A 288,358-nucleotide genomic window follows, 5' to 3' on the forward strand; every position below is an offset into this window, starting at 1 on the left:
AAATAGTTTTTATTTGCTATTCAGAGTGCCTTTTAGGAATTCTTCAAAGCTGTAAGAGATAAACCGTTATCTCCATTGGCAAGTACCTTGCAAACATATATTCACTACAAACTGTGAAAATAACTGATCCAAGTGACATCTACTTCCCATTTTTGTCAAGTACCCAGACTGGCAATTTTCATAAAGATCAAGGAAGCAGACAATGTTTAAGATCGTTGTTTCAGTGTGTGCACTTATTTTCCTATTTGGTCCCAACAGATTTCCTACAAATCTCAACCTTAAATCATTTCTGTTAATGAACCATTGGGTGAAACTCCCCTACCAATCTTACAGCTATGAAGCAACAAACCCAGTCTGGCACAGTGAATCATAATACTTAGCTTCTGAAGAGATAACTCTAAAAAGAGAGATGTAAAAGTCAGAATCACATTTATAGGCATCTCCCCCTCCAGCTTCTCCAACTGCACCGAGTGTGAAATGATTTAAGGTCAAATCCTCACCAGTGTACGCTCAGTGCAGCATGAAACCACCATCCTTATTATGACAGAACCCATTTACAGTAAAAAAGTGAAAAATTCCAGTAAGCACAGCTTTATCAGAAAAGGAACAACTAATTCCAAAACCTTTCACACCTGAGTGCTGCTACTATAAAGATGGTAACAAAGCCTCAACAGAAGCAATGCCTCCTTGGATCAGTTCATTGTCTCCCTTATCTGTTACTTGGAATATCTTGTTATTTACTGTCAAATATTACCATTTCTTTTCAGCCAACTCAAAATTAACTGAAGAGTAGTTCTTGTAACCAGCAAGTACATTTACAAATGAAAAGTTTAGCAATAAAGCTCTCAAAAATGTGAAAGTCATCATTATTCTGAGGGTTTTCAAAGGAACCACTTCTCCTAACTAATTTTTACTTTACTTTTAATTATAATGGATTCACTGGCTTTTTTTTTTTTTTTTCCTTCTGTGAACTCTTTGCTCTCAATTCTCCTGTGCTTCATGGGATCTGTGTGGATGTGAAGAACATGCACAGCCCCTGGCTGAGTGATTACATGCACTAGCAGTACACATGAAGGAAGCAATGAACTGTGCCCACCAGCTTCCCCAGACTCTGTTGCAGAAATCGTAATACTTTTATGTCAGCAGAAAATGGTGGTTTGGGCAGAATAATAAATTCTTCAGCTTTGTGACTTAGGACTGAAACATGCTTTATGAAGTCCCGGTTTGAGATTTATGCTCTACTTTTTCTCCACTCCAATTTTCTGAAACTTTGGTGTTTGAGAACAAAATTCAGGTCCCCTCCTAATCTGATACTAATTATCCATAATTTGTTGGAATGCTCTAGAAGGATCCTGGGCATTGTTGCACCCCTGTCTATGCCAGGAGCTGAGGAGAGAGGTTCTGGCTCTGACATTTCCTAGCAAAGGATGACAAACATGTACCAGCTCCACCATCAGTTTGAAATGTGCTGGAACATCTTGTCTGTATCCTTCCCCAAGCTGTTGGCTTGCTACCTCACACACATCAACATTAGGATACCCAGCTGCTGTGAGTTTGGCCCCCAAGAGGACTGATACGCACCCCCAAGCTTAGGACCTTCACTTACACTATCCAAGAACCATGCACTGTTTTCAGACCTATGGATTAGCACCTCTGACTTGTACAAAGAAATATAGGAAGGCTGAAGCTCAGATACTGCTAACTCAGGATAGCCAGTGGAGGTACCAGGGTGTTTGAAAGGATCTGCTTCTTCAAATCCTCTCCTGTCTTGCTATGATCTACACCTTATAGTAAGAATGAGCAGCAGTAACATCCTCATTTCAATCGCTGCTCATTCAGGGGAATGGCCTTGCTAACAATTTATATTTGCAACAATATACAAAATAATTGGAAGAAGCAGTGAAATTGAAACAAAAAAAGTGGTGTGATGCTTCCATGATTAAATAATGCCATATCATTTGGAGTTAATCCATTCACCCTAGAACACCTTTTCAAAGCTAATAGAAGAATTTCCATGTCCAGAAGTTTATTTTTCTTTGCATGATCAGTGGATTCAGGTGGTTTTATTTGATAGTTACCTTCATAAGTGAGAATTCAGGGTATTCAAATAAAACATGATATTTTACCTATGGGAAGAATGATCTTACTTTAAAGAATAACCTGAAATGCTTTTCTACGCTTTCATTTTCATGAGGGGGTCAGAGAGTCGGGCTCATTTCAAAAATAATCCTGGACAAAAGAGGGATCTCAGAGGTTTAATTCAGTCTTTTCTTGTTTTCACTGGTAACTAGACCAAGCCCTGTCCTAGCTGAGCCATGGAAGCAGATCCTCCTTACATTCTTGTGCCTTCAACAAAAGCCTTAACACAAGAGATCAGCATCAGAGTATCACAGCAGTGACTTGAGCACAGAGAAATCCTGGATTCAGCTGGAGAGATATATAGACACAAAAGATATAGTATAAATTAGGGACTGTTGTGGAAAGCACCTACAGGGACCTCTCTTTCCGTGAATGCTGATTATGTGGTTACGCAGGGATATTCATTAAATGTTCTAAGGCTATGAAAGGGCCAAAGTTTTTCCTGTTGTTTTCTCTTGCTTTCACATGATTAATTACAGCCTACCTGTTAGAGTGTTGGAGTGGCAGCAGCTCCTGAGGGAAGCCAGCCTTGACTGGTTGAATAAGCACTTTCCCAGACTGTAGCAAAGTGGAAGCAAACTGTCTCTACAGCAAAAGTGTCTTCTGACATCCCAGCCACCTTCAGACTGAAGAATTTTGCCTGCTTCCTCCCCCTGTGAAGTGTCAGGCTGCACCATCAGAAAACATGGGTAGTAATTAGGGCAAAACCTAAGTGGAAATGGTCCTGTGCTGAGTCAATACCACTCCACTCTGAAAGCCTTGTAGCCATTCCTGTACCTCACCTCAAAAGCTTCTCACAAGACTGGCACAAGAGGCTGCCCAGACTCTGATTTCTCCTCATGGGCTCAGCTCCTGGATCTAACATGGGAGAGGAATGCAGCAAGGGCAGTAAAATTACTTATGCTGACCTGGTAGTACTGCTAGTAATACCTGAACATGTGTGTATGGTTTTCAAGAGACAAAAGAAAGAGAGCCTTTGGAGGCCAGAAATACCTCACAGGTACTGCTAATTTCCTTCACAATTACACAGTAATCACAGTACCCTTTTTATTGCTTTGAAGACATTTATCTTAATACTACTAATTCTCACATAATGATATTTTTATTGAAAAAGTGTTTGTCTAAGTAAGAATCAACATCATGTATTAGTAAACACTAAGACTACTCAGCTTTTAATTACAATACTGCATTGATTAAATAAACTCATTGATTTTTTTTTCTCAGTGTTTTTATCTAGGATCTTGGCCCTCATTTTTATATTTTAAACAATTACTAAACCATGTATGTGTATATGTATGTATTTTTACATGTAACAATTAATTGATTAGAATTGCTGCAATTAACAGCCTACAGTGACGGCTCACACAAAAGAAAACATCATATAAACAGTCAAAATAAACATGGTAAACAAAGGACAGATCAACTGCTGACCAAATTAAGGACCTCAGAATGATCAATGCTGACAAACCAGTGACATAAACTACCCCAAATGTGGTCTTGGAAGAAGTCAGACAAGCCAGAGCAAAAGTCAATCCTTTGAAATATTTCATAAGTATCAACACTCCCCTAAGAAAAAGAAACAAACAAGAAGACAGCAACAACTGGCTGAACACTGTGTTTTCTAGAAGCAGCTTAATTATATCAACTTTGGATTAATGTCAGGAATAACAACACTGACAGTATCAATCATTGCTAGAGCTTCTTTTGTGCATTTTACATCAAGAATAAGCTTTCCAACACTAACCTCAGTGAAAGCTTGCTGCTGAAATCCATCTTCCCAGTTAAAAAAATTGTCAGGTGTGAGAAGAGGAAAATAAAATGCTTACAATACTCTCGTGTTTCTCCTGGTGGAGAAACGCATTACAGGCCCCAGTGGCAGGCAATTTCTCCCTGAGGATTTTTACTGGCAGCCAGTGAATTTATTGATTACCACCACATGAAGCTCAGCAAAAGATCTAATAACAGACTACTCAATACATAGCCTGGGGATCTATCTGGATGCTTAAAAATCTGGTACAGGCATTTGGAAAGGATTTTTCAGGGCTCTTGGCTGCTTCTGGTGCCGTGGAACCAAGTTCTGCCATGGTGGTAATGCCTGGCCCTGCCTGCCCTACCTTGACCATATTGCTGCTCTTGCTGCGTCCCTGCAGAGTTCTGCAGGAGATGATTTTAAAACATCTCTTTTAAATGTCAAAGCACTTTCTCCAGCTGAACATTTTACATGGTAATGGGTTATTTTTTGGCCTTGGTTCAAGGCCAGACAGTACATTTTATGCTCAGTGTGGGAAAAGGAGCGAAAACATTTTTCCCTGCCCTTTTTCCATTCTGTTTTGTTCTGTAAGCAGAGCAATTACGGTCATACACCAAAAAAGACTTTCCAGCTGTGGGAAGTCCCACAGGAGAAATTTTGAGGAAAATATTGCCTCTAGAGTATCTGATCTCTGCTTAGTGCACTGTCAATGCAGATAACTGACCCTCCATGAATAGCACTACCACACTGAACTCCAGGTGTGACAGTTGGGAGGATATAACAACATTTGTGACATTTGCATGCCATCAAACACCTGAACCTCAGGAACAAACACCTGTCCCTGTATCTCCAGTGGAAACATGATACCAGGCCTGGTCACTACCCAAGGTATGTCTCAAGAGGGTCTAAACATAAGAGGAAAAAACACATGGTGCTCAAATGGTAAAAATGTCCCAAAGATATTTCCAAGAAATCCATTAAATGCTCAAGATGTGTTAGGCTTCTGAGAGCAGCTAGCCACATCCAGATGTAATAGAACTGTAGCTGCTAGGACTGTCTGATTTACAAAATGATTTCTGGGATTTTCTAGCCTTGGGCTCAATATTGATTCGCTTTCTGTGCCCTGGACAAAGAGCAGTGCTCAGAGCAATGTATGATGCACTTTCCTGAAGACTTCTTATCATGGGACCAGGCCAACTCTTAATTAGGATGTTACCAGTAGGATTTGCCCAAAGCCTCTGTCAAAATACCTCAGCACTGCTCTCAATAATGATTAGAGATATTGAGAGTTTTTTCATTAATATATAGATATATGAACAAATACAGATACATCATCCAAATTTCTGGTGCTTTTATCTTTGTACAGATATAGGATATCACCCTGTGATAGTATTAGATAGGAGTAATTTGATACTCAGCACTCCACCTTAAGCATGCACCCATGTCCCTAATCCATGTGATCAGCCATAGACAGCACTACAAGTCTCAAACCACTCAAAAAATTCTAGCAGCTCCCATCCCTTCCAAAAACACAATTTAGCATAATCATGTCTGCTTCCTCTCCAGCTGTTCAATTCACATGCACTCCTGGACTTCCCTCAAAATCTCCTGATGTGAAGGCTGGATTCAGTCCACAAGCAACAGGACAAGTTACTGACCAAAGTGAAATTTTACTCCAAGTTTTCTATATCCCTTAAGTCCACACTGAAACTCTTTGTCCTCTTATTCAGTAAAGGACAGTACTGGAGGCAGTGGGATATCTCTCCAAGAGGAGAGGAAAGGCAGGGGTGGGCACTGGTGCAACCAGGACTGATGCAATGAAATGCCCTAGCTCCCACCTTTCCTTTCTAGCTCTAGGCACAGCTTCAAAACATTTGAGGCAGCAGGAAAAATTCAGCCTAGCAGTAATTTGCAAGGGAAACACAATTAGTGCATTAAGATTATTTCACCAAAAGATTTCTTTTGCTCCATCGCAATAGTGCCTTCCCTGACTGCTGCTAAAAAGGACTGTAAACTCCACCGGGGACAGGCTGAAAAACACCACTAAGAGTTACTTGCTTTTGGCACAGAAGCTCTGCTGGAGTCCTGTGTCTTTGAGTAAAGTGTGTGCACCGCTACCACATGCTTAACATTTCAGAAAGGCTGTGGAGAAAGAAAAACTGCCACTAGGATGTTTGATATGCAAGCACTTTTCTGCATCCAAGGAATATGGAGGACATTTTTCATTATTTTTTTTTCTTTTTTGTTTATTCCCAAACCAAATTGCAGGATACTTTAAAATCTTTTATTTTGAGCTAGCAATTTTTAGTTTATCTAACTGACATTTAGTGCCTAAGTCCACATCACTTATTAACAGCAAAAAAAGCCTGAGGCAACCCTATAGACTAAGGCATTTAACAAAGAGAATATTACATCAAATCTGTGTTGTCTTGAACAACAATCTTGCACATCAAATCTGTGTTATCTTGAGGTAAGTTTGTTCCTGAGTTCACAGTTACACCACTGGCTTTCTAGAAGCAGTATCAATTTCAAAGAATTAAAATATGACTAGTGGAAAGAAAGTTTCAAACTTTGTATGGGAGTTCTAAATGTTTTAAGGGAATGTTTCAAGAAGCGACTGTGTTCATACAAAGGACATAACTCCACCCTGGTGGCATCCCTCCCAGCTGCAGTGCTGCATCCAGCTCTAAGGGTCTCCAGCACAGGAAGGACAGGGACCTGTCAGAGCAAGTCCACAGGAGGCCACCATGTTGATTAGAGGTATGGAGCACTTCTCCTGCCAGGAAAGGCTGACAGAATTGGGACTGTTCCGCCTGGAAAAGAGGAGGCTTGGGGTGATCTAATTGCAGCCTTCCAGCAGCTGAAGGGAGCCTAGAAGAAAGATTAAGAGAGATTATTTACAAGGGCCTGTAGGGACAGGACAAGGGGGAACGGTTTTAAACTGAAACAGTTTAGATTAGAAATTGGGAAGAAAATCTTTCCTGTGATGGTGGTAAGACATTGGAACAGATTGCCCAGAGAGAGAAGTTGTGGATACCTCATTCCTGGCAGTGTTCAAGGCCAGGTTGCATTGGGCTCTGAGCAACCTGGCCTAGTGAAAGGTGTCATTGCCTACGGCCAGAGGGCTGGAGATAGACAATCTTTGAGGTCTGTTCTGACCCAGACCATTGTATGATTCAATGACAATGGCTTTCTTTGTAGCAAGAACATGATTATTTTTGTGTTGATAATTCTTTTTCACAGAAATGTTGCAAAAATCATGGAAGAAACTGTTTGAAGAAGTTCATTTGCAGACTCTGTCATTATAAATACCATTTCAGCTGTCCTTTATAGGATGCTATATACTAGCATTTCCTGGGACTGACATCTGAACCCGAGTTTTCTTCAGCAGCACTCCAAGTTTTTGACATGGCTTTTTGTGTGATCACTTTATCTTACTTTGAAAGTTAAGATCTATTAAATCAGCTACTCAGACTTATTATAGCTACCTACCACCTCTTCTGACGAGATGCCAAAACAGATGCACTTTAGAGGAGAAAGAAATTCCAGTAGAAAGAGCGTGAAAGCAGAAAACAAGCTGTCCTCAGATACAGCCATCTGTGATAGGCACAAAACCTTAGTATTTAGTATATTTAATACAGTTGTATTTTTAGTTAAAGCATATATTTATATTTATATTTATATTCTTAAACATTAGTAATTTTAAGCCATATCTTTATTTAATCATTATTTAGTATGAGACACAAAACCTTAGTATTTCTGAGCTGCAATGAAAACTATGCCCCTTTGTTACACAATTCCCATTACAAGTAAAGTAAAATGTGAGTTACCATGCAGTCACTTCCTGCAATCCAGTGCCAAATCATCCATCCATCCATCCATCCATCCATCCCTGCAAGAGTGAGTTAGCATTTTCACTGGTCTCCTGTCACAAACCCACTGACAGGAAGGGCTCAGGAAAACTAAATGTCAGGGAGTGATATAACCTGGAGGGCAAAGAACATGAACTCCCTACACAACTGTTTATGACCAGCAGCACTGACTGTGGGAATTCATCCATTCAGAAGAGGGAGAGGAAAAGAGTGAGGAGCAAGTTGGATACAGTGCACATGCTGCTGGGTTAAGAGCACACTCAAACAGTTACCAAGGAACCATAAGAGCACTGTAGATCCATGTTTTAGCTTGGATAATGATTAGTGCTCACACAAGACCTGTTGCTAAGACAAAGAAAATTATTTGCAGTTATGGTTGGCAAACTAAGGGACTTGGGCTTTGCCTGTACCTTGGACTAAGAATCCAAAGCCCTTTGCTTACATACAGAATATCATATCTAAAGGGCTGACGAGACAAAACAAGAATCTTGCAAAAGTTAACTTCTGTGGAATTAAAAAATGCTAGCAATAAAATCCTTTTACCAAAGATGGAGACCACTTTTCAACACGACTGTTGATTAATGACCCATTTCAATCAAATATTTAAGTTATTCTTGTCTAAACTCTATAAAGATAGAAAAAGACTTATTAAAAGAGCTCTCTGTGTTTCTTGGCAACTGATTGTTTGGTTTGCCAGAGTGAAATGCATTTTCTTAGGACCTCTGATGGAGCTTAGCAGGAAGGTAACACAAAAGTAATTTGACTTGGCAGTCTGAACTAAATGGTTGCAGAGTGATGAATGATAGCACTACATTTTCATATTTATATAGTATTTATATTATTTGTATAGTGCCTTTTAAAAATAGTAGCACTTCTAGATTCTGTAACAGCACCAAAAGAACTTACAGTACCCCTGGAAAGGCAACCCTGTGCTGTGCCAAAATGGTCAACAGGGTCTCAGACCTGAAAGGAGCCAGCCTTCCCACAGGTTGCAAGATACTCTTGGCTTTTTAATTAGATGAAAATCTGGGAGACTACAGGAAATAGATGTGTGCTTCCTCTGTATTTCCTCCCTCTAGTTCTTGAATGAATAAATTGCAGACAATCTTCCAAATGCTACAAACATAAGAGTTCACTGCCCTTCCCATGCTAGTGATACAGTAAGTGCATGGTGTAATATGGCAAAGAACACAGCATGGGTCACAGCTATAAACACTGTGTGAGCACAGACACAGCTCCACACAGGGCCACAGCAGCAAATCCTTGAAAATTAATCATTCATTATATACTCCAAATAAGTCATTTCCAGATATCTGAATATAAATATTCGTGGTGTAACAAGGCTTTATGATCTCCCACATTTATCAGGAGCTCATTCCAAGAGCACAGGACTTTGAAAGAAATCAAACCTTTTGTTACAGAGAGTAACTCAGCCTTAGATGGTCCTTAGGTCTCCCCTAACAATGAACCTTAATAAACAGACATTACACATATTAAGCAGATAAACAACAGACAAAAGTGTATGTTACATCAGCCTTTCAGATTTTCTAAGCTATGGCTGAAGATGTTCACCAAATGCAACCTCTGTTGAAGGTTTTGTCTTATCTGACTTTAGGACCTTGCATTTTAGCTCAGCTAAGCAGTTCCAGCAATAAAATGCCAAAACCTACAAGCAACTTCACTGGTCATTGAAATTTGCCTCAGCTGAGGCACTCAAGGGATGAACTGTCTCCTTGGTCACCAGCAAGTCTCTTCCACTTAATAACAACTGAGCTGCCAAAGCTTTTTGCAATCTTAAACCCATCAGCAGGTGTTTCAGAGGACATGCCAGACCAGAAAACCCTCCTCACTTAATTTTACCTGTGTGCACAAAGAAGTGCAGCCCAGAGGAGGGCTGGAGTTGGGCACCTTAGTGTGATGCACAATGCTGCAATTCCTCAGCAGTGCCCTGGCTTGGAACATTGATTTTGGGCTCCTGGGGCAAGCGGGAAGCATAAAAAATTGCATTTGGGGTCAATCCCAGTGTTTCCCTCTTCAATATTTTGATGTATGTTTTCCCCTTCTTAAACACCTTATCTCAGAAGTGCTACCACCACTGATTGGCTTGGCTTTGGCCAGCGGTGGGTCTGTCTTGGAGTTGGCTGCTTCACTGGACATAAGGGTAGCATCTTCCACCTCCTCACAGAAGTCAGCTCTTTAGCCCCCACCAGCAGCCAAAACCTTGTCACAAACACAACACAGATAAAGAAATTTTACATCTGAAACATTTTCACCAAACTTGTAAAAACTAGCCTAACTTGTACACTAATGCTAATTTTCTGTGAACACATTTAAAATTTAAATTTTTGAAGTTTTGGTTTTTTTCCACTATGTCAGAGAGGATGTTGATGCTTTCTCCCCCAGAGAAACCAAAATATTGTTTGTGTATTATTTAAATTAATAACAAATTACATAACTAGTAGAAGTTGTTTTATATTACGGTTTGGTAAGGAAGCAGGAAATTAGTGATACATCAGGGAAAATGCAAATAACAAAATATAATTAGTCATCTTCATTTCTGACCAAAATATTAAATTTTGTATCTATTAAAAATTTTACTAAGTGATAAGAACTAACAAAGACTTTCTAATTGTAACCAAGAGACAGCAATAAAGATGTTTGGCTGTTGCACATTTTATTACAAGTGGTGCATTTTCTGAAGTGCTAAGGAGACTTTGTGGTGGGTCCCAAGTCAGGTCTGAGGAGATGAAGCATCTTTTGAAAACCCAGGATCCATTCTTGAGACACTCTGCTCTCCAATATTAGTCTGACTGATTTGTGCTATGTCATGTCAATGTGTGATCAACTCACAGCAAGGAAACAGAAGCTCTGTCCTAAAAAATAGAAAAAGGGAATATTGTTCAGAACTTTTTTCAGTGAAAATTCACAACACTTTATGACTGACTTGTGTTTATACCCAGTGCCACTCATGGCTTCTCCAAAAATTTGATTTCATCTGAAAGTAAGAAACCACTGCAGAAGTAAACCTTGCTGGCCACTCACAGATAGTTTCAGATATCTCCTGCTACTGATGGTACCGAAGTGCAGCTTGGCTCTGCCTCAGAGCTGATCTCCTGAAGCAGAGGTTTCACACCTCCTGCACACTGTTCGGCACCTCTGCAGACTGCAGCAGCAAAAGATCTTTAGTTTTTCCTTATTCAAAGACTACAGGTCCACTTACCTGCTGAGTCTTTATCAGACCTGGGTGGTACCATTTTACAGACTTTTATGGGTTTTTTGAAACAACATATTGATACATCTTACAAGCTTCATTTTTCTTCCTATACTTCTTCCACAGACTTTTTTTCAAACTGAAGAAATAGAACTGGATGCAAAGGCAACCTGTGTAATTGCAATTACTATTTTTAATTGTGATATGAATAAATATACATGTTCAGTGTTGTCATCAGTATTAAAAACATACATATGAATCTCTATTGGAAAAAAATAAAATATTAATATATTGATGGTGTACTTCAGGGCTAAACATCAAAATGTGTAAAACTAGTTCAGGTATTTAGAAACTGATGCATTGTTTTGTCTTTACATTTCAGAAATATGACTTAAAAACCCAGCCTTAATAAATGCAAAATAATGAGTGGCCCTCCAGGATTTCCTGAAAAGTTCTCATCCAGAATAATCAGATTTAATTTATCTGCTTGAAGAAAGTAAAATTCCCCCATGTGAGCAGAAGTTCAGGAGTGTTTTTAGTCAGTATTACAGAATTTTCAAACAAGCTACCAAGAACAGTTATCCTTACTAAATAACTCTCCAGTTTTTCCATGAACTTGGACCAAAATCCACAGTTAATAGTCACTCTTTCCCCAACCCATAACTCTTGGCAGCAGTACTAAAATATACTAACTTGAGTTAACTCTGATACAGGATTTCAAGAAGAAAGGTTATTTTTTCCCTTACTTTGGCAGGTTATTTTAAGGCGTCAATTCAAATTTTTGGCGCTACATCAAATGTTTCTGCAGAAAAGCTGTTTCTATTCTCCAAAGGACTCTTAAATGTAGAAGTAATATGCTTCATTCTCCACAAATTGTAATTTTTCCATTATCCTATTACTATAATTTTCCACAATGCTCTTGACAGCCTTCTTTGCTCTGTCTCACCAGAAGGAAGGGGTTTATTCATTTGTTTTGTCTTGATAACCTTTTCCTCACAAAGGAGGTGGCAGCCTTTGGTACACACAGCTTGGTTTGCAGCGGAAAAGAGAAAAGCAATAGCCGTGGCTGCACCATGAAACCATACACTGTTTACAGCTCTGCATTTCATGGGAAGAATCAATCTAATAACTGCAGCAATTATAATAATGGCAATGAGGTGTGCAGTGACATTTTACAATGCAAAAAGATTTTCAGGCCAACCTTGATTCCAAGAATCCCTGTGTCACAAAAAATGCCCCTGAATGGTCCCTGTCTGAAATGTCCTGTGAAGATGAATAAGGACCCATTTTTTTTTCACAAAGGCTGCCATCTTACTGCAATAAATCCCTCTGGACAACAAGGTGCTGCTAAATGAAATCACACTTCATAAACTCAGGAAACCGAGAGTATTAAGTAAGGAAGCAATATAAAGCAATTCACTGGGAAAACGCACAATGCAATAAATCTGTTCTCCCAGTTTTAGATGCTTCATTTCTCCTTAGTGTCTTACCCCAAGGTCTGAACTGCAGTGGTACTTCAGGTAATCCCAGTTGGAGCAAGGCACCTGGGGAAAGTGAAGACTTCTGACCTGAGCTACACAGGATTCAGGATGACTCCAGCAATATTTCTTCTGCAGTGCAAGTTATTCTTACTGTGTCAGCTCAGGACATTGGGAAAGCAAAACATTTAGAAATGGGATATCATGTCCAACTTACAATCATAATTGTTTGGGAGTCGAGACAACTGCTGTGCTTTTTCTAGTTAGCCAGGAATGAACCTGCCATTTTGGATTTTAAAACCAATTAATCATGGCTCAAATCAGTTTTGATCAGTAAGCAAATGTTTCATCCTGTTCCTTGCATGACTTTATAGAAAGCAGGAGTCAGATTTTTAAGATTTTTTTTGCTTGGATGTTTGGTTTTGAGAGCTATTGACTTCCAGAAACTGTTTAAGAGCTCAACGTGTGCTGGCAAAGGCGAGCACAGCAAAACTCCCAGGCAGTGGGAACATCTGCCCTGGGGAGATGGCAGCTCTCCCCATGGAACATCATCCTGCCGTTGTTTCCTTCAGCTTTCCAGTGTCTTGAGCTTCAAACTGCTGTCCTAAAAGAGGGGATCCCTCACCAGGAGGCATTGAGACAGATTACAGGAGAGACTGGACTCTCAGCAAGGCAGCTTGAAGGACATTTGCTGAACTTCCTACAATCAGGAGCTCACAGCTAGTCTTGTGCAAGGAGAAGGTTTCAGTGTGTTTTCTTGCCCCTGCACAGGATTCAAAGCAGCTGGTGGGATTAAACACTTACCATTCCTTTCCTGCTGCACCAACAGTTTTTGCCATCTGTATGTTGACAGCCTTAGCTTTATAACATTCAGTGTTATAATTGTCTCTGGGAGCTGAAAGATGACTGAAATGTAAGCTTTTATAAAAAGAGCATTTTACAAATCACTGTGCCATGAAACAGTCATTTAAGCTAACTGGAAAAAAAAAGATACCAGTTCAGAAGTTCAGGTGAACTTGAAAATAAAAAAGATCATATAATTAGGTTGCAAACATCTCATTCTGGTCTGTTGAATCAGTACTCTAGTGGGACAAATGGCTCAAAACTGTGTTAGAAAGCCTCAGAAAAAAAACCCCAAACAAATCCATTCCAGACTCAGTTTATACCCACTCTAAGCCTAACAAGAGCTTTCCCAAACAATTAGTTCAGGTCCTTATTAAGCAGGCAGCTGCCCTGTAGGTCCTGCAACAGTGAAAATTTGTTAGCCCACCTTGAACATCAGGTGCCAGTGGAAACAGCTGCACAGAGAAGCCAACAGCTCCACACAGACTTGCAGGGTGAATGGAAATACTTCATTTCACTTGCATTTGCAGCACAGCACCGCTGAATTTAAGCCACTCCCCAACTCTTAAGGCCTTGAAATAATCACGCAAAATTGTAGGGTAGGTATTAACACTGCTGGGGAAAAGAATGCTGTAATAACCTCCCAACAGGTCCTTCTGTTCTTTTCTTGATCTTCTTCCTGCTTTAAAAAGGCTGATGACAAACAGAGGAGGATACTCTTTTGCCTACTGAGAGATCTTGTGTATTGAAGCTGCAACTCAACCATCTGTGAAGCTTTTCAAAAATCTTCAGCGCTGCAGCAAAATTTAGCGTGGATTAGTTTTCAGCTGGGAAAATAATAGGTAGAAGTTTTGTGCCTTTATTCATGGGGGAACAAATACAGGGATATTTCTACACAAAATGTAGCAATTTCCTTTCTGTGTATAAGTAATTGAGGATAACTTGATGCAGGGGAGGGTGGAAATGATTTTGAAATTCAGCCCTGTACCTGCAACCTAGTATGCTTAAATCTTTTGGCCTCACTTGTATATTCAGCCTTACTCCTTCAACCCAGAAGAGCAGAGAAATTACTACAGTGAGCATTTTTAGCTGAAAATTTATTTCTAGATTTCCGCAAGGTTTGCAGCACCTAAAGTTAGATAGAAACAAAAGCTTGGGGCATAAATCCCATGGCCTGTTACAGTCTGTTCAAATTACTGCAGATCAAAAGATGTAGCCTCTGTGAATTACGCTGGAAATGAGCAAAACCTGTGATTTCCTTGCCCAAAAATTTAAGGTGATGCTTGTAACAGTCTCACAGAGTTTTGGCTCAGGCTAAGCATGCTTAAAACAAAATGATGCACCTAGTGCTCCTACAGCCAAAGCCCAGTAGCCCCCTTACATAGAGCCCTTTTGGGAACTTTGTGATAATCTCAGGAGTGTGCTACTTCTTTTTCCAGAGGAAAAAAGCACTATGCCAGGCCCTCAGCACAAAAAAAAAAAATTAAGTTCCCTGAGGGTCCTACAGGGCAAACTACTCATTATTGCTGTCAGCTGGGGCTTGGGCAGGTCAGGACCTGGGCAGGGATCTGACAGGACTAAGAGTTTACAGCTGAGTGAGGGGGGCAGGCAGGACCCTGCACTGAGCACTGCTAATGTTCCTCGAGGAAAAGAAGCCACTGAGGCACATTTTCTTATTGCATTTGGGGACTTATGATGGATGTGCACTTTTGAAAGCTTTGTCAGGTAAAGGAATGCCATTTTTACATGACTTTTATCTGAGGTACCTTTGACATGCCTTGTAGAATGCTAGTACACTTCAAGCATCCTTGGTTCTTGTGATGACTGGCTTTTACTGGTGCTGTAGGTCCTACTTGTAACTGACTTGTGTCCCAGCAAGTCAGTTCTCAAAGCCATTGCCAGCGAAGAGCATTATAACCAATGCTCTGGTCCATGATGTGGTTGAACTGGGGGTTAAATTCTGGCTGCAGAAATCCTGTTGGAAAAGGTGAAAAAAACAACTTATTTGTAGCTGAATGAGCACAAAGTACTGGTTGTTTACTTGCTATGTAAACTGAGAAATATGAATGCCCAGGCTCTGGTTTTTTCCTTCCATGGTTGTGCTTTTTTAACTGCTTTGCCAAGCTATTATGCTTACACCTGACAGGTTGTACTCTAGTGTGGGAGGGCTAAGTCTGAAATGTCATCCCAGAATATCCCTCTCTGTCAACATCTAGGGTTTTTTCAGCAGGTGCAGAAAAATTCACTGTTGGGAAGGAGGGAAAATGGTCTGCCCTCATTTTTTTTCTAACTGAGGGAAACACTGAGGGAAAAGAAAGTGCCTGTGCAAAGGGTGTGTGGGGGCACAGGGAAAGTAGGGAGTGAAACAATTCATATATTTACATTCTGGGATGAGGAAATGAATGATATTCCCCAACACTCCAGTTGATAGTACCACAGTGGTAGCTGATTAGAAGAGGAAGCATTTATGTTAATGATCTTATTTTGTGATTCAACTTCTTTCAAATTCTACCATCTGTTTTAAAATTCATGTTTCTCTTAGGACGTTAATAAGTACACGTGGTTTAATGCTGCATGCTAGTCACCAGTAGCTTTTGCTGATTTAAATGAAAATCGTATTTTGCCTCAATCTAGTCTGCTAGATCTGGTCCCTGTTTGAATTACAGTTTCTGGAAACTGCTAGAGAAAGATTTATAGCAAGACGTGTTTGCATGTCTCGTCTGCTTTATTTGGAAATGGTCTGTCAAAAATGAGGCTGAACTTTGTAGTGTTTGGAATTGTGTTTTGGGCCAGGGGACTCATTTATGGTAGGCCAGTGTCTGGCTTTCTTCATTAGCTGCTGCATGGCAGTTTTCATGATTAAAAGTGGCATTGTTTGGGCATTCGTTTCAGTTTATAAGTGAAAATTTATCTGGCTATTACTAAACAAAAGTCTTCCAAAATAGGAAGACTTGTGTTTAGTAACAGCCAAATATTTAATTTGTTGGTGGATGTGAAGTTTCTTCTCAAGCAAGGAAGGAGGTCAGTGGTTTTTAATAGTTTTGTGAAACTCTTATCAAAGAGCTGATGGTGAATGCTTTGCATTCAAGTTTCATACAAAAGTTTTAATACCTAAAGACCTTTGATGGCTACGACACAAAACTAGTCTGATGGTGGAAGTTTTTCAGCAACCCTCCCGAGTTTAAGTTTTCATTTAAGACTTTTCTGCAATAAAAGAGCTTGTGTGAATGTGTGTGTCAAGCATTTATTTATACAGTTGTTCAAACTGATGGCCCAGAATAGGCAGGGAATGGGAGCAAATATGGGGTACTCAGCTCAGTCACACAACAGAAACTAGAAACATTTTTTTCTTTTTAACAACCATGTGAATGGCCATCACCTTCCTTTAGAGCCTGCAAATAAGAGCAAAGAATACAGTCAAATGCTGAATTTGGCTGGTTCCTGCAGATCTCTATGACTCACCTCTGCTAAAATTAGCAAATCTTCATTTGTAACTCACTGCTCAGTAAACGTTTAAAAACCCTAGAAGACCAATCAACATCAAGGAAAGGTGGAGAATTTTTTTTTTTCTTGAAAGCAAACTTGAAAATTAATGCCATTTACTGTTGTCTCTGATAATGTCACAAGATGGACTCTGTGTGAGCAACCTGCAGTGTTTTGTACCTCTCTCTGGTGTCACCTCAGACTCACTGCTGCTGGGTGATGTGTGAGAAGACATAAACCCCAAACAGGGATTTTTGTTGCAGGTTTGAATCCCAGTACCTTTGTTCTATAGCAGATGCTGGCCAGCATAAAAATGTAAAAGTTAATATTAACCTTGCCATTTAAACTCTTAGTGACAGACATAATCATCATTAGTTTAACCAAAATAAACAAACTTCAATAAATATATATTTTTAAAGTTAAGTTTCTTTTAGTTGTTTTCATATGAAGCCTTTCTCTCTTTGAAGATGATTGTTAAGAGTTTTACATCTGAAGAAACAGCTGCACCACCCAAAAGAATTATAACAGGTTTTGTACTACAGAAAAATAGACACATCTTCCCAAAACTGTGGATTCTTTTTCCTAAAAGAGTGATCTTTAAGTCAATTTTAGCTCAGTTCAATTCATAGTTGGACATTAATACTAAGAAGCTGAAGAAGATCCCTGGATTTGCATTTTTTATGCCTTTTTTAGTAACAAAAAAATTCATCATGAGTAAGTTCATTTTGAATGTAGTAACAAAACTTAATCAGAAATAACTGTCTTTAATTCTGAATGCTAGAAATCATATACAAGTCTTACATCTTAAAAATACTCATTTGCAAAGGGGATTAGGTGGGATCTTCCAAAGCTCAACCCATTAAATCAGCTTTACTAATGAAGTATGAATACTCATTTGAATTGTGTCAGGCTCACTGTGCACTTAATCCCAAGAGATGCTGAGGGTCCAGGCCCATGTGGACCACCACTGATGTCCTGCTCCAGCATGGCTCCTATTTTCTGAGCCGCCTGCTTTAGCCAGAGCTCTTCTGCCCTCTCTTGTCCTGGCTTTGGTTATATGCAAATATAACCAATGTTTCTTCCAAGCACTCAGTGTTTCTGCCAAGCTGGCCTCCAGCACATTGCAGTTCTTTTGATGTTCATGCTGGAAAAGGATGCTGTAGCCACAGCAGATTTCACAGGGCATCAAGCCTGTGGGGGCACACCTGTACTTAGGTTTCTGCTTTGTGTATTCACTTGGGCCTTACATGTGTGCAACTAATTCTGTGTTTCAGGAGGCATTATATAACATGAAGTGAGATAAAAATTGCAGGAGTTTGTGTCCTGCTGGCAGTCATGGGTGGGGAGGAGAGAACAATCACATGCACAGAAAAATCTGGGATCTCAACACCAGTACTGAGTCATGCAATTTAACTGCAGCAAAAAATTTGTCCACTCGAGGTGTCACCAGCCCCCACCATGTGCTAATATAGAATGTTGGTGAAAATGGTGAGAACTCTGCTTTAGCATGTGTCATAGTCAGGGGTTTGCAAATTATTACTAAAAAATTACACTATGAGGTGAGACTTGAAATGGGAAGCAGAGGAAGGGGACAATATATTAGAGGCACCCAGTGCAAATGGGACAGTGATGGCATGAAATTGCTACTGCTGCCTCTGTGATACTTTCATTCAGTGAACAGGAGACGGAAACAAGCTGTAAACCATATTTCAGGTAACTCCATCCTAGCAGTTTTCCTTTTAGTGATTTTTACCACACTACAGTGCAGCACTGTGCCAATAAATGAGATTGATAGCTGGTCTCCTGGAACCAAGTGCCTCGGCAATTATCCAGGATAGCTCGCCGGTTTTCCTAGGCCTGCCAGAAATAGGCTGTGAGCCACATGTGGCACCTTTGGAGCAGCAGGATACCCTGGAGGCTTCTGACTGTAAAAACATAAGGGTACATCCATCATGGAATGGGGAAACTGAGGAGTTCATGAAGGAAGAAAACAGCTGGAAATTGTTTGCGCTGAGAACAGCTCACCTGATATACCATTACCACCAGTCTCCCCTCGAGATTTTCCTTAAGAAAGTGGGAGCCATTGCTTGAGATGTGATGGACAGCATTGCTGAGAAAGGTCTGGTGGTGGCCAACTGTTCTTTCTTGGGACAGACTGAATGGAGTCATAGGTTTGCTAAGTCAGAAGTAGTGCCCTTGCTGACTGGGGCAGGTTGAGCCTGGGAACTTCCCTCTGATTTGTGTGTTATCTGCTGCTACATTTGACAGATGGCTCTGCTCAGACAGCTTGTAAAGACAAATAGAAACAGTCTTGGAAAGGTGGGAGGAAAACTAAATGGATAAAAAATACCCAGAGAGTCCTGTGTTTGTCAAACCATGCACTTACTGCAATATTACAAACTTCAGAGACACCTCAAATTGCACTAAAAGAGTATACAGCATGCTTGATGAAATTTTATTTCTATTCTGCTTTTTGAGATGCCAGAGTTCCTCTGAGGTATTTACAAGTTTCCTTTGTAACTAGTTCAGTAGGAAAACATTCCTTAATTGATTAGAGAGGGGGAGGGGTTTCTTTAGCACCAGCAGCCAAAACTCAAAGCAAACTCCATGACAAAAAGTTTCAACATATTGATAAAAGCTAGTGGTGTTGGGGTTTGAATCAATTATGTATGTATTAGGAGAAAAAAAATAAATAAAAAAGGATTGCCCTTTCTTTTAGTAAAGGGGGATGGGGGCAAGATTACTGCCTGTGAACTTCAGTGAATAGACAGCTCTGTAAACTGTCTCAGGAAGAGCACAGAGGAGTAAAATGAGCCATAATTAAACCTTGGTTGGAAAATGTGAGAAAGTCCTAACTCAGAAGAGCTAAGCTCTGGGACAAACCCTTGTCAGCAAGACAGAGAGGACTTGGCTCATGGAGGGAACAGAATTGGGTGCTCCATTCCTTTCATTAGCATCCTTAGAGGTTTTGTGGCCTTCCTATAAAGAGGAACCTCTATTGTGGCAGCTCCCTGGTGGTGCTTGTTTGAAAAGAGCAAAGAACTGCTAAATCAAGGCCAAAATATTTCAGCTCTCTCATTTTATCTCCATAGTAAGAGACTGAAAGTTTTTTTGAGATACAAACCAATAATGATCTATACAGTACTTAACTATGTATCTAATAAAAGACACAATTATGTTTGTTAGACTGAGTCTTTTGTTAGCATGTCCCAGATCACTCTGGGGTGCTGATCAGGCATGATATCAGGAGACATAAAAAAGACAGAAGAAAAATAACTTTAACTTGTTTCACTCTAGCTTGTGGCTCTGCTGTTTTTCTGTGTTTAAATCATTAAATATGTCACATTTCTTTTTTCTGGTCATATCAAACAAATATTTCTTGGTATAGCTTGTGAAAAAAGAAACTGTATTTCAGCTGTGCTCTCTAAGTGAAGACCTGTACAATCACTTGCTACAAATTATAGTGTAGTAAATGCAATTAATATTGTGATGTGTCTCAGAAGTGACCTTTCCCAGTCTACAGCACATAGGCTTGCTCTCAGAAATGTACTGCTCTGAAAAGCTAATTTGTGTGTCCATTTTCAAAATGAAAAATATTAGCTGATTTCTCCTCACCCCAAGCTGTCACCAAGCTATAACAAGTTATTACAAAAAATGGTGCAGGTTTTTGAGCCTTCAGGGTTGAGATGTACTGCTTGCTGGCATGCCAGCCTACTGCAGGGACACCCTTGCAGCTCTTCACATTATGTCTTCCACTGGAAAATTCCACACAAACAGCAGCACTACCGTGTTGCCAACTCTGCAACTCCTGGAGCACTTAGTCAGGAATGCAATTTGTACCTTTCCAGATACATTAGGAGGAGTACCCAAATGCAATTTTACATGGTGTCTTGATTTTAACATTGTGAGACTCATTTCCATTCAATTCAGATTAAGGTTAAAGCAAAAAAATATTTTACTTATGGAACTCATACAGTTTACAGAGGTTTCTGAAGATGCAGGACAGAAAGGAAAGGAAACTGCATGTAGTCAAGATGTCACTTGAGACAAACTTTAGAGGTTTCTCTTCCCACAGCCCAGTGAAAAGCAAACTTACTCCACATGTGTTGCCAGGACTCATGTTGTACTGAACATCCTTTGTCCTTGAGAAGCAACCCTGGGAGGTATCTCAAATGGGGGGCAAAGGGGTGCCGGATAATTTCCCCTCCCTGTAATTCATGGCTTGAACTGAAGGATGCAAGGATATCCTTCAATCTCAAACTTTTCACAAACGTTTTATTTCCAAACTGTGTTACCTTCTGGAAATGCTGGATGCTGGTCATGGCCAGCCATTGCCATCTTCCATCTGTATAACCAATGGATTTTATTTAATTTTTCTTCTGTGTTTGGTTTTTGGTCTGTGTGTCCTCATTCAAGTTAGAGGGGACCCCTGGAGATCTGTAGTCCAACTCTTGCTCCAACATGACCAAGTCAAATCAGGTGCTCAGGATCTTGTTCAGGGGAGTTTTGCGTATGTATCTTCAAGGAAAGATTTGACATGCTCCACAGGCATCTTTTTACATCCTTAACTAGCTTCCTGGGAGGGGAGGGGAGGGGAAAGAAAGAGTAGTTGGAATTTCCCTTGCTCCTACCCACAACTATTGCTTCTTTTGTTTTCACTGTGCACCTCTGAGAAGGACCTGCCTGTTTTCCATCCAGCTTTCCCCATCCTAGTGCTGGTGGCAGCCATCCCTCAGGTCCTGCCTCAGGCTGAGCACACCCAGCCCTCTCTCTGGCTCCTTGTGCCACTCAACCATCATGGTAGCTCCCCACTGAGCTCTCTCTCTCCTCTGCATGCACAGACAGCATGCCCAGCTACCCACAGGACAGCTGGTCTCCAGCTTTATGTGGAATCCTTTCCCCCACGCGCTAAATCCATTTGTGCATGACCCACATTTTCCTCAGTCATGCCCTACACTGCTGTGTAGGCAAGATCAGTACCTGCACCTTGCTGAGGATGACACTTGACAGTAGAGAAGTATTTCAGAGTGATACTGGTGTAATTTGGGATGAGTGAAATCCATCTTCTTGTTGGCCTTCTGTGTGTAAATAATATGCATTTGACCTACCATTCTTGTATACTCTGGCTTGATGATGTTCCTTCAGTAGATCAAAAGGCTGTGACTTAATGTCTTTCCTCATGTAGGAAATTTTTGAAAGAAAACATTTGACAAGTTATTGCTGAAGATGCATACTATTTATAGTTTTATTGTTTTACTATTGAGTTCTGAGTGACTACTGACAAAAATAACACTACTTTTACATACTCTCTAATAAGCTTCTCCTAATTTTTTTTTTCATGGGAAGTTTAAAAGAGTTGCTTCTTTCCTTTTTTTTTTTGGGGGGGGGGTGTGCAAAAAAACACCAAAGAGCATATTTCTAACCCAATACCTCTTTAAAAAATATTTTTAAATTTCAACATTAAAATATCTTCTCACTGAAGTCAATGGCAGCAATTTTCTTGCTGAGCTATTTTACATTCCTTTTCCACTAAAGGAAGAACGTTGAATTCATCAGAATTGTGAGTATGTTGCCTGTGGGGAATTAAGTTCAATCCAGTGAAATCTTTCCCTGAGACAGAATAATGTCTTCTCTCCTCTTTTGACCCCATTTTTTCACCTATTTAAATTGCATATATGATCTGAGATTATGCAAGTGTGGTATCAGAGAAACACCTCCACAGTGACAATACTAGACTATATGATGCTTCCACTAGTGAACATGGCTGTCACCACTGGTTCCATCAGACTGGCAGAATCTTTTCCAATTCCCTTAAGTTTGAGGGGAGTGTCTGGAGGTTGAGAAATACTGCAGGATGGTTTTGCCACAGGAAGCAGTCTTGCTCCTCTTTCCTTCTGGCTTGCATCTCATGAGTAAACTCCATGCTGTAGCAGTGGCTGTCTTCTTCCACAACTGGATGGACTTAAGCCTGAGGAGAGCAGCCTGAAGACTGGGGAAAGGAAAAAAGACAGCAGTAGGCTTTGTCCCTCAGAGTACAACAGCTTGGATAAGTCTTTGGTATCCTATTTACAGCAGACAACACATGTAGAAGGGGATGTAAATTATTAAGGGCACAGAGCTACGGCTCACCAAGATGACTTACATTTAAATTTATAATATCTGTGCTAAAACCTATCAATCAAACCCTTTTGGCTTGACACAGGAGATGGTGCTGGTGCTGTAGGGCTCTCCCTTGGGAGTCGCTTCCTGCCCCTGACTAGAATAAGCTGGCACTTTGAGCACAATGGTGTCCTGCCCAGCACCAGGGTGTGCCTCATTTTTCACATCCCAGCCTACTGAAAAATTATAGTTCATCTGTCTGAGCCAATTAAGTCTTATATTTAGAATGGGTTTTTTTTTGTTTTCTTGGTCAGGTGAATCACTTAGCCAAAGAGTTAGAATCAGTACTTTTCACATTAGTCTTGTAAAAGTTCATTTTCTGTGCCTGTGTGTTGAGACCTTGGTTCAAAGCAACAGCAGTGTAATAAGTTGTTCCTGCTGGAGAGAAGCCAGTGGAGTTATTCAAAATGTAGTGAGAACTGACAGAATCTGGCTGCCTTAGTGCCTTGAAAGACAGTCTTCATTTCTTTTAAAACTAGAAGTTAACCAAATCCCTACCTTTTGAGCATTCATTGTGCAGTTGTGAGGTTTTGCATGTTTATTGTCTCTGGGGTTTGCATTAAGACAGGTATTTCCATGGAGCTGCCTTGGAGACATGGCAATGGCAGCATCCCCAGACCCTGCCTGGGAGGGCAGCACCCTTCTCTGTGCCCTGGGTTTCACCTGTGTAAGTCAGGATGCTGCTGGCACCATTCTGTCCCTTGGCTTCCTCCACTAAACTTGTCTTCAACAGAAAAAAAAAAAAAAAATCTTCAAGCCAAGCCTTGCTTCTTTGCCCTTTGGCTGGATATTTCAGAGTATGGAAATATAAGCATACATCTGAGGTTTATTAGGTGTGCACATTTTTCAAAACCAGATGCTATTTTAGACATTTGACATTGAGTTTTGGCTCTGGAGGTGTTCTAATGCATGCAGGCTCTGGTCCATCAGAGATGAACAAAGCCATGGCAGAGTTGAGACTGATTTTGTCATCCTTTAGGGTCAGTGAATGATAGACATTCACATGCTAGGACTGATGAATTAGCTGCCGAACAGAGGTTTTGTCCAGTGAAAATCTGTTCTGAATGTTATCACAGTCAGTGTCTTTGATTATGATAGTATAAGTACTTTGAAATAAAAAAACCAACCAAAACTCATATTCACATGAGAGTCTGTTTCTTGAAAGCCTCTGAAATTCTTCACCTAGTATCAGGTATCGCAAAGCTGGAGATAAAAGTAGCCAACATTAAAAAAAAAATAAAATATATATTTAATTTAATAAAGCTGTATGTTATTTGAATAATCAGAGCTTTCATTGTCTCTCGAATTTAAATTACCATTTGCCTCTCATCATTGGCTGATATGAGTAATGATTGTTACATATTGCTCAGTCTGGTACCTTGCACGTACAAGGATTCATTACAATACCATGTTTCATCTCTCACAAAACTGCTGCTTTTAGTCCTGTCACTGAGCTCAGCTACCTTGAAAGCCTAGCTTGAGCTAGGGACTTTTTTCCCCATGATTTCCATCAGGATTTTTTTGATAGGAATAGCATGGTCATATCAGAAATTCAGTTTAATGGTAACAAGGTTTTGAAAGCTATACTGATTGAAAAAACTAGAAGATGGGCTTTCCCCTGTCAGACTTGTACTCATTTCCTTCCCAGCTGAGGTCTGATGTGCTCTTTCAGCACAAGCCAGCACGTGGTGTGAAACCTCTAGTTCCAAAAAAAATACCCAGTAGAAATTTCTGGAAAATCTAACACAGAAGTCACAAGCAAACCTGTTTTTTTGAGGTTTTGTTCCCATGTTACAGAGTAATTGCTCAAGACTTCAAGATCTGATTCAGATGGGACCTAAGAACTGGCTTTCATGTTTTGATGGGATATGTAAGAAATCTGTCTTTTGCTTTCCAAAATTTTGGTGTGTATCTACTGGAAAAAATAGCTGTAGATCACTCTATCCCCTACTAAACTAGTAAGACCTACTGCTTAGGCAAATACTCATGCTTAGCTTTCATAATCTTTTCTCTAGTCCCTCTAGAACTACCACCCCTTTGACACTTTTCTCCAAATTATATATGAATGTCTTTGTTTTGGATTATTTTTCCTCAGAGATAACATTTTCCTATCTGCACAACAAGGCATCACGTTACTGTCTTTCCTGCAATCTTAAATTTTTCTCATTGAAGACTGGAACATTTCCAGGTTAAGAATACTGGTAGCCCTAATAATGTATTTATTTTCTCATTTAAGTCAAGATTTTATATGTGTGTTACAAAAAAAAAAAAAAAGTACTAAATATTTATTTCTGGTTTGGGCTGGTGCCTGCTTTAAATCTTGCTTGTTTACAACGCTTTTGGTTCTTCACTGCTTAGCAGAACAGTTACAGAGGCTGATCTACCTTCAGGGCTGGCAAGGGCTTTGCAGGCCTTCTGTTATCTCTTTCAGCAGGGGATCTGGAATTATCCCAACTCCTTGACACCCTGTCTTTCCTGCAGTCAGATATTTCAAACCTCTCTTCCCCCTTTCTCTGAACTCCATGGTGCATCAAGGACTGTGCTTAACCAGATCTGTGTAGTCTAATGCCTCTGGGCATCAGGAAGCATCAGGCATGTCCAAGAAGACTGGAAGCTAAAAAGGAAAGAAAATGCAGAGGCAAAAAGAAGCATGTTTTAATGTGTATTGAATTCTCAATTTGTACATTAGAAATAAAATTCAGCTCTGACTAACAGGACATAATGCAGGAACGGATGTGAAATAGAATGGAGATGGAGAGCATTGCTGCTCTTGCCCAGGCTAAGCAAGAGACCTCCACACTGTGGTGGAGACAGCTCAGGCAGGTGTAGCTCTGCAGGATGGAAGTGAGTCTGCAGTGAAGGAAAGGAAATCACCGCTAAGCTTCTGCTCTTTCATAACCAGGAAAGATTTTGCCCTACTGTCCTAGTACTGCATCTGCTTTTGAAAAACTTCAATTGACTACCACTTACAGGCTGATTATACAGGAGCAAAGTTCAGAATATAAAACTAAATGGCCATTTCTTTCTGTTACAGATTCTTTAAAGTTTGACAGTCCTTCATCAAGCTGGTTCTCTGGAGAAGGGATTTCTGTTGTGTTTTAGGGAGAGCAGCTAACCCGAACATTGTGGAAAACTGGGAATGCAGCCTGGGACTGTTAGCAGTTAATTGGATGGTTTTACATGGGCTGTGTCTTTCTGCTTGAAATCTCACTTCAGAAAGCTGCTCTTCACTATGGGGATTTTTACCTAATATACCTCTGCCACCTGGAGACCAGTTTAATGATGAACTTTCATCTACTTCCTCTATAATTTGATTCTAACTTCTTGCAATCCTCCACTTTCAGCATACTTTGGCTGCCTTTCACCTGGGTTTGTTCTATACATTCTTCCATCCACTCCTTGTATCTTCCAAAACTGAAGATACAAGGTAATGAACACTGAAAGTTCATCAGGTGCTTAACCAATTGTATTTGCACACTTAAATAATTCTGCAGACCCTGTATAACCCCAGTACCTGTTTATAACATACATTAATACAAAATATATGCAAAGATCATCTGGGACCATTTTTCCACTTGCCAAAACTAAGAGAAGTGGTGGATGCATTAAACTCTCTATTTGTAAAACCACATCTGTAAGATTACTCACCATGAAAAGAACTAGATTACATCTGATATTTTGCAGAAATTTGTAATGTAAGCTTCCAACAGCACTCTGTTGCAGGCTCTCAAGGATATGAGAAAACATAACAAGCGACAGGCACAACAGAACTGGCAGGAGCCCATGTGCTAGTGATGCCAAATTCATATTCAAAGTGATGTTCTGGTACCTTATCTCAAAAGCACTCTTAAAGATGGACATAGTCTGTTTGAATTAGTCTGGAAACATATGAGAGAATATTTTGATATGAAGCAATGTAACTAAGAGAAGCTGGCACTGATTTAAGTTTAAGAACCAGAATAACTATGCTTGGGGACTGCCATGGTTTGGTTTTCTTTATAAAGAAAGAAACAATGTCAGTTGGCAAGGAAAAACTATCAGATAGTTTTCACTTAAATAAAGTAGTAGACTGAAGCCTATAGTTTAAGAATAATTAAGGATCAAGGTCAGGCTTGATGGGGTGCTGAGCAACCTGATATAATTGAAGATGTTCCTGCTCATTGCAGGGCAGGATGGACTAGATGACCTTTGAAAGGTCCCTTCTGACACAAAGTATTCAATGAATCTAAGACGCAGAAAAATATCTGAGCGGGAAGAAATGCCAAGAAAGGCCCACAAAATTATGAATAGGAATGAGCAGAGGAGAATTTAGAGAAAGTTAATGAGAAATGCAGTTTGAGACTCAGCCTGATGAACTGTCTTGGAAATCAGGCCAAAAAGAGAAAACGTGCAATACAGTGAAAAAGCTGATCATAGTTCAATTTCAGAAGCTGTAATAGATCCAAGTCTTATCTACACTTAGATTGTTTGGGTAGAATATTCTCATTTACAGTGAAACATCTGCTTATCCTAGCATTATGAATCCTAAAAATCCAACAGGTTTTCAAATGTTATAAAATAGTTATCTGTCTAATGCAATTAAAAATGCCTGCTGGTACTCTAGATGTTTATCCCTACTCTTTCCATATTCTCTGCAACTCCCCCCCATGCAACAGTAATTAGACAGCTTTTTTTTTTTTTTTTAAATTAACTGTTAAAACTACAAGAATATGAGTAGACTTTAATTAAAGTGGAATTTTAAAAATGTTTTTCAAAAATCATTCTTAAGGTTTTTAACACCATACTGACATAAAGTTTCCTTGAGTTATGTTGGTTGTCCTCTTCAGGCTGCTAGTTACGTGTATTTTTCCTTGATTAGATGCCTCTCTTATCTCTTCTGACTCCTGTTTGACATAGTACACTGGGATGTGAACACATAAAAAAGGAATATTTTCACTCTGGCTGACAAAAAAAAAATGGTTTTAAATTACTGCTGGTTGGCTTGTAACAATGAAATGATGAGGCTGTTAAAACCTTGTGTGTCTGATTAGGTTGTCCTCTGCACTGAATGCTTTCACTATCCAGAATTGTCTGACATCTACCTATCTCAGTGGGTTCCTGAAAACTTAAGAGAATAGCTTAGAAAAAATGAAATCATGCCTCATATAGGAGAGTAACTTCTTTTCACTACGAAATACTGGTATATCATGCAGTTGAAATGGATTTAACAAGCACAAATTCAGCATGAAATGGAACAACACTGTTTTCTGGCAAAGAATTCTAGGGTAGGACAGCAAAATTCAGCAGACTTTCTACTGCAGCAGGAATCTTCTGCTAGCCTTACACCAGCCCAAAAAGCAGCCAAGCCTGCTTCATTTTATCAGGGTTTGTAATATGGGTGAAGAAAATTGGAAGCTGAGCTTCCCAAAGACTGCAGCATTAACCCACAGCTGTGTACAGAAGCATTTGAGGGTTCACTAAATGCCTGCCCTAACTGGTACAGCATGCACTACACCTCCCTTACCCCCTACCATTAGAAGAGCCTAAATAACAATTGTTCACACAAATGACAATATCTGAGCTCTTAAAGAATTCCTCTTCTGCATTAGGATGAAAATATTTCATGTTCTTAGATTTTTTTAATATACATATTTGTCCAGATGTCTTTCTCAGACAGCCAGATACATTGTCCTGTGAATACCTGTATCCACATTTATCCTGAACTCTCCAGTGAGAGCACCTGGCTTCATTCCTCTCAGAAACCTGAAAAAGTGTTACCACCAGCAGCTCAGCCCCTGGAGTCCTGTAAATTTGAGGCCACATCCCTCCTTCAGGTAAGAGAAATCAAAATCAGGGGAGCAAGCTCTGCTAACACCAAGCTCTCCCCAGGATCAGCTTGTGAACTCTAGCACAGTTCACCAGAGGCAAATAGAGTTGAACTCCATCTGCTCCATGGCTTGCTGGAGCCCCTCTGTAGTGTTACTCACTAGTTAGTTATCTGATATTTAAGTGCCACATGTGGCAGTGAAAAACAAAGCAGGAAAATACAGCTGATAGCTATTACCAGTATGTAGAGCTACTGGTACTAAGAGGTGGCTTGGAGAATTTCTTAAGCTCAAAGACAGAGTGGTTATCAAGAGCTTAGGAAATACCCTCTGAATGCTGGTGAAATCAAGTATTCAGCAGTAAAGTACTGTGCCTGTTTAAAGCTAGGACACCCTGATCCAATTTATGTTGCAAGATTCATTCAATTCCTTGTGGACTTTGACGCCTTTCTGGAAGATGTGCTTTCATCGGCTGTTATTGGGCTTGCTCCCAGGCTGTATGTGAAATGGGATGATGTGTTTGGACTGCTGCACAAACTGGTGATGTGACTTTGCTCTGGCCTTAATCTACTGCTTCCATAGCTTAAATTCTTTACTAGGAGGAATGGAAAATGTAAATATGATTTCATGGTAGCTGAAAACTGTATTTTTTTTAAGGAATAATATGTAGTGAAAGTCTCATGAAAATACATGCCTTAAAGAATGTTCAGGTAGTTTTCCCTCATGAATGTTGCTTTAGATAGCAGAGGTGAGCTTTGGGGTTGCCTTTTTATGTTTTTTGTCTAGTTTAAAGAAAAATAACAAACCCTTTCATCACTGTTCTTATGATCATTGTTTTCACCACCCTAAGACTTTGAAAGCTGCTCACCACCCCTCCTTACAAATCTGGTGCTACAAATCAGCTGTTAACCATTTTCTGTCCTACCTCTACCTCTGGCATAAAAACAGCACATTAAAAACCAAACATTTTGGATTCCATGAACAATATGACCTTCAGTTTTCTTCAAGAAGAGATAACTGGAATTTGACACTTAGACCTTTTTGTATGGTGCTCCAAATCTGCAGTCATCCTGTAGGGATCTTGAGATGGTTTGCTGTTTTTCACTTGCACCAAGCTCTTCTTCACTATTGAAGTTTCTGAAGCATCTCCTCCACAGTCAGTACTTAATTCCTAGATCAATTGTGATAGCTTCCTGCCCTCAGCCCAGATACACTTTTCCAAGAGATGCTTTTCCTCCTTAATTATGCTGAATTATGCTGAAGTTGCCAATGTTAAATTAAGTGCCTACAAACACAGTGATCCTTACATGTAAGAAAAAAAAAAAAAGGTGTGAGTAGGGAAGAGTCAAAGGTGTCTGTCCTTCATGTGTCTGAATCCAACTTCCTACTTGTCTTCCCTAGGAACATGTTGCTGATAATAAATGCTGCTTGTGAAAAGGAAATGGGAAGAACTGTTCTTCCCCTCTCTGTCCTATCTCTAGAGCAGAGACAGAAAGGCCTGGCTGCTGCAGGGACTGCTATTTGCATTAATTTTGTTTTCATAGACTAGTGGATAAATACTTCCCTCTGCAGGAAACTTTAAGCTGGTAGCAGCCACAGCCTCTGGCAGTATAGAAAAAAATGCTTAAAGCCCAAAGTGGGATCTTATGGAAGATACTTGTGTTCTTATAATTCTTGTAATTTTACCCACCTTCAAGCAGTACGCAAGATTTTTTTCCATTCCCATGATCAGCTATTTGCATTCTAGAATTCTAAAAATTTGACCTTGTTTGACAGTGGTTTCATTGTTAAATGTTTCTCCATGGTAGTTGTGCAGCATCTGTATTTTTGGAAAAGGCCCGTCCCATCTGGGTCCCACATGCGTGCTGCTGTTCCTGACAGCAGGTACCATCCTGGTGGCTTGAGCACTGTTTTCAGGGCAGCATGAGCCTGGTTCCTGAGGTTGTTACTAATAGTCTGTGACTAAGCCATTTTACTCTTTCTGTCCCTTAAAGTTTAGCCACAGATAACTTGGAACAATTTCTAGCCATGGGGACTCCTTATAAGTATGGTGAACAAGTGGGTGGTGAAGAAATGAGCTCTCAAGGACTGCTATAAGCCTTCCCCTTTCCTGGCAGTCTGGGGCTTGCCCAGGCTCTAGCTGCAGGAAAGCTGTATTTAAGACTGCTGGATAATTACCTGTTTTCTTTCCTCTGGTTGTCCACTAAGTTGGACACTAAACAGTGTGACAAGATGATAAACTGATCATCCTTTGTGGCAACTGCTGTCAAGAAATTTGCTGGAAGAGAGGACTTAGAACAACTGACTTCCTGGGGATTGCTTTTACCTCAAGAGTATGCATTAACCCAGTATCTTCCAGGTGACTTGCTCTTTAATGTTGTTTCATATTTAATAGAAATTTCCATTAATTTACTAACTGTTGTTCGTCATTATATAGGATGCTACCTTTGGGTGACAAGTAGTTCTTGTTCCCCCATCCCAATTTACTGCTTCTTTCCCATGAAAAAACACAGTAGTAATAACAGAGGGAGGAGGAAAAAACAAAAAAAAAAAAAGGCAAATAGATTAAAATGCTAACTGTAAGAATAAGGACTTCCTTTTCTTATTTACGGCAAATTTTTGATGTAGTGGGTGTAGCTCAGAGTAACAGAACTTTGCTTCACTGAAGTCAGTGACTTCTACTTTCAGAGGGACTTTTAGTTTCTATACCAGTTACAGAACAGGGTCATACACTAATTTACTTTTTACATTATACAAAAGTAATGTTTGGAAAAAAAAAGCAACACTGTGTTCTGTCACAACCTTTTTAGAAGAAATTCATGGTGGTTTATTGTCCAAAAGTTAATAAGCTCCAGTGTGATTTTTGTAAGCATGAAAAATGATTGCAATTTTGCACACTGATAAGAGATTTCTAATAATGTATTCTACACAAACTTCAAAAAGCCTGAATTACAGCAACTGTGTGCTACTGCCATCTCAGCTGCTTATTCCTTACACCACTGTTCTTAGACAAAATCTGCCTGAGGGTTGTATTTGGCTGGCATCAACCTAGTACTCATTACACCCAAATATTTGATAATGGTTTAGTACTGTCATAGATGTTGGGAATATTAAAAATAATTGTCAAAATACACACTCATATTAATAGTGATGGGATTTGCTAGGCTGTAGCAAAACCGTTTGTTGGTTTTTTTGCCTCAGAAATCTTTTTTTGCCTTAAAAATCTGATCAAGAAGGATGTTACACACCTGAAAAATGTAATCCCCTGGCTTTCTACAGTACTGGGCAGTACCTCCTTTAGTTCACTGAGGTACTTTTGTTTGCAGCTCTTCTTCTGGTATTAACTGTAATATTATGCAACCTTTGTGCACCTTGGCCCATAGCACCCATAATTAGCTAACAACACCAATTTTTCCTAGGTTTCTTTGGTTCAGATTTCCATCAGAAATGCAAAAACCCAAATCCTTCACCAAGACACTTGAAAAATAAAATGAAGCCAATTTCAGCAGTAGTAGCAGTCTGCAGACTAGAAATTTCAGGCTGCCAGGAACATACTTTTAAATTACCAACCCTGTGTCTTGCCAGCATTATACTGTATCATATACGAACCCAAACACTGATTTTTGTCTTGGCCTTAGGAACCACTTGGTTTTAACATGATTAAACAAGTTCCCTGTTTCCTTTCCTCATGTGTTTTCTAGGAAATCCTTATCTTTTAACAACTTTCACATGCAATAAAAGCTAATCAACTAACTTGCTTTTTCAGAATTACTTTTCTTTTTTAGACTTCACTCAGCCTTCACTTAATCACCCTTCCTTTTGTTCAGGAAAGCACTGGAGCCTCTGGCCAAAGCTAATTATTGAAGAAAGCAAAGTGAATCTTGCAAAGTAAGTTTGTGAAGGTACAATGTCTAAAATAATTATTTATTTTTCTTTTACACACACCAAATATGAACAGCATAAATTTAATATAAATGCTAATTCATGTACAGAAGTCAAACACATTATTTCAACATTAGAAATTGCAACATGTAAAAGAATTATTATGTAGCTAATATCAAATAAAATGAAACTGCTATAACTGCACCTAAATTAACAGCAAAAAGGACAATTTAATATGGTGATGAAATACACTGAACCAAAATACATAGTGGACCACAACTGTTGATTGTTTTTAAGAAAAATTATTCAACTTGAAATCTATCCATTGCATTGTTTTCTGTCTACATAATACTCCTTTCTGACAAACAATTTCCAGATACAACAGCTTACAAACAATATTTGCATAGGTGAGGCCTTTAGATATTTTAACCACCTGGATCATTCTTTGTCAATGAACTGAAACTGTATAAAATTCCAAAAATCAGAATGGCCTACAGTATTAATTTCAGATTGTTAAAAAGATTAAAAAAAGGTTGTTATCGTTTTGTCATTGAATAAATAAAGCACTTGACTGAGAAATGCCAAATAGTCACAATAAATATAAAGATGGCTCACTCAAAATGAATTACATATATCTGATTTTAAAAATCAAAAACTATTTTCAGTTTAATGCTAAACAATGTTTTTCTAAGAAGAACATGGCCTGATTACAAAGTGAGCAAGCTGCTGTTCCACATGGCTACCACAGGCAAACACAGGTGCTGGTTTCAAGGGAGAGCCTGGATAAAAGTAAGGCCTCTATGAATATGAAAGCACACGTGTCCCAGCAGAGAGGTGCTAACAAGAGGAAATACTACTTAGTGAGCTGTACATAATACTACATGTAATCTGTATCAAGATTTATTTTTTTCTTTGCCTGTTTTTGTCTCCAAGAATTAACTAAGGTATTGAACCTCAGTGTTATGACTACAGCAATGTAGCCTGATGGTGCATTGATGTAAAGTCCTTCAAAATACCAGTTTTCCATTAGTGTACTGTTGTATCAGAAGCAAAGATTTTATTGGACATGTTCTTCCTATAAAATTTTGCATCAAGTTAATGGAAGCAAACTTGAGGATGGTATTTAAGTTCGTATTATGCATGTGTATGTATGAAAAGGCAAGGGTGCCAGAATGGTGTTTATTGTTTTGTTGGTGGGATTTTTTTTTTTACTTTTAAGATTTATGACATACAACAGAAGCTGTAAAAATTCTGTGTGAAAATACAAGAGTAGAAATTGTGGCAAATTGTTTCAACACTAAATATAAATTACTGCTGTATAGACTATTGCAGGTAAGAAAAATCTTTTAAACAAATTGTCTTTTAAAACAAATTTAATCAAACTAACCGAAACAATTTAACATTCAATTTCACTAATCTTTAAATTGAAAAGCTTAATACACACGCTTTGAAGAATTATTCATCAATAAACATGGAATGTGAATTTCCAGTAATTATGTATCAGTGGGGTGGTCTCTTTCCTTTCACAACAAGATCCAAAGCAATAAATTCCAAACTTCTCCACTTCAGGGAAATTCAAACCAGGTAGGGTGTGCAGTTGACTGTAGAAAGAGATGAGGAGGGGGATGAAAGTGATTTTGATTTCAGCAAACATACTGCATTATCCATTTCAATATAGACTTAACTGTTAAGAACTTAAGATAATGCTGTAACAAAAGCATTCACAATCTCGTGCCAATGCTGCATTCTTCCCTGTCTTCTGCAGCACCAACACTAACTTTAATTAAGAAACTGTTCAGTCAACTGCTCAAAGGGTTTTTTCCTAAGAGCCTTACAGTTTTAAGAGGCCCCATTCTTCAGCACTGAACACATTTTCTCATCCTATATATAATCACATACTTTTAACTGAATTTCATAATAACCCTTTGTTTCACTTTCACTGAATGCAAAATATTAATGCAGACAACTCTCAAGTGCATATTAGGTCGATGCTCCAAACTGTATTAGCTACATATACATATCCTAGCAGCAGTCATAGTGCATATTTAACACTTTAGATCACTCTACACTCAACATGAGTCTACAGTCAAGTAAGCAGCAAGTTCTGCTTGATGTACACTGCATAAGCAAAACCCAACTTCTCTGTGATCATCAGTGGAATAGAAAAAACATGTTAATTAGATCCTGTTTTGACTCTACGGAAGGCAGATAAGTTATTTCACAGATAAATATAGGCCAACATTGTTGTATCTGTCTTACTTATTCTTCTCCAATTTTCTTACATAGACCAAGATTTACAAATTTGTATTCCCTGCCCATTAGCAGCAGCCAAAAAATAACTGAATCTTTGGGAAATATTCTGCATGCCTGAAATTAGAAGCTTCTAGCAGTAAAGTTAACACAGAGCATGGATTTAATGCCATTTTCAAACTACCTTGTAAGCTTTCAAAAACCATTCTCACGCCACTCAAAAGAAAAAAAAAAAAAGAGGGAGGCTCAGAAGTGACAGGTATACATACTTAAATTCATTCACAACAGCATATTCAAAGGAAGTCAGAGGAGAAAATAATCTCTTTTACATGAAACTGACTAGCCAAAACAATAGTCAAGTGTCCAGAGTAGTAAGAGCTCCCACTTCTGTACATAAATTGAAACCCAAGGTGGAAAGGCAAGTAATTAAGAAATGACTGAAATATGACTCAAGAGTCATTTTAGGAGTAAAATCCATAACCTTCCTCTGTGCTGCACAACCAACAAGAACATCAGACTGTGTGATCCATCAGCAGGTACAGGGCAGTAGAGGTATGGTCTCCTTTGGAAAAAAGCACAGAAAATCTCTACAAGCCTTCTTAGAGCTGTGTCTGTGAGTAATGTACAACTTCTCTAACAGTGCAGCTAATACAGTCTTTGAGAGGGCAAAAAACCACACTGAACAATCCTGAGAGGCCTACTCACCTTTACTATCCCACCATGCTGCATTCAGGGACAGCAATGTTATATATGCTTGCTCAGGGGCTGTAAGAAAAAACATTATGTGTAACTCATCTGATAAATATTTCAGACTTCTAAATTCATACTTGTTAAAAAACTCCTTATACTACATTCTGAGCCTTTCCAAAGCTCACTAAAAACCCTCAAACCCCAAACTATGAATTATCACTTATCACCTGTATTTGCTAAACAAAGCCAGCAACTTCTGTATTTTTTTCAAACATCTTAGAATTTGTGGCTGTTGATTGCTCCAAGAGCAATATCTTTAATTTTGATAAAGCAAACTGAAAGGCAATGTTTAAGTAAAGATAATTCCTACAACAAAACATGAAATCCATTTCACTTGACCTTTAGGTTTGATGTCCAAAATCTAGAAAAGCAATCTGCAGATACATTTGTTCTGAGACACAGATGCTAAATACAGACTCTTGAACTAGGTTATAAAAGTTTTATATGTGACTTGTAAATGGCTACTGCATGCAGTATTTAAGATATTTAAACAAGTGAATTTATAGTAATAAGATACAATGCATGTTCCACCTATTTAAGTACCATTTACTATAAAACTCATGTGGGGAACTGGAAGGAAGATATTATTTATGTGCTATAGTTAGTTAATAAAAGGCTTTTTCTTGAAGATTTATCTTATATTTTTCTTATAAATAGTTTAAAATACTCTCTTCTACCTAGAAAAATAATTTCATAAATTGTGTCTCAGGGAGATATAACATGAAATAGCATGTGTGAAAGTGCAAAGAACACCCTAGAGTGGAATACCCATTTAAAACTTGGCAGATACCTGAAACCGGAAACTTTACTGAAACTTCTCCCATTTTTCCCCATCACCCTTAAGTTAAACTCAGTAGGGAGAGAATTTCCCAGGACTCAGCCTTTGCTATAGAGAGTGTTATCTTAAGGACTAGAAATAGGTTCTGATATGTTCTGGTATTTCCTTAAACCAGTGGAATTCCACCAGCAGCAAGTGAAAACAAACCAAGCAAACAAACAAAAAATAGTTTTCAGAAGAAGGCACTGCTTTTCCAGGCTTCAGATGTTTACTCTTACTAAAGAAAGGGACGTGGGAGTTCTCCAACAATTCAGAGCATATCTATGCAATTCCACATTTTCCTCTGACTGTACTTTGAAGACATGTGGATGAGTCAGTTTGATTCCATAAACTACAAACCTACATTACCAATGCAAAGGATCTCAATGATAACCACACCTCCTATTTCGGGATTGACATTGCACTAGGACTGCTTCTGGACCACAGGTGGAATATCAAGTGTGTACTAATCATACAACTATACAGTCTCTGAACTGGAGGCTCCTCACATTTAGCCAGCCTCCAGAACAGACAAGAGTAGGAAGCCTTGCATGTTTTTCTAACTGGACGCCACATTTAACATCCCAGCACCATTTTGCAACTGACATTAAGGTGTTGTATAACTTCTGACAGAACAGACTTATTTGTGCAGAAATGTGACTCAAATTAATGGTAGAGGTATTAATTCTTCCACAGGACATTCAGGTGCTTCCCTATTCTGCTCCCCATCCCCCAACAACGTTCACCTGAAATTTCAACACGTAGCTCTGCTCCCCTTCTCACAAATGGACACCCATGTGATTTTCACACATACAGCCAAGCCTGAGTGTTTTTCATTCCCTTGATCTGTTGCTGATTTATCTAGTAACGTTAAAATATAGCTTATTAATCTTTCCATGACAGCAGTTTTCTGTTTTCTACAACCATCATTTTCAAAATATTCAGGTGACACCAAGTGGTTAGTTGCTGTATTGCTGTCTGCTCAGGACTGGTGTGTAGCGCTACTATATAGATTTGTGTAAAAACCAAGTATTCTGTAATGTGTGAAAGTAAATACAGAAATAGATATTAAAAAAATAGAAGCCAGAATGCCTTGAGATTATTAATCAAAGCAGCCCTTTCTCATTTACTTACCTAAGAGGAGATATATGCTTTAAAAAAAAAAAAAAAAGAAACAGCAAAACCCAAACTGTACACATCATCAAAAATTAAATGGCCAAAAAATGAGGTTCCTGTAAGAGAAGTCACTTACCAGAAGGAATGAGCCCCTATGCCATCTTTGTATATTCATGTTTATAAGAAGCTGCTTCCAATAAGCACACTCAAGACTTTTCTCAAATCACTGCTAGTTATCAAAATACTCCAAACAGACCAAAACCCCAAACCCCAAAGAGAAATCACAATCTGTACATCCATCAGCAGCATCAGCATCATCCAACATGTCAAACCACACATCACTTCCATAAGAAAGAAGGATTCTGTCACATCTAGAAACTCTCCTTTACTCGCAGGTATTCCTTTCAACACAGAATATACACTAAACTGGAACAGAAACAACTTCTTTACATTAGATAGGGAAAAGATATTGTACTTTTAGACTCCTTAGGGGTATGCATCACAAGAATGCCAACGTCAAAAAAGGGGCTTTCAATCAATATGAAAGATGCGTTATCTTTCAAAAGTCAGCCATGTATGTTTGCTTCAAATCAGGGCTTTCTATGCTCTTTGCAGGCCCAAATCCTCACAAAGCAGGATGCACAGAGGCCATCAAAATTAAAAAAAAAAAGTGTTATTCAAAGATAAAATGACAGCATTACTAGCAATAGGCCATTCGGTAGACAGCTGTCAAAAAAAAAAAAATGGTATTTGAGAATTCTGCTAAATACCATTTCACGTTTTAACTGTGATTGTGTGGCAAAAAGCTTTAGAATACTATTATTTTAAATCCACTTTAAAACCTTTTCCCTATGGCACTTGTAATTATAAATGAGGAGATAAAAATCTCAACACATACTTTCTTCATTTTTTTTTAAATAGTCTGCAGTCAGGATTTGCCCACAGCTGTGAATAATCGCTCTTAATCTAACTTTAATTGTTCCCTTGATTCTTTCCCAGAGAAGTACGAGAGAGAAAATAAGTACCAAAAGAAGCAAACTGGGCAGGTATACATGGTCAAGCACAAAACCTGCAACTGTCTTTATTCTTCTTTTAAGGAGAGCCTCACATTACTATTTTGAGTTTAGTACCCTTTGTATCTTTTGTGTTCAGGATTTACATGGGTTATAAAGGTGTGGCCCTAATTTTCCTAGCAAGAAAAAATGGAAACAGACACTCAACTAGTCAAATGCTGTGCGTACAAAACCAGGCACAGATACTTAGCCATTTATTATTCAAAATCACTTTGGCCATCTGAAAGCATCACCTTCTGGAGGTGGCCCACTAAGGTAAAACAAGCACACCACTGCTGAAGTGGAGACAATGTATAAGGCTTTGTACTTCAGAGGTTCTTTTTCCTCTAAGACCTTCTGGCCACGCCAAATCCAAACCCAAGAAGAAAAAGCATTTTAGACACGCATTGCAAAAAAAAGACATCATAGTCAAGCCTGAAGTAAGTCTGCTATGAACTCATCCAGAGGAAAAAATCTCACCACAGCCTGCCTACATCTCAAGAGACTTGCAGAACAAGCACTAAGAAGCAGTATTAGGAAGAGAAGAATGGCAACACTATTTTAACAGTGTACTGCAATCACTTTTCCAATTCGCCAAAATTAGAACTGAGGGAAAAAACCCAACCAAACAAAAAAAAATCTCAACACCCCACCTCCATAATTTTATAATATAAAAACTTTCCTCTTCTAGTAGTTGCATTCTGATTTTAAAAAATGCAACATACATAAATAAAGATGCTAGAACACAGACTTTCAACTAAATTTTCAGCACCGTAATCATGTCACAGATGACCTTAAACCTAAGTTACTTGTATGTCATCTAATTCTTCCTTATACATCATTCCAGTCTTTATATCACTTCCAGATAAATGTAAGCAAAAACGACCCTCGCATTGGACTGTTTAGATATTTAGTGTCTTCAGTGCTCTCATCTAATGGTCCAGACTCAACTGACACAAGGACCAAATCTTCTGTAGACCTCTTTATACTTTACATAAAATGCACACATGCACCAAGATATGAATACCAAGAAAAATTTAAAAGTAAATTTTCTAGCTTCAGTTCTTCATATATATTCAAAAATGTTTATGCTTACCTAGATGTAAAAGTGTGAACTGTGCTGCCAATTCCTTTGCATCTTCTACCGTTGTACAGAGTTTTTCTGGCATGAAATAAGTCTGGGAATCATCTGCAATACTAGAAATAAGCACCTTGTACACCAAGAGTATTTTCCCATCCTGACTTGTGGTTGAATACAAGCAATATTCTGGTGGTGCCCAGCTATTTTTATGGCAAAAATAATCCAGATGCATTACTGCAGAACTGAAGTGATTCAGCTTTAAAGAATACATGCTAATTGGAGTAAGCTTTATTCCTGGAAAAAGTGGGTATGTACTTCTTTCAACTTCAGGGGGGCCTGGACTGTGCTGACCATTAAGACGAATTGAAAGACTTGCTGGTTTCCCCAAGGATTTTTGACTACCATCTTCTTTGTTAGGAAACCCTAAGAGATTTTCAGAATTGGGACTTATCTGACCATTAAAATGTTGCTTCCAAGAGCTTTCTTTGTTAACAGGCTTTGCCAGTGTTACCTCAATACTGGCTCCATCAATGCACTTTCCGTTCATTACAGACATAGCAGCAACTGCATCTTCACGGTGGAAAAAATGAACAAAAGCATAGTCTCTCAACTTCTTTACACGTTCAACTACTCCTGGTTTGAACTTGTTGAATTCAGCTTTAATTTTGTCCTCTGTAGTAGATATCATTAAATTTCTCACATACAATACTTTAACTCTCTGCATAGTTTCTTCATCAACTACTTTCTCAGGATCTGCCCAGTCCACTTGAATAGTATGACCCCAGGGCTGGAACGTTCCTACAGCAAAGAAGCATTATATAAATAAGAAACATGCAAAGGAAAGCAGAATCATTCTTATCATCTATCTCTAAAAAAAGCAAACATGATGCATACCACAAGAAATGGGTTTTGTTGCCTACATCTACTTAAGTTACTTGAAATTGTTGAAGTAAGTGAGACTCTACAAAAATGACAAGTGTTCTGTTACCTTTGGGGTCATTAAGCACCTTAAGCTGTCAAAAAAAAGACTTTGTGACATGCACATACACACACACAAAAAGGAGACCAAAAGTAATGTATTTAACTAGCTATTAAACACAGCTTCTTCAATAACATTACCACTTTAAAAGCATGGACAATACCTGGAAATAATAATCTAAACGTGCATCTCTAGCACAAGCCTTACCCTATTTTGCAGCAGATGCTAGAACCAAAACTAAAAGAAACTAAACCAAACCTGCTTTGTTACTCATGTCAACCCATCATTTTGCATATCACACAGCTCTATTTTCCATTCAGTGATCTGGATATTTCTCCCAACACTTTGCATATTTGCATATATGCTATATACACATACATATACTTACATACAAATATTTGTATATATACACATATACATACATACATATGTAAAATGTACCAATTATATGTTACATATTACCAGTATTATACTGACATTTATTATTATATATTTGATATTTTGCATTTTGTATATACTTCTGCATATTTATTTTATTTCTTTCAAAATTATTTTCTAGTAAAATATTAAAGACCTACTTTTTGGTATTTTTAAATATGAAACATTCATATATTTCACAGTGATGAAAATAACATCACTCATGACAACCCAGAGAAAATACGTGACACATTCAAGACATTATCCTTTCTAAGCTCACTTTTAAGAGAATTTGAGTGCAGAGCCTCATGCATGTAAAGGAAAAATGAATGTGTGCCCATGCAAATACATATTAGCATAAATAGCTAAATCACATAAAACTGATGTCTATTTTTTAATTGTCAGAACTATTTAAATTATAGCTTCTTAAAATATAAGTTAAAAAAAAAACCACAACAACAATACATAAAAAATAAAATCATCCTTAGCCAAAAAGCCATACCGCACTTTTTTAACTCTCAAAACACCTGAAGAATGGAAAACAGCTCCACCAGCTCATCCTCCCACAGTATGGAAATAGATACTCTGCATAAAAACTCAGTTTAATTACAAACAGTTTTACCTGGGATTAGTCGTCTTCTAGCCATTGCAGCTGCTCTGTGAGATTCATATTCTACAAAGGCAAAGCCACGATTCTTAGTTTTGTCAGTGGCATTTGGATAAACAATGACATCTACCACTCCTTCTGTAACTTTTTTCATTTCATTCAGTATTTCTTCTTTCTTCTTATCTTTAGGAATTGCTCCAATAAACAGTCTGCAGTTGTCCAAGCTTACGCAGACACCAATAAACTTCCCTGGACGAATTTCATAATTATTAAGAATCTTGATGGCCAGCTGGGCTTCCTCTTTAGTGGTGTACATCACGAAAGCATAGCCTCGGTTCTCACCACTGAATTCCATCATCAGTCTGAGCTCATAGATCTTCCCAGCTCTCTCGAAAACAGGAACTAGTTCATCTTCATACATATCACGAGGAATCTTACCCACAAAAACTTCACATCCACGAGGTGGTGGAGGACCTTCCCAACCTTAAAATAAATTGTCCAACAACAATCTTAGTACAAACGCACATTTCCCCCACATCCAGTTCAAATGTGGGAGTTATTTATTTTTGGTCTCAACTGAAAACCAACACATTCTCTTCTATTATGTCTTATTTCTTTTATGTTTAAATAAAAAATAATAAAAAAAAAAAAGCCAGAAATCCAAAGTTTGCATTTCTTTCAATTCCATCTTCTAGGCTTTTTTCCAATGAAATCTGTATGACAACACACTGAACCTGTTTATCAAAAACACTAACAGGTTTACCAAGAGTCTATCTCAATCATTTTATATTCCTTACAATTTTATTTCAGTTATTAATAAAACTGATATACCTAAGAAAGATACCTAGGGAAGAACTTCAGTTTTATTTTCTACTACAATGGTTTACAGTTACAAAATGTTTCTCTACATATCTTGCCCATGCTTTTATAACTTTTGGTAAGGGTCCTCAGTGCAGCACTTTTTTTTCTGCCTTGACATTATTCAGTAAGTCGAAACATTCTGCTTCCACTTTCATTCATCCAATAAAATAGGACTTCCTAAGGAAAGTAGGATACAAAGTCAAACTTTCTGCAACAGCCAAAATGATGGAAGGCTTTTACTCTAAAAACAGACTGCAGTTTTCACAGGCAGTAGTGGATGGCAGGGAAAAAAAAGAAGTAAAAAAAATTCCACAGAACAAGTCAGTCTTTGGTTGACATCTGAAAGCTGCAGCACATCTATGCTTCTCTCCTTAAGCCAAGGACATTGAAACATTCTTTTGTATCTCTGCCATATATACTGAAAGATATGCTCAACAGATAATGTAAAGGTGTATTTATGCATTTAATATTATGGAGTTATGGTTTTCAAATACAGTATTCCATTCTCCCAAAATAATAATTAAAAAAAAATAAGAAGTTTGTTTGGCTTTGTTTCTTTTTTTAAATTAGACAAAAAACTAAAGTAGAAGGTTCAAAGGCAGGCACTCAAATCATAATTAAAAGCTTTTTCTAAAGTTTTTCACAAAGATTTTCTACAGGAGAAAAAGCAAGGAGTACCAAGATGGTAGAAAAAACTAACACAAAACTTAGTAAATACCAGTATGAAATGAAAAAGCATAAGGAGGCAAGGTGAAAAATAATTACTCCTGACAAGTTAAGACATTTTAAAATGCAATTAAGTAATGTATGTTGAAGTTCAGAATAAATTATATTTAAATGATTTTGTAATTAACACTTTTCCTTAATGTAGAGTCAGAGAGCTTGTAATTCACTCGTGAAAAAAATTACCAGAATTGAGAGATTTTTGCCTTCTCACAGAATTATTTTTCATCGATAAAGTACAGAGAGAATTACATGGCACACAGGGAAGCTACCAAGGCATCAGAATTGATATGCATTTGGAGTCACACTGCTAGGACTTACCTAGGAAAAAGCTTGGCTCTGTTCCGCACAGTGTTTCACATTTTTATCATCTTCACCTCTATAAACATCTCTGACCCCTTCAGCTGAGGTCTGACTGGACATGGGAGCTAACACCGCTTGCAGGCTAGTACTGCCATCACTCACATCCCACAAGTCCCTTCCCACATAAAAATAAACCAATTGTACACCATTTAGGAGCTCCAAAGACAAAGACAACTGCACACCTCAGTCAAGAAAAAATTGTGCAGGAGTCACGGAATTACATAACAATCTTCATTTATTAACTAGACAAACTTTTACCATCCTTCTCAGCCCAGTAACTGACTGAACAGCGATTCCCAGTAAGTAAAAGTGATTTACCACACAAAATTTCCGCCTTCTACTTTTAAAGCTGCATACTAACTCAGCAGTACAGCACACTACTGCCAACTGGAATGACCCTCTGACTTCTGACTTACAGAAAACTGGTCTGTGCCACACTTGCCAAAGAGTGACATGTACTTAGGAGAGCAAATGTGGGAAGTTAGTCAACAGCACTCCACAAATAGCTGACCAGAGAGTTCCCTTGACTGGGTACTTGATTCACTGCTGGATGACAGAAAATGGGACACCTATTTTTGCAGCAGTTCAATCAACATTAGTCATAATTCCCCCCATTGTTAGTGCCCATGCCATCTTAAACTTCGATGTAATTCTATTGACTCACATGCCTAGTGACATCATTGGGTCCACTGCTTAGACGGCAGCAGACATAAAACTATTAAATTTCTTTTTTTTTCTAAACACTGTACAGATAGATTTTTCACAAGTGGTATACACTAAACAAGAACGGTACCAGGTAAAAACCTGTAATTTTTTAGGCCAATTTTCAGCCACATCTGCTGAGAACAAAGTCGACAGTAAGACTATCCTTTGAAAGCAACACGAGCTTATAAAAATCACATCTTAAGCAAAATTCATAGTGAAAAACTTCATTTATAAAGATATTGTAATTTCTTACAAGCCATCTCAAAAATTTAAGTCTCACCTAAAGTTTCCAACCTAAAAAAAAAATGTATTTTCAATGTCCTATGAAAATACATGAAGATTTGAAGGAAAGATCTATACCTAATGTCAATGAACAGATTGATGGAAGAGAGACCTTGTCAAATCCATCTAGTTTCAGAATATACTAATAAAACTAGCTTTGCTAAACAAACAGACTTAACGTCTAATGTTCTAATAAAAAGACATTATTATGTAAAAGATGTATAATAATTTAAGAGCAGGCTGAAGTTAGTGATGCCCTGCAGTTCTTTTTCCAGTGCCATTTTCAAAATAGCTTCACAGGGCTTCCTTTTGCTATTTTACATAAGCTTAGTAAAAGTATGGACAAAATTTAAGACAGAAATATTTCCAGAGAAATAATTTTGATGCAGCTCTAACTTAAACTACATATAGCAATGAGTAAATAAAGTTCATGCTTATGAGCAAAACTTATAAAGATCATAATATAAAAAATGGGACCACATGCCACAAGTGAGAATGAACTGAAATGGCAGCACAAAGAATCTTCTTTTTTTCTGCTTGTCTAAGTGCATAATCTGATTCAGAAAGAAGAGTTACTGTATTCCATGTCATACAACCAGGCTTAGTAGTCAAATTCTTGTACACTGCTAATGTCAACAACACTGGAAAAATAATTCAAAATAAAAGAAATATTTTATCATCAATTCTGAAAACAAAATGAGTTAATCTTCACTGGTGCCCTCTCACAGAACCAAAGTTCATTAAAAGAAATGCTTTGGCCAATGCAAGGGGTAAGGAGTAAGAGAAGACACTAAGTAGGTTATGCCTGTATCACCGTTTTTCCCTTCTGCCTTCCTAAATGTTTTGAAGCGTGTTCTCAGTCATATGGAACACACTTGACTTTGTGAGCTCCACATTTGTTCTGCTACCTGACAATTTTAGCTGGTTTTAAAGCTGTGATTTTTTAAGTCCACCAAAAGCAAATGTTCAACACAGCCTAGCTCAAGAGATCTTAAACTGCTATAAACTGTAAAACACATCAGGAACCTCCCCATAAGTGTTGTGTTTCTTACACTGGTTCCTTAAGCTTCTACTAGTGGTCACTGTCAAGATACACATGAGACTACACCAAATTTCAGTCAAGAAATCTCAAAGGAAATGCTTACCTGGAGGAGGACCACCAAATTTTCTTTGCCCATTTTGCTGAACCATGCTGTATCCAGTCTTCTCCATTAGGGCAAGTAAAGCAGCCCCATTTTGAGCACCCCTTTGGATTTTGCCGCATCCATTTGCTGCAGCTTTATTCTCCTCATGCATATCTGCAACAGCTTCAACAGAATACCACAAATATTCCAATTCAGCAAATTCTAAGTTGTTATGTGCATATAGAAGCTACCAAAATACAGAAAAACCACTCAGGCTATACTTGCCTGTTTACCACAACTTTGTTTAGCATGAAGCTTCAATCCTACATCCAACCACTATCACCTATGTACTTGCTATCAGACCATTGTTTTGTAGCTGGGATAATCTGGAACTTTACCCAGCAACTACATAATCTATATTCAAACTCTCCTAAGTGCTATCACAATATAAGTAGCACAACTGTTTTTAAGAATGCTACCCTTCAAGTAGAATGAATTCTTTCATAAATCATGTCATCTCAGTTGTGTAAGGGACCAATAAGCTACTCAAGGTGACAAGTTCCATTTTCTTATTACTACATTTTATAAGAATACTAATTATTTCAAAATTGTATTTTAGTACTAAAATGCTGGAGGAAACACCTGAAGTTCGTGCCGAGTTACTATAAAGAACTCAAAGAATGCACGAACATAAATAATTTAATTAATACCAATATAAAATAAAATTAGGCAGAACTGTCTGGCAAAACTAAGGGTTTGAAATAATCCCACTTCTGGGACCTCTATTTTCATGGCTTTATCCATTTTCACAATTTCAAAAATTAAACCTTATTAATATAATTGCTGCAGCCCTTCTATTTCTCTGGCATGCCAAGATCTCACTCAACAACTTTAGGTTTTTGTCAGCCAGGTGACTAATTACCAATTTTGGCAATTACCAATTTTACTAGTCAACCCACTAAGAAAATCTCAAGTCAGAGGTTTCTTTCACTGCCTCTTTTTCCTTCTCCAATTTATTTACACTTTTCCCAAGATTTTCTGCCCTAAAGTCTGCTTAGGCAAGCAATATTTTTCATCACTTCAATCCTTTGTTCAAAGAACATTTCCAAGTGCTATGCCACTTCTTCTCAAGAAATGCCACCCAAAAAATCATCACCAGAAAAATAAAGGTACCATTGTTTATTCTTCACTGCCCCTTATATTTTCAACTTTGTCTTCAGGCACAAGCTCCAAAAGACAATGTCCTGAGACTTCAGCAGTTTACTTTTTATAAGAAAAACATTTTAAAACAGCTTAAATGTTCACACAGACTATTCCTGACAACCCACTATTATCTGCTGAACAAAACTAAAGTTTTAAAATATTTTATAAACCAAATTTATGGAGTGAAGTTCTTGTTCCCTTACTACATTTATGGATGTTATGCATTTATATTACTATCCAGAGGGGGCTGCAGCTTATTCCTCCTCTCCTGCCCCAGCTTCGTCATTTCAAATGTGTTTTGAATCAATGTAAATACTATTTCTAAGTGCACTTTTTTCACAATAGCCTTCACATGACATTCTGACAGACTCAACAAATCCTTGAATGAGAATAGTGTTAACTGTTCTCAAGAAATTTAAATTGTATCTGCCACATGGCACTAAAAAGCCAAATTTTTAACAAAAATCCAGGCTTCATCAAACGGAGATTCCAGAAAAGCAGCAGGGCAGAGCACAAAAAAAAAAAACAAAAACAAAAAAAAAAACAACCAAAAAAACCCCGACCGAGACGAGTAGAAAGAGCATGGCTCCCACCTGCTAGAAATGGTGCCCCATCTCCTTTCAGCAAGTGAATTACACTTACTGTGTTTCACAGCCTTCGAGCTGCACAGAGATTCCGTAATTAAGAAATCTTTTGGCAGTGGCAGCTTCAGGCCTAATAAGGTATGGAGATGACAACGAAACTGGAGCGAGGGAGAGGCAAAATGATTTCCCCTCTGTCTCGGTGAGTTCCAACACCCGGCCCAGTACATCGTTATCTGTAAGGGCAGCAAGCGGGCACCTGATGGGCACCGCGGGAGCTCGAAGGAGGAGAGAAGGCCCTGAGGAGACACAAGAGGCCCACGCAGGAAGCAGGCCAACCTCGGGCACGCGCCGGTCACAAACGCCACAGACGCTTGGAGGCACGTGGGACAGTAAGGGAAGAGAATCAAGCCAACACCCCCGGGAATCTCCCTGCACTATTCCCGCCGACTCGCACATCTAGGCCCCTTCTCTACACCGCTTCATCCCTCATCGCGCTGCCTCCGCCTTTCCCCACAGCACGGCAAGGACCCGGACCTACCACTGTCCCCAGGTAGACGAGGCCACGACATGACTCCCCGCTGTCCCGTCGGGAGCCGAACGCCACCGAGCGCTGCGCTGCCGCCAGCGCTATCAGTGCCTCATGCGCCCGGCCCCGCGGCCACAGCTTTCCCTCGCTCTCAACCCGCCCGGCCAATCAGAGGGCGCGGAGGGCGGGCACGGACACAATTGACAGGCCTCGCCAGCCAATCGCAGCGGGGTAAACGTGCCCGGCACGCGAGCCCTCTTTAAAGCGGACGACGGTTGGGCGGGGGGGGGAACGTGTCCGGCCCGCTCGCGCCGCAGCCGCCGCTGGAGCCGTTGGGACGGCGCGCGCTGCTCCCGCCCTCAGGAGGGCGCGCGGCGCCGCCGCCTCAGCGCCCCGGCACTCCCTTCCCACTCCAATCCAAACGGGTACCAGCTCCCGAGGTCACCCTTGCTTGCTTTCAGAACCTGGCCGGTATATTTCTTTGTACCCTTAGGCTTTTATCTGATCCGAAATGGCATATTTGCGCCTTGAGGATGTGCTCTGGCATGCACTCGTTCTTTAGGGAGTGTTAAGGCTTGTTCAGGTCCGTGTTGACCATTAACACCAAACTGAAGTACCACTGAATCAGTGAGGTTCGAAAAGACCTCTGAAAAAGTTAAATCCAGCCTATGACCCAACACCATCGTGTCCACTAGACTGTGCCACTAAATGCTGCCTCCTGTCTTACACAGGGATGGTGACTTGATCACTTCCCTGGACAGTCCATTCCAACATTTGATCACCGCCTTCTGTGAAGGAATCCTTCCTGAAGTCCTAAACCTCCCATGGGAGCAGCTCAAGGCTTTGTCCTCTTGTCCTGTCACTGGTTGCCTGGGAGGAGATACGGCTGGTTTCAAACCCTGTTGGTTCAGTTACAATGAACTCTTAGAAATGAACCCCATGAGCTTCACAACTGCAGCCACTTGCCAAGCCAGTTGGGTTGGAGGCCCTGTGCTTCGGGCACTGCTCCTGAACTCCTGACACAGCTCCTTAGGGCTCACGTGGCAAGGCACACATCAAATGTACCAGGGTTAATACAGGGAGTGGGATTAGCTTGCAAATTCTTTAAGTTGTTATAATGTTGTGGCCTGTTTCCCCCATCTAGCAAATTAAAGGCTTACAAACCAATATATGTTCACCAAAACCTTCTCCCCCTCCCTTTTCCTAAGGTTTACATGCTCAACTGCACTTGGCAGAGCTGCACAAAGGCAGAGAATCCCTGAAATTTTACCTTCAGGACATGCAGATTCATCTTTATTATGAATATATTCCAGAGCTTTTAGCAATCTCACTTAGAATCTGTACTGCCACAGAATTGCCACATCGTCATATTTGACATTTGGTCATTTGAGTATGCTTGTTTTTCAAAGAGAATGCATGTTGTGCTTTCATTAATAATGGCATGTTACACTCACCATGTAATTCACCAATGGTATGTCTCCATTTAAAAGTTTTGAATGGCCAGCATACCAAAGGTATTGCCTTCAAGATTAAGTTTCAGCACCTTTTAATTTGGTTTTTGTTTGGTTATTTTCCCCCCCCCCATCTAAATCAGTCACCAAGCCTCTCACAGGAATCAGTTTGGGGTATATTAAGTCAAATAAAGTTTGTAACATTTTGACTGCTGCTGTGTGTCCCTTTTAGCTTAGAGACTGCTCACACCCTGGCCAAAAACTCCATGTGTCTCAGTTGTTATTGGTGGTGGGAAATACTGAAGGAATGCAGGCAACCTCTTTTAGATAGAAAAATAACAAAACCCACCCAAACCCACAATTCCTCAGCATTTTCTTTGTATTTCATGTGACGCCTTACTGGATAGTCTGCCATGTACAGCCGTTTTTGGAGTACAGCAGAAGGTCTCAAGGAAAACAAACAAATTTGCAATCAGGTTTTTCACTTTATGGCAGGAATAAAAGAGAATATAAAAATAACTGAAAAGTATTTAATCTTTATAATCTCTTATTAAACATCAAAGGTGAACATAGGAACTAAAGACCCCTTCCTTTCTGAAAGAAATTAATCATCCTTTTCTTCCTTTGTTCCCATGTGTTAATTGAGGATCAGAGTTCTAAGTTCACCCTTACCCACAGGTGCAAGCTGCTTTTCTTTTACGATCTGACTATTCACTATAATTAGGCTTTACTAAGATCAACAGTTTATAACCTGTATTTTTCTTGGATTTTGCTGTGACTCATAGTCTGAGATTTTAAAATGAAAATAAATTTTAAATAAAACTTCATTATTTTTCCTAATAAGACATAATTTACAGGGAAATGTAATATTTTTTATTAAACCAACTATATCAGGTAACTTCAAGTCTTCAGAAGAGATTTTACACACCTGAAAGTTTTATTCAGTTGGTTATCATGCACTTTTATGAAAGAATGGGAAAAAAGAACCAGGCTCAAAACATATTTTGGTGTTTATCCCAACATTTCTTTTTTTACTGCTCTATTGAATTAGTACCTTAGGACATAAATTTCAAACCTGATAAACAGAAATTTATTTTAGGATTATTTTACAAGAATTACAGCATAATTTACCAAAAAGCATTCGGCACCAATTTTGGTTAGAAAATTACCTTAAATTGCAAATAACATACAGTTTTCCCCAAAGCTTTATACAGTTCCTATTAACACTGAGTTAGTTTCCTCACTAATGTCTAGTTGCAACACTCAAGAATCTGATGGATGAGGAATGAGGGCAGTCTTGCCAAGATTATGACAGAGATTCTTTTGGCTAGATTTGAAAATGTGAAAGAGGTCTTTTTCTTACACATTTTATTTTATAGCACTGTACCAGACAGTGCTTTTCCTTCTAAGTTATTTTAGGTAGCTCTAACACAGAAGCCCTTGATATTTAACTTCTGTTTTATTAGAATGCTAGCAAGTCCCACCATATATATTCCTGGAGTGGGTTATTACTGCAGTTGTAATATACTTTAATAGAAGCATTAGCTTTTTTTCCGTCAGTGTAAATTTTACTATGGCCTGGAGCAGGAAAAGAGGGTAATGTAGTATTTCTCTGCACTCTGACACGTTTGATATGTAGGTAGTAGAAATACCTTAAAAGGAAGCAGACATCCTTTGAAGTTTAGACAAAGGTCTCTGTAGAAAACCTAGACATAACGTGATTGTAAATCTAAATATAGTAAGCTGTCTGGAAAGACTTCATTTCAGTTGATCAGTCCATTTTATTTTGGGTTTATCAAGCACTGCAATGCTTGTTTGCTAGGATCCTCCTAACAAGGCATCCTAGTGCCTAAAAGTCTTTTTGCTTAAAAAGCATGGTTTGTTCTCGTTCAGCTTTCTGCCTTAAAAAGTTAGAATCTTTTTAATTACAAATTTATAAGATCTAATATTGCTAAAATGTGCATTTGGGGGAACAGAATTTTAATTGTACAAAAAACATAATACAGAGTTTCTTTTTTGGTAAACCACTTCAACACACGTGATTTTAACATGCAATGTTAAAAGATATAAAATGAAGATGAAAAAATGGATCCTGGAGCAAGTTCTGTCTTCACTTTGATGAGTACAAATGTCAGCAATTGCACTGATGTAAATTGAATTGAATCAACATTAAGCCAATATTTCTGAGTGTACAGTGATGTAAAGTGTGCATTAATAAAGTGTCAACAAACAAAATCTCTCTTCTTGTTTTTCCCTTCATTACATCCAGAACTATTGCTGTCTGCTCTCTCTAAAAGCCTGGGCCCTTCATGACAAAGCCATGCCTTTTATCACTGAGCAAAATGGCAGTTTTCTGGCAATACAGTTAAGCTTGAGAGGGAAGGAGCAGAAGGGAACTTCTGAAAAAGTAATACCACTACGGGTTGGTGGAAGAAGTGGTGAATGTTAGGAAGGAGAAGTGAGGAAAGGACGGGAAGGAGGAAAAGGCCAAGGGAGACACAGAGAATTCTGTCCTACAGCACTGTGGTCTTTTGATGTTCCACCATCACAGAATGCTTTCCAGTCTGCCTTTTAGGCAGATGTTTCAAAATCATTCTGAAACAGAGATATATCCTCTTCACCTCTGAGGAGAAGGAATTGGAGAGGATTGGCAAGAAAATGGCTACTGCTACAACAAGCTTGAAACCAGGGTTTTCTTCACAGAAAGATGTGAAATACAAAGAACTACAAAGCAGGCTTCCTCCCTCACACCACTGGTGTGTCAGTCCTCACCGAAGAGCTTAGGAAGATCAGACACAGTCCCTGCTCAGTTTTTTATTTCTCTGCAAATATTGCCAAAAAATACTTGAATTTATGATAGTTTCTGTGAAAATCTTAGAGCATATCTCAGCACTGAAACCAAATAGCTGTTGAACTATAAAGTCTTTGGTCATACCAGATCTGAACTAGACATTAAGTGGAAGTTCACTGGGGAGTCTGAAGACTTTTATATCACATTAGCTTATGAATGTTAAATAATTCTGGAAATAAATTACATTAAATGCAACAGTAGACAACAAGATGTCATTAAACTTTTCGTAAATTTAAATATTTAAAATACCTTTTGAGTGATTTGAAAAGTGAAAAGAGTTCAGTCTTTCTTTAGGCTGCTCATACTTGCTCATACTGAGAACCCTAAAAGGCATGGATATATCCAGTTCACATCCTTTTAATTTGCAATCCAGCTGCTGTGAGCTGCTAGCTAGCTCTTAAGTCACGAAACTCTGGACTGCCAATACCAATTCTAGTAGTGCTCTCCTTGGAGACACAATTAAGAAAGCCTGAAGTAATGTTACCTGTAATTTTGGGTGCTTCTTTCATTTATGTATCTACACACATTTTTATATCTTTATCTCTTACGCATTGAATCCCACAACTTCTGTTTGTACAGTATTAAGTACACCTAACAGAATGGTTTTTAAATGCTTTTCTGTATGTAGCTATCGTCTTTCCTTATGAACCCTAGTGACACAACCAAAACTGTGGAGAAAAAGTAAACGGAGAATCACTAACTACATACTATATACTATAGTAATAACTGTACTACAAAATATAGGATCAATGTTATGCAGCTTAACTGTTCCTTCGTGATTTCTGGTTAGATGTTACAGCAGTCAAACAGGAATTCAAAATCAACATTTCTAGACTTCCTGAGCAGTTATATCGACTTAGTAAATATCTGACTTACTCATTCTTTAAATGCGAGTTCCATAGATAACTTCAGAATTTGCTGGAGACTGTGCATGTTCCTGACTGACTCTAAGAGGGCCGCTAGGTGGGAGTATGTTATCTAAAAAAGCTCTTGGTCAGCCACGGCAGTTCTCATTTTGGAGGAGTTCCACTCCTCTTTTCTTGGCAGCCGGGAGATGCTGCAACTCTCTTCACACCACGTTGAGTTGGTGGTGATTGATTTGGGATTTTTCCACTCTAGTCTGGACACCGGCCGCTGGGGAGACGCTGCCTGCCTCGCTGCACCTTTGGCCCAGGAGGATGTGAGCTGGAACAAGCATAGTTAAAGACTTCATAGAATCATAGAGTTGGAAGGGACCCTCAAGGATCATTGATTCCAACTTCTGGTCCTGCACAGAACAGCACTAGAGTCACACCCTGTGCTTGACAGTATTGTCCAAACACTTCTTGAATTCTGCCAGAATTGGTGCTGACTACTTCTCTGGGGAGCCTGTTCCAGCGCCCAACCACCCTCTGGGTGAAGAACCTTTTCCCTAATATCCAGCCTAAACCTGCCCTGACCCAGCTTCATGCCATTCCATCAGGTCCTGACACTGGTCACCACAGAGGAGAGATCAGTGCCCCTCCTTGTCCGCTCACAATGAAGCTGTAGATCACAATGAGATCTCTCCTCAGTCTCTTCTCTAGGCCAAACTAAGTGACCTCAGCCACTCCTCATATGACTTCCCCTCCAGACCCTTCACCATCTTCCTGACCCTTCTTTGGACGCTCTCTAGTAATACTACAAATGCCAGCCTTCAAAAAGTCTATCTCATATCCAGACAAGAACACCAGCTAATTACATAGAAAGCCCCAGGGATACAAGTGAAAATAGACTTAGAGGATCACCTTGCTAACATAAAAGCTAATAATAATTAAAAAAAAAAAAAAAGACCTTGTTAAAATATATTAAAAGCCAAGTATTTGCCAGAGAGAGAACTGGAAGGTGATAAAGAAAAGCTCTTTTGAGGAATTAGGCTATAGGGGAAAAAAAAAAGTTGTAGCAATATTCAACACAAAAGTGATAGAGCAGTTTTCAAAGTAAGCTAGTTCTTTTTTTAAAGGAACAGAGACTCACATTAGTCCTAAACTGAGAATACAATAAAAGGCATTTTTAGCACAGATGAGTAAAGCACATCTTTGTGGAAACAGCAAAAACTCTGATTTTCACATCAGGAATATCTGAGCTGTGAGACTGTAAGTGGAAAAAAAGTAATGCAAATGATTATTCATTGTTCCCTGTAGTACAAGAAGGGGAGGGACAGCTAATGTAAGAAAAACAATTTTTTTAGAAGTGCTTTTTCATATATTATAAGTTATCTTGCCATACAGCCTTTCAAAGGTCAGGCTGATAAACTAAAAATGGAGTAAGATAAGGTCACACAGGGTAAGAGTATTAAACATAATGAAATTAATTCAGGCTCTAAAGCTGAAAGTTTGCAAATTGTAAACTTCAGAGAACATATCAAGAATCCATCTGTACCTGTACCCTGTCCTCAAATGTTCACTGTTGCTCATCGGTGGAAAATGATACTTTGCTAAACTGACTTTCAGATATTGCCAAGGTCATTCCCTATTTCCTCTGATGGTAAAAATTTGGCCCTCATTTATAAGCTCAAGGTGCTTAAAGGTAGTAAAGTTGTTAATAGTATCTGGTTGTCTTACTGCAGCTCTGGATTGAGTGTCCATTTTTCCTAAATAATAATGGGAGTAGCTTTGCTCACAGAAAAAAAAAATCTCAGAAGCCACCTGAAGTGTGCATTGCCTAGACCAACAAAAACGTTGGTAGAAACAATGGTGACAGTGCAAAACCATCTGTAGACAACTGCCTGAAAAGGTTTGAAAAACTACAAAGAAAAAAAAAAAGCTGCAGTTTTTAATGTGTAGGATTATTTGAATCATAATTCTGTGTAAAGTTCATTATTACTGGGGCTTGATTTCTGAACATCATTATTAAATTTTCACAAGATTTTGGAGAAGTCAGGGAATTGGTGGCAATATTCCATATTTAATTTTTCTCTCTATGAAGATGGTAACAAAGCTCCTGTTTGTTTTAGCTGGAAGAAACACAACCCAGTGATGCTGCTGTAACAAATAAGCCTGGAGTACTACATAATTATAGATGTAATGGTATAACTTTTAACTGTGCAGTCTTAATTATGCAGCTTTTTTTTTAAAGGAATTTCTCTTAATATTTTTTTAATTAGGATCAAATGTTTTTTATATAGATAGATACTTTGCTCACACCCCATGTTCCCCTCCTGCTCAGTTATACACTGACACAATTAATGTCACAAATCCACTGTCTTTCCAATAAGAACAGACTGTTGTTGCAAGCACAGATTTGTATTTAATTGCAGCATGTAGTACTGTTAGAGAGCTTTTAATGCAAAGATTCCCCAAAATGAAAAATGCAAACTAGAAAATTACTGAGGGAAAGTAACTTCTATAACTGGTTTGGGTGGATGTTTTCAGCTTGCTAGTAAAAATCTCTTTCCAAGTAATAAAAACCTCATTATAATTTTGAAACACATTTCATGACTATGCATCAGCTCTACTGCCTGTGCAGTTCCCAATGGTTTAACAATATTAGTTACTGGAACTGCTCAAAGACATCAGAAATAGAAACCCTCTGTTCCTTGCTGGAATTTCAGCTCATCAGCCAAGCAGAATTACTGCTTTCTCCAGGCAAGTTTTTGAAAAGACATTATTCCCAGCCTACACCCTGTCTGTCAATACATGATGAAATTGTCATTCTAAAATAGTTACTTGTACAGTGGAGTGGTTCTTTCTTGCAATACAGTGCGACCAAACCTACTTACTGCCAGAAATTTGGAGTAGTAACTAAAAGAATACAAACAACTGTCTTTACCACGCAATCATCTGTGATAAATGGCTGATGTACTGAATGAAGAAATGTTATTTTTACCTATTTGTCAAGGCCATGTCCTAGTTCATTACATATTTGGATTTCCAGAGCAGCTGAGGTTTGTCTACATCCCAAGGCTGATGAAAAGATGAGTAATGGGATGTGGTTACATGACTGTGGATATCACAGGCTACATCTTCATCTATACTTCAGGGTATTGCAACCTTACACGCTTGACAGTCTGAGATGATTTGCAGCCAGCCCTAAGTGAGACCTTCAGGGTCCTCTTCCAAAATTTGAAATACTTTGGAAGGGAGTCCTGAGATACCATCAGAACTGCAACCTGTATAACTCACCATGAATAAAAGGAGGCTTGGGATGGAATTGAAACAGTCTGGAGTGTATCTGCATGATTCAGATCTCTTGCTTCAGGTGAGCAGGTATGACTGCAGTACAGGACAGGGTCACACAATGTTATCTGTTCAGGCTCCAAAAGAGAAAGAGCTGGGATAGATGGTGCTGAACTGAACAGCTGTCACCCCCTAGGGCTAAAGGCACTGCCCCATTTTTCACAGCCATGCTGTTTCTGGTTCTGGAGGTGACCAAGTCATCCTTGGCTCCAGGCTACATACACAATGCATTATCACGTCATTTGGACACTAAATGAAGTGGTTGAAATCAGGTGCCTCCCTTCTCCTGAATATTCACCTGGAGCTACCTACAATCCAGTCTGCAAATATAAATGGCAAAAGTTACTCTGTTTAATATCTAACTCTACTATTTCCAGCAGGAGTGCAGGAAACTTCACATCCACATTCCTTCTTTTGATTAGAACTAATTACTAACTTTTTCCTACTGTGCAGGAGTAACAGTCCCACCGCTCCCTCTATTTATGTTTATGTTTAATGGAAACGTGCAGGTACTTTCTGCAAAACTGCAAAGAACATGGGTGAAAATCTGAGTTAGGTCTCAGCCTGTGCACAAACAGAAGATAAGGTGGCTTGGCAAGTTTAGCAAAGCATAACCTTTCATTTAAATGTATTCTTAATTACATACTCTAGTATGCCTTCTTAGCCTCACAGAACTCTGATTTCACAGGAAGAGAAAATGCCTTCTGGGGAAGGTCCGTGCACTTTATTTGTTGGCCATGTCCAATGCAAAAAACCTACAACCTTATGCAAATATTAACCAAGTCCCAGAGGTAGCCAGAAATCAGAGAGATTATTATTGTCCTGGTTATAGAAATGGGAAAGAGTTAAAAAGAAGACACTGTAGCCAATACTTTGGGAGGTACAGCAGGTTATCTGCTTTAACTAAAAGAAGTTGTTATAATGAAATCAATGCAGTAAAGAAGCAGACCTCTGATCAAACCAAATACTCTCTCCCTTATTTCTACCTGAAAATTTTATGAATGACTTCCAGAAATGTCCCAATCTTAGCAGTTTCTGACTGCATCTACAGATCTGTTTCCCATTCTGAATATCACTGAGGCCAATAGACCATGAGAAGTGACACCTGCCTTTGGAGATCCCAAACAGAGCCTGTTCCAACAGTGGACAGAGAGCCATTTTGCCCTTCTAACTCAAAGTCACAGGTATTGTCTGACTTGATTAAAAAAAACCAAAGAAATCAATCACTGTCCTAAACATGAGACTAAAAATAGAAAAGGTAGCCACCCCATAGCCTTATCCAAAGTCTTGTGAACCCCTGCAGGATGGACTGAGAAGGTCCTAGGTACAGGTCTCCCAAATGCCCAGAAATTATGTAACCATCACATTTTTTTTCTACTCTTTGTGAATTGGCATTGTTGTTTCCATTCAAAGTTCTGCTCACTCAGGAAAGGGCTTTGGGTAACAAATGGGGATGTCTATCTTAAAATTCTGGCCAGGGTTATCAGCTAAACAAGGTTGCAAAATAGGCTTGCATATTTGTACATGGCCATCCATGTTTGCATTATTCCAGCTGCAGCACCTGGCAACTGGCACTCTCTTGGAGGATGCCATGGGTCAAGGCAGGCCGGGGGGTGCTGCTCATTAGAGGTGAAACAGTGGGGTAGTTCAGCTACACACAGTGAACCACCACGTAGTTAGGAAATGGACCCCCACCCAGCTCATTCACTAGGTTAGCTTACAGCCTGTGGCATTGATGGCATACTTCAATTTAAGGGAAGGCAAGTTAATCCTTTTAATCTCTGTGCTAACATGTAACCTCACTGCAAGCCTCCTAAACTCCAGTTGGGCACAGGAAGGCAGACACTGTGCCCTGCATATCCAACTAAGTAGCATCTGAGTCTCCAGGCACACACTTCTGCATTCACTGACTAGTCCTTCATCACACTTAATATGCCTTGCCCTTGCAAGCAAAATAAGCCTGCATTATCTGCCTGTCACATTCTCATTGCTTTGTTCAGACCAAGCACCAAGTTGTAGGTGTTGTGATGTAGTTGTAGGGGACTGTGCAGCTGGTTTTCCCCAGATCACACCATCACGGAGCAGCCAAGGATAGTTTTGTGGTTTACAGATACACAGCAAAGAAGAGGTAACTTCTGAAACAAAGCTACATGGTTAAACAAAGTTCTCTTTCAAACAGGTGAAACATAAAAAAGTACCAAAAGTCTTACAGAAAGTTTTCTACCCTGTGAGACACAGAAACAGTAACTCCAAACCCCCAGTTTTGTCACAGATGGAACTGTGGTAACTGCAATCAATGGAATTCTGACTTAAGCTCCTAAAGGTCTCCCCACTTGTCCCCCTTCTCCCACAGTCTCTGAGAACTCAGGACCATATCCTAAATGCTCTCTTGACTTCAGAACTGAAGCTACATCACAGAACACAACAGAATATTTTTTTTTTTAAGAAATTATGCCAAGAAAAGCCTTTGAATACTTTTAGTGTTCCATTCCTACAGCAGAGGGGATCGTTTATTCTACCAGCACAATGCTCTGAAAGATATTTGTAAGGCTGACAAGAGACTGGAATGCACTACAGCAAAGAGCTTCAAAACTACTAAGCTCTTCTATCTTCACTTCCCATCGGAAAGCTCATTCATGACAGTTAAATGCTCAGATGAATCAAGTACAAATCTATTACAAAGCATAATGAGGAAATGCCCGAGTCACCTGAGAACTTTCATTTCAATGGATAAAGGAGATGCTAACTAATGACTGTCTAACACGGTTCTGTATCATCCAGTGGTGTGTGATGCTTTATTTAATGTGAGAACATGCAACAAATAATACAGCACCATATAATTTCTAGAGATCACAATTCTAATGTCTCTTGTTGCTGCAGTTTGCATTCTAAAACCTGTCTGGACCATGTCAAGTCACACACAAGTTTAATTCCCTCTTCCCTACCCCCTCAGACTTTAACAAGTATTACTATGATTTTGTTTTCATTAAAAGCCTCAACAGTATTTATACATAGCATTCTCCTTCAGCACAGGAGAATGCAGAGTGAAATCAAGCAGCAGATGACTGTTCACTGCAGAATGAGTAATCATTTATGTTCCAAGCTAAAACAAATACAAACAGAAAACCAGAAAGCACACTGTTCTAACATCTTCATTTAGTAACTTACCTTTTTTGTTAATTTCTTTTAAACACGGGTTTTCTAAAAGCATTTTGGACCTTACTCATTTTATTTTTGTTTTCCTTGGAAAGCCCGAAGTGAAACATCTATCCTTTAAAGTTGATGTCCTCACTACTTGCCTTTTCCAGTGGCATGAGGTGATGGTTATACTCCTTCTCCTTCATTACGTATTCTGGTTTAACCACACAGCTTTTCAAAACAGACCCCACTAAAACGAGCTATGCCTCTGGATTTACACTCCCCATCACTTAACAGTTACTGATGAACAATTTCACTTCTAAGCACACACATTTCCCCAACAGCTGAACTGCTCCACAGTTTTCTGTGTTTTTCTTATTATAACTAACTCCTTCATTTCAATGGCATCACAGTTGAGCTCAAGTCTGAAATGCAATGCTCCAGCTAGTGCTTATTTTTACTCAAGTAATTACAGAAAAAAAAGTTGACACTGACATTTACCAAAATATTTCAGAGCACAAATACCACCCGCTAAGCCGAACATGAAAATTCATGCCTGCTAGTCTTGTTTCTCTCCTCAGAGTATGACTGATTTGACTCATGCCTGACTTTAACAAAATTTCCAGATCTTTGCTAGAACTATAGTTGGTAGGAAAAATGCCTGAACATGCAGCTGAATTTCTGCTCCTATGCCCAGATTATCACTTGTCTTTGATGAAAGGATACAGCAAAACATTCTAGACCATTTTGTAAGTTTAAAACTTTATAAGCTGAAGGAAAATTCTCTACTAATACATCTGAAAGCCTGCAAAGAACGGCTTCCATTTCATTCGTAGACACCTTATGAAAATCCCAGTTTAGTCAATCTGGATGCTTTTTGCTCAACAGTGTTAGGCAGTACAGAAGCTCTGGTCCTTTGATACTGAAGCTAGAGAAGGAACATTTCTCTGCCTTCCAAGAGTCCCACGTGTGATTCAGTTGTTGGTCATGACCCCATTGTTTATTGTATATGTGGATTGTAAGAATTACTGGAATTCTTATAAATCCCAATTAAATAAAGGGTAAAAGAAAAGCCCACCTGTAATCAGACACCATGTAACTGCATGTTAATGGCCTGTTCAGAGCCCTACTGGGATATTTTAGAGTAATGCTACAGCATTATACTCAATTTCAAGAGGTCAGTAGACATTTTTAAATGAATAAAATCTATTTATATAATTAGAGTTATGACTACAGCTCATGCCTTATTCACAGCAAGTAAAAAAACCACAGTGGAGTTTATGTAAATATTACTAATGCATACACTATGAAAAAGTAACTCATGTAAATTAAAAAACACCTTAATTTCAAAAGTTTACCAGAAACAGTTACACTGAGCATTGCAATCTTTCAAAGCAGAATAGAAGTTGTTTACAAGGATCCAGCAGTAATTGATATCCAGCTGCTTGGAGCTGTGCTGCCGACTGAACATGTAGTGAAAGCTGGGCTGAAATCCCCTCTAATTTGATGGCAGCAGGAGTCATGCTGCTCTTTCCTATGAGCTGGAATTTCATCCCAGTCTTTACATTCTTTGTCAGTTTTGATGGAGCAGCCAGAAGACGATGATTAGAGAGTAGCCAAGTAGACTCTCAGTTCTAAAAATCCAACCTTCAAGCATCTCTAAGGTCTAGGGAAAGGAGTAGGGGGTTTATAGCACAGTTTAAAGGAGTCCCTCTAAATATGGGCAAGTGGCCATATCAGCAGTAGAGCTGGTGGCAGGACACTGCACAGCATTAACAGAATAAATCTGAGGCTGAGTCCTTGGTGAAGACACCATCATACTGGCCTTTAACTTGAAAGGAAAGCAGGCACAGCATGTGAACAAGTAAGCACATGTATGCACACACAGCTTTCCAGGAGCTGAAAAATATCTCTTCATACATAAAAGACCTTGCTAAGAAGAAAAAATAGCAGAAGTTTTCAGCATTTAAAGAATTGCCTACATAAACTTGATTTCAAATCCAACTTTACACATTTTTGATAAACTGAAAGGCCTCAGCATTTGAAGATAAAACATTTCTAGCACCAGCTACTGGCTTGAAAGTGAATGCTTACAAGAGATGAGTACAGTAAGATGTGTTCTCTTTCACTGAGAAAATGTTTTAAGGCAATATCCAAAGTCACAATATAGCCACCACAGAAACTGCTCCAATGGTCCCTGATACTTTACAACACCTACACAAGTTCCACTGCTGAGGAATGGTAGGAACTAAATTGGTGCCTGCCCTCCTCCTCCCTGCAATGTGCCCTGGAATGCTGGAAATGTCCCACCATCTGTACATCACTAGTTGACATAAAGCAAGCAAATTTCTTCTACAGCTCCTAAATCCCTCTGTAACCATTTATATTAGCCATATTAGCCACTATCACTAGCAAGGAAATAGGTGAGGAATTGCTATCTTTCTTATCACTAACCCAACTAAAAAGTTGTTCAATAAGGTAAAAAAGTGTTTGCACAATTAATACAAAGACAGATTTCTGAACATTTCCCAAAAGGGAAATGACTTTAACTGGTCTGGCCAGATGTGCTCCTGCAGCACCCAGCTCAGGGTTGTTTTTTCTTCTTTGCTCTCAAAAAAGAGTCAATTTACTTGCATTTCCAACAAGGAGTACTTTAGGAATGAAGACAGTAATTTCTGAATATACACTGTATCTATAAACAGAAGAGGTAAGCAGTTTGTTCTCCATTTCTGTCCATTTGTGGAACTCCATCATCCATTTTTATTAATAGTTATGGCACCCAGATATTAACTGAAGAACATGAAGGATGTCAGTAGAATAATTTTTGGCTAAAGACAAGGAGCAGAACTGCATCGCAACCCTACTTTTTCCATGATTTAAAAGTGTGTTAAAATATACCAAGATTTTCAGGAAATCTGTTATTTGGCTTACACAGTAAGCTATGCCTTGTGCACTGTGTTCTAGACAAAGTTGTATTTTAAAATGGTGCACAAAGTTAAGAAACTTTACATGATGCCAGTGAGTAATGTGTGCTTTCATAAATACAGTAGTATACATCCTATATACAGACACTGAATGGAAGCCTCCAGAAAGGCTGTTAGCCAGCCATCCACAGGAAGAATGGAATGAAGATGGTGGGGAGCGTGGTGGAGGGTGCCACACCTAGGCAGACAATTGACGCTAGTCCCACAAGCACCGACGCGAGCACACTCCTCTGGTCCCGAATAATCATCTTCACAGTCTCACAGAACTGGAAAAAAAAAACAAACAAACAAAAACAAAACAAGTGCAAAAGATGAGATTTAAAGAGGAAAGCTTGGCTGGAGAGCTGGCGATGCCACTCTCGGGACAGCTCTCACACGGGCTCGCCGGAGGGAGGGGAAGAGGGAAGAGCTGGGCTGGCACCGCATCACCCCCGGTACTGCCCGTGGCTCCGGCTAGAACCTGTAGCTTCAGAGCATTTTAGAAGCGTTTTAATTGTTCTACTAATTCAGCTTCGCTTTCCTCGCCGCTTGAAGCCAGCCGAGGCCAGGCTCGCCGCCGTCCCGAGCAGCTCCGCGCTGGCGGCACTGCCCGCTGCGGGAAGAGCGGCGGCAGCGGCGGGCGGTACCGGCAGCCCCGCCCGGGGCCCGCGGCGGCCGGCCCAGCTCCGGGGAGCGGGGTCGCCGGGGGAAGGGCGGCGCCGCCGCTGGCCGGGCCGTACCTTGTCGGTCTGGAAGCTGACGGAGGCTCCGTATCGGCAGTAGGTGACGAAGTGCTCGCAGTTGTTCCAGAGCAGGCTGTAGGCCGTGGCGCCCACCAGCTTCTCCGCCCGGCGGGCCGCCTCCTCGCTGCCCAGCACCTGGTCCTCGAAGAGCCGGTCCATGTGGTTGACCAGGATGCTGCCGCCGTAGGCGAAGTCCTCCACCGTGTCCACCCGGACGCTGGCCGTCCTGGCGATGACGCCCAGGATGAGCCGCTTGTTGGTCACCACCTGCTGGATCTGCCGACGGTCGCTGGTGATGGAGGGCAGGATGTCGGGCATCAAGTGGGCGACGCGGTTCTCGCCCAGGTAAATGCCGAAGTGGATGAAGAGGGTGCGGGGCACCTCCAGCAGGTCTCCTCTCTTGAAGCAGCTGGTGTCGTAGTAGCCGGGTGCAGGCGGTGGCGTTTCCCCGCCGGAGCCTGCGGGCAATGACCGGATGTGGACGAGGAGCATCAGCTTCTCCAGCAGCAGCGAGGCCGCCTGTGGCACCGGGTTCTTCATGGTCAGCTGGGGGAAACCCTTGGCGCTTCCGAGCAGCGCTCCTGGCCCCCGGCACCGCTTTTCTAAGCTACCGGCGGGGCGGGGCGGGCACCCGGGCCGGCCCACCGGGTGAGGGGCGTGCGGGGAGCGCCCGCCCCGAGGACCGGCGGGCTTTACTGGGGGGCGCGGCGGGCACCCTCAGCCGGCCCGGCGTCCCTCGGTCCGGCCGCGGCGGCGGCTCGGCCCTCGGGATTGCGCGGTGCCCGCTCCCTGGAGCCACTCGCAGCTCCGCCCCGTCTACCGCCCGTGCTGCCCAGGTAGAAGTGCACGGAGAAGTGCGGGGTAAAGCCCTTCACCGGCCGCGGGGAGAGCAGCGAGGGGATCCCGGGGCCGCTTCGTGCACCTTTCACCGCCGGTGGAACCTGAAGGGCTCCGGGGGCCCAACCCGGCAGTCTCGGGGGACAAGCGGCGACCGGATCGGATCGGGGCGGGCCGGGCTGGCTGCCAAGGGTGCTCGCACGGCGGCGGGACTGGGGAGGGAGCGTCTGTCTTCCCTCAAAGAAAACAGGTCTCCGAGGGAGAGCGGGAAGTCACATTTATAAATTAATTCGTCCCAAAGGTCCGCCAGCTAAGAAAGAGTGGGAAACGGCGGAGCGGCATTCCCGTGCGTTCAGTTTCATGCTAATCCATTATGCAAATGGCTAAATCCTGGCAACGGAGCCCACAAAAGAGCAGCCCTGTCAGGTCAACAATGCCGCCGCGACGGAGGCTCGGAAGTTTCAGTAACCAAGCAGGTTCCCGCCCCCTCGGGGATGGCGGGATGATGGATGGGACAGACATTCATCTTACCTGGAAGATGGCAGGGCGCGGAGAGTGGCAGGGGAGGTGGCCGTGGCTGCAGCCTTTCACCGAGTCCCCGCCGCCGCCACCGCGCCCCAGCCCGCTGCCATGGATCTTTGTTCGTGCCGCAGCCGCTCCGGCCCGGCGCTGGCGCTCCGGCTGCAGGGGGGAGCCTTCCCCTCCGAGAAACACGGAACGGGCAGAGGGAGGGGGAAGGTGGAAGGGATATGCGCCTAAGAATGCTGGAGAAGTTTGGTGGAGCATCTTCCTTTAAACTCGGGCAAACGCTGCAACCCTAGGATGCCAAATACGAAACGGGGAAGCGGGAGGAGTAGCGCTGGTGTGTAACAGCTTGGCAGCTCTCCACAGGCAAACCGCGTTGAAACAGTAGGTTATTTTTCTCTCCTCAGTCACTTTAAACTCTGTGGAACACGAATGAGATCTCTAGACCACCCCAGAGTTGTAGAATCCAATTGGTCACACCAGCAAAAAAAGCGAAAATGTTCGCTATCCCTTTTCTTTCCATTAGCAAACAACTCTGGTATGATTCGGAAGGCAAATGGGATGGAAAGGACACAGCAGGTGAGAGCCTTCTGCCATCACAGATTCTGAACCCAGGTTCAGGATCTTGTAAACATGAAAGCTTATTGATGAACCAAAAGCAAGTTTTTCCACTTCCTCAGTAAAGAAAATATTGCAGGGTAAGGGGTTACCTCACTACTTGTTAACAAAAAACAGTAGCTGGTTCCCTTCTGTTTCCTCCTGCTTGGAGCAGAGAGCAGCTTCCTGGGAAGCAAAGACTATCCTCACCTTGCTTCGTCTGCAAAGAGGCCCCACATAACCTCTTGTTCACTTGCTGTTTACAGGCCAGAGCCCCAGCACTACCAACAGAGTGATCAGGCCTTTGGGATTTTCTCTGGAGTCTTAGCCAAATTTTTTATGCAACAGAGGCTTACCCCTCTCAAGCCCCCTACTTCAAATCACATCACTTACAAAAGAGAAAATACCTTTTAGATGTAGCTTATGATGCTGGTACAGGAACCCTGTGGATTAGCCATCAGCCACACATGATTATATAATTGAGTGTATTTTCAAATCCAGATTTTAAAAAACATATTTGGAAAGTCTGAAGCTTTTTCTCTTCGTAAATAAAAATGGGGGAGAGACAAGGAGGAACTTCTCATTTTTTGCTAATGCATTTTTTTAATGGATGAGGGGAAAAAAAATTAAAACACCTCATCCTCATAAAGGGTCTCACCCATTTGATGATGGTCAAAGCAGCTGGTCCAGAGCTGCAGCCACAGAAGCTTGTCAAAGACTCCACAGAAAGTCCTGGCACAGAAAGGTTCCCATCTCCCTCCTGTGTGGATAAGCACCATTCCTGCCTGCTGCCATCTCAAGATTCCCCCTCTCCCCTTTCCTAAAGCTGTCTAGGGAGTGTCTGAATGGTCTTTGCTGAAAAAGGTGGTAGAGATGCTTCAGTCCTACAGTTCAGGTTTCTCTTCCTTGTCCAAAGGAAGGTAGAGGAATTAAGCTGAACTCCCTGGCAGATACAGACAATTCCTAACAGGATCTTTCACATGGAGGCATCCTTTGTTTGCTTTCTTCATGCCAGTTAGCTTTAATCCCAAAATCAGCAGGGTCCATTTCAAGTAAATCCGGAAAGGAAACCAGGATGAAACTGAAGAGCAATTGTGATGAGGAACCTCGAAGTCTTACTGCATGGGAGGATTTCAAAGTAGTAAGGTGAAAGGTGTGACATTTCCGCATTGTAATTTCTTCATACCTAAGGCACTGAAGAGCTTCCTCCCTCCCCCTCCAACCACTCACTCACTCACTCACTCTCAAGCCCAGAAACCCCAGTGAACAAGCCCAAAAGGCATTACAGAGCAGGCGCGTCTGTGGAATCCACCCAGGTAGCGCTTCGCCACTACCTTGCAACAGTTGTGAGCATTACTGTGTGCAAAGCACTTAATACAACACATCAGAGTAATTTCTGAATGAAACCAAATTCTTGAGAAGCAACCTGCAACCCAACATTTTTCTGCTTTCAAACCCAAGGGGCTGCACTTCTATTACTGTCGAACTTACACAGTACAATGTAAAGTATACTTAACATATATTTTTCATCTGAGAAGGGGGAGAAAGCACGTACTTTAGTGGAAAAAACATCTCTACTGGAGATTGCAAAACTAAAAATATACATTGTGCACCAAACACTGGCACATCCTCTTGGCTGAATTTTGTATAATAGCTTTTGTACTTTTAGTACACAAATTTAAGTAGGAAAATCACTTTGGAATTTGTTTGGACTGTTATGTGTTGTGGAATAATTTAATGATAAACCTCATGCTTTATTTTTGAGAGTTAGGCTGAGATGCAGTAAGAAAGCTGTGAGAGGTAAGAATGCAGCCTTTGTTTAGTAGAGCAGATGAGCTAAAGTACAAAAACTTAAGAGGTGTAAGCCAGTTTCCATTACACTGCAACTCCTGTATTAGAGGGAACCTTATTTTATGCACTAGACATTACTATTTCCATCCTGCTCTCACAGCTAACACAGCAGGGAAAAGGCAGGAAAGGCGGAGAATTGGAAGGGTATGTTCTTGCCTGTATGAGGAACAGACCTGGTTTAACAAGCAGGCAAGATGAATTTTTTAACTGACTGAATTTAAACCAATACTGACTGCATACATGCTCACCTTTGTGTATAATTTATATTTTACCAAACCTCTCTCAATTACTCAAGCTTTACTTTCAGATCATGTGGGACTGCTGAAGCAGAGTTTCCTGAATTCAAAACATGTTAAGGATTCATAAGGTCATTAAGGAGAACGACATCTTTGGATAGGGATTTTTGGAGGGTATACTTTGCAAGAAAAATATCTGAAAAGCAAAGCCATTTGGTTTAAGCTGGTGAAAGAAATAATGGCCAGAAAACATGTTTGTGAAGGATGGTTTCATAGCATCCAAAAGGGCTACTCCAGAGATAAAAAATAATGCTTTTGTATTCCCATATCAAATCAATTTGAACACTGTACTATTCCTTTCAGCAATTACAGCTTCCATTATGAGCTGTAAGTGACCACCTCTCCAACAAACAGTATCATTTACTTTTTTTGTTTTTGTATTTAACAAAGACTAGGGACAGAACAGACAAAATCTGAACAAAGAAGGGAACCAGCAAGACAATGCATGAAATTGCAGGCAAGTGAAACTGCCCCAAACAAAGAACCTCTGAACTAAGTATCACTCTCTTCCAGTAGAAGAAACCACATAAACAACTAAAACAAATTTATATTTTTATAAATGTTCACTTTTATTCAGAGACTTACTGCATACACATTTCCAGAGTGACTTAAGCAGCATATTGAGTGAACTGCAAATATTTACTGTAGCCTTTTTATCCTTGAAGGTTTGCTACTGAGGTCTGTAATTTTTTTTCTTTTTTACTTCCTCTCAACAGGCGCCCAAATTATGAAGGAAGTTTTCTAACAAACAGTGACTGTAAACATAATAAAACCTGCATGCCATTTTCCCTTTCAAGTTATTACCTTGGCCGTTTTTCTGCAATGAAGTAATGACTCGTTTTTTACAACCTGACAGTCATGTTGTACACATGGACAGTACCTATGATTTACTCAGGCAATAAATGTTTAGATGGATAAAGCATTCATTTATGATACCTTCAATCTGAATAAGCAAAAACCACAGAAAATGTGGGAACAATTCATTGCATAGTCCTTACTAGCAAGCAAGTGGCTAGGAAATTAGTAACGGTGATATACAGCACTGGAAATTCAGGAACTAACAGATAGGTTTGGTGACAAAAAACCCACTTATTTCCATAATTTTTTCCTGGTATGAGTAATGCCTCATTTTGTCAGCGCTAAACAATTAATACAATCTCCCCAAAATAAAATAAAAAATATGAATATAAAATGCCTGAATGTGTGGAGTAGTATTTTTATAGCTTCTGCAGAGAAAATACAGTTACCAGAATCTCCACCTTGCTACTGTCCCAGAAGTATGATACAGATTTTTAAGTCTCTTCTTAATGAGATGAAGAAGTTCAGAAGTACCCCAATTTGAACATGCTAATCATATTGTGCAGGAAGGGAGATGGAGAGGTGATAACTGGGAGTCAGAAGAAAGACAGAATACACTGCACTCAACATGGTTTTCCTTCATAGCAGAAGACACCTTCTTGTGGGAAGGGCAATGCAAATGACAACTTAATCCAGGCATGACTCTCCTGCACAAATCAAGGATTTAACAGCCCTGGAACCACCCAGGCCTGCTTCACCCCTGCCAGGATTGCACCACCACAAGAAGGAGTGAGAGGGCAGACTCCCCTTTCCACATCTTCAAATTTATTACCACACTAAGATCTGCAATTTACTACTATTCAGTGCTTTCAACTGAAGGATTAATTAGTAAAAGGTATTGGAAAATGTAGTAACAAAGTCTGTCATTAACCAGACAAAGTGCTGGAAGTTTGGTGGATCACCACCAAAGGTCAGCATTTACGACCAGTCACTGTATAACAGTACCAATTATTACCTTTCTTTATTGCCCAGCAGGGAAAACTGTTCCCCAGTACCAGACAGTGCTGACTTCCCAGCAGTGCAGAGCAGGTTACCCAGCCTCACTCACCGCACAGGACAGACACAGCTGACAGGACAGCAGTCCAGTCGATTTTCAAATAAAGGATGAGAGAAGGAAAACAGAGATGGACCAAACAGGAGGTAATTTCTATCTTGAAACAAAGATTATCTTGTCTCATAATTAAATGTTATGTTGCAATTTGATTAATTCTGTTTTGCAGGTAATAAATTGATTCTTCATCCACTGTATTATCTAGACCGGAAATGTTATCAGACAGAGCTATTAGTCTGGTATTACTCAAAATATTTGCTAATCTGTGCCATATAGCTAAGCCTCTGAGAAGTAACTGTCAACTTTCTACTCTTTAACCTTAAAAGAAACCAAAATCAATTCAAGAAGCCAGTTCTTGTTTATAACATGTTTTTATACCACTTAGTGTTAAAATATTAAACACCTGTTATTCTATCAGTGATTTTAAATCAGGAACATTTTTAATCTGGAAATCCAACAGCATCTGTCCAAGTGCTTTACCCTGTAAGAAAAAGAACCAAACCAACATTTTATTTTGCTAACTAAATATATTATCCTTTTAAAACAAGTTTTTTAAAGATGGTTTCATATGAGTGTTTTTCCTATAATCAGTGTGAGAATTCAGTCTAAGTTGCTTGAATTTTCAAGCATCCAAATCTGAAATGATTGAACAGTTTCTTCCATTTATTTGGTACCTAATGCTAAAATCAATTCATTTGGGGTTCAATTCTATCTATTCATACTTAGCATCACCTTACTTTGTGAGCAGACTTCTTGACTATTCTGAGATTATTTGCACATGAGCATTTCTGAGCCTATGAGCACAGCTGTGTGAGCTGTAGCATTGCTTAGGATCTCATCTTCAGGTTTAGATGTTTTAAATTTTAATACTCAGATTGTACACTTGCAAAAAAAAATTTCATGTATCATCAACACAAAAAAACCCCTCATATCCATCTGGTTTTCATGTTTATATGATTTATCAGTATTTTAACTATAGAAGGCATATGCTAAATGAGGAATTGTCCTACAGTGCATGGTTCCTTGCAACATGCACAAGTATATACTTGGAAACAATCAGAATTGCCTAGTAAATAATTTTTCAGAATGTGACAGCCTTTCTCAGAAACTAGTTTTGCTGGTGCATCAAAAAACTGGTAGTCAAATCAGTTACGCTCTTTATGATGTACTATCTTATTAGTACACATCTTTTTCATCAAGTATTCTAAATCAACTTTCTACTTTACTATACTGTTTTCAAACCTTAGAAAATTAAATAGACAATATCTATAGGAAATTAAAAGGAACTAGATTCAACCCCAAACCTCACAGTTCCAGCCCAAAAGCTGGTTATAAAGAGACCCATAAAAAATTACTTTATTAAAATTATTACTTTGATACATGCCTGTGGGTCACTTCTTAGGGATGCTATACCACCACCACCAAGGGAATTCTTCAGAACAAAATTTAATCCATGGATTCCTGGCAACTCATATCTGTAAAATAAAAACAGCACATCATTTCTCAGGGGATTTTGGAAGAAACGTGTGTAGAGAACACCAAGCAAAAACCGACACGCAAAATTTTCATGCTTATGATCACATCCCACTGCTGAGCCAAGTCTAAAAGGTAACAACAAGATTAGCCCAAGGCTTCACCTGCCTCCTTGTTCCTTCCTCTTACTCCAAATTAACAGCCCTTAATAGTTTTAAAATTGGATCATAAGGTAATCATTCTCCTCTACTCAAAACTCATTCATTTCTATTAAGGTTGTTTCTAGAGTTCTTTCTTTGTATGAGTTCAAGTCCGTATCTGTAAGCCAGAGGTTCAAGATCCAATATGAACTTCAACAACATGATGGCAAAAAGAAAGTATTTTTATTAGCTCCTAGTTCTGATACTGAAAAGTACAATCACTTAATTCCTGGAACTCACTTTTGCTAAAAAATTGGCATTTTGCTAACAAAATCCAATTGCTAATTGGAAAGACTCCCTCTTCACTACTGAGAAACATCTATGAGTCACTACATCAACTCCTAGGACGAACAGATAACTTTATAGCAAATTCAAATCACAGCTTTGCTGGAGCCATGTACTTTGTTCAGATAAAATTTTATTTTAGTGTGACAGACCTATGTTTCTGTTCCATCGGCACTGTAAGCATTTTTCCATCCTTGCTTTTGACTGGTGCAGTCCCAGTTTGGAAACTTCTGTAGCCATCTGGCAAATGGCTCTGTGGTTTCCTATTGTTTCAAATTCCATAAATAGGTTTACAGTATATTTCCATTTGCCTCTCCTTGCAGTTTTTCAGTGTTTTGTCATCTTCCTTCCATTATTGGTTTTCTTTGGTTTTGCTTTTCTCCAGTATTTCTTCATCTAAGTACCTGATAGCTTTGCTTTAATTCCATAGGAAAGGATTTAAATCAGAACATCATCAAGCTATGAGGCATTAACAGAGAAAGATATCCAATTCTCACTGTCTCCAGATGTTTGACTGCTGCAATTTAAATCCTGATTCCTCCAACACTACACTTACTATTCTTTAATCACCTACCTGATTTCATATGTTTGCGACAGATTCTTTGAATCTTTCCCCCTAATACAGGTGGAATTCCTTGCAGTGCTCTTATGCTGCTGATTTTGTCACTTTGAGGTTTTTCTCTTTCAGCTCCTTTTGAGCATTGTGAAAACAGTGGCTGTTGCTGGTGCTCACAGCCCTGTCTGCCCTTTTATCTTGGGCATATGACCCAAACCTCTTGTGGAAGGAGATGATTCTGCTGAGCAGTCTGGTAATCACTTCAGTTCTTGGTTTAGAAAGCAAGTAGTCATGGAGTGTCCATATCTGTCTCCCAGGTAAAAAGTTTTAAGTTCCTTCTACTTTTTCATTACTACTCTCTGCTTTAATATTAGTATTAGTAGTTGTTATTAAGAAAAAAAAAATTGTGTCAGCATTCTGTTGCTCTTTCTCAAAAACTAGTTGAGAGGCAACATTAACACACTTAAAGGCAAATCCACTGGGAAGGCAGGAAAGTAGACCAATCTACCAGTGCTCTATTAGATAACATGAATATGAAGAATAAAGCAATTCTACCGTTAGTTACTTAGCTAATTTACTAAATTTAATACCATAATCAACTATATAGCACAACCAGATGACTCCACAAAATTTTCTAAAAATCTAAATGAAAATTTCCAATCACTATATACCACAAAAGCCAGAGCAAAGCACTACACTATAAATTTTACTCTGAAAAGCTGGCAAAGATTTTCAGGCAGCAAAGAATTTCACAACTGGAGGATGTCTCCTCAAGATCTAGGACTGATGGAATATCGATTCCTAATACTACCTCATCTCTCAAAAGAAGTGTCATGAAAATCAATCAGGAAAAACAAATCAGGAGAGAAACTGAAGAGCATATAAATGCAAAAACAAATAGGTTGAAGAATTTCATTTCACTTTCTGCAGTAATTCTGGCAGAGGAAATATGTAATACAAGCAACAGATCTTAATTTGGAACACTATAACATGGCACATTATTTACTCTGAGAAAATACTTACAGTGGGATAATCTAGCTAAAATGAGGATTACAAAATAATATATGAAGGCCAGCATCTTCATTATTTTAAGGCTTGTCTGAAGCATCTGAGCATCCAAAATATTTCCACACAGAAAATAAACTTGCACAATAAAAGGAAGAAGAACCACTATACCCATTATAATAGTCTTTAGCAGCAACAACACATTGACCAAAATGCTGGCAGGCATTTACTTAGCATAATTAAACAATTAAAGCTTAATTAACTGAGATCTAAAGGGAAAAAATTTTCTAATTGTAGGATTTGATTGAATGTCTTAAGAGCTGCTTTTAAAAAACACAGAAAATAAATAAACCCTTCAAAGAATACTCTATCTGTAACAGAAACCAGTAATACAAGGAATATTCACTGTTCTAGCTGCATTCCTATGCTTATGCACAACAGAATGCCTGCTTAACTATTTCCTTTAACGTGCTGTCCATAATATTCAGAGAAGTCAGGTTTCCCAGAGCATTTCCCATTAAAATGCATAGAAATAATAATGATATAAAATTATTTAATACATTTAAATCAAAGAAAAGACAGGGTTGTTTTCATCACAGGAAAGCAGGAACCAAGTTCATAGGCTTAAAGAATTGTTTGCATATGAGATATTCTGTAGAGAAATACTTATTTTTCCTCTCTAACAAATGTATGTACAAAAAAGCCATTGAGAAGCATCAGCATCCACATTTCTTGTTCTTCAGCTCATGGTGAAAACATTGCACAGGAAGAAATCAAGCTGTCATTTTTTAGTATTTCTGAATATTGAACATATTATATATAAAACATTACATATACCACATTTCAGAAGATGAAAATAGCAAAATCTCAGGATAGTTTTATCATCCTTCTTAAATGACTGACTTAGTACCACTGCACAAAAAGTTCCTTATTCTGTATCTTAAGATACACAGACCTGTTAAGAATGTACTCCAGCACTCTACTGTGGTAAGCAATCACCTTGGGATTAAAAGATCATCTATTGCCATTATTTTACCTGCCAATCTGGAAGTTTATGAGTTTTCGGTGTTCACTACCAAAATAATCCCACCTGTTCTCTGTTTAGTACACCCATTTAATGTCTCAAGTGAAAAAGCATGAAAGGCAACTGGTTAACAGACTCTGTTCTGTAGTGAGGTAGAGCCATGGTTGGTATGTTTATGGTAGCAAAACTAATACATAGCTTTTAACTACTCACCATTTAGAAAAAGGAATCAGACAGTAAGACAGCTCTATTTTATGACAGTTAAAACTAAAAAATAAACAAGTCATTTAAAAAGAAACTACACAATCTGAAGCACATGAGCATAATCCTTATAATCCTAAATATTTCCACAAAAGGTTTTATTCTTTCTCCCTAGTAGCTTTCCAATTCACTCACAGAGCTCCATTATCACATCATTAAAGGAAGCCAAAACCTCAAACAGATAATCTAATTAACCAAATTAATTTGGCTACATCCAGACAGAGCAAATTTCTAGTTTTATTTATTACATAAACAGCATAAAGGAATGGCAATGAATCAATTTCTAGAAGTATCATTAGGAGACATGGCAAAGTTTATTTCTTCCCCTCTCTGCTCAGTTTCTGAGGAAATTCAATTACAATTCTTAGTATCACAATTTATTAGATACATAGATTTGTTAGCACTTACGAAACAGTGGGTGAGATCTGCACTGAGCTGCTTATGAAGACAAAACCAGCACTTACAATTCAAAGATCAGGGGTTAAAATAACTCCAAGCTCTCTCTGAGCTTTGACCTGTACCTTTCTGACTCAAGCTCTTTGAGCAAACAAAAAAACCAGTTAACAGTTTATCCAACTACCTATGGAAATACAGAAAGGATTTTGGCAAAATCTCCTTATGTGCAGCATAACTGACTTTGTATCAAAACAAGTTTTAGAAGACTGGATGGTTTGTGGCAGTATTTAGCTTTTACTTGTTTCCAAAGAGATAAAAAGGTTTAAAATCTGTTGACTGTTTTACTGGACATCCTTAGGAGAGCAAGCTTCATTACCTCATGCTACAACGAGAGAACTGTGTGTTTCATTCCCAGGAAGGGTCATGAGCATCAGCCATACCACAAAAATAAGAATGTTACATATGTTGTCTGCTGGCAGAGGATATTCTTTAGTAGATGAGTATCACATTAAAGTGTGATACTTGTTTAGGATATATTCTCTTTCAGATTTGAAGAAAAATTAGCTATGTTTTTTCTTTAAATTCTGGCTTGGTATATGAGGCACAAAAGTGGGTTAGAGTGGGGTACTAGAAGGAATAGCTTCTCTAAAGTGAGTGAACTTCATAAATATTAAAATCCTTTACAGAAATAGGGACAGTATGAGGCCCATTTCTGATGGATTATCAGGTAAGTTTGGGCTCCAGACTACACTGGCTGTGTGAATGTCTTTCAGGTAGTGTTTTACAGATTTCTAACCCTCAGTTCAGCTCAGAGGCTTGGGAAGCTTCAGTTACTAAAGCTCCTGCAGTTTCCAAATGGTTCAAAACCAGTGGAAAGATACATTTCTCAAAGGACATGGGAAGCTATTTGTAGTCGGTAAAGACATTCTGTACTGGAACAAAACAAAAGAACAGCCCCAACACTACTAAGCTAATTCTGAGAATTTAAATGCCTTCACTAAACGGATTCACGGCCTTTGTCCAGCTTCGAGAGAGGCCCAAGTTCATGTTCTTTCTCAGTGACTATGCTCAAGTTATTTAAAAAGGCAAAGGAAGATATACAAAAAAAAAAAACCCAAATGAAAGACACACAAGTTTGCAATATTTATGTTGCATATTTTAAGATAACTTCTGATACTATCATGTATCTACCAGACAACTGTGGGATGCACAGCAAGCTACTCACCTTGTTACTAGCTCTTCTTCTGGTTTCTCATGCTCTAAAAGGTGTTGAAAGTAATTCTCCAGGGCTTGAGCAGTTAAAGTTTTCTTTAGGTATGGATAGTAGAGGGGATGCCGTGCTATCACACCTGTTAGGCATTGATTGGCATTAGTTCAAATAGGAAGTGTTGAAACCAGTTTGTGTTTATCCTTTCAAAACCAATTTGAGATCCTCCGCTTAACTGAAACTGTACATATGGATCTCCTTTAACGAGCTCCTGAATAAAATATACAACAATATGACAGCTCTCCCTCTGTCAGCAGAGATGTAGGGTGCAGCATGACACCAAAGAACGCTAAGTGATCACTGGATTTTTTCCTGCTGCAAACAGGCCCTGCCACTGAAAGACACCTAAAGAACAACAACATCACAACAAACCACCCACAGGCAATTCTCTTCCCTTAAATGGTTTGCAAGACTTAGATATTTAAGTAATCACAATTAACCACAACAAGGTATGACCAGTGATCAAAGGTTTGGTCCTTGCCCCATCTCTTGCACAGGATTCTGATGTGTGACAAATCACAATTACATTTTTATTGCTGTTTATATGCTTTATAAGCTTCAGCTAATTTTATGCTGAAGCTGAGGTTCCAGAGCAGGATCACGAAAACAGGTCTGTGTCACAGGGATCTTTCTACCTGGACTTCATAGAGGTTAAATTTGTTGTTGTTAGTGTTGTTCCTTAGAAAAGCAGTAGTGTCTTTATATCTGAAGCAGTCTATTATGTATACATAATTCATGACTTGGCAATGCTACATTGCAACAGTGGTCAATCATGGAGAAAGAATAAAAAAGGAAAAAGAAAAGAAAAAAAAAAATCAACATTGCTTCATTCTTCAACCCAAAAAAAAGCAGTTTCACAAACAAGGACAAGGAAAATATATTCCTGAATACAAATGAACAAAATTAATCTGTTTTAGCATGACAGCTAATAGCAAATCAAATCCCAAACGCACCTTTAATTCATACTGAGCTTTGAACACCACACGCTCTCATCTTCCAACAAGTAAGAGAGCCAATTGTTGCATGCAGAAGTAAGGAATAGAAGGAATTATTAAACAATGCAAGAAGCAGCACAATCAATGCAAAGAGACTGCATACTGAAATACACCATTTGCATTAGCAATATAATAAGAACATTCTTGTACATATGAGAAAAACTTTAGTATTTCCTAGCACTGTCAATGTTTTAGCCATAGATGTGTTACAAAATTAATGTATGAAAATATTATATATGATCAGACAACTAAGAAATTGTATTATGTAACATACACACATGAAGGAGTAGCAACTGACATGTAAAAGAAACCTTAAAAAGGCATTACTTAACTTCTGGGAGCTCAACTTTCCAACCCTAAACAAAAACCTTTCTTTTCAGTATGACATGCTATAATTTTTTTCTTAGTACCTCAGATTACAACAGCTGCTCATCAGAAGACTACAGGTATTTCATTAGTAAAGTCCATATTCAATATGTATTGTCTTCTGTTTCAGCACAATTATAAAAAATAAAGGTCAAGATGTTTAAGACTAGCACTTGATATGTAACTCTTATGTGAAAGTGTTACATCACTTCAGAAAGCGAAAGAAAGAAAAATACCTATGTTTGCGGAATTGCCTTTGTCTCCACTTCTAGTGTAGGCAAGATCTTCTAAGCGGTAAGTATGTGGACCACTTGGCAGATCTGTACAAGATAAAAATGAATTCATTTTAATGGTGCTACAAAAGAATCACGTATTTTGAAGGAGTAACTGTCAGTTTAAATGCACGCTTTTTGCATTGTACTCTGAAATTTCCAATCCTTCTCACAGGAACACCTAGAGAATAAGAGGTGAGACTGGGGCCAAAATTAGGAAGTTGACCCCTCCTGTTCCATCTCCCAAATCCCTTTCACTTTTTTACAGCCAAGTGCTGTACCATGCATCACCCTTCAATACGATTTGCATCTTGGCCTTAGCTATGCTGTATCTCTGAAGGAGGCATAGCAGCTGCTTGTCTTTTCTTGCTTGCCGTAACTTTTGAACCCTTAACACACAGATCTCTGCTTCCAGTGCAGGTGGATATACCTGCAGTTGCTACTGTCCTGATAATTCTGTAATGCCTGTTTAGTCTGCTAATGCCAGTAGAAAACCTTTTCAAGACAACACATCTCTCACTTGCATTTGCACTATACTTCTTATGCAGCTGTATAGAAGAAAACTAAGATTTCTTTTCAAGTTACTGTTTTTGTAAATACCTTGGTTTTATATAAGAAACTGTATGCTTTCTCGGAAGCCAGTCTTGATTTTTTAACTTGTCCATGTCTGAGTACTGGATGTTCAAGAAATGTAGACGTTGTTGCACTTCACTGAATGAAGTTCATATGAAGTATTTTTATCTATGTATCAAAACGCAAACCCACTCCTGCCCAAATCCAGAAAGTCAGTACTGTGGGATCCACACAGTATATACCTGAGGTTTGATGGTTAAGCACAGACCTCCTGCAAATGTTGATTACTAAGAGTAGTAGGCTGTCACATCTAGCTCCTGTTCTCTAAAGAGAGAGATGAAGCACCCACTTTGCTACTGAGTTGGAGTTACTCACTGATCACGCCTTAACACTGACATTTGAAGCATGGGCAATATCCGAGCTTTTAGGCAGTGAGAATTGACTAATTTTCAGTCAGTTTTGCTTCCGATCCAACTTTCCTATGGCCATATCATTCTCCTGGCCTCCTTGGCTTTTCAATCTCCCCATCAATAACAGACTGACCTCCACTCCTGACTCACAGTAAATTTCTCATCCCTCACTCCTTCTCTCCTCTGTCCCCTTCCTGGTTTTTTTTCATCCTTCTGGATGGAAGTGAGTTGTCACCCCCTCTCTGCTCCTTGGACACCAGTAGGGGGAATATGCAGAGCAGGGAAGTGACAGCCTTCCTGCTTTGTGGCAGCTTCTGGTGCAGGTGCTGCTGATGGCAGCCAGAAGCAAGCCACAAATGTTCCAAATTTAAACAAACTGAATATACAAGATCATGTAAATCAATTATGCTGGGCTAACTTCATGTTGCAAGGCACAATGCAATCTGAAAATATATCAGTCTGTCCTTTTTGTAATATTATTGCTTATGCTGAGAATACCAAACTATCTTGTTTTTTTTTTTTTTCCTTTTTAAATTTTGTTTTAATTTTAGGGAGTAGGAGACCCAGTATTAAAGATCTTATGCTCCAAATACTGGCCAGGGGCATCACTTAGAGCACAGTGTACCTACTATGCAGGCATAAGTAGATAATGTATTCTGTGAACTGCATCAGGTAATCAGGTAAACCCAGTCCTAGCCTAATCATCCTTACCTTCAACTCCTTCCTGCCCACAGAAAATCACTGACACAGACACGAATCAGGTTGACCTAGGTAAGAGGGAAACTATGTCCAAATCCTACTGGCTGCAGTTTTCACTGATGCTGTCTGTGTGGCCAGTGGCAACTAGACAGATCCCCCAAATCCATCTGGGTATGGGGTGGGAGATGCCTTACTATGACATGACACATAATTTGTACAGTGTATCTGTTTTTGGTTGAAGCAACAAGAGGAGCTCTGCTGGCACATGAGTGGCAATAACAAGAGAACGATAAGAAAGAACTAGGGGCTCACCACAGCAACCTCTTCTACTGGCACACCTGGATCAGAAAATCTCCCCCACAATCTACCCAAACAACAACTTTTCAGCATTGAACTGCTTTAATTAAGACCTAAAGTTTTATAATATATTGGGTCACTGTGAAGGGTGAGGTGTAAGAGTGATTATAGTTTAGTCTGGCACAATGGCTCCTCAGTGGTAGAAAGTCACAGGAACAAGGAATTTGAAGAGGTTAAAGCATACAGTGAAAAAGCGGAATACGGGTTTGTTTTGAGCTTGAAGATCACAATCTTCTCCATGTTCACTTGCAAGCAGGAATGTGCCATGAAATGTAGCAGAAAATATTTAAGGGTATATTTATTTAATTGGAGAATATTATTTTTGATTAAACATCTCCACTGAGAGTGGATCTGAAAGTCCAGCTAAAGCCCATCGCTCATTTTGGACAAGACTACCACACTTCATAGCACTACAAAATCACATTAATTTTCATCATTTCATTCAATATACAATTCAAGACAAAATGTAGTGTTTTTTCAAAGGCTGAAATTTGACAATATCTAAATTGCATAAGCTGTAGAAATCTATTCTCCATCAGACATTTTACACAGTCAGTCTCTGAATCTCCCTTTAAATTAAACCAGTTCAAGTCAGTGTTCTGGTGTTCTCATTTATTATTACCCAAACTGATTTATCTTTCATGATCTGTTTATCAGGAAATTGTTTTCATTTAATAAACATCTTAAATAAATCTACAAAAGAATTCCCTTCAAAGCTAGAAAAAATGGTAAATTCAAATTCCACCCTCCCAGAAGCACATCTAGCAGCATATTTTAAATCCATTTTCACATATTTCTCTTATCTATTCAGCAACGACTAACAGTCCCTCACACTTGAGATAACCATGAAACTAAGAAAAATACTTTCCCCTCTCTTCTAAATGCTGACAGAAAATGCTTCAGCAGAAGCTATTCCTTTTACAGTCTAACCCATTTGTCTTTCTCATCCATGCTGTCCTACACTAAGCCACAGAAGTAGGTATTTAGTCACATGCAGAAAACATTTATATTTACAACCAAGGGCAAAAGTTTAGAGATCATTCTCAGGGGAAATAACCAGAAACGTTCTGCTGTCTCTCAAAAGTGGGGTTTTGCCTGAAAAAAGGCCTGAAGAATTCAGTAGTAAATTAGGCAGTAAGGAGTCCAATAGCTTTTCGCTTCTCCATTATTCAGCACTGTAGTCACCTTGAAAAAAAAAACCCAAACCCAGGATCTTTGCTAACCCTTTCATTAAGCAGAACAATGACTACTACCTATTCCTTAACTTGCCCAGTCTGATGGTGCAAATACCCACTGCCCTCCTGAGAACTCCCAGGGAGCTGAGAGACGCTGGTGTGACATCAGATTTCCAACAGACGTAAGAGCTAAAACCACACTTAAGAGTTTAACTTGTTTCTGCACAACACAAATCATTGTACTGAAGAGACGTTTGAATAGTTGGGGAAAATGAACACATGCATGGTAATCAGGCATCCACTATGAGTGGCTTTCAAATGGCAATAAACAGTCTTGTATGTATTTCAAAATGTCTCTATGTGATACAAGCACTCCCTTACTAACTCATATTAGTTGTTACACTGTTCTATTACTAGTTTTGAGAAACATGACTCACCTTTATCTGGATCCAGAGTAAACCTTAACATGTAAATGCCTTAATAGCATTAATTTTTTAAGTATACACAGAATTTAATACCTGAATTACTCTTTCACTATCAGTATTATTTTCAGAAATTTTTCTAACTCGTAATTTTTAGGTAGAGTCACCTGATTCAGATTTTCAAATACCTAGCCACAGCTTTAAATTAATTCTCTCAGTTCTCTGGTAAGCAGAAATAAGATAATGAAGACTGTCTGGACCAAAAGGGAATTATGGAGCATGCTATACTTTAAGAAATACTGTATATAGTTCAGCCAGTAGAAAAAACAAAACTTTTCAGGTGTCCAGCACTCTCAGTAATTGCTTGTATGAGCAACTCTGATTTAACACTTCCTTGTCATTGCAGACATCCTGACATGCTCCATTCAGCTCACTGGTTGGCCCTTCTCAAGGTTCTCTTCTTTCTCAGAGAATTTGGTTAGACACGTCTAGCAGCAACAGAGGAACTATCATGCTGGATTATTAACACAGTATGATTTCTTTTAAAGTCACCAGTTCCAGGCTGATCCCGTTCTTGTTAATTTTGTGAAGGCTGCCATATAGAACAGGAGTGAATTTTAATTATCTAAGTGCTGTAAGTCCTTAAATCAATCTGTTCGTCTGTCCTTTATCCTGAACACTATTTTGATGTAAGATAAACCCAACTATTCCCAGGATTCCCAGGATCCACAAAATGTAAAATTACAGTATACTTTGAAACCACATTTTCAATTTCAAGCCAGCTTTACATGGTCTTCACTTGTGTTTAAGGCTTAGGGGTTTTTAATAAAAATTTACTGCGATACTTGTTAGAGTCTCAAATACATGTTATACTGCATGACACTAACCACCTTCCAAGAAAACAGCCTGTGTTTTCCAACAGCTATAAAAATGTATCACATAAAGAGGCAAAATGTATTTCACAGTCAAAATTTAACACAATTTACCAGGACAAAGATAGCAAATGATACATTCACAAGTACAAAGATGAATATACCTTTCAACTCACTGCTCGTCTTGGGTAGATCAAATAAATCCACATGATCTGATGTAAAAGTGAGCTCCTCCTCAAATATCTCAACATGCTGCCCATTTAAAAATAGGTTGATCTGTACAAAGAACACAAACAGTCAAATCAGAAATCCATTGCAATGTGAATAAATAAAGCATATTCCTAATTAAGTACTGACCTAGTAGACTTCCAGTAATAGCTTTACAGATAAGGCTCTGCTGCTCCCTTTTAAAAGGTCACAATACAGTAACAATTCACTATAAACCTAAAAGAAATCTTTGTTTAGGGAGAAAAAAGGTATAAAAAATGCCACAGAAATGCTCCATCCAGTTTGGTAGTTTTTAAAGGAAGAAAAATCTCCATCTCACTCAATATACTGCAACACTGAATGGAATTTTGTGTCACAAGTCTGACAGTTGAATCCTAAAACTTGAACATTTCCATCTTTTCCATGATGCAACCCCCTTTTCTTCTTAATGTTGCTGTCTGCATTAAAGACAAACTTCTCTATGCATTCTGTGTTTATCTTCAAATATATTTTCTGAAAGCTGCTAAAAAAAATACATCAATACAGGAATTTTGGACTTGGTTGTTGCTCAGTAGCAACACGTAGAGTAGACTTTAAGTCAGTGACTTTTCAGTCTCCCAGAGCTCTGCCAGCAAGCGGGTGCACAGGGAGCTGGGAGGGAGCATGGCCAGGACAGCTGACCTGAAGTGGCCAGAGGGATATTCCACACCACAGAGCATCATGACCAGTATATAAATGGGGAGAATTGGGAGTTGGCTGGGAGCAGCTGATCACTGCTGGGGGACAGGCTGGGCATTGGTCAGTGGGTGGAGGGACACTCTATGGTGCATCACTTGTCTTTCTTGGGTTTTATTCCCCTCTTACTTTTTTGTCACCTCCCTTTTAGTAATACCAACAACTACTACTTTGTTTCAATTATTAAACTGTTCTTATCTCAACTTGTGTGGTTTATTTTTTTCCCATTTTTCCAACTCTTCTCCTTAATACATTGGGGAGGGAGGAGGTGAGAGAGTGGCTGAGTGGCACTTAGTTGCCACCTGGGAATAAACCCTGACAGGCCTTGTTCACACCCCACATGGGGCTTAATGGGTTGAGATAACAACAGATCTGACTAGAATATGCTAGAAGAAATTTACAAGAATTCATTGTATTAGTTTAATAGCCACTGATCACAATGACTTATTTACTCTCAAAGTTGATGTGTTTGTTCTTCAATTATGTACTGGCCTACTTGCAGTATGTGTTCTCTGCTATGATGTTTATCACCCATGGAAACCCGGCTGAGGTTATCAAGCTGTACTTTGTAACACTGGCTAATGATACGATGTAATTGCTGGTTGTGAAACTATTCTGGTATTTGCACTCAGCATGGCTGTCATCCCTGCACGTGGGAGACATCTATCAGAAACTTGCTAATTATACCTTTTACCTTTTCGCTTTGGAAACTCAGACCATGAAGGGGACACACTTCCTTTCCTCTTCCCCTTATCCTCCAGGCTAATTACAACAGGTCTTGAGGATTTTTAATATCCTGAGATGCTCAAACAAGCATGTTCCTATCATTGTATCTCCACAGAATCAATTAGGTTGGGAAAGACCTCTGAGATCATCAAGTCCAACCTATGATCCAACACCACCATGTCAACTAGACCTAAGTGCCACATCCAGTCTTTCTTTAAACACTTCCAGGTATGGTGACTCCACCTCCTCTCAGGTAGCTGTAGCGCGTGATAAGGTGTCCTCTGAACCTTCTTTCCCCCAGGCTAAACAACCACAGCTCCCTCAGCTGCTCCTCATGAGACCTGTGCTCTGGACCCTTCACTAGCTTTGCCAGCTTCTCTGGACATGCTCCAGCACTTCAAAGTCCCTCTTAAGTTAAGGGGCCCAGAACTGGACCCATGACTTGAGATGTGGCCTCACCAGTGCTGAATACCCTGGGGAAGGGGACATTGACAACTGGATTTGAAAAAGGGGCCTAGGTCCTCAGCCTCTGAAGAAGACTCCTCTTAAATCTGAAGGAAAGGTATCCCTTTAAGGAAAATGCTTTATGTCACCCAGGTAAGAGAACCACAATGCAGGGAGCTATCCAGTTCTTGAAGGAATTAGCCATGCCAGAGATGATTTACTATGACCTGACTAATATGCAGCTACCCACAGATTGAGATGAAGCCCAATTCCTGTGACGCACAGGACAGCAGTTTGTGTGCAGAACATCATCACTGTATCCCAACTGACTGGCAGCAATGATGTGAAGAGACAAAGAGGCACCAGCCATGGATCAAGCAGCTCAACACCTCCAACAATATGGGGAAAAAAAAAAGTCTTGCTCACCAATACATATATGGACCAGTAGCTCAGCTTTTAACAGTAAGCATCCTTTTGATCAAGAGGAAGGATGCAGAAAGTACACACGCAGTAGCCCACTCTTCAGTTTTACCTGTGGGACCACTGACAGGACATGACGAAATGGGATGGAAGTGTGGCATCCATTTCATCTGTACTGGGAGACTCCCAGTATGAAAGATTCAGAAACAATCAGGTTAAACTTCCAGAACCAAACAATATAAACAAACTTAGCTGCAGCAGTTATCAGTGCTCAGTTGTCAGCAAATGCAAAACAACTCTACTCAGCACTCTTTCTGAAGATTGTCCTTAAAGAAAAACTAATAGTGGCTTGCCTTCAGTAGGTTTGCTGCAATTTCTCCCTACATAAAAGTAGTAGTAGTTACCTCCAAAGCACACATGGAAAACAATTACTATTTGAACTCTGAAACTACTGATGATCTATGACAAAATCAGTGCAATTGCGTAAAAGCAGTGGAAACAACAAATACGACATTATATCCAAACTGACACACAGAAAAGTGTTACCAAACACAGAAGAAAAGAACTCACTGTGGCAATGTTAACATAACTCATAATCTGCTTATGGATTTTTTTTTTTAGTTTTAGGTCAAATGCTGACCTAGACTCTTTATAACTGAACTTCTAATTTAGAAAATCAGTTAATTCATACCTTACTCACTCTGTAATCTCTTTCTGGACAATGGTTTTTAAAACATAGCTGAAATTTTGAATCAAGAACTTGAATCACACCACATTTTTACCCTCAGTATTACTGCAGGACAACAATGATAGGACACATTGCATTTTGTTGACAGCACATCAGCGCCCCTATCAGATAACTTACACAGAGCAAGGACTGTGATTTTCTATACTGAAAAGAGTAAATGAGATACTTTCTTTCCTTGTTCAATTTGGTTACTGTTCAATCTCAACAGCACTTTATCAAGTCTGGAACACAGCACTAATTAAGTTAGTTAATACTGAATTTGAACAACATAGTGGTAGGTTAAACTTCCATAAAGATAATAATTTCATAGCAAACTTGGCTGTTATGAAAAAGGCAAAATGTAACTGATGATAAAAGTACTTCAACTTTAGACAACAAGAAAGGGGGGGTTTTTTAAAATGCTTTTCCACTGCGAAGAGTCTGTAATTAACTTAGATTTAATAACTAAATGGTATCTTCTCTGTAAAGTTGTGAAAAATATTCTCCTTTAATGAAGAATACTACTTAAAGAATAGGGCTTGGTTGTGCTAAGCACTGTATAAATGTTAAAGAACGAAAACAAAACAGTCCTTTTCTGATTAAGTTGTTTTGTTTGTTCCCCCTTGCCCACTTTTTCACTTTCTGCCTGTGCTCCCAAGCTTCCCTGAGCCATCCTAAGCAGAAGCCTGTCACAATACCTGCAGCCTAACACAGACCAACATTCCAGCCTTTGGCCACTTTCTTGATGGTAGATGGGTGAGAAGGCTCTTACTGAGTATTAGGATGCCTTGGCATGAGAGGGATGCAACAGTTACATGTTACTTGAAAAATAAGGGCATATATGCAGTTTTCTCTGCAGTTTCCAAAGGATAAATGCAGTATCTAATGGCACTCAGAAAAACAGAGTCAATGCTTATACATCCAAATACTTTATGGTTTCAGCAAAAGCAGTTTCTTCAAGTTTATCTTGAAAACTTCAAACTAGACAGGGGGTATATGCATCACAGAAAAGTAGGCTCTAGATGAACATGCCATCTCTACACTGTAATTTCTCACCCAGTGCTGCCTAGACATCTGAATCGTAAATTCTTGGACTGAAAGGAACTATTGCTATAAACCGAATAGGGCCACAGAGCCACAGGTTCCTCCATGACACCACAATGGTTGCACAGGCTTTTGTAATTTGACAGTTTCTGTAATACAGGCAAGAACAGAAATTACTACTTCTATTTTTATAGACAGGGTATATGGAAGGAGAAAGGCCTACTCTCTATTAAGGTAAAGCCTGTTGAATCTGAGGAAATTCAATGATTTTAGTATTTATTCCCAGTAGTATACACAAAATACATTACTCCCCAAAAACTCAGAAAATGTATCCAAGTTCACAAGATTAATGTTCCATTCTTCAAACACCCAACTGCCTATTCTTTAAAGAGACTCCATTAACATTCAAAAAAAGCCTAACATTTTCTTAAGCACTCTTTGCAAATGCAGTAAAAATAATTCAAACTTATTCCAGGAACCTGAAAAGAGCAGTTTGGTTTTGATGTAAGATATTTCAAAATTAGCAGTAATTAAAAAGGAAGGTTGGCAAGTTCAATTGTTGCAAAACATTCTGTGTGAGTAACACTAGTCTCTCAGGAAATATTTTTTAATCAAAGTCACCAGACTACTTTGCAGTTTTATTACTGAAAGTTACCAAAAAATGCCAGAATCAGCAGGATTTTTCAAATTACTTCCAAGAAACTTCAAGCTGACTTCAAGCAGAAGGTCCTACCTGAACATTGCTTTTGGGATAATAGAAGAAAAATGGCTTCAAAACTGGAGACCTAGGCACACAAAACAACAAGCATAAATACATTTACCTAGATGAAACTGGCAGATCATACACCCTTGGACTATTCATACACCAAACATGTGGGAAATTAAATCCATTCAACCATGACTAGCTATGTTTTTTCAACCAACTTTGGAGAGCCTGAAAAGTGTAAAAATTCCTTAAATTCCATTATTAAGAATATAAGATTTTGTTTAAAAAACTGAAGAAAATTTTACTGAGGGGAGGTAGCCAAAACAGTAAAAATATTTTTCTGACAAAGGACACTGTTTTTTTTGACATCCTGACATTGAAGTCTACTACACTGTCAGTAGCCTCACATTGATACCTAGGCCAGCTACACAAGGCTACTGGAAATACAGCCATAAGCTCTTCTCCTATCTTCATGTGCAGCATTTGCTAAACGACAGGAAGTTTTAGATGAATAAGCATGAAAAGCTGAGGATATAAATCACCATAAGATTTCAGACGTATCTAGAAAAAAAATGAATCAAACCAGGCCTTTTTTTTAAACATACTCAACATTATTATGTTCAGCTCAATCATGAAATGGTTTAATCATAAATTTTTGTGGGATGTTCTTGCATTTGACCTTACATTTCTAGGTGAACTGAGCTCATACAGATGTAAATTCGGTGGGCCCATATTCCAAACTAACAGCTACAAGAGAAAACTGGTCCAGAAATTTCCATGTATTAATGTGGTTGAGCTACCGCCTTGCCATGAAGTCACATTTCAAGTTTTCACTATAGCTCATTAAGATATTGCTATGAGCTGATCAGAAACCTACATAACTCACATTTAATTCAATAAAGAATTTTACTATTTGTATGCAAATTGTATAGCACTCACTATTATCTTGTTATCAGTTATTAAGCACAGAGTGACACAGGAAGGTTTAGTTGCTTCTGTGGTTGCTGCCCCAAGCTGAGAAAGCTTGTTACGGTGACTGGTAGGAACATTATCATCACACATTACAACAAGTTAATGATCAAGAGTTAACTTACACTCTGGGGCGCCCTCCAACAATTCCAGTGAGGCCAGGGGCTGGAAAAAGAAATTGAATTCACAAAAGAATGGTTAAAGCCCTCTTCAAAACATCAGAGCTTGCAGCTTATCATAGCTTGAATTGATCAATTTTTAATAAATGCAGGGAAATCTCTAGAAAATTACATACATTCTTGCAAATTAACAAAACTGAACATTTTATACAAGTTAAAATGCAAAACATGTAACTGAATTTTAACCCAAAAAAATTTAAATGTGCAAAGTGTGCACTAAATCTTTAGAATCTTCTTCCAAATACTCTGTATACAAATGCCAGTGAGGTAATACATTTGACAGAAAAAGAACTTCAGTTTTTTTGTCATCCTTGTTTTATTTACTTTCAAAGAGAGCAGAGAAAGAATTCTGATGGACCATGGTTTCTTTTAATATTTGTTTAATATGATCTTGCTTGTTTAGAGTAACTTTAATTTGAATCACTCTCTCCAGCCTTTAAACTAAATTTGATTTTTTTAAGGTGCTGTGTACTGCAGATCCCATTCTCTCTCTGTGATACAGAGGCAATTCAGGGGCTTAAGGCACCTGCATGAGCCCTGATCTGTGGTAAGTCAGCAATGTATTATCAGGTTGCCAAGCTCTACTGTCATTAAAACCATCTGCTCAGCTCAGTATTTCTGAAAGAAACAGTTCTGCTCTCCTCACACTTAGCACAGCTTCTCACCCTTCTATCTGGCATGGACAGTAGGAATACATGATGTATCAGAGCTCCAAATAGTATTGCAGGGGAAAGAAACAGTAAAACGCGTATATTAAATCAGCCTAGGAATTAATTAACAACAGTGTTAACCAGTCCCTTTTAAAATTAAGTGCTGTGGAAAGCTGCCCACATGGTATATTTGGCCAAATTAATTCTGGCTAAAAAGGGCTTCATGCTTTCTGCAGGTGTGAATTCCCTCAGTTCGTGCTCCAAGCAAATTCAAAGCCTGGTAATTGTGCTGCTGTGATACTAAAGCTAACAGTGATGAGCTCTACTCCACAGCAGGCTGTTCTAGCTTGGATTCAGTGCCTTGTCAATGTGGACACATACCAGTGGCAGCAGGGATTACATATATTCATGCTCATCAGAAGTGACTTTTCCAAAAAAGCCTATGATGTTTTACAGTACACAGGAAAAAACACCTTCAAAAGAAACAGTATCACAAATAACCACCTCCCTACTCACTACATACTGTTAAAAAAACACGTGGTGGTTGATAAAATATGAAAGAATCCCTTAAAAAGTATTACAATTTTAAATAATCCAGTGAGGTTTCAGCCCTCTTCATCTTACCTGTGCACTCATTCAAGCAGATCTGCCACTCAGCAACAAAATCAGCTGCAGTAATTTTATTGAATTATGTGCCTAGTTTGTTTATCTAGATTGCTGGGGAAGGAGGGTGGGTATGGTAAGGTCATGTTGAAAATACAGGTCCATAAAGCTAGTTAATTTATCTGTGGATTGTCATATGGGCCACTTCCTGCTAGGCAGCTAAACTGCTCATTAAGGATGCCAGATTTTGCTCCAACATCAATTTCAGCTTTCTGAAAGCTTTTAAAGAAAGCTCTTCATTCACTTGCTTTCACACAAGGGATCTTGACTTCAACAACAAAACAGTTCTCAATATAGACAAGAAAATAATCCAAGTAAGAGCAAAAATTGTTCACACCTCAAGGCTAAGATAACCTTCTTCTGCTGGTCTTTGAGAAGTTCATGAGCACGAGCTACTGTAACAGCAGATCTGTCTTTGGAGGTATTACAGCCATCCCTGCAACTGCAGAATAGAACTACACCAATAACCCTTTAGCAACACTATTAAGTTCTATGCTATGATTATTGTTTATGTGATTATAAGTTCTAGGCTATGATTATTGTTTATGTGACTATAAATACGATGGAAAAAATTTTAAGTCCAATTTAATTTTTATCTGTATGAAATTCCTAGTCATATCTAGAAAAAACCTTCAAGCAGAGAAGACTAAACAGATCTTAAATTACTGATTGTAAGCCACAACCAGGTTGTTAATTCTGTAAACAGCACAAGAGCACTACACTTCACCTCAACCCAGGGCTCAGATTCCTATTACATTTCTTCAGTAAACCAAAAGAAGGCAATGGAAGGTGCAGTATAATAAGTAATATAAGTAATAAGTAATATAAGTAATAGTGAACTTGTCACTGTGGCCAGACCAACCTTCTGCTAATTAAATTATCATTTCCTTGGATCAACCATTGTCCTAAGAAAACTTCTTTTAAAAGTATTTCCTCATGCTGTATTTTATGCTTACGTTGCATTGCTTGCTTAAATATCTGTACAGATGCTCTCCCTCTTTTCTGGAAAGCTTATCTTATCACAATGACACAAACAATTTGTCATACTTCTAGAGAATTATTAATCAGGCTGCAGTCTCAAATCACTAAGATTCTCAGCTAAATTAAAGCTCTTGATCTACTTTGCCAGAAACTTCACATGACCATTTTTTTGTCATCAGAGCTCCATTCCTTAGCTCCTCAAGGCAGATAAAAGTATTGCCTCATCTGCTACCACTGAACCACTTGAAGTTGCTTCGCTTCAAGCTAATGAACTCCCCACCATGCTCTTCCAGCTTCTGTGCCTCAGAATGGCATAAAAGTGATGCACAGCAAAATGGGGTGATTACCTTTAAATGGGAGACCTTCCTTTCAGTTTATCTATATCCTGTTCATCTGTAGGTACAGTATTTGTATAGTGTCAAACTGAGTATCACGACACTTATTTTGATTCAAGTGTTTGATCCATAAACCTTCCATTTCCTCACAGTGGCTGGGGACCAAGCCTGAGAACTACAAATTCTCCAAGTGGCTGGGCATTTTAAACCAATGACTACTTGGGATTACACCACCGGGATTCCACTGTTTTTATTTAATCCCAAATATGACGTGGTTGGAAAAACTTCAGGCACTAAGAATGGTAAATCCACTCCTTTTTACATGACTCAGCTCTGGTACGGGAACCTTCCTCTGGATTCTGTGTTTAAAGGTGTAAATCTACACTGAATCTATTAAATAAGTAAATTATTAGTTAGAAAGTGCTTTGATTAATCTGCACAATTCTTCATAAAGTCTTGTCCTGTCTTTTCATTTTATGACTCCTTCCTCTAGCCTACTTTAAGTTTTACTCATTTTCAGCCCGAGTATCTTATAAAAAATCCAAACCATCATCCTCTGTGTATACAGGTAATGTAATTAATTATTTGTCGGGTTTTCTTCCTTTGTGTCCATGGTTCTTCCAGCACACCTGCAGACTCTCAAATTTGACCCAGATCTGAAGGATGGAGAGGAATCTCAAGAATACCAAAGCACACTAACACCCCATGACTGGCACTCCTTTGTGAGCAGAGATGTAGGAACAGATATTCATGTAAATAATACAAGGTGGAGCCAAATCAGGATAAACTGCTTGCAACAACAGCTTGACCATTTCTGGTTTCCCATTTATGTTTTATCTCTCCAGCTGTCTCTTGATCTTTTTTATTTTCTCACCCTGTAAGACCCATCTCTGGATGGACTTGCAAATACAAATTCTTCTAAAAATCACATATGATATGCTGGAAAAGACAGCAAGTTTCTGATAAATTTCATGAGCAGAGGTAGCAGGCAAACTAAAGAGTGCTTGGGAAAACCAACACTGCTCTCAGTTGAGGCAATTCAGGGTATGGAGCCACCGAAAACCAGCCCCTGTAAAACATGCAAAAATCAGCCCAAATAAGCACCTATTTCAATATGTAGAACTACTGTGTTTTAATACATTATAATCTATGTCATACATACCACACCCTGTAAAATGCCCCATAGCAGAAAAAACGCCAGCTGGAACTTGCAATCAAGCTATGAGATGCAAATTTCCAGCAAAACAAGTTTCATTCCTTCCAGCCCTCATTATTCCCCACTGGATTTACAGATGGTGGAAAAGATTGATATTTTGCCTCCTTAATATTCCCTCTATCGTATTCCAATCCTACTTGAATGGTCACACCTAACTTTGGATTATTACTACCTATTCTTTAATCTGCTTCTGTCAAAAAAAACCCTTCTGCACAATTTTGTATATTTTTCAACAGAATAAACCATTATGAAATAGACAAAGGACACTAGACTGCATCAAGGATTCTGTAAAATGTTTTGAAGTAAATAAGCATGAAAATGCTCCAGCTACTTGGAATCTAAATCTAGGAAGTTTTAAGCACTTTAATAAAACTTAAGGGATTTTTTTTTTAAGTTTCACAGAATTTCAAGGTACAGTGATGTCTCTTGCTGAACAGCTTTCATCTTTTGACCCTTATATTTCCAGTGATTGAATTAGCTAAGCCAGTAGGTTATTAATGTAATTACTGCATATTCTAAGGAATGATACGTTTTTTATATAAAACCAGACAAAGTACTCCACTTGTCAAGCATTATTTTTTTAAGTGCTCAAACCAGAGAAATCCAAAATCTCAGGTTTTATACTCAGCAGTTCTTACAATATGGTCGAGCACCAGTACGAAATGCATATAACCTTTTTGTACAAGGGTCAATTGTATGTTCTTAATTATTCTATCCATATCCTCTGAAAACAGCAGATAGTTTATCTTCTGCAGTATTATTCTCAAAAAATTAGGGACTGCAGTGAACTGCTACAAAAAGGACATTTCTAAAAGTATCTTCCAACACACTTAGGACATCAGTCAAAATATTTACATATACTCAAGCACTTTAAAATCTCAAGTTGTATTAACCAGCTGTCATCTTAGTGTCAAACTCCGGTCATTTTAATGTGAAATAAGGGTCAGCACATGATTTCAGCTATTAGCAAAACATTTCTCAGCTACTGAACGCCTGTTAAACTATAAATGCCAGATTCCCACAGTAAGGCTCTTCTTGAGCTTCTGCTATACTGCATTTCATTCAGAATGAAGTATCTGAATTGAAAAAGACAACATAAAGACATTAATTCAAAAGAAATTACTTAAATTCTAACCATTTGGCTGACTGGACTGTACATAATGAAGACATTTTCACTGAGTAATACACACCAGGTCTGTGTTTGCTAGCTTTTATGAAGTGAGGGTGAACTTCTATGGACTGAACATTGCGGAACTGCACTGAAGTAGGATACACATATTTAAATACGTATTTAAAAATCTAAGTCTAAGTCTATGTGTACAGGATTCTCCACTGCCAAACATAGGAATCTCACTTTACAGAACAGGAAAACAGCTGTGAAGACCCCACTATTAGAACTGAACAGTACAGACAGATTGAAAGTTACTCTTTTTTTCAGGAGACCAACATGCATTAAGCCAACCAAATTTGCTGCTTGCTGTTAAAAAAATCCTGGCTTTTATCAACTTTCAGACTACTGAGGACTAAACAGAAAGAACAGTTTCATCAATTGAAAGGTTAAGCTCAAGTATTAATTGTAAAAAAATATAAAAAGATGGGATAAGGTGTGTTTGACTTTTTTTTTTTTTTTTAGTATGTATCCCTTTAAATTCATCAGAACAGCATAATCCAAATGAACACTGATTAAGTGTTTGAACTTGTGAACTAAATACCATACTCAACAGAAGTTTACAGTAAATGTCTTCCATTCCAAACAGAAAATAAACAACAAATCGCTCTCCAACATGGCATGTCTATATACAGTAACTTCAAATTCTTCTCTGGGCTTAAGAGTCTCATCTGCAGTTTTAGTAACACTTAAAAACAATTTCTGTGGAAGTACACTGATGTGTCCTCCTAGGCCTTCAACAAAAACAATGGAAACTTAAAAAGCATTAGGAAAAAAAGTCAGGGAATAACTATTTTATAATTGAATATAACTGAATTATAAAAACTAGAAATAGAAAATAATATAATGACTGAAAATCTCTGTCATTCATTGTTGACTATGGAAGCTTCTTAAAAAATGCAACATCTCAAAATTCTCTCTTCTAGGTCTAACTCCTTGCATATACTGCAGAGCACAAACACACACAGGCTTCAGTCTATTTCAACATATAGACAGCATTCCTTCTTTTTATGCAGAGGATGCAATTTCATAAGAAATTGGGAATTTCAAGTTAGCACAATGCCTTTAGATGGTTGTCCTTCTACAGATGTGGAGGGAAAAGGGAAGGAATCAGAACTCTCAAATTGATCAGAACCTATACAATGCTTTCCTCTTATGAGGCCTAAGGTGTGTTATCCTTGACATATACAAATGCCCAAAAATTTTATCATATCCAAAAATCATATGCTGCAAAGTACGTTAGAAGTTATTAAGTACTGACATTAAGACTCTAAACTAGCTAAAAAGTACATCTGATACTGAAGACCTAACATCCAAAGTTTTAAGTCTCTGCAGTGAAGCATTATGAAGATCACTACTCAACAAAATTATTGTGATATGATTTTTAATCACAAGAAGGAAAAGAAGTTGTTTTCATTTTACTGTTGTTCCCTGTGAAATCTGAAAAATTGCAACTGAAAATTCCCTCAAAAACGTTATCAGGCAAACAGGTAAAACATTTTGGGTCAAATGATTTAAATTCAGCCTGAGTGAAAAACACCAAAACTAGGCTTATAGTACTTATTATTACAGAAATTAATACCTATTTTATGTAAAATTTGTAATTTTCATATTATTATATTGCCAAAACATAACTACCAACCAGCTCCAGCTGACAGCTCCACAAGTAGTGACTAGCAGGCTAAAACCACCTGATGGAACACCAGAAGTCACAGTGCTTCTGGATTTCACTACAAAAGACGCAACAGGAGCTTTGTGACTCTCCACTCTTATTCTGAACCATCAAATCTCTTTTCTCAATCTTTCTTCTCCTCTACTCCTTGCTCCTAAATTTTAGCTGGTTTGGTCCCCTTAAATATTGGTGGAGTTGCTCTTCAGCATTTCTTACAGGGAAAGCAGAACCAAGGACCCTTAATTCACATTTTTTTGTGGTTACGCGTTCTTTCACTATCTCAGGAAACCATCTGTAAAGCAGACAGAATACTTTCCAATGCTATTAGGTGTTAGAAAGCTTAGGTGATCATCTTTACACAGCTTGCTAAAGGTTCCTGGATGAAAGGTGCTATATATGAAAATTATTATCTGGACAACTGCCTACACATCACTTAAGAGTAACAAGCACCAAACTGCTAGTGAGGGGAAAGAAGAATACAATTAAAAACAGTACTCCTCAAGCACTAGATACAGTCCAAGCAGAAGAGAAAATATTTCCTTTTTTTTTTTTTTTCCCTTTTTGTCCAGTACAGATCTAAAAGTGTACTTTGTTTTTTAAAGGTCACTCTTAAATGTCCAAAAATAATGGAATGAAGTGTTTCAGTTCAGGTGACATCACTTTGCAAGTCAACAACTTCTCCTTCCTCCCTGGTGTCCATTTTGAAAGATTTGTAATTTGTTCCTGCTTTTTCTCTGCTCTTCATTAAAAGAATATGCAGAACAAGAAAGAAGGGCTATTTGCAATGACTAACAGTCACTATCTCACCTCCTGGAAGTGAACTAATACAGGAGTGTTGGGAGGGGTTTGACCAAGCTGGCCATCTTTGAAACACAGGACTTCATTGTATGAAGGATTTTCATCAGGAAAAGCCACTCATGATTAAAATCTCACTTGGTGTGTATCCCCACAACTGCCACCATTTTGGCAGGACAAAGCCACATGCAGTTACATCACACAGATCCATGTGTGAAGCACAGAACCACATTTGATAGGCATACTCTATCCATGTAAGAGACAGCAGCCACAGCTATTTTTATTCACTGCCCAGTGAGAAAAAGCGGTGCAGCACTGTACAGAATGGGACCTCAGGTGTTCACTGCCCAGAGCACTTACACAGGGCACACAAGGCTCAGGTTCTGGGTTCTCTGCCTATGGATGCTCTGACCCTCCCACGAGGGTGACCACACTGCCAAGGGGGCAAGCTCTGCCTCTCACTGAACCTGTAACACTGGAGAATTGAAGTAATTTGTACAGTGAAATAGAGGGAAGGAAAAAAGCTCAAGGAAGAGGGGGAGGGGAAAGGAACACCAGGTGCTGCTACTAGAGAATTCACTTAGGACAACAACAATCTCAACAGTCTTAGTTCTGGCTTCTGCTCCCAAGATCATTTACCCATCTCTACAAGTCTTGTCTGTGGAGCTGCCCATTTTAAGACAATTAAGCATCAAGAATTCCTTGTTCTGCTTTTCACAGCAAGGTCTGGAATTCTACACTACTGCTAGAAACTAAGCATCATTAAGCTGATGCAGTTATTAGTACATCACTAATTACTGTTTGGCAGTGTTGCAAAATTCTAAATCTCACTGAAGAAAAAAATTAAAAACATTCTTCTTAATCACTGCTTTAACCATATTCCACATCAACAAGTAGCTTTCTAAGCATTTAGATCCCAAATCTGACCCTCCTCTGCTTATATAAAAGTTTATGGGCACAGGTAATACAGGAATTTATCACACAATAGCAACTGAAAGAAGTGACTGTATGAAGCAGTCCCAGTATATCTTCCACAAATGAAAAAAAAAAGAATGACTATGTGGTTGTTCAAGAACTTGGAAACATGTCAGTAAACAGCCCTGATAGCCTCTGACAGTAGTCATTTATGTCACGGAGGCCAAAAACCCTTTTGCAGTCCTGTACCTGGCAAGGAAAAGTGCTATTTATCACCAGATGCCTTGGATGATTCCAGAAATAGCCTCTTTCCCATTGCTGCTCATTACCAGCAGCTCTAAGAATTGAAACAGATTTGGGTTTTTTTGAGAAAAACTTCTACAGGATGTTCTGAAAAGCTTAAACTGTTCATTTAGGAAACAAACCCAGCAACCCAACCATCATCCACACAGACTGCCTAACCTAATTCCACACAGGAACACATTTGCTTCATCACTGAAAGCCCAGATAGCAAGAACTCAAAGTCTGCCAGACACCTCAAAGGCACAAATGTTCACGTTAGAGTAACTCAATTTCAATTCTACATATATTCCACCCAAACCATGTAGAGCAGATTTTTCACTTTTTCATTCTGCAAAGATCAGTGGTAAAAGGAAAAAACTGAACCCTTCATAAAACCAACACTTTCAGACTTCAGAAGTGGCTTATACACACAGAAATTGCTTTATAAAAGAAGCACACATTAAGAATGGAGAGACACTTACAGGTCCATTAGTTTTGGACCATACAAACAAGCAATGATTTTAAAATCCAGCCAGCTTTCTTTAATTCAAAAGGATATTTTCTAGGGCATTTTCTATGCATAAATAAAATAAATAGTAAGAACAGATTTTCACTTTTGTAGTCTGCTATGGGGAAATCCCTATGAAAAAGGAGGATCTACTTCAATTATGATTCCGTAACTAACTACAGAAATGGTAGTTTGATCCAACTGAAAATACTATCCTTCATTCATACGGAAAATGCCAAGTCTTTAGAAGCAACCTACATCTATGGTAAATGCCAACCTACTGATCAGCCTTGAGAATTGCAAAGTTTTTAAATATTATATCAAGAAATATTTCTACATTATCATATCTATATTGTAGGGACAAAAAAAATGACCATGTGCTGATCTTGTCTCTTTAAAAACAACTTTAAAGAAAAAGAACCCCAACCTGCATTAAACTGTTCTCTGCAAATATTGTTCTCTGCAAATACTGTTAAGACCATAACACACAACACAGAATGCAAGAATGTGCACACTTCTACGCACTTTTTAACCAACTGGAAAAAAAAAAATTAGCTCCCTAATTACAAGGCAACACCGAACAATTCCTCCATTAATCAGGATTTTAGATTTGCTATGGAACTTCAGAGTTTCAGGTTAAGCCCATGGAATGTAAGTTTGAAGATCTATATAAATCCTAGATGTAATCTTCATTAAGGTATGCAGAACCCACTGCAAAATATCTAAGCTCTAGTCATCAAATTAGGCTGTCAAAATTTAAATTAATTTAGAATGGATAATAAAAGTGGGATGAGTACTCATGACCTATACACAAAACACATCAATGAGCTTAGAACTCAGTTACAACGGTGACACCTAAGGGACTTGGGACTAGAACAGAATAAAAATTTGCTCAAAATAATCAAATAGTAAGTCCCTCTAGAAAATTTAGAGAAATTTAGCATTTACAAAAAACAATGTGCTTTGTTTTTTGGCAAGCAATAGAAGCACAGATCACTTCACATTACATGACCTTTAAGTAAATACTTCAAAATATACCCTCAAAACTAAGATGGACTTAATTAAATTCCAGTGGTTTGATTTTACCTTACACATCAATTAAAAAATAAATCTTGCAATAGTTGCAATACATCACAAAACCAAATGGTAAGGACAGAATAATTTGAAGTTAGACTTAATACTGCGGGATGACAATTTAAGTTGGGTACTTAATATGCACCGTGAATTAAGATGCAGATTGTCAGCACCATCACTGCAGTATTTTTAAAATTATATCTGAATGCTGTAATTACTTACACAAGCAGCTGTACATTAAACAGTTAAAAGTACAGTAGCATCAATAAAAAACCTTTGTAGTAACACCAGATAATGAAGTCTGAAGAGAACCTTCAAAACTCTCAAACTCTGCATCTCTTCATTAACTGCAGTGTTATAGGTGGACACTGAGGTGTCTTTTTGCCCGTTGAGTAACCCTCAGTGTTTATTGCCAGCAAAGTCTGATAGCTTTACTAAGGTTTACGAACATGGTAAAAAAATAAATCACCGTTGCACATCAGTGCAATCACATGTAGGAAAACAGATGGATGAGGAAAAGGAAAAAAACCAGGAAGAAACAGTAGCAGCAAGGGAAGAATAAAGAATCTAAATGGAATATGAAGGTAAACTTCCAGGACTTTCATTTTATCATTCTGTTAATGTCTGTTGCATTTCTACACCAAGCTTATATACCTTTAAAAATTATTATCTCGCTATCAACAACATAAGGAACCTTAACATGACTAAGTTTTTGGGTGCTAGTCATGCTCAGAGAATAAAATGTAAGTTTAAAAGTCTTAGAAGATGGTATGAATAATTACCCATGCCAGTTCCAGCTGGTGCAATCTCTTTGGAGAAGATTTCTACAGCTTCTCTTTGTTTATGGTGTACAGCAAGCCAAATAACAGCTTCCCGAGGACCCTGCTTCAAAAAGGTTCAAATTAGATTAAATTAGATGTAGAACATCAGTTAAATTTACAAAACTGAAAAATAACTGTAGCTCAGCATTCAAGGTAAATAATTTGGTGACTTTTTATCCACCTTCACTATAATTTGCTGTTAACTTTTCGTTGTTTTTATTTTGGAATACCATGCAATTAACAATTGGGTATTTCAAGTCAGACACCGTGCCTTTTCTCCAGCATTCTCCAAGAATCAAGTACTGTAACTAACAATACCAAATACTTGGCTTCGCTGTCGGTAGAACTGGCAAACCAACTTTTTATTTATTCTATTCTAAGTGCACTGAAAGTACTCTGGGGCCAAGTTAAAGAGCCAGGTTCACTTCTCTTAGCATCAAGAAGGAAGCAGATCTGTACATAGAAAAGAGTTCAAACCTAATCCTTGGGAGATAAATGTGAGAACTGAACTTGTGAAAACCACCACATTTTCAGAGAGAAGAGCAGATGCTCCCTCTAAAGGTAAACAAAATCAGTGCTGTGCTCCCTACTCTAGTCAAAACACCTGTCCTTGCAGATAAGCTCTGTCTCTCACTTCAAATTTCCAAAAAATTCTATTTTCAGCCACTGAAGTATCTACCATTGGAAGCAATACACAAAAAAAATGCAGCCATACAACAAACCAAACAAATGCAGAATTTTAACATTCAGTGTTCTTAAAGCTATCACAAGATTAATTAAATTACTACAAATAATAATCAACCAGAAACATTCTTGCAAAAAAACATATCCATGCATTTACATCTGCTTTCTGTTTCTAAACTGGGCCATATAATCAACATTCCATTTAAAGTCTCATTTTCACCTCTTTGTCTGCAAATGCAAGATACAATGGTCTATAAAAATACACTGAATCCTGTTTTGAGTGGAGAAACCCAGTATTAAAAACTGGGTATAGAGACTGAAGCCATTAATCTTACAGTATCAGAATTAAAAAAAAACAAAACACAGCAAAACAAAGTCTTAAGTGTCTTGGAAATCAATTAACAAAGAGCTAGCAGAAAACCAAGAGAGCACATACGGTTTTTATGTAGCAAACTTTAATGCCTGACATACCATTAATAAATAGCCTTTACATGAAACACATCCTGGATTTCCAAACCACAAACTCATTGATGCTGTGCCACTGTCCTAACTCCTTTCTCCTCAACATAACAGGAGATACTAAAATCAAACAGCACTAGAATTACTCAGTGTTGATTCAGATCCCTTTGTAGCTCCCACTGAGCTGCTGCTGACAAAGCAAGCTACCGGAGTGACAGGCAGCAATCATATCAACTTTCTCAGAGAAGTCTGAGAAAAAGAAGTGCTTGCCACTCTTTCCTGTTTCTCAAGGATATTTTGTGTTGTCAGGAACAGGCAATACTCCACACAGCAGCTCAGACTACAGAATGCAGGCTTACCTAAGGCTGGGAGACAAAGTGATTTCACAGCTGCAAAGGCTAACTAACCAATGCACCAGACTGACAGATGTGCATGGGAATTAGTCCAGCCACATCATATATCGACACTGAGCTCCAAATATTGTTCAACTTACTTGTCTTGGTATTCACTTATGTATTTGCTTCTTTGTTTCACATTTAGGTAGTAGAATTTTCAAAGCAGGAACTATTTTCATTATGTGTTAATATACTGCCTAGCATAGTATGGTTCTGGTTTTGAGCACTGTGATTTGTAACCCCAATAACCAGGTCTAATTTTGCATGGAAAGACATGGTAGGAAATAGTGTTTAAGGGACTATATTATCCCTACCTGAAGCCCCAAAGGATAAATGTTTTCCTATGGAAATGGATTCTATGACTTTGTATTTTAAATGGAAAAGCAACCTCCACTCCCCAACCCTTTTTCTCGAGCTACCACGGCTGCTTTCCAGATGAAAGCTCCCCTGGTTAGTGTCTTCTAAAAGAAGAGGAAGCATGAAGGGGGAAGGCAATAGAGTGATTTCCTGTATTTCAGCCTTAGCTCTCACATCCTGTTTCAAGCATGTATAAGAAGCACATACAATGGTGATAACACTGTTTACTTTTGATGTAAGACCTGGGAACTGAGGCTGGAAATACAGAAAGTACTACAAATATTCTCTTTCGTTTAAAAAAATTTCTTTAATGTACTATAAGCAAGGCAAACTGAATAATCAGGAGGGAGAAACTGCTCTTCTTCAACTCATTACATTCACTTTGTACAATGAGACAGAAAACTTCCTATATAAAAATTACATTAAAGAATATATTACAATGCGTAATGATAAGGAGTTGGCACAAACAGAACACAGACAAGCTGAACATCTGGAACATCTGTTCCTATGTTTCAGAATTTTGATTCTGCACTCTTAGTAAGACGCTTAAAATTGCAGGTTTTATGGTCCTAAAATGAAAAAGACCACATTATAAAGCTCAGTCTTCAGGAAGCAACTCTTGCTGCTTTGCTGAAGGAAATTGAAACTCAAGTAATGAAATGAATAGCTGCAGATATAACTTGACCAATTTCTAAGAACACTAAATTTCACTAGTAAGAAGTTCACTGTCCTTCTCCACATTCTCATTCCCTTTAGATACAAACTGTTGGTTATTAAATGTCAGCACTCGTAAGAACAAACCCAGAGTTGAGTTTTGCCACGTGTACCTTAAGAGTTTTGCAACACAGCCACTGACAAAGAAGAATGAAACACTACTGTTTTGGAACAAACTAAACTGTCTAAATATTTAAACTGTGGCTAAGTGAGGACATGATTTACACTCTTTTTACTTTAAAAAGAACTTTCATTCTCTAGAATAGAAAAACAGACCATTGATATCACAACTGCAGTGGCTATGGCCATCATTCATATCCTTACATATGCAGTCACAGTGCAGAATTACATAGCTGAAGATTATTTCTTAAGTAGTACTCACCAACAATTTTGAAGTTGTGCAGGCAACATTAATGCTGAGATTTCCTGATTGCAACACTTATAATGTGGTCTTTTAGCATTACATCTAATGCAATTTAAGTCAATGCTACAGAAGTTAATGTAATAAGGTATTTCTTTAGGAGAACATCAGAACAGAGTACAACAATATTTCTTTAAGATTTCATATCAGTGCTTCTGGAAGACCCAATACTGCAAAGACCTTGTCAGTGTTGATTCTGTACATTAAGTAGTGACAGTGAGTTCTCTGCAGCATGGAGGGGAAATTCCCAAGATGACAGTGATCTCCTTAAAGTTGTGGAAAAGATAACAATATGAAAAGATTAAAAGAGGTCAGTTAAAGTTTAAGAACTGTAGTAAGAACACTGCATACTTACACCATCTATACTCCTTCTAGCATGAGGTCCATAAGTATCTTCAGACCCTAAAACCTGTATGTTAACTGCACTGTAATCTTCATACCCAAGCTGACTGAAAATAAGACGAGTCCTGCAACAAAGGATTTTTTTTTTTATTAGTAAACTGTCTCAAAATGAAGTAGCCCTGTGTAGTCCACAGAAGTTAACCCTGTCAAGTAGCCGTATAAAAGATTTTATCAGTTGAAATATTGGGACTGGGATTTCTGTTAGGATATGTATTCTGCTTGGTGGAACAAGCAACATTTTTTGCTTTGGTGGAACATTTTGAAGACACTGCTAATGTATCATTGTTGTCATAATAAATATAACCACAGCACCTGAAATAGTGAAGCAATGTACAGGACATAATACAAAATACAATTTTTTAATTGCTGTAAAGAGATGGAAGAGTGTTCAAGCATTACAAATGAGGCCACCCTTATTTTTGATGAAATACAAAAATAAGACAGACAACTTCATTTAAGGTAATGAAATTTGCAAACTGTGTCTGTATTAAATTATTTTAAATTATTTATCTACAAACATTACAATTACGGATACTACAGTTCAAAAAATACTCTGGGCCATTTTTAGCCCTGTTGTGTTAGTAACACAACAGAGAATCCTGAAAATAAAAGGATCCCAGAGACTATTTAAAAAAAGACTTCTTCACATACATATTGCCAAATTGCTTCTGAAATAATGTGCAAGACCAAACATGAAATGGAAAATATACCATTCTATTTTTTTCCTAAAATAATCACCTAGCTTCCATAAATATGGCTTTTTAGAGGTCCTGAGTCTTTGTATTTAACACTTCATGAAGGGTTTTTCTATAATTTGATTTTCTCAATAGCTCTTGGACACAAGCTTTTAGCATTTGCAATTACACAGCCCTTATCAGCCTGCTCTCATCTGCTGTATCTCTTGAGGGAAGTCATACAACTCCTCCTTCATCACAGTGCTGCACACAGGCACGTGAACAATCACCCCAAGTTCATAGTAAACCCTGGATTTCTGGCTTTCCAAGTGTAGTTTCTGCATGGATCTACAACAGGATGGGGAGGTAGCTTTGTATAAAAAATGGCACAAGGAAACAGATCTCTTAACTAGAAAGACTGGAGCTACTGGAGTAAGCACTGAGAGATTCCTGATATGGAATTGTATTTAAGAGGAATCCTTCCTTGCCCAAATATACTGGCATAACAATACAACCGAAAGTTTATCACTCTTTTTTGTGAGAATTGTAACTCTGTTCTAGCAAAAAACCCCACATTCATTGGGTCACATTTAAGATGGTAGTAAAGTAAGCATGTTTTAAACACAAACTCAGTAAACTTTCTACATTTCATATCAGTAAGACTTCCCATAAAAAAAGTTCTGTGAAAGCTGCTGAAAACTAGTTTCATATGGGTTTTTCTCTGGCATCTAATAAAATTTAAATCTCAGTCACAGCTTGTTCCTCACTAACTTGGGTTTCTCTCCAGCAATCTATTTTCAAACATATTTGGCACTTTTCTCACTCTGTCAAATTGAAGTGCAGTTATATACTGAAAACAGGTTTCTTGAAAAGGCTACGTAAGTCTTGAAATGTCATCCCAATAGGAAAACTGTAACTTTCTAGGATTCTTACAAGGTTAGTAATGTTGCCATCTTGTGTCACTATTCTATTTTCATCACCTCTGGAAAGAAAAAAAAGAGAGCCAGAACCCCTTCTGAGACTCAAACACCAACCTTTGCAGAATAGCTTCTGCAGTGCGTTTTGCTTTTTGTACTGCCTTTGGGCCTCCCACTGGACAGACAGCAGTAGCTCTGAAGCCATCAAGATAAGTGGCATTTACCTAATGATAAAGGGATTATGAAGTTAGATGGAATTCAGTACTGACAGGCTACTATAAATGCTCTCTGGCAATCATTATACAAATACACACTTCTTAAACAAAGTAACAGGTTTTTATGTATCAAGTAAGGTTTGCCTTTTCAATTTTTTCATCTCTTTCTTTTCCCCTTGGGGCAGAGAAGATGAGGACAGTGCTACACTTTAGCATTTTCACCAAAATTTAAGATTTTGTAAAACAAAATAAATCTTTCACACCACAAAATGAGGTAATACCTTATAAAATTTTGAAGGAGGCAATCCTTTTGCTCCACAAACTTTCACTGCTCCACCATCAAAACCTATGGTGATTAAAAATCAGTGTTTTAGCTTCTTCAATATAACTTCAAAACCATTCTTTGTGATACACATTAATCAGATGCAGTTAATTAAAAAGCAAATCACTGATAGCTGTATTGCCACAGACAAGAGAACCTTTCAGAAAACAGTCCTTCCTGCCTTAGAAAGAACAGCAGCAAACTGGTGACTGAATTTACGACTTCCATGAGCCTTTTTAAAAGGGCAAATGAAATGTTTATTCATGTACTTGGAAAATACTTAACAAAGAAAGCAGCCTTAGGACATTAGACTCAACAGTTATTTTCCTCTTAATATCCAGTTATTGCACACACACACACAGAGCATACAATTTACTGCAGCTGGCTGGAGGGGACTGTAGTCCATCACTTGGTAAAGAATCAAAAGAAGATGAGAAAACAGTGGGAGCTATTGGCTGAGAGTTTAATAAGCAAAGAGTAACTTAACTTTAGCTTTCTTGTCAATAATAGAAACGCAAAATAAAAGCGCAACAAGCATGTTCAGTATTAGGAATATTAATGCCGAAAGAAAATGGAGAAAATTGCTGTGATGGCATCAGGTTCAAGCTTGAGCTGGAGGTGCTACTCCTGGAAAATCAGCAGTGCAGGATCAGCACCTCATGCCTGAGAGACAGAATTTTAGTGTAGTTCACCTGTGCCTAACCTGTGTTCGCAAATATTTAAGAAGCAGTTCAAAGCATTACACAATTACTCTGAAAAGATCAGATCAGAATATATCTAAAATGTCACTAGTAAAAATTTTACACACCACTCAAATAACATCACTCCTTCTCAAGACTGACTAATGAGGTTAATTTAACTCTCTCAACCCTCCATTCAGGGTGAAGATCTGGCAGAGTCTTATGTTCCAGGTGAAAGCATAATACAAAGAAAAAAAATACCACAAAACCAAATACATAGCATCCATTGACAAAAAGAAAACAAGCACCTCTCTGCTCAAACACTGCAAGTAATCCAGCAGGACAATAAAACTGGCAACATAAACAGCAAAATTAGATAGCTTGCCTTTTTTTACTGGTGTACGTGTCAAGGCACTTCAAACTAAAATATTTAAGCAATCTGCCCATTTTCCATCTGTTATATTTCTAAGAGGACTAACTGAAAGTTCATGTGAAAGTTCATTTTAAGTTCAAACATGTCATATCAGGTCATTTGCAAGCTAAAAGTTCATAGGAAGGTTAGGGTTTCTTTTTTTAAAAAGAAAAAGACTAGGGGCTAAGAGCAGCAAGCTGGCCTTATCAGACTGCCATTTGGTTATGTTGAATGAGCAGAAGATTCACCATACCATGTTATGGTACTTTATTACTCAAGTAAAACATTTTTTATGTTACCACATTTTCAGTTCTATCCCATTAAGTTCTGAATTTGAAATTTTGACTGTTCTAAGCTTTAGAAAGACACTTGGCATTCTGTCACAAGTAAGTTCAATTAGAAGGAAAAAAATATAATCTAATTGCAGTAAAAAGCAAACTTCAGATGATTGTAGGTAATTTTTTTTTCATGCTGTCTTACTCAAATTACAGCACTTTGAATCTGTTAAGCCTGGTTTTTTTTTATTTTCCTTTTGAAGCTAAATCCTGAACATATATTATATCCATCTTTAGTCTACTGGCTGTTAAGTGTTTTGAGGACTGCAAATGGACTTTTTAAAAAAAGATTCTCTGGTGGAAATCCTGCACCTAATCATGCTTCTTCCACTTACTATGATGCACCTAAATGTCTGAGAAAAACACCATTATCAAGTAGTGCTTTGAAAGACACAGCCTTTCATTGCTACCAGTCCTTCAAATGCCCTAAACAAACACATGTACAAAACATTTTTTTGAGAAAATAAATTTAGCTGTAGTTTAAAAACATAATGAAATCATAGTGAAGCTGTCTTGATGTTGTTCACACTGAACACATAGTTTAAGGACTTGAGACGTGCAAGGCATGCATTAAAAAGTAAAGGAAAAGGAATAGTGATCAAAAATACAAATTAGCCAGCCAGCAAAGTAAGTAAGACTATGTTTAACATTTCTAAAGGAATTTCTAGCAGAAGTCCTTGAAAGTATCAGTTTACTACAGCATGACTCTAGGGAACTGATTTAATAAAAATATGCAGAGACTACATGGAAATTAAAGTAACTTCTTTTGTTTGATAACACATTTCATTGACAGAGATATCTTTACATGAAAGAGGACTAACCTGGAACTTCAGTGATGGAAACCTGGGAAAAGTCACATGTAACATCTGGTAAAAGATAGCGCTGAGGATTGCCCAATTCATACACCAACTGTTCAGCTACAGTGCCAAAAGAGATTAGTCCCCCTGTGTCTGGTGGTTTGGAAAGAATAAAGTCTCCTTCAGAGGAACATTCTACAATGGGAAAGCCTATGTTGTGCCTAGAATGTGAAAAACATTAAGAAAAAAACCCTATAAATACAAAGGAAAAGTGAAAAGAAATATTAACAACACAGCAGAATTTTATAATGATGACCAATTAAGAAAAAAACTGTCAAGAGTTATGATTTATCTGGTTGTTTCTACAGAAACATACACTAAAAAAAAAGCCCTGAACAAACTGCTCAATTGAAATAATACGATGTAATCTATTGTCTGGTGAAGAAACAGAAATAACAAGAGATACCACCTGCAAACATGGATGTAGGGAAGGAAGTGGAGAAGGACACTAACAGGAACAGTTCAAGTAAAAAGAAATTAAAGAATTAGAAGACTATGGTTAAAGATGAGTAAAATATGAGTTTAGAGTAAAATAAACAATAGTTAATTCTAGCCCCATTTGGCTATAGCAGCACACACAGCATGACACTGAAGACATCTAAATACATCTTGCACTCTGGATTTGTAAAAAGGCAGTCAAAGCAGGAAGAACAAACTGCTGGGAACCTCCGAGATGAAGGGAAGTAGGAAACAGGAATAATCACACCTACGAAGGATAATTTCACATGTTAATAATAAATTATACACAGGGAAGTCATAATCTGACAACAAAGACATATGAAAGGTAATATCTTCAGCACACAAGAAAGAACTAATAGAAAATTATGAGGCACAGCAAAAAGAAAAGAAGTGAAATTATGGATGTACATAAATTGAAATATTATTCTTCTTCCTCACATTCTTACATGCAAAATATACAAAAAGTGATCAAATAACTCATAATAGGAAGTACATACTGGTCATTACAGTAGGAGGGCAAAATTTTCAGGATTATGTGGACAAGATCCAGATATCTGCTTTTCTAGCTTTCATTTATTTACAGAGAATTTGAGCAAAATTAAGAACTTAAAACTTTTTGGAAGTACCTAAGAATTAAAATAAGAGTGCAAAAGTTCTAAAAAGGCTACCTGGCTCCCCTCCCTCTCACAGGAAGTCTGAAATTTGTACAAGTGTCCCACAGGCATGAAATGAACACAAAAAGAGGAGTTAAGGAGATACAGTCCCTTGCAAAAGCTAAACTGTTTGAAAAAGATCCCAATAATGAAAGGTGGTGAACTTTACCACACTCATTAAAGCCAATGACCTTCAGGTCTTTCATACAAACTTAAAACCAGTCTATCCCTCAATTTAATTATTTTTGGGTGGTAGTGGTAACAATGTGCTGAACATACAACTGAATTGGTTATCAGCAAAGGTTACTATCATGGTTACTATCACTATACAAGCTAAAGTTTGTATAACATAAATCCACAAAGTCTGGAAGAAAGTAAGCAAAAATACCAGTGAACTCTTAGGGGACATTTGTAAAAGTTCATGGGAGTTTGAGCAAATTCCTTATCATCAAGAATATTCAAACATAACTCCATTATTTTAAAAAAGGATTAAGACACAAGATCTGTTACCAGAGATCAGCAACTTTTAACACTTATAGCAGACAAACATGGAAAGTATGGTAACTGATGGACACCTAGAAAAACCCACATCAAATCAGTAAAGATAATACTTCATTTGACTGGTCTCTGAAACTATTTAAACCACTAAGATCTCGGAAACAAAAAAAGCCCACCTTAGTGAATGCAAAGAATTTAACAGAATCAACAATGTTATATACATGCTATTCTAGTTCGGGGGCTGAGGGGAAGAGGAGAGCGAAAAGATGGTAGGAGAAAGTATGCAATATCCAAAATTTTAAAGTGTGACTTAGTAAAAAACAACACCTAAAAACCCCCTCAATTTTTGGTCTTGAACATTAATGTATGATAACAGTCTGACACGTAATTATCCAAATTTCAGATGCAAGGAGACACACAGAGGAAGCACCATGATTTGGCCAGTGTAACAAAGCAGGATCAGTGACAAACAAGGCTAGAATTAAGAAGTTTTTGCCATCTCAGTGCCATGTTTGTGTGCTTGACCCTACCACCTACCTGTCCTGTCTTAAGGCAACAGCAGCAAGTGCCCTGCCAGCAGGCTCAAGGCAGCTTTTCAGATCACATACCCTGAAGAGGTATCACTCCCATGAAGACAGATCACCTTGAGCAGCCCATCTCCTTGCGCTGACAGCCAGTGTCCCTGCTGCAGGCCACTCTGATCTCAGTCATCAGCACATGCAACTCTTAAGAGTACTCCCCAGCCATCTTTGATTTGAAAGAAGTAAACTGTAGACACTCAACTTCCTGCTCTGAACCACTGAGTCTACTAACATTGATTCAAGTTCATTTTGCCCAACTTCCACTCCCAAAACCCCCAAACCATTAAAAAAAAAATCCAAATACAACAGTGAGACAAAGTGAGAAATTTCACCCCTCGATATGGTGAAAATACAGCAAATATTGTTCCCCCTGCAGAGCACACCACCACCCAACCAACTTTTCTGTATGGCCAGTTAGCTGCAGAAGATGTGTGTTCCCCCAGGTTATGCCAGCCCTGAAAGCTTCCCTCATTTTAACAATTCACAACATAGAGATGCAATGATCTGGGTAAGAAGCCCCTAGATTCTACCTGCATTTTAACTGGATGACTGGGAAAATACAAATACTAGTACTAGTACCAGTACTACCTTGTAGCAAAAGGCAGTAACAACCCACACTAATGCACACACACTTAAGACAAAAATATATTTTGTCAATTGCTAGAAGACATTACTTAAAATTAGTTTTCACCTTGGAAATAAACTGGTCTGCCACTCTTATGGTACAGTCAAATGACAGCTACTTAAACCTTGCATAAAAAGCTCTCTAGCAGCAGTAGCTGCCTGGCTCAGGTGTACCACAGGTAGTATAGTCACACCATCACCTTGACCAGTACTTCCACTTTTAAATTAGTGACTCTTCACCTGACTCATTTGTAGGTTTTGCTGAGTGACTACACACCATATGACATCTGCTCAGTGGGGAACAAGCCCACTTTAGGCTGACAAGAACCCATAGCCAAAGTGTACTTTTGTATAGTGTAGCAGGGGAGTAACCACAGACCTATAAAATTTAGCAGCAACCACGGTCACAGCATCCAAAGGTACCTTGGTTAAGCATCCTTCGATAATAAAATAATTGCATCAGTTTAGTGACAAAACCCCTATGCAGGATAAGGCAGTAGCAAGCAATGGAAACAATTCCAAAAGGGAACTAATATAATTAATACTAATTAAATTATATAAATTAATGAAATACAGTACTAGAGATAAATAGCAAGTACTATTTTTTTAAATATTTAAGCAGCTCTTCTAGCACAGGGTCATTATACTCAAGTAATACACATCAGTTTGTGAGGAGAGATGACAATTACCATTCTTTAAAACAGAAGGTCCATTTCAGGTTGCACTTTTGCTACTTAGCAAGAAAATATATTACATTATATATAACTGTGTATATAATACATACATTAATAAACCAGAGCACTGAATGGGACCAAGCTAAGATTACACCTCAGAAAACCTCTCCAACTGAGCCTAGACAAGAATTAACAGTTAAAGCAGTCTTAGTGAAGACTTACAGCACAGGAATAAACAAGTTAGAAAACTGGTTTTGCTACTGAAGCCACCATCTCATCAACCTACTCTTACAGCAATCAAGAATCTAAGCCTCCTGTCAAGTTCTCTACCTGCCAACAACTTACTCTCGGATTAATTTTTTCCATGTAAAATGTTGTTTTTTCTTCAGCTTTGGCTCTCAGAAATGTTACAGTTTATGGGTATGTCACAGGTGATAAATAGAGCTGTCTAAGCAGGGATCTCCTCCCTGTCTACTCTGGGACACTATTCAGAAGCCTCTGAGGAGCCATCAAGATAAACTTCCTTCTTGTTTTGCCATACTTCTTACATTATTTCCATTACAAGAAAAGTAAAATCCATGACCAGTACTTTGGCTCAGGGAGAAAGGCATTACTTGAGACAGAACACGTATTTCTCACCTCAAAAGGAGAAAGTCTCTCTCAAGGACTTCGTTCTAGCCACTACTGCTTGATTAAGATTACTGGCAACAGAAGATGGGACAGTGAGTGTAATACATTTACTCACAGGGCAGTTGCTGCAAGAATGAAAATAAAACCCCACAGCAATGCATGTGACATGGAAGTGAACCAGGATCCAAGTAAGCTGTGGTATGAACTTTTAGCTTTACAGCTAATGCACTTTCCTGGGACGTGACTCCATGAATGTCACACAAGGAAAGCTCTAAGCCAAGCTTCTCAATTCCTTAGACATGTATTTTAACCAGAATGCTATTAAACAAAAAGCAGAAGCTCCTACCACTTCTAGCAGTGTTCTGACAACAGGTTCAAAACTGGTAATATATCAGGCAAGATCAGCACAAACTCAAAGTAAAGGTATAAGCATCTCTTTTTACATGTAGATACCAAAATTTTTCCTAACATGCAATTCTGCCTTAGGCAAGACTTACTGACTGAATCACTTATCCCCTCTGACTAGGGCATTTCAGACTTGTACATCAACTTTTAATGGTCAGACAATTTTCAGGCTAAACAGACCAGCTGCCTGGAATAGCTGGTGCTACAGAGAAAAAAACATTCCACACTGCTGAATGGGACTTGCATGCTGGATTTTGTTCTAGTCCCAAATTAAGAAATCTGGATCCAGCCCTTAAGAGACTACAGCTATTGACTTACCCTTTTGGTCATCCCAGGCCAGAGGATTATGCAGTCTCAACCATTGTACACTCTTGGCTTAGGGCAAAATGTCAGTGTTTATCATCTCCTCAAAATGATTACTCTACTGATCAGCCTTAGTTTATTCTCTCCTGCATTTCAAAACAAAACAAAACAATGTACTAATCACCCACTGGCACTAAGTAATAGCATGAGAGAGCAATGTCTGGGGACAAATGAAATTAGACAAAGAGCTGTGAATTATCAATGTAGTTCTTGTGATACAGTTCACTTTCACACATGACATGAATTCCCCATCGGAAACTGTGCAATAGACATTAAATAGGGTGCAGTGATGTATTATCACTTCTGCTGACCATCTGCTGATGTGTATTACTATCCAAATAACAGAATAGGCATAAGTGCCTTTTTTGGTAACACTACCATAAAATCAGAATTTAAGAATGCACATTACTCTTCTATAGACCATGAACTAATGGTTTCTTGCACTTTCTCTGCTAAACATGAGAGAATCCACACAAGAGAAGAGTCAAGCAGCCACCTTCTCACTGGAAACAGCAAATAAATAGCACCTATCCCCCCTACCCAGCTGCCTGTCTTCATGAAAACTGGACAAAACTTTACAGCTTCAAGATTCCCACCTTTAAGACATTAAGGAGATACACACAGCACAAATCCCAGTGTCTTAGGTCAATACACAGAAAGCAGGTTGAGTTTGGCCTCTAGCAGCTAAAGTAACTTGGAGAGTCACAAGCTGGAACATGCACTTCACTAGTTTTACATTAAAAACTTGCTTTAAGGAGACAACAAAGAAAATTAAAAAATAGCTTAGGTTTTAATAACTAACCATTAAATGGCCACAATATACCCACACAAATATTCCTGAGATTTAAAGCACTCTTTTGCAGTGGACTTGAGTTCTCAGAAGTATCTGCATCAAACGTTTCAAGAAAATTAAAAACAAACAAACCTTCCCCCCACAAAGAAATAAAAACACCAAAACCCCACCAACTAAACTATGCTGGATGAATTAAGTGTATTCAACTGAGTGCCTCAATACTCACTGAGACATGATAGTATATGCCCAGAATGTAAGCTCTAACTTGTCTGGCTTAATTTGATTTATTAAAGTACTCTTGTTTACAGAGTTAATTAATTTTGCTCATGAATAAACAATAGACAGGTAAGATTTATAAACCTGAAATGTAACAAATTCTTTGGGTTTTGTTTACAACTTAGAAAAAATAATACCCATCAGACCTTCTAAGACAGAAGGGCCACGTGGTTTACTGTTCTTGTGGAGAAAAAAAACCCAAAGACAGCCAAAAAAACGACCCTAGTGCAGAGCTAACCAAGCTCACCCTCTGCAATAAGGTGTGAGGAGGAGAGAGGCTGCCCTCCAGTGTTCAGTTACCAGACATCAGTAAGTGCAAGGGATAGGTTTTCTGCACTTGGCTGCACAAATGCAGTCGTGGAGTAGGAAACTCGCATGTGAAAGGCACATTAATGATAAACTCAGATTTGACTTAGCTTCTTCCCCCTCCTATTTACTGATTTAGTTGAGCTGGTTTGGATTTAACATTAGGTACCACAGACACAATGATTTATGATTTATGAATATGTGATCTAAATTATGCACTTATTTTCAGAAGGCTACTAAAATGTAGCTTTCCTAAAAGAGGGAAAAATCATTAATAGACACAGTCAAGTAACTTCTGCAAACACTGTCAGAGTTATGTTGACCTATTTGCAATATAGTAGTGTTAGTGGCTGCATGTTTGGCAAGTTTTGGTCACTACTGAGACTGAGATACTATGTTACACATTATTATAAAAGCATGCACTGAAAAGATATATTCAGAATGTCTAAACAAAACCCCCATGCCACCAAGTTTCTTCAAACTAAGGAGAGAACAGATTACTACTAAACTATTAAATGGAAAACACATTTTTCTGCATCCCAAGACCTTCCATAATATTTGGCCTTGATGCTTTGGGGCCTAAATATAGCAAGCTACTATTTATCAGGAAATCAAAATTCATCCAATTAATCTTCTCCCTGACTTCCTTCTCCCCATATCCTAAATCAATGTGCTGGATCACAATTCCACTTCAGTTAGTGAAGTGGATCTTCACTCTACATCTCAAAACTTAAAATAAAAGCTCACCCATTATTCTAGTTTTGACTGGTTTTAGCAGCTTACCACAGCCTGATATATCACATAATTTTATTTCAAGAACTCCTTCAATTACATGCCTAAGACTCAAAATTTGAAAACAAACTGATTAGTTTTAAGGCACCATGATCACTTCTTTAGCAGATTTAAGCAGAAGGTAAATAAGTAACTTATATTAACACAAATAGTCAGGTATGGTTTCAGGGTATGTACATATATCGATGGGGAAAAGGTAATGGAGCAATATCAGGTGTTAAACTTCTATGTTCTTTAACACAAATTCAATTCATCACCAGTCAGCTGTAAGCCACAAGTCTACTATGATTTTAGACAGAGTTCTGTGATTTTACAGACACAAAACTATTAGGTATGCATATTCATGTACATAAACTCACCTGTAAAATGAACTATTCCCCCTCCAATAGCTTACAACTTAATATATTCAAGATTCCTTTCTTTTTTAAAGCCAGATTGACTCTCCTCACAGAAAAATCTTTAAAAATAAAGGCCTATCAAACATTTTAATAAGAAAATTAGTATTCTATTTTTTCATTTTAATTCTTTTATAGAGCAAAGTCTTCTGGAGTCACAGTTATAGAAGAGTTTAAAAAGTTTCATGATACAGCAAATTAAATTATGGGGAGAGACATCAGAACAGGAATTACAAATTTTATAGTTTATACAAACCAGATAGAGTGACTTGTTACTATAAACTCTCTCCTTTGACTTCTCATAGAATACAACAGTGAAGAATGAGTGCAGTTTGTTCAGTAGCCTTCCATTAGATGAGAAGTGTCTAATCCCGCTTGTTTCAATGCCATACATGCATTCACCTTCAATCAGTGCTCAGGAGCTCAGAAAAGCAGCACACATCTTTTAGGATCACACTCTGAATCAGAAGCAGTCCCCACAAGAAGAAAAATTCCAGGCAGCCCTATGGCTCTTCTGACAGCAGGGCACAGTCCTGCTGGTTCATCCACCTGGACCAAAGTCAGCTTGGGAGTAGGAACATGCTGTATTAAAGCACTTTTCTCTCCTGCACCCCCCTGCTGCTCCTCAGCCCTTTCCTCCACCACATAAAAGAAGAGCTGCCTTTCTCATGATACAGCATAGGACAAGATTCTTCCTTTTCATCCCAAGAAATACAGAAGTAACTGCCACCAGAACTACACAAAAAATGTGTTCCCCAACTACTTTTAAACTGCTCTTAAAAACAGGTTGGTAAAAAGCCAGCTCCCTCAGCAGGCAGAACGACACACCTACATGTAACTAATTCAATAGTTCTGAACACAAGATACACACAACTTTTTGGAAGGACTGACCATCCAACACATTTGTGTTCATCAGGTTATTCAGCAGGACAGAATTATGGCATATATTCATCCCTACCAAAGCAAATTATGTAAATATTTTTGACTGACCAGCAAGCATCTCTGATCTAACTGAAGACTATTTTAATAGCATCCGAACTATCAGTATTGTCTTTTCCAATATAATCATACATGAAAATGAATAATAAATCTTTTCAAGAAGCACAGGATACTGAAGGAAACAGGAAAAGATTAGTTTAAAAGGGGAAAAAAAATATCAAAGGGCTAATTTGTTTTTCAGAATCTATGAAGTTAACAAAACAAAGACCCTGTCTCATGAAAAAGGAAACCTTCAAAACAGAAAACAGAACTGGTGGAAAAGTAATGTTGAGGTGGCAAAATAGCAAGAGACACATTTTGCTTCTACCTTTCTCTTTTTGGGGAGACAGTTTTCACAACACAGATACAAGCAGAAATCCTCATCTTTAGGTCTGCTACAAACATGCATGCTGGTATCAAATTTACCTACCAGTCTGGTACTGTGTGCCAATCAGTGAATATTCCACCTGTACACTGAGCACCACATTCAATGAGATGACCTGCAAGACTGGGAAAATGGCATTAAAGTAACTAAGGATAATGCAAAATCATTTTTCACAAATCCAGTGTTAAAATACAATGGAAATAGAGCTAAATAACAAAACATGCTATTTTCCTCCACAATTATCTAACACAATTATGAATTATACATTAAGCATAACTTGGGATCCTGAAAGATTAATGGAGTGTTTAAAGGACATTAACAAGAAGAATTTTTCTACAGAAAATGAATATCTAGATTATTGTCTCACTCCTAAAACAATGTTTCCTTAGTAATTTCAAAACTTGATCTAAATTCAGTATCTTTGTAGTCTGTGCTGTGTGGAACTAAATAGATAAAGACCATTTTAAAATGAAGAGTGAAAATCTCACCTCCAATGTGAAGGACACGATGTATTATGATTATGTATTACTATTTTCAAATTTTGATTGTGATAGTCCATAAATATTCAACAGAATTATGTGGAAAATTTCACCTCTATCATCTCCAATTCAGTGGAGCCTGAATTAACTTCTCTCCACATTTTTTCTCAAGCAAAGGTTCAAGAAAACTAGAGTGTTCTCAGGCTAAGTAATCACTCTTTTATGAGGACTTCAATTGAGATACATGATGTACAATGTTAAATTAGGTGGCATAATTCTACCCCTTTCTGAATCAGATTCCTAACCTTAGGACTACAACAAGGATTTGTAAATGGGAGCACTGACACTGAGCTTCAACAAAACCATACCAGGATGGTGCCTTCTGACTGAACCTGCTTTTGTGTGTCTTTCAGAGTAATGCCTGCAACCACCCCAACTATCAACAGTGGCAGCCAAACAGAAAAACCTGGCAATCAGTGGCCTCTACTGTAAGATTTAATCTCTTGACACAAAATGAACAGCAAGAGAAAGTCAAGCAGTTAAATAAAATCTTTCAACCCCTTCTTCCTTTTCTTAAGCTGGTTCCAGAATGAAGTTTCTATAATTTCAATTCCATGTGAGAGTAGTAAGTGAGCCTTGAAAAAGAACTCAAAACCTAACAAGAACATATAAATAAATGAATGCAATGATAATAAGAAAAATTAGTACATGCTGAAAAAGTTGGTATCTTGACATTATGATAAGAAATATAGATTTACCCCATTTCTTCTTATATCATTTACCTTCCTGCAGCTAGCAAGTCATAGTCATCCCTATTCCAGCCAAACTAGAAGAAAAACACAAATATTTTAAATACACAGAAGTTTCATACAGTACAAAAACTGCATACAGTATGTTCTTTGCTTTGAATAGTAATGCATTGGATATATTTTAAATCTAAAGAATTGACAGGCACTGTACATGGATTTGAGTTCCTATACAGCAAATTAGCAAAGAAACATCTAACACATTTCAGTTTTCCTCCTACTGATACACCCCAAAAAATTTTAACTGTGAAAGTCATACCTTCCTCAAAAAACCTGTAAGTGCAACATCCCTTTTACTCAAAACCTGCACAACCTACAGGTTTAAAAGTATAGTACCTATTTTGTGTAACCTGGACAAACAAACCACTATGCGCCTTCAACGTTTGAAAATTATCAGTTCCTGGAGTACTACCAGTCACCCTCAAAAATTCTAAGTATGCTTTCTGTTTAACTGGGAATTTTAACTAGAATCTTTTTCCTGAGTTCAACCTGCAAGCAATCCAGTAATTGTTTCTTATTTAGCACTTTGCAGAAATCTTCCTAAAACCTTTCCTAAATGAATTAGTTAAGGTCTCTCTGGAGTAGATAATACACACTGATAGTTGTTATTTTGAGAAAGTAAACAACCAGGAATAAAATAAGAAGTCATAATGGAAATTATAAATGGAAAATTGACTAGGCAGTGTTTGACCTGCATGAAGTAAAAAGAATATGATGTCTTAGAAAGCATGTTTTTAACTAGTCACATACTCTCCTATTTTTTTTAAATATGCACCATAAGAATGCTTCTATATTTCACTATGTGATCCTTCACAAAAATAAAAATTAATGAAAACCTATTAAAAATACTTCAGAAAACGACAATACCATGCTTGTTGGATTTTTTGAATTCCAAGGAATTTCAGAAATGCTGCATTGAAACTTGACTACTTTAAACAAAACTGCTTGCCTACTGAACAACAAAACCCAGTGTTTTAAACCACCTCATATGCTACCTCCCAACCAGAGTCAGCTCTACTATCAGCACCTTGTGGTAAAGAAAAATATACTTGCACATTAAATTTTGAAGAAAGGCAACGGGAAAAAACCCAAAACAAATGGTAAGAGTGAAATACTGGTGAAAGAGGCTAAGACTTCCTAAACTACACTTGTGCTTTCCAGCTTAATGGTATACAAGTTAACAAATATCCCTGCTGCCAGTTTAGGGGAAGTGGAAGCTGACAACATTTCATGCATGTAAGAAAAAAATACAATGTTCATTATTTTTAATTTAGTATCTACATTTTTATAAGGAACAAAAGCTGCCTGACAGTGACTGCTGAATATTCACTCACATATATTCATTATCATTCAGAAATTAACTTGTACTTACAGAATGAATGAGTGGTCCCAATACAATCCCGCTGTCAACACATCTGCCCGTCACAACAATATCAGCTCCAAGGTCTAGAGCTCTGCTTATCGGTCTTGCACTAAAAATGACAAAACACAGTAGTACAGTTCCCTGACACATACAGGTTAAAAATCACTTAAAAATTGCCTAGGAAACCAATAAAATCTACTTCAACAACCAACTTGTGAGGTATGTACATCAAGAGTATTTTAAAGAGCAGTCATGAGGGCACTATCAAATTCAGATACCTAAATAACATAACTGAAACACTTCTCTTAATGTCCATAGAAACTTTACTGAGCAAAGTGCAGAGACTGACACTTCTATCATCAATTACAGATAAGAGTGTTTTTCAGAGATTCATTAACCATTTAACTTGTAGATGAGCATATAAAGATGAACATTCTTCATGGATAAAGCCTGGTGACTTAGTCCTCCAATTTTAAACCTTTCAGGTCAATTACCCAAGTGATTTAAGAACTCACAATATTATCCAAATTCAAGAGCACTGTTCAAGAACAGGATCACCAGGATCAGCAACTGGAAGAGATGCATGTGACCACTGTCTAATTTCTCAGTCCTTCTCCTTTACTAGACCAGATTAACATTCATTCATCTGAAGTGGATGGTGACAATGAAAACATGCCTTCACAAAGAGGTAGCTAGAACTCCTGAATTCAGAGATTTATGGAAATCCTAAGTATAATAAGTATCATAAAGGAGGGAAGCGAGATCTTTCAAAACAGGTGACCATCCTGAAAAACCAGTTTCCAAAATTTCAAGAGTACAAAGCCTGACACTGAGTTCAGCACAACATAACAGAACCTCCTGCGGCACTCAGACTACATCCCAGTACTTGAATTCCTTGCTGGCACTTCTCTAGTGACAACATAGTAAACTACTCCATTCTGCAACAGAATACTCAGCATATGAAAAAGCATTTTTGCAATTGCTGTAATTTAACTAACACTGTTTTGGCTTGAACTAAAACCTGATGATTCACAGATGGTATATTGCTAAGGAGTCATAACTTGCAAGGTTATAACTAAAGCTTATTTACAAGTTACAAACAAATTTTTTTTTCTGGTTGCCTGAATAATTTAAAGGTGAACCTCAAATACTAAGTGGTTCTAACTGCAAAGCAAAACAAATTCCTGTATTCAATGTGTTAAATTTAGTTGTTCATAATAAATACAACTTGCTAAAATAACTCACCCAAGATACACATTCATGCTGTGAATATTCTCTGGAAATTGTTTGCCACTCTCTAAATCGGTGATACCAGCTCCTTTTAATTTCTCTTTCTGTTAGAAAACAAGAAAAACATCCAAGCTATGAATATTTTAAATTTTCTACTGCAAGCTTCTCATTAGTATCAAACAATAAATCCACTTCATAGCAACTCTCAGCCAAGTATAATTATTAACAGTATTAACAATACCAATCAGTGGAATGGCTAAAAGCCTTAGATACACTTTTAACCACAACTTTTCCAGCATGCAGAAAATTAAGTCAGTCTTCAAAGAATGTTCATTTATATATAACCAACAACAACAATCTGGTGTATTTCCTAAGCTTTAAACTGCATTTAATTGCTGTACAAATAAATAAATCAAGCCCTGCAAACAGAAATGTATCTGCCACATCTGCAACAGTGTCATGGCCAGAGAACAAGGCTAATCCTGTAGCTTCATATGGTACTTAGAATAAATTCTGTTTCCAGAAAAGTGGTTGGGGGGAGCGTGTGTTTTTGACCATGAATTAGGCAGTTTGGCAATCCAGTGGATTGAGGGGACTGTGACTGCATAGACACAATGTCCATGTAAACACTAATTTACAAATGGGATCTGTAGTGTGGGAAAAAAACCCAAAACTTCCACTCTGAAGTAATTTGGTATTCTATGTTAATGATTGAAATCCTCCAAACCACAAGTAACGTTTACCATGTTTCATGTATCAACAGTATAAATGTCTGTAGGCCATAAAAGCTGTGTCTTTTTGCTCCTGTAAGTTATGTACTGACAACAGCACAGAAAAACAATGCATTTCAGATCAGACATGTCCATAACAAGCTCAAATTTGTACCAGTAATGAAATTCTGGCCCACAGACAGTAATTTCAGTAGGGCAGAAGTTTCTTAAAAGGAAGTCCAAGCATCACACATAATTTGCAAATAAAGAATCTTACTTGATGATCTTCCACATTCAAGAGCATGCAAGGAGTAACTGATCCTATGCAGATAAATAATTTTCCAAGTTACAGACAGAGATTTAACCACAGTGCAAACCTCTCCTCTCTTAACTACTATTATGTATAAATTCTTTTCCCAGTAGCTTTCAAGGTATGGCCAACTTTTTTTTTTTTTTTTTTTTTCAGATTTCATAGATAAAGTGTAATTCTTTAAGTTAAAAAAAAATCCCATGCATTTAATCTTTCAATTTTTATTTTTTTTTTTTATATTTAAACATCAATCTTCTCACATAACATTACCTTCCTGTTATAAACTAATTACTTCAAACCAGAAAACTAGCTGTCTATAAACAAAATAACATCAGGGAATGCCTGTAAACCACTAAAAAAGCTAGAAGGGATAAACATTTGAATGTGTGGTAGCTACACCATATTCAGAAGAACTAGCATGCGTGATTATCTAGTTTAGACAGAAGCCTGTAATAGCTTCCCCTAAAGAGTGGGCAGACATTACAGAAAATTCACATTTTGCTTTAAAAAGCAAAACAGAAGACCCACAAGCTTATAAAATTCACCGGCACTAGATACCAAAAAACAGATGTGCCAAGAATTGTATTTATGCATTAAGAAGACCTGAAAGATAATGAAGAACAATGCTTCTGATAGAAGAAGACTACTGCATAAAGACACAGAAAATTCTTATGGAACAGTAAATGCCACCTTCATGCTATACAGACTCATGCTACTAGTGCTTAAAGTGAAATACCTCACTCATCAGATCATCTCCAGCAACAACAGCTATTTTCAAATCAACATCTGCTTTCTTTGCCACCTCCTGAAGGGCAGCTGCACAAGCAAGTGGATTAATTCCACCCGCATTACTGATGACACGAACACCTAATAGAAAAAAAAAAGGCAAATAAAGCTCAGTAGCATCAATAATCAATCACCTGTACTTTTCAAAGTCAGCCGAAACCCAAGTAAGGTACCACCTTCACAAGGTAACAGACATTCAATCAAACAAAATATGAAAACCACATTAAAATATAAACCACATTTAACATGTGAACATGTGAAAGGATCAGAATAAACCAGTAGAAAATTGTTTAGAGAAAAATAACTGCTATAGCTACTTCTCATCTCTCCTTTATGAATGGAAGGAGAAAGTGACCAGAAAGACACATGTAATGAGGCAGACAGACAGCATCAAACATCTCTGACAGCAACAGGAGTAGACGCTGTGAAACTTTACTTGTGTAAACAAAAAAAGAATGAGTGCAAAGTCATATTGTAGAACTATGTGGGAATTTTGAAAAACTTAAATTACCTTGAAAATATCTAGATCACATATTTTAAAAAACATCTGTAAAGCAATCTGCCATTCACAAATTAAAGCTACATTAAGATATTCATGGAAATATAGGTATATATTTACAACTAGATCAAATATCTTCAATCAACCCAATTTCACCATCAGACCTGTACCCCACATCAATTACAATGGGATTTTTCCTAGAACGGTTTGGGTTAAAAAGATCTTAGAGATCACCTAGTTCCAAGTCTCCTGCTATGGGCAAGGCTACTCAGGGCTCCATCCATCCTGGCCTTGACCACTTCCAGGGATGAGGCATCCACAACTTCTCTCAACAACCTGTCCAGTGCCTCACCACCCTTACAGTAAAGAATGTTCTCCTAGTCTCCAATCTAAATCTTCCTTCAGCTTATGGCCATTCCCCCTTCTTCTTTCACTACACATCCATGTAAAAAGTCAACCTCTCTTGCAAGCCCCTTTTAGGTACTGGAAGTGCTGTAAGGTCTTCCCAGAGCCTTCTCTTCCTCTGAGTGAACAGCCCCAACTCTCCATAAGCAAGTGTACTGAATTAACATACAAACTCATGCAAGGAGTAGCATACCTTTCCTGTGAATATCTTTTATATAGGGACCCATGGCAGTGGAGACAAAATCCGGAGCGTAACCTAAAACCTGAAATAATTAAGAGCTGTAACCATTTTTTAAAGAATGTCAACCAAATCCACCTCCTCGGTTAATACAGAAAACAGGGAAGAAAAACTACCTCTCAAAACGGTTGAGGAATACGATGGGAAACGACATGAACACTTTCACTAGATGAAACTGTAGAGATGCAAATAAATACATGCGAATAAAAAAGTTTACTTAAGAAACCGTGTCCCCGTAAGCAGGTATGCCTTGAACAGCTTTCGGGCACGATCTGGGCTGAAGGAGAGTTTGGCAGGTCGCGAAGCACCGGAGCGCACCCTCCCCGGCCAAGCCCGACACGCCGGGGCCGGACATCGGCTTTACTTACGGGAGTCCGGGCCTTGGCGGCCGTCAGCAGCGACATGGTGATTTCGGACAGGTAATCGAAGACGAGGAAATCCAGCTTCCCTCCGTACAGCAGCTGCGGCACTGGCGGGGCAGGCAAGAAGGCACCATCAGCACGGGGCACCCGGGGTGCCGGCCCTACCCCCGGTGCCGGCCCGCCCCGCCCCGCCGTGCGGCGGCAGCCCCGGCCCGGCCGCTTGCGCAACGGGGCTGCCTGTGGCGCTGGGGCCGCCGCCCGCCGGGTTCGCCCGGCCCCCGTGCCCGTGCCCCGACCCCCGCCGCCCAGCCGGCTCTCCCCGCCGCCCCCCGGGCAGCCGCTGCCGCCCCACCGCCCACCTGCGGCAGCCGTGTCCCCCCAGAAGCCCGAGGCGCAGCCGATGCGCACCGCGGCGCCCGCCGGGGGCTCGCAGGCCGCGCTGCGCCGGCGGCTCCAGCGGGGAGGGCGGGCGGCGGGCCCCAGGAGCCGCGGCCCCCGGGCAGCCAGCAGCGCGGCGCAGCTCATGGCGGAGCGCGGGCACCGCCTCGGCCGCGGCGGCCAAACACAGGGCTGGGGAGGAGCTGGGGCCTGCGGAGGCGATCGGGAAAAGGGGCGGGAGAAGTTTATAAAGCCGGAGTGCGCGGGGGAGAGCGCCGGGGAGCTGTAGGGCGGTGATGGTCCGTGTGCTCGGACGCGCTGGACACGGCTCGGTGGCAGGCTGCGAGCTGCCGCATCCCCGAGGAGCTGCGGCCTTGGCGGGCGCGGCCGTGTCACCACCGGAGCGAGCGGCGGTGTGTAGGGGCAAAACCTCGGCTGGGGAAACCCCGGCACAAGGCTCGGAATAACTTCAGAAGCGTGTCAGTCCGATTATGGAATCCTCACGAAACCTTGTCCTCCTCTCCTAAGTACAAAACGTGTTTATTAAAAACATTATTATGTTTATTAAAGACTGTGTGTGTGGGAGTGCACGTCTGTGTTCTGAGAGAAAGTATTTCTCAGGTCCCGGACTGAATTTGTCGTCTGTGGACGTGAGGAAGATGTCAGCAAGCCGGGAAATTCCCTCCTATATAAGGAGGAACGATTTCCTAGTCCTGATGTCTGAGCTGGAGGGCTGTCTCCGGACACCTGCACAGAGAGCTAATCGGGTACAGGCACTCCAGAGCCAATCCTCCGTGTCTGACATGAGCCAGGACCCTGCCTGAGCCAGACTCTTACGTTCTACTCTTGACACAACAGCTTGGCCATCCTTAACAAGGACACTGCTATTCCAAGTGGGTTTGGATTACATCTTGTACATGATATCATAATAAAATTAGGATTTGCTTAATAAAATTGGGATCTCTGCAGGAAGGATGAAAAGTAAAACGTTTGGTGTAACACTGACAATGCTAAGTATGTGGTGATGATGAGAGGGGGTTTTATTGTTTTATTGATGTAAAAAGTAGCCATGTTGAAAAAAAGTACTTCTGGAAATTGTTGATAAGGCTTCCAGTTAGACTATGTTCAAATTGTGTTTAGAAATAATGCAGTTGAGAGAAGATAGGAATAGTCAACTCAGAATTTGGTTCTTTATTTAGCGAGGTACAATGTTTTCCTATTGCAGAGAAGGGCTGTAAAGCACCATTTTAAGTTCTAAGTGCCTGAGTGATGAATGATTCCTGTCCTAATCTATTAAACTGACAGAACCAAGGGGTCATAAAGAAAGAAAATTTGGTTCCCTATGCAGATTTTTATTACTACACTATGAAAGTATGTCATTATTATGTTGAAAATTTGTTTTGAGTCCCTATAAACTAGTAAACATCCAAATAATCACAGTAGGGAAGAAAAACCACCAGGTAATGTATGCATAGTTGACTCCAGAGAATTTTGTCCTAAATATATATTTATTGTAGCTCCTTAAAGTCAACTTTGAAACAAGAATCAGAAAGAGTACTGTCTGGTATATGTGGCTATCTGTATAGACATACAGACAGATGCTCTCTATGAATGTATTTTAAAGTGTCTTTCACGTGTGTTTTGATACGGACTACATTACCAGTCAGATGCCAACATATTGCAGCATGGCAGGAAACACGGCTAATCCTCTGCAAGTCATGCAATCCTCTCAAATCCTGGGGTGAAATTCAGGCGTAGCTCGCCTTGGCTGGGACACTGTTACCAGCGTGCCGCAGTCCTCCCTTCTGTGCTTGAACACATCCAAAATAAATGCCAATCACTGACAATTGTTAACCCAGGGACGTAATTAAAACTTTCACTGGATTGGGGCACGTTTTCATGCTGCAAAGCTGAACTGTGCGAGGGAAGAGCTGGCTGCTGAGGCCAAGGGACCCAAAGGCCGGTAGGTGGCTGTATTTCACCGCTGTCCGCACCCTCATCGCCTGCAAAACAATCCCTGGCCCCAAAAACAGCCGCCTGCTCCTACCATTCCTGCATTTCTTTCTCTCCGGATGAACCGGGCATTTTACCTGTATCAAGAGATAAATATTCACATGCACATGTTTACGTTGATGAAGCAGTCTTGGAATCTAGAAGGTGCTTTATTCTTTTAATTTCTCTCAAGTATTTTCATAGCATGGATTTTGACAGCCACTGCTCATGGTTCAGGGGAAGGACTGGCTCTTGCTTTGTCAGAAAGCATTTCAAGGTCCTTATGGAACCTTAAATACAATTTTAGCAAATTTGCATATGGATGTTGATAGCTATGTGAGACAATTAATATCCAACATAATGCTAAGACACACCCATGTGTTGATCTCCCAAAAACACAAGGAAAGGATTTAGGATTGATTCCATTAATTGCAATGGTGCAGTGAAGTGATAAAGGGATCAAAGCCTGTATTCGGTTGGTTCCCACAGCGAATTTGTTTCTTACTCAATTTATACTTGTCCAAAAATAAGACTATTTAATAAGCTTATTGAGATTCCAGCAAAATTATCCACTTTTCTGAGAGCGTAATTTATTCACTACCTCTATCCCCTCCATTTCACAAATTATTTTCTTACAACAGACTGAATTTTCATTTCCATCATCATTCCATCCTGAGCAGTAATGATTAGCTCAGAGCCCATTATTTCATACAGAGTTTAGGATTGTTTTAACGAAAACACAGGCAAATGATACAGTGGTTCTTTTCCAGATAGGCTTGGGAAGCAATGCTCTGCAATGGTCAAGTCTTAATTTTGAGATTTTTTTAAATGATTTAAGAGATTTTAGGAACAGTTTATTGCTCTTTGAGGACATCAGATGGCACTGTGTGGTTGTGAAGCTCAGAAGAAGCTACAATCAGTACCAAACCTGTGTGGAATTCACAGACAGGAGGTGCTAGTAAAGACTTGACTGTATTTGTGACCTGTGTAGGGGATATGGGTCAACAATAAAAGCTGTCACAACTCACTCACGTGATAGGAACCCATTGCTTAATGTAAAATTTTTAAGAATGAGCCAGAGTTGGTGTCATATATTGTGAGAAGAAAGAGGGGGGTATAAAAATCTTCTGGCTTTATTTTTTATGCCAGAGAAAGAAAAAGATTACAGATTAAAAAAAGAAAAAAAAAAAAAAAGACAAAAAAAAAGACTTGTTTTTTTCTGCTCATGGTTTACATGCAGATAAATCTGAGCTTTGCTTTCCTTCGGTGACCCTAAACACTTATATTTTCATTTAATTGGCTAGTACTATTAATATTTCAAACTTAAGCCTGTGATTCTATTCCTTTAAACAGATTCATGCACCAGCATGGAGCACAGATAGTGTCTAAAAGAACTGTGGAATTCATTCTTCTACTTCAATTGTCCTGAATTAATAGCATTCAGGCCTAATCCCGGAAGTCAGGGAGGACAACACAGAGTACAGTTTTCCAAAACAAATACACTTTACATTATATTTCTCGGATTTTTCTGACAGTCAGGCTTCCTCTGATTTCTTAAAAAAGTGCAAGCAAAGTATTTCACACGTCAGGTGTTTATTGAGAAATACATTACATTTTTTGCTGCATTTCCTTTAATGTTATTGTCAGTAAGTTCCTGGCCAAACCAATAATATCAGACTAAATATTCAATTGTTGAAGTAGGCTCTGTTTAGTTTATTGAGGCTCTGTCCTCTCAACTAATTACAAAATACTCAGCAAATATTTGAATTCACTACTTATCTCGTTCCCACAAATTAGTGCATCTCCTTGTTTAACAAATAAGTTCACTGTTCTTGCCCTCAAGGTAAAGTATACACTGCAATCTCTCTTCTGCAGACAGTCTGACAACCTTTTCCAAGCTAATCAACAGTTGAAAATGGTTTCTGTAGATCAGTAAAGGCAGAGAATTTACTGTGTTGCATCAAATACCCTTAAATAAGGCACAAACAACTCAAAGCTCAATAATGATGTTTCACTGCAATATTTTAGTAGATTTTTAGAATTTTGAAGTATAACATCCTATGCTCCAGGACTCAGAAAAACCTCAGCTATGACAAAACTACAAAATCTTCTGAATCATCTTGACTTCATTCCTTTATATCACATTCAGGTTTTTTCAGATATATGTTCACTCTTAATACCTTAAGACTTGAAAGAAGTTTAAATAAAATCTTTAATGCATGAAATTAAGAAGAACTAACTAAACACACACACAATGAGATTTTAAAAAATAAGATAATAGCTCATTCAATCCATGAAATATCTGGCTTATGGATATGAGGTGTCTTGAGAAGTATTATGATGATGAAGTGCCTTGATTTTTGGCAATTTAATTTAATTTAATATTATTTAAATTAATTAATTTTTTTAATTTTAAAAATTATTTTAAATTTAATTTAATATTTACTTAAATTTGTTTGTAGTAATAGTTTACATCAAAATAAGAACTATGTATTAAAGCAATAACCCTTGGTTATTCTTTGCAGAAAACAAAGGGTCTTTTATGTTATTAAAAGTGCTGACATGGAAAGTCACGAATCAATGTAACTTCCATGTTTTGATTTAAGAAAATACATTAGCTTGTAAGTGTTAAAGAATACACTCTAAAAGTATGTATTCACGGTATGGAGGCAGCAAAATATCCCATAATTTCTTGTCAAAATGAAAGGTTCTAGCTGGCATGAAGTACATACATTTCTTACACTCAGTTTTCAAAGAAACCACTATTTCCAGCCAGTATTTCAACTGAAACACAAGTACCTCTACTGGTGTCACAAGTGTATAGAAATTAATGGCTCTCCCTTGCACAGAAACTGATTTTTGTTGACTCATTTAACTTCAGGAATGGTGAGGAGGAAATGTGCTGCACAGAGTAGACTATTCAACTGGGAAAAAAAAAAAGCTGTGATTTACCTTTTGCCCCATTTTTAAAATTGAAAGAGAAAGATGAGTTACAAAACCTTTCTTTTCTTCCGTTTTCACTTTAGTGCACTTGGCTTTCTCGCCCACCATCAGCATAACTTCACTACTGGACAAGCTTTTTAGTTGTCTCTGTTTCTCATGCTAATTATCACTCACTCATTGATTGACCTAGCAAAAGGGATTTTTCCCACTAATCTGTTTAGTAATGCAAGCATGGTGATACATATTGGTGATGGATAGCACAGCAGAGTATGGATTTTTTTTCAGCATTTACCATTTGGTATTTTTCAATATTTATTTTTAAATAGGAAAATTATCTTCTGGAGCATCTAAAAAAATGCAAGTTCATGTCAAGTCCACTGAACACTTTCAATTAAACAGTAATACAAGACCACTGGAAATCTTAAAACACATCACTAAAGCATTTCTAAAATATTGTAGACTGATTTTTCAAGTTAGATTCCTAAGGCAAGTACATATAAGCTTTAAAAACAGATCCTCTTCCATAGCAGCCATAAGGATATTCTGATATTCAGAAACTAATTAACAGACACAAATATATTTCTTCTGCTTTGATTTTCTGAGGAAAAGTTTTCTATGAATGATGGGAACATGTTGGATAGTGTCCCAGTGGCTGACAAAAAATCAATATTGAGTTGAAAAAAGCTCTTTCAAACACATAATGATTTACTTTTACCTTTACTCTTTCCTCAAAAATAAATTGCAGGGAAAGAGTACACTGAGTTTGAGAACTCTTCCTTCCACCTGTGCTACACGAATTGTCCCTCATCTGTTACCAAACCAGCAAATAGACTTACTGGAAAGAAAACACTGGCCAGAAAATCACACAGCTAAATTAAGCTGGACATGTCTGAGGGTACAATTAGGTCTCTAGCACACTTGTTCGGTAATTGGGTCAGCTGTTTTGCAATCAGGACCCACCAAGACAAAGTGATATGTAAGGGAGGAAAAATACCATGTAGTCATTCCACTAAGAATACATACTGCTTTCAACTAAATTAAAAGTAGGGATAGATCTTTCTAAGTACAGAAAGGTGAAATAACATAAGGAAAGAAAACAGAAGCAAATATATGAAATGATTCATGACCATGTAATCAGTAAAGCAAACAAAAATTTCCTGAGGTTTAAATATTTACATCTTCTGCTAAGAAGTACCACAGTTGTAACCACAAATACAGCTAAGCAACACTTATAATTGCAGTGTGCAAATATTTGGTAATCATTGAGGCAATGCTGAAAATTGACTCCTTCATGAATGTAAATATATACAGTGATAATTTTGTGTAACATAAGCATCTGACTGAAAATTCAGGTTTCCTATTCCTAACCCATTTGTAGGGATAATGATTTTTGTTTTTCCCGCCAATGAGACATTTAGCTTGAACATTGAAACTCTATTTATACATTGTTATTATGTTATTATAGTCATTCTCATGCTTTAATTAAAAAGTCTTAGAGCTTCTAACTCAAGATTAACTAGGCTTTTACTGCCAGAATTCACTGTTGTCATCTTCTCTGACTCCTGAAATTCTTGCCCAGGAACACAAGACAATTTTTTTTCATTTTCTGCTACCAAATAGTCTTCTGACAGAGTTTCAAGCCTATATGTACTAGTTCTAGTGGCAAAAGGAAAAGATGTATTCTTTACTCTGACAGAGGATGAGGGATACTTGAATTGTGCTACATGGTTCACTATTGCATCATGAACAGTACGTGCCCATCTGTACTGTGCAGTATACACCTGTGTTAATGCTGGTACTTCGTAAAGTTCATACCAGCAACCTGCTCATGATATCTTGTCACACCTAAGGGACTCCTGCTGGTGCACAGCCTCTGGAATGGTATCTCTAGGACCCTGTAGACCCTTGTGTCATGAACTGCAAAGAAGAAGCAAAGCAAGTTCAGTGTATGAGCAGCAGTGACAAGGAGGGTCAGCGGTAGTTTCCTCAGTCCATGTTAACAGCACCAGTGAAGCAACAGTAAAAAAACCACAACAGCAGATGGACTTCTACCCAGTTCTATTTCCTTTATTTTCACACTTTATGAAACAGAAGTAACTCTGTAAAAAGTGGAACCATGTCCTATTTGTATCAGTAGGGTCAACAAGAGCACATTCTGCACGTGGCTCTTGAAGTTAACTAATACCAGCTTTGGAAAGACAAACCTTTTGCATCAGTCATCCTTTGGAAAAGAGTTTTGGCAGCCTGGCAGCTAACTCACTGCTCCTCAGTACAGTTACTGGAAAGCAGACTCTGCCAGAAGCAATGCTTCAGCCTCACATAAGTGTCCTATCAGTTTTATTTTCGGCATCTTAAGCACTCACATTTCCTTCTGGCAATATGTGGGTGTATCTCTGAATATGACGGGAGTCTTCTGTTTGACCTGATTTGACTAGATAAAAAGAGGATATACAAGTCAGGAGCTCTCCATATTTCAGGGCATAATTATATATAATTTTCTAATAATCAGGTTCCTATAGAATGCTTTTTTCTCATGTTTTAAGTACCTATTAAGCCAAGTTGAAACATCGATCCTGCTGTACAGAGATGAAGTCATTTGCCTGAAATCACAAAGCTGACTTCAGTTAACAAGAGATCTATCTGTGAACCCCATTCTCACCATTCTTCTCATCATTTGGTCAACAGTTGTTGACCAACATTTGGTTCTAACAGAGTGAAAAGCCACCTCATCACACATCGTGCTGTACAGGCACAAAATCAGGCTTTCTCTGCAGACTCCATAGTTCAGAGACCAGGTCTAGGTCATGGGTCGAAAGGTGTTAATGCTGCCAATACAAGATAGCATGCAAAAGGACATACTGCAGTAATTTGTTGGAGCAAAGCCCATAGTGAACACAGGGCTTGTCAGCGCTCTTGTAGCATTATTGAATAAGGCAGATACCAACAACAGTATTTCCCCAGCAAGGAAGCATTGACCAAAGCCATTGGAATTGACTCACTGTGTTGAAGGATAGGGAACATTCGTACTTTCATTGTCTGTGAGAAATACCACAGACTTCTTTTCCAGATATGCCACTGCCCAATGACTTCATACCTTTCTCTGCCTCAGTTTTGTCATCCAAAGAATAGGGAAAATAATGTTGAGTCTCTTTGCAAAACATGTAGAGATCTGTGGTGGGAGAGGCCTACATAATCCCAAAATATCATTTATTGTTAAGACATTGTTAGCTGGTACAGATAATTCAAATTGCTACTGTGGCTCTTCCCTGTACTACTAGAGTGAAACTTCTGCCAGCCCCATTATGAAGCGCTGTGCGAGTTTGATTACGCTTGTGACTAGGTGTAGCATCTCCATGCCTTGTCTCACCTTCCTGCCTCCCCTGAAACCTGCCTGGAGCACAGTTCAAGCGACTAAAGCACAAAGCGGCTTCTGAAAATGGGAGGAGTGTATGTGCAAATTCTGGGAATCCACCTCAAATCCCTACCCCACCTCTTCCCACCACCTCCCAGTGCCCGCCCCCAGCTTCAGCCTGCTGCCTTAAACTGCTGCCACCCCGTGCTAGGTTGAACACTCAGGGCTGCTGCCTGCACAGCTGAGCCGGGCGGTCGGGTGGGACAGACACGATGGGGCTGAGGTTGTGCAGCTGGGCTCCCCTGGGGTCTCTCCTGTCCCTGCTCTTCTCTACCAGCATGGCGGTAAGTGAAGAGACAGAGTTTAGGAAAAGTGTTAGCACAGAAAGGGATGTTGGAGAAATTCCACTAAAAATGGCCCTCTTTCTTCTCTTCAGTATGTTGCTACCAGCGAAAACTGCTGCATACTGGATGACAGATTTGTAAGTACCTGAACAGTTTTCTTTTATCTTAAGAATGCAACTAAAGCTTTCCTATGCTGATTATTAACTGGCATTATCACTTGAACCTCCTCATTGTTTTCGGTACTTAACACATGTGCTTTGCTTAAACGTGTTATTTATTGATAACGGCATATGCTTGGTAAAAGTGTACAGGAGGCTGCACAGTGGATGAAAGCACATATCCAGCAGAGGCTACAATAATGGCATGCACTGTTCTCTTGCCATAGTGTGCATATAGTGTGAAAGTAAAACTGTCTCTGAAAATTGAAATACAGCAGAAAAAGTCTGCTGCAAATGCCTGCCCTTTTTTACCCTTTATCCTTTGTGTCAGCAGTGTCTGAAAATTCCTCTGCCCAAATATTCTGCTCTGCTTTCTTTGCCCCTGGAACATTGCCAACTATTTCTCTTTACTCCCTAGGGTAGTTTCTGCCCAACAACTTGTGGCATTGCAGATTTCCTTAGTAAATACCATCCCTCTGTGGATATTGACCTGTTGGAAATGGAGAGAATTTTGCAGCGGATTTCTAATGCCACAGTAACAGCAGACCATCTGATTGAACACATCCAAGGCCTCTATCCTTCAGACAAGCAGACATTACCAAGTGAGCATATAAAAATAAGTGCACAACTGAAGAATATTATTTATGTGGTTTTCTTTTTTTAATTTGCCTAACTCCAATTATTTTGTACATTTTCTGTTTTATAGATTCAATTGATGATTTCACTCAAAAGTCCAGGAAAATAATTGATGAAATTATCAGATATGAGAACACTATATTATCTCATGAAACTACTATACAGTAGGTATCTCCCACTTCTTTTATTAGTGACAATACAAATTGTTTTCTTTCTGTTCTTTTGTCAAGTGCCAAAAAGCCTCTCTCAGAAAGGTTTTGTTGTGCTCTTGTGGACAGCTCTGCCCACACTGTCATTAGTAGCTACCTAGCAAGACACAGAAGGATCATGAAGATCTGATACTGACTTCTCTGCCCACCTGTATAAACCAATAATTGTGCAAGAAGTGCAAGATAAGAATGTAACGAAGCCTGGCAATATTTTTATTTATGTTTCTTCTGCTGTGCCAGTTATCCCTAAATTCTTTTTCGTAACCTTTGGATGTCATGAGTTTTTGCTGTAAAGTAGAGTATGTGGAATATTTATGCAATTATTCACTCTGGCCAATTTTTCTGCATATATCCATGAAAATTAACTCAGTTACCTAACTCTAAATCATAAGTATCTATAAACTCAGTGATAGTCTTTTATAAGTTCACATTGCAAATAAAATTGCAGATATCATTAACGTTTCTAAATCTTAAGGATATGTTTTTTGACAGATCTCCACTTCTATGATATTATGTCAAAGATTATTTGGATATTCTGACACTTACCGCAATTTATTTAGAGCACTTATGTTTTACAAATACATCCATAATTGAAGAGGAGTTTATAATTTAAGTCAGGAGAGCAAAGTAAAACTTTCCATAAAATTATATTCATACATTAATTACTGATTAGAGTTTTGCTGATTAAGGTCAAGTTTTGCATATGGTTAAGTTTTGCATGAGGTTAAGCATGCACTTTTCTATTTTGCCGGTCCTTAACTCTAAATTCCAGTGCTAACAGAGGCACCCTGTTTTACAGGGGTGCATGTAGCAGCACATTAGATGCATGAGGAAAATAAATGGTCCAGGGAAATAAATGTGGATTACACATTCTCAAATGGCCAATACAATAACCCATTTTTATGTCTCTCTGTCCAGAGAGTTGACAGACATACATATAATGAACGGCAACAGGATCACAGAGCTGACAGAGAAGATTGCCCAGCTTGAGGTACTATGTCAGGAGCCTTGCAAAGACAGGACTGAAATTCAGGAGACAACTGGAAGAGGTGTGCAAAATGCTTCTTGTGTGGTGGAGGGTTAATGAAGCTACAAGTGCTGCCGCTTGGCATCACATCAATGATTTATTTGTAATCTTATGGGTCATAGACTTCTGCAAAGATATATAAAATCGCAAATTATAAGACCAGTCAGTACAAGTTTGATGCTCTGCAGGCAAAGATTCAGGTGGAACATTGTTCTTGCCTGACCTTTTTGGCCAAAGTACGATTATCCCAAAATGTGTGCTAAACATGAGGGACATGACTAGAGTTTCCATGGACCTGGGACAAAGAGAAGATAACTCATTACCACATTTCTACTAAGCCATGTGGGGAAAAAATAAAATTATTCCATTAGGTTGAGAAATGTCTTTCTTTGTTGCTGTAGAAATCAATGCAATGACTATGTTTCACACTGCCTAAACTCTACATGACTTTCACCTTACACAAGTCCTGTGACCCTCAGTAGGATTTTTTATGGCCATGACATTGAAGTATGTGGACTAAATAGCTAACTTGGCAACAATGGTATTCAGATAAATTGCATTTCTTGCACTAATAAAGTTATAATATAAAATAAATGAAAGGATAGAATTGTAGCTAGATTGAAAATTATCTTTGGAATATCTTTACTTCAGATTGTCAAGACATTGCAAACAAAGGTGCAAGGAAAAGTGGTCTGTACTTTATCAAGCCTCAAAGAGCCAAGCAGTCATTCCTAGTCTACTGCGAGATTGACTCATATGGCAATGGCTGGACAGTACTACAAAGGGTATGCCACTTTGTATTATTTCTATAAACAAACTTATTGCATCAGCACTGTTTTTATTTACCTAGATATGATACATATCTTTTTGAATGAGGTTTCTAATTTTGGTTTTGGTGTTCTTTGATTTTTTTTTCCCCCCAGAGACTGGATGGGAGCGAAGACTTCAATAAAAATTGGGTTCAGTACAAGGAAGGATTTGGACATCTGTCTCCAGATGACACCACTGAGTTCTGGCTGGGCAATGAAAAGATGCATTTAATAAGTACACAGTCCACTCTGCCATACACCTTACGAATAGAGCTGGAGGACTGGAGTGGCAAAAAAAGGTATTTGGTTAGGATGCTTCTGAAAATGACAGCTTAAAACCTACTGCTCCCACTGCTGCATCAGTTTGTACTGATAAAAGTTCTCTCCTAAAAAATTATGAACCCTTAGACCAGCTAACCTGTGCATGGAACTGCTTTGGCTCCTGAACTTACAGGTATGACAGTAGTCACTGGTGTGTCTTGTTGCCAGACATATGTTCCTGTCAGAAGGCTATCAGCATGCATTCTTCATGCTATCAGCACTCATTTATTAGGCAGAAGGAATCTGTTTCTTCTCTTCAAGTTTCTTTGTCTTACATATCTTATGGACTGCATTATCATTATAGGCCCCTTCTATTTTGTTCTGTTCTCTTCTATTATTTTATTTTTTATTTCTATCTCTACTATGAACCTGGAAGATTATGTATATATGTGTGTGTGTGTGTGTGTGTGTGTATGTGTGTTGACAGTGTAGATATTTCATACATCACTGAAGACTAGAGGTCAGAAAATATGTCTGATATTGGAGCAAAAAGGTGATAGGATGTGTGTCACTGAACCCACAATCACATAAAAACAATTCCTTTTAAAAGGCTAGGATGCAATCAATGCCTTTTCTGCAGTTTTAACACTGACATATTTTTCATTAGTGCATGTGCTGGGAATGCAGCATGCTCATATTCAGCACTGCCCTCTGTTCACAGCACTGCTGACTACGCTGTATTCAGAGTGGGAAATGAACAAGACAAGTATCGACTGACTTACGCCTACTTCATCGGGGGTGAAGCCGGGGATGCCTTTGATGGATATGATTTTGGAGATGACCCAAGTGATAAATCCTACACCTACCACAATGGCATGCGGTTCAGTACCCACGATAATGACAATGATAACTATGAAGGCAACTGTGCTGAGCAAGATGGATCTGGGTGGTGGATGAATAGATGTCATGCTGGCCACCTTAATGGCAAATACTATATAGGTAAGGTGTCTTCTCAGTGCTTATAGCCCAGGACACCACATTTCAGTGACAAACACATTTCTAGAGTACCCTTTGCCTTCTGGATTTTCCAATCTGGTGTAGCCCTTTCTTTGCAATAGTTGTTAACACCAGTAGTAGTAATTTATGACTGCTCTCCATTCCAAAGTGTGAGAATCAATCCTGAGAGAAACAAAATAGGGTGAGAAAGGCAGTGAACAGGGTCTGTTAGGACACCCAGGGATGCCATGGAGGTGTCAGGACTAGAAAAATGTATGGGCACAGTAACCATTTTAGAAAGCAACCAACTGTTTTGCTTCAACTGTTTTTTCTTAGGTGGTGTGTACACATCAGAAGATGCTGGTCCATCTGGATATGACAATGGCATTATCTGGGCAACCTGGCGTGACCGGTGGTACTCCATGAAGAAATCAGCCATGAAAATCATCCCATTCAACAGACTGTCAGTAGATGGACAGCAGCACAACTTAGGCAATGTCAAACAGGTTCGACCACAGGGGATACTTAAAATAAACACAGAACACTGTAATAATTTCAAACACTGAGCATGGGCAGCTGAAATTAAGTCCATTGCATCTTAGAGAAGTTGGCTTTGTTTACCATTTTGTTACAGAACTATTAGTACTTTAATTTTAGTGCACCTTCTACAATTACTGTTTCTTTCAATGGATAGATAAATGGATAGTCTCATGATCAGGAATAATCCCTTGCCTTTGTGTATTTTAAATGCTACATTTTTAATTCCCAACTAATATAGCTATGTATGAACTATACTATCAACATGTCATCATAGCCTTATGCACTTCTTTCATTGGAAGAACATCAACATACTCTTTTTTTTTTTCCATTTCAGGTTGGAGACGCATAAAGGACAATTTGACAAAGACCAGTCTGAACAGGAAAAGCAAATATTTTCTGTCTTAGACACCGAAGTTAGCAAATATTACACAGTTCAGTTTTGACTATAAAACAACATTGACTGTAAGATACCCAAACCTGTTCCCTGAGAAGTGCTTACCTCTGTAGATGGTTATTTTTTCTGTACACATTCTCAATAAATTTTTGATTATTATAGAAAAAGTCTGAGCTTGTTATCTGTGGTCTAAGCTGGCCAAACAAGACAAAGAAAACTTTTGGCAGTTGGATCAAACCTACTTGATTCAGTCACCCCTGAATTTCACACCAGCAGTTTCTGCTCTTTGTTTAGAGGCATGTGTTCAACCTATTTCTCCATAAATGTGACTAGTATCCCTAAGTTTTCAAGGTTTCTAGTAAAATTGTTTGGTGACATAGATCAAAGTAGATAGCAACTTGGAAGTAGCCTGGTTTACTGATGAAGACTATTTAACTTAGCTTACCACAAAGTAATGAGTACATTTTCAGTTGGGATGTACTAGGTAGTGTCAACGACCAAGAGCAGGTATTTTACTCCAGACCATACCTATTAACAAGTTTCTCAAATTTTACTCAGAATAACTTTCATTTGCTATATGACAAATAGTATTACACTGTATAGCTATTATTCCCACATACACCTCTTTTTTTTTCAAAGTATTTAAAAATTCCTTCAACATAGTGTCATGCAACCAAAAAATGTTAAAATTTGCATCAGAAATTGATTGCATTTTACTTGCATTTTCTTCCTCTGGATCTGATAATAATTTCCCAAGTGATCCACATAAGCAAATCCACAACACAGATCACAACCAGCAAAGAGTGTGCAATGCTGTCTGAATGTACCTCCTCAAAATATGATGAGTGTTTGAGGGATTTGTTAGCAAAACAAATTAGGTTTGTGGAAAAATTCCTCAACAAAAGATACACTCAGAGCTAGAAACTATCACTATCTCAAGCTGATGCGTTAAGAAGTGAAATGGAAGTGTATCCTGGTCTTTATTTTTAGCTACTTAAGAAAGACCAGAAGTTTGCCTGATATCTCTAAATAGCACATTCAAGTGCTTTATTTTAGAGACAGGAGGACACTGCAGTGATAAAAGAGACCTTGCAGTCAGTTCAAGCTGCCTCAACAGTCTTCCAGTTTTGATGCCCAAATGTCTCTGAGGCTGAGCATCTTCCCTGGATCTGAGTCTCCACATCATGATAAACTGCCAACTCCCTCTTCTTGAGTTTTTACTCTTGGGCCAAAATTTAAGAGGAAGACAGGTTTCTCAGGAGAAAAGAAGGCATCATTAGCTAGGGTCAGATGAGGTTAACAACACCTTGAGAGGAGGGATGACACCTCCACATCAATGAACTGGTATATTTGCACAACTCTGTTGTATCCATGCAACCAGCCATGATGCACAGCTCGCTGCCAGCCTTGACACTCAATTCCTTGCCAAGCAAAGCAGTTTTCCTGAACACTTGTGCTGTAAGGCCTCTCCCATGTCTCCATGGAGCTGAAGCAGTATGTGTAGAGGCTGGAGAGAAGGCTGCAAGGGAAAGGTTGGCAAGCCCAGTCTCCTGCTGGTTCTGCAAACAGCTGCTTGAGTAGCATTGGTTGAGTCCCTTCCACTTTCTGTTTTCAATTTATGCCACCTATGACATGACTCTAGATTGATACGATTTATATATTTGCAACATGGATTTTAAAAAATATTCCTTTCACCTCTGTCACTTTGATATCTGTATTTACACACTACTAGGTCAGAATTGTTATTGGCCCTCCTGGTTTAGATTTTTTTTAGATTACATTTGCTATTGCATTGCTCATTACGTTTCTACTTGGTCAGAAGGATCAGAGCCAGTGAATCCAAGAAGCCTGGTCTTTCAATCAAGTCCTATGCCAGAGTGAGTCTGCAGGATCCCAGCCCATAGTTGTGTCCTCTGGGCCCTGAAAGAAATCTGGCAAGACTCATGCCTCTGGAAGCTCCTTCCTATGGTATCCAATCCCTTATCTATCAGAAAGAAGCTAGAAAAGAAGTCCTGTTTCTTCTAGCTCCTAAAAATTGAATACTCTCAGTATTACTTTTTGCAAGCAAGTACATTGCAATTGAACTTACTGTCCCTATTTTGTATACTAAGAGCAGAGTATATGTCTGTTTTCTAAATCATTTATTATCATACATATCTCAGACTGTAGCCTATTGTAAAAGTGACCTGTATTCAGAAAAGTCTGTACCTCTCACTTTCTGAAAGTTTATTAGAGGATTTGGTGGCCTTTCTTTCACATCTTGAGCTTGCAGTGACTCTTCCAAAGACCACTGTAGCACAAAACAGAGGAATCTCACTCCAAAGGCAAAGAAAAAAGAAAGAAAAAAAGTGAACAAGGAAGAGGTAGAGGAAGAAAGAATCAAATAAAGTGGGTGGACTGCAGGACTTCTTGTTTCCTCAGTTCTGGGATATTGCATGGGGAAAATGTGGGACAAAGTGCTGGGATTGACTAGTAATGACTTCAAAATGGTCAAGTAGTTTGAGGACCATATGAAGAGAAAGCGAAGATGAGAGCTGAGTCTGGAGGAGAATGAAGTCTGAGACAAAGCATCGAGAGAAGAGTCGTGGATGAGCAGGTAGGAGGAGCAGAAGGCACCACTTGGAAACTGGCGGTAGGGCGGGACACACGACAGCACTGGACAAACAAGGTGACGCTCACATCTAGGGCAACCAAACCACATCTACATCCCAGACTCCCCGACTGTTACTGTGGTGTTCAGCCAGGAGCAGGGCAGATGAAGTAGTGAACTGTGCTTCTGTCCTTTGATCCTGAATTAAAGTTAAATCCAAAGTTTATCTAGCTCTTGGCCTCCAGCCTTTCGAACAAACACCGACAGAAGTGACTGAATGATTGCAACATGAAAACAGAGGTATAGGCTGAAGGTCAGGCACAGACTCAGCCCCTAACTGTAAAGCCTGAGAAGCTCCTCCTTCACCCCAGCTTCCCCCAGCAGTTCCCTTTACAGCAAGCAGGGAACCTCTCTTAGCTTACCTAATGTTTATGATCAGATATCAAGTTTTTTCCAGTCCCTCTAGCCTTAGTGGCCAAGTTTTACTTGGACCAGAGTTAAGTTTACTGTGTTTGAGTGTCACCAGAGAGCTGTGCCATCCCTCAGGGTCAGAAGAGGTCTGGAACATGCTACTTGCCATGTCCCCTGTTAACCTGGTGACAAGCACCTGGAACAGCACCTAGCAAATTGTCACATCCTCTGTCAGCATGGTTGAAAAGGTAGAAATTACTACTACTATTACTACTATTGATTTTTAAGGCCTATTAAATTACAACTAGAATGTTATTATTGATGATCACAAAATTAAGCATTGACAAACTGGGAAAAGTTAGAACCAAAGTGACATATCACATCTGCATTATGAAGGATGCTTTAGTTGTTGCATAGATTGTAACACAGATAGTTAGCAAGATAGGGTGGGGCACAGTAGTCCCTTACTTACATCTGATACCCTGAAGAGCTAGATGCTATTCCTGCCCTGATCACCTAGTTCCTGTGGGACCAGAGGCAAGACACATGTCTCAGAGCTGGCTGCCAGCTGCTCTCCCTGAGCTGTGGTGCTGGCACAGAGAGACAGCTGCCAGCAACGAGATCTGCACATAGGGTGTGTTCTGAAGACTTCAGACTATCAAAATGGATCCCAAAAATTAATAGCTACTTTTTACTTAACCTTCTCACCTGGTTTCTATAACTGTGAAAAGGGGAAAGTCATGGCCAGGGAATGAATGTAATGTAGTGTAGGAAAATCCTTAAACCTTTAAGCAGTCTTTAAGCAGAGTATCATCCTACACTGAAAGGAGACTACAGCTCTGGGCAGATGCTTGCCTGTGGAGCACCATCCCCATGCTCAGTGTGAGGCAGAAGGAATTCAGTGGGAGAAATATCATATGTGATCCTGTGGTAAAGCACAGTCCATGGCTTTATGTCCAAGGAAAGCCCACAAAGGTTGTACCTGCAATTCTTGTGTTCCTGAGCATGAAAATTACCAGCTTGTGATTTTTCACTAGACTTTTGTGTCTATCAGAGAGTCAAAAATTGAGCTTTTTTGAGTTTGAGTGGGAGATTCTCTGTGGACCTCAGTATATTTTGTTCAACACCAACATGCAGGCAAAGCAATGACTTCCTTTTTCAAATATCAGCTCTTTGTTTATTAAGCTAAATGCCCATCACACTGAGTGTGTGTTTTCCAGCAGGTAAGCACTGCTGGATCCCACTAGTGCTGACATACATCTTTGTTGATTGTCCAGTTACAAGAAACAGTTTTAGACAGAATTTTTTCCTGGAATTCTTGGTGTTGCCTGCATGTTGGCGTTGAACAAACTTATCTGGAGCAAATAACACCAGAAACTTGTGCAAGAGGCCGTAAGTAATCACGAAAGGGGGAGGGGGGAATTCGGTGTGTTTTTTCTGCAAACAGAAGGGAGCATAATGATTAATCTCAGCTTTGCATTCAGGTTTAAATTGCACTAAAAGACTGGCAAAGAGCATCCTTTCAGTCATAGTTCTTGCTCTTCTCCCGAAGATGATACCTGTGAGGATCCTCTGTGTGCTCCTGTGCCTCAGCATAGCCTGGGTATGAATTTGCTTACTTGGTTCTTTTTGTATCTTTCTGTTTTGAATAGTAAGCATTTATTTAATGTTCATTCATGAGATAGATAACTTTTGTCTATCACCAGCTTGCAAAATTCAATGCATACACATAGGCAGCAACTTAGTGTAACCACTTCACTGATAAAATTTCGTCAGTATTTTTGGAGTATCCAGCTCTCCATAGTTTTGCTGAATCTGCCTGGCTTCAGGGGCAGCAAAGCAAATTCATTAACATGAATTCAAACATTCATAGGTGATTCTCTAAGTGTTAAATATAACTGGCTGGATGCTAGTGGCTCCAGCCACTCAGGAATCTTCACGTTTATTGGGATGAACTCTGCTTTCCTTTGGACAGTATTTCAGCAGGGTTTTCTACTTACAAATGGCACACAATACCTTTATTATGAAAGACATATTTATAAACAAGGATTCTTGTAGCAGCAACATCAGCTTAAACTACAGCTAAATAGGAATCAAATTATTGATAAGGACAGAGATAAACATGATTTTCAGCTGTGCTAATATAACCTTTTTTTTTTTCCCATTGAAGACTAAGTCCATAATCTTATGTTATATTCTTAACATTTTTCTTTGTGACTGTTTTTTTTTAAAGAAAATGCCTGTTTTAACAAATGACAGATAGGAAGCAGTTGGGACAAAACAGAAGCAGTCATATTGGAGTCATCAATGCCTAAAGGGCATTTTTGGATATATGTGCTACTTTTAAGAGGCACTTGGGCCACACCAAATCATTAATTAATCAGACTACTGAATTTGAATCTGCTGATTTTAATAAAGACATTCCAGTTCCTCAGAGTGGTTCTGACCCTGGAGGCTAGAATTAGGTTCACTTTCTCAACTTCAGAATTAATCATCAGTCATTATAAGAAGTAGTCATTAATATTTTCAAGCATTAATTATAATGTTTGAAAAGCACAAAAGGTGCACAGAGAATTCCAGTCAGACCTAATTGTATCTTAAGCCCTAAGGCACAGATTTCTTTAATAAAAAAAATAAAATTTAAAAAAAAATAATCTTTTACTAAGTGATAACACTGTAGGAATCCTTGTCATGTTTTATCCAGTAATTAGCTTGTATATATCAATTTTTCTTCTCAGGTTTGAAGAAAATCTCAGCATATTTATTTCTCTACTTTCCATTAGCACAGTGAAACCCATCCATCAACGAAATTGTTTTTTTAATTGTGTTAGTGGCTTTTTTGCTCTTTTTGTCAGGCAGAATTGTGCTAAAAGCTTTTAGTTACCAACTGTGATTAAAATTAGAAACGCTAATGGAAAAACTCATATATCTATAAGCTACTTTTGTGTAGACTGAAGATGGTAAAGTGACAGTAAGAATTTTAGAGTATTTCAGCTAATGGAAATTTTATTTTTAAAGTATTTAATTTTACTTTTCCAGCAGTCTAATTTCAAGTTAATTTTATATTTGCACATAGGATGAAATATTTCTGTGGAATGATATTATCATAATATACCCAGAGCATCACTAACCCTCTACATAAAAGCATTAATTTAAAGAGTTGTAAAGCTTTTTTTCTGACAAAACAAACAAAACCATATCTTGCAAGAAACGTTGGAACAAAATCCTTGCACTGTTGGGTGTGATTCTTACCGGATGGCTGTGATTGCCACCCAGCAGCTGAGTGCTTGAGTACATCAGCATTGTATTTCTGCTCCCTCCACAGCTATTCACTTAACCTCGGTTTTTACTTTTCCCCTTTGTCTTCCTGGCAGGCACAGGATGGAGGGAGTACCTTTGAACAGGTGGGTGCAGGAGTGCGTGGTCCCAGGATCGTGGAGCACAAGTCCCCGTCCAGCTGCCAGTCTGAGAAGAGCTGGCCCTTCTGTGCGGATGACGACTGGGTGAGTGATCAGCACCGGGGTGAGAGTGGGATTCGTCTGTAGGGCACCCATGGGCCTCAGCTGGATCAGCAGCTGGATCACTGCATCAGGTGCCACAGGCCAACGTGAGGTTCAGCTGTAGGTAACGCTTCAGGTCGGGGCAGCCTGCACAGATCTCCTGTAGGAAACAAAGGCAGAAAGGAAAAAATGGAGACAAAAGAAACAGGGAGAAGTTTGCACTGGTGCAGAATGAGAAGAGAAAGCAAGTCTGGAAAAGAAGGATTAAATGAAGGCTAACCCTAGGAAAACATAAGGACTATTTATTTTTGGAATTTTGGTATTGCCACTTTTGGCTTTCATAAAAGAAAGGCACCATAAAGAGTTGTGAGATAAAGAAAAGAAGTAGCTAGAAATCACATACACTCACTAGTTAATTCTTAGGAAGTCAAATTACAAGGTGCTCAGTAGAAGTTTCATAATAATTGACTAGATATCTTTGTATATAAACTATTAATTTCTTTCTTTCTTGCCTCTTGCATCTCAGTCCTTTCCTATGGTACATTTATTTGATGACTTCTTGGCAAATAGCTTAAGTCTGTCAGAACATTAAGGTTTTCTGAGGAAAACTTTACTTAAAAATGCTGACCTCTAACATCCTCCCTAACTGGATGACAGACTTCTTACAGCAGATCTTTAGAAATATATATAGACAAAAAAATCTCACCCATGAGGAACAGAGGAGAGGGGAAACTAAAGGTTTACTTGTTCCTCACCCCACAGTTACAGAAGCTTTCTGAGGATGTGCTTTGTTGATTCCATTATACAAGATGTTTACTCTTGAGGATTTTAGCACAATTATTTCCCTCTTTCAATTCTAGGGTACCAAATGTCCATCAGGATGCAGAATGCAAGGACTAATTGATGAAAAGGATCAGGAGTATAGTCAAAGAATAGACAAAATCAAAAAGCTGCTCTCAGATAATCAAAACAACTATAAGAAGTCCAATCAGATAATTGTGGAAACTGTAAATGCACTAAAACCAAACCTGGACAGTGCTCAGGGTGAGTATCTTGTGCCCAGTTTTATTATCCATTACTGAATTACTACTTTTTTGTTAATAAGCCATATGTCGTGAAAGTATGGGCTGCACTGCATATTATTATCAAGAAACGGAACAATCATAAATAATAGACTCTTAACTAGTTAGCAAAAATTAATTTAATTTTAATCTGCTCAGTACTATGAGAAGTATGTTCTCAACTATGTATTTAATTACCTATTTTAAAATATGATACATATTTAGGAAAGAAAAGCACATGGGCATAGCTGACTGTGAGGCATTTTTGTTTCAGAGCTTGATGAGACTTATGATCGCCTGTCAGGAGAACTCAGACGGAGAATTGTGACATTAAAGCAGAGAGTTGTCACTCAACTGAACAGGATTAAAGCTCTGCAGAGCAGCATCCAGGAACAAGTGGTGGAGATGAAGCGCTTAGAGGTAGGTCTCTGCTATGCACTTCCCATTCTTTCCAAGCCTTAGCTACAAAAAGGGGATCTGTCCTCTATGGTGAGCAGTGCTCCAATGGGGAGGAAACATGGTACAACTCTCACAGGATCTGACTTGCTGGGACAAATCCCTAAATGAGTTGCTTTCTATCCATCCTGGTTTTCTACTTCTGCTCTGTAGGAACCAGCTGAGTTCCGTGAGTTCCTAGTCCCATCTGCTGTTTCTCTCAGGCCACAAGGATGCTCCATCTGCTGATAACTGCTTCTGTATGAGGCATTTCTCCTCCTGTAAGGAGTTGCTGAGTAGTTAGAAAGGGACATGCTCTGTCCATCCCCAGTGCTGCTACTGCTGCCCACAGCTAGGGCTGGCATTAAAACCTGTGTTCTCAGGTTACAACCAGCTCTTCTGATGGTAATGCAGGGAAAAGTCCTGGCACAAAGAGTGGTTTTGCTCAAAGGCTCATTTAGATTCCTAGAACAGAAATCCATAATTTGTATCATTTGAGAAAGCAATGGTAACCTCAAGCTGTCAGACCTCACAGCAGGGCCATGACAGAATCTTCCCCTCTCTTTGGAGGGCCCATTTCTGACCCAATCCCCATGGACCAATTCTGCAGCACCCTTTCCAAAACCAGGAAGACACCTCTAAATCCCAAAAATAAAGGAAGCAGAAATTGGGAACCTTCTACAATGTTCTTTTCCATGGAACTCATGTGTATGATGCCATTGCACACATTGTATTTACAATGGAAATAAACCTATGACAACATCAAAAACAACCTTTGGAAAAGCTCAGCTGTAGGTGGGGGTTATTAGGGCAGCTTTCACCTTTCCCCTGTTCAGTAGAAGATATCCTTGCCTGAGAAAGTCAGGAAAGCTCCCTAACCAAATTGCTTCTCTCTGGTTATGCAGGTGGACATTGATATTAAGATACGAGCTTGCAAAGGAACCTGTGCTAGAAGTTTTGATTACAAGGTGGACAAAGAAAGCTACGACAACATCCAGAAGCAGCTTGCCCAAGCCAACTCCATCAACTTGAACCCAGAGCTTCAAACAATTCCCTTAAGCACACTGAAAATGAGACCACTTAAGGACTCTAGTGTTCCTGATCATTTTAAGCATAAGCCTCTGCCAGAAATGCAAGCTCTGAAAATAATTAATGACATCAAGCAGATGGAAATGGTGTTAGAAAGACCAGAGACAGATGCGAAATCCTCTCGAGGCGACAGCTCATATCACACAGCAGAATCAAGGGCAGATGAGACTTCATACACCAGCAAATTAGCTAATCCTGCTCATGGGAGAGAAACCCTTAGTCTGGGAGACAAAACCTCCAGTGTTCGTAGATGCACCAAAACTACCACCAAAAAAATTGTTGCCGGGCCTGATGGCCCTAGAGAAGAAGTAGTTGAGAAAACAGTTTCTTCTGATGGCTCAGACTGCTCCTATTTACATGGAAATGTTGGAAGGGAAGGGAGCACCTATCATTTTAGTGGTGCAGATGCCTTGCACAAGCTAGAGACTGTATTCCCTGAGTTAGAGTCATTTTTTACCCCTGACTCTCCATCCACTGCTACTAAGCAGGCTAGTAGATCCAGCAGCTTCACAACCAGCAGACACACTACTGGCACAGGCAGTAGCCACACAGGTACAGGAGTATCCAGTCATTCAGGGACTCATGGGGGAAAAGACAAATTTGGAGACTTAGGAGAGGAGGAGGAAGATGACTTTGGAAGACTTCAGCCATCTGGATTCCCATCTGGCAGTGCAAGTCACTCCAAGACCTTAGCAACCAGCTCTTCTAGTTTCAAGAACAAGGGAGGCTCTACTTTTGAAACCAAATCAGTAAAGATCCGTGAAATAAATGAGCGGCTAGGTGGGTTGGAACATGATCAGAGTGCAGAGGATACCCCAGACTTTCAGGCACGCAGCTTCAGACCATCAGGAGGGAAGCGAAGGACACCCAGCACTGGGAAAGGTAGTTATTGAGGTAGTGGAGCTGAACTCCATCCATAACCAAACTGACACGTTGATTTTAGATACTGTAGTACAACAGTATAATGATTAAATGCAAGCACTGTGTCTGTTTGTTACCACCTCAGAAACAAAAGGGAAAATATTTCATTAATACTTGGGTGTTACATAGAAAATTCACGATTTAAGAAATATGTAAAGTTTTCTTTCCTGAATTCTTTTTAATGTTGCCTGTCACTATACCTAGCATAATCCAAGAAATGTCTAAGAATTTTGCTCTGAGCTATTGGTATTTGGATTCCTCTGAACCTTTTATTAAATTTTGCTGATAACTTCTGTCAAACCAGATCAACTTTTTTTTTTAGACTGTGATGATATCCGCCAGAAACACACTTCTGGTGCCAAAAGTGGCATTTTCAAAATCAAGCCAGCGGGATCCAATAAGGTTTTGTCAGTTTATTGCGACCAAGAGACCACTTTGGGAGGATGGCTATTGATCCAACAGAGAATGGATGGATCAGTGAATTTTAACCGGACCTGGCAAGACTACAAGAAAGGTTTCGGCAGTGTGGATGGCAGGGGGCGAGGAGAGTTTTGGCTGGGCAATGAAAACCTACACTTGCTGACACAGAATGATACTCTCCTTCGGGTAGAGTTAGAGGACTGGGATGGAAATGCTGTGTTTGCAGAGTATCTCGTACAGGTAGGGTCTGAAGCTGAAGGGTACACCCTCACCGTGTCTTCCTACGAGGGTACTGCTGGGGATGCCCTGATCACAGGCTGGCTGGAAGAGGGCACCGAGTACACGTCCCATGCCCAGATGAAGTTCAGCACCTTTGACCAGGACCAGGACCACTGGGAGGAGAACTGTGCCGAGATGTATGGGGGGGGATGGTGGTACAACAGCTGCCAGGCTGCCAACCTCAATGGCATTTACTACCTGGGGGGCCATTACGACCCCAGGTACAATGTCCCCTACGAGATCGAAAATGGCGTAGTCTGGCTGCCATTTAAAGCCTCTGACTATTCCCTAAAAACTGTTAGAATGAAAATCAGGCCCATAGAAACCCTGTAGAAAGACAAGCCTTTAATGCATGTTATGAATACAAGTTGAAAAGATTTTTTATATATGTATGTATGTACGTATGATGTACCTTTACCCACTGAATTTAAAGGCAACTGAGCACATTTGGAAATTAAAAAATAAACAATGATCAATTATCAACAAGACTTTTTTGATCTTATTTTTAAATGACAAGGAAATACTGATTTAAAACACCTTTTATATGAACTTTGTCTATGTCTTTGGCAGCTCACACCTTGACTTTGAGATAAAAATTTTTAATTTTAATTATTTACTTTGTTTTAGGAGTGTTAAAGAAGTAAAGATATTTAGAAGTATGTTCACAAGGAAATGCTGCCTCCACTGACATGGACTGTGAAAGTCTAACCAAGTTCAACATTCACACTCTCATTTCCATTTCAAGGGGGGCACAACAGCAGTGGCAGACAGCTCTCAGACAGAACCAAGGGTGGTGTGGGCTCTCACTTTTGTCACACACCTAACATGGAGTACACAAAGAATGCATGCATTTTAGGACTCACTTTTAAGAATCTCCTAAGCTTTGATTTTATAAATATGGACATAGATCTTCCATCCCACTGATGAATCATAGCTCACCATGCATATTTGTAGCTTCAAAATAAGACAACTCCATGATAACTCATCAAAATGCAACTCCCAAAACAGGCTATTTTCTAGTAACCACTAAAAGGTCACTCTAACCAGAACAAGTAAGTTGAGGAGCCACCCGAATATTTCTCAGCACATGTGCCAAGCAAGAATTCTTCTAAGGGTAATGGGTTTAAATCAGCTTGCTGACAGTGTGTGGTAAGGATCTTCTAGAAAAAAGCTGTCTGCATCGAATATCAGTTATATTGGTCACACAATTACAGAAGACCACATTGTATTTACCTTTATGCCTTATGGCATAAAATTATACAAGTATTTTCACTGTTTAATATTTCTGTGCTTCTAGAAAGAAGCATGAACAAACTTCCTCACCTCTAATCTCACTGATGTGTTGCATACCATTTAACAAGATCATCAAATACTGGAAAGCAGCTCATTTTAGCCTTTTTTTCAGTGCTTCTCAAATACAGCCACTGTGTAACCTTTTCAGAAAGATTGCTGAAGAGCAAAGACATCTTTACACTTAAATGTGAGGAGGTGTCTGTGCTTTTGGAAAAGAGGTTTCCACTTGCACATTATGTTTTTGTTCCTTAGCCTCATTGGAAGCTTGCCTGTGTGGATGCTGAACATTTGTGATCCTTTAGTGAGAAGCTGCCGTTATGTCTCCTTCTTGTCCTCTTGGGCTTCACAGATTAAATAAACACTAAAGTTTTCAGGTGGGATCCATCCACCCCTAGTGATCTTTGCAGAGGAAGGCAGACCCCTTTGAGAGATGTTCATCCTTTCTACGAGGGTGGGAAGTCTTGTCTTTGCTCAAAGGGAGCATAGACTGCTAGGTTTGATGAAATACTCAACTTCCACTACTCTGTGACTGGACACATTGATTACTCTAGTCCCATGATAGGGATTTTGTGAAAAACACATATGTGTGAAAGCAAGTATGGCCCAGAAAAGGTCATATTTTATCCAGAAACAGGATTTGAGCTAAGGGACTAGTGACCTACTCATTTGTTCAATATTCTTTTCACTTTTATTCCATCTCAGCTTGTTACACAAGTAGTTACTTTTATAATATAAAAGAAAACAACTGTCTCTTTTTTAGTGGAATGAGCTTCTTTCTCCCCAGATTATGCATAAATACTTAAGAATAATATGAAGAATACTTTAGTTTTAAGACTTTATTAACTTTTAGAAAACATTTAGAAATAATCCTCTGCCTCTTTAAAAGAGATAAAAATGACCTTTGTAAAAGAGTGAAACAAGTTGGTTTTATTTTATCAATGTTATTCTATAATAGCTAATTCTCTCTTGTGAACAAATGAAAACTGGAAAAAATACACTTGTGAGTTATTTTCATCAGACAGATTTAGATTTACGTTTGACACAGCTTTTCACTTTAGGTCACAATACGGTTGTATGTACAATTTGGTTCTTGTATGTAAAGATAAGACTGAGTACCATGCTAAAAAGATAACCATGTACAAATACTAAAAGGAAATCCCTGATTCTGTACATTTTTATAATGGTTACTGTGGAAAGTATGGCCGGATTTTCATGCTCATCTTCTTCATTGAATACCATGACCCTTTCCAGTTCATCCATACAACACCATCATCTGTCCCATGTTTTGCCATGTCCCAGCTGTAGGTCCCTCCCCAGTAGTATCTGCCATTGGGGTTGGCTGAGTGGCAGCGGTTGTACCACCATCCACCACCATCTTGTTTGGAGCACTGTTTTCTTGGATCTAAAGTTAACCTGATGAAGGGGGAAAAAAAAAAGGTGTTGAGAGTGACATCTGTAACATAGGCTAACATATCAACAGAGTACACATACCGTAATAAATAAATTTAAATAAATGTAAGTCCTCTCTGAACTTTCTATAAAGAATTGACCATCACAAGTGTGTACTACCTGGTGCACTCAGAAAGTAAAGCAGCTAAGAAAAACAAATCAAATTTTAGTTGCACCTCTTTGGGAATATCATTTTAGTTTACTGATTGATAACTATGGTTACTTGCAGTTCATAATGATAATTAAAATATCAATGAAATTTAAAGAGAGAAAGCAATGAGAAATGTATGTCTTCTCCAACATAAACAATTCCTTTATTCATGAATATGTAATCAGGTATTAAGCACAGATTAGAGATACTAAGTGCTCTATTATGTACTTTACAACTGAGCTCCTGTCTTCTGAGTAGGCAGAACATTGCTTTTTAAATGGACATGCTACCTGCCTCTTTCTTCAGGACCTATTATATTTTACTGGAGTGAGTACCAATATTCCTATTTAGTGTCCTCAGCACTGCTGCTGTCAGTCTCTGACCATGAACAGACTGCATCCAGATTTGCTGCTTTTTCTTTGGTAAGTCATTCATGGAATCAGTAAAATTCAGTGTGCTTGCTTCTGACTTGTGGATTGTCACTAACCTAATATATACTTCTTCCTGTCCTTGGCTGTGCCAAGAGAACTGCATAGACATTTAGCTGGTAACTTGACAGGATATAACATATTTTGACATACTACAAATGCTATGAAAACTAATGGCAAATTACAGAACTATTCTATATTCAGCTCTGTTTTTATTTTGAATGGCTAGTGCAAGTACATACCATCCATCATTGTCTCTGTCGTAAGTACTGAAGTACATGCCATTGTGAATTGTCATTGTCCTGTTTTCCCCATGCAATTGGGAAGCTCCATCCATCAGCGCGTTGCCTGCAGTGCCTTTGTAGTTACTAACTGAAAGCTGATACTTGTTTCCTTCATTCTGTATGGTGAAACCTCCATAATGAGCCGATACTTTATCACCATTCCAGTCCTCCATTTCAATTAAAACTTCAGTGGGCCCTATTTTGGTAAGCTGGCTGATCTTGTCATTTCCAAGCCAATATTCACCTGAGAAGCAACAAGTGAGATTTCTGTGAAACAGACTTCACAATATATTTCAAGTATTCACAATATACTTTATTATTTGCCTATAGGTCTGCTGGAGCGCATTAGTTAATTTTGAAAAAATCTAAGAGCCTCAAAAAATAGGAGAAAATGGTTTCAGTAAGAACAGCTCTTTGCATTTTACACTCAGTGTTTTACCTGGTGTATCACAGTAGTTCTTCCCTCCACTCTTTGCAACATTTCCAAATCCTTTTTTATACTGATCCCATACTCTTCCAAAGTTAACACTGCCATCCTGGCGGTTCTGAATCAAAGTCCAGCCTGCACGAGCAAGAATATTTAGATTAAATTACCAGTTTAATGCTCCAAAAAGGAGCATTAAACATTAAGATACAGTCTTTTTAACTTCACTTCAGGACCAGAGGAGCATAGGGCTTCCTTGCAGCAAGTCCTTCACTGCTTTTGAGCTCAGCTTTGCCCCTTTTGGTCTCACTTAAGTAGAACCTTGCTTCATAAGGAAAGGTGGGAAAAGCAGAACTTGAAGGACAGCCCTGGTCTTTTGTCAAGTGCTTTGGAGAAGGGTAAGAAATGAGCCATGTTGTCCTGGTCTGACCACCTATGCACCATCCATGATGGTAACATACATACATAATTTATTTCCAGTTTCACAATAGAAGTATCCTATTCTCCATCAGCAGATGACCTCAAGAAGACTTCCCTGAATGAGTCAATCAGATTTAATTATTAAGTAATTACAAAAGGTATAATTTCATATTTCTTTGTATAAAATAGAAATTACTAATATGATTTATTGGTAGCATTGATAAATTAATATTATAACAACATAGCTATTTCACACTAACCTCCATTATCTGTTTCCATGTCACAGTATACTCTGTACGGTTTGACGAAAGGATCTGGCTGGATGAGGTACATTTCAGATGTCTCGCCTCCCTTTCTGATGATATCCTCACATTCTGCAAGAATAAAACAGAAACTATTACTGAAAGATCTGTGAACTTCAACAGTCTTCTTATCTTTTGGTTTGCTGTTATACAGGGACAGTTTTAAATGTCTGTAGATAGTATTTTACTTTCATCTTGATTTCTGTAATACATCAAGTGAAAGAATCATGGAAGAAAGAATACTGCACTGTGCAGCTTTTCCAAAGAGGAATTTCTGAATCTTCAAACTAAGTGATACAACACTGTATACCTTACAGTGACTTCCTGAACTAGACAAGCTTGTGAAAGAAGCTTTCAAAGAAGCTTCTTCCTTGACTGAAAAAAAAATCAAGAGTACAACTATGATAGTCACATAAGTATCACCTCTACCCTACAAAAACCCTGAAGCATGTATTTCTCTAAAATGCTACCGATCACTTGCAAAGACTTATAGTGGACAGATCTTTGGTCTGACCAGTATAGTAATCCAGAAAAGAATTTTATTTTTTTATCTAGAATCACTTTCCATCTTTCCTAATATCCTAATCAATTGTACAGGCTTCAGATGCATCCATCAGTTTGAACAGTGACATAAATGGGAGAAAAGATGTCATTATAGCTGAATGAGTACCTTTGCCTGAAACCACAGGAATATTGCAGGAAACCGTACATGGGGAACGGCAGTAGTCCACCTGAGTTGCAATGGCATTTTCCAGTTTTTGTATCTTTTTATGTAAAGAATCCACAACTGCACGAAGGACCCTGAGGCTGGATGGGATGTTATTGTCCAGATTATCCTTTATATAATTATAGTGCAATTCTACTTCTGTGTTGTACTGAGAAAGTAAATCATCATTGTCTAGAAAAGCATAGGGATGAAAAACAGTTAGGAAATGATGAAGAGCAATTTGTAAGTACAATTTGAGATGCCACTAGGAAGGAAGGCAGGAAGGGCATTTCTTTTCCTTACTTTTCTACAGTGTGCAAAAACTATGCAGATACTCTCAGGAAAGTGGTACATGTGTACTGTTGTTTCTTTGCTAGCTAATAGATTTACCAGTGGTGCTTTACTCTGCCAAAAAGCAGTAATTCCCTTCTTTCTGGGGAGCTATGGTGTCAATCCAGAGGCTGGTCATAAATGGATCGGATGGACATACGAAAACAGGTAAGGGGAACACAAGAATGATGTATGTTTAGAGACCTCATATGAATCTTGGCTTAATATGAGATCCATTCCTTTGCCTCTCTCAAAGGATGTTTTTTAAGATTTAAGAGGTCACAGTCACAGAACCCTGCTTTGCTAGATATTCCATGGTACTTTTAATTTTTTTAAGAAGTCTCACTAACAAGTAACTGTAGGAATGCCAATAAAATTGCAATACCATTTACACTCATAGTTCATAGAAATAGCATACCTTTTCTTTGTTTTTGCCTCTTTACCAATTTATCTTCTAGAATGGTCACATATTCATAGAAAGTTGAGGAGCTCTCCGAAAGTGTGTTCACTTTAACTTTTAGATCATTAATAACTGCTTTCACATTTCTTTCCTGTTTTAACAGTGTAGTTCGCAGCTCACATCCAGTTGGACACATCACTCCCTTAAAGAAAGGAGGAAAAAGGGCTGTGAATAAAAGCAAACAAGTTCTAGTCCCATCAGTGAACATACCTTTGAACACAGCAAAGAGTTTGTAATGGGAGAACGGGAATTTCAGAATCTAAATAAACTTTAACAAACATCATTTGTTGGCAACTTCCACACTCAAACTTGTGCTCAGTCACTAAGATGCCTCTCAGCATTGTTACAGCTTGTGTTTTCCAGCAGGGATCATGGCAGAGACAGTGTAATAGACTGCTGCAAGGCAGCAAAGGGTGTGCTGGATGTCAGCATGCTGGTATGCTGTCCCATAAGAGCTGCAGCAATGACTGAGGGTAGACTAGACCTACATTTTGAAACTAATTTTAAGAACGACATGGAAGGTTGGGGTTTTTTTTTGGTCCCTAGGGTTCCTTAAGATTGCCTGAAACTGAATCCAGCACTTCTGCAGAGGTTTTTCCTGTCCTTAATAGTTAACTGTGCAAAGCCAGGTGGAAGGCACAGTCTAACCCACAGACACTTCCTTTCCTGGTTTACGGTTCAACTCCCATCTCCCCATCTTTGCTGTAGGCTGACTATGCCACCAATCCCATGGCCTCGTTACCCTTCTGAATGCAGTCCTAGAAAACCCAAGCAAAGTGAGGAAAAGCTGGACTGCTTTAAATGCTTTTTTTTTTTTTTCTTTGGCAAGGAAAACTCTGTGTTGGGTGTACTAGAGGGAAAGGACAGTATGTCACAAGCTGTCTCAACAGCCAGACACCTACCAGCTCCTCCAGCGCGTGCTTGCAGCCTCCAGCATCAGGATAGACGGTCCTTTCCTTCTTGTCCACCGCCTTCCCCCGCTTTGGGGGCCGGGCCCGGTATCCAGCCCCGCTGATGGGAGGTGCCACAGGTGGGAGTGTGGGCACCATTTCACGCCTTTTGTCCACAGGTCGGTGGCCCCGAACGTCCAGCGCAGGGCTGTCATCCTGCATAGCCAAGGGGAGATGAAACTCTCTGAACCTGGAACTGCTATTGCAAAACAGGGTGCACAGGGTGGAGGCATCCATTCAGCACTCTTTAGTATTTTAAACAGCAAGGAAGACCAGGGAATGGAATGAAAAAGCCATAATGGAAATATTATACTGACATTACAAAAAAGTAATTGCTATCCCCTCTCTTGTAGGAATAGTCACTCTTCATAGCTAGATATAGATACACTAAAAAGTCTTGAAAAAACTTAAAAAGTTTTTAAAGAAAACAAAGTAAAACAGTAGTTCAATAGCCAATTTTGACCAAGGAATAAATGTTACATAGTTCAGAGCTGCTAAGCACCATGAAACTTCAAGCAGTAGACTACAAAAAAAAAAGTAATTACACATCCTTGGGGCTAAGAAGCATATTCAGGAGCACTTTTTCAGTGCCCCAGTTTTTTTATTGGGCTCCAGGAATATTTGTCAGGTCTCAGAAAATCAGGCCACAGTCAAATACATCATTAGGTCTCAGGCCACATACAAGCTGTTAACTGGTGAAATTGGGAAAACCATTTAATAACATCTCTCAGATTAGGTTTGTAGAGATCTCTCTGATGCATACATTCCCCAAAACCTGCCAGAAATGGCCAAGTCTAAGAGGCTAAGCAAGGAAAACAGGCCTGGTCCCTAAGCATATTTTCAAACAAAACCATTTGAATTAATAGTTGTTTGAGCTACTGAAACAAAACCTACAGCCATTTCTAATCCCACTCAGATTTAGCTCCAAATAACAAACGTTTGAAAGGATCCAGCATCAGAGGCTTCATGTAGTTTTAAAAATAAACAGCATACAAATCACAGAATTGCTGAAAATGATCTAACACGTTAGTGTTACCAGTAGTCAATATGCAGACACACATGCTTAGATTGTCAGAAAGTCTGACACCAGACCATTTTAATTTTTACAAGGATTTTCAAACTATAAAAAAGTGTACCAAAATTCTAAATTGTTTCAAAAAAAAAATTTTACTTATACAAATATATTAATATATTAATATACTAAATCGTTATTTTATATTTATTCTCATTGCTTTTCCTTCTGTTTAGCAATTGTTACCTCTTAATTTCCAATGTTAAGCTGTATGACCTGGTAGTTTGTTTGGTTTTGGGTTTTTTAATGTCTACTGACTATCCAGAAAAGTTTCTACTATCTTTGAGATAGGATATGATTAATTACACATTTCTACTCCTTTATACCTAATACTAATTGTCTGTAACATCCTATGTCAACATTTCTACATTAGTATCCTTAAATTATTCAGCTAAATAACTAATCTTACCTTCTTCATTCCCTACAGAAAAAGAAATAGGAAGAAAATATCTCCAAACTCAGAAAATAAGCAGAAATATTTTAAATATTTAAATATTTCAAGCAGAAAAAGAACATGCACTGGATTATCTTTTCCCACAACTTCTAATTTAGCTAACTTACATAATCTGAGTAAGGCATGCATGCAATTAAATTAATTATTAATGACTAACTATTAATCAATATCAGTATTACAACCTCTTCGTCATAGTCAAGAGATCCCTGGGACTGAACAGAGGAAACACAGAGCAGAAGCAACAGGAGAAGTTTCATGGTGCTGGCTTGCTTGAGCAGCTCAGTGGTCTTCTCTTTTCATCAGCTCTGACAGGGAGAGGTCTCCTCTGTTCTTTTATATATATGCAGCAGCACTAATTTCCAGCTTCACAGTGATAGGATCAACCCTTCTGAGCAATCAGAGTTTCTCTGTTAATATTCAACTCTTCACTCCGTGCCTGAATACATCAGTTGTTGAGCAATTCCTCTGGACAACTCTTATCTCTGTGTCCCAGAGACCTCTGCTGATGCTGGCATTGAATACATGTTCAGATCCTTAAAAGTACCTCCTGCTCAGATTACACAAGGTTACCATTTTCTCAAAAATCACAAGTGTTTTAAAACAGCTGAAAAGGTGAATAGCCAAAAGGAAAAAAAATAAATCAATTGTTAGGTGTCATGTTGTGATGGCTCCTTTTTATTTTCTCTGCTGAAAATGGGAATGTTTCAGAAATATTGTATTAAATGTGAAGACAACTCACATCATGCAGATTTCTGCATTTTTCTAAATAGTTTGATGGTGCCTAATAGGTATGCAAATCTTTGCACCTTTTAACGTAACAGTGAAAAAAAAGGGTATATTATATTCATTACTTTAATAATTTTGAATAAAATAAATGTTTTGATTTATTAAAGATCAGATGAATACTGTAAGGATAAGCCAATATTATTCCACTAATATAGATTTGGGATATTGTAAATGAACTAAAATAATTCAATATTACATATTAAGTTTCTGGTTTTCTGGTTTAATACCACTTTTTACAATTTAGTACAATTTAATAAAATACAGCATGAAGTTACTTGAAATCATAGTGAAATACTCAACTGAAACATACTTTCTAATGTTTTATAGGAAGTTGCATATCACTGCTCTCATAAAAGCAGTTTTAACATTTCAGTGTATTTATATCCTGTGATTTTCTTGGGCATTATAAATGACCATAATGTACTGAATGAAACTAAATGTGCCAAATGGGAGCCAGCACTTTTTTGAAGTCATTCATATCAATGTCTGAACCCACGAAGGGATGCAAACTGTGGTCTGAGCTCCCATTTCAAAGACAAACTTGATGGAGGGGAGGATTTTATGGGAAGCAAAGCTAAGAACAGCCAAAATTACTAGATTTAGGCCTTTTTCCTGTATTTCTGCTGTTGTCAGAATTCTAGTAAACTATGGAGATCCACAAAATATGAAAACTGTTTAACCTGACTGGCTTAATTATTAAACAGTTTAGCCCCAAATCAGCCATGGCTCAAGGTGCTAAAACTCTACTGAATTGGATCTCCTGCATGAGGACATCACCAACACTACTAAATTTGGAAGAACACAGACCTCTCCTTACAGACATTAAAGAAATCTGTCCAAAGCCAAAACTGACATCATTAACAAGATATTTCCACTTATGGATGCTAGCCAAGATGTTATCATTGATTCTGGGAATATCCTAACTTTTAATACAGTTTTCCCTCCATGTACCTCTGAGGGAAGTTCAGCCACCCTCATCTTACATATGCAAGGGACATAGTCATCTTGAATCTTTGCCCAGGGCTTACGAGTGGCTCGTGGTACAGTGGAACTAAAACTAGGTCTCAGTATTCCTGAACTAGAAACTCAAATTATCCCAGCTCATTTCACACAAATCCTAATTAAATATTAATAATATCAAGTGATATTTGTGCTAAATCTGTTTTGAAACCATCAGCATGTTCTGCAGTAATTTATGGTGTCCCTCAGGCATTAAGCTTTCTTTAACTCCTGATGAAGAGCCCTGGTTGTCTGTGCAGAGCCTGTGGGAGACTGAATGACGAGGGTTGGCGCAGGAGCCACCAAGCCAACTGTAGAGTCCCAGCACGGGATATCCCCAAGCTTATTCTGCCTTCAGATGGGATTTCCCCTTTGAAACTCAGCCTTCAACCTTCCCAGCTCCAGCACTTTTCATTGGCTTCCCCAAGAAAGTGGGTGGCTGTGTCTCCCCGAGGATTCTCCATGAGCAACACGTGTATGTCACACCCCAGCAGGCTGGCGGCCACATGCCAAATGACCGGATGCCTCAGGGCAGGGATCATCCATCTGGTAAGCAAAGGCCTTGTCTGCACTGCAGAAGTTGTGTCTGGAGACTTTTATCAACAAAAATGGTCCAAATTTGGAATGGCATACAAAGGAGCCCATCCTGGCAAACATACGCACATACGGAAAAGCATTTTGGCAGCAGAAGTTAATCTCCATTAGCGTCTTGATTATGAGATGTGATTTTATTCATGCTTGAACCGTTACAGTCAGGTCAAGACTTTATAAGGATTGAATAAAGCCTTATGAAGAACCAACACTATAGCTTAAATTGCTTCTAAAAATGGTATCAAAGAAGCTCTCTCTTCAAAACAGAACAACCTATCTCTCCTCCTTCATACCCCCCTCCTCCAACTCATGTGGCTAATGAGAAGGTGTTCCCAGAGCTAGTGTGGTGGTGATACCACAGCACGCCTGCTAGAAACTGCAGTAATACTCCATGGACCTGTTGGTGTTCCAGGACACCCTTCTGTACAGTATTTTTGTACTAAAAAGGCACTTACTGGCAGAGGCGTATGTGTGTTTTGAGGAACGACTGTTTGCTTGCTGCCCTGGTATTTGTTGTGCTGGCAGTGATGCAACCCTCTTTACACAAACCTCCCATCCCCAGGTGAGTCGAGATCACCAGATCACAGCTCTTCAGAGCTGAATATATCCCCCATTGAGGCCTAGGGTACAGAACCTTCTTGGCTTACATTGAGCTATAGCATTTCAATTTAAAAATAGCTGTTGATTTAGAAATGTCCTTTTAAACCAGTAGTGTTGTAATAGTGTCATCCTATGAAAATTATATTGTAAACTTAAACATTCACCTCTGCTGAGATGAACATACTTTTTTCTTATTTGCTTTTACTGGTAGCAAATATTACTTCAAAGGTTTCTTGTAACTGATAATTAATGCTAACTCCATGTTCTGGGAGCAACATTAATGAGTGGGCTATTCACTTTGGCTTCAATGTAACACTAAAAAGTTCATCCAATTTTCTAGTAATCTTCTATGAAATAGTGCTTATTAAAAAATAGTTAGCTATTTCCACAATTGCAGCTGTAGCTGACATGCAAGAACACACCAAGAAGCCATATGTAACAGGGAAAATTAATGAAGTGCATATTCTTATTTAAAAAGATTGAATTTGTCCTCTAACTGGATTCTGAAATCTCTGAAAATATTAATTTGTCCTCTGAGTTTCCAAAGCATTACAAGGATAATGGGAAACAAGTTCAGATTATAAATTTCTGAGGGGAATGTTTATGTCTAAAAAAAATTTGAAAACTACAGCAACTCCAGGGCCATGTGAATACTATAACAGTAATAACAAGCGCAGAAAAGTTTTCTTGGTAAATATAATTTTTGTTTTGTTTTGCTATGAGAGTGCATATTTCAAATTTGGTTTCCCTTTAAAAGGCAGTGGAAATAAGTCTGATTTCTTTCAACAGAAAATAGGAAGGAAACAACTATAGACTGCCAGAGACTAGCCTTTAAACCATTTCCACATATCAAATGCACCAGTCAACTGAGTGATCAAACAGGCACATGCTGCTCTGCGTGCAACCTTAAAAAAGAAAGATAGACCTGTTTGAAATCCCTAGCCCTCCTCAAATTTCCTTTCAAATGTTGTGTATCTTCTGACCTCATCAGCCCAAGAGGATGTAAGAAACATGCCCCATCTTGACACACTACCCTGTGGAGTTTGCATTCCAGGTTGCACCTTAAGCAAGGACAGACAATGCTTCCCCTCTTTGCGGTGCTGTGCTGATCTTTACAGGAAACTCTGAAATCCAGGGACTGCCAGTGTCACCAGAGGGAATACCAAAATAGGCTGACCTGTTGAACATGGAACCTGGCTGCCTTGGCTTAAAGGTGAGCTGGCAATAGTTCTCCACGGTTTCTGACACAATGTAATTGGCATCTCTTCCCCACCTCTATGTAGAACGGGAGCTGGGGCTCAAAACCACTTCAAGCACGTTTCCATCATTGCATCCTAAATTACTAAATACAAACCAGAAGTGACCCACCAGCTGCAGAAAAGACACTATATTTATGTCAAGCAGCCAAGCTGTGTACCAGAAATAATCCCAGACTAACACTGCCCTGTAGCTAATAAAGACAGCAGGTTTGAACCAGCTGTGTTGCATTGAATTGCTTCTAGCTCAGATCGTTTTGTAAACTGTTCACAGCTCAGGCATGCGGGCAAGCAGAGAGAGTGGCTGGTTTAGTAGTAAAGAAGAGCATCACGATGGAGTGGCTCAAAAGATGAGTTTGCCAAATCCCAGCTACTGCTCAGGAGGACAAGATTTCCCAGAATTAAGAGCAGATGAGTGTATGTGGATAAAGTAGGTGCCTATCTGAAATTGCATTTAGTTATTCTGCTAACGAATTGAAGTGAAATATCAGATGGTACATTTGGAAGAGAATTACAACCTCTGCCCTTTCACAACCAGCACTTTGCCACGAAGTGCAGGGGTTGACAGCTCGTTCGTTCACACGCTTCACTTTCCATCGAAATTAGGTCCTTGGAGCCAAACTCTTCCCAAATGATCAGCTATAATGGCTAACATCCAATATCACCGCGGTTCAAAATTGCGTTGCTTTACCCTCGAGAGCTCACGAGGAAAGCGGTACCTGACACCTGTAGCTGCACGTCCCTAGACAGCTGCCAAGGGCGATGGCTTCAGAACCAAGCCCAGCTCACGCTCAGTCCCTCCGGCTGAGGCGGCGCCGCTCCCGCAGCGGCACAGCGCCCTCTGCCGGCCGCTGCCAGGGACGGCCTGCCCTCAGGGCCGGGACATCCACCCGCAGCGGCGCGGGATGGCTCGGGCTGCAGGGAGCGCAGTGGGGCCATCGGGTCCCACCTGCCGGATCAAGCACGTCTATGCCCGAGCACGCGGCACAGGGTTATGTCCAGAGGGTATCTCCAGTGAGGGAGACTCCGCAACCTCTCTGGGCAGCCTGTGCCGGTGCCGGTGCACGATCATCGGCACAGTAAAGAAGTTCTTCCTCATGTTCAGGTAGAACTTCTGTGCATCAGATTCTGCCCACTGCATCTTGTCCTACCGCTTGGCACCACCGAGCGGAGCCTGACTCTATTCTCTTGGCACCACCCCTTTATATATTTGTACACACTGATGAAGTGACTCGCACCGCCTGCTCCGGCACCTCCAGCGGGGCTCGAACCCGAGGTCCCCCGTACACCGAGTAGAGGCCCGCCCCTCTGTTTTAGCGCCTCTGTCCATTTCCCTCGTGCGTCACTTCTGGTGCGGATCGGGAAGGCGCCGGAAGTGGTTCCATAGTGGCCGCGGCGGGGGGAGTTCGGCGGCGCCATGGCTGAGGTGAGGGACGGGGGAGCGCATCCACTCTGTCACGCCATTGAGGCGCCCCGGGCGGGACCAGGGAGCGGGGCCGGGTCAGTCGGGCCGGGCGGGAGAAGCGCCGCCCCGCACCCGCCACCCTCGCTGTCCCCCGGGTGGGAAGGGCCGCTGTAGGGATGGACCCTGGCGGCCTTTCCGTCTGAGCAGCCCCCGCCCGGTCCGGCCCGGGGACAGCGAGGTGCCCACAGGACGCAGCGGGTGCGGGTCATCGGAGTGTACGTGTCTGGGGCGGGAGTGAGCAGCGGGCAGCAGGTTTACTCCGCCAGACTTGTGCCGAATGCGAAATTGGTGCAGGGGGGGGCATCCGGCTAAGCATCGCTAGCCCGTCAAGAGAGGGGGTTGTCCCTCTCTGCTCTGCTCTGGGGCGGCCTCACCTCGAGTTCTGGGTATTGTTTTGGATGCCACAACATCAGAAAAGGGTATAAAGGATATGGAGGTGAATACTCTAGAGGGAAAACGTTAGGAATGAATGAGGTCACTTGCCATGTTCAGCCTGGAGAAGAGAGTGAAGGGAAACCTCATTTCAGCTTGCAGCTTCCTCGTGAGGGGGAAGCAGAGGAGCAGGCTCTGATCTCTGTAGTGAGCAGTGACAGGATCCGGGAGAATGGCCTGAAGTTGTGTCAGGGGAGGTTTAGATTTAATATTAGAAAAAGGTTCTTCACCCAGAGGGTGGTTGGGTGCTAGAACAGGCTCCCCAGGGAAGTGGTCACAGCACCAAGCCTGACAGAATTCAGTGAACGTTTGGACAGTGCTTTTGGGCACAGGGTGTGACTCTTGAGGTGTCTTGTGCAGGGCCTGGAGTTGGACTTGATGATCCTTGTAAGCCACTTCCAACTCAGCAGGTTCTGTGATTGTGGGGAAGTGATGCTGTGGTGTTTGACCACCGGAGAGCTACTGACTCTGGTAGCCCATAAAGGAAACCTCAGCTTTTTTTTGTGAGGGTTTGGGAGTACAGCTGTGGAGAAGGCCAGTGGTTTTATAGGTTGTAGAATCTTTACTGTGGGGTGAATATCATGCAGCTCTGAAAGCATGTGGGGGTGCCAGGGTTATAGAAGAAAGTGCAACGACTGCTGCCCGATGAACTGTTTTCTTACAGAAAAGCATCTGTCAGAAATTACTGGCAGAAGCTTCTTCCCAGCTGGGGAGAGATGGTGTTACCTACTCCTCCATTTGTGGTGTCAGCAGCTGCTGCTGTTGCATGGTAATTAGCCATGTTAACATGAAGTGGTACTGCACACAGAAATTCGTGATTGCCCATGGTTTTTTTACAGTGGTAGGGAAGGAAAATTTACAGGTTGTTTTTTTTTCCGAATTGAAGTCTTTATTGCTTACACATAAAAACAGAAATGGGAAGGACATGAGATAAAAGCTTTTATACTCATGGATTTGTCATGTAGATACCAGTGCAGAAAGTTTGGTCAAAGTTTTTGGCTTGCTTTTCAAATCCTTGTAAGTTTTCAAAGGATAGTATATAGTTTTGAATAAATGCTGAAGTAAAATAACTAATGTAATAACTAGATTTTTTAGTTTCCAAGAAGATTAGTGTCTTCTGTAAATTGAATGGTTGCATGTCCTATAATAGGACTGAGATTTGAAATTGCTGCTCAGTTCAATTTATGTTTCAGTGTTCAGTTTTTCATTTAAATCTGTTCAAACATACTTAAATGGTCTTGTCTTTATCTTAGGAAGTCCAAAAGCATTCTGTGCACACACTAGTGTTCAGGTCTTTGAAGAGAACCCATGACATGTTTGTAGCTGATAATGCCAAGCCTATCCCATTGGATGAAGAAAGGTAAGTGCTGCTGTGCTGAGTGAAATTTTAAACTCTGTTAAATGATTGCTCCACCCAAGTCAGAAATATAGATTAACTACATTTTAACTGTGTAATTTTGAGGGGAGATAAATGTTAGAGTTGTAATGTATGTTTTATGACATTCTCTCTAGAATATTTCAAAACTTGGTAACAGTTCAAAAACTGGGGTTTAATGCAGATTTTGCTTTACTCTTCTCACAGTCACAAGGTGAAAATGGCAGTCAAGCTGCGCACAGAGTACGGCTCAGTGCTACACATGCCCACTCTCAAAGAGAACCTGAGGGAGAAAGGAGGCCCCAACACTGGGGATCCCTATGGGCACAAACAATATTCTGGAAATCAAGGTTAGTTTGCCCTTAGTGGTACATTTGTTCTTTCTCTTGTAACAGTCTCACTGATGTAAAATCTGCAGAATTCAGTGCAGTGTGAATCCACTGGAGATAAATACAGAAATCAAAAAAAACTTTTTTGATTGGTATTTTTCTTGCTAGAGTCCACACGAGATAAGTGATTCAGAAAAAGGGGAAAGTTTGTTTTAAAGAAGGAATTATTGTGTGCTGTGGGTTTTTATAATGATTAATTGGTGAAAAGAGTAATTTTTAGTAACATTAATGTGTGGTGTACTTAGGTTAGAGTTGAGTATTGTATTTCTTCTCTTTGCAAGTTCATGATCATTAAGAACATGCCCTTTTGTTGACTTTTGTTTGTTTGGGCATTTTTATGTGTTGTTTTTTGTTTGGGGTGGTTTTTTGTTATTTTAGTTTTGTTCATAGTATATTTACAGTTCTTAAGCTGTGAAAATTTTAAACCAGGAAACATTTCAGATCTGTAGAGTTTTTTTCAATATGTTTTGTGATCTATAAAATGTGTATGTATTAGGTAGTTCGCATATTAAAATTTCTCTTCTAAAAATGCTGCTTCGTTTTAGTTGAGGCAGTTGATACTCAGTTGGTACTGAGATTCTGCCTAAGGTGCTTCATTTGGAAGTATTGTGAAAGTGAAACCTGTTGACAGAGAATTAAAATTCTTTTAAGAAGAAAAGAACCTTTTTCAATTCTGACAGCATAGACAACCGACTAGCTTACATTTCAGACACCCATCCTCTTTGTATACTTGAATCCATTTCCATGATATCTGCTTCAAAGGAAGTATGAAAATTTTTCTCTTGAGTCCCCTTGATAACAGGTAGCTTCACCAGTAAAATTAATTATTTTTTATATTTGAGATTACTAAAATTGACATAACCAGAACAAATTAAATTAATGAAAACGAGAAATGTCTGAGTACTTTGGAGGTGGTTACTGGTTTCTTCTGCTCTGTTATGATCTGCTCTCTTTTCGTCTATTTGCTGTTGGAATGCATTGTTTGCAGTGCAGTATAATTATTAACATAGCATTCTCTTGCCCTTTAGGACAAGAAGTTGAGTATATGGTGACTGGTACACACCCATACCCATCTGGGCCTGGTAAGTAAAATTTTGCAAGTGTTTACATGGATTTTTTGGGTTCCTGTATGAACAAGATACCCTTCATCTTAGCAAGAGCAGGCTTCCTCTTGATGTGAATCCATACTTAATCATAGTGGAATGTTGCCTGCTTTTCATCACCAGAGCAGAAAGGTGCAGGTTTCACCACCATGCTCTGGGGAAGAGACTTGAGAGTGTAATAATTTTAGTGTCATTTGCCTGTGCATTTATGTTTCTGTGTTGTCACACTGGCCATTGCTAATTGCCATTGTTACAGACTGATCCTTCTCTGTTCTTGTAAGAGCTTAGTTTCAGCTGTTGATCTTTCATTGTGCTTGAGTTTATTATGAGTATAGTGGAAAATCTGTTGTCTTGATTTATAACTTAACAGATGTGAGTGTTCAGTGAACCTTCAACCATTAAAAAAGCAGGCATAGTTGCTTGTAACTGTAGGGATGAGAATTGCTCACAGTGACTTTCTTAAGTTTAGTGTTCTTTTAACAGAATAATTTATATAAAAATTTCTTTCTTTGCTATTTCTTGTTTTAACCTGAATATTTTGCCCAAATACTGAGTTTGTTGTTAACTGACAGAAATTTGTTTACAGAAAGAAATTAAGTGATGAGTTAAATTAACCAGTCTGCACCAAAGCTATACTTTACAAAGCGTTTTTAATTTTTTTTTTAGACAATATCTGCTTTTCTTGAGGTAAGGTTAAGAATCTGAAGATATAGCCTGACATTCTTACTTCAGTAGGACTAAACCTTTTGTAGTTCTGGCACCACTGCATGATGCCAAACACTGCATAGGGATGGATTATAAATTGTACTAAAGGGCCTAAGTTAGCAAATGTTTCTTCACAAGATTGTGTTTATTTCTGTGATGTTTGGATTTCCAGAGCAGTTGCAGCTGGATATAAAGATGGATGCTGCTCGTAATTAGACTTTTTCTTTGTTTGTTTTAACTGACATACTGTTTTATACTGTAGAATTTTGTACTCACATCTATAATAGATCAAGACGGAAAGGATTTGTGCTAAAATAAAGATTTTAGTAGATTTTAATAGGATGTGACAATGTTATTGAAGGATGAGAGTTAATATTACAGGTGTGTCAGGCCCTTATTTCCAGGTATATGTGTATATATATGTTTGTATACCACACTTTTGAATTCCAGTTTAAAGGAATTGTCTTTGTTTCTGATGTGTTTTATTTTTTTCAAGGTGTGGCTTTGACAGCAGATACTAAGGTCCAGAGGATGCCAAGTGAATCTGCAGCACAGTCCTTAGCTGTAGCACTTCCTGCTTCCCAGTCCAGGTACTGCTGTGTTACCTCATTGACACGGTTATCTATGGGAATTTCAGGGCAAATCACAGAAGCTGGGATAAGAGCTGCTTGGACTAGTTCAGATATTCCTTAAGAAACTGCTTTTAGTGTGGACAGGCATTATTGTTCTGGTTTTTTGTTGTTTTGTTTTTTTTTTCTTGGTTTTGTTTTGGGGTTTTTTTGTTTGGTTTTTTTTTTGGTTGGGTTTTTTTTTTGTATTGTCATGAGAGGCAGTGGATGGAAGCTGGGACAAGGGAGATTTTGTTTAGTTAGAAGAGAAAAATGGCTTTGTGGGTATCTGTACCTTGGGGTGGTCAATCCTTGGACAGGGTGGCAGGAGAGGTTGTGCACTCTCCATCCTGAGAGGTGTAGAACACTCAGCTGGGTGCAGCCTCGTGATGTCTTATCGCTTAGCAGGAGAAAGTCGATCCATGAACCATTTTCACTCATCCTAGGCTGGATGCAAACCGGACAGCTGCTGGTGTGGGTGACATTTACAGACATGCTGGAATATCTGAGCGTTCACAACCTCCTGGGATGTCTGTGGTGAGTCTGTTGCACATCAAACATGAATAGTACATGGTGTTGACCAGATTGCTTCCTGGTCTGTGTGTGTGTTGTGTGGAGATCTCCTGACTGACTAAATTTAATCAGTATTGAGAAGGCAGAATGAGAAAGTTTTAGGCTTTGGGCAGAGAGATAAGCTACAAAGCAGAAGACTAACCCTTCTTTTAACTTACAGGCTATGGTGGAAGCTGGTGGAAACAAAAATTCTGCATTAATGCCAAAGAAGGCTCCAACCATGCCGAAACCTCAGTGGCATCCACCTTGGAAACTATACAGAGTAAGTCAGAAATTACATGACACAAACATGCACATAAAAGTAAACATATTTTATGTAAAATTATAAATCATAATTTTTGTTTTCACTCACAAAAATATAATCAAATATGATTTAAAAGGTGATCAAAAAGTGATCACGACTAAGTTGTATACACACACTCTCTCTTTGAACCTCTTTTTTACTCTTGTAGCTATGTTATGATAAATTTGGTGGAAAGTTTGCTATATAAGTCAGAAATCTGAAGGCTAACCTTTAAAGCAATTTTTTGAAAAACACTTGGGCTCCAAGGAGTATATGGGTTTTCTAAATACAGCATGATTTGAACATGTTTGCTATAAAAATTAAGGTAATTCCATTTGAAAGAAATGGCACTAAAATAAACCTGTGAGATTTATGGTAAACAGATGAAAAACTGAGAAATGCCTCCTTGTTAGGAGCACTTTCTTTTCAGAGAAATGCTGTCAATACAATTGAAGTCACTGGACTAATAAGCATATAAACAGTTTTGGTGAAGGCTTTTTTAATGAAGGTCAAAATCCATGCTCAACAAGGCAAAAGATTGTTCAGACAGCTTGGAAATAGTAGCACAGCTAGAACACCAAATGTGGATTTCATGTATCTGTTGTTTTAGATTTACATTTCAAATGGTTTTCCTGAGCTTGGTTTGAAGTTGTTTGTGAAAGATGTGAACTCAAAATAGGTAAAATGAATTATTTCTTAGATTTTTCCCCGGAAAAGCCCATTTCTATTCTTATATTAGGAAGAAACCTAGACATTTATCTTAAAATCTTGTGTCTGTGGTCTCACGTGATCAGAAAAGGCCACTTTAGCTTTCCAAAATATTTCTGCTTAAGAAGCTTTGTTGTGCTTTAAATCTTTTGAAATGAACTGTATGAGAGTACATGAGACATGACATCTGTGAAACTAGTTACGGGGCGTGATTTTAGCTATCTGACTTTGCTTTCAGCAGCCTGTTGCCCTAAATTCTCCAAAGCGTGTATTGGCTATTTCTTGTGAGATTCGTCTCCATTGTTTTATTACTGGAAAGCGTCCAGCTCTCGTATCCCCTGTTTTGGGGAAGAGAAGGTGATGATGTGCTTTAAGGGGTTATTATATAGAAATGTGATTTAATTGCCAATATTTTTATAATTGTTTTTTGCATAAGCACTATACAGCAGCATAAGGAATCTGTGCTCAAATACAGTCTTTCTCTGCAAAGCTTTGAGTGTTGAGCCACGGTGTTGTTGACTCTCAAAGCATGTGAAAAAGTTGCTTATGGGAACAGGTCTTTACATACTGCAGCTTCCCCAGGTCTGGCGTATGTAAATTTCTAGTTTTCTCTTTGTTTAACAGAAGTAGAAATCAAGCTGTCTTCAGATCTGATTTCACATTTGACTTTTCTTGGTAAATACTAGCAAATTCCAGTGTTGGAGAAGGAAAATTACATCAAAAGGTATTGTATTATTTCTGATGTAGAATTTTTTTTTGTTCTTTCTGAAGGTTATCAGTGGTCACCTGGGGTGGGTGAGATGTATTGCAGTAGAACCAGGAAATCAGTGGTTTGTTACTGGCTCTGCTGACAGAACCATAAAGGTAAGAGATTGGAAGAAAAAACTGACGAAGTTTGCAGGGGGTGGGTTGGTTTTTTTTGTTCCCTTTTTATTTAAAAATATTTCCAGCTCTTAGAAACAATCTCTTGTTTACTGTTTGCGGAGTAATGAACTGCAGAACATTTTTTATTACCTTGTCATAACGGATTTGTGGAATAGCACTAGTTCTTTTCTTGTGATTTCATTTATTACATGGTAGTATCTGGAGAGCAAGTTTATGTGACTGTATTTTTAACTTACGTTGCAGCAGGATCAGTTACATCTGGGCTGTTTAACTGTGTAGCTTTTTCCTGTCTACCTTAAAATACCTATTTTGGTGCAGATTTGGGACCTTGCTAGCGGCAAATTGAAATTGTCTTTGACGGGACACATCAGTACTGTACGAGGGGTGATAGTAAGTGCAAGAAGCCCATACCTCTTTTCTTGTGGAGAAGACAAACAAGTGAAATGCTGGGATCTTGAATACAATAAGGTAAGCTGCAGTTTCTTTACTTGAAGGAATTGGTAGTAGCAAATACAGAAATCAAAGCATTTAGAATATTCTTTCAATTATTAGTTTGTGTGGTTTTTATTCATCTAGGTTATCAGACACTACCATGGTCATCTAAGTGCTGTCTATGGCTTAGACTTGCATCCAACAATAGATGTGCTGGTGACATGTAGCAGAGATTCCACAGCACGAGTAAGTATAACACTGTTGTGTTTTAACATCTTCATGTGTGTATTTCAGTATCTTCATTTGTAAAAATGAGCACTTAGTCAAAGTTATCATCAATTTAGATGGAATACAAAGATGATTTGTGTTACCTTTGTCTTATATTGATAAAATTGAAGCCCAAATGCACAAACATGCTATATCACTTCAGGATAATGTTTTATTTCTTAATTTGGTAGGTAGACTACATAGTATATGTAGGATTGCTTAGTATTTAGAAGGTGGTATGAGACTATGGTGACTTAAATTATCCATTTGCCTGGAAGTTCACTGGCAGGTTCCTGTTCCCCTTGAAATTTGCCAGCTGAAGCGGTTGTGTGAAAAATACCACCTAAATACCATTTTATAATCTGTAGGACTATGGCTAGGGAATTATGTAATGAGACAATGCCTAAAACACATTGAATATGTACCTGTTACTGACCTCTGACATATTTGCTGTGAATTCATAGATTTGGGATGTAAGGACAAAAGCCAGTGTGCACACACTGTCTGGACACACAAATGCAGTAGCAACTGTGAAGTGCCAAGCTGCAGAGCCACAAATTATTACAGGTATAGTAGGCATGGTTTCATGAGTAACATGATTGAAAAACCTAATGGTGAATGTGTTTGTTCAGTCATTGTGTGATGTTCATAATGTTATCTTGGTGAATTTGCTAAAATCTCATTTTAGTTTCTGTTGAAAATGGGCCATGCAATGGTTGTTACATATTAGTAACGGTGTATTTAAGGAAATAGGGCTGTGCATTATTTGAATGCTTTTCTGCATTTCCTTTTTTTCTGGTGTTTTCATTTGTGTTATAATACATATTGAGACTTGCATTTTCTGTGATATTTCAGTTTTCCCCATTTCAGTTAAGGAGTGTCCAGTACTGTGGTTAAGTGTTCATCTTCTTTCCCATTATGTCAAAATCCAGCTTTGCAGTGTAACTTCTTAGCTCTTGGATTTAAAACTGAGTAAAAATACTTCTGCAATCCAGCATTTTCGTCATCTGAGGTGGCATTAGCATAATATTTTTGTCTTTTTCACATCATTTTGGCTGCCTTAGCAAAGAAGTGATTATGATAAAATCAAGGCAATGGTTTCTACTGTTTTTTTAAAATTTTCTTCTCATTGTAGGCAGTCATGATACTACCATACGGCTCTGGGACTTGGTGGCAGGAAAAACTCGTGTTACTTTAACAAATCACAAGAAATCTGTAAGAGCAGTAGTGCTACATCCAAGACAGTAAGTTTTCTTTATTCTGTTACACTTTCACAGTTCTTTGAGAATTGAAGAGACCCAGTGTGAATGATGATCTAGAATGGTAGAACAGAATAATGTGAGAAACTAATGCACTTAGGATGATGCAAAAATGTACATATTAATTATCAGATGCATTTTACTGCACTTATTGTCCTTCCCAGTATTGGCATTAGTGTACCTTAGCAATCCTGAGAATGTCTTGTTATCCCACAGAGTTACTTAGATGTATGCTTTTCATTCAGTCCTTAAAACTTGGTGATACAGTGCTCATAAGGCTAACAATAAATATGTAACTGAACAGTTGTGAGCAGGAATTGCAGTAGTTTTGTAACATGCCATTGCACATGTGTGATTAATGCTAAAGGAGACAGTGATTAATAAAATGGCCTTTGTTTTCAATATTCATTGCACAAGACATTTCAATCTAACTGGCCTTAAAAAAAAACTTAGTGTGAGAATTAAAGCTTTGAAGTAGATGTTCTTGGAAGCACTCTGAATTTAGATGCTGTATTTTGATGCACAACAGTTGCCTGTTTGAATCCCCATCAAAACGGTGGAGGAAAGGAATTCACATAGAACTTGATTACTTCTATGCCTTTAATATTTTAAAATTATATTCTGTCATTTCTATCAGAAATTCAGAATCTTGGATATGAATAAACTCTGTTCCAATGTGTGCCTGAAAAATTGAATAGCCTGTTAGCTGTAGAAAAAAAACCCTCTAGTTTTAATTACATTCTTTAAAAAAGTAAGTCAGGTTTCACCTGAATTTTACCTTTTTGAAAATAAACTCGAAATGTTCTTGTCAAATGGTAGCAACTGTCTGCCTATAGTTCAGTATTTCTGTTTTTTTTTAATGTTGTGCTATTTTCTTGTAATGCTCAAATTTTTACTTGTGGTATCTTTTAAATAGACATCAAATTCCCTGGACATTGTGGCAAATGAAAGTATTCCTACAGGCTTTTGTATGTGCTACCCGAATAAACATGTAACTGCTTGCACATCTTAAAATTAAGGAAATTTTTATTTTGGGGTAACTCAGGGGAAGAAGTTATCTTGTTTAGTCAAATCTTTGCAGGGCTTTTTCCTTGCTTATGTAATTTTGGAAGACTAGCCATTAGCCTATGCTTGGGGCCTGTTGCCTTTTTTTTTCCTGTTTACTTTGCTGATGATGCCCTTACACCTGAAAATTTGCCAGAATAACAACTGAAGAGAACTTAACGTGCATTTTAAATATTTGTTTGCATATTAAATCCTGCAGCATACAGGATACTATAAAGTTTAGTTTATGAAGCGGAAATAAAACTGTAGAAATAGGTAATTCATAACTTCATAAAATTCTTTAATTTCATGTGAAGTAAACGTCAGAAAAGCAGTTGCAATATTAAGTAATTTTGGAACTAGCATTTAGCAATAGTTTTAATGAAGGACATTTGCTCTCACTACAGCTATTTTGAGCTTTAATATACTGTGCTTATTTTCTTTCAGTTACACATTTGCATCTGGTTCTCCAGATAATATTAAGCAGTGGAAATTCCCAGATGGAAACTTCATTCAGAACCTCTCCGGTCACAATGCTATTATAAACACACTGGCTGTAAATTCTGATGGTGTTCTGGTCTCAGGAGGTAAAAATGAGAGATACACATTCCTCTCCTCTTCCCCCTGTACATGTGGCTGGAGGTCCTTAGACATAGATGCTCATGGAGCTCTGCTTTATCTGGGCCTGTCAGTCTCCTTCAGCCTGCTCCGTTTCATTTTGTAGTGAGTACGAAGGGCCACTTTCATGTCCTTGGGTGTTTCTGAGTTGCATGCAAATAAAATAAATTTGAAGGACTTCTAATGTTCTGCAAGGAAGAGGTTTCTTCTTAGCAGGCTGCTGCTGCAAGGCTCCAGAGTCCATCCTTTATTATCTGCTGGTCATTAGTGCCTTCTCTAGAGTTAGCTGTATGTTGATGCAGTGAGACTGGATAGAGGATATAGAAGCATCTTGCTAAAGCAAATTGGGAACAAGTCACTTGGTCCCATGTGCCCTTGGTCCTGTAGGATAGCGATGTGGAGTAAGATGGAAATGTGCTAAGAAGGAGCTAGGAAACAGCCAATTGCATTGTCACCTTACTCTGATTGTGTTTCCAATTATGTGTAAAAGGGCCCCTTGATTTTATAATTTGGATAAAGCTGTATTTGACAACAGACTTATCACCAGTAAGGACAAGAACTTCACAAAATACTGAAATGGACTTTTGTGTCATTATTATTATTTGAAGACACTTTCAGAACATCCTTGTAAGACCTTTTTGTGTTAGTAGTAGCTGAGTCTTAAAAAAACACCTTCTCCATAAAAAAACCTATTATCATTTTAATAATATTAGTTGCAACTTTTTAAACGTTAAAATAATTCTCCCCTTTACATCCTCACACTATCTACAGCAGCTTCACAGAAGGCAATGCTGAATTAAAAGAAGTTGATTCTACCTTGGAGTTTTCTACTGTAGAAACACCCTTCTTGAAACATCTGGATTTCTTGTCTAGCTGGCAGCTGTGGAGAAATTTAATTTTTAATAGATCTGTTTTGGCTAGATAATGCTTTTGAAGGGCATTGGGTTTTGTAACTGAAAAATTTTCTTGAAAGTGTCCTTCTGACTAGAGAGTTCAGATTGCTGTGAATGCTCTGTAGCTGTTGCCAGTAGCAGCAATACTGGCGGTTGTTTAAACTGGAATTGGAATAAAATCTCTGCAAACATTAAACCTACTTTGCATTAAGTAAGAGTCCTTAATGTCCTTAATCTTTTTGGGAGGATGATGCCTCTTCATTCAGTGGAGCTAGTGAGCAGGGAGCTTGATATTCAGAATGCCAGTCCTTAGCTGTGCCTCCAAAGCAACTTGTTGCAATTTCCCTGTGATGTAGTGTATCATCTCTCTTGGTTATCTGATGAAAATCTAGATGAGATTTTGAGGAAGGAAAACAGCAGAAAATAGGAAAATTTATAGGTTGCACTGAGCTATTCTACATGAATGTTGTGTGATGTATTCCTGATGCATTTACTAGTTGTTCATGATGCTGCTTTTAGAAAATTAACTGGTCAAAACACTGAGTTTGTTTGTTTGTTTGTTGTAGCTGATAATGGTACTATGCACCTTTGGGACTGGAGAACAGGATACAATTTCCAGAGAGTACATGCAGCTGTACAGCCGGGTTCTTTGGACAGTGAATCAGGAATATTTGCTTGTGTTTTTGACCAGTCAGAAAGCAGATTGCTAACAGCTGAAGCTGATAAAACCATTAAAGTATACAAAGAAGATGATACTGCGGTATGTCAAAGTGTCTTTTTAAAGTATTTTCATAGAATCAAAAAAATTCAGAGAAATACAACACCTGTCAGTAGGGGACATGTTCAGACTTATGTAGTCCATTTTGTTGAAGTTTAAAAGACCTCTGTATTAGCATTAACAGTACAGTAGCTAATTTCTGCATTCCTAATTATTGTTATCTGCTGTAGTACAAATAAGTGTCATGTGTGTGAACTCTTCTGTAAAAGGTCTTTGTGGTGAAGTTTCGAGAAATCTGAATACAATAATGTACATTGGGTTTTGAACCCAATGGGGAACTGTGTGGGGTTGTATTGATAAAAACATGGGAATCAGCAAAATTATTTCACTTTAAAGGTGTATTGTACTTACTTATATGATCTGGATTAGTTATTGGCCTTGACAGTTTTTGGAATTTAGAGTAAAGAGCTTATTTTCAAACTGTTATTCTAAAATCTGAATTAATTCACCAGTGGAGAAGACAACAGATGATTGTATAGTTTATCAGTGTATGTCTTCAATATAAAGAACATAGGAATTTTCATTAAATGTTGGAATTTTGTGCTGAATTAGACCTGGAGTAACTCTTACATATAAAGAATCAGGAATTTTTTTATCCATTTTGAAGATGGGCAAAATACGGTCCATGACACTGATAACCAGTACTGATGTGGATATGTCTGGAAGGCTTGTCACTAGCAACTCCTGTTCATGTGCTTTGATAACCACATATTGTTTTGGAAATGCCACTGACAACCTGATAATTTCCTTGTTGGAAAAAAAAAGAACAGAACAAGTACTGTTATGTACTTCAGACAGTGAGATGATAGAAAATTTAATTTGGGTAAATGAATTACATGAATTTATATGATTAGGTATTAATAATGCTACATATGGAATAGAGTGCACATACTTTTTTTTGTAAGTAGTATTTTAAACTAAACCTTAATTATAGGTGAGTTTCAAGTTTAAAATAATACTTATGAGATTTTTTTTTTTTTCCATTTAGACTGAAGAAACCCATCCTGTCAGCTGGAAACCAGAAATTATCAAGAGAAAGAGATTTTAGTGTGGCAACATAATACTTCTGTACTTTTGTTTTGGCTTTCCTGAGAGCATTCAGTCACATTTTGTTCTGCCTAGAACAGCAGAACAAGAAGTCAGCTAAGTCATTGCTATTTCAACAAGTTTTATAATAAATTTTATTTCTCTTTCCTTTTGTCTTTTTTTGTTGCGATTCCAGCAAACCAGTTGAATCTTAACTTTGTGGAATATGCATGGTTCATGAAAAAGATAGGTGTGCAGGTGGTTATTTTTTTAGACTTACACTCAATAGATTCTTATATTTTGATGAGCTAGGTTGTCTGAAACACCCTTGCTTGACCTCAAAAGTTAATTGCAAATTTATGCATAGAAGTCGTCTCCTGGAAGTTCCTTGGGGCACTTTCAGATTTTAGACCAATATTGTTTATTGTACATAGGCTAAGTATATACTAAATTAGAGTTACGGAATAGTTTAGAAACAAGGAGGACAACACAACAATAAGGTAGTTTGCTTTAGAAACATGGTCACTGAGGATTGCTGGTACTGTGTTATTGGATGAAATGGATCTTCAAAGTGTATCTTTCCCCAAGAAAGCTTTCAAATGGAAGCACTCATCTTCATTTGTGTTGTTTCAGAGTGGGTCTTCTGAGCTAGGACCGCTGTTGAGTCATTTTGTTCGCAGGACCGGTTGACTTTCTTTGTAGATAAACTGTTTGTTCTTTTCAGTTATCTAAAGCATATATGACAGTAGAGTGCAGTGAACTTTTAAAAGTCAGCTCGAGGAAAAGCTCTTAGGTAATTTAAGCCTTATTTTACAGGTTGCTGTCTTCCCGTGATCTTAGGGCAGAATTTAAAATAAACTGTTACTGAAAGATAGTTCGTACTTCTGAAGAGACAAATCTTTCATTGGCTCTACAAATAGTCATGTAACAAGCAGTAAACAGGCAAACCTCCTTGCTACTGCTTACCTGTGAAGTCTGTGCTGCTCTAAAGTAATTTCTCTTCACAGGGAAGTGGAGAAAATCATTGTCATCTGGCCATTCTATTATTGGCAACTTTGCTGGCAGTGTTAATAGCTGCATTGGCAAGTTTTATGCTGGGTATATGCTGAGAACTCATCTGTGGCCTCATTGATACCAAGCATTGATGTCAAGCAATTCATAATAATTTCTATTTTCTTCCAGTTTGACTTCTTTCAAATATAGGATTTATGTTAGAGAAATCAGTTATCTGCGATATAATTTTAACAAAAAGCTAGTAAAACTAAGTGTTGTTTATATTACGACAATTTTTGTCTTCTTTATGATACATAGGAGGTCTTTTATTTATAATCTGAATGTTTGACAATGTCATTTCAAGGGAGTCCATGCTGCATAAATAACTGAATTTTAGTTGACAGCTACTGTTGGAGCAACTTCACAAAATAGGAAGTGGAATATTTGGTATTTACGAGTTAGATTAAGTATCTTTTGAGTGGTAATTTGAATTTTTATGGATCTTGATTACAGTTTCTTCCATGTTAACACTTAAAAATCCAGATTGTGGTTTATGCATGTTGTATACTGCTACTAATGCTTCATTCCAGAAATCAATGAATTATTTGTGTTACACAGAATTTTGTTGCTAACAGTGAAATCCTCTTTAGGAAGCCAGAGAGGAGAGAAACAGCTTACTTGAGATGGAGTTGTTGAGGATTTTTTTTTGTTTGTCTTGGGTTTTCTTCTTTAAAGTGTCTATTTTTTTTGATAGTTTGGAATGAACAAGCATAAGTTACAGCTCTAGCTATGGGCCACAGTTCTAGCATGTCTTTTTTTGTATTGGCACTTTGCCTTAGAAACTGCGTGTATTTTACTCTATCATTTTGAAGAGAGATAAGAAAGTCTCCTTAAGAATTTGTGTTTCTTCTCTGGACTTCTGCAGGAATCTGTTATCTTGGGGCTGTGGTTACCACTTTTTTGTGCCCTCAGTAAAGATTTTGTTTATACATTAAAGGTCATGCACTATTATTTGGGATGTTTCCTTTTTGGCTGTAGGATGGGCAGCCCCAGTTCTAAGTGTGTATTCTTGAACATTTGATTTACTTGTTCATTTCCTTCCCAGCAGTTTTTTCTTCCCCTTGACAGTAATGTGAATATCATCACATGTTCTTCTGGAAGTATTATTTATGGTGCATCAAGATTGTCAGATTTCATCAAAGTACTTCTCTAGTGCCAAGTAAGCCTGGGTAGTCAGTGGTGACATGAGCCTGATCAGGTAGGATACGCAGTGACATTAGATTTGACCATGTCAGTCATAAGGTGAAGCCAGAGAGGAGGATCTGGTCTAATGGATAGATTTTCCATGCTTCTGGAAAGGGTCCCAATGCAATGTCAGTTTAAGTAATCTTGAATGGGAGTCTAATAGCAGAGAATAATTAATGTCCTTAATTTCATAAAATTTGATGTTGTCTTCTGTATAGGATCAAATAATTTCTGCCACAAACCCTGAGATTTGTTTTATACTGTGTATAAAATTGCAGAGAAGTAAGGAAACGGGTTTTGACTGTAACATAAAAAAGTGTGACTGGTAAAAATGATGAATTTTCAGATCACTCTTTGCTTATGCTGAAGCATACAGTGTAAGCTGTGCAGCTACAACACTGTTGTGTTGCTGGCAGTGTGAGAGTTGTGCAGAACAATATGTATTTGGCAACTGAAAGGCTTACAGAAACAAGTCTAATAACAGCTTCTTTATAGTTTTGTTTGATTGGAATTAAAGTGATGTAAGCAACAACAATTTAGTAATCAATAAAACCTTCCATACAATATGAATTCATGTCTTTTTTCCATTATGGTTTTTATAGTGAGAAGAACAAAAAAACAACTGTATTGAAGTGAAAGTAATTTAGTATTGACATGGACTGTTTCCCATAGCACAGTAACAAATAGTTTTGCACATCAGCTGTAATGGGAAGCGAGAAACTATTGATTGCTGTTTTATGGAGAACTTCCTGTCTGCATGAAGGGATTAGCAAAACAGATTCAGAATTGTTTGTGCATTTCCTCTAGTGTGTTTTTATAAAACACAGAAACACCTCTGGAGTTAAGTATGAGTTCTAGGACGAATTCTGCATGAGAGTTTTGTGGGTGGAAGAAAGCTTAAACTAATTTTGCTATGTCTTAATGGCAGCAAATTAAACAGGTATTTCTCTACATGGCATTCAGTTGAAAATTTGGACACAATGAAGTTGATGAGGGTTTTACCACTGAATTTGAAGTGGTGATTCCACTAGGTGGTATGTAATTTTCTTTTTGGTTGGTTGTTTTTTTTTGTGGGGGCGGGAGGAGGGTTGGTGAGTTTTTCCCTCCAATGAATTGGAAAACCTATCAGTCTGGAATGTCATATATATAAATATAAATATCTGCACAGGGTGCGTTTATTTTATTCAAGATGCATCATTCATTTTTAGATGAGGCTTCTAAACTTTTACTAGCACACCTAAGAAAATATTGCATATTTGGAAATTAATTGGTGTCAGCCTGATCAGCTAAAGAAGGGTCAACCTGCACTCTTAATTCATAAAGTGAACACTGGATTAACAAGACTTGAAATTACTGTTCCATAAGCATAATATGGAGTTGATAAATCACTTTGGTCTTTTGAAACTTGACAGACAAGTAACTACAGATTTCACTGGTCATGAAAGAAGAACTTGCACTTTGGGAGATTCCCATCTGAGATTTCATTAATGGTAGCAGCTAAGAATCTGGCTTTTACATCTTGAAGTCTGGTGAATTTTGTTCTGTGCTTACTAGGACAGAAATTGTTTGAAAACTGACAAAAGTAAATTGGACGAAAAATAAATGGCTGTTCCTGTCTGAAGATGACTCAAAAATTTTGAAGCACAGAGGGGAATCGGCATTTCTTGTTTTGATACTGAATAAGGTTCTGTAAGTAAGCTCTGATTGCAGGGCTAGCAGAATGTAACTGCTTCTGTGAACACTTTTTCACATAAATTTTTCCTAGGCTTGCTTATCTTGAAAAATACAGTTAATCAGCAGTCATGCAGTATTGTAATCTCATCTAGGATGCATCAGAAACTTGAAGAACATCAACATAAGTATCCATAAATATTGATGTTGCAAAATTACCTTGAAAGGTTTTCCAACAAAATAACCAAATCTAACCAAGGGAATTGTGTCTTTAATTTGTCTTTAATCTGTCTTGATGTATTCTGTCTACCGATTTCTGTAAAGCACTGCTCAGGTAAAGATGTAAAACTCTGATGGGAACTGTGGAGTATCTAGATAAGGACTTGTTTGGGTTTTTTTTCCAAATGTTCTCTAGAAAATCTTCAAAATATTTTTTCTTCAGGGATTTGCAGGATCATCCCTTAGGTGTTACTGTCTTCCTATTGCTTGTATTGCATCTATGTGGGATAGGCTTTGTAATGTTAAGTAAAGTGCACTTAAGTCAGTAACATAACTTCTTCCAGGTGCATGTTGGCACCAGTGTTTTGTTAACCTTTCTTTAGGACTTTTGTTTGAATATAATGAGTACACAAGCCCTAAACTTGTATCTAAAGTGTGGATTAATTGGAGGCACTCAAGTACAAATTAGACCTCAACAGTAAAATAATTGAATTAAGTGTTTGTCTCCTTGCAAGGAAGGTTGAAAACACTGACAAGAAAACTGTAGTTAAAAATGCTTGGGAAATTTCTACTGTGCTGGTTTTTTTTTTCTTTCTTCAATAAACCTGCACACCTTACCCTTGTGTTTGGGAAGTGCAGGTAATGTGTGAAATGCTCATTTCTGCCAACATGTTTTTGCAACCTTTGCTTTCTTTTTTAGGGAGAGCACGTCTTTGCAAGACATGCCACCTTTACTCTTTCTGCTCCAGTAACAATTCTTGAAATTTTAGATCCTGCAAATGTCTTTTTTTCCCAGCTGATGCATCACTGAGAGAAGGGATAAAGGGTTAAGTCCTTCAGAGCAAGGGAGAGTCAATGCAGCATCAGTATGAATTATGAGTACCAAGGGCTACACATAGAGAAAAATAAGACTTGCCAGAGACCAGATACAAAAATTGTCATTAACTGAAATCTCTCAGGGAGGTGAAAAGGATAGTGAAATAATTAAGACTAAAGGAGACTAGAGCTATGATGTCTAAAAGGAAATATTTGAAAACTTGCTACATTTACCTGGCAGGCTGGAGTAGAGGAGGCATTTCTGGATTAGATGTGTTTAAATGGAAGAACGGAGGAGCAATAGTGTGTTAATGTGGGTGCAGCCAATGGTGAAAATGAAAATGTGGGTACCTTGATGCAAACAAATCTTTTTACAGTAAGCTATAAGTGCATTCCTGAAAAGTGCAGGTGTTGTAAGTATCTGGATGTTCCAGTGCCCTCATGCTCCACATTATCTCAGTATACTACAGAAAATTCAGTGGCAGGTGAAGAATTGTGGACCACTGCAGAATGATAAGTCTGGGGGGATTTGCAGCTGCACTGGGATTTTCACTGAGGAAGTGCTTGCAAGCACAGTTCTAAACAAGGCTTAAAAGTAAAGTGTGAAGAGTGAAGTCAAAGTTTGCATGGTGAATATCTTAAAAAAATAGGCTAATTTTTTTTACAGCTGGTTGAATGTAGGGATTACCTTACAATACTGCGTTTGGTTTTTTTCTGACAGGTAAGTAGTGAGCTGAGGAATGAGAAGTGAGCTTATCGCCACAGAATATCATGCTGACAGGATGCATTGCTGTTGGGAGACTGTTGTGATAAGTAAGAGTGTAGCTTGTGCAATCAGAAAAAAAGCCTTTGTGCTGCATCCAAAAGTGCTTTTTTTTTAAAACTTGGAAAAGACACTAAAATCATAACATGATTTAACTATTTCCAAGTAAATCCCCTTGACAAGCAAACTTCCTGCATTGACAACTTGAGATCTGCTCTCAGTAAAGCAGCAATATAGATTATGAATATAAAAATTCCATACAAAAATTTGAGCATGGCTTCAGCTGCCAGATGAGTCAAATTTCATGTCTTGTAGATACATTAATTCTTTCCTGCTCATTCAATTTCTTTTCTTCCCATGCAACATTTCTTTTTGTTTCTTCTTCCCAAACAAGCATATTTCTTTTAAAGAAAGCTTGGCAATGCAAACCGACCAGAATTTATTAATTCTGTTAATGACTTTGTTCTATTTGGAACTGAAAAACTCAGTTGAAGGAGTTTTGTGTTGCTCTAAATCAAACTTTTTACAGGAAATTCAAAAGTAACTAGCAATCAATCACAGTAGCTAAATGAAAGCATAGATAAAATTGCTTGCTGCTTACTTAAATTAATGTAGTGAAGTGCAGTTTATTTTTCTTGCTGGGCAAACCTGCTTGATTATTTTTGGTTTTGTAATCTTTTTTTTGTTAGATTTTGTTTGTTTTTTAATTTGTAGTTGAGGTTGTAAATGTCCTTTAATTACATAAGAGGAAAGAAAACTGCTCCTAGTGTTTTTGCAGTTTTAGTTGCCATGCAGTTGCCAATTCAATGATGCAGTTTTTCTGGAGTGATTGAAATAGAAAGACTGTGCTTAAAATGGCACAGTGAGTTTCAGAGATTCACATGCTGAAGAGAAGGTCCACACACTTCCTGTAATATAGCTCTGTGGCTGTGCAATTGTAGTTTTGTATTCTCTCACAGGCTTCCATTTCTCAGTTTTTGTTCTTGGGAAATTTTATTGGTGAAAACACTGCTAAGAAATTGGAAGCTATCTCTAGCCTGTATCTCCAGCCTGATCAATTATGATGTGGTAACTCCTTTCTTTTTTCCCTTCCCCCCAAACTTGTCCTGGCCTTCTTCCATCAACAACATCCCTGAGGAGCCTGTGAGATCCTAAGGTATTCTGGAGAGCTTCATGTCCAGGTGCAGCATGCAGTGCTATCGATTGCTCTTTCAAGTCCCTGTGTGGTTCAGCCTTGCTGCATCAAACACTGACAGAACTATGCAGTGGGAGTGTTTTGTGGTGGGAAGTTGGTCTTGGAGACAGAAAATACTGACTGGATATCCAGATATGCAACCTGATGTTGATAGATAATTGTTCTGCTTCCATCCTCCCAGTTCCTCTCACCCTACTTGATTTTTCTTGTGAAATACAGCACACTGTGTATAAGGTGCACCAGTGGTTGTTAACAATGCCCTACACTGATTTTAATAACAAAATTTGGCAACAGTTTTCACATTCTTGACAGAACATAGGCAAGTGGCAATGCCTGAGATTGAACGAGAATCAAAAAGGAAACCTAAACCAAAGTGAGGAAGATGATCAAGTAAATCATATCTGGGTTTTTTCTCTTTTTTTAACGTGTTCAGCTCAGCAGTGTGCCCAGTATCTGTTGCTAAACCTCAGCATTCCACTAAGAAACATTCAGGCCAACCTGGCTGACTGTCCTGGCAAGTGCTTTGTATTGGTGAAGCTGAGCAGGGGATGTTCTGGTGGAGGAATGCCAAAATCTCTGAGAGTGAAAAGCTTTCCGTGTAATGGGAGAAAGTCTAGCTTTTTTCTGTTTCACAATTTCTTAGTTTCTTAAACCCCATAAATAGTTACTGTGAATAGTAAAAAGATCTAGTATTGCAGGTAGTAAAGACCTTTAAATTGTGGTCAAACTCCTAAATTGTCTTAAAATTTTGGACTCAGGAATATTCCAGGACATACAAGTCTCATGACAACATGGCACTTACAGAGAAATAAAAGAAAAAATCACAGACAAAGAGCCATTACCAATAATGGTTACAAGTAAGAAATGGGAGAACTTTCTGCTCTGGAGCATATTGTATCTCCATACATGTCTTTCAAAAAGATGAGCCTACATGTTGATGCTCTGTTCAAAGGGAAGACAGAAGGGATGGTGAGGTATGTTTACAAAATGAATGGCCAGAACATAAATGTCTGTGTGCTGTTCTGTGTGTGCCTTACACCCTGCTTATACTGTAGCAGTTAATTTGAAACACCTCTGGTGATAACTGATACCTGTGTGGAGATCTGTGTTGGATGTGAACAACAAAACTGGTGATTTTCTGCAGGATACACCTCAGTTAACCACTGGGAGCCAGCATGTTTTAAAATAACACAGCTGTTGTCACTCCTACCTCAGGGCAATACTGTGTTTTCACACTCTTTTCCTTGCTTTAAGACATGTCAGTTCTCACTTTTTTAACATGGTGCTTTTCTCTAGTGTAGACAGGACCAAAGTAGTATGTGGTTGATTTTAGAAATGTTCCTGTATAAAGAATACACTTTCCTCATCCTTTTTCCTTTTCTTTCTCCCATGTTTTTGTTTTGTTTTTTTTTAAGGTTTTCCTGTATGTTCTCACATGCAGTTCAAGTAAAGTCCCTTCTCCTTTTCAGCAGAAGGGGAACATAATTTTTATTATGCAAGAAAGAATAAAGGTAAGGTTCCCTGAGAACCTTACCTTGGAAAAAATTTAAATGTCTTAGCCTCACATTTTGATAATAAGTAGTTACAGTCAGCTAAGTCTCTTGCAAAAATGCATTTGATTCTCAGCTTTCTTAATTCATTTTTAGTGCTTTTAGTTGTCCTTAGGCTGCTGTAATTTTCCCCTGTGCTAAGGCTGATTAGGACAGTGGTCATCACAGTGACATGCTGCTTTCTTCCTTCTTGGACACACCCTGTCCTTCATCATTCTCAGCCTGCCCCTTCCAGAATGGAGGGAGGTGGTGGGCAGAGACACAGCCACAACACTGCCCAACCCAGAGCTCTGCCCCTTCTTCTGCCTCTACCAAAAGCCTCTTTGTCCCTTTTGGCTCATGAGCAGAATAAAATAATAATCTGTTGTTTCCCTCCTGAGCACCAGAGACCATCAAAGAAGTGAGTGGATTACAGGGGAAGAAGAAATGGGTTTCTTTTTTTCCCCTTGGTGGCTAGAGGTTAGAAAGGCATCACCTGCTGGAAACACTGGAGTTGTGTTTATAGGGTCATGTTTTCTAAAATTCACTGTGGATTTTGTAGAGACTCTAAAGCTGTTTTGCTGTCAACTTTGTTGTTTCTTCTGTCTGAAAGCATCACAACAATAAAAAGAATGGTTGTGATCTACAGTTTTCCACAACGGCACACTAAGCATGGAGTTGCATTTTTCACATTTTCCTCCAAATAGTTTTGTATTTTTTTCTTTTCTTTTTTTTTTTCCATTTGAAATGGGACTGAGAAGCATCACTGATTCACTCCGTTGGATTTCTAAATTTTGTTTGGCAAGTTGAATGCAGTCTGGAAAACAGAAATTCTACATCTGCTTTGCTCATTGCCTCCCTGCAGTGATCATTGTCCCTAACAAATACACAGCCTGAGCAGTAACTAAGCATAGCACAGAAATGGATCCTGCCCCATGGTGCTATGTTTAATTCCTGTTCAGGGGCTGCATGACTGTCGTTACTTGCAAAGCTTGTTTCTTACAAATCTCTGGGGGTTGCTAGGATGGCTTTGCATCCAAACCATTGGTCTAAATATTAGTATTTGAAGAATTTTTGCTACTAAACCCCAAAATGTTTCCTACAGGGCTCACGGTGGTGCAAGTGTACCAGCCCTGGGAGCCATGTCACAGTTTGGAGGTTTTCTCGCAGATACTAAGGTAGATCCTGCCTGTGCTGCTCCAAACACATCCCACCTCTTGCCACCCTTTCCTAGGAACTAGTAGCAGTGACAGCAGCTTTGGCAGAGCAGTGTCAACTATTTGGAAATGTGCTCAGGTCTTTGGGCTGTTTGCCATCTGATCATCCATCCCCACCAGCACACACTACCAAAACCTGGCCATGCAAACCCCACACAACCATCTACTTTTCACACTGGATGTTAAACTTGGGTAAAATAAAGCATATGCACATTCCTGAGGAAGTAACTTTTGGGAAGCTAAATTTGCAGTTCCTATTTCACATTCTTTTCTCCTTTTAAATCAAGATGTGAATGTTGGGATATGCACTCTGTATATACAGTGATCCTTGCTGTTGCATCCCATAATAGGAGGAGGGATAGGAAGTATTCTTGTATTTGTTCTGCTCTGAAGTCTTCTTTGTCTTGCCAAAATTTCTTCTTTGGCATTTTCTCCGTATCTGGCTCATTGAAGCTATGCATTTGTTTTCCATTAGTTGCCTCAGTTAATATGATGAGTTTCTTTACTATTATTTTTAAATACTGCATTTTAAATGAAAAAACACACTCATTCAATGGTCTGATAAACTGGTGTTATTTGTCATCTTTGCCTCATGTCCTTCTTCTCACTCATTTTCCTTCTTTTCGGTTCATGTCTTTGAGCCAGCTTTGCTCATGCATATATCATTTCATGTGTTTTCATGTGTGTGGTACTGCACACAGAAACCCCCAGTGTGAGCCCAAGTCTGTTGTGAACTCTGCCCAGCTCACCTGTGTGCTGGGATCAGGACACTGGATGTACCAGAGACAAGATGGTGACAAGTGTGGTTAAGAAGCACTAACATTTTTGAAATATCTGTCCTGGCTGATTGATTCACTCACTTTCCATCTATCTACGTTTTCCAAATCTGTTCTGGGCTTTTTCTCCTTTGACTGAAGGAAGTAGAAATGAAAAGTGCACAAGAGAATAAGTATTGAGAAGTAACACTGAAGAAAGATATTTCATGTGCTTTTGTGTCCTATAAATCCACCACAGAAGTAGGGCCATAGGATCAAACCTCCCAAACTTCATACTATAAAGCTTCCTCTATCAAACCCCTAATTTTTTCCTCTTTTCCCTCAGGAAAGATTTAAGCCAACAGATAAGTCTTGAGCCTTGCCTCATAGACCAAAGGTAAATAAATCCACCCAGCATGCACTGGCAGAGAAATTTAAAAGTTACATTGTTCTCATGGCTCCATTTTCTAAAATGTCTTTTCTCTGCCAGCACTTTTGGTTATAAGCCCCCTTCAGCAAATTCTGCAGTCACATTTCTGCCTTGAATCTGTACTAGTCATAGTAGGGCAGGTGATTTCTACCAAACTGAGTGGTTTTGTATTTCAAAGTATAATCAGTTACAATCAGTAGATATTTCTTGGGGTGAGGCAGCCAGAGAGACTATGCTGGGCATGATGGGATGAGGTGTTTCAATTAATTCTGAAATGTTATAACTGCATTAATGTACTGCTTCTTTCTTTCCCACCTCAGAAAGCGATGAACCAAGGGATCAATATTTGTTCTGTCTAAACACCTGTTTAAAATTCCAGTTTGAACCATTTTCTCATTTTTGTGCCTTTGCTTTTTCTTTGTGTTTCTTCAAAGAGGGAAAAAATCCCCAGGCTATGTTAGCCAAAGAGTTTTGTTTCTCTAACAGAGAGGTCAAAAAATGCGAAGTGGCCTCTGAGCTTGGGCATACAAAAGCTCCCTGCATTGAATGTCTCCTTTAGATGTAGGTTTTGAAGAGGGAATTGCACTTCCCAGCACTCTGGTGAGACTTTTTAATACATTAACTGACGGGCAGAGGGAAAGCCAGGCATGAGTTCACAGAAGAGTAATTTAGTAGGAAATCAAAGTTTCCCAAGAGAGAATTTTAACGCTCTTTATCCTCCCCCAGAAGATGCTTACTTGGCCAGTTATCTTCACCTCTTGAGGAGTTTTTTACCAGTGATCAGCAGCAGTTTGATGTCCTTGGATATGCTATGTTGCTGTCCGTGACTTGAGTGCATGGGAGAACTGGCTGCAGTGCCCAGATAATTGCCCCTGCACCTGCCTGGCCTCCATGCCCTGGCCAGAGGCGGCTCCTGGCAGGAGCCTGCCTATGTCCCAGCCTGTTGTGATTCATTGCCCTGTTTATTGCTGCAAATTGAGGCAGTTGAGGTTAACTCATGGAAGTATGAACTGGAGCAGATGAAATGCTGGCCTGCATCTTGTCCTGTGGCTGCAGGGCAGCAACTCATGTGGAGGAGCAGCAGAAAGCTGTGAGAAGCCAGTCAAGCACTGCTGCCAGGATGGCTAGGCATCCTCTCTGAACATATTTTTCTGCCCCAGTTTAATTTCTCTGGTGCTCAGGTCATTGCCCTTTTACTCACTGAGAGGAGTTTTGATGCATTTTCCCATCCTCAACCTTTCCACTTTGCTGTTTATTCCTTGCTTGATGATGAACTGTGTTTGAAATTGGACACAGAGACATGTATGAGTGGAAAACCAAAGGAGAAGTCCCAAACTCTGCGGTTACTATTAATGGCAGGGCTTGCAGCCAGCAAGTTTGCTTGGTTATGCCAAACCCAGATTAGACGCTACAAACCCTGACAATTTGGTATTATTTTCTGAAGAAATTATTCAAAGTCTATTTCCTAGTGGGGAGACAAGACAGCATTTTACATGAAAAGAATAACTTTCTTTAGCTGTTGAGCAAACACAGAGCATCTGCCTAATATAAATAGCCAAGAAAATGTAGGCAGAAAATGTTCATTTTGGAACTTAGTGGATAAAATTTTGTCCCTTTAGAGTAAATGGGAGATTTGCCATTGACTCAGTCAAGCAGGCGTTTCACCCGATACTTTTTACATATGTTTTTATATGTTATGATAATTCGTGAATGAACTAAAATAGTCCTGTAGAGAATATATGAGGGTTGTTATTCTCTGGCTTAGGGGGATCAGTCTTCATTTATATTGGGGTCCTTGGAAAGAAATAGGGATGGGAGAGTCTTTACTATGTTAACAATACATACTTTATCTTGTATCTCTGTTTTGTGTAATCCATCAACAGCAACATTGTACAGAGTTAGCTGAGAAAGGATCACAGATGGGAAGAAAATGTTTGAAACCAGATCTGAAGGAGGCTGAGGTGATGTTGTCTGGGTGGGAGCTGTAATCAGCAGAGAAAGCAGAGTATCTTGCCCTTTGAGGGTGTCTGTCTTAGCTTGTTCCAAGTCTATGATCCAAAGGCCTAGTTGGGCTTCCAACCTCATTCTGGCTGTACTTCTAAGTGCTCAAGAAATCATTAGTAGCTAGGAGAACTTTGGTGGGTTTATTTGTTTGTTATCTGGTATGGGGAGATTCTGAAGATTTCTTGTGGATACAGACCTTGTCCTTTCAGTCAGGCTTCTGCCTCCCAGCATCAGGTTCCTTCAACACGCTCCTTATTAAGATGCATCTTCTACCTGATAAGAAACTGATACCCATGAACATTATGAGCTGGTTTTATCCCCTGTGAATGCATGATGCCTGTGCTCCACAGTCTGCTTTGGCCACCTCTTGCCTTGATTTGAATATGTTAGTTTTGGCCTAGGAAGTTCCAGCAGACCCAGGGAGCTTGTCCTTTCCTGGCTCAGCCACCAGTTAGTGCTGGCACTCGGCCTGGAAGCCTGCTAATGTAAGAGAGAAAAGGGGTAGCTGGAGAGCCATTTTCTGTTCAAGATTTTTGACTTGGAAACTTTAATTCTTGTCCTGGTCAGAACATCTCCAGGGAATGAATAAGTGGTTCGGAATGTAGGGAAGAAGAGAAAGAGGATGAAGTTAATGCCATGATATTTTCTGTTGCAGGTGGTTGGCAGGTAATTGGGGGAATCCTCCGTTATTGTAACTGCATTTGGCTTAAATATGCAGTGAAGTGACCATCTAGAGAAAATAAAACCATAGCTCATATAAAGCCCATGTAAAGCAGAGCACAAGCAGATAGGACGAACAATTGGTAGGATAAAAATGTTGGTGATGCTGTTGACTGCAGAGTAGAGAAGTCCCAAACTTTTACTGACAGATCTGCTTTGCCCAGCTCAGGTGTGAAAGCAGCAGAGCTGTTTGGATGGTGTTGTGTGCAAGTAAATAAGCTTGTCTTCTCAGAGCAACTTGGGTGTCTTCCTGTTGCTGTGGTATGACTAATCCCAGCCACAATAATTTGCTTCCATGTAGTTGAGAGACATCTGTATTTCCAAGTGCATCCTACAGTTATGACTACATGGCGGCTACTGCAATTAAAAAGGCGTGGTTTAAATTAAAAGGTGATTTAAGTTCTCATTGCATCTGTTTAATAGCCTAACAGCGCACAGTTCTGTGTGGTTCGGATTTTTCATTTCCTTGGTAACTACTGAGTCCTGAATTCTAGCTGGTACTTCTGCTATTACCCTGTCCCTTTAACCTAGGTAGTAATGGCATAAAGTTGTTGCAGTAAATAAAAATTTCAGATAAATGATTTAGTGTTCAAGCAAAGAAACCTATGAGAATGTTTCAACTCATTCTGATTTCCTTTAAATATTACCTTGGCCACAAAATACTATTATTTGTCCTTGTAATATGATTTTTTTTCTGGAAAGCTTTAACACAAATTCTCTTGTATCATATTGTCATGTAATAAATTTTTGTGGTTTGGCTGATGTTCTGGTTTAAGTCTGTTCTTAAACAGAAGGAAGAAAGGTAGCCTAAAATAGCAATTAGAAGAGAGATTTGAGGGTTATTAATTATTTTTTGTTTCTGTCACTAGCTTAGGTATCAGCTCAGCATGCCTTGAAGTTGCAGGAAATGTTTTATTGATTTCAGTAGATCTTGATTCAGGTGCATTTAGTCTGACCTTGGACAAGTCAGGTGCCTACTGTGCTTGGGACTGAAAAGTACATATTCTGCTTACCTCTTCAACAGGTCACTATAAAGCTTCATTCATTCTTTCATTCATTCACATCTGTAGAGAGCTTTAGGGCTTGTAAATGAATGCCACTTTCTAAAGTACAAACTATAATTTCAGTGTAGATGAATTCATTTTACCTTCCCGCCAGCTGCCAACAATCTGTTTAGTGCAATGAAATTCTGACAGCCTGTGTCAACAACTGAAAGCAGCTCATTCATGACAGAAAGAAGAAAGAAAAAATGCAGATCCAAACTCTTTCCCTAGCAGAGAATGGCTTTGTGTATGAAAATTAAAAATTTGTCTGTCATTTCAAAAGACCCACTCGTAAAAGAAATGCATGTTAAATTAAAACTGCTGTTATTTTTTCATTCCATCACACTACAGACCCCTCCTGGTTCTTGATGAAGAGTGAGGTGAAATATCGCATGACTGAGCTACAGAGAAAACAGCAAGCTGTTCCAAGTGCATAAGCCAAAATGAGCATTCAGAGAGAGATCACCCTGTCATGAGCTCATGCTGGCAATATGTTTTTTTCTATGGGTGTAAACTGAGATTTGAGCCTGAGAGAGACTCCATATTCAGCCCTGCAGGAGCACTTTTGTGCGTGTTGTTTTCTTTAGAATAAGCAAGGAAGTTGTGAACTGCTCCCAGACCTAGAAAAATACCTACAGCCACAGCGAGTTCAATGGCCTCTTCCCCTTCCCTCCCCACCACGCAGCAATAAACTGAAGCTGGAGTCAGAGAGAAAGCATGCAGATTTTACTGAAGGGACAATGTCATTTTGCCCTGTGTGATTACTTAGGTTTGTGTGGTGGTCTGAGCATTTTGCCTCGTTTGGGAGGTGCTTGGCAGATGAAGGTTTGTGGTGGGCAGAGGCAGGAACATGGTGGTCAGGGCTGGGAAGCTGAAAGGCAGAGTGAGTCCCTACGTGAGACAGGCACCATGTGAGCTCACTATGTGAGCCTGATGTCCCTGCCCCTGTGTGGCAGTGGGGAGCCTGTCTGTATCATCTCAGCAGCAGCTCTTCCCATACAGAGTGGGGGCTCTGATGTAGTTGTGGCATCCCTGAGGGAGGTGTCTTCCTAGACACCAGCCCAGAGACTGGCTGTAGTCCTTCCCTGGTATGTGTGAAAGGAAAATAATGCCCTGGGCAAAAAAGTCAGCAGAGTACCCAGTTTCTCTATTCTCTGAATTTTCAGTCAAGTAAGTACTGTGCTGTAGAGGAACAATGTCATTTGAATTCACTAGTATATTTTACGCCCTTCTCAGTGCTGGTTTGTTTCTGCTAGATGTGAGCAACACTGGGATTTCTGGTATAAACTGCCCCTTCCAGGCAGTTACACTTCCCTCTGCCTAAGGTCTGCTACCAGCAGAGTGTGATCACAATCTGTTTGAGACCTAAACACTTCACAATTCTTTTCAAGAGGATCATATCATTCTTATTGGTAAAGTCTGAAAAGCACAGCATTAACTCTTTTCCTCTTAACCTAAAAAAGGCTAGTAACTCTTGTTAGGAAAAAAAATGTATTTAAAAATAGATGCACTCTTCTAACCCTCAAAGTACTGGCACCGAGTTTTAGAGTATGACTGTGGCTGGTGGCATCATGACACTGGGACAGGCCACCCCAGCTGTGCTGTAGCCAAAACACTTACTCTGATGAACATGTTTAGGAAACCAGTTTCATTTTCCTGATGGCATTTTTCAGCACAGTTCAGAAATGGGATGCATTTTGAGTTATTTTGAAAGAAGTAGCCAGAAACCCTTTGATGCAGGAATTCAGAAACAATGTGGTCAAGTCAGGCATGAACACATGGAAAATGTAATTGAAATAGTAAGCTGGGCCTACAGACAGTTCTTGCCTAAAATTAGCTGTAGGAATTTAGACTTCCTATAATATCTTCTTGTTCCTGTTGTCATATTCTAGTACATGAATGTACATGGGTTTAGAAGTCCTGCATTCCTTTTATAGATGCCTAGCGGTCTTTCTTTTTCCTCTAAATATATTGCAGAAGTTTATCTTATGCCTTACTTAAAGGCTTAAGAAACTTCTCCTTCCTATCTTTTTTGGCTGAGTTCACTCTGAAATACACTGATTTCTGTATTTACCGCAGTATGATACATGGAATCATTGCAACCCATACCTAGGGTTACGTTAAAGGTAACATAGTCAAAGATGCAAATATTCATGAATATTCTAGGAGTGATGAAAAAAACATAAATATATTTTTGTTGACTATTTTGTGGTGGGGTACAATCTGCTGTGGGTAACAGTGTGATGTCCATGTTTGAAGCTTTAAAACCACTGCTGCAATGCTGTGATCTCAAGCATCTCATAGTTGACGTTCCCGCCACCAGAGCAGAAAATACATAACAAATTTGGTAAAAGCCTGTGTTATTTTGTTCTTGAGCACACACACACACACAAAATAAAAAAAAAAAAAAAGGTCAGCAGTGAAATACAACTAGAACAGGCTGGGAAAAGCAAGTGGGGGAAAAGAAGCCCAAAGTCACTGCCTTGGGATGCAGGAACTGCAGGTTGCATTGCTGACACCCTCTGTGACTGTGCACATGGAGTGAGGGCTCCCCACCCCAATGTATTGATTGTGAACAATGTCTTCACATATTGCAAATACTGTTTGCACTAGAAACTGTGATGGTGATATGGTTGGGGCTTTTCCAGCACGTAAGCCCACCTTGGGTCTGTTATTTCAGGCTGGGGCTCCTTAAGGTGGTGCTGTGATACCTCCAGCTGAAGAACAGGTACAGTTTTACCTTAGGGGTCTCCGTCCATTGCAGGATGTAAATGTGCCCTGTCATTGTATCTGTGGAATGGTGATTATAAGCCTTCTCAGCCCCATAAAGATTCTGTAGTGATAAACTCTAGTAAAAAAATGATAACATCTTGGATAATTCAGTGACAACACTGTAAAAGTAGGATTTCCCCCTGCTGACATGCAGAGGCTCAAGGAAGCTGTCAGAACTGCTTTTACATGCAGCTTATATGACCTAAATTAAACCAGGCAATCAACTTCTGTCTCCAGCACTCAGTCTGGCTTACTTTCAATCAAATAGGATTCATTCATTAAGATTTGTACAAATCTGTTTTCACATCTAGTAAAAATGGGTGCCTATCGAGAAGGTGCTAGGTGCTCCACTACCACTGAGCACAATGACATGAGCAGAATCACCCAGCAACAGTTTACTGACAGCTGCCAATACAAACAGACCTGCTACGGGAGGTAACACAAACATCTGCTCCCTTAAGGCTGCTAGGGGGTTTTCACCCCATCCAGCCACACCTCCAGCTGCCACCTCCCCAAAGAAGTACATAGTACTGCATAATACTGTGTGCCCTGAAAATCAGCAGGTCAGTTCACTTATACTGGGACAAGGAAGATTGCTTTGCTCTTGTGTATTCATAGCTTTGTCTAAATAGACTGTTAAAGAAAACATGTGAACTTTTCAAGAGTGTAATTGTGGTAGTGTCAGTTGTAGCACAGCAGCCAAAACTCAGGCATCAAAACTCTTTATGAAATTATCATTTGGAAGAGGAATATGAAGGCTCTAAAACTGCTGGCGAATTCATTGTTTTTAGTGTTTGTGCACCTGAGAGAGAGAAAATAGCCAGGGGCATTAATTCACACGTGGATTATGGTATATTTAATTTTTAAAAGCAAAGCTCTTTTCTGATTTACAGCTATTTAAAATAATTACTTAGCTCAATGCAGCAAGGGAATTGCTGGCAGAGTGGCTTAGCATATTAAGATACAGCTTTATGTGTAGACCCTCCCTCCTCTCAGTGCCACAAGCTTGAATCCTCAGCAGGGACCTCAGCTGATGAAGTGATAGCAGCAGGTTTCCAGTCTCAAGCACACTGTGTGGGCTGCTCTTCTGCAACTGGGGCAGCTGCCCTGGGAAGCTGGATTTTCATAGATGTGAAAGCCAGAAAGGAATAGCCTAATCGTGTAGCCTGACTTCATTTTTTACTCAATAATTCCTGCCTAAAGCCCTGTCATTTGTGGCTGAAATAGAACATGTCTGGTAGCTGTCTAACCTTGATTTAAACACTGAAAGTGACAGAAAATGCATCCTATCCCATGGCATGCCATTGCAATTGTTCTTGCTATTTGCATCTTGTTTGCAGCTTGAACTCTGTTAACAGACTTTTAACTTCCAACTACTGTATTTTGGCTCTCTGGCACCACTAGTGCTGTGAACAGTGCTGGCCAATGTTAACATCAGCTGACTGACGTCACTGAAGGGAAATCTGGTAAGAGCTAATTCAGAGCAATCCTCTACTAGATGACTTCTGTGTCTTCAGATATGGTTGTAATGGTTTTGTTTTGCATGCTCTCAGCCAGTTCTTGATTTTCAAAGCTTCAAAGCTTACAGAGAGATTGGGAAGCATAGTAAATGCTAGGATATCATATCCTGTAAATATGGAATAACTTCTGTAATGCTGCACTCACATCCCTGATTTAAGAGGCTGCATCCAGATGAAGATTATCTGGATTTGGAGCTCCTGCAAATGTGTTTGGTCATTGTATACTTTCAGTATCATTTGAAGTTCAAACACATCAGATAACAGGATTTGGTCCCACTTTGTTTCTCACACCTGTGGTTTGTTTTTTTTTTTCTTTTGCTCTTCTACACACATAAAACTTGACTACTGGATCTGATTGCAGGTTGTGACCTATTATTATTTGAGAAAAGTTGATAATGTAGATAATCTCATAAATTTTATGTGAGAATTCAACATAGTAGTCAAGGGAGGTACTATATCCAAGGAGTATTACATCCAGCCTGGGATATATTTTTTCACGTTTTCTGGAGCTACCCTTCAGGTTTTAGAGAGGCCACTAAGCTCTGGATTCAGCAGTGGCAAGCAGATGGCAAAAGACAGCTTTATGTGGAATGCAACCCATGTAGTGGGAAGCTCTTGTGTGTTTATTCCTGGCCTGTAAGGGTGAACCCTTTGCCATCCTAAAGAGATTGCTTTAAATCTGCATCAGCTTGTTGGAATAACAGACAGCTAAAGAAAGAAGCCTTTCTTTCTGTTTCATGCTAATTACAAATGAGGCAGTGAGCAGCAATCAAATATGGAGTCTTACTTTTGGATAAAATCTCATTGCTATATTAATTAGATCTGTGATCAAGTTTATAAACTAAATATATGTATAGATATAAAATTGGTTAGGATGTCAAAATCTGAATTAACACCTACATAGCAGAATCTAATTTAATTGTGTTATTATTTATTTTAATATTTTATTTGCTATTTCCCATAACCTTTGTTCATAATAAAAGATCCATTATATATATTGTGCATAACAAGAAATGTCTTCATCAGCAGCAGATATTGGGATAAATTTAACATGGGTAGACAGACAATTTTTTCAGGCAAATCTAAGTATATTTGAGCAATCATCTTGACAAGTGATGTGACACTTGGATTTGCAGCTGGGAAGGTGTGTAGAAACAGAATGGGATCGACAGCAAAGAGATTAATGAAGATCCATAAAATGGAAACACAAAATTGGGACAGACGATTAAGTCTGGTTGACAGCATATGAGATAAGTGGACTAGAAATAAAGTTAATGTGAAAATATTGATCTGAGTAATCCTACTTAGATGGTTATATCTGAGTGACAAATTCTGAAGTAATTGCCCACAGAAGGCATCAGCAACATGCTTTACAGGCAGAGTGAAGGCATTGTGGTATGTCTGGAATGAAACTGAAAAACCCAGCTACTACTATCTGTACTACTAACAGTATGAAAGTCTTTCCTGCCTTTGAAGACAGACTCAGGTATATTATTTCCAATCAGATTCTGGCAACTATGTGATTTTTCATTGGAGAAGGAAAACATCTATTATTTCACAGCAAAAGGAGTTTGACAAATTAGCTTGTGATTCAGAGTCAAATGATGGCTACCAGGAAAAAAAAAAAAAAAGTAATACTCTTAATTACATTTCTCTGCATTTATAAGGAGAGAAGTCCCTACATAGCTTTTTATTATAGTAACTGTGACCAGCCTCCATGTGGTCACCAGCAAATCTTTTGTGCAGCTGACACTCCTTCAAGGAGGTGTTGCTGAAATCAATATACGTGTGCCTGGGGAACCATAAATAATGAAACACCTGATGCTCTGCAAAGTTAACACTTTCTCCATATATCACATATTACAGGCTGAATATCCATAGTGACCCCAGCCAGTGACACTGGAGACAAAAATCCTTTCTTAGATGCAGCTGCAATAGTTGAAGATATTAGTGCTTCCCCACGCCTCAATTTTGCCAGAAAGCTGATTTATGTGGGTGTTCTTTAACCCAGCATAGGAAATAAATCACTGAGGTTAATGGAAATCATTGTTTCAGCATTGGTTAAACTAATCTCTGTCCTTAAACTAAACCCACAGAGGATCAGGGAACACCACCTGGTAGGCAGAAATGGAAGCACGGTGCCCATTGGGTGAAAGGCAGTAACAAGCAGCCGAGACCATGCTGTCTTCAAACAGCAGGAAATAACTTCATGGAAAAATTTTCAGGTTTTATTTTATTTGCTTCAGCTCTGTCTGGAGCAGCTCAGCCACGCTCTGCCTTCAGCTGGCTGCTACCGCCCATCTAATGAGTGCTGGAATGGATCCTGCAGTGCTCCCGCCCTGCGTCAGCCCCGAGTCAGGTGGTTTGGCTTAAACTGCTGCTGCTGCTGCTGCTGCTGCTGAAGATGGTTTGGAGTGAGCCAGCGAGCGGCAGAAAAGGAAGTGGTCATACTGCTTTACCACCTCAGCCATGCCTTCAGCATGGGAGGGTCACATTTTCAGCTGCTGCAGCTGTTGCGTGGGCGAGGCAAAGTTTCTAGGTAGAATTAACTCTGTTATTGATAGACCTTCATGGTTGTAACAACACTTACCTCCGTTTCAGCGATCTTTTGCACTCTAGTGTCATAGCCAGCTTTAGTTTGCCATAGTTTAATTCTCCTGGAAGGAAAAAGAATTTCCAATTAATCCAAGGAGAATTAAGCTATAGTGCTTTTGCACATATAAGCTGATTAAATTTGAGCAGCTGATACAGCTATCACCTTCCGGTTTCCTTCCTTGCTCCTTTCCTGGAGGTTGGGTGCCTGCCACAGGACAGCTGAATTTGGCACTTGGAGCTGCTTGGGAGCACCAGAGTTCACTGCCTTGCATAGTGGATTAGATGGATTCTCATGCAGGGTTGCCTGAAGACACAGAGTTCAAAACTTCAGTGGCTTGGAAGTGGATTCCTATGCTGTTCACCTGCCTACAAAGTCAGAGGTGGCCACCTCAAGGAATGGAATGGGAGACCAGCAGGAGAAGTAACTTTCTGCTATCCAACTGAGCAGGCTGGCTCACCAACAGACAATTCCTTCTAAACTGGAATGCTCAGGCACTTTGTGTACTCTAACCAACATCCCTCATCTTCAAATAATATACTTATCCTCCTGTCCACTTTTTACACTGGAAGACTTCGTAAGTCTGAGGAGCTGACAAGTGTCTTCACTATGAGAGCTATGTTGAGGATATAGGAGGTGGCTAGTGCACTAAAACTTTGACACCCTGCTTCCCTTGGGATAATGGCATTATGGCAGCTTCCCTTCATGTCTTAGAAATGTCAGTTCTCTTTTTTTGTAGGTCAGCATGTCACTGAGACGATGGGGAACAGCAGGGGCAGCTAAATATAGCCAGGAGGTGGCAAACATCTCAAGATTTAGAAACTTCTGTTTGTGATTTGTGGAAGAAAAGAATGAGGTCATGAACATGGCAAAACAGAGGAAGAGAAAATGTTTAAGAAAGGAGTGGAGGAAAAAATAGACTCAGAGAAGGCAGAAACACAAAGAAGGTAGAAGAACACTTAGAACACTTAAGAGGTAAAGCTCATGCTCATAGTAGGCAAAACATCTATAGTGTCCTGAAGATGTAGTATTTCTGGAAACATGCTGTAGTTGGGCAGTGCTTTCATATCACTTTACTTCATATAAAACTGTTAAAGTGCCCTGGTTTCACAAAAGACATTAAAACTGCCAGAACCACAGATAACTACATCAGTCTTATTTTCCCCTGCTATCTTTATGTAAGCTGTATCTGAACACAGAATTTTGCTCTTTAGGCATTGCCTGACCATGTCAACAGCAGGTTTTGTTTAGGTTTTCAATGAATGTGCCTGATTGAACATGATTCATGTGTTTTCTTAGTGACAGCATGGGCTGCATGGGACATGGCTGTTTTTCCAAACTTGCTGTGATTCAGTGGAATTCAGGCATTTTCATATTGAACATCTGTGACTTGGGGAGGATCCATGTGTTTTCTCAATGAATATGAACGAAGCTGGCAAGGGCCTCTACATTTCCTCCTTGTTCCTATGCTTGCAATTATCACAGTGTATAAATACACAGTGACTTTCTCAGAATGTGCCTAAGAAGATCTGACAAGATCTAGCTTTGCTCTGGCCCGTTTCTCTGTGTAAGGAAGCAAGTCAGACACAGTAGATGTGATCTCGTGTTCCCCCTCCTGTCCATGCAACTACACACATGCAGTAGGACTTCTAAACTTTAGAACTTAGTTCTCCCTCTTAATCCGGATATGTGGTACTGTGTAGGTCTCAAAAATGTTGGGAGGGAAAAAAAAAAAGTCCTCTTCCCCTTCTCCTCACTGTTGAAGTGAGTTTGCTCCCTCCTCAGAGCACTCTGGCAGTGTACTCGGGTAGTTCTTCCATGACTTGGAAAAGAGGCAAATAGTAAAACAGCTGCCCTCTCAAGTGCTCTTTCATAGGAGAGGACTGAGCTATAGTAACTCCTCCTGCTACTAACTGTCTTTGCTTGTCTGATTTTACTTGTCTGTCCTAGGATGAATTTACTTTTATCTGAACAGCTGTTAGATTCTTGCCAGAAAGGTGAAGTTAAGTTTGTAAAGCATCAGTGGGAACAGCAAGAGACTGGTAATCACTGAAGTATTGTACTTGGGTTTCATGGACAGATGGATGGTTGGTACATAGCATTCATATGATGTTCCATATTCTCAGTGTCATTGAAGAAACTTATTCATTCTTAGACCATTCTGAGATAGATATGGGAGTCAGGAATACTGGGAAAGGAAAGAAGTTCTGGTCTTGCTGAAACTGATTGAAGTTTCTACTTAAAGCTTTCTTCTGGTAAATGCTTTCCTGCCATGCTGAATTGCTATTTACTGACCTAGTGCTAGGATAACAAGCAAGCCTTTTAATGGAAAATGAGGACCAGAATATTAAGGCGAGACAAATCCTTGTTGAATTGTGCAAACTCGTTTATCCTCGGACATTTCTGTTCTATTTAAATTCTTCTTCACAAGCCATGCCTCTGCATCTAGAGGCAGCCCGTGCGCTAGTCACACTTAGCCCCATCAGCAGGAAGCCAGCTGATCCCCCGAGTAATCCATTTCAGCGAAGACCTCTCCGAATTCTGGGAGGCACTGGAGCAGCGCCACAGCATCCCGACCAAGCGCGACACGTCCGTGCACGGGGACGCGGCCGCCCCCCCGGGCGCTGGGTGGGCGGGCAGGCGGTGGCCCCCAGGGCTGCGGGGGGGTTGCGGGGCGGGGGCTGCGCGGGGCGGCGGCGGCGGGAGCCGCTCTCCCGCCCCCTCGCACACGCTCGTCCTTCCCATCACCGGCGGCGGCGTTCGGGAGTTGCTCCCGCGGCGGCGAGCCGGAGGCACCTGCGCGGCGGTGGCGAGTAGCAGGGCGCAGGCTGCCCGGGATGCCGGCTTAGCGGCCAAGCATGGCGCGGCGGCTGCGGGCCGGCAGGTGCCGGGGCGGGCAGGGCGGCGCTCCCCCCACGGGACCGGTGCTGGCGCCGCTGCTGCCGCTGTGGCTGTGCGCGGCGGGCGGCGGCGCGGCGCCGGGGTATTACCTCAGCCTGGCAGTGGACGAGGGGCTGCCGGCGGAGACGCTGGTGGGCGACATCTGCGCGGGGCTGCCGGCAGGCGCGGACCCGCTGGGGGGCTTCCTGCTGTCGGAGGGGAGCGGAGAGTCGGCGGTGCTGGCGGATTTCCACGTCCAGCCGGAGACGGGCATCATCCGCACGGCGCGGCGGCTGGACCGGGAGCGGCGGGCGCGCTACAGCTTCGCGGCGGCCACGCTGCGCGGCGAGGTGGTGCAGGTGGAGGTCGCTGTCACCGACGTGAACGACCACCCGCCACGCTTCCCGAAGGACAGTCTGCAGCTCAACGTCTCCGAGCTCAGCCCGCCCGGCACCGCTTTCCGCCTGCCGGCTGCCCGCGACCCCGACGCCGGCCGCTTCGGCACGCAGGGCTACGCGCTGCTGGAGGAGGGCGGCGCGGCGGGGGAGCCGCCGCTCTTCCAGCTGCGTTATGTGCGGCCGGAGCCGCTGGAGCTGGTGCTGCTGCGGCGGCTGGACCGAGAACGGGCGGACCTCCACCGGCTGGTGGTGGAGGCGTGGGACGGCGGCAGCCCGCGGCGACGGGGCCGCCTGCGGGTGTCCGTGCGGGTGCTGGACGAGAACGGCAACGCGCCCGCATTCAGCCGCGGCGAGTACCGGGCGCGGCTGGGGGGGGACGCGGCGCCGGGCACCGCCGTCTGCCGCCTGCGGGCCACCGACCCCGACCTGGGCGCAAACGGCGAGGTACGGTACGCCATCAATCGCCGGCAGAGCGACCCCGACGGCTACTTCGCGGTGGAGGAGCGCAGCGGCGTCCTGCGCCTCCGCCGCCCGCTGGACCGCGAGGCGCGGGCCCTGCACCGCCTGGTCGTGGAGGCGCGGGACGGCGGCTCCCAGCCCGAGGTCTCCAGCGTCCTCGTCTCCGTGGCCGTGCTGGACGTCAACGACAACCGGCCCTCCATCCGTCTGCTCTACCTCACCGAGACCGGCGGTCCGCGGGTCTCCGAAGGGGCACGACCCGGCGACTACGTGGCCCGAGTCTCCGTCTCGGACGCCGACGAGGGCGGCGAAGCGGAGAGCGCGGAGGGCGACGGCGGCATCGCGCTGGCCCTGCTGGGCGGCGACGGCGCCTTCGCGTTGCGGGCGGCCGGGGCCGGCGTCTTCTTCCTCTGCGTGGCGGGGCCGCTGGACCGGGAGAACCGCGACCTGTACGAGCTGCGGCTGGTGGCCACGGACGGCGGCACGCCGCCGCTCTCCGCCGAGGAGCCGCTGCTGCTGCGCGTCGCCGACCTCAACGACGAGACGCGCGCGTTCCCCCAGCCCCACTACCGCGCCGCCGTCTCGGAGGCCGCCTCCCCCGGCACCGCCGTGCTCCGCCTCACCGCCTCCGACGCCGACGAGCCGGGCTCGCCCAACGCGGAGGTGCGGTACGCGCTGGAGGGCGACGCGGCCGCCCTGGCCCTGCTGCGCATCGACGCGCGGAGCGGCGCCGTCAGCACGCGCGCGCGCCTCGGCCGGGGGCGGCAGGCGGCGCTGGGGCTGCGCGTGGTGGCGCGGGGCGGCGGCGTCCCCCCGCGCGCCGCCGCGTGCCGCCTCAGCGTGCGCGTGGAGGACGCCAACGACAACGAGCCGCGCTTCGAGCGCGCCGTGTACCGCGCGCGCCTGCCCGAGCACGCCGCGCGCGGCCGCCGCCTTCTCCAGGTGAGCCCCACACGGCCCGGGCCCACACGGCCCCACGCGGTCCGGTCCCGCACGGTCCGGTCCCGCACGGTCCGGCTTCCGGCGCCGCTGCCCTGGGACGCCGCGGTCCATGGCACCGCCGCCGCGCTCCAGCACTGCAGGGAAGCAGGGAGCGCGGCCGGTGGAGCTCAGATAATAAGCGCAGCCCTGAGGAATGCGTTCCTTGTCCCGTAACACTCGTAGCGCGGGTAATGAGCACCGAAGCTCAGGTCTGCAGAGGGAATCAAGTATCAACTCTGGTTGAACCTCAGAGGGAATTAAACCAACTGTGATACTTCTGAGGACTTGAGATGGTCTTCAGAGAGCCAGTAGCACCCGTCCCCGAGAGCAGCATGACCCAAACTGAACCAGGGAGTAGGGCAGGCGGTGTAACACACAGCAGCTTAAAATTAAAATGTGCTTCAGGATCTATGTGATGGTTCCCGAGCTTTCTGCTAACAATGTGAATCAACTCACCCTGCCTTCGCAGAAACTCATTAGTCCTAATAGAGAAAAATGTTCTGCTTGTCTGTAAAACCCCTTTTATCCTATGCAGGTGAGGTTGAATGGAGGCTTTGGATGGCCAGAAGTTGACAAAGGGCCCTTTTGCTTTTAGCTTGGGAAAGCATTGCAGAATGTATACCCTTAAACTGAACAAACCCGTTTCCATCAGAAGAAAATTCACAGCAGTTGGCCTGAGTTAATGTAGACATGTTTCTGAGTTTGTGCAGAACTTATATGAATCTGGGAAAAAACATTACTTAAAGAGGAGACTAGGGAAAACTGCAATGTGTTTCCTCAGTACATTTGATGAAAAATCAATGTCTTTATCTTCAGGTGGCCTACTAAATTAATTTTTTTCTTTTCAATTCAGGAATCATTGATGGTATTTTGGGTCTGACAGTAGTTGATCAGAACAAAAGACGTTTTCTTCTCTGTATTTTTTTCTCTTTTTTTCTAATTGCACTCTGAGCTCAAAAAGTACACAGTTTGTACAGCCCTTAATACAGTTTAATCTATAAAAGCTTTGGGAAGGTCGAGCTCATGGAGCTTTTCATTTAGTATCCCAAGCCAAAAAGAAAATCCCATCACTGCCCATTCTTTTTCCTTCAACAACATGGGGAAAAAACCTAAACAAAAAACAACCAAACAAAAAACCCACCAGAACCAAACAAAAAACCTGATACTGTGATTTTAGGAGCTGGCCATGTCTCGGGGAGGAGCGAGGAGCGTTGCGGCAGCCCCCGGCCTCTGGCGCGGGCGTCCGTGGTGCTGAAAGGCAGCGGGGCCGGCGCCGTCGGGGAGAGCTGCCGCAGCCTGACACCGCAGCCGGGCTGATGGACAGCGATCGTTTGCCTTTGATTGAAGCGGATAGAAGCCTCCTGAAGGATTCCTGATTGTGGTTCTACTAATTTTTTTCTTTTTTTTCCCTTGTAGGTTTTGATGCATTAACACTGCAGATTTTCAAGGGGCACAGGTGTCATTCACTCTGATGTCATGTATGCAGATATCACTGTCAGTGCACTGAATTTTGAAAGTGCACTGCGAGTTGATCATGCTGCCATAATCCTGTTTAGACAGTAGAAAGAAACAGTCATGTCCTGGTAATAATTGAACCTGGGGTAATAAAGCCAAACATGAATGAGAAGGAGGCATGAGAGGCATGCACAGGAGGAATAGCAGATGAGCATCCTTTGGTCTGCCAGGAAAGGAAGCTGGTTCTACTTGCAGATTAATCCAGGATCATCGTAGTGATGTCCATGTTTCATACTACATTGTGTAGCAGGCTTAAACTTTAAACATGTCCACCTTTTACAATTTGCCTCATATCTTTTCCCCAAGGAAAGGAAATCTGCTCAAAGATTGTGAGCAGGAAGGGCTGTCATGAAGTGGGCAGCTTTGTTTATGTTGCTCTAGGAGTTGCAGTGAGTGATGAGAATGCAGAAAATAGGTTTTGGTTTGGCCAAGCTGTTTTTCAGGGTCTGTGGTACGAGTCTGTCTCCAGGTGGGCTCTTGAACTTCAGTACTAGCATGAAACGGAGGCAACCACAGACTGTTATTGCTGTTCCTGGAGAATAGGAAACAAACCAAAATATTGAAGGAGGCTACTCATGTCACATCTTCCTCTGCTCCACAGCCTGGGAGGTGGTGATAAACATTTGTTTTATATTTGAGTCATAATCATGCTATCTGGCAGTCTTCTAGTCTTTTCCCTCTGGAAGCAGAGGGGCTCTTGCAATAGGGCATTACTGAAGTAGTCATGTGCATCAGTAACCTTTGTTTGGGGACCAGCTGGTGACAAACCATTGCCTCTTACACTGTTTGTCTAGTGCCTTCTACCTTAGTGCTTTGCTGTGCCTCTGCCCAATCACTAAATAACTGGACAGCTTGTTCCCAGATGTTCTTGACTGCATGTTGATAATGGGGGATTTCCTTCCTTTTGGGAAATCTGTAACTCCTACTGTGATCATTCATCATTATCTTCATTTCCCCCCTGCTCTCCACAGATGTAGCCCATAATATGGGCTAGTCTTGTGAAATGGATCAATTTGCCTGTAGGTCTGTATTAATGGTTCCTCCTAGTCTGTACGAATTCACCAATTAGAAGAATTAACCATGTACTTAAAAGACATAGTTTTCAGCCACTTCTGGAAATATGGCTTTGTTCTAGGCATATGTCTGGGCTTTTCCTTGTGGACAAAAGACTCTCCCTTTCCAATGCAGATTGACCAGTTAGGGAGAATCTAAATCCTGAAAGATAAATTATTTTGCATTAGCTAATATAAAAAATAAATGTGGTGATGCAATGATTGCATCCTCAGGGTAGATAATGTAGGTGGACATCAGAAATCTGAGCAGACAAATCCAAGAAAGTGAAATGAAGAAAAGAGAAAATCAGTGGGAAGGTAGGGGGTTATCAGACATTAGAAAGTAGAGCAGAAGTATGCAGTGAAAGTTGTAAGTAGAATTTTGAAGCCATTAACAGCATTTATTTAACTTTGGCTGGTTTTTTGATACTGAACTTCTGGTTTGTTACCAATTGTTATAGGCACAACTCTTTTAAAATTTAAGAATTACTGGTGGCATGCTTAAAAAAAAAAAGGTACAGGGAGGTAAAAGTGAATACAACCAGAGATAAATTGTAGATCAAGGCAATTTGCAGTAACTAAAAGGGAAGCAGTAGAAGCACTCTTGGTCTTGAGACATGGTGATGTCTGCAGACATTTTAGTAATGCATTGATTTTTGCAGATGTATCAACATCTTGGTTTCTTCATATAGAGGTATTGCACGTTAATTTTGAATGGTCACTGGCCTTAAGGATGACATCAGTTATTATGATGATCTTTCAGCATAATATGAATCTAATTTCCTGAAGATCTTCAGCATGGCCTAGAAACTAGGAATAAGATGGAGGAATGAGTGAGAGCTCATTGGGCGGTCTCCTGTCTTTCTTACTATACTTTCTCAAGGACCAATATGATTACAAATGTCCATCAGCTGTTGAGTGATGGTGATCGTGTCCTGTTTCTGCACTCTTTGGTGTGAGCTTGGCAATTTTAGGTAGATTTAGCATCTGATGATGTGTAACTCTTTGATAACTGCACCTCTGTGGCCTAAGGGTAAGTGGTGTGACAAAGTGTCTCTCTTCTGAGCCATTCACTTACCTAATGGATGAATTAAGAAATAAAACTTTATCATAGACCTGCCTTGATAACAGAGGATTAATTCTGATTACAAATTTTATTTTGAAGCTTTTTTTGGTGATTATAATGCTGCTCAATACTCATTGTTAAGGTTCTCTTTAGCACAGTATGTCTCAAAATTATAGCACTGTATTGCCAGACTTGTCAGGATTTACTGTCTTCTAGCCAAAGTTGAGTGTTGAAGGCAATATTCATTCTCTCTCTTTCTGTCTCTAAACAGGCTAAAACTTTATCTGAATTAGGAGAAATCAGCACATCATGTTGGCATCAGTTTGCCTGGTGTTTTTTACCTAGATGGGACGGAAACACCACATTCTGTTTCTTATCCTCCATGGACTCCTGCATAAAAGAGTATTTCCCTTACTGGCTTCTGAAAAGCTTAATGATTTGGCGATGGTGACAGCTCTCAGTTCAGCTCATATCTTGAACTTAATGAAGGTGTTTATTTTGTGTTACACAGCACAGTACAGTCTGTATATGTTTGGGGCTTGTAGGTAAAACTTGCTTCCACTGCCAGAGTGTGCTGTAGCTTGTAGGGTATAAATGAATGATGTAATTGTTATTCTCTTATAGCTTACATGCATTTTTAGGAAAAGTCTAACAAATTATGTACTTGTGATTGCATATTGAAGAGAACATTGTCATGACTTAGTCATGTCAGTAGCTTTTTAGTAAATAGATTTTCTTTTATGGTGTATTAGAAAATTTGTGTTTATTTGCTTTGGAGTCATCTCTGAAAGAGCAGAGGAAGAGGAAAAAAACATATGTTATCTGGCAAATGATAGAGACCCATATGCATTCCAGTATTATGGCAACTTGCACTTTTCTGGTCCATTAAGGAGGTTGTTTCAAATTACTGGGTAGAGCTTCTCTGTTCCTTTTATTTAAAAATTACACTTTCTGATGCTGAGATTGTGGGAGGTTTGTAAATGCAGTGACAGCAAAGAAAGATTTTGTTTTAAGATCTTAAAGCTATTCTAGGTATGCCAGAAATTATGGAATAATAATAATAATAATAACAACAACAACAACAACAACAACAACAACAATAATAATAATAATATTGTAATAATAATAAATCCATTAGATTTTAGAAAATACTATGAAAGGTATAATATATGTAAGAAGGATACATGCAGTTTGAGGATTTTTTAAGTGCTTAGTATATTTGAGAGTTGTTATTTGTACTTTCTTGAAATACACATTTCCAAGTGCTCCTTGCAGAAAGAGAGAGTTCTAAAAAAGACATTATAACATGTATCTTCTCTAATTTTTCTCTGCCTTATGCAAAATTAAAAAGAAAACTAAGAAGACAAAAGGGAATGGAAGATACATCCCTGCTTTGAGGGATGGAGACTTAGTGACTGTAATCTGTCCTTGAGATGCAAAGTGGGTAGCACCAGCATTGGCTGGAGATCACATTTTTCTTCCTTTTTCTTTCCCTGGATGTTGAAACAAGGAGCTAGAAGAGCAGCCCTTTCCCTTATGGTTTTGGTTCTGGATCATTTAATCCACAGTACAATTACTGAAGCAGAAATGAAGCCAGCAAAGAAGGTTCATGTAAATTCTAAAGAATTATGAAATCCCACTCATCCTTGTTAGAGGTAAATCGGAAAGAAGCTAAAGATGTCATGCCATGCATTCCTCTGTTTGCTTTTTGAGCTTTCCAGGTCTTATTTTCACTGCAATATTTTCTATTTAAAGTCAGCTGCAGAAAAGACAGATTTTGTTAATTGATTTGAAATCCTACTGTGTTTTAAAACTGATACAGTTGATAACAGAGAGACCAAACCCCAGACTAAACTACAATAACAACAAAGAAATTTGTCAACTAATCTGTAACTATAACGCAAAACTATTTAGTTGTTCATCCGATTTCTGTTCTTAGATAGAGTCTAAAAGCAGTTAACATGTCATCATTTATCTGTTATATGTGTAATTTTGTAGCAATTATTTCTTTCTGAATTCACAAGAATCCCTTCGCTCTCCAGAAGCTGTTCAGTAGATTCTCAGTATATTATCATAGCTTTGTGGGTATAAAATTGGTTTTTATGGCTATGCACAACTTTTTGTGATTTATTGATATTTATCTTTAGGAAGTGTGGGTGGTCTGGGCTCAAAGATAAATAGATGTTTCTTTGAATCTGTGCAGGAGTAGCAGGTGACCATGCTGAGCTGATTGCAGGAAGGAAGAAAAATTATTTTTAAAAAAAAATCAACCCCCAAAATATATAATTTTAATCATTAGGTAACTTCATATGAATGGGACCTCTCCAGATGCTTTTGCTTAAGAATTCTCTTATGGTGGCCTTTTAGCATTTTAAAAATAGATTCCATGTTCCATGTAATAATTAAAACGTTTGTAAGAATGAGAATGTATTCCTTGATACAGCCCTTTCAGTCTAGCATCTGGTACCAAATAGGTGCTTTGTAGATATAAGAAGCTCTGATCCTGGGAAATGGGAATTGGAAATCTTTCACTTTTGCTTCTCTTAGTTTGTGGTTACTCTTAAATGTGGCAAGTGTTAAATTTTCAGTGTCTAAGACCTGCAGAAAAACAGATCTCCAGAGGTAATTTCCACGCATCTGTGTAATAAATCTGCAGCTGTTTGCTACCTTAATCCATGATTTAGAGAACATATGAAATGCTGAAACATCAAAAACACATTGACAATTGATGTCAGCAAACTGGGTCTGGAAAGAGGGAAGTTTTGAAAGCTTATGTGTGGCTAAGTCCAAAATTTTGTGCATACTTCAGTCTATAGCAGTGATAGGAAAAGAAGCATATGTGATAAAGATATTTTTGTTGGATAAATTAGATGTGTCTCTAACTATGGAAAAGGAGTAATGATATTAAAAAGTTTTAATCACAGACTTTATATTGCAGAGGGCCATGTATTAAAATATTAGCTAATAGACTGTTCAGAGCACCATTGGCAAAGATAGAGTCCTTGAATACCTTTGGCTGCTATGTTTTTAGATTTTTATGCAGCACAAGGTCATTCATAACCACTGACCTTCTGGAGTAATGGTCATGAACAACTTTTTTAGATGGAAGTCATCCCAATTCATAAATGGATGGGTTTTGCTGGTGTTCACTTCTATACAAAGATTTGGCATCAGCAGTTGTCTTACAGTACACCAGAGCAAATTACTAATAAGCTGTAAATGGATGGTCATGGTTGGGTCTGTCCATCTATCAAATATTAATGGCATTTTATCGTCCTTGCAGATTTTCATGAATTGCAGGGTCAGCAGAAGGCTTAGTCTTTCCTGGAAGGCTTTAAAGCATTGGGAAACAGATGAGTTAGGAATCCCTTAAATTCCATCTTCCTATGCAAGCAGATTGAAATGCAGCAGAATGAGCCTTTTTATTTTACTTCATGGCTCAGTTCATTCTTGAAAACAAACTTCTAGTTGCATGCTGAAAAAAACCCAACAATGATTTCCAGAGTCTGCATTTTTCTTATAAAGTGCATGAGTTAGATTTAGAATGTTATGAGCTTCAGAGTTCACGTAGATAGCTTGGAGAAACTTGCTTTGCAGTGTTTTAATGATAAGAATTTGGCTGAGCAATCTGTTCTCCACACTGAGTATCAAACTATTGTGAACACTTCTGTAGTGAGGAGTGGGACTCTCTGTCCCACTGATGGCTCAAATCCTGCTGCAGGTGTGAACAGCATGGAAGCAGAGATGACAGCTAACAAAACCTTTGTGGGAAAAATATCGCACAGCTTATTTGGAACAGGTGTTACATGCAAGAGTCAGTGTATGATTGTATCAGACCAGTATCCCATCTAGCCCCATATCCTTCTTCTCCTAGAAGCTAAAAGCATACACCCTGAATGAGTGTAAGAGCAGGGCAAAAGTGACATTTTCCCTCATGGATACTTGGTGTTTGACCATTTTCAGCTTGAGGACACCCCAGGCAAGGTAGTTTCTGCACATTTGTAACCATGAATGGATTTTTTTTCCTGTGAAAATTACCTAGCCCTCACTTCAGCTTTTCAAGTATCATTGTCCCTAATATGCTGTGGTCATTGGTGTGTCAATCAGCTGCCTATTCCAGGAAAAAGCACCTTTTGCTCTCAGTCTGGAGACAAAGAGAATGGTTGGTCCCAACTCCTTACGATTTCACACATCTGCTGTATCACCTCTCCATTCATTTCCAGTACTCATTCTTGTTAGCAGGGAAAAAAAGGGCATTTGGCTAGCAGATGCTCTTTAACACCAAATGCTGAAATGTACCACTGGTGAAAATACAAGATTAAGCCTTGTTTACAAAGGAAATGTAGCAGAAGAAAGTTCACATTTTATAGAATTGGTAGAAGATAATGCCCTTGCTCTCAGTCTATGAGAAAAATGTAGTAGTAAGGAGGAGTAATGGATTTTTAAAATTATACTCATAAATCACAGTTCTTTCAATCAGTTCTAAGTTCTTGAGACAGCTATATAAGAGGCTGTAGAAAATCATTAATTTCATTGGCACTTAGGTGAAATAATTCTTCTCAGAAAATTGAATTGCAAGGGATTTCTGTCGTGCATGAAGAGCAGTGGTGTATTTAGCATTGCAACAGAAGATGTGTGATACTTCTCACCTCTTGGTAGTGAACTACTCTCATATGTAAACTTGTGTATATAATTTTATATTATATATAAATAAATGTGCATCTCATTAAATAGCTGTATCTTACCTAACATGTACATGACCAAATGTAGTAACTGTAAGCATTTACAGTACCTCCTAGTACTCTGTAATGCAAAAGGGATGTTTGTAAGGACCTGTGTGCTGGCTGGCTGTGCTTGGTTATAAAATCTCAGCTGACTCCTCTGGATAAGTACTTGTTAAGGGTTTTTAGGGTAGAGGCAGGAAATATGTACCAAAGTAGGTGGATTACTGATTAAGCTGTGTTGTGTATTGAGTCAATTCATATTCCTCAGTCAGTCCTAAATGAAATAGGGTAATGAAAGTTTTAACTGGGCTTGCTTTATGTGGGTGAACTTGACAGTACAACTCAAACTTCATTGTAGCATCTGACAGAGAAAGTCAGCAGAACACATTTTAAGGGACAATGCTTATGTTGCAATCCTTTTTTGTGCCTATTTCCTCACTTCCACAGGCTTGGGTTACTCTAGATGGGTCAAATCTATGGACTTTGAAATGCTTTGAAGTGCTTTGTTTAGAAGTGGGTTTTCATTCTATAACTGAAAGTACATTAGAGGCTCAGCTCTAGGTTCTTTCTCTTCCTGCTCTCTGTACTAAATGAAAACATTACATTTATGCCAGACTTTACTAGCTCCATTTCCTGTGGGATATGACTTAAAATAAAAATCAGGATAGTCATGCCTATTTAGTTGTGCTTACAGGCTGCACTGCTTTAAGCATAAACTGTTGCAGTACCAGCATTATTTGCTGTAATAAAAGCAAATGTACTGACTTCCAGCCCTGACAGATGTCTCAATCTCTTGCACCGACCTTGTGTGAAGTGTTTATGTCTCCCCTTCCCCCTCCTTGTCCTCAGCTACTTCCTTCGTGCAGGGAATTAGGTTGTCATGCCTATGTCTGCTCCACTTCCACTGACTTGTGCCTACATCTGGTACTGGGAAAGGGGCAACAGGAAGGGCAGTTTTTAGCTAATGTCTGGTTAAACATATGTGAGACAAACAACTTGTGTATGCTCTTTTTTAACAGTCATAAACAAACACATATGGTTTAATGCAGTGTCCAAGGAACTGGATGTATCTTACCAATCAAAGAAACTGCTGGAGATGACTGCACTCTGCTTCTGGTGCATTACATTCTCTACATGACCTTTTGTTTTCAGTTGCATAAAACCCCAATAAATTAATTTTATTCTACATGTTCAGTTTTTCTTGCTTTGAATTTTGAGCTCATGTCCAGACATACCAGAGCAAGGATTTACCAAAGCCTTTTCTTCCATGTGTCTGTCTCTATTGTGGCATTAATAAATATTAGACCTATCATTTGTATGAATTTGTTTTCTCATAGGCTATTATCAGTCACAGATATATTGATATCTTTATTTGCTTCTTTACACCAGTAAGGTCACATATTAAACACTCTGCATAAATACATGGACACCTAATTCTTTTTACTTGAGGTTATTTCATAAATCATTGGGTAGGCTATTGCATTTTTGTTAATTAGGTAATTTTATGAATATATTTCAGTTTGGTACTTTGATCACAGTGATGTTTAACTGACGTTTCTGTAGGATCAGTGTGCATTTACATGGACATGGACTCAATAAAGCATTGAGTCTGTTACTCTCTACTGAAAAGATTGTCTTAAGATGCTCCCAAATATAGGAGAATAATCTCTTGGAGAGAAGGATTGTCCCTCTGTTAATGCTTAAGCCATACATGGGACCATAAGTGTGTGTAGTATAGGCAGGGGGTTTGGTGTACTACTAGAAAATACATTCATCTCAAGAATGTATCAACTCAAAGTTTAAACTTCAGAATTTGCACTTACATTCAGGGGAAGGGAAGCAGTTACCTTAAAGCACCAACTCAGCACTTGTACAGTACACAAAACTCTCAAAACCTTTTTTGTGTAGTGTGCTGCTGCTGCTGCTGCTCATTAAGACATCCAACACAACCTGATTTACAATATTGTGAGAAATTAAATCATTGAAAGCCCCTTGGATGTTTTGGAGCATGCTGTGCTTACACTTGTAGTTATTCTAGTGAGGCTCAGGGGTAGCTCTTCAGCACAGTAGTACCAAGGATCACGGTGTTTGGATGCCCATCAGGATCTAGTCTCCAGCAAAAATAGGATGGGGCAAAAATTGCTCAAATTGAACATTGCCTATTTATTGGAGCACAAGATTTGGTAATGATGGGTTTTAAAACAGACAAAACCTGGTGTTTCCTGCCTCTGCCTCGTGCTTGTGTAGGTCTGTAATAATACTATACAAAACGTCACTCCAGTTGGTGGCTGGACAGGCATACAGACAGTGGGGAGAACTGGGTGGATCTTTTAAAAAAAACTTTTGTTGTTCAAACATACAGGGAGCTCAAGAACACAAGCCACAGTTAAATCAGCCACAGCTTGTTCTTTGGGGGGATTTTCAGCTTCTCTGCATTTTGGAATTCCCAGCTAATTTAATGTGTGTCTATGGGTTTCTGAGGGGAAGAGAGTGCATAACACTGTTGGAGCAAGGGTATGAAACAAGCTAATACTAAACAAACTAAACGTGACCTGCTTTCCCAGAGCACTGAACTTCTTAATGTAAACAGTTTAAATCAATGTGTGCTTCTGTCACTACTAATAGTAGAATAATTATTTTCCTGAAAAGTTTAATTTGAAAATGAAGTCACAAGTTAGGAAATTCCTATTCCTTTAGTTCTAGATTTGTGTAACTTCTAAAGGATCTAAGAGAGAGCATTTCATTCTGGGTTTCAAAAGAAAGAAGAATGGCAGCCTCCCATGTATTTGGCTCTTGTTTATTTGTTTGCTCCCTTTTGTTACTATAAAAGCAAAATTCCATATCCTGGAATTTGTTTCTTTTCTTTTTTTAGCTGTCTTTGAAGTTGGTGCCTTTAGCAATAATTTTGGCAGGGGTACAGTTTTGTAATGATTTTGCCATGATACCAGGCTGCTTTTGTGTTTTCTTTCCATTGATAAAAAAAAAAAACAAATCCCAAATCTCTTAGGTTCGTAATATTCAATTAAAGAAGTCATGTTTACATTTTTTCAAAACTAATCAATATTTTTGGTTGTTTTTTTTTTAAAAAAAAATTAATATCCACTTGTGTGTATATCTGAGGATGGGGGAAAGACCTGAAAGCTCAAACAGTCTTTTTGAAAGGCTGACTGCTTTTCTTTTCCAGAAATGCTTGTCTGAAGGGAGGACCCTAGCCAATATTTGGGAGTTAGACTAGACCATGAGTTACATTTCCAGAACCCTGTGGTTGTGGGACACAAGTTATTCTTCAGTTTCTGAAACTTTGTTGTTGAAATGCAATGTTCAGAAATCACCAGGAAACACAGATGTTTTCTATGTCTATTACATCTTACTGGAGGCCATTTATAGTGCACTTTGTGAGACTTTGATTTTATGCTATGCCATTATTCTTGCTAATTGCTTCTAATGGATACCATGTTTTAGGCCTATGAGCATGCACTAATCATGATAACTTTTCCTAGAAAGTGTGGATGAAAGTTAGAAACATTGCTAGGGATTTTCAGGTGCAAATCTAAGTACCCACCATCCCCAAAGGCTCCCACTGACTACACCTCCCCTTGCCCACCCCACATTTCTGGGAAACATATCAGAACTGCTGTGCCTTCTGAAACACATGGTCAGGCAGGTGTTTTCATCAAGTCTCTGGCTTTAGCCAGACCACTGGACCTCTCTGCTTCATCATCTTTATTCAGTGTTTTCCAAGTGGACAAGTTATTGCAGAGGAATGTTAGTACTAAATCAGTTTGCATTTATCGTTTTTTTAGACTGGATCACTTTGACTTATAGTCATCTATGTTTGGGTTTTTTTTCTTCTCTTCAGTTTCCAATGAATAAATTCCCAGCTCCCAGCAAAAAATATTAATTTGTTGGTATGTAATTTCATCTTTTGTCATTCTATATTTGTTACTTTAGTATTCTTGTTCTTCTGTATAAAGATCCTCTCGATCTACATTGATAGTGCTTTCTAGTTTAAAGAATTTGTGAATGTTATTGAATTGCTTATGTTCTGTTTTTTTTCTGGTTAATTAATAGATTTAACAAGCTGGTTATCAATACAACCAACATATTCATTAATTCCCTTTTTTGAGACAACTTGTTTTGATTCCTTCTTTACCTGGTTTTCTGCAATATGATTCTTTGACTAAAAGCTGTGCTGTCTGTACTAAGTAGTATGTAAAGAAATGTGATTTCTGTTGGTTGCTTTATTAAGTAGAATAGCTTAATAATTAAGATCAGCTTTCTTCAGTGCCTAGGAAAAAAATCTCATATTGGAAGGATGGTGGAGTACTTGGAAAATGTTGTATCTTCTTTACTGTCTTCATTTTTTGAAAGTTGTTCTAATAGTCTATTTCCAGGCTGATAGGATTATAGTTGCCACATGCAGTTTTTCTCCTTTTCTGTAGTTCCTCCATTTGATATTTTTAAGAAAGATTGTTTTGTTAAGATCTAGAATGGTTATGGCTGCAAGCTTGGAGCTTGATTTGTCAGTTTTATAATAATTGTATGCTGGGTCCTCCCACTTTGACTGCTGTTTGAATTTTACTTGTAAGGACCTGTTGTGTCCTCACTGTAGTTATGCTGGCCACAATCACTGCTGATAGCAGAAGTGGGCTATGTACTCCATCAGTTCTAGTACAATGGCCAGTTTTAACAGCATGCTCTCATTTCATCTTGGTACACACATTTCTCTTTATTTTCTTCTGTCCAGGAATACCTGTATTTTTTTATTGTGATTAACAGTCTTTTATTGTGATTAAAAGTCTTAGACTTTTCTCTCTCATATCCAGCCCTCCATTTTTATTTTGGTCTTTGTTAACTACTTATTTGAGCATTATGTGTTTATCACATAAACTTTGAGATACAGACTAACTGTTGTTCATGCCTCCATTTAATTTAAATTTAAGTGATAATTCCATGGTCTGAAACATTCAAGTCTAATGGCTTTGCTATTTTCATTGGTTTATGAGTCTCTGGGAAGTCAAAGCTTCTTATAAAGAAATTATTCTGGGTGATATTCTTTCTCCAAGAGTATGGTAATTCTCTCTGTATATCTTCAAGTCTAGCCCTGGGACCAAGGAGACCTAGACTAGATACTCAGCTTTATTCCATATGATACTGAGGGAAAGAATCCATCCAACAGCAGAATATCCTCTGAGCATTAGCTCAACACTTTGCAGCTGTTAAAATCTCATCTTCTTGCTCTGAGAACTAACAATCTATGTTTCTCTTGGCTCATAGATTTGCACATGAATTCATTTGGTCTTTTTTTTTTTTAATAACATACAGGTTAAATGGGGTTACTGGTAGAGTTCCTCCTCTGGTGGGACATTTCACTGGCTTTTGTGTTAGGGATTTATTTCATTAGACCATTCATTATTTAAGCCCCTGGAATCTGAGCCTCTGTGAGGTCTCTAAGCACCTTCTGGAGATACCATAAATCTTTCAAGCGACTGTTGGGATTCAGCCCAGGTCTTCTTGGCTTCTGCACTTTCCGGCTTTTCTTCATAACAAAGCTTTTCTGACATTTTGTTCTCATGTGAACTTATATGTCTCCAGCTAAATAGGACCACCTTCTTTCTCCTCTCTGAAAATTACTGAGATTCCCCCTATGTAGGCTTTTCTTCCAAAGCTTTTTAAGCTTATGCTTTATCCACTCAGAGAATTTTTCTTCCTTGGGTGTTCTCTGCTCTGTCCACTTCTTCCTTGTGGACAAGCAGGAGAAAACTCTTAACTGACTTTAATCAAGCTCACTCAGTGAAGCAGTTGTTATTCTTAATGGCCAATCATTCTGTCTGTTTGGAGTGGCATGGTTGGAAATAGTGTGTATGAGAGTTAGTAAATTAAAAAAACCCAATATTTATAAAACAATTTCCAAATGTCAGACAAAGTTCATGATTTGTTTACAGGGAGGATTCCTGGACTGTCACAGTGAGTGTGGATATTCTGATCATGCAGTACTAAAACTGCTTTTCTTGAGTGAAATTGTTAATGAAGCCTTCACAGAGCCTCAAGAAGCAGACAGTCATCTGTCATATTCCTCACCCTGCTTTTAAAAATCCTCTAGTAAATTCAGGACCTCTGAATATTCAGAATATCTGAAATTCCTCTTAGAATGAATATTAATTGAATTAAATAAGATACATCACTATAAGCAAGAGATAGGATCTCTGAAGAATCTTGGAAGAATAAACATCTCAGTTGTATTCCTCTTGAATCTGTGAAGTTTTTAAGCATGAATGTAATTGTGTTTATAATTCAGCCTGTTTCTGTTTCTAACTTTGCTGTTACAGGTATGAAATTGGAGAAAATACGCACAGGTAGTTAAAATCCTGATGGAAGGTAAAAACAGTTTTATGGTAATTAGGAGGCAAACTGACAAGTACAGATATGAGACTGGAACCTTAAGCTGCCATCCATAGTGACCAGGAAAAAAAAGGCATTGTGTCATAATCATGGCAGATAGCACCCTCTAATACCATCCAAATCTAGAATAATTTTTTCTCTTTAGATATCTGAATGCTTTTTACCAAATATACAGTACTAAGACCATTCAATATTCTTGCCACATTCTTTTGTAACAATAAAGTGGTAGTATTAATTCTCATCCTTTAAAATGGAATAAAGATGGGATTCAATATAATATAATATAGAACCATAAGCTGAGTTCTGGTTGTTTGGCCACTCTTATTTAAAATGTGAACTTTGAGAACACTTTTTTTTTGTATATAATTCCTCTAGAATCATTAATCTCACTGGATTAGTTCACATTCTCTTCATATGTACAATCATTGCAGACCTTGGAAACTGTTATGTAGTACACAGATTTAGATACTGGGAACATTGTGTGTATTTGTGATAATTGCAGGGAGATTTTATATCTTCAGAGAGTTACTAAGCTGTAAGTATATTGATCACATCTAGCTGCAGCATCAATGATATGGATGATCTTTATGTGATATATTATTCAAAACCTTGAAATACTAACACTGATTTAGGAGAGCCATCTTTAATTTGTTCTTTCAGTCTGTATTTTTCAGTAATTTATCAATTTTCAGTAACTCCAGTACCATTAGTCAGAAGTTCTATTAGGTGGATTTTTTTGATCATCAATATGGTTTTGACATTTAGACCAGCAGCACAAAATAAGTAGTAGCAGGTTTAGGCTGTTGTTATCGTCTCTGGTTCAAATCCCCAGAGATGTGACTTCTATTGGCTCTTTTATCACACTTATTCAGGTTCAGTGCTTATCCTGCCTTTTCTGAGCTGAAAAATTAACACAGGCTTTCACTTAGAATGAACCTGAAACTTGTTTCACTGCTTTTTTTTCTATTTCCTATTAAATATGATGTTAACAAGGTTCTGCAGGCTGAATGAAACATTGACATCCTTTGGAAATAAAGCACATTTTTTGATCCTTAATGAAAGCAAAGAAGCTAATAAATGTTCTCTTTCTTTTTTTCCCCTGATAGCTCAGTTGTTAATTCACTCAAAAAGGGACTGAGGCAGAAATCAAGCTCCCATTTTCCTTTATCTGAAAAGGGGTGTGTGTAATTCATGTATGTGAAGGCTTTTCTTGTACATTAAAACCAGACACAATTCCATATATGCTTTCACAATCACAGCTGTAGACCTGTGCTTGGAAAATACTTCTAGTCTTGGAGGTGTTCTTAATCATTGTGATATTAATCTGGTGAGATGCTGTAGCATGCCAGGATGTTTCCCAGGAAACTGATTGTAATAAATCCAGGATATGAAATTCATCTTGTGAAAATAAGACCTAAGAGAGGAAAGTTGAAAGAGAAAGAAAAGTCCTGGTCAGTAATGCAAGGTCCTCTCTCATAAAGGAGAGTTTACTGTGAAATTTCAGTTCTCTTTGTGCTCCCACCCTTTCATTGCTTTTGGTTTATTTCTCCCAGAGGCCTCTTTAATACTGAAAGTCTGACGTAATTATCTTGAAGTAATTAGTTCAATGTAAAGTGGAGAACACTGAATATCAGTGATTGACTTGTGAGGGACCTGCAGTGAAGTTGTACAAATGGGTATAAAAATGTGAAAGTCAATCAAGTTCAGGAATGCTTCCGCAGGATCAGCTGCAGGGAAAGGCGATGATTTATTTCCAAGCCTAATGGCTTTGTCCAGGTGTTAACAATCTGAAGGGGGACAATTTGAGCTGTGATCCCTGTAGTGGGATATAACACTTCAGGCAGTTAATTGCCTTATAGATTTAATTTCTGCAGGAGAGGTTTACTCATGCAGTCATTCCCATTCCCTAGAAGTTTCACTTGTGCCCCATTGCCTTCACTTGCCACTTAGCGGACTGTTCTATCACTGACCTGTTTACTATGTGTTAGTCAGTCCCTGGTTAAGTGTTGTGAGCAGGAAAAATGGATTACTGGAAACTTAAACCTGTGTGTTGCAAATAAAACCTCTGTAAGTGTAAACAGGATCCTGAATGTCCACTGATCACAAAGTTTTCCATTTTGGTAGTTGTATATGGGGAAAACTATTAATATCGGGTCTCATAGACTGTGTTTTCCTTTGACAAATACAGCATATTTGTGAAGTCTGCTTAACTAGACTTTATGCTGTCATTCCCTGCAATTAGAAATTGATGGGTTTAAGAAATTAAAGTCCTTAGTCCTTAATAGATGTCTGTGTTATCTTGTTGTCTTTATTAATTTTACTAGTATCTGAAAGGTATTGTTAAGATACTGAGATGTGGTAAGGGCATGCCCAATTAAAATTCCCTGGCTGAAGATCATTAGGACAATGTGTTACAGTTATCCTGCTACCAGACGAAAGCAATCAACTATTCTGCCTCTGACAATCTTTATCATTTGATTGGAAAGACCCTATTACATAAAAATAGCAGGTTGTGGTGAGCCTCCCTAGCAAAAGTTAGGGTTTTTTTTAACATCTTAATGGAGGTAGCACCTATATTGCCTTTTAGAAGTCCAACAGGTACCTAAAAAAGATCTTCAGTGAATTTTAGATATCAAAATTTTCCATAGGAATTGTGCAAACAGTAGACTGAATTTTCTTGGTGACGGTGATGTTTGTAATAAGGGGAATGAGAACTAATTAGCTACCTTTCCTTTTCCTAGTCCAGCTCTAAACCATGCTTAGCCTTACATAAAGCTTTTGTCCTCTAAAGCCTCAGGTTACTGAGGCTCTTCTGCAGTTGTGCTTTCAGGTAAGGCCATATTAACAAGCAGCTTGAATGATAGCAGTTAAATCGGAATGGGAGGGAGGGTTCTTTTCTCCCAGTTCTCTGCTTAAACTACAGAACTTAGTCTTGTGTCTTCTGTGTCTTTAATTTTTTTTATCAAGGTGTCTAGTATTTCTACCTTAGACCACGTGGCTAGTTTATTTTTCTTATTTGCTTTGTGACTGAAGCTGTTTCAACTTCTTACATGTGTCCTGTATGGTCTGTCTGGATAGACACTTTCCTCCCAGAATCACTTGTGCAAAAGTACTATGAGTTTGCTGCACTGGGCTTTATCTTGTGAAACTCTTCATGTTGTGAGCTGTAGTATAGCAAACGGAGAGATAACAGACTGTAAAGACTGAATGTGATAGAAAAATGTTTCCAAGTATACAAGGAGACTTTATTTATTACATGGGGCTTCTAATTGCTGGTGTTAAACTTTTGCATTATAATATTCGTTACTGCAGTAGAATATGAAAAATTTTCATAGCATGAACCAGGATGGCGACTTGTTCTGTGTGCTGCTGAAAAACTTGCTCCTATAAAAAAACATGTTTTTAATAATACAGCTGGCTTTTATATTTGTCAGCAATACTTGCATTTCCATGTTTTACCAGTCAGGATCACTTCAGTAACATCAATGTGACAAATGCAGAACGCTTAGTCCTGTCATGATGCATTTTTTTGTGTTTGGCAAGGTTTCTCTTTTTCTAATTAAGTCAACAAATGATGCAGTTTTGATGTTGTCTTTCTGTGTCGTGGTTGCTAAATCTCAAACAGTCCTACCCAAGATAGTGGTCAGTCTGTTTCATTCCTGTGAAGAATTGCTGACATGCATTAGCAAACTTTTCCAGTCTTCAAAGATTATTCTGTTAACTGTCAAGTTTCTCTGTTTCTGCTAGTGTTACTATTTTTTCTATCCAAAAGTAAATTTTTCTCATGTGTTTCTGGTCATGATAAAAAAAAAATATATCTTCCGGTTTATTCCTGTCTTAAGCCCTTGAGCATGTCCAATAGCTAGGACTTTTCTGAGACTTTTAAGTACCTGTAATTATGTGGTCACCTGGCTTGTAAATATAAAGAAGCCAAGCTTTAATTTTATCACAGAGGTTTTGTCTGAGGTTTTCTACATAATAATTTTTTGTATTGTGAGTTTTTTTTCTCTGTGTTTCTGTTATACTGTGAAGAATATCACAACTTTGAACAAACTTTCTGACCCTCTGTAGTCTGTCTTTAGATGAATCTATAGAAGAAAAGCTGTTTGATTTCACTCTCTGAGTCCAGGGATGCTGAAGATAAGAATCAAGGCTTGAATTTTTTGATAGCAGTGTATCAGGATAGCAGGAATTAAAAAACTTTGTGAGATTATTATTTGACAGTAATTGTCAAATTTCCAGGTGTCTTTATTGGAGAAAAATTCCACCCCAGCTGTATAAATAGCTGCAGCTGTATAGATCTTACAGTTTGTCAACAACAGTCCTAAAACAAATTTAAAGCCATACATTTTATACCTTCAGTCTGTGGGCAGTATTTTATTACAGAATGAAATATGCTTTCTTCCGGCGCTGAGCAGCTGTAGTGTGTCCAAGTGCCTTCATCTGAGGAGCTCCAGAACCAACAGGTCAGGTCCTATTGTGAAAAAGAAACCAGCTGCCCACTTCTCTTTGTAGAACAGGATACTGACTCCTCACAGTGAAATTAGGGCTCAAAGGAGAGTGAGAAATTTAACAGCTGCTTTTAATTTCTCTTGAGAAGGCTCACATGCTTCCATGAGACTTGTGTTCATTGTCTCTAGGTAGCAAAAATTCCAACTGCTTGAAAATGCTCTCATTCCTTCCACTTGCCTTGATATTATTCTCTGTGCCAGTGTGATGACTCTTTCCATGTCTGTTTATCCTCAGCTTTGACTGTAGATGAGTAGGTGTGAGTAGATTTGTTCTCACAAGTAGCCTTCTTCTGATGGCTACATAAACACACAAATAAAGGTCCACTGGACAGAACTTGAAATAAACAGTAAAAAGTACTTTTTTCATGCTGGTGCTATATGCATGGCAGATGGAGTTGTATGCATTATCTTCTAGGACAAAAGCAGGGGAGTACAGCTGCTGCTTCTTGGGAGTTGAGAGTTTTTATGGAACAGAGCTCTGGTGCTACCTTCTTATTCAGACCCTTGGATGGGAAGCTTAGCACTATCAGATGATATATGCAAAGAAGTTATTAAAGTCTAAAATTAGACACTCCTATGTGACATTAATGACTGGAAAAGGAACACATGAAGTTAATTTATAAAACTTGTTAGTGTGCTAGGGTTTGTTAGTGTGAGAAAAAAATCCTATTTTTCTTCAGCACATTGAATGATACTATAAAAATACTGTTTTCATAAACCCTCCTTGGGTGATTTTTGTTTAGTAGCTACATAACTGCTTAGCCTGTTGAAATGGCTGTTTTGAAAAGATGTGATGAAGTATTACCTTTATAAGTTTTAAGATCTCCAACTACCTTCATATGGTTTTGAAAGTGAAGGGATTTTTATGTTTGTCAGCAATACATGAACTTAACAGATAGAATTGTATAAATAGTGTTGAAAATGTGAGACTGCTCTTACTCAGTGTTTTGTTAGATCTCCTTCCTGTAATGGATGTCTAAAACATATTTTCTTTCAGCCCCAAATAATAGTAATTATTTTGCTGTAGTTTCCCTCCAGTGATTCTGTTCTCTCCTTCTCCCTCTTTATGTAACCGTGTTACCACCAAGTGGCCGTCCAACTCTCCAGATTTTTCCAGTGCTTCTGAGAGCCTTCATTCTTGCACTGTGGGACCTGACTGAACCACAGCTGAACTTTCTTCCCACTGAACAGCTGCTTCAGTGTTCATTGCCTTGTTGAGAAGGGAAGCTCTGTAATCATCTGGAAAAATTTGATTTTGTTCAAGGACACAACTTTCTCAACTAGTGATGCTTTTAGCCATAGCTCTTGTATGCCTTGTATTTGGCCTACTTTTTAATGGGGAGGTTAGTCAAAGGAGAATGAATTGAGAGAAGATGTGCTGAGTGATTGTGTCTGCTGAGCAACTGCTGTGCTGTCTTTCAGTCTGGTAGGAGCCCTTCCAGGATTTGTGGCTGTGGTGTGTTCAGTTATCTGCACTGTTGCAGTCAAACTTGTGAGGCCTAAAGGTGGAAGAACTTGTGATCCTGGTGATTAAGTCCAGCTGTGGCACGAATTGTCACCACTCCCCTCTTTCTGCCTGCAGCTGTTCTGGCTTTCTGAGTGTTTGGGGAGGATGATAAATTCAGATGAATACCAAAACGGGTAGCCTAATGTTGTGTAGGGAGATTACATTTGATATGAGTGATACTTGAAAGGTGTTAGGGTTTTATTACAACTTTTCTTTTGCACTAGGACAATCTTAGGATTGCTGGGGTTCAATCAGCTGTCCACTATATAGGCTACATCTTGGATAATTGTGAAATCATGCTCTTGTATATCATAGCAGAGAGGGGTGCTGGCAGTACATAAGCCATTATATTTAATTTTTCCCTGGTGATTTTGGGGAGAGGAAGAGCAGGAACATTTGGATTTTCTGAAAAGAGCTCTAAAACTGGCTCGCCACAAGCCCAGTGACCCCTGCTAGGTGTTTATGGCAGTAACATCCTCATCTGGGAGGAATCCCACTTCTTGGCAGTGCCTGAATGGATTTGGAGGCAATTCTTGTAAAGTGTCTTACTTGCTTTCCTGAGGAACTGTGAGTTTACAGACAAATAAGTAAATAGGGGAGTTGAATAAATGGATAGTCAAATATGGTGTGCTTCAAAGGAGATTCTTCTCAAAAGATTTTTAAAAGGGAGCATGATGTAACTGAAAAACAATGGGGAAAAGTTAAATTTGCCTTTCTCTTACCAACCCAGATTCTTAGGAATAGCTTTATAACACGTTACTAATGGATGGTCTTACTTTTATACCTTCTTAGCTGTCATGAATGCAACTGGGTGTCTTGGACTTGTTACTGCTGCTTCAAATGTAACAGAACACATTGTGAAAGAAACTAACTGTACAGATAGTGAGACCTCTGTGCTAAAAGTGGGTTCCTTTGTGTTTGGTGCCGATATACTCCAACAGGAGCTTGTCCTGTCAGAGGAGAGAAGGGGTTTAATTTTGTCAGGGCTGGCTGTTTGGGGTTTTTATGGGAGCCAAATGTATGTTAAGGAAATATGTGAGCATTTCCCACAAAATTAATAAAATCTCATTAGACTTGTTTACATTAAAATGTCCAAATGCAGTTGTTCACATGACATTATCTGGTTGCACACAAAATGACTGCTGTGTGACCTTTCAAATTTGATATAAGTTGTATGTGACTGTGGACAGGTTAACCCAATAGACAAAATAATAATAGTTACTTTACTGAGTGATTAAAGCTCAAAAAAGAGGGAGAGTTGATATGTTTAGCTATAACCCAGCCAAAGAAAATAAGGACCAAGACCTCAACAGTAGCTAAGATTTATGGGATTCTGATGCTAGCTGAAAAAAAGGGCTAATACCAACTTTATACTAACTTAAAATTAATTCAACATTAGTAATTTTGTATCTGTATTGTAACTGTGTTTGTGTTGTTAGGCATGTTAATGTGAGACAGCTGATACACCTTCATACAGAGACTGTCCACATAACAAGCTGCTTTTGCATGCAACAGAGAGGATCTAGTACTATTCATACTTTAAAGTGGTGTAGAAAAATGCTTTTTCACCTCAGAACTTTGTCTTGGCACTAAAGAAGAAGGTTTTTCTGATTTCCACTGAGTCAAAGTTCAAAACTGTAAATCCTTGTTATCTGCAAAGCAGCAGAAACAGCTTACTTTCTTAGCTGTTGTTGGTCACACATGTGAAGAGGAGAAGCTTTTAAAAATTGTCAGTGTGTTAATCAATGGTTAATAGGCTCATGGATGAAGCCAGATGATCTTTCGAGTTAGCATAATTCCTCAAATGCAGAGGAGCTGAATATAAAATAAAACAGACAGACATAGTACATGCATGCTCACCACTGTATTTGTTAACTGTGGTGTTAAAGTCACAAAGGCTGTGACTTTCTACACTTGATCTTTTATGTCATTTGCTGTTGTGTAGTTACTGATTTTTACATTAATGAGTTTGATTTCAAGGTGAGATCTCTCTGACAGACCTGCTTGTATGATAAGCAGGTATTCATTAAAGATTTAATTATTAAGGTATGTTGTAATTTTACTTGCTTGAAGAGAGTTTGTTTTGCTGTATTTTGCAGCAAGAGACATTTCTCACTTCTGTCATGAATTATCCCATTCACTATTGACATACTGTCTTTGCTTTTGATTTCAGTTTTACAGTGGGAGTTTTTATACTTGATGCATGATTAGTATAGCCTGTTTAATTCCTGAACTGAATCTTTTTTCCTTGTGGTATTCAATGTTTCGGCACTGGCAGCCAGAGCTGTGGGCAGGGCTCTTTGTAGTGTTATCATCAATAGGAGCAGTCATGCTGGAAGCATTGGGCTGTCATGAAGCTGCAGTACAAAACACCTGATCAATCATTCAAAGCTTCCTATAATTTATGTTTATCCCTTTATTTGTTTTGTAAAACATTGCCAATATTTATTAGTAATTTATTTTAATTTTCTTTGTGTGTGTTATCTCAATCAGCAAGCATCAAATAAATACATGCCAGCATGGCTTTGCTCATGTTTTATCACTGACATTACTTGCCACAGAGTGATGTTTCTTTCTAAACTAGGTGTAAAATATGCCTTAATAAAGGCACAAAGTCTGCATTTGTTCACCTTTGAATGCCAAGGTGATGACATTGTAAAGCTAATGGTAATTTTTCTGGAATTTCCCAGTCCATGACTAGCATGTTAAAAAATAATGAAATTCTTTGCAAGAGGAAAGATTATTAAAGGAGGGAAAATATGCCATGACACAATTTATTTTGACTTTTGTATTAAATCTATTTTATTAATTTCATAACAAAGAATAAATTGCATAACTTTTTTTTGGTGAAAATTCTTAGTTTAAGAATTTTAAATCAAACACTGAAGATGTATTTCTCTAACTAAAGGAGTCATTTAGACTAGAGGAAAGCTAGAGCAAATAGTTATTTTTCATCAGATTATAGATTAGATGGCAGTACAGTAAGGAGATACTGGCAGAGTAGAAAATAATGCTGAGAAAGATCTTTTTCTGTGTGCTGGCCTGCAAAAAGGGCTTTTCTTTTGTCTGGAACCCACAGGTGGTGACAGTGGGGTCGGTTTCAAAATGTGTTGTGTAGTCATGGTCAGTTAAACCAGTCCCTCAGTATTTCATGCAGTAATAGAGAATACTGTCTGTACTGGGAAATTGATTTTGACATACATTTTGCAAATGCCTTTGCATGCTACTGTGATGGTGTTATTAAAATCCTGAATTCCTTGTACTGTAGAACAGTTGGAATTCACAGCGATGTTGCTGGTTTTTTTTTGATCTCTGTTGTAGAATCTGTAACTTTGTTTTACCAATTTTATTTCTCTAGTATAATTTCTTATTAATTTCATAGTGGAATTTCAGAACTACTTGCTTGCCTTTTCTTAGAATTGGGGAACAAAGCTCCTAGCTGTAACTGCATTTTTCTCCTATCCTGTCTGATAGTTTTACAAAGTAGTTTTTTTCTTCAGATAGTTTCTGCAATATTCTTTCTGTTCTTTAGTTGCTCTCATCCTATCCTTCCTTTATCTTCTTTTAAGTTATGTATTTAAAGATATATTGGCCTGGGGCCATATATTTACAAAATAAATATGAGCTTGGATTTTCTCTTGGTATTTTAAGTTTGCTGTGTGAAGCTGCACATCTTCCTGGAAAAGCTGTGGCAAGCAAGAGCAATGCATAATACTGGTATAAGTATCTTTACATGAAAGGTCATTCTTCTTCCCTTTAGTTGTTTCATTTCTTTACACACCAACAATTTATGGATATTATGGAATTTATCCTTTTATTTGTTTAATTTACTCTATTATTTATAAAGTTATCTTTCTAATGTAATTTGATTATGTTCCTTTTTTTCTTGAATTTTTTTTTTTGCCTGCTGGTGGGATGAGGTGGAGGAACCACAGTGACTTAAGATATCAGAGCCAAAAAATAGATTATCTTGGATATTGATGTTCTTTGCTATGGATGGGTGAATTACTCCAATTTGCTGGAAGTGGGTCTTGAAGGAATCAGAAAAGAGATTTTTGCATTGTGGGTGGTGAAAAGCCAGGTGCTGTAGCCAGTAGGGTGTTATTATTGAGGACAGCTTTAGCACAAAGTACTGTACCGCTTGGTACTCATCACATACCTGCTCCTTTCTCTTAAAGCTGGAGACCTGGATTTCTGTCATCATCTTGTTTTCCTGGAGTTTTGTGCTGAGTTTCCCCTTTGCTCCTTTTCTATTTCTGTAATTCAATTTCACAGCACTGTTTCATAGCACTCAGCCCATGTGTTGATATTGCCATAGCTTGTATTCACTATCATTAAACACACATTAAACATCCAAATCTTAGTTTGTCCTCCAGGCAGCTCCTGGTTTTGAAGCATTCCATAGTTTTTAAAGTTGTGCCTGTAGAAGATGCCTATAGAACTAAGTGGAAATGAAGTAAGTGCTTCTTCACAGAAAAAAAAAAAAAAAGGTGAATAGCCACAGTATTTAATAGAGAGTCAGTTTGCAGTTCCAGCTTTTTCAAATTACAGAAGTAGACCAAATCCTGCAGGAGAGAAGACTGCAGAAAATGAGACCATGGTTGGCATTGGACAAGTGATAGAAGAATTAGAGAGGATGATAGAAAGAGTGTTTAAAGGATTAAATAATGCATAGCTCATGAATTTGTCTCCATTGCCTTCACTGAAATATAAATATATATATATAATCAACTTCCATTCACTGTAATTGTGTGTTCCTAGCACAGCAACATGCAAAGGACATTTCCTTGCCTTAACAGCTTGGATTTTATATAATAAAGTTGGGAAGTAGTGGCAGTGAATGTCTGAAGCATTGCTTTTATTTGCCTGATATTTTCTCCTGATAATGACAGTCTTTTGTGAGTAAAGAATACTACACTACTTATGGACGGTTTTCAGAAACAGAAAAACCATTTTCAATTGCCATTACTGAGAGGAAAATAAATGTAAATCTCACCGTTCCATCTTACAGCCTTTAGAAATTGCCTTTCTAGCAGGCAGAGAATGTATTGTAACTTCAAAGCAAGTTTTGCCCCGTTAAAATAAGGCAAAGTAATTTTTGTTGTTTATTTTTTCTATAAATCTCTTTACCTTGCTTACTTTTACTTGCTTATTTTTGAGCATATTGCACAGCCTAGCAGATAATTTTTATAGTCAAGTAGTTGGCGAGAATCCCCTGCTTTGTAATTCTGTTTAGTTCTGCTGCTGTCAAGAAGCAGTTTCTTTCTTTGATATAAGCTATTTATGAGTGTGTGCTAATGGTAAAGTAGCTCTACCAAGAATTATTTAAGACAGCTCGCTGTTCATGAGCTTTGGCTGCTACTGTTACAGTCACTGTATTTAATTATTTCTAGATGTACTTCCAGTTCATTCTGCGTTTGCTTCAAAACACCCTCATTTTATATCACCCCACCTGTGCTCCCACTGCACACAATGTGCATGACATTACCAGATGTGTGTTCAGACTGAGACACTGGGTTACTGGTGTGGGAGCAGCTCAAATTACAGAGTTGTGAATTGTAGTGGGGCACAGAGCGTGGTGGCTATTGGGAGATCATGTTTCTGTTTCCTGTCCCAAAAAACTGCATCTGCATTTAAAGTACCTGACCATTAAAGTACTCAGGCTTCTTTAATTCTCGAAGTGTGCACATGTAGAACTGGTGGACCTGATGGAGTACACTTAGTTTGTGATAGAGCAGTTGCTTTATTACCAAGCCCCATCACTCTCATTGTAATTAATTATTTCATAAACTTCTGAATTGTATTTTGTAGTATCTTGTAGAAAGAATCGCATTTTAAAATATGATTCCCTTATGTTAATTTCTCTGTGAAGACCGCTATTTTTCACTTCTAGGTTTCTCCTCTCTTTGGAAAGTAGTTCTTTGATAGCAGCACATGTGTATATTCATGATGGTTTGTTTTGACTGTTTTTTTGTCACACTTTGGAACTGACTTTTTTAAAATGTCAAGTTTTAATTTCAACTTTTTAATTTAAGACAGTGGATGTCCTCCAACTGTATGACCCTTTCCCTGCCGTCACTTTTCTACTGGAGTTAATTTGAGCTGCAGGGGTGCTGTACTTGCTTTAGGCCATGAGTTGTTTCATAATTCTGTAATGTCAGTTTTTATTCTTTAGCCTTTCTATGAGTTGATCTACATCCTGTTCCATGCACCATTATTGCATCCTACCTTTCACTTAGTGCACTGAAGGCTTCAAGTACTACAGTAAATGGTGTATTTTCAAATTTGAAACAGCTGCCAATTAAGCAAGTTCTATACTTTGTGGTGAAGTGAATCTGAATGTCAGTTGTTATGAACGTATGCCTGTTGTTGCCAAGTCCAACAGTGATAAAGGTAGACCAACCAATTCCATCCTCCTTCTTGGTGGAGGACTCTGGTGCATTATTCAGGGTCAACTGAGAGTAGCTCAGTTAGTTAGAGCATAGTGCTGATGACACCAAGGTCATGGGTATAATCCCTGTATGGGCCATTCATTTAACAGTTGGACTAGATTCTTTTGGGTTCCTTCCAACTCAGAATATTCTGTGATGGAGGTCAATCCTTTAAGAGATCACTTCATGACTTTTCAACTTTCATGCCTAAGTGCTCATCAGCAGCAATTAATTATTAGTCATTACCTATGTTCCCACAGGCAAAAGGGACCTTACTGCAATCCGTGTGGACAAAAGCATGGATGGATATCAAGCATTAGTACATCGTTATCTGTGGAAAAGGATCTTCACTGGAGCTGCTCCATCATTTCTCTAGGACAACACTGGCTCCTTACTTGTTAAGGAGATGGATTTCTTTAGTCTTTCATACAGTGCTGTATGATGTGACTCTGCAGATATGTTAGCTCAGCTTCCCAACAAGTTGTGACTGATGTCAAGTGTTTCCTGTTTCAGAAATGGAAAAGAGAGACTGGTATTGTTTATCTTGGCCAGAAAATTAGTAAAGGGATACTAAGTAAAGGAATTATGAAATAATTTAATATTTCAGTGTAGATATTAGGACCTTTTCACTCTTTGTATAATAATATAAAATAATCATTAAATTGAAAAGGCATAAATTAAAAAATTATGAGAATGTTCCTCCTGAGAAGATGATTGGTAGCCATGACTTTTCTTGGCAAGGGTTTTACTTTGGGCAAAAGTTGGACATTTATGGGTTTAACACAACTGAAGACAGTTCATTTAGAAGAGTTTAAAAAATAATGAAACCCTGACCTTTGGCTATTAGCCTGTTTAACTATTATACTTATGATGAGCACCTCATGGTAGAGAAGAAGGGAGAGGGGAAGAGAGTAGTATTGTCGACTGTGGGGTTCTTGCCTCTTGCTCTTCAGATCTTCAAACTCTGGCACTGACCATTGTCCAGTAACCAGGGCCTGCACTAAAGGTCCAGTTGCTGTGCTCCAGTCTGGGAGTTCTACATTTTTATAATGTTCCTGCAAAAGCTACAGCTTCACTTGGGAAGGAAGGGGGGAAAAAAATGAGATTGTGGCAAGACATGCTAGGAAACAAGCTCTGATTCTGTGTAGTGGAATGAAACCTCAAAAATAAAATATGCTGGTGTGTTTACAAGCAAAGTGGAAAGAACACACACATTCATTCAGATATCCCCATCTCTGTTCTGTGTTCACTCCAGGGTCCCTTGGGCAGATGAAATACAATAGGTCTGTTGTGAAACTAGTTGGTGTGATTCCCATTTCTGTTGTTTAGCAGGAGCCAAGGTCTCAGCAAGAAACAGTTTAAATAGTTAAATTAAAAGACTGTTGCTATGTCTTTGCTGTACAGCTGCAGATGAGGAGTGCTGCCACTCCCCTGCGGAGGAGGACCAGGGCTAGGGGTGAAATGGCATGGCAGTGGTTGGGAAAAACGAGCCACTTTTTTGATGAAAAGTTCCTTTAAACAAAGGCAGCTGAGAATAACATTGTGGACAGGTACCAATAATGCACATGAAAGGTGGGAGCAATTGGGTACAGAATCTCGTTATTCAGCAGTTTGCTATTGTAATTTGTCTTTTTAGCTTCTCTAGAAGATGGAGAAATATTACACAGCAATGGAAATTAAAGGGCTACAAATTTAGCACATAGATGTGACAAAACCGCAGGGATCCTTCTGGTTTAATCAGGCTATCTGGTCTGTTTATAGTTTAAACCATGGTTCAAATAGTCTCATCCATTTGTTTGAGAAAAAAGTAATGAGGAAATAGGGAATGGGTTGTCTAAAAGCAGCATATGTGATAAAGTGATTTAGTATTAGAGACATACTGTCTGAATATTCAGGGAAGCCTCAGTCCTCCCAAAAATTATGGATGTATAAATTCTGTATGTACCATGTTGGACATAACACTTCTTTTTGGAGTTGCTATGTTTTAAATTTTTGTTTCTGAAGAGCAGATACTGATGAATCCCTCTACTTCCCAGCACCATCTCATTCTTCTGATCACTGAAGCTGAAATTCATTCCAGTTAACTGTTTTGATCACTGAAGGGGCTAAATCCAAAATGTTCAGAATGAGTTCCCAGAACAGAGCATTTCCTTTTCCTAAGAGAAAACAAAATACTTTGGAGAATTCTGGAGCTGAGAAAATGGACCTAGCCATCTGATTTTCATCAGCTCCCTCTTCAAAACAGCTGACTTCTGCTGTGTAAGAAGTATAGGACTTCAGTGTCCTGTTTGGAGGAGAATTCCTTGTCAAATGAAAGGGGTGCTTGTGTCTGTATCACTGGTGTGGCCAATTTATACCATCACCCCTCTCACTTCCTTCCCAGAACTTAATCCATCTGTTATTTTTGCAAATTAAAAATTGCTGCAAGTACACAGTGTGCTTTCCTTAAATGTTACACTATGAAACTTGGTCACTTTCTGTGCTTGTGTATGTGCTTGAACTATTCCCTCATATGATGTTCCTGAAGTTGTTAGGGATGTATTTTGTAAAGGTCTTGGTTTGTCATATACTGTATCATGCTATTTAAATGCTCTGAACTCGCAAACAAAGGATGAATGTGGAAATTGGAGTCTGTAATGCATCTATTATAATGGGGGGGGAGGAGGGGAGGGTGACCACTTGTGCTGCAGGTTCATGACACTTTCTCTTTGGTGTTGTTACTTGGCTCAGGACTTTTCTGGCCTGGAAGCGTTCGTATTTTTGCATTTCTGTGTGGTGCATGCAGCTCAGTGGGACAGTCTGCTCCTAGGCTCCCATCTGATGGAGGTGCATCCCTCACAGTGACAAATACTTGTCACGCAGTGCACAGTCTGGATGTGTATCCTGACTTGTGCACATATAATGTGCTGGTCTTGTTACTACCCATGTAGCTGGGTTTGTGTGTGGAGGCTGTATGAACAGGGACTGATTGTAGACAGAAAGATGCATCTCATGGTTTAATTCAGACATGTAGCTTGGTCTGAAAAGGGCATAAGGTACTTCTGGCCCTGTAATTCTGAATGACACAGATGTTACTACATTCATTTGAAGATCTGTAGCTTGTGAAAGAGTGTACATGCAATTATTTTTATTATTGATGTGTATGACTTAGTTGGCATGATAATGTGTTTCAGGTAAATTTTACTAGCCCTTCATCAAACAGAATTTTTGCTTTATGAGTAAGTGTAATTCTCGTAATACTACTAATCAGGACTTTTAGTTTGGGATCGGGAACTATTTTATGGTATGTTCAGTTTTAAGTATTGAGTGTTTAAAAGCTCTGTTTTGAGTTAAATTTAGAGTGGTGGTGAGTTTGTCATGCTTCTGCATATCATTGTTTAAACATCATGGATCATAGGTGATACCCTTTAAGTCTTTGGGAGTGGCTCTGCTACCTCCACATATTCAAAGCTGGACCATCTGAATCATGTTTGTAAAATATACAGCTATCTTAAATTGAAGGACTTGCTGGTTTAGTTACATTTCTTGTGTACCCAGTAGATTTTGTATTTCAAAGCAAATAAATTATTAAAGGATTTTTTTTTATTAGATATCTCAGATTTTGCTTCATGTCATGCAACTGAGGTTAAGATTTGCATGTTCTGTGACTTTCTAGTTCTTTCTGAGGATTGCTTACTGTCCTCTGCTATCCCCTAAATTCTGTGAGTGTGAGGCTTGTGTAGAGCAAATATAGCTAGAAATATAGACAGGCAGTGTCAGAGAGAAAAATAACATTGGTGTGTATATATGAAAAAAAATGGATTTAGAAGGAAGAAGGGAAATGTCTCAACTTTGTGTCAGGCTTCATTTTTGTATCAATTATTAGGAGATATATATGTTCCCTCACTGATTTTTAATCTACAATGAACAAAATATGAAAATATTTTTCTCAAGTGCTCTGAATACAATATCCAAGCTGTGAGTTTGGCCATGTTTTAAATTTTCCATAAAATTAGAAATGAACTAAGAGAGCCCTCATCTACTTGCTTCCACATATAAATTAAACATGATTTATAAGACTCCAGTTACACAAAATATATGCTCTCCTTAGGAGAGAGTTTATTCTTCTTTTAACACTTAGGAACACAAAATTTTGCAGGCAATAAATGAAAGGAGTGCAGGCCATATTTCTGAGAGCCAAGCTAGAACATGCTATTAATACTGTAGTTTTGGACGTAAACACATTAACAGATATTCAGAAGGAGTCAAGACAAAAGAGGCCAGCTTTCTGAAGAGATTCTGGAAGGCATTTCATATTTGTTAATCTTTGGCAGTCTGCTTAAATGGGCATTCAGACTCAGAGCATTAGACATGCAGTGTCTTTGCCTTCCTTTACTTACGTGCTCTGCAAAGCGTGTCTTGAAGTGATGTTCTTGAACCTCACCACACTGATCAAAATGAAATGGGACAAATGATCATGATATTGATGTTTATCTAACTTATATTAGTACATTTGCTACAGTCATTAAAAGCCTGATTTTTAATGGCTGAAATAGAAATACCTGTTTGTCAAGAGTGTGTGGATGATTAGGTAAATTAAACAAGTTCATTGTCATTTAATTTATTGACTTAATAGCAGTCTGAAAGGTAAATATCTGTAAAAAGAGTATGGGCAGTAGGAAGCATACCACTGTTTGAAGAAATAAAATGAAACAGCTGATGCCATGAGGAATGCAAAAGAATCTGTCTAACTTCAACCTGCTTGCTCTGAGTTTTTGTGGATTTTTTTTAAATGAGGACTCCTTGCTGATTTGTGGAAAGGTGGTGACCAGTCAACTTGCTGCTCTGGCAAATGCCCACATACATTGCATGGAATACCCACAGCTGTAATAAAGATGTGGAGGGGACTGCGCTCTGAGTTGACCCTCTCTGACACCTTCACTGGCCTTGAGCAAAAGTGTGCATTTTCTGAGTTAAACTTCTGCTAGGACTTTCTGGACAAGTAATGATATCTCAAAGATTTCTTCTCCAGTGACAGGGGGCCTCCAGCTGGCCTGCCTTGCTACTCTTTCTCTGGTGCTAAACCACCATATCTACCCAAGGAGTGCAGCAATTTAGAAGTGTATTTGTAAGTGGCAATTTAGCCCACACATAGTCTTTGCTTACTGTAAAAGTGCAATAACAAATCCTTTCAGTCTGACAGCAAAATAAATTTGAGCTTTCAATTTTGGCTGCTCACTGATACTTGCTAGTGTGACTCAGAAATGAACTAGGAAAGAAAATTCAATAAGCTGACTATATATAAATAAAGCTTCTTGGGTTTCATTCTGTTTTCTTTTCTTTAAATGGACTACTGTGTTACTCTTGGTGATCTTGTTCACAATAGAGCTCCATGAATAGTTGTAGCACTCCAGTCAGGACTATTGGTTGGAGCATTGTGGTTTGCAGGCAGGAATTAGCAGCTCATACTGGTTTTGGGGCTTGGAAAATGTTTGCACAAATGTTTGTAAGTGTTCAGATTTAGCCTATCATAAGATCAATACTTAAGAGAGTTTATGCTCTACCTGGACTGAATTTTTCCTGCCACCTTCTTACCATTTGCCTTAGGTCAGCTGCATCAGGAGTTGACTTGGCTGAAATACAATGTTGCACCAATAACAAAGCTTTTATGATGAGCTTTTATTGGATCCTACTCTTGATCTGACTCAAAATCCATTTGTCCAAAACTGTGCCGAAAGGAAGGCAGCTGGGTGCAAGGTTGCTTTTCTACTTAGAGTTCTTCTTTCTCTCCTTTGTAGCATCCTCCTGCAATTTGTCTATCAGATGAATATAATCAAAAGATTTTTTTTTTCATTAGTATTCTGTTTAAAGATCACATACATACTCTGAATTCAGGATACATACTTCCATCATTTAGGCTCAGTTAAATAACATATCCCATTACAGCTTTATAAGTATAGTAATGATATTAATTGATCTAAGCAAAAAATTTGAATTATTCTAACGTTTTTTATTAACACTATAATACATGCTACTAATAAAAGTTACATTATTTATTTGTTTTTCATAGTAAGTTGCCCTAAACAAGATAGCTAGTACCTTCAGTTGGTGCTTTTTAAAACAACTTATTAAATATAATTCTAAAATAATCCTGCCACTAAAAGTTAAAATGTGCCCCAGTGTTAAGATCATTGAAATAACATTTTCAGTACAAATATTTATTTGTGAGATAGATATTCTCTATTAATAAACACATCACTCCTTGCTTTATGAAATTAGCACAGAATAGGGAAAATTTTGTTCTCTGCTATTGCTTGGCAGAGGTATTCAGTCTTGGGGCTCTGTAGCTTACTAATGAATAAAAATGGATTTGTACTTAAATCCTTAACTGTGCATAGCAAGGCTTTAGCGTGTTATAAAATCTAAAATTATATCAGAGTACGTGAGCAGCGTTAACAAATGGATGGAGCTGCTTCCAATGAAAAGTAGGTGAGTTGACTTCAATGATTAAATAAGGCTTTAGTCATGCAAATGTTTTCTGGTTGCTGTTAATTCCTTTTTCTTTCCTCAGAAATACATTCTCTTTTAATTTCTGTTCTTTCAGTTTACATAGATGATTAAATTATTTTCTATTTGATTATATTTACACAATAAGAAGGAAGGCAATGTAGACCAAACAGACTGACAGAGTAGATGGTCCTTTTAGCAGACATTTTAGGTTCTGGAACTTAAGGTTTGTACTCTGAAAAAGACATTTTTTTAACCCCTACTGTATCATATGATAAGTAGGCATTTAGCAGTACAGCTGCTTGCTATGCATTCAGACATTGACAATTGTATTCTCTGGTGGTCCAGATCCTACCAGTGTAGTAAGAGTGATTAAGGTCAGGCATTCCAAGTTGGACCTGCCTCCCACACCTCTGGATCCTGGCTCACCTCAATGGAATTTAGCTGCTTGTGCTGTTTCGCAGGAGGCATGGTAGCAAAACTTAAGGTATGTCAGGAATAGCTGTGTAAAACTGGAGTGAATTCAGGCTCTAGCTAGCATTAGAGCAGGAATTGCAGATTACTATACAGAATGAAATGCCTAGTTCTTCCTAGATCTGGACTTGGCTTGCTGAATAGTGTCTGGTGTTCAGAATTGCAAGTGTGATGCTGTAATGTACTTAGGCTGTTTTCTCCTCCAGTGATTTTAATTTTTCTTGCTTTCTGTAGACTAACTGAAAGCAGTAAATCAAAGATCTGTCAATATTTCTTATTGGCAGGTTTGTTCACAGTCATCAGTTAGATACACAGAAGAGCAGAGAAGGCAAAAACCCAAGATCTCATAATCGTTCATCATGTAAATTGCTTCTTTTCATTTGTTTGTTGTGGGGAAGATAGTGAGTGTTGTAAAAACCAGTGTATTATAAAGATAAAAATCAGTGTGATCTTTTATGAGAGACTCACATGGGATCCATGTGATGGGGCTAATTTTACCTTATTTTAAAACCATGTAGTTCATTGGAATTTCTGTACAACTCATGGGGGTGCACGCCAAAAAAAAAACCCAAACCAAACAGATGTAGTTGTTTGAAAAGGCAAAAACAAAAGCCTTATAATTATAAAATCTAATGTTTAGCTGAGGTCACGTTTCACATGCTGTCCTTGAGCAGAGAGGATGTCTGGCCTCTGTCTCTGCTTGCATTTAGGCTTTTCCCTTTTCATGTGAAAGGCTGTTGAGAATTAATTATTGAATGTTGAATGACTTTTTTCTTATTACCACCTTCATAAAACTGATGGCAATTTCTGGAGTGAATCAAGAATCAGCTGGGGGAATCAGCATCAGTTTCAGTACAGGTTAGCAAGGTTGTGTCTGTGTAGTGCTTATTGTTGGTTGTTCAGCTGTGGTAGTCTCTATCCTATAGGTATTCATTCTGCATTCAAAAAAATGCAGAAAAATTGACATTAGTCAAGTCCATTGACTTGACCATCACAGTGGAGATACTTTGCATCAGAGCAAGGATGAGGACTAAGGATTTTCTTATTCTTTGGGGACTTTTTGAGTATCTGGTACCTGGGGTGGTTGACAAAGTAAGCATCGAAGCCAGTTAAAAGATCAGCTTACATTCCAGTTGTTATTTGGATTTGTGGCTTTCCAGTTGCAGCCCAGTTTGAGATTGAAGGGGCTTTTTCTGCTGTCACTGCACTGTGCTTGTTAAGGACCAGCTATAAAGTCCTCAGGCAAACAGTTCCTGAACGGGAACTGTTGAAGTCAAGGCTTGACATTTGAAGTCAAGGCTCATGCTTTTAGGACTTCAAGTGGATCTGCAGCTTTATTCCCATTTCCATGTGTTAAACCTGCTGCACTAGGGAGATGAGGGTTAATTGTGGGTGCTGAGGCAGATAAATAAAATTCCAAAGTAATGTATTTGTTACACTCTTTAGGCTTGCTGTCAGCATTATTGTCTGCACCGCCTCAGGTAGCTGTGAGTAGAGACCATTGGTTTGTATTCGATATACTATTTCTCACTAACCAGGGTTGTAAGTAAGAGCACTGACTTGAAGACATTTGACGTGTGATTGTGGCAGTTCCCATGCTGATCTATTATACAGATACACCCAACTGACTTGAAAAATGCCTTCTACAAGTAATTTCACTGCCAATATTTCTACAGTCACATTTTGCTGACAGCATGCCACCAACTCAGACTGCTCCTTTCCTTCCCTGTGGTTGTGGACCTGGCATGAAGGTCTGGCAGAGCAGATGCTTCCACAGTAGTTAACTATTCTGGTGGTGCTTGGGTTGCCTACATGAAGAATTAAAACGCTTATCTGGTGAGGATATGCTGTCAGGTATTGCTGTTCCTGTTCCAGGCCTGCTGTCCTTTATTATGTCAAATCTAACAATGCTGGATTTTGTGCTGTTGATGGCTGCATGACAGAAACCTGTCACTGAACTTTTGCTTTTTAGGTCCCTGCTAGTTTCCATTTTTTTTTTTTTTTTAGTTTTCACCATTTTGTCTATTTTTGTCTTGTCTTTTGAGTTCATCTCAATTCAGCTTCAGTTTGATGATGAATATTGTGGAGTATACAGTCACAGAATCGCTAAGGGTAGAAAGGGCCTCCAAAATTATGAAGTTCAACTTTTGATCAAATACTACCATATCAACTAAACAATACCTCTAAGTCCTCCAATCATTTCTCAAACACTTCCAGGAATGGTGACTCCCATTTCTCTAGGCTGCCTGTTTCATTGCTTTACATTGCTTTACCCCTTCAGTGAAGAAATTCTTCCTGATTTCTAACCTGAACCTCTACTGGTGGAGCTTGAGGCTATGTCCTCTTGTTCTGTCACTTCTTACCTGGGAGAAGAGGCCAACCCCCACCTGGATAGAGCCTCCTTTCAGGGAGTTGTAGAGAGTGATAAGGTCACCCCTGAGCCTCCTTTTCTCCAGGCTAAACAGCCCTAGATCCCTCAGTTGCTCCTTGTATAATTTACTCTCCAGACCCTTCACCACCTCTCTTGCCCTTCTCTGGACATGCTCCAGCACTTCAATGTCCTTCCTGTAGTGAGGGCCCAGAACTGGACAGAGGACTCAAGGTGCCAAGGAGGCAGCCTTGGTGAGGACTCAAGGTGGCCTCACCAGTGCCAAGTACAGGGGACAGTCACTGCCCTGGTCCTGCTGGCCATGCTCTTCCTGATGCCAGGATGCCATTGGCTGCTTTGGCCACCTGAGCCACTCCTTTTCCACTGGGCAGCTTTCCAGCCTTTAACTCTGCACAGGGTTGTTGTGACCCAAGTGCAGGACCCACCACTTTCCCTTATTGAGCCTCATACAATTGGCCTTGGCCCATCAGTCCAGCCTGTCTGGATCTTTCCAGGCCTTCCAGCCCTCAATCAGATCCACCTTCCCACCCAACTTGATGTTGTCTGCAAACTGACTAAGGATGCACTCAGTCTGCTTGACCAAATTATTGATAAAGATACGGAAAAGGGATGGCCCCATCCAACTAGTTGCGGCACATTTCTCACCACTCTGTGGGTCTGGCCATCCAGCAGATTTTTAACCCAGTGAAGAGTGCACCTATCCAAGCCATGGGCTGCCAGCTTGTCCAGGAGAATGCTGTGGGAGGCAGTATCAAAGGCTTGAATGAACTTGAGGTAGACACATCCACAGCTTTTTCCCTCATTCACTTGGCGGGTCACCTGCCATAAAAAGAGATCAGGTTAGTCAAGCAGAACCTGTCTTTCCTAAACCTATGCTGGTTGGGCCTGATCCCTTGGTTGCCCTCAGTAGTGTAGTATGCTTTTATTTACCCTATATTTTGATTTTCTTTAAAATTGGCTGCTAGCAATTAACTTACTTTTCATGATATCAGTAGAAGTAAAACAATCAAACAGGCTTTTTTGTGCACAAAATAAATGCATAAAATCTGTCTTATGCTCTGACATTGAGTCCACCAAACAGATTTTAACAGCTATGAAATCTGTATCTTGGTTAGCTGAAATCAAGTGAAGTAAACTTAACAGAATGTGTGGTATGGGAAAAATTCCTATGCTGTGGAGAATTGATATTTCTTAGTCTCATTTAACTGCTATCACAGATGACCGTGGTGATGACTTACTTATTTGGCTGAATGGCCTGGTCTTTCCAGTGGTCAGGTCTACTTTAGTCTGTCTGTCTGAAAGATGTAAATTAATCCTGGTCACTCACATGTGAAATTCAGCATTGCCAATCAGTCATCTTTAAGGCTGCATTCTCTAAATCCTAAAAATTTTTATATAGGCTCTGAATTCTTGATCTGCAAATAATAGGGCTGTCTTTTTTGTTGTGGTTTTGGGCGAACAAGACATTTCCCCCCATTTTTGCATATAACATAATATTTGCTCTGCTTTTCAAAATATGTTTAGTTGTTAGGAAATAATATCTAGGAAGCAAAAGAAAGAAAGCTAAATATAACCAAGGGGACTTTAATTTGTTCCGGATAAAAAGGAGTAGAAATTTTAAAAAAACAAACAAAAAAAAACCCAGGGGGCTTTTTATCTTAAAATGACATTGTGTTTAAAGCAATGTGGAGTTTAGTAGCAGATCTATTTCTCTATAAACTTGTTTACTATTAGTTTATTGGTTACAATATTCAATGACTGTAAAATATGGAGACATATTGCCCACTTCTGTGAGTTGTCATTATTCCACTGAAGTGAATGGAAGCAGATGAAGATCTGCTGAATGTTTGCTTTCTGTAAGCTCTGAAGTCTCTCCTTTCTCAGCACAGTGCTAAAAAATGTTTCTGTTCCCTCTTAAGTGTACTGCCAGCAATTTTTTTTTTCCATTTACATGTGTTACCAGGTTGAAGTGGGTGAGGAAATTAGTGTAATTACCCCTAAAATCACAGATTCTTTGAGATCATCCCCTCTTTTCCATATGCAAATAGAAGAATATTTCTGCACTTCCAGCACTGTTGAATTTTATTTATATTCTTACACCCTTTAGTGTCTACCACTTCGCACCATTTATTATCCTTTTGCACTAGTCTGTCTGAACATCACACAGATGGGTCAGATTTTTTACTTGTTCTGCACAACATTTCTCTAGGTCTTCCTGTTTTCTCCTCCTGAGAGGATATCTGAAGTCAGACCACTTTATTGGAAGTGTCAACAGGACAGAAGAAACTCTTTTTCTCTGACAGATTTTTAGTCTAGACATTGCACAAGCTGACCAAAGGATGTAGGCCACAGGAAGCATGACTGACGGGAGCGATCCAGCCAGGAGCTATCCATACACTGACTCTTGCTGGCGTTAAAAAGTGTTTCTTGGGAAAATTCTTTGTCCTGAAGTTATTCCCAAGTTTACACTTCTTAAGAACTTGAATGTTCAACTTACTGTATTGAAAACATACTTAGTAAAACGAGAAATACCTTACGGGAATAAGCCTTCCTTTTCTTCCTGTTTCTTTTTCTCCAAGATTCCAATCTTGTATTAGGCTTGTCAGAGGTGTTACTTGGTTGTTATTTGGTACTCTCTTGCCTCCCACCCCTTTAAGGCACATAAATCTGTTCAACTCTATCACCTTTGTGATATTGCCAACATACAACACTCTTGATCAGTCCACTGTGAAAATTCCTGCTGCTGCCTTCATTTCCTCCTGTTTTGGCTGCTGTAACTCACAGCTCTTGGGCAATTAACTGCTGCAGTACTCTGTAGGATTGGTACTCACAGTATGCTATCACACCCCAACATGTTTTGGACAGTGACTACTGTGTGTTTTAATTTCTAAGATCTTCAACAACTTGGTCTCTTGTGTCAAAAACCTTGAATTTGTTAGCATGTTTTTCACTGAATTCCTCCTTCTAAATCAACTTGCATTTAAGTTGGTAATCTTAAGGGTCTTTTTTCAGCCTAAATGATTCTATGATCATGGTTAATAGCTTCCCTGACCTCAAGTATAGTGCCATTCAATGTCAGATCTGTCTGCTAGAGGAAATTTTTCATTCACTTTTAATTCCAGATCTTCCCTCTTTGGATCAAAGGTTCCATGGTGAGTGATTATAAAAAGGACTATTAAGTGGATAGAAATTGAATGGATGTGAGGTACTTGAATGGGGAGAAAGATTATATTTTTCTGCAAAAATTGCTACCACTTAGATCTGCTGCCTGAGAGATGATTATAGTAATTGAAGTTGATCACAATTAGACCTTTAAATTTGCATTGCCTTGAACTGAAGTATTTTTATTTAAATGCATTACTCATTATGCCTTTACATGTACTGTTCAAAGTCTGAGGACTGCATAATTTACAACAAAGAAAACAAGTCACTGAACGTAATGAGCTAAACGTCTAACAATACCCTCAAATTTCACCTGTAATTAATCATTCATGCTCAGTTACAGACAAAAATGTTTGCATTTATACGTGTAACTGCATGTAGGCACAGTCAGAACCTTTCAGTACTGTCACTCCTGTTGGATTTCAGGCAAAGAAATAAATTGAAATACTTTTCTTACAAGGGCCAAGTGAATTATTGTTCCATAATGTTAGGGTGGTAGATTACTGAGCACACTAGATGTATGTTATGTTCTTGTTTTTATGACAGAAATAACAAAGTATAGGCTGGAGAAATATGCATGTTGTAGACTTGATTTACATACAGCTGTAAAGCATTTTTAGGATTGAATCTTTGTTTAGCTGTGCATGATTGTGAATTCTGCCTTTAAATTACCCAGAACGAGTGGTTGGACTGAGGTCAGGAGTGGCCACGTGTTGCACACCGTGCTATAGCTGTGGGATGCAAATTGCAAGGGTGTAAAAAAGGTATGAAGGGCTCTGCGAGCACAGGGCTCTTCCTAAAGGAGCTTTTTTCTGTTTTTGCAGAAACTCTGGTATAATGGCCTTTGGTGTTGTGAAAGCCTTCTTATGGGAGGAAAAATATTATGAAGTATGTGGTGCAGTCACAGTGATACTTCTGCAATACAAAAAATCTTGAGTTTCCAATAAGTGGAAAAGTCTGAAAAACAAGCAATAACCAAATCACAAGCAAAAAATAATAATTGAAATAACACACGTATCTTTTGGGTTGTCATTTTAAAATTTTGATTGCTGTAACTTGTCTAGAGTAAGTTTTAACTTTATAATTTAAATTGGCACTTTTTATGTGGTTTCCCTTTCCCCACTTCCATGCTTTTCAGCCTTCCCACAGCATGTTTTGTTCATTTGGTTTTAATTCAGTCTCAGTTAACTATCTTAGTGCCAAAACAGTTCCTGTGTGGGCAAAGAAGGGAGCTTGTGATGCAGGCACCAACTGGTCTTTATGGCCACATTTGTTCTGGCAGGAGCAGCAGCCAAAGGCTATTCTGGGTCCTGAGGCCAAATGACCGGGCACAGTTGTGTCCATGCAACTAAATTAATTTATATCACCTCAAAAGGATGACCTAATCCAAATGTACTTCTAGGAATACTCCCTGTCCTGGTCTGTTTCTTTTGAAACTCTACCTTAAACTGTGCCAGATGGTTTTCTGTGCAAGCAGGCACAAGGGTATACCTCCACCTTTGTCCTGTCTGTGATTGATGGCTGTGGGTCTCATCTTATTCAGCCTGTGTCAGGTGCAGACAGTGACTGGCACAGGTCTTCTCTGTGAGCTCCCACCAATTCTAGCTCTTGGGCTTCGTGATACTAAAGTTTCCAAAGCTCTGTTAAGGTCTTCAGGCATTGTGCTTGTATAGACATGCTGATGGAAAACCCACAGAATTTATAATTTTCAAAGAAAAAGTAGAAAAGGAAACCGATTGTAAAGGAGAAATTCTTCATATATACCCAATAATCATAAATTAGAGAACTGAAAATACTGGCTTTCTTAATGCATACAAATTTTTATAAATTATTTTCTACCAAAATGTTTCTAAATTTAAGTGAAAACTATCACAATGGAATGTGCCAGAGAGGAGCCAAACTCAGCACAAAACACTTGTTATCAAAGATCTTGGGAGCATAAAATTGAAGGAGCAATGTATAAATCTTCTGTGTTTGTCAAATACATTTTAAATCAACCCACCTGTGGGTCAAAAAGCATGAGTACCACCAAGCCCTCTTTCAAGTGAAAACTAAATTAAGATCTGTGGAGTCTTTTATAGAATACATTAGGTAAGGATGTCCTGCAGCACTTTTCTGATCTATATGTGACGTAAGAGATTTCTAATTTTTCACAAGAGCTACCTCCACTGGTAAAAATAAAAAAAGATAAATAGTTTAAGGTGTGGCCTATTGACATGGCTTAATGAATGTGGCTTTTATAGTCATGGGAAAGGAAGAAGATTGATAATTACACTGTCAGTAGCTGAGATATTTTATGAACTGCAGGCAGCCAGCTTTGGTAGCAGAACATGTTTGTATTTATTCTGTGTATACGCATTTGCTTTTACAATACATAACGGGTTCAAAAATCACAGATACTTTTGTTTTAATGAGTAATAGTTTCACCAGCTTAATTTTTATCTCTGTTGTCTCTCTGCAGGTCAAAGCAACAGATGCAGATGCTGACCAGTTTGGAGAAATTGAGTATTCTCTTTATGATGGATTTAATTTTTATGAAAAATCCAAAGCTTTCCAGATTGACCCACGCACTGGTCAGATCTTTGTGTCTCAAGACATTGACAGAGAAGGAGATCCAACCACTTATGATCTCTTAGTAAAAGCTACAGATGGGGTAAGTTTCACCTTTCTACACTGCCAGATTTGTGAATGTATTTGCAAATTTGGATGTCTGGTATACTTTTAAATGAGAATGTAGCGACTATGTAAAAACTGCATGAATTTGAATAATATATTTTATCCTTAAAGAGAGCTGAAAATTATATTCATGAACTGTGAATTTTTACCCAAATTAATAAAATCTGCTGTGAAATACCCAATCACTCCTAAATAAGGTTTGGAAAAATGTTTCTAGGATGTATTAGTCCTTGCTAATTTTCCTCCTGCTATTGGAAACAATGGACTTCAAGTTACTTCTACTCCCTGCTTTCAAGATCACTGCAGCTACAATAAGACAGTACCATGGGCTAGAACTGCATGGCTACTGTGACAGTGTGACAAGGTGACAGTGACTTTCCTGGCTAAATTCCTTGTCCTTTCTAGCTGGCTGATGGCATTGCTGCTGCTGTAGCTGGGTGCAGCCTCCCTTCAGCTGCATGTCTGAGTGTTTTCCCACTTTACAAGATCTGGTGCTTGCAAGTGGGTATTCATGGTACAGCAAGGACAGGGTAGTCGCATGTGCCTGAAATTGTCTGTTGCAGATCCTGGCAAAGAGGGTGAAGAGAGGTTTGCTGTGGTAGGGAACATGTTAAGATGTCTAGGAATGGGCACCTTGCCTACCTGATGCCATGTAACAAAAATTTTGCTAGTAAGCTCCAGAAAAATAATGGAAGAAAATTATTCATTATATTATTTTCATTACAAAATACTCATTTTGTAATTCACATGGTGATTTGCAGTCTGAGGTGGTTTGCATTTGGAGGCCCAGTCTGTACTTGTCCCCTTGTGTGTACTCCCCTTGTGTGGGGGAGTGATGTTTTTCCTTAACACAAACTGCGCGCTTCTTCTTCTCCCTCTCTTGCTCTCAAAGCCAGTCTTAAAGGTGCAGAACTTAATATATAACATAAACCAGACGATTGGGGATACCAGTATCATAAAGTCACCCCAGGACATTCACCTTTTTTGGCTTAATAGTGAATTGTGAAGAAGCTGAAGAAAAGGTTATTATGAAGGTTTTTGGTTGCCTTCAAATGTTGAAATTAACATAAGGACACTTTTGAAACTGTAATTCAGGTCACATTTTGCAGTACAATTTGTCCTGAAAAACATAAAAATTCAGTTTTTTCAGGCTATGCAGTTTTTATTTCTTACTTTGAATTAAACTTGCTTTTAAGATAATGTCCTAAGTGTATGTAATACAACATTTTAAAAATGCAGTTGTGCTGCATATTTTTCATTAAAATGCCTGTAGTTTTTGTTATTGTACACTGAAGAAACTTAGTGAAGTATGATTTCCATACTCATGAGTAGACGGACTTAAATAGCTGCAGTTGATGGTTGTATTAATTATTTCATTTTGAGAATGTGGCTGTTGAGGGTATATCTCTGTTTTGTTGAATTCTGATATTTCTGTAATAGTTAAACAATCTGGTTTTTTGTTTAGCTGTCACAATTCAGTGTTCATTTCTGGGGCTACAGAAATACTCTTTTATTAATATTGCCTTTAGCAGTGTGCTTTTTCTGCCTCATAGATTTTTAAAGAAAAAAATTAAATATATTTGTATGTTTATTTCCATACTCATCTGATTTGAATGTCTAATACCTTGACCTTGCTCATTGCAGGGGGCTTAGACTGGACTACCTTTGCAAGGTCTCTTCCTACTCAAACCACTCTATGATGATAACATAAGGATATAAGAGTGGGTTTTTCCAGGACATTGCCTGTAATGTCTATAGCAGAGGTGGTTCTATCTGACCATTTTGGAATTTCACTTGTATCTGATTTCTGTCTTCAGAATTTTTACTTGAGTACAGACACCCAAACTTTGAAGAGTAAAGCAGTCTGTATTGAAATGTGTAACAACAGAAAATTATGCATTCTCCTATTTGTTTAGTTTTTCCTCTCATTCACGTGTTTTAGAGCTGTAAAAATGTAAAGAACACATACACATATCTGGAATATCAAGATTAGTCATTAATAAAGTGTATGTGAGAACTTGACAATAGCAGCTAAATTCTGAAAAGTTTCTAAGATATTCATGCTGGTACAGAAATTTATTTTGAAAATCCGAAAGAAAATATGTTTGCATGGAAAATGCTAGATGCCTTAATTTAAGTTAAATTACTGCTCTGTTGATAAATCTTACCTCAAGTTAAAGGAAAATAGCCAATGCACTGAAACTATAGGGTGTTTAATTTTTAAATTGCTCTGTCATTTATCTTCATTTAGGGAACTTGTGTTTTCAGAAGTTCAATAATGGGGAAAAAGGTTCAGTTTTTTATTGCCTTGTGTGTGACAGGCAAAGCTTGATCTTTTTACTGGACCTCTGTAGATGTTTTCCCAACTGACACCTAAATACTAAAGCACCTAAATTCAATATCAGCTTTTCAAAAATTTCAGTGCATCTGAACTTGTCTTGACCAACTCTCTACCTTTAAAGCAGAATTGTAGTAGGATAGTTATTTCCTGACATTCTGCTGCTGATTTTGAGGGATTAAAGATGATAAGTATGAGTCTCAGAGGCTGTGATCAGGGGAGAAATGTGAACAGAAAAGAGAGAGGAAGAATGAAGGATCACTTGTGACAAAGGAAGGTAGAGAGATGAAAAGGAAAGAAAATAACACAGTTAATTAGAAATGAGGAGGAAAATAAAGTATTTTCCAGGTGGTGTGCAGTTTATCTTACAGCAAAACTATCAATTTTCCCCACCTGTTTCTGGCTACTCCATTACATGGCTTTAGAGCTTGGCAGTCATGCCTTTCATGCATTGTGTAGAAAATGTGAGGAGTGAACTTAAATTGCACACAAGAGCCCATGGACAGGCAGGTGGAAAACAGCTTCTGTTAAACTGGTTTTAATAAACAACCCGTGAAAGCTTGTGGGAGAATTCTCACTGATTAAGCATAGATGAAAAGAAGTATCCTTGTCTCTTCTGCAGAAAGAAGAAATGGTAGGTCTTCAATTTTTCAGCTGCTTCATCATCACTGCACTACATCAGTACACTATCAGCAGGTGTGTTAGTGACTTTCTTACTGCCTTTCTGCATAGAGAGACACTTTCTCTTACTTTTTGGTAATCCACCCTATCCAATTTTCTTTGTCTTTTACATTGGAGCAATTGAAACCTAGATATAAACACTTGAAATTCACAGGCAAAGCTTCTGAAGAACTTCAGGCTATTGAAATAATTGGAGACATCTCTCCACTTTGACAGTGTTAAACTTCAAGATGTACCTATCCTTTAGGTTTACCAAAAAAAACCCTTTATGTCAGAGATTCTGTATCTAATAGTTCAGTTTGGAACAAAAACTTGACAGCATGGTTCACTGACAAAAACTTTGGAGGCTGTGATGAAAATTTTGATGTTTTAAGCATTTTACAGCACCAAAATGAAGAGATACAGCTGCTCAAAATAGCATAATTTCTACTTAAGACAAAGAGTTTCCCCTGCCAAAGGCAGGGTAATTTTTTTTTTTTTAAGACTTGACAAAGGTCTACTTGATGAGGTCTACTAATAGCTTTAGCTATTCACACAAATTTGATCCTTCTGAAGTAATGAAAACATTAATTGTTATTTTGGCTTGATGGTAGTTTATGTCCCCTTTTTCTTTCACAAGGGACACAACCCTCAGGACTCTGACAGAGAAGTCATTGTAATTGTGACTTTTTGTTTGTGACACCAGAGAGTACAACAGTAGTTAAAAGTACTCAGACATTTGAGATAAGGAATTTTAAAATGAAATGGCTTTCTGCTCCTTGTTAACACGTTTTGACAAATGTAATTTTCTGTCAGCAATAGAATTTATGTGAGTCAGCCTTCATATTTTGGAAGATTTGTTTTGCTTGCTTCCGAGCGGATGAAGTATATCCTCATCATTAGAAATAGGAGTTTTTGTTCCTTTTCAATTGGAATTGCACTTTGGTTCAGTTGTCAGAGCAAGAATTGTGCCATAACCAGTTAATATCATAAGTTGAGTAAATATCATACTTGGCATGTGAAGGGTATACACTGCTTTTTCAGGAAAAGAAGGTTCTGTCTCCATCATGAAATTTGGTCAATCTTCTTAGAGAATAGGTTTCCCTATATACTTAGGGTTAATCAATTTCAAAGGACTTTTCAGTCTTTACATAGCTCTGTAGCACAAATGTAGATTGGCTGAAGAGTGGGGTTTGGGGTTTTTTCAGGTCTGTTTAGCAATGATGAAGCTTGAAAGAAACAGTTTAACACAAGCTCTTGTGAGTTTGGTTTCATGCTGTTCCAACCATCTTTTTTTTAGATGCTTTTTATTCTTGATCTCACTTCTCCCTGGTCCTCTTCCCTTAAAAGTAATTGATTTCTGTTCTAAAGCACCTGAAGGCCGTAGACACACAGAATATCTTCTGACAGTGAGCAGAGCACATTCCCTCCCCTTTCCCTGCATTCCCTTTTAGCTCCTGTGCAGGGATTTCCTTATCATGGAAATCAAGGTACTGGGGAAGGGGGCTTGCCCTGAAGTGGGGGTGTTGACATTGGGCTCACTGCCATCTCCATTTCTCCATATTGGCATGGGGTTTCGTGGCAGTCCCAGTAGGTTGATGACCGTCTTTTAGAGTCCTGGTCCTCAGGCAAGAGTGCTGGCTGCCTGTGCAGCAGCATGAGCTGTGGAAGCATGCCATGTCTTATTTCCCTCAGAAGCATACCAGGAGGATGTGGGATAGATCTCCTTGTTTGTGGGTGAAACAGACATATGATGCACAAGATCATCTTAATTTTCTGCTTATTTGAGCCTTTATAGGAATGTCACTGCACCCAATAGAGGTAACATTACAACACAGTGGAAAAAAACAAAACCAGGACAAAGCAAAAATCGCTATGAAAATGTGTGAGCAATTAATGATAGTATATTTTTTCCCAGAAATTAGTCTGAGACTGTGGATACAGTAAGCAAACCCTCAAAAATAGTTTTGTGTGTGCTTGTTGTATGGCAGGGTAAGTCTAAAGGAGTCATAGTCAGTTTAAATCCTTGGATAATTTAATGAAGGTCAGGTTTAAAAATAATTGATGTGAAAAATTTGATTGCAGAATTATTCAACATAGTTGGTTTTGAGTTGGTTTGGTTTTCTTTGTATCATGGCTACTGTGACTGCAAAATTAAGTTTACACTAGCTCAGCATAGTTTGTCATGCGTATGCATGAACATCTGATCTCTGTCAGCAGTTTCTCTAAGTGACTGCCACAAGCACAGCACGCTCAGTGTGACTTTGAAGAGCTCAGGATTCTTCCTCCATCTGTGTTTTAAAGTAGTGCATAAAGCACGTGCAAACTGTACATGCCTGTGCTGCCTTGTGCCTCTGAACATGCCAGTGCCTCAGAATTGACTTTTATCTCTGCCATAGTGGACCTGTTGTCTTTTAAAAATGCTTGTACTTTCTATGTCTGTAAAATAATCTTGGAAACATGAGCCCCTCCAAACTCATGGAAGGAGTCCTCTGAGAAGTAAATTGCCATTAGTTTCACTGGTGCACTTCAGCACCCACAGAACTGTCATTTTTGCAGATTATCACAGAATTCAGTGCTTTGTCATAGCAAATCAATATTTTTCTGTAGCATAGTCTGATAATCCATCTTCCGGTTGGCTCCTTTCTTCTCCAATTTCACTCCAGAGCAAGGCTAAATGTGGTTCCATGTGGTATTTTAGTGGGCGTTTGTAGGGCATCAGTCAATAAATTGAGGATAGGTCTTGTACACAGCAGCCTGACAGATCAGCTTTTGGCTGTCCTGCACTGCTTTAAGTTTGTATCCCTTTTTAAAAAAGCCTCATTTATTCACCCTTATCATGGTCATGCTTTTACATCTGAAAAACAGATGAGAGAAGTTATTCCTGCTTTAGTGGAGCACTACAGTCACCTGAGGGGCATGTCTTTCTGGGGAAAAAAGCCCCTGGCTTTTATCTGTGAAGGAATAAGTGGGGTATTGGTGATGTCAGCAGAAGCATGTGAGGCTAGACTAGCAAGGTTTTTGCTGAGTGGTGTTCATTAGCATTAACAAAACCGACTTTGAGTTCAGGCCTCACCGTTGTAGAGAAGCTGAATTTCTTTATGTACTCAATCAGCCGTTGGTGTTGTGCTGCGCATGTAGCTTGCCTTATGTGTTGTGTTTTGGGGTACAAGTTGCTTTTAACGGACATTTTCATTGCAGTATTGTTGCAGTATGTTCCATTTCCTAATGATGGACTGAAGCCAGTTGTGTACCATCCTGTTTTAAAAATTGATCTCTTTTTTTGTTGTTTTTTTTTTCTTATTTATCCAACAGGGTGGTCTGAGTGCCCAAGCTTTTGTTCGCATTGAGATAGAAGATATTAATGACAACCAACCCATTTTTGAACAAGACATCTATGTGACAAGTATCAGCAGTCACACACAGCCAGGAACAGAAATCATCAATGTTGTTGCCACAGACAGAGATTCAGGAGTGTTTGGTGTTGTCACATACGAACTGGTCCCAGGAGAATTTTCTTCTTTTTTCACGGTGGATACATCCACAGGTACTGTGTGAGTCTGTGATTCAGAAAGGTGATAATTATTCAAGATTCATATTTTCCTTGACGATGCTTTTTGTATTTGGAGTCATGTCATACAGGTGAAACTTGGATACTAAAGGAAAATAATTCTAGAGGTTGATGGAGGATTTAGATTTAACATGAAACCTTTGTATTCACTGGAATAAGCAGAAGAATGGAAAACATAGTACATACCAGCACAATGAAGGACAAGGAGTATGCCACTCACCCACTATTTTCAGCCCTAAGTCTATTGATCATTGTAAGAAATAATAAAATGTTACTTTTTTACAAAAATATTTGTGTTTCTGAAATTCTTAGGGCTTACTCTTGAAGAGCAATAAAACACCCTTCAAGGTGCTCCTCCTTTCATTTCTTCTCTGTTTCTGTTCTAATCTTTCTCTGTACTGTGCTAGGATAAGTCCTCATTCTGCTCAGTCTTACAAGGCACATTTTGCCTCCCTGTTTGACTCAATGTTTAGCTTTGTGTCTTTTTCTGCCTTTTACTTTCTGATGTGACACTGCATCCTTCTGGAGGGTGGTTCAACGAAGGAGTGATGGTGAGAGCAGAAAACCAATTATGGCAAAACCAAATCTGTGTGAATTTTTTTAAAGACTGGTTGAATCTCACAGATTGAATTACTCTTCCCATTGCTATAGAGCAGCTTCTGTAGTCAGCTTTCTAACCTTAAAATAGTTGTCAGCATCAGCTGAGGAGAACATGAACATTGCATCTACAGCTGGCTATGGTGCTTTTCAGTAAGTGGTTGACAAAACTGAAATTGCCATTTTTCTTGAGGCCCAGCCCTTGCATGTGAATGTATTCTGATCAACAGATGGTTATGGCACACATTTTTTTATATTCTTTAAGATAATTTTAGACTGTGGTACATGTGTGTATATATTAGCTCTTTGGCATACGAAATCTTGCAAGGTTCTATTCTTTTAAAATAGTGTCTGTTTTTACACAGCTCCCAAAACATTCTGATGAACAGAAGAAACTAATCTTCTTAGGAAGTCAGGCTGCTTGTCTTGGCTATTTCAGAATTTATTTAACTGTGGACTTTTAACTACCTGTCAAGTCAGGTTCTCAGGGGCATAACTGATGTCAAAAATACGTAGGTCAGTCAATAATTAGAAAGCTCCATCTCTACAGGCATTTAACTGGTCATTTTAAAACTGTCCCATCAGGCTTGTTGAAGAGAGCCCCTGTGGATCACATTAGCAGCATTGGCTTTGCAGCAACCCTTTGCTGAAAGAAAGCATTTTGAAAGGCTTCTTCCTTGGATTGTGACCTTTTGGCCTCTCTTTCCAGTTTGGCACTTTGTATAGGAAAAATGTCATGCTTAATGATGAAGACTCTCTAAGCTTGTAAGTTACTATTACATCGTGGATCTATCACGGTATTTTATCAAAGGCAGAGCAAATTCAGGGTGAAGTTGCTTGAGGTCATTATTGCTGACATTTCATGATGAGAAAAGCTCTTAGGTCAGGCACTATTCCCAGCATTATAGTGCTTGGAATCTGATTGCACTTAATCAGATCTCCTGGGTAATTCACAAGGTCAGACTGTGTCTAATTTTAACTTATTAATATTAATGCTGTGAGCTTTTTTTTTCTTTATACACTTTTTCCATTTATATTCTTCCACATCTACTGACAATAGTGCTTATGTTCAGTCACCAGTGAGGCAAATTATTTTTACTATTACTATCAGAAACTATTAGAAAAATAAAATTAGAAAAAATAAATATTTTAAACAAAAAAAACCCAAAACATAAAAATTACCAATTTTTCACACAAAATTTTTGTAATCTTTGAGCTCCAAAACCTGTTCAGTATTCAGAGAGAGGTGAAACAAGTGGTTCACTGTTAGGGCACAGAGATTTTGAGCTCTTCCTCCTTACTTCTTGTTATGACACAGACATTTTCCAGTGTTCATTGTGCTAAAGCTGTCTTCATATGCTCTGATATATGGCCTAATTTAGCTGTGCCTCTCTGAAGGTTATGTGAGGGACTTTATCTGGTTAGCTGGGCTGCATTTTGTGTACAGAGGGCAATGGACAAGTATGTGAAGGAGCAGGCATTCTCCAGGAGAAGGATGCTCAAACCAGAAAGCCAAATGAGATGATATTACAGTTTGGTCTCTGTTTTTCTGATCTTATGGATGTGCAGTCTGTTACTGATGTGTTCTACAGTTTTTCCAGTTTACAGTATGGCATATTCTGTTTTGTCTGCTCTTCTCATTATTAGAGGACCTAAACAGAGGGATAGTGATGGTTTGGAGAATTCTCTGGGTTTGCCTGCCTGATAAGTTTTATTTTTTAAAATAATTATTTTTGTCACTGATAGAACATTAACTAATGCAGTAATTTTCTCCTTTCTAATTTTGAATTCCTATGTTCATTATAGCCCTTAATATTTTATGTGGACAGAGATATTTTTAGTATGATGAGATTTAAATAATTAGTGCAGTTTGTCACATTACACTCTGATACGTTAAAATCATATTCAAGATGATGCTGTTATCCATTACATGTAATTTCTCCTTTTCTTTTGACATTTTCTCTTTTTTCTGGCATGAAAAATTTATCTCGCTATAATTTTCTTCAGGGGTGTTTGTTGAGTGCTGCACATAGGATACTCACTAAAAATTGACTTTTGAATTTTTGGGAGAGAAATGGATAAAACAGTAAAATAACAACTGAAACCCAAATTCTTAGCTGCTATGGCTTGCTTCTGGGTCTTGTTTGTTAAAGCTCTTAGTTTTTCTATGAGCTGTGTTCAGAATATTCTACCAGCTGGTTAATTCCTGACTATATAGAGTGTAACAATACTGCTTTTGATACAAAGATATTATGAGATTGAGACACAGCCAGGCTCTCTGAAGGGGCTTCATCTTTTGTTTCAAGCACTGGGACCTGTGGATGTTGTAAATAGATAAATTCAGTGGAAGTGGGAAGGAACATCCTTTCATTGACCAGGTAGACTGATTTTTTTTTTTTTTTTTAATTTGAAACAAGATTTTATTAGTTACATTTGTTTGGTATTTTAGCTTTTAGACACTGCATTTATTGTTTGTGATATGCTCTTGTACTCATAAATAACCTTTATTGTGTTTCCATTTTTGAAAAAGTTGAAGTGTTTTTCATTTGATTGATGATAGACTTTCCCCAAGAAAAACCACTTTAAGAACTGTGTAACTAGAAAAATGTATGGAGAGGAAACTGTAAACCAGCTTCTCTGCTGGTTCATGACTCTTGCTATCATTTGTTTCTAGCATTGGTGTAAACAACATCTTGGCTTCATTATGTTGCCTTTTGTAGATATCTGATCCATGCATGATCTATGAACAGTACTCGTGAATTGATTAGAACAGGGCAAGTTGAATAGCTCTTCTGGCTAAGAAACTGTTTGAGCTATGTTTGTTTATTTTCCCATTGTTACCTAACAAGCTGTCTGAAAGACAGTGTATTTATAGTTATGGCTGAGCTGGTAATTAAAAATGTAATTCACAGGATGCAATCATAAGTGTGGCAGAAAACCTATGCAGTGCTTAACTTCAAGACTTTAGGATTAACAACTGAATTTGTAAACTTCCATTACAATAACAGCATTAATACTTACCTTCACCCAAGGGCATGTAATTAATTTTTCCATTGATCTTAGTGATGCCCTTTTCAAGAGATGGCCAAAAAGATGGTTATCATCATCATAGCTCTGGTTCAGGCAAGTTGTTTCAAACCAACAAATTAATAATAGTCCTTGAAAATTATTATGGACCAGTGTGACTTTATGTGTCAGTCTTCAGGTAAATGGTCTTTTCATAGCCTTAAAACAAATCTCCTAGCTAGTCCATGCGTGCAGAGAAAGCTTCCATGAAGGCTAAGTAAAAGGCAGCAGCCATTGGTTTGTCTTCATGTGAATGCATTTGTTTTTTAAACCTAGCATGAAAATGATGTAGAGAAAGTATCATTCACTTAGTGTATGTTACAGCAGTATAAGCATTTAATTTAGTTTCTTTCAACTCTATTAGATATTTAGGCTCATGTTTCTGCGATTCCTACGTAAATCGGATGCCTAGAACAAAAGCTATGGCCTTCCTTTTTGTGTATTTTTTAGAGAATGTTTCTGTGAACATAGTGGATAGACCTGGGCTGGATGCCAGGTACCCACCAAAGTCACTCTATTACTCCCCTCCTCAGTTGTGCAGGGAAAGAAAATGATGACAAAAGGCTTGTGGGTCAAGAAAAGGGCATTGAGAAATCTCTCAGCAATTACTGTCACAGGCAAAAGAGATTCAATTTGAGGAAGTGACTTTAATTTATTGGCAATCAAATCAGAGGAGGGTAATGAGAAATAAAAACTACATCATAAAAGATATTTCTGCCCCCCCCTCCCCCCCCCTTTCTTGCACTTAACTTCACTCCCAATTTTCACTATCTCCTCTGGCCTGGCAGCACAGGAGGATAGGGAATGGGAACTGTGAAATTCATCACAGGTTGTCTCTGCTGCTCCTTCTTTCTCACATGCTAACTGCTCCAGTATAGGTCATTTCAACAGTATCCAGTCCTTCAGGAACAGAATGATCCAGTGTGGGTTTCCTGCAGGGTCACAACTCCTGCCAGCAAACCTGCACCAGTACGAGCTTCCTATGGGGTCACAGCCTTCTTTGGGCATCCATCTGCTCCAGCGAGGGGTCTTCCATGGGCTGGGGATGGATCTCTGCTCCACTGCAGACCTCCATAGGCTGCAGCATAGGGGACAGCTGCCTCACCATGGTCTGCACCACGGAGCCACTCCTGTAGCCCCCACACAGCCAAACCCTTGCCACATAAATACAGTACACTGAGATATTTGGAGATCGCTCCATTGACTTGAAGATACTTGGACCACCCTTTTGATGTAATACTTTCTGTCATTTATACCAAAAAACACATTTTGAGGAGATCAGACAAGCCTTGTTGCAAAATCTGGTTAGTAGTTGAACACTAAAAAAAAAAAAAGTCAGCACAGGAGTACAGCTCCTGCAAAATGAACATTCTTTTGAGGAAGTTTTGACTTGCTAAAAACCTGCTTACTTTAAGATGAGCTCTGATTTCTTTTTAACAGAAGAACAAAGGACACCATGCAACTAAAATGTCCTATAAAAGATGTAGAGCAGTCAACGAGCTTAATCTGTTGGTGAAGAATAAAAGGATGAATATACCTAAAGATCATGCAAATTTAAGAATATAAGTACCTTAACCAAAACCCAAATTTAATTCCAGCATCTTATCACTTTAACAGTGCCTAGTAATGGATACAAGAAGAGGAGTTGTGGAACTTGTACAGAACAATGCCTCACTGGTGTATGTTTCTTGTGGCAGTGTGTGCTACTTCCATTACTGCACTATGGAACCATATGTAAATGCAATTTAATGGCAAACTAACTTATAATGAACTTTGATTTGGTTCAGAATAGATTCATTCCAGTTAAGGATGATGACAAATTTTGTTCTACTGAAAAAATAGAACTGTTTTTTGACAGGTGCATCTTGGGAAATTTTAATTGCATTAAAACGTTTTGCTTTTTTCTTATTGCAATACAGGTTGAAAAGTAATGTTGAAATGCCAGCATTGCTTTTTGTGGCAGAAAAACCCCCAAAACTTAACTTTACTCAATGTATTGTGAAGTGTTTAATATATAGCAGATTGTACAAGGCATTGAAATAAAATGGGGATGCGCCTTTTCTAAAGAAAACAAGGCCATATTTATGATGATTGATGATGTTTTCGTATAGTATTGTAGGAAAAAATAGTTTATTTTTAAACTACTTTTGGCATTTTCCTACAGCATGTAGTACATTTGCTAAACATATGAAGAGCCTCACATAAATAACATTTAAAATTAGGAGTGTTTTAGTTTGGAACATTTTGAGGCCACTTCTTTTTTTAAACTGCAGTTTCTTCAATTACTGTCTTTCTGATCTGTCATATGATACTGATAGTGTATTTGGAATGCTGCAAATCAGAGGAATATGTCTGAGACATTGGTTTAGCACACTAAGTTTTCACCTTTGAAAAATTTTGAGTTAAATCAAAAAAGAAAAATTTGTGATCTCAGCTATTTGTGGACATTTACCTCCACTGAGATCTCATCTAATGAGACATTTACCATAAAGAATGCAGAAAATAGTATATTGTCCTAGAAGCACACAAAACTTTATGCAGTAAGTGTAAGGGTGCAGATTTGGCCCTGAAAGAAAGTTGTGTAGCAGAACAGCATGAAAAAATATCCATATTGCTAGCTCTTAATGTACCTCTTTTTTCTTTCATGCATAAAATCCAATAAAATCAACCATCTACAAAGAGAAATATTCCTACAAGCTATGTGGCAAAAACTCAGCCATGCAATAGTGGAGTGTACATGAGATTATTGTGTATGAAAGAATGCAAAGTACTACCAAAAATACTCTAGGCCACCCTCTTTTCTCCTAGTTAAGCCAGTGTCAGATCTCAGAAACAGAAGAACCCACCAGAAGAGGCAAAGAGCAAACTTCCATGGCATTGCACAGATGATGTGGGCTGATTTTAAAAAAGCAATGGTAAAAAGCAAAAAGTTATGCCCAAAACTCCCATTTTAGAGGAGGGGAATAATGATATTTATACAGTGAAATTCAGACAACTGTTTTCTTTGCTAGAGACTGTATATGTCTCAGAGCACAGGATTTATTTACTGTACGTTGCATTCTCAGTTAACCTAAAGAAAAGAAGAAAGTGGTAGGTCACACCAAGGGAGCAGACAGCTGTGGTACAATGTTACAATGAATGTAGCAGGGAAGTGTGTGCAGCAGAAAATCAGTTAATTTAAATGAAGGGCAGCATCTGGAATGTTTTGTAATGCTCTTAATATAAGAACAACAAATATATCTTCTTTGGCTTATAGCAGGCTTCATTCTGTATCTGTCCTGATACATCTTTTTGTACAGTGCCTTCAAAGAAATACCATCCCTGGTTACCATGGCAGTCGAGTTTTGTTACCAGGTTGTGCACTGAGCTGTTTTTGGATCTAGAACTTGGCAGCTTGATTGAAAAAGGTCCTTGCCTGAAAAGGTCCTTGATTAAAAAGATGTTTTTGGAAAACTTTGATAAGCTAAGCAAGAAAAGGCAACCTGCTGAGAAGGTGTGGCTGGGCTGGAGCTGTGCAGATTGTGGGGGGAGGTCTCTGCCTTTGTCTTTGAAAACACAGCAATTCACCAGGCTGAAGTCCTGCCTGCTTACTGGTGTAAGCTTTGATTTCTGGATGGACTCATGTTTGTGTGCGAGTGTTCGCTTTGTACACAATCAGACAGCAAACACGCTCTGAGTTACTATTATGTCAGATTAAAGGACATAAACCAGGACAAAAACAAAGGAAATCTTGTAACAGCAAATTATATCTCTTCAGTTATCTGTTTTACTGAAAAAGTAGAATTTTGTTGAGTTTTTTGTTGCTTTGTTGCTTATTTGGTTTTTTTAGGGAATAATTTTTTAAACATGTAATAGTGAAAGCAGAGAAAGCTAGGAGACACCTCATCTTCTAAACTGGCAAACTACAGTCTGTAGGGACATAAAATTTTGCATCCCAAATTGCAAGACTAGACATAGTCTAGACATAAAGAGCACTTGTGTAAGAGAACTGAGCCTAGATGATACAAAACCATTCTCGTCCTATACTCATGCCCTCTTTTGCTCAGCATTAGAGGCTGATGCTCAGGTGGGTATACTGTTTGTGAATAATGGAACCTCTGTAATTAGAAATTCATATTTTGTGTGTTGATGAATACTTCTTAACTCATTGAAACTCTCTGTAACCTATAGTATTTGAAATGTAGTCATGCAGTAGTGTCATGCTTCTGGGGGGAGCTGCACTATTAAAACTGCTTATGTTATTTTATAGATTCAGGTACTGGTTTGTTATATGCAGACTCCCAGCATGGTCAGGTTCTGATGAAGTGCTCTAGGACAGACTTATGTGTGCTAAGCAAATTCTTGTGATTAAACACAGTATGTTTATATAGTATTGGTTGTAGACAAGTCCTTTTATAGCTATTTCTCTTTCTAAGAGGAAAACTATGAATTGAGCAAAAGAATTTGCTACAGAGGGGCCTGTGTTGAAAACATTTTCAGTGCAGAGGTATGAGACCTGTAAAGCAGAAATGTAGCTAGAAGATTGATATGGGTTTTATCAGTTATTTTCTACAAAAATATTCAAACACTGAATATTTTCAAACTGAAGAAGTCCTCTTCTTTGCTGAAATGCAAACCAGCGTTTGTGTCATCAAAAGTAAGCTTTTTAAAGACTTTCATGTGAGCTGAAGCTGTGTGTATTACAGCAGGTAGACTGTAAATGTAATTCCTTATTAATTCCTTATTAATTCCTTTCTTCCCCTGGCAGTTATTAAACCAGCTTTTCAGTGTATTTGGCAGAGTGTTGCTATGGTTACCAGCAAGAATGCTGCTTCACTAAAAAAGGTGCATTTTAAGTCCAGGTAAAATGCTAAAGCTGGAATCTGTATGCAATGCTAAGATGACAGCATAGGCAATGAGTTGGATAAACTTAAATAGACGTGTCAAGCAGAAACACTGTCATTCTTCCTTAAAACAATGCTGATTTTAATGTTATTGTGAAATGCACACTTCCTAACTGCATTCATATTCTGGAGGATCACCCAGCACAGATGTACTCATCTTGAAGTTTTTTCTGATACATAAAGAGCAAAGCTGTGCAGGCACCCCTGCACTGGGAAGTGGCCAAGCTGGGGTGGGTGCTTTGGGCAGATCAGTGGGTCAGTTCTGACCTGCACAGTAAACAGCAGGCCCAGTGGCGAGCTTTGAAGGTGAACTGGGGTGAGGAACCATGTGGACCTTTTGGCCATCTGCTTGTTGTCTGAGCTGTGTCAGGTAATGCCAGCTGGCCCATACTAGGTTGTTTGCTGAAGAACTAATGCCATCATTTAAAGTTTATAAGGGTGGTTGCTTTCAAGGGCTTAGGTAACACCACTGGTAACTGTTGATTGAATTTTATTCCTCTTGCTGTATTCTAAAGTTGCTTTTCTATTTCATGAACAATGATATAATATTAGAAGCTGTTTAAACATACCTAAGCAATCCAGACTTTGTTACTGAAGTTAGTGCATCCTGGTATTTATCTTTGCAGCACTTGACTAGTGGAAAACATTTGGTTTACCTACAAATGGCTATAAATGTAGGGCTGGTTTTTGTTTTGCTAATGGTAGAACCCTGTGCAAAACCAGATTTTCAAAGTGCTCAAATGGAGATGTGTGTAGAAGTCCTATTGGGCTAACCAGTATGATTTTTTTTCCACACAAAAAGTTCTTTTGGTGAGTGAACCTACTTTGGTGCTGTATGCTGTTGTAAGATTAGGACTAAACACAGGATCATTAATATAATAAAACATGTATTTTAAAAGAATCTTTGCATGTGGATTCCTGTCTCCTGCCTTTAACTGTTGAGAAACAGCAGTTAACCCACTTGTGGAATAGGGTGCACCTCCACAAAAATAAGAACAGCAAAATCCCACGAGAAATGTTGCCGTTGCTAGAGGATAGTGGGTGACACAGAGTCCTGTCCTTCATTAGTGCATTTGCACTTCCTGGGTGAATAGGCACAAAGTGAAGAGTGAGACTTCTTGGAAATTCATGCCCTACCATGTACAGTGAGTGAGGAAGTATGAAGCAGATTAAAGAGTTGTCCATTAGGATTTTGCCTACAGTATTAGTTCTCCCCATACATTCAGTCCTCCAAACCATCGTAACGATTTCTGCTAGCCCTTAAGCACAGACTGTTCTGCAGCAAAACATCTGTAATTCCAGCCTGTGCTGACCTGCCTTGGAGCAGAGCTATTCCCAGACTTCAGCCTGCAGTGGCAGTTGCTAACATGCATCCAGCATTGCAAGTTCTGCCTGAAATCTGTATCCAGATCATACCTAGGCAGCAGGCAGTCTGTATGTCATGCTTTTGATTTAAAGGGTTGGGATCTGCAATCAGTTACTCCCATGCAGATCTAGTCAAGAAAATGAGATTGCCAGGGTGTGAATGAGGCTGGATGTTAATGCTTCATCTGGTGTGTAATTATAGGATTGTTCACCTGCGAAGCAGAAATGATTCCAGCTCTCTCTCATGCAGAATAAGGAATTAACCAGAGGTAAAATCTTCAGAGCACTGCAGTGATATAAATACTAATTTGAAAAATGGGAATGAAATGTTTTTAAAGGCAGCAGATAAGACTGTTCATTTATATGGTGAGTCAAGCTGTAAGAAAGGTGGCACTTTCCTTAAAAAGTGGACCCACACTTCTGTATTTGTGGTCCCCTGTTGGGAGCTTTAGTAAAACATTCCTTGCAGAGGAGCTGTTTCATCCTTTTTCATTGTCAGTGTTTATAGAAACTGTTGTGCATAATGGAAGAATATATTCTCTACCACAGCAAACTAATTGTCTTTTAAGTTCTCTCTGAAGCCTAGAATTACAGGCTGCAAATAATTGTGGTAATAACAATAATAAGCCCAAATCTTAATTACAGAATGAGGAAGAAAGGAAAACCATGTTTCATGTTCAGTCTGTTACTTAGAGAGACAGGCCTCTGTTGAGTTTCACACACTGGACCTGTGACTTTGACAGTTCCTGCTCCATGTAATTTCCTTCTGTGTTTCTGCCTTTGCAGTGTAGTACTCGGGTACCTCCTGTGCCCTGCTACAGCAGATGAAATGCATCCAGCCAGCTCTGCTCTGAGATGTGCTAGCAGCTGCTTTTGGCCCAAGTGGTCCTGACTGTCCATTTTAGTCACAGTCTGCTGTTTTACCTAATCATACAGAAAGTGAAATCCCAGATGCTGTTTTCTTCTACAACTTCTTTCCCATCATGTGGTGTGATAATAGAGCCTAATGAGGCTTGTTCACCAACATATGGCAGAGCTATCTCAAATGTCTCTGTAGATTATATATATCCGGATGCAAAGCTAATGACCAGTCCTACAAATGCTGAAATAAACAGAATGTACACAGTTAAAAGTCAAAATGGGTTATTAAATTTCTGCATACTACAGTTTTTGAGGTTGGAGGGAACCATATGGAAAACACATACTTTTTACTTGCATTTTGCTACTGTTCTTATGGTGTCCCTGGTCCTGCAAAAGAGAGCTGAGTTAGTGAAATGGACTTGCCTATACCCCTTTTTCCCTAGGACACAGCAAAAGAATGAAGAAAGAAAACAAATCTTTTATTAATTTTCTTTCTGCTTTCTATAACTGAACTGGCATGGAATGTGCTGCGATGTGTCTAAGTCAGCAGAGAAGAAGCTTTGGTTCTGAAATATTTCTTTTCCATCAAGTCTTCAGAGCTCCTGGAATGGAGCACTGTTTGCTCCACCCTTTGCTAAAGGATGTTCTGAAGTCTTTAGCTACTCCTCTGAGAGTAAGATTTTCAGTTTGATGCTTTTCTGTAGAAGTTTTCCAGTTCTCCACATACCTCTTGAAGTATCTAAATGAGGACATATTTATATCCTTGTCAATAGAAAAATATCCAGTTGGTCAAATTAGTAACATAAGTCCATTTGATTGATTTAAATTAGACAGAAATTATATTAAAAATCCATGTGTATATGTTTATCCTCTGGGGAAAAATAGTTAAACCCCTTTTTCCTTCAAGCTACAATTACTCAGATTACCTTGGGAAATGCCAAAAGTTTGTGTTCTTGAAGGACTACTTTGTTGAGCTGCTTAAGTAATCATAAAACTCAACGATCAGAAGAAAAACAAAAATTAAAAAGCCAAAATAAGGTTGTTTCTTAGAATTGCATCAGTTGTTAGCAAAGCTAAGCTGGATTCAGCTGAGCTAGGTCATCACTGCACCCTGAATCCATCTGTATCAATGCTGAGCTTTTAGTGTGGTTTGTCACACTGGAATAAGTGTCCCTTTTTTGTTAGTGAAAAGCATTTTTCCTTGATCCTGAAGACCCTTTTACTGCATTTTAAGCATATCAAGACATATAGTTTATTATAGTCTTCTGGCAGTATATTTGGAAAGTATACTGCATGCACACACATTTGAATCTTTCTAAGAATTTTATGTATTTTCCATTATTCTGCATTAAATGGATTGTAGAAAATTAAGGTTGTAGCTTCACCCTGAGTTCTGAGAAGATATATTCTCATTGAATCATGCATTGATTCTCCTAAGACACTTTGAGCTATCGCTAGTTTTACCCTGTCTAACCACTAAATATCCAACTTGAATGGCAGACATCATCCCTACTAAACTCTTCTTGACAGCCAGGAAATTATAAAGGTAGCCCAACGTTTAAAGGTTTGGTTTTACTGAACTGCCAGAGGTTCTGTGTCTTAACCAGCTTCTACAAAAAGCTAGGTAATTTCTTAAAAATATCTGTAGGTATGTAAAGGGTTGTCCCTATTAGTTGAATTGAGTTTACTGCAATTTTACTGCTTAGCACACTGTGATTTTAGCATTTAGTGTATATTTAGTTAAACTCACTCATGGTTAAGAAAAATTTTCCTGCATTTGGTCACCTTTCATCTTCATTTTCATGTTGAAAAACTTACTTTGCAAATATATTGTCTTGAGGAATGAACATCCAAAGTGCTTATTTTGGGACAGAACATTGCATTCTTTTCAAAGAATTAGTTAATACAGTTTATATGAAATATAATTGTTAGAAGCTTGAAAATTCAATGGACCTTAGAATTTACTATTAAAGGGTATTTTGACAGAAACTTGTGATCAGATAGCAGGTGATTGTTTCCCAGATATTTTCCACAGAGCCCCCTGCTCCTAAGATTTATATTTTGGGGCTTTGACTCCATTTGTGTGGATGTTTTATTTCAGGAGTTACTTAAGCAGAATGTCTCTGTGGCCTGTTTGAAATAACATTAACTTTACCATTTGCAAAGATAAATTAATTTGTAACAATACTTTTTTTCTACCCCAATGCATTTCTAAGTTGCTATAGACTTAAAGTAGCAGTAAAATTTAGCATCATTAAAGATTTAACTGAATCTGTGTTTCTAAAATCAGAATTATGGACACTGTGTTTTGAAACAGAACTTGCTGTGTTTCAGTGGCTCTGTGAATGGTAAAGATCATAAAGTTTTAAAAACTTGGCTCTCAAAAATTGAATTGAGAATGCTAATTTTTGTCCACATGGTCTGACTTTCTCTTAGAGTAGTGATACATGTTAAAACTAATTTGACAGCCTGCTGAATGTGGTCTTACATCTCTCTTAAGTGCTATTTTATTTCTGTGTACTTTCAGGAATTATTTACCTTACCTCAGCTCTTGGCCGCCTGACACGTTCTGCAGTCCTCCTGACTGTTTCTGCACGGGATGGGGGTGGCCTTCCCTCTGCCAGCAATGCAGCTGTCACAGTAAACATCCTTCAGACTGTTTTGGTTCCTGCCACATTTGAGAGATCTCGGTATAGCTTTTCTGTTCCAGAAGATGCACCTGAAGACAGCGTGGTTGGCACCGTGAAGGCCAGAGAGCCTACAAGTAAGTCACATTCTCGGTCAGAGATTGTTGTATTTTTGTTGTGACCATTAACTGGAAATAGCTGTGGATGATTTTTATTTCCCCCATAAACCTCCATGTTATTCATTCAGTCTGTCAAGCATTAAATAGAATTTACTGTTGGTGTTTACAGCAACTGGTGTAACGGCTGGTTTATAAGGATGCTCTTTAGAACAGTTGGAGATTCATGGTATGCTCCTTGGTGGTCCATAGAGATTGGTAATGGCCTCCATTTTTATCCTGATGGATTTCTGTAATTGTAAATGGGGACATAGGAAGCATGTTGTGAAAGTTCAAGTAAGTGTGACAGTTTGGCTCATGTTAAAGCATTAGCCATGCAAGCCAAATCTCAGAGCAATACTTAAAATAAGAAAGTATTCAGAAGTTTCAGAGGATCTTCAAGAAATGCTCTTGGCCACCCTTCAAAAAACCAAACGACCAAACAAAACCCCGCACTGTCTCAGAAGTCCAGATGAACGTTTGTGGGACCTTTTGAAAATATATTTAATCCAGCTGGTTTTGTTATCATTTGTAAAGGGAAATGGGTTAGCTCCTGACAGTCCTTGGTCATAAAAAGCCCTGTCCTGAGAGCTCTATGTATTTGGCTCCTATGCAGAGCAGCAGGATCCATGAGTCCACATAATAGCCTGATGATGGATCTGTAAATATAAGGTGGTAGATGACAAGATTTCCTACAAACTTGATTAGTCAGGTCCTCCCATTTCCTTCTTTTGGGAAGGACTGTCCTCAGGGTGGAGATAGCACCCATGGGGTGGCCTTGGTAGTAAGCCTGAATCTTGAGACGGTTTGTGCTTTAGGTAGCATCTGATGTATAAATGTTACAACAATGATCACCCATGAACAGTAAATTTATTAAAATACTTTTTTTTTTTTTTCAGGGAACTTCCACCTGTTTCATTCCTTGCTATAGTAAATGCCTGTGTGTAGTGAAATTGCTCCCACAAGACTAATTTATAGGAATGTTTTTTCTGTATTTTAGATCAGGGAAAAACAAGAGGCTATTATGTGATTTTCTCTATAGAGTTTTATAATACCAGTGTGATGAAAATCAAACAGTGCAGAAGTGGACAAACTGTATTTATTCATGTTTTTCTGAAGGGCTCCAGGGATGGGAAGAAGGAAGCATAAAAAGCCTAAGAATGTCAAACATCTGTGTAGCTTACATTTATTCCATTGGATTTAGCAGCATTCATTCCCCCCAGATGTTCTTGCCTATGTTTGTTTCCATATTTTGTTTTATTTTTTTTACATTTTTTGTTGTTTCTATTTCTAGATTCGTTAGAGGTGGTTTCTTATAGAATTTGCTCCGGTGATCCGCATGGAAAATTCTCTATCGACCCCCAGGTTGGCATTATCCGCACCAAGAAACAGCTTGACCACGAGGCTCAGTCTGTTGTGGTGCTCACTGTTCAGTCACAGCTGGGTAATTCCCCTGTCTACAGCAGCACTCAAGTCAACATATCTGTGACAGACATTAATGACAACCCCCCAGTATTTCCTACCAAATCTGATAAAGTAACCATCTCACATACCCAGCCTCCTGGCACTGCTGTCTACATTGCTCACGCAGAAGACAAAGACAGTGGCCTAAACGGGGCAATCAAATACAGTATTGTGAGCAAGCAGTCAGATGCATTTAGCATTGATCCAAGTCTTGGAGTGGTAAACCTTACCAGGACAGTGTTCGCAGAAAAGCAGCGGGAATATACTCTACACATAGCAGCCGAAGACTGTGGAAGTCCTCCTCTGACTTCTTTGCTGGTGTTGACAGTGGTTATTGAAGAGCAGAAGATGGGCCCTACTTTGGTTTTCCAAAGCTTGGTGTATCAAGTAGAAATCAGTGAAGCTACCTCTCCAGGTGCCCAAATCCTTCAGGTTCAAGCCCACTCACTTGATCCACACAGCATTACTTCCAATCTGACGTATTCCTTAGAGCCTAGCACTGATTCTGTTGCATTTGGAATCAGCTCTGATACAGGCTGGGTTTATCTTCGGAAACACTTGAACTATGAATGCGCACAAATGCTGAGTTTTAGAGCCTTGGTCAGCACATCTCAGCATGAAAACCTTAGGCAAAATGCAAGTACATCTATAATAGTAAATGTCCTGGATGAAAATGATCATTCTCCCATGTTTATGCGTGAGAGCTACTTCTTTGAAATTGAGGAAAATCCAATTCCCAGGGGTGTGGTTGGCACCATTACAGCCATTGACAAAGACTCAGGAAGAAATGGACAGCTTTCCTATTTCCTCTTGTCTGATGGAAAATATTTCAAGATTAATTCCAACACAGGTAGCATTTTATGATTTATAATCTGCCTAATACTGCTTTTGGAAAGCAGCCTTCCCTAAGGGTATGGAAGTAAAGTATAAAGCTTTCAGGAACTGCTGTGAATCTTTTTGCTTGATATATAAATATTTTAACTCTAAGCTTCACAATTTGGGGAATGAAATAAACCAAATACATTTCCATGAAAGATGGACTAGCCCCCAGGATTTTATGTTTTTCATGACTTTGTTCATGTCACTTGGTCATAAGTTTTAGTGTTTGGCCAAAAAAAAAAGAAGTTTTAAGTTATAACTTCAGTAGTTCATATGGTAATTTTTTTTGCCTGTGATCAAGTAGAGTTGAAAAGTACAGATCAGCCATAAGTAACTATAAAGGTACTTATGAAATTAGACAAAGTGATTTAAAATACTTGTGAATGTTTCTGTAACTAACATCAAAACTGAGTTTGTGTTGTACATGGCATCACAGAAGTCGAATTGGCTGAGAGAAATTTTTCACAGCATAGGGTGTACTCTGCAGTGAATCCCCAATGCCTCAAGTAATAGGGGTTATGTGTACACCGTATAACACCAGAGACCGGAGCATGGAAAGCCTAAAGGAAAGGAATCCTTCAAGGGACACAGGCACTGTAAATAATCCAGTTTAGCAAAATGATATGTAGGGAGCAAAGATCTGCTGTTTAAAATTCCGATTTCCAGATGTCCAGTCCCCATGTGGAGTGAATAGGCATTCCCAGAATTTCTCTATATGAATCTCAAAATAAAAGCAGGTTCCTTTTGAGTACACTCACGGAAGCTTACAGGCAAACAGAATACTGGAAGTTAACCAAGAAGATATAAAAAAACGCATGTGGTTATCTGTGTGATGAGCTTTGGTCAACCGCAAATCTCTGGTTATATTGGATTTGGCTAAGTAGGGAGAAGATTGGTCAGATTTATTTGCTGGGTTTACCAGAACGTATGGGAGCATATGGGTTTATGATTAATGTACATAATTAATAAATGCCCCTTGTCAGCAGTTAAACCCCAGTGCTCATGTATTATGTGTCCTGAAGTGCGGTGAAGGCCAGATGGATTTCTTTGGAAGGTCAGCACTTTGGTTCACACTGTTTTATACCTTTGCTCTGGGGTGCCCAGTGTTCAGTAAAAGATGTCGTAGGGCTCTAAAGTACATTTGCAAAATTGCTATTGACAGATGTTTCTACAGAACGGGGTTTGAAAAGCTGAGGTTTTCGTGTCAGTGATCAGATGTATCAGAGGGCACGTATCATTATTACACATGAAATCAAATGCATAATTGCACGGGCTAAGATGAGTGCTAGCGTACGCTAAACGCCTAACTCCCTTTCTCCCCCCTTTTCCTTGGCCGTCAGGTGAAATCATAAACTGGGCGGCGCTGGACCGCGAGGAGCGGGCGCACCACGAGCTGCGGGTGCTGGTGACGGACGCGGGCCGGCCCCGGCGCAGCGCCACGGCCGCCGTGCGCATCTCCGTGCGCGACCGCAACGACCACGCGCCGCGCTTCCCGCGGGGGGCGCTGCGCCGCCAGGTGCGCCGGGAACCGCGCGGGCAGCGCCGCCCCGCGGCCGAACCGCCAACTGCGGGGCTTCCCAGAGCCGCCGGCTCTCGGGGACACCGCCGGCGTAGTGCTGTTCGCTTCATTTCCCACCTCCGAGCCGTAGGAAAGATATTCGAGTTAGCGCTCTATGCAGACCGCGGCAGAGGGCTGCTGGAACTCTGTTGTTTAACCGTCTCCAGAAATGCTCATTGCACTTGCCGTAAATACCGCTGAACTGGAGAATGGAGCAGCAGCTAAGCTCTCGTGTTATGGCAAGGGATTTGTTTTAAGATTGGCTTTATCCATGTATAATTGCAAATAATTTATAAACTTTATAAAATTATAGATTTTATCATTTGTAAACTGTTTGGTGACAGGTTTTGGAAGGGCAGCCATCAGGGACGCTTGTTACCACCATCTTTGCAAAAGACTTCGATTCTGGAAACAACGGTGTTGTATTATATTCAGTAGAATCAGGTAAGAATTTAAAGGGTTACTAATACAGAAAGATACATTAAAATAACGAGCATTTTAGAAAGCCATGTATCATACATATTTATTTTGTGTCTGACTGAATAAAGCTGCCTTTGTAAATAGGAATCAGCACCATCTTGTGTCTTATGAAGTGTCTAAGGATATGCAAGCAGCTGCCTTGCCTCCCTTCGCTCTCTGCCCCATCTTTCACGGGGTTTAGTTGCTTCTGTGGCTGGTCAGAGATTGTTCAAACAGCACTCAGAAAAGAGTAGGACCATGACCTTGTACTGTGCAGTTGAATATTTTAGTCAGTTGTTTAATATCTTAAAGGAAAAATGTTCTCCCTTTTCCCATAACCAGTTGAAAATTTTCCTGCTAAAATAACAGTTTGTGACAGTCTGAGACAGGGATCAGAGGGATCAGCAGATAATCTGAGTAAACAATGAGGTTTGTGGGCTTTAGTTCAGGTTCCACCCTTTGCTTAGCACTGTGTTAACCTGACATAGCATGGCTGCTTAAAAACAGTTCTTTAGTTTTTCCCATAATTCCCACATGTGGTAGTTCACTTCTGGGGTAAGCTATAGGATCCAGTTTTGTTTGCAGTGAAATTAATAACAGAGCAGTCCTAAATTAGAGCATGAGTAGGACTGGGGCATTAATACCAGTAGGAGACATAATGTGATGTCTGGTTTTGCTGCATACCACTTGCTACACTTCCATAAAAGTGAGAACTCTATCCGTAACCAGGAGGGAAGACAGGTCTGTTCCTCCTGCTTTCCTTCGGTATTGCTTCAAAACAAGAGCTACCAGGAGCAGAACCACTTCTTTTTTGTTTGGTTTATGTTCTATTCTACCAGTTTAATGTAATCAATACTTTTTAAGGTTGAGATTTATAACCTATAGTAATTTGCAAGTAGAGCTTACTGTTTCATCAGAGCAAGAAAACATTATTCCCTTAATTCGGATATAAATGACTGCTTATATTCCAGAGGGAATTGGATGGTGTCTTAGACTTTGTGACATTGTGAGTAAGAATATTTTGCACAAAAAAGATCCCCCTTGTGAAAAAGGGAATGAGTAGTGTGCAACCCTTTGTTCGAAGAGTGATGGCCAAGCAATACAGGAAGTGTTTTTCAGGGGTCTTGGCCTGTTCATGGCCTGTTCATGTATCTAACTATATCCCCTTCCTTCAAACAGCACATTGGATTTTCTTACTGACTTCACTGTAGAGCCCCAGAAAGGAGAAAGAAAGAGTCCAAATTATAAAAATGACTAGCTACACAAAATATGACTGGTCTTGCAAAAGCTGTCTCTGGAAAGAACAAAAGGATAAAAACAGCAGCAAACACACACCCAGCTTCCCCCCCCTTCCAAATTGAAAAACCACTAAAAAATCCTTCCCAGCCTTGGAACTAGATATTTTCCTGATAAACAAATCCAGAAACAGCTGAGTTTCTCTGATACTAATTTTTGTTGTTGTTAGTTGGCTCACAGCCTTTAACATCTGGTCTTCTGTTTCATGGTGAAGTTTTTGCCTGGTTTATATTTAAAATAGTATTTTCTAGTTCTGGGACATTGTTCAGTACTTAAAGATGAAGAAGAAATATGATCTGATTTACAGCCATATTTGTTAAACTGAGAGACAGCAGGTTAATTGGGGAACTCCATGCAGACCAGTGCTCTATTCTTCAGTCGTGGGACTGCCACAAGATGAAGAGCTGAAAGTGCCAGCTGTTAAGCTTGTAAATGTTGCTGGGTAATTTTTAATATTCTTGAGATGTTAAAGAAATGTCAAGATAGCAGCAGTATATTAAGCTGTGCAGGAATGTTAATGACAAATGACAACAAAATACATGAGCAAAAATCTGTAAAAGAACTATGAGGTTTACATACCAGGCGAATTTTAGGTTACAGGGAAGTGTTTCCTTCAAAATGCCCCTTCCTCTCCCTAGAAAATCAAAGCAAATCATCCTATTATAATGTATGTATATGGAAGTGGGTGGTCACATGACCCTACCTCCACTTCTCTGTTATCAGTAATTCAGAGGGAGGTTAATCCCAGCTGTGTGTAGTGTTTATTCTGTAGTGATGCTGACAGTAGGAAAGTGGTTTGCCTGGTCTTCTTTATGACTATCAATAGGGTGTAGTATAGCATTTATAACAGAAATTAATGTATATTTGTAGGGCATCTGGAACTAGTGCTTTGTGTGTTAAGACTAGCATTGACAGAGGCTTCTGCAGTTACATTTTGAGCAATTATGTAAATGCAACATTAGCCCTTGGCCATGCAAGTGCCAAGAGAAGGCTAGTTACACTGTTAACATCACAAATTGGCAAGTGCTGTCCATGTGTCTATGAAGAAGTCCTTGTTCTCCAGAATGAGCAGCAAGCAGCTTGCAGGGAGCATTCCTAGACCTGCAGAGGGTTACATTTCTGCAGGAGCCCTCATCATGTTCAGGTTCTCCGGGAGCCATGACATTGCCTTCCTCTTTTCTGTTAAGGGAAGCAACTTTTCCATCATCTCAAAGGAAAAGGACATGGTCAGGGCACTAAGTATTTTAACACCTAGGAAAGAAACAGTTGTTCAAGAAATGAGGTAAAAATATAGTGCTGAGGTCACTAATCTCTGAGAAATCTCTAGTGCTATTTTGTGTCTGCTCTCTGGGCCATTTTGCCTAAATGCCAGTTTCTGTAAGGCCCGAATGTTCAGCCAGCCAGAGTTCACAGTAACACATTGCTTGGTGGTTTTTTTTTTGGGTTTTTTTGTTTTGTTTTTTTTTATATCACAGTTTCTGTGATCATCTTTGAGAGCACAGAGCTGAGAGAGTGTCTGAGTTTTGGAGAACCTCATGTAAATGAAAGTCTAGCCAACAGGTGGGACAAGGCAGAGATGAAAAAATTAATTGTAAAAATATATTTATTTATTGCCAGGTTACTTTTGCAAGTTCAAGAGAGACTGAGGCCATTAGGGTCTAGGTATTGAGAGATTCAATTTTTTTCTGTTCCATGCTTCATCTGCTCTTTCCAGTTTCCTTATTTCTTATCCATTTCTCATATACTTTCTTCCTTTTCTCCTCAGACACAAAAGGACACATTTAGGGTGTATATGATATAAGCAGCAGTTGTCTAATTCAGGTGACTTATGGAGATGAGAGCTAAGGAAATGTTTTTTGCAAATGCAGGGAGCATGAGCTTTCAGAACAATGACTGACATGCTGGATAAGTGTTAAACTTTTTTCTCAGTGTAAAAGTTTTTTCTGGCTTTCATTCAAATGGTTATACTTAGAATACATTTTTAAAATAGTTTGATAAAAATACCAGAAAATAGATATGGGGCATTTCAGGTTTAACTGTCCTTATAGTGTGGTACCAGATAAAAAAAAAGAAAATGCAAAGCACTTATAAAATGGAAGTCCCAACGGGTTTTTCTTCTATATAATGTCTCTTTCCAATATTTTTAGGGTTTTTTTTGTTACTTTTATTGCCACCAAAATATGCACAAAACTATTTCGTGCAATATTTGAATTTTAGTGTAAGTGTAGGTTTTAGCAAAATACTGAAAATATATCCATGCAATTCACATTATATGTTCTGTTTCTCATATCTCCTGTGACTTTTGCTTAGCTGGGATTTTCTGTCATGAAACATTATATGGAACAAAACAAAATAGCAGATCTGTGACTGTAGACGTATTGTTGGGATGTACACCAGGAAAGTAAACCAAAAGCTATTTATGAAAACAGTAATATAGCAGCATTAATATTTTGAAACTACCATGGAAAATGCAAAATGCAAGACTGTCTCATTCAATATAATTGTCTCTATATATTGTTTCCTTTTGTTAGCAATTTCCTTGTTAATGTTCCAGACAGCAAGACTCATCCCAGGAGGGACTGATGGAGAATTAGAAAGCTATATTCATGAAAAAAATAGCAGAACAATATTGAAAAAAATCTTATTTGTTGGTTGTGAAAACCCAGTTTTCTAACTAGTTTGCTGAGTGGTTTTTTCCTTCAAATGTTACAGGTGCAAATATTTTACAGATGCAGGTGGTATAATTGGATACAAAAGTGAACTATCTATATGTGCAGTTAACTAATTTGGATGTTCAAATTTGGAGAATGTAAACAACTTCATGCTTACTTAGGTGCTTATGGAAATACAGTTCTTTATGTGTGTTTTCTGTACGGCATCTGCACTGAATTTATTTTTACCACAGTTGCTTACTATAATAGCAGCTGTTACGGTGCATGGCTTTATTTAACCCCCTAGCACACCTTATTAAAAATTCACATAACAGAAATCTGTTTGGATAGTATTCTAAGAGAGAAGTACTTATAACAATTGTGATTTTTCCTGTTTCTGGTGATGAATACAAAGTAATGGATACTTTCCCATTTTACTAAAATTTGAAAGTAATTTGTATTCCATTTCTTAAAAATGGGGGAGCTATGTGTCAGTCTCTTTTCCCAGGGGAGGTTTAAATTGGATATTAGGAAAAATTCCTTTACTTAATAGTTTGTCAAACGTTGGAACAGACTGCCCAGGGAGGTGGTAGAGTCACCTTCCTCAGAGTTATTTAAAAGACACCTAGACATGGTACTTAGGGATATGGTTTAGTGAACTTGGCTGTGTTGAGTTAAAGATCATCTGCTTGATCTTAAGGATATTTTTCAGCTTAAATTATTCTGTGATTCTAAGTCATGAAGAGCTATTTATTCATCTCTGGTAAAAGTATTCTTTGCAACTCTCAAATGGTGTGGCTGCAAGTAATAACTTTTATTAAAAGCCACTTATTAGGGTGCCACCAGTCCTTGATGAAAGATATAATTTCCAACATTCACATGTTGCCCTGCAACAGCTTACTGTAAGATTGCAGCTGTCCCCAGCTGGCTGCTGGCAGAGCACAAGCAGGGCAGGTGGCATCGCTGCAGTCAAGGTGTATCATAGGGGTCAACAGTGCTCTTTGCTGGTCCCATATTCTTCAACTCACAGGAGATACTTGACCCTTCGTGTCAGTTTGGAGACTAACTAATTCTTAATTTACTTAATTCTTTCTCTGGCCCTGTCTGCCAAGGTTAGAAATAGGAAGACCAGTCCTGGGCTATCTGTTGCCCTCCTGATGCACACATCACTGGTGTGAGTAAAGTTGGTATGAAACTGGGCAGTTGCTTTAGTACTCTATGGAGTTTCTCTCCATGTTTTTCTCAATTCACATTAAGTGATTTATAATAACTGTGTACTCAATGAAAGAAGAGGAGGTGAACCAAACAAGCCAGAGAGATCCAAATGAGTGCAGCAGGTTCCTTTCCTTCTGGGTCCTATTCTTTTTCACTGTTCATTTCAGTGTTCAGTACTATGGAGGCAAGCTGTTACTGATTTGCAATAACGCATATCCATTTTTACCCCACAGAAGGGGATATAGGATACTTCCAGATTGATGCTGTCAGTGGAGAGTTAAGAACAACCCAGCCTCTGTCACATGCTGAGAGATCCGACTACAGAATGACAGTCACAGCCAAGGACCAGGGGATGCCTTCGCTTCAAGGACATACTGCTGTTTACATCCAGGTACTTATTTGCACTGTACGATAGATAGATAGATAGATAGATAGATAGATAGATAGATAGATAGATAGATAGATAGATAGATAGAACAATTATGTTAAATGCTTAGTTTATTTCAGGGGAAGAAAAACAATTTTGGAAGAAGGTTTGGAAATAAACTGAAAAAAGGAAGAAGTTAAAAATTGTAAGCACCTTGTCATATGGTAATTTTCCTTAGCTGTTTTTCTGTTGAGACAGGAAATGAGAGGGCAGACTCTTTTTGATTTAAGAATGCTCAACAGCATTCTGAATCATCTTGCAAATAGATGATGCTTGTGCATTAGAATCGTTGGAAATTGGAAATGATTGGAAATCATTGATCATTTGAAACACTGGAAAATAAGATGAAAATATTCAGGTAGGTAGAAAGAAAAATAAATATCAAGTGGGGCTGGAAGTGGAGAAGAAAGTAGACTTTTTTGTTTTCTGCAGTAAGTTTCTCTCTTTTCTGAATTCTGTCTCTATAACCTGGTATAAGGATATCTCATTTCTCTGTGCTGGTTTATACAGGGCTGCTCTTCATGGGAGTGTGAAATGCAGCATGTGATTATTCCATAGCAAGCCACCTGCAGCTCGTGGAGCCACAGTGGGGCTGTTTTGTCCAGGCCACCTGTGCACTCCTCTGTCAGAGGCTGAATGTCATTGAGGCTGCGCTTTTCAACTCACCCTAAAGATGGTTAATTTTGGATAGCTTGTAGTAACATGCTTTGGTCCAGGCAAGGCAAATGCTGTTCCCACAGTTAAAGAGAGTTAAAGGAATCCTCTCCCTGAGCAATGGGTGATGAACTGAACGTAACCCTCATTCCCTGTCTCCCTGCACCCCTGGAGGAGCAGGTAGAGCTGGGAAGGAGGGAGGGGTGGGAGGGAAGGTGTGCTTTTAAGGTCATATTTTACTTCTCATTATCCTGCTCCGATTTTGTTAGCAGTAACTTCAGTTAATATCTCTAATTCTAGTCTGTTCTGGCTGTCGTCGTATTTGCTGAGTGATCTGTCCTTGCCCTTAACTCAGCTCATGAACCTTTATTATGTTTTCTGTCCCCTGTCCAGTGGCAAAGGGGAGTGAGAAAGCAGCTTTGCTGGTACCTGGCATCCAGTCAGGGTCAGTCCACTACACATTGCAATATTCATAATTACAGTGGGAAAACCTTGCAGTTTTACATTAAAATTCAATTTATATTAAATATTCAACTTTATGTTTTGGTTGCAGGTGATCCCACTTCCCAGTGGGAGATCTGGCTTCTCTCAAGACTTCAAGCACTTAGTCATACCTGAAAATTTTAAACCTGCACAAGTGTTGGATTCTCTGAAGGCACCGTTTAACCATCTGGCACTTAACAGGAAACTGCATTTCAGTATTGCTGAAGATGATAATGTTCATTTTGAAATAGACAGCTTGACAGGAGACCTTTATCTTTCTAAGGAGCTTGACTATGAAACAGATTCACACTTTCTTTTGCAAGTTATTATAAAGGATTGTAATAATCCCCCACAAAATAGCACTGTCCTTCTAAGTATTGATGTGGAAGATAAGAATGATCATTCTCCATATTTTCAGGATGACTTTGTGGTGATTGGCATAGAAGAAAATGTACCTCTTGGCACTCTGGTTTACACATTCAATGCAAAGGATGGAGATGGCAGTTTTCTGAACAGCAGAATAGAGTACTCCTTAGAAATTAGTGACATGGGTGAAAATCCATTTCTTATTCACCCTTTGTATGGCACCTTGACCACAGCTTCTCCACTAGACAGGGAGACTACTCATTCTGTGATCTTAACGGTGTTTGCAGAAGACCAGGCAATAAATTTGACTGATCGTCGGCTGGATTCCCTGGCTGTGAAAATTGTTATTTTAGATATCAATGACAACACTCCCAGTTTTATGTCTTCGCCTGTTTCCTATGTCCTGGAGGATGTGGAGGTGGGCTACCTTGTACACCACATAATTGCAAAGGATCCAGATGAGGGAAGAAATGGACAAGTAACATATCACATTCTTTCAGGCAATGAAAACAAAGCATTTGTACTGGATAAAATCACAGGTACTGCAACTTCTCTTCTCTGGGGTTTCTTGTGTTGTGATTTTCACAGTAACATTTGGGAGTGCATACCATGCAATAGTGAAATACCACATTAGTGTGGCACTCTGCCCAGGTGACTTACTGTCCTCAGGGGTGATTGCCTTGGGCAGAGCACTATACAAACAGGGCAGTACAGCACACAGTGGTCAAGCTCTGTGAGACTCAGCTCAAAGATTTTGGCATAACACTGTTACTGTGTTGTGTAGGTGTACTGGGGCATCTTCCAATAGTGCATTAAGGAAGGTGGGAAGAAAATGGGTGCAGTGAAATACTTCATTCTGATTTTGGAATGATGCATACTTAAAGCACGTAAACACGTATGTTATGATATGTACTCATGAGGAAAGGCAAAGTTGAGATCAAGGAGTTTGCATTACACTGTGGGTGGAATGTGTTCAGTGGTGGCTCAAAGTGCTAATGAATTTCATTCTTCAGTCCCCTGAAATTCTCTGGTTTCTAACTATTATACTATGTTCTCACAATGCAAATACCACCTTAATAGTTGTAATATTTTCTGGTTCTTTTTCTGATTTTGAATCCATTACATGATGCAGCTGACACTGATTTATAGAGCTCCTAACTGCATAACTTATGTGCAAAAGAAGACAAACATTTAAGTTAAATAAAGTTAAAAAGTTAAGCCCAAAGTTAAGTAATAAGCAATGTCTGAGCTTCACTTGAATTTTCCATTAATCCAAATTTCTCTGGATGCCAAAGGCAGTATTTCTGGGCTAATTAGCACTGTAGAGGGAATCACAGGTAATGAATGACTGCAAAGTCTGGATACCTTGCAGCAGTGGTGGTAATGCTGCATTGAAGCTGTGAGTGCTGGAACAGCTAGGATCTTAACCTGGAGCAGAATACTTTTTTAAAACCTTTTTTCTTTAAATTAGGACTCTTAACTACAGCCCAGTTTCTAGACCATGAGGTTCAGGAGCGCTACAGTTTGACACTCATAGCTCTTGATGATGGCAGCCCAGCTCTCTCTGCCACACAAGTTCTAACTGTTGTCGTTCTTGATGTGAACGATGGGACCCCAGTATTTCTGAAGCAACTTTATGAGACTGCTGTTCATGAAAACCGAGATCCAGGGGAGTTTGTCATAAGAGTGGAGGCTGTGGACCAAGATGCAGGTAATTTGTGTCCTTTTGATAGTTATTTACTTGTGGACCATAGTACACCAATCCAAGCTTTATGCCTTGTGTGTACAGCTGTTGTGCTTTTCCCAAGGTAAGGTATAATTTTTGAGTTTAAAAATATGAGTTTTGGTTCAGAATCACAACCTTTAATTGGAGCTTGGAGGTATTGTGACTTGCACTCCAGGATAGCTTCAGCTCTGATGAGTATATTAAATTTAAAATGTGTTCTTGAGTGACACAGCATACTATAGGTTTCATGTGAAGAAAGCCAACATATTCTGGTTATAAATCAGGGAAGAATATTCAACTCCAAGTTAATATCTGAACATTTTGTCGCTTTTAATCAGAGCATTTTGGATAGTTTTAAAGCAGATCACTAGTCAAGAGTCCTGGTTTTGTAAGAACCGGCAAATATGCACTCATCTCTTCTGACCAGAGAGGGGCACTGTCATCCAAGATTTTCCAGCTTGTGAAGGCATAGTGGAAGCTGTTCCGGGTTTAAGTAGGCCTTTACCTGCTAAGGAGTTTTAATGCATTGCTTTTCAAAAATACGCAGAATGTATGAATAAGATGTGGGTATGGTTCATCTCCTCAGTGAATCACATGTAAGGACTACATAGAGTCCTTGAGAAATGAGAAAGTCTGCTAAGCAATAAAAAATTCCCTCCAGTTCTTTGATTGCCTGTTCTTTTGAGGTGTCCAAAATGCATAGCATATGATGTTACAGATAGTCCATATGCAGGAGCAGTTATACAAGGTCTGTGTGATAAATAATAAAATCTGGAAAGAGAGTTAAATATTACAATACTGCTGTCTTTGGCCCAAGGGTAGTCTCAACTCTTTGAATGACTTAATTTTAACTGTAGGTTCACTTTTTGTACTTTCTTTAGAACTGTGTAAGACTATGCTATCCTAAAAGCAGATAATGGAATTTGTTAGCAAAATAATCTTCTGTATTCAGTAAGATTTGTAATTTTAATGTAGAGCACATGTTGATTACAAAAAGCTGATGTGAACTCAGTAGAGGTATTATATAGAAAAGACATTTCCCCACAAGTATGTAAAGTATTTAGAAATTAGGAATGGGTAGGTATTCCTGTCTGTTATGATCTCCATAACAGCTGAGCTATACTGCAGTCTGCCTCTGTATCTCACTCTTCCAAGTATTTTCTTTCTTTTGTGTGTCACAAAAAAAGGTGATACTTGAAGAAAGGTTTGGAAGATAAAGGAGACAACTGAGAATTTGCTTGAATTCTTCTCCTTCCTTTTCCATCCCTTACATTTTTTCACATCTTGTGGGAAATACAGCAGAAAGGAAATTTCCAGAGCAGTTAGTGGGAGGGCGTCAGGGTGGCTTGGCAGGGTGGAGAGGGAGGGCATTCCAAGTATACTGGGTGGCACAGTGTGTGCCTGCCTGTGCAGACACTTTGGGCTGGAGCACTGTTGTGGCTGATGGTTCCTTCCTGCTATTATTTTTAAGTACAATTTCCAGTAACCACAGACCTTCTGTTGAGTCTTTTTCTCACATTTGCATGATTTGGCTCCATGGCATTGGTGTGTAATAGTCTTGTTTCAAATTAATATTGAAATGATATTCATAATGTAAGAAAATGTGATTTATATAGGAATCATATAAATATAATGCTACTCACTTTTCTTATGTTTTTGGAACACAATTTTTGAATAAGATGACTCCTGTCAAGGTGTTCTTTTTTTTGCTTTCACATCATGTATTTATTTTTACACTCTTCAAATTGCAGTTCACATCCCAGTAATATTTGCATAGTGTCAGTGGAGCACTTTCTCTCATCACACTTTTTTATTCATTTCATATGTTCCCTGAGTCACCACTGGGAGGAACCAGTCGTTATCAACCTTTTGTTTTATTTTTCCTTTCTACTTTATTCTCTGTGACTGGAAGGGGGTCTTTTTGGGGGGAAATCACAAGTAAAATTTCTGACTTTGGAATGGTTTTCTTTCACATGAATATCCCTGAAACCTTTTGTTCAGCTACCTCCTCCCTGCACATTACGACACCTGCACTTACTACATCTCTATGTTGCTTGACTTTGGGAGCCTTTAGGGAGCCCTCCATGCCCTCACCCCCACCCAGCTGACATCTGACAGCTCAACATCACTAAGGGCAAGTGTAAAATACGTTAACGTTGGAAAATATGCATGTTGGAAAAATAAGCATGGGAAAGCAAAGATTCCAGCAGCCTATTTAAGGTAGGTCAGGGTTTTTTCTTGAGGTAAGTCTTAGCAGAAGAACTGGACCAGCATTTGGTAAGGTCTCTTTTTAAGCTGATGTGCACCTCTGTGGTTCAGTAGGTATGTCTGGAGCCTTAGGAGAAAAATCTTTAAAGGTCAATAGTAACCATTGACTTGGAGTTATGAGACAAGGTTTACTGCCATTCATTAGACATTATTGTAAATTCCTATAAAGATGTGACTTGCATCTGGATTTGGGGCAGGGGGGACATTTTTTGTTTCAGTTTGTAATTTCAGCCCCTAAAACTTGACCAGTGCTACTGAAAAATTAAACAGCAGGTTGGATTGAGTGCAGATGTGTTAGCTGCTGTGCTGTGGTGGGGTGTGTGTGCTGTGCTTCCTCTCTTGGGCAGGCTGTGCAGCTTTTCCCTAATGCTACCTTACACTCCTAGCAGTTGGATATGGGAAAGGAGTCAGTAAATGCTTGGTAAATAAATGTAGTTAAGATGTCACACATCTGTGTTCTTTAAGGGTTAAAACTTTTAACTTCAGCATTGTGAGTAGTCAACTTGGATGGCACCCATGTTTTTTCAGAACTGGTTGTGAATAGTGTCCATTGTGGAACCTGCCAGAGAAGGCACTGGGTTGAAGCAGCTCAACTGCAGGAAGCAAGAAGCTAATAGTATTAGACCTGCAGTTTTGTGTCTCTTTTTTTCCCATCTGTAGCATATTGGTGATAAAGGATAGATAAATGCAGGCAAATTTTAAAATTTAGTTGAATGTTATCTGATATGGGCAGATCAGAGAAATATATATTAGTAACCTAAGACTCTGAAGACATTCACATTGATTATCCTCACTGATGTGATTTTTCTTCCTTCTGTAAAGATGAAAGGATTTCTGTAAGTCATTTTTCCTCCTGCTGTGTATTGTATGAGTATGTCCCTCCCTTGACTTAGTTTAGGTGTGCATGCATTTACAGAAGTAATTCTCTGAATCAGATTTCAGTAGCACTGTCAGCCACTTAATAAAGCTATTCAAATAGCAAGGCAAATAAAGTGTAGTATGTTAAATACTGTAGGCTCTGTTTCTTCTCTCATGTGGGTGTTTCTCCATCAACTCCAATGCATATTGTCTTGTGCTTGACTGCAGCAGATGAGAACAGGCAGGCAGTGTTTGACATTGAATAGGAGTTCTCATATGATGTCATGGAGTTACTTTACCTTTAAGAAAGTTTAAGTTGCTGGGATCTGCCTGGCGTCTTTTCTCCTGACCAATTATCGGTCATTGCTGAGAATTGACAGCAGTTTAGGCCATTGAAAAGTGGGATCAACTTGTGAACCCTACCTTAAAGTGTAAAACCAGAGCTCTCTTGGTTCTCTTTGTTTCCTGGCTGTGAAGGGCGGCAGAGCCCCAGGCTTCCCGCTCCCTGCCCAGGCCATGCGGCCGGGCGGGGACTGGGCTGGGCCCAGCGTCTCCCGGCCGGGGGATGCGGGCCCTGTGGAGGGGGTTTTCTCCGGGCTCTGGCTGGGCCGGGCCGAGCCGATCTCTGGCTCGGCTGCAGGTTTTTTTGCTGTGGCTGGATTCACTGGAGACTGCTGAGTGAAGAAGGAGAGAGGGCTCTGGGCCTGCAGCGGGCTGGGCGCGGCGCCTACACTCTCCAGGGCAGCCATGAGGAACTTTCCATCGCAGACGGCTCCAGCTCCTGCACCGGCCGAGGCCACAGAACTACCTACAACAGCCTGGGCAAGATTTTAACTCTTTCATTTCCCAGATGAGACTTGCGGATTAATCTTTTTATCCAGACAGAGAAAAGAGAGTGATCAACATGAAAAGAGACTTTATAAACTACTAGTGACGGGAAAGAAAAGGTAGAGAATTAAGAAGATGCTTTAATTAAGCTGAAATATCTTTCTGTTAAAACTATGGAAATGGACAATAAGGTCTTGAAAACGCTCCTTTAATTCATGACAGTATATAGGGAGGAATAGAGTGTTCAAAGTGTAAATTTTGAGTAAAAAGTAGAGTAATTATGGCACAGTGAAGTGCTGGAATTTGAAGCCTTGAGAGGCAATGAGAAAACTGTTTTCTAGTGAAGCTCACGGAAACAGATGAAGAAGACTTTTTGCCTTTGAATAACTTATCCTTAAAAATCCCATCCCTAGACTCATGGCCCATACACACTTGGGATGTGAAAATGGGAGGAGTGGGCTCTAATAACAGCAGCTCTGGGCAGCTAACATTAGAGCAATGGAAAACTCTAAGAAAAATAGTTTTTCTTGTGAGAAACTCCATAAATTAACAGGAAGAAACTTCTGTTTCTCTATAAAGACTGGTGAAAAGACTGTAGCAAGAATTGGGACTGTTTTAACCATCAAAGTTCCAAAGGTTTTGTCTCTTTTGTCATGTGAACAAGGGAATAGTGGGTAGTCAGGGGATGAAAAGGTTTTTCTAGAAGTTTATTCTGGTGTTCCTATTGTAGTTTGTCAATAAACTTTCTTTTTTTTTCCCTTTTAAGTTTTATGCCTGTTTTGCTCTTGTTCTAATCCATATCTCACAGCAAGAAATAAGTAATTTTCTTAGTTATTGGTTTAAAACCACGACATATGACTAGAAGTGTCATGTCATTTTCCAGGGGTACCAACTGTCCCTGCCCTACTGAAGGACTAATTCTTGGTGGGAAAAACACAGAATGGTTGAATGGAATGTAGGAAAATTTTCAAAAAAATAAGGGCACAGTAGTCCCTTCGGGTATAACGTAGGATTAAGCTCACTAAAGGTAATAAGTGTGATGGAGATGACATTATACCTTACTTGGGAGAATGTTGAAACTAGAAGAAGTATGAAAGGAATTATCTTACAACCATAATAGGTAAGAATGTTCAACCTCATTTCCTGTTCAGCTAAGATCGGCAACTTTGAAAGAAAGGTTTCTAAAAGCTTGTACAGTTTTAGCCTGTTTCCTAGAGAAAGATGGGAAGGCTAATATTCCTTCACTATATACATTTAGTAGGTCTAATCAGGAACTGTATGGAATTGTCATTCAGAAGAACTTGGAGGGAGAAGAAAGAGACAAATAAATACACCTGACTATGAGGAGAATTGCTGTGTTTTACTAGGACTTCCACTCTGTTTTAAAGGGCTGAATTCCTTGCTTCAGTATGAAATCTTACCAGGAGCTGGTTATGAGAAATTCAAGATGAACTCGGTCAGTGGAGAACTTGTAACGGCTGCATCACTGGACAGGGAAACTCAGGAGGTTTTCAGTATTAAAGGTAGGAGTGTGAAATATCTATGAATGCCTCTAGAGTGGGAAGTGAGAGTGACTGAGGTGTTACTATCAGCATTACTTCTTTCATGCCTTCTGAATTAGATGCAAGTGGGAAGATTTTCCAGTACAGAAGAGCATATGCTTTTTGCATAGCACAAATAACTCTCCTGCTCTGATATTATTAAAGAAATCTATTGTTGCACCCACAACCACTGGATGATATTTACTTTCTTTTTATTGATCTTAGTTTTGGTTCGGGACAGTGGAACCCCGTCGCTGTCAAGCACAGTGACAGTAATCTGCACAGTACTGGATGAAAATGATCACTCTCCCACATTTCTTCTTCCTCCCTCTGAGATCTTTATTCCAGAGAACCAACAGCCTTCTGTTGTTTACATTATCCGGGCCGTAGATATGGATGCTGGCAATAATGGAGCTCTAAGATATAAAATAATTGGTAAGTTACATTTCATCATTTTGTTAGCATAGATCAGGGAATATATAAACAGCAGCATCCAAGTTTTAGACTAGTCTTGACTTTACCAAGCTTCCCTAGCTCCCATCTTGTCTACATGCTTCTTTAATGTGGAAAAGAGAGGAGATCTTTCACCCTTTTGTCAGCACTAATAAGCATCTCCCAGGCAAACTTTCATTCTGCTTTCTAGATTTGAAATAGTGCAGAAGAGAAAAACAAAAGAAATAACCAAATGCTGGAACGAGACATTAATCATGAAGGCATAATTTTGTCCTTTCTGTTATATTTGTAGAAGTCTGTATGTAAATATGCCCATGAAAATATACGCAAGAATTAATTTAAATTTATTTAATGCTATTTATTGAATTTTATTTCATGAGAGCTTCTTTCACCCAGCAATTAGTAATGTCATACTTGGCTTCCATCTTGCCAAACTCTCCCTGTGTCCACTATGCCAATGTAAGCTCCATAGCTGTTCTAGACCTCCTGTAGTATCTTTGGGCACATAAAAGTTTGCTGTGCTTACTTTGGTTTGTGGCTCTTAGCAGTAGTTCAAATGGAGGCAGAGAGCTACTGTGGTATAAACCACCATACTTTTCTTTGAAGAAACAGTTATGAATTCCTTTCTAGGTTTTAATGTTGTGATCTTCTGTGACATTTAATTTAGTTACCTTTGGTCATTCTACATGTTATAAAGTATGTATGCTGTTCACTGTTACTAAAGATGCTGACTTTTCAGTTGACTGCTTTATATTTATTCCCAGTGCCCCCAAATCACGATCTTGCACAACTCTTGAATTCCAAGAGATAGGTTTGTAGAAGAGAATGAGGAGCAAGCAATTACAATTGACAGCAATGCTTTATAGATTTTTGGAATTTGTAACTAAGGTTGGGAAGAGGTCGCTTCATGGAGCAGCATAGATACATGAGCTTTTATAAGGTTGAGCTGGTTTGGGAAAAAAGGATATGCATTTGTCCAAATAGCCAGTCTGTAAATTGATATGACATTCTGCATTTGCTTTCATTGCCACTCACTGATTTCAATGAAATACAGGTTTTAATTTGTATGAGAAACAAAATATATGAAAGGCACGTGAGCACACCAGCTGTATCAGCAATTGGACCTTGTTATTGCATTGAGCATTCACGAGGGGTTCTTTTTTAAAGTAGTTGTTTGTGATAATTTCATTTTTTTTATGCGTTTGAAAGGTGGAAATGTTGGAGAGTACTTCACACTAAATAACACGTCGGGAAAGCTGCTGTTCACTCGTAGCTTAGACAGAGAAGATATCAGCAATTTCACTCTTGTAATTGAGTGCCATGACCTAGGCAGTCCCTCGAGAAGCTCCACTGCACAGCTCTATCTAACAGTATTGGATGAAAATGACCACAGCCCGTTGTTTGCAAAGACCCGCTATCAAATCTCTGTGACAGAAGACCTGGAGGAAGGCTCAGCCATCCTGGACCTCTCTGCTTCTGATGAAGATGCTGGCCTAAATGGTGAAGTTATGTACTCCCTCATTGATGACACCTATGGAGCATTTGCGATTGACAGTGTCACAGGATCCATCGTTACTACAAAGGCACTGGACCGGGAGACCAAGTCCCAGTACACGTTTAGGGCTGTGGCAAGTGACCGTAGCACCCATTTTCCAAGGAGCACCACTGTCAGTGTTGTGGTGCATGTTGATGATGTCAATGACAACGATCCCATTTTTTTGCAGAATCCTGTCAGGGTCTTTGTTCCTGCTGAAACTGCTGTGAATGAGACAGTAGCCACTGTGAGAGCAGAGGATGTGGATCTGGGATCAAATGGAGCTATTGTTTTTAATTTGATGATGGCAGAAACTATGTTTCAGATCGATATGAAGACAGGTGACATCATTCTTCGGGAGCCCTTGGCTACCAAGGACTTCAGTACCCAGCTGCTAGTGACAGCTTCAGATCAAGGCATTGCACCTCGAACAGCTACAGCTGTGGTCATTATCTTTACAGAAGAGCAAGAGGAGGTGATCTCATTCAGCCGCAGCCTGTACGAAGCAAGTGTGCCTGAGAACAGTGCAGCAGGTGGGTGTGAAATCCTTCTTCTTGGAGTCACCAATCTCCCTTCCTTTTGGAATGATGTAATGTATAGGGAAACTTTTATTTTCTGTGCAGTAGCAGGGAAAAGTTAATGTGGATGTAGTCAATACCCGTTTGCCCCTTTCCAGTCCACCAGCATGAGAAAGATGTAATGGAGGAGGCATTATCTAATCATCAGTGGGTACATTCATTTAGCAAAATCACTTTAATGATGGGTGGACAGCATTTACTTGCTGTTTCACTGGGCAGTGCACACCAGCTCAGATGAGCTGGGTGTTGGGAACCAGTTGCAACCTGTCGTTTCTTGTTTTCACAATACCCTTCACAAACTGTAGTAGCTTTCAGAAATACCTTACTGAAGTTTTGGGCTTTGCAGAAGAAGGAGAAAGAGGAGTAGGATGGGATAGAGAAGGTCAGAGGCTATTGGTACATGGTCACTTGGACAGGCTTGTACAGTCTCTCTCTAGGTAGAGACTGCATTATGGAATGCTACCTATAGACAAACCAGCTTCAGTCACAAGATGCTTACAGATTTATTTGGATTCATTCTGGGTATTGATGAGAATTACTGCTCTATTTTTTATCATTCAAAGAACCTTGGTAGTTATTCCTCCAGCCAATTAAATGTGGTGTCTTCTCCTGCATCAGGGATTAGTTTTGTCCTGGTTAGGAATGCCTTTCACATATTTCTGTCCACAATTCTCACTATTTAATTGGCCAGATGCATTTAGAGATCTGACTTGCACTATATTCTCAATTCAAACAGGTTATGAGATTCACCTTGAACCTTGAACAAGTCAAACTTCCCTCAGTAAAACAAAAACAGTGTTCCTTTATATCCTAAGGATTTTGTGAAACTAGGGGATTCATAGATCTTGAGTAACAGCCTGTGTATTGGATTATGAATCAGTAAATAAGAAATGTGTTAGTAATTTTGGAAAATCAATCAATATTCTTGGATGATTGCAAACAGAAGAGAGAATGAAGGGTGAAGATTGCTGTAGCAGTAATTACTGCTGTGGTTATTCAGCCATTCCTTCCTCTGTGCTTGTTTGGGACTACAAGCCAAATTTTCAAATTGTTACATTTAATGAAAGAAAATAAAGATGAGAGATGCATGGCAGTAGATAAACTGCTCTGATCCTAGATTTTTTTTAAGTGTAGATGTGCTCCTGGGTCAGGCTAGAAAAGCCAGCCTGAAATTACAGAAATGCCCCAAGGAACCGCGGTATCAGAATGCGATTGTGTTTTGCCATTCAATCTATAGAAATGTAATTAAGATTCAATTTAAGTTGTTTTGATTAAAGGAAATTTAGCAAAGCTTCAGGGTAAACAGGAGGGTTTGATCACAAAATGTTAGTTTGTGTTTAATAATACTTATATTTGCTAAGAAGATCAAATTCTTTTAAGAGTATAAGAGATTTTACCAAATAGTAATACTGTTTGTCTATGTTTATACTATTTTCCTTTTTTCATAAGCATAAATAAATATCAAATATTTTACATTTCAGTGGGGAAGAAAAGCATGATTGTAATTAATATTCTCATAGAAGTTAGCTTATAGGATAGAAGTGATCCTGGGACCCCTATGAATGTGAATAGTACCAGTGTATTCAGTCCAGGGAAGATTTATGTTACATACTGATTATTTGTAGAACTGGTATTAATAAATGTGGCTTCTCTTCATAGTTTTATTTCTGCCTTAACTGATGGAGGGGAAAAACACTACGTTTATTTTAAAAAGAATAAAAAATGTGAATAATATAAACAACAAAAAAACCAAAGCCAAGAGTCCTTTGTTTTAATTTAGTCTAAACCCATCAAATGGGTAAGTGCCTCAAGAACTGGTCCTTGTGGTCACATTTTTCTTTAAGTGTTTGACCTCCAAGTTTAATAACCTTCAGAAAACCCCATTTTTCTACTTTTTTTGTTTAATATTGAATATTTAATGTCTTTAAATATTATAAACTGTATTACAGCAGGCACATAGAAGCTAATCAATAAATAATCAAGTGATCACTGTGCTCTTCAGAGGGTAAGAAACCTTTATTACTTACCCAACTTTTAGTTGAATGGTTGTTTGCATAACAGTTCCTTGGAGACAGATTCACTGGTAAAACTTCTTGACTCCTCTATTTTCTTTTTTTATTAGATATCAAATATGTAGCCCTTCATTCTTGAAATCACAGAATCACAAAACGGGTGAGGTTGGAAGGGACCAAAAGGGTCACCTGGTCCCACCGCCCTGCTCAAGCAGGGTCATCACAGAGCACATGGCACAGGATTGTGTCCAGATGGTTCTTGAATCATTGTCTCTGTGCTCTGCTTTTCCTTTCATGGCAGTTAAGAGGTCTGAAGAAATAGTGGCAGGGATGAACACAGGTTAGATGGCAGAGGACAGGGAAAAGAGACTGCTACAGTGGGTACTGAAGAAAGAAGAAAATGCTGCCGTGATGCAGAAGCTCAGTGTGGTGCTGGTGTTAGAACATATGTAGAAAAAAACCTCATGTGTATAAAACATGTGTGTCCTAACACAGAATTCAGCAAATGTTTTGGAGCTGATTTGGCCAGGTAGGCAAATGCTGTTCACTGACATGTTTTAGTTTTGAGTCTGCAGGCATAGTGTTGGGATCTACACTGTATAAAACAGTTTGAGATACTTCCATATGCAGTGAGACGGTATGTGATCAAACTGAAAAAAACCCTAGATTTACATATTTTACATCACTCTTCATGCCTTCAATATTTTTAACTAATTCAGAGGTCAATTTCAAGTATT

The 288,358-nt window shown here is 39.1% G+C and overlaps 8 protein-coding genes and 1 long non-coding RNA gene across 11 annotated transcripts in view; 4 read left to right on the top strand and 5 right to left on the bottom strand.

Moving 5' to 3' along the window:
* Positions 1–8,853: 8,853 nt before the first annotated feature.
* LOC148184157 (uncharacterized) lies at positions 8,854–13,620 on the bottom strand. Its single transcript, XR_015772722.1, has 3 exons — positions 13,255–13,620; positions 10,982–11,142; positions 8,854–10,634 (listed from the first exon to the last, which is right to left on the bottom strand). It is a non-coding gene; the product is annotated as an uncharacterized LOC148184157 (long non-coding RNA).
* Positions 13,621–32,644: 19,024 nt separating this feature from the next.
* Positions 32,645–48,270, bottom strand: RBM46 (RNA binding motif protein 46). 3 transcript variants are annotated; one of them, XM_088056566.1, is made up of 7 exons: positions 48,074–48,270; positions 47,594–47,768; positions 45,770–45,931; positions 41,706–42,173; positions 39,703–40,485; positions 35,577–35,636; positions 32,645–34,222 (listed from the first exon to the last, which is right to left on the bottom strand). In XM_088056566.1, the coding sequence occupies exons 2-7, from the start codon at positions 47,760–47,762 to the stop codon at positions 34,197–34,199; spliced, it is 1,668 nt and encodes a 555-aa protein (XP_087912692.1). In that variant the 5' UTR covers positions 47,763–47,768; positions 48,074–48,270; the 3' UTR covers positions 32,645–34,196. The 3 variants fall into 3 exon arrangements, with proteins under 3 accessions (XP_087912692.1, XP_005517630.1, XP_087912693.1); XM_005517573.2 differs by lacking the exon at positions 47,594–47,768; XM_088056567.1 differs by lacking the exon at positions 48,074–48,270 and having other exon boundaries at positions 47,545–47,673.
* Positions 48,271–59,335: 11,065 nt separating this feature from the next.
* On the bottom strand, positions 59,336–63,976 carry LRAT (lecithin retinol acyltransferase). Its single transcript, XM_005517572.3, has 2 exons — positions 63,401–63,976; positions 59,336–62,947 (listed from the first exon to the last, which is right to left on the bottom strand). The coding sequence occupies exons 1-2, from the start codon at positions 63,941–63,943 to the stop codon at positions 62,795–62,797; spliced, it is 696 nt and encodes a 231-aa protein (XP_005517629.1). The 5' UTR covers positions 63,944–63,976; the 3' UTR covers positions 59,336–62,794.
* A 4,100-nt stretch (positions 63,977–68,076) lies between these two features.
* LOC102100225 (uncharacterized) lies at positions 68,077–123,632 on the bottom strand. The gene is made up of 20 exons (XM_088056937.1): positions 123,467–123,632; positions 123,114–123,214; positions 122,701–122,770; positions 121,554–121,684; positions 119,813–119,901; positions 118,577–118,676; positions 117,181–117,224; positions 115,965–116,042; positions 107,072–107,268; positions 104,783–104,847; positions 104,404–104,510; positions 102,649–102,760; positions 99,225–99,327; positions 88,130–88,169; positions 87,063–87,114; positions 82,191–82,302; positions 77,483–77,566; positions 75,844–75,967; positions 70,803–70,893; positions 68,077–69,899 (listed from the first exon to the last, which is right to left on the bottom strand). Exons 1-20 carry the CDS (start codon positions 123,630–123,632, stop codon positions 69,825–69,827), a joined length of 1,941 nt encoding a protein of 646 aa, XP_087913063.1. The 3' UTR covers positions 68,077–69,824.
* Positions 123,633–131,966: 8,334 nt separating this feature from the next.
* Positions 131,967–137,313, top strand: FGG (fibrinogen gamma chain). Its single transcript, XM_005517995.3, has 10 exons — positions 131,967–132,116; positions 132,209–132,253; positions 132,693–132,876; positions 132,981–133,074; positions 134,038–134,168; positions 134,798–134,931; positions 135,070–135,254; positions 135,938–136,215; positions 136,549–136,718; positions 137,087–137,313. Exons 1-10 carry the CDS (start codon positions 132,045–132,047, stop codon positions 137,099–137,101), a joined length of 1,308 nt encoding a protein of 435 aa, XP_005518052.2. The 5' UTR covers positions 131,967–132,044; the 3' UTR covers positions 137,102–137,313.
* A 4,319-nt stretch (positions 137,314–141,632) lies between these two features.
* On the top strand, positions 141,633–148,338 carry FGA (fibrinogen alpha chain). The gene is made up of 6 exons (XM_005517571.3): positions 141,633–141,750; positions 143,522–143,650; positions 144,508–144,691; positions 144,983–145,128; positions 146,049–147,114; positions 147,476–148,338. Exons 1-6 carry the CDS (start codon positions 141,700–141,702, stop codon positions 148,183–148,185), a joined length of 2,286 nt encoding a protein of 761 aa, XP_005517628.1. The 5' UTR covers positions 141,633–141,699; the 3' UTR covers positions 148,186–148,338.
* Positions 148,339–149,963: 1,625 nt separating this feature from the next.
* FGB (fibrinogen beta chain) lies at positions 149,964–156,910 on the bottom strand. The gene is made up of 8 exons (XM_005517570.3): positions 156,758–156,910; positions 155,002–155,205; positions 154,058–154,241; positions 153,274–153,501; positions 152,562–152,675; positions 151,897–152,019; positions 151,416–151,701; positions 149,964–150,558 (listed from the first exon to the last, which is right to left on the bottom strand). Exons 1-8 carry the CDS (start codon positions 156,830–156,832, stop codon positions 150,330–150,332), a joined length of 1,443 nt encoding a protein of 480 aa, XP_005517627.1. The 5' UTR covers positions 156,833–156,910; the 3' UTR covers positions 149,964–150,329.
* A 5,238-nt stretch (positions 156,911–162,148) lies between these two features.
* Positions 162,149–175,818, top strand: PLRG1 (pleiotropic regulator 1). Its single transcript, XM_005517569.3, has 15 exons — positions 162,149–162,233; positions 163,958–164,064; positions 164,287–164,429; positions 165,497–165,550; positions 166,773–166,866; positions 167,331–167,421; positions 167,618–167,719; positions 169,220–169,312; positions 169,652–169,801; positions 169,910–170,011; positions 170,497–170,599; positions 171,168–171,276; positions 172,783–172,922; positions 174,413–174,606; positions 175,613–175,818. Exons 1-15 carry the CDS (start codon positions 162,225–162,227, stop codon positions 175,670–175,672), a joined length of 1,551 nt encoding a protein of 516 aa, XP_005517626.1. The 5' UTR covers positions 162,149–162,224; the 3' UTR covers positions 175,673–175,818.
* A 24,175-nt stretch (positions 175,819–199,993) lies between these two features.
* The window catches only part of DCHS2 (dachsous cadherin-related 2), a 107,671-nt gene continuing 19,306 nt past the window's right edge, over positions 199,994–288,358 (top strand). The window contains exons 1-13 of the mRNA XM_088056987.1: positions 199,994–201,814; positions 244,034–244,225; positions 250,562–250,793; positions 264,117–264,353; positions 265,666–266,685; positions 268,055–268,359; positions 268,617–268,716; positions 274,127–274,284; positions 275,528–276,362; positions 277,295–277,534; positions 282,892–283,026; positions 283,270–283,479; positions 284,707–285,564. Coding sequence (XP_087913113.1) covers positions 199,994–201,814; positions 244,034–244,225; positions 250,562–250,793; positions 264,117–264,353; positions 265,666–266,685; positions 268,055–268,359; positions 268,617–268,716; positions 274,127–274,284; positions 275,528–276,362; positions 277,295–277,534; positions 282,892–283,026; positions 283,270–283,479; positions 284,707–285,564 — 6,343 coding nt within the window. The remainder of the gene's footprint in view (positions 201,815–244,033; positions 244,226–250,561; positions 250,794–264,116; positions 264,354–265,665; positions 266,686–268,054; positions 268,360–268,616; positions 268,717–274,126; positions 274,285–275,527; positions 276,363–277,294; positions 277,535–282,891; positions 283,027–283,269; positions 283,480–284,706; positions 285,565–288,358) is intronic.

This window comes from Pseudopodoces humilis, chromosome 6 (assembly GCF_049639895.1).
Source record: "Pseudopodoces humilis isolate 2021_Gansu_Grassland_sample_001 chromosome 6, ASM4963989v1, whole genome shotgun sequence".
Classification (NCBI taxonomy): Eukaryota; Metazoa; Chordata; class Aves; order Passeriformes; family Paridae; genus Pseudopodoces; species Pseudopodoces humilis.

Bases quoted from the DNA above. Each gene is read 5' to 3' on its own strand.
- FGB (XM_005517570.3), bottom strand. From the start codon at position 156,832: ATGAAACTTCTCCTGTTGCTTCTGCTCTGTGTTTCCTCTGTTCAGTCC. The intron at 153,502-154,057 runs GTATGCTATTTC...ATGCTTTTCTAG, and splicing joins GAGGCAAAAACAAAGAAAAG to ACAATGATGATTTACTTTCT. The intron at 150,559-151,415 runs GTATGTACTTGC...CCCCTTCATCAG, and splicing joins GACAGAGACAATGATGGATG to GTTAACTTTAGATCCAAGAA.
- LRAT (XM_005517572.3), bottom strand. From the start codon at position 63,943: ATGAAGAACCCGGTGCCACAGGCGGCCTCGCTGCTGCTGGAGAAGCTG. The intron at 62,948-63,400 runs GTACGGCCCGGC...TTTTTTTTCCAG, and splicing joins TCAGCTTCCAGACCGACAAG to TTCTGTGAGACTGTGAAGAT.
- PLRG1 (XM_005517569.3), top strand. The intron at 166,867-167,330 runs GTACTGCTGTGT...CACTCATCCTAG, and splicing joins CTTCCTGCTTCCCAGTCCAG to GCTGGATGCAAACCGGACAG. The intron at 167,422-167,617 runs GTGAGTCTGTTG...TTTAACTTACAG, and splicing joins AACCTCCTGGGATGTCTGTG to GCTATGGTGGAAGCTGGTGG.
- FGA (XM_005517571.3), top strand. From the start codon at position 141,700: ATGATACCTGTGAGGATCCTCTGTGTGCTCCTGTGCCTCAGCATAGCC. The intron at 141,751-143,521 runs GTATGAATTTGC...TCTTCCTGGCAG, and splicing joins TGTGCCTCAGCATAGCCTGG to GCACAGGATGGAGGGAGTAC. The intron at 147,115-147,475 runs GTAGTTATTGAG...TTTTTTTTTTAG, and splicing joins GACACCCAGCACTGGGAAAG to ACTGTGATGATATCCGCCAG.
- RBM46 (XM_088056566.1), bottom strand. From the start codon at position 47,762: ATGTACTGGGCCGGGTGTTGGAACTCACCGAGACAGAGGGGAAATCAT. The intron at 45,932-47,593 runs GTAAGTGTAATT...ATTCTGTTGAAG, and splicing joins CTCGAAGGCTGTGAAACACA to CTGTTGCAGATATGCATGAG. The intron at 42,174-45,769 runs GTAAGCATTTCC...ATTTATTTTAAG, and splicing joins ATTTGGTGGTCCTCCTCCAG to GTTGGGAAGGTCCTCCACCA.
- LOC102100225 (XM_088056937.1), bottom strand. From the start codon at position 123,632: ATGAGCTGCGCCGCGCTGCTGGCTGCCCGGGGGCCGCGGCTCCTGGGG. The intron at 122,771-123,113 runs GTAAGTAAAGCC...TAATTATTTCAG, and splicing joins CCGCCAAGGCCCGGACTCCC to GTTTTAGGTTACGCTCCGGA. The intron at 116,043-117,180 runs GTAAATGATATA...CCATTTTCCCAG, and splicing joins GACTTGCTAGCTGCAGGAAG to TCTTGCAGGTCATCTCATTG.
- FGG (XM_005517995.3), top strand. From the start codon at position 132,045: ATGGGGCTGAGGTTGTGCAGCTGGGCTCCCCTGGGGTCTCTCCTGTCC. The intron at 132,117-132,208 runs GTAAGTGAAGAG...TCTTCTCTTCAG, and splicing joins TCTTCTCTACCAGCATGGCG to TATGTTGCTACCAGCGAAAA. The intron at 132,877-132,980 runs GTGAGCATATAA...TCTGTTTTATAG, and splicing joins AGACAAGCAGACATTACCAA to ATTCAATTGATGATTTCACT.